This window comes from Schistocerca cancellata, chromosome 8 (assembly GCF_023864275.1).
Source record: "Schistocerca cancellata isolate TAMUIC-IGC-003103 chromosome 8, iqSchCanc2.1, whole genome shotgun sequence".
NCBI classification, from domain to species: domain Eukaryota; kingdom Metazoa; phylum Arthropoda; class Insecta; order Orthoptera; family Acrididae; genus Schistocerca; species Schistocerca cancellata.
In genome coordinates, this window is record NC_064633.1 from 68,887,302 (window position 1) to 69,159,653 (window position 272,352).

At 44.3% G+C, this 272,352-nt stretch overlaps 1 protein-coding gene across 1 annotated transcript; it reads left to right on the forward strand.

The window, feature by feature from the left end:
* The first annotated feature begins 9,837 nt into the window (after positions 1-9,837).
* On the forward strand, positions 9,838-201,452 carry LOC126095357 (uncharacterized). The gene is made up of 5 exons (XM_049910164.1): positions 9,838-9,959; positions 51,524-51,684; positions 79,547-79,718; positions 187,976-188,123; positions 201,267-201,452. The coding sequence occupies exons 1-5, from the start codon at positions 9,838-9,840 to the stop codon at positions 201,357-201,359; spliced, it is 696 nt and encodes a 231-aa protein (XP_049766121.1). The 3' UTR covers positions 201,360-201,452.
* Positions 201,453-272,352: the final 70,900 nt, after the last annotated feature.

The window sequence follows — 272,352 nt, forward strand, 5'->3', positions numbered from 1 at the left end:
GGTTTTATCATTCGATGTGTTTTAGTGCATGTTCTTTGTCCCTCTGTGTCCTCTATCCTAGAGCTTTTAGGGCGGAGGTTTAATGTGTCGCAGAGTGGCTTGCTTCTCCTTTTTATTCTCATGGTCAGCCAGCCATGGTAATCTGCTTTCTTGTTTTTAATCTCTTCTACCTGTTTCTTGCTTCTCTCTGTGGTTTTCTTGTCCTGTTTTGTCCACTGTAGTGTTTATTGTCCTTATGCCGTTCTTCTTCTTTTTCCTTTCTACTGTTATTGTGCTGTACGTCTCCTTTGTTTGCTTCTTTCCCTTGTGTAATTGTTTTACTGGGAACAAGGACCGATAACCCAACAGTTTGGTCCCTCCGCCCCTCCCCCCCTTTACACCAACCAACCAACTGCGAGCCACTGGTGAAGCTGTATTTCAACCTGCCACCAAAAAGAAGGCAGCACTGTGGTAGTGGGTTGCTGTCCTACTATTATTAGCCATCCTTATGTCCCTCCCAGCAGCAATTCATTTGCAGATAGGAGGCTCCTCCTCCGTACTTCAGTGATGGCTTACTGCCCTATTATTATCAGCCATCCTTTGTTGTGCTAATGTTACAGCCCTAATGTTAGCACACTCCTCACAGCTGTTCACATGTAGATTAACAGCAGGCTACTAAACTTCAGTGATAGTTTGCTGTCTTATTACTAGCCATCCTTCCCCTTGCCTAGACTGGCTAGAGGAACTCTAGTACAAGATTAATAGCGAAAATATTCCGTCTACACCCAGCACTTATTCACAAGAGTGGCTAGAGCTGTCGCCTGTCACGCAGTGGTAAAGGCAGGTTGACTACTAATTTCAAAGGATAGCTGATCTCCTGGTAAGGCAGCAAGTGTGAGACCAACAATAGAACAATCTCGCACACAAGATGTTACCATTCCATAGTCAGAGAATCGAGTGCGACCGATATGAACGTCATAGAACTCACTAACTGAGTGCTCTAAGCTACAGAGGGTGGATTATTTATGTCGTTGAGGATAGGCTCCGTTCTGTGACGTCATTTGTAATCATCGAATCGGCTCTACTCTTCCAGAGGTTCAGAGGTCTTCAGTGCGCTACATTTGCGTAATGAATTTTTACAGTGTGTTTACTGCTTAGTCAAACATCTGCTAGGTGATGTTGCGACCGACCTAGAGTCTCTTACATAATGTTATGAGGGTAACAAAGGTAGTTCTGTCTGTGCTGTTCCAACCATTTTCTGCTGAAATCGCTCACAGTTGATATTTTGTTCACGCTTCTCTTGATATTTCCGCACATGCTGTGACATTTGATCTACCGAAATTTGTCCTTTTTCTGCAATGACTAATTCATCCATTGCCCGCAGTAAAATGGGATCTAAGGTATTAGCCACGAAAGTTAGGTTTTGCATGGGTAACACGGTAAAAGTTTTTCTGGCCAGTACAACATTGGTCGAGATCCCGTACTTACAGTATCTGTAATCGATGCAGAAAAGTGAAACTTTGATCCGTTTACTACTAACTCGCTTTGTTTCAATACTAATTATGTCGTTCCCGTAAATGTCTTACTGTTGTGGCAATTCACTAATACTGGTTGTGGAGCAGACATTTGTTTGCACTTGTACCCATTTGGCGATAATTTTCCATCTAATTGGATACCGATGATCGTGAAACATTGGTAAAGATAATGTGCCAGCTAACTGCTGTTTTTGTGTTCCTTGCCATTTCTTGTACTACCCCTAGTGTACTATGTAAATCTGCGATGTCATCGTTAATTGCTGTCCCTAATATCATTTTTAATAAGTTTTCACCAGCATCTAACCAACCTCTTTTCTTTCATACTAGCGTTTCTGGAATTATGTCTGTCCTCTGTTGTAACTGGGCCCTAAGTTTCTCATTGGAAAACTTCAATTCCTTCTATTCGTTCTGTACAACCAGTTAGCATTCCCCTTTTCTCCGCTTCCGTAGATACATTTATGAACACATGTTTTTGTAAATGTCAGATTTCATTTTTTACCTGAGTAAGTTTTTATGACCACTCGTGGGTCAGGAGAAGTACATTTGTTTGTAGTGACAATAAGATTCTGTTTTCTAACAGCTGGATTTTAATCACTTCTGCTGAACCAGAACATCATACCAGTGGTAACAAATTGCGAAGTCATCTTCGACATCACTTTTTTTTTTGGTCATCAGTCTACTGACTGGTTTGATGCGGCCCGCCACGAATTCCTTTCCTGTGCTAACCTCTTCATCTCAGAGTAGCACTTGCAACCTAAGTCCTCAATTATTTGCTTGACGTATTCCAATCTCTGTCTTCCTCTACAGTTTTTGCCCTCTACAGCTCCCTCTAGTACCGTGGAAGTCATTCCCTCATGTCTTAGCAGATGTCCTGTCATCCTGTCCCTTCTCCTATCAGTGTTTTCCACATATTCCTTTCCTCTCCGATTCTGCGTAGAATCTCCTCTTTCCTTACCTTATCAGTCCACCTAATTTTCAACATTCGTCTGTAGCACCACAACTCAAATGCTTCGATTCTCTTCTGTTCCGGTTTTTCCACAGTCCATGTTTCACTACCATACAATGCTGTACTTCAGACGTACATCCTCAGAAATTTCTTCCTCAAATTAAGGCCGGTATTTGATATTAGTAGACTTCTCTTGGCCAGAAATGCCTTTTTTGCCATAGCGAGTCTGCTTTGGATGTCCTCCTTGCTCCGACCGTCATTGGTTATTTTACTGCCCAGGTAGCAGAATTCCTTAACTTCATTGACTTCGTGACCATCAATCCTGATGTTAAGTTTCTCGCTGTTCTCATTTCTACTACTTCTCATTACCTTCGTCTTTCTCCGATTTACTCCCAAACCATACTGTGTACTCATTAGACTGTTCATTCCGTTCAGCAGATCATTTAATTCTTCTTCACTTTCACTCAGGATAGCAATGTCATCAGCGAATCATATCATTGATATCCTTTCACCTTGTATTTTAATTCTACTCCTAAACCTATCTTTTATTTCCATCATTGCTTTCTCGATGTACAGATTGAAGAGTAGGGGCGAAAGGCTACAGCCTTGTCTTACACCCTTCTTAATACGAGCACTTCGTTCTTGATCGTCCACTCTTATTATTCCCTCTTGGTTGTTGTACATATTGTATATGACCCGTCTCTCCCTATAGTTTACCCCTACTTTTTTCAGAATCTCGAACAGCTTGCACCATTTTATATTGTCGAACGCTTTTTCCAGGTCGACAAATCCTATGAAAGTGTCTTGATTTTTCTTTAGCCTTGCTTCCATTATTAGCCGTAACGTCAGAATTGCCTCTCTCGTCCCTTTACTTTTCCTAAAGCCAAACTGATCGTCACCTAGCGCATTCTCAATTTTCTTTTCCATTCTTCTGTATATTATTCCTGTAAGCAGCTTCGATGCATGAGCTGTTAAGCTGATTGTGCGATAATTCTCGCACTTGTCGGCTCTCGCCGTCTTCGGAATTGTGTGGATGATGCTTTTCCGAAAGTCAGATGGTATATCGCCAGACTCATATATTCTACACACCAACGTGAATAGTCGTTTTGTTGCCACTTCCTCCAATGATTTTAGAAATTCTGATGGAATGTTATCTATCCCTTCTGCCTTATTTGACCGTAAGTCCTCCAAAGCTCTTTTAAATTCCGATTCTAATACTGGATCCCCTATCTCTTCTAAATCGACTCCTGTTTCTTCTTCTATCACATCAGACAAATCTTCACCCTCATAGAGGCTTTCAATGTATTCTTTCCACCTATCTGCTCTCTCCTCTGCATTTAACAGTGGAATTCCCGTTGCACTCTTAATGTTACCACCGTTGCTTTTAATGTCACCAAAGGTTGTTTTGACTTTCCTGTACGCTGAGTCTGTCCTTCCGACAATCATATCTTTTTCGATGTCTCCACATTTTTCCTGCAGCCATTTCGTCTTAGCTTCCCTGCACTTCCTATTAATTTCATTCCTCAGCGACTTGTATTTCTGTATTCCTGATTTTCCCAGAACATGTTTGTACTTCCTCCTTTCATCAATCAACTGAAGTATTTCTTCTGTTACCCATGGTTTCTTCGCAGCTACCTTCTTTGTACCTATGTTTTCCTTCCCAACTTCTGTGATGGCCCTTTTTAGAGATGTCGATTCCTCTTCAACTGTACTGCCTACTGTTTCTATAGCGTTAGAGAACTTCAAACGTATCTCGTCATTCCTTAGTACTTCCGTATCCCACTTCTTTGCGTATTGATTCTTCCTGACTAATGTCTTGTACTTCAGCCTACTCTTCATCACTACTATATTGTGATCTGAGTCTATATCTGCTCCTGGGTACGCCTTACAATCCAGTATCTGATTTCGGAACCTCTGTCTGACCATGATGTAATCTAATTGAAATCTTCCCTTATCTCCCGGCCTTTTCCAAGTACACCTCCTCCTCTTGTGATTCTTGAACAGGGTATTCGCTATTACTAGCTGAAACTTGTTACAGAGCTCAATTAGTCTTTCTCCTCTTTCATTCCTTGTCCCAAGCCCATATTCTCCTGTAACCTTTTCTTCTACTCCTTCCCCTACAACTGCATCCCAGCCGGCCGCGGTGGCCGTGCGGTTCTGGCGCTGCAGTCCGGAACCGCGGGACTGCTACGGTCGCAGGTTCGAATCCTGCCTCGCACATGGGTGTGTGTGATGTCCTTAGGTTCGTTAGGTTTAAGTAGTTCTAAGTTCTAGGGGACTTACGACCTCAGATGTTGAATCCCATAGTGCTCAGAGCCATTTGAACTGCATTCCAGTCGCCCATGACTATTAGATTTTCGTCCCCCTTTACATATTGCATTACCCTTTCAATATCCTCATACCTTTCTCTATCTGTTCATCTTCAGCTTGCGACGTCGGCATGTATACCTGAACTATCGTTGTCGGTGTTGGTCTGCTGTCGATTCTGATTAGAACAACCCGGTCACTGAACTGTTCACAGTAACACACCCTCTGCCCTACCTTCCTATTCATAAGGAATCCTACACCTGTTATACCATTTTCTGCTGCTGTTGATATTACCCGATACTCATCTGACCAGAAATCCTTGTCTTCCTTCCACTTCACTTCACTGACCCCTACTGTATCTAGATTGAGCCTTTGCATTTCCCTTTTCAGATTTTCTAGTTTCCCTACCACGTTCAGCTTCTGACATTCCACGCCCCGACTCGTAGAACGTTATCCTTTCGTAGATTATTCAATCTTTTTCTCATGGTAACCTCCCCCTTGGCAGTCTCCTCCCGGAGATCCGAATGGGGGACTATTCCGGAATCTTTTGCCAATGGAGAGATCATCATGACACTTCTTCAAATACAGGCCACATGTCCTGTGGATACACGTTACGTGTCTTTAATGCAGTGGTTTCCATTGCCTTATGCATCCTCATGTCGTTGATCATTGCTGATTGCCTTTAGGGGCAATTTCCCACCCCTAGGACAAGAGTGCCCTGAACCTCTATCCGCTCCTCCGCCCTCTTTGACAAGGCCGTTGGCAGAATGAGGCTGACTTTTTATGCCGGAAGTCCTCGGCCGCCAGTGCTGATTATTTATCAAAATTTAGGCAGTGGCGGGGATCGAACCCGGGACCGTAAACGTTTTGATTATGAATCAAAGACGCTACCCCTAGACCACTTAGGAGAAAAGAATTACCACCGATCCCCTACCTTGCAGGAAAAAATGCGTATCTCACACAAAACTACAATAGTAAACTAAAAAAACAATATTAATGTAACAATTAAACACAATACACTACTATTTTATCACCTATCGCTAGACCTAAGCACGTAAGTTCATAACTTTAGATAACAGTATTGGGAACAGCAATCAGTTAGCAAAGGAAAATTAGAAATAACAGTCTTGATAGCACTGTCGTTTATTAGAAATATTAACCGTTTCGGCCTCTAGTAGCAGGACATCGTCAGATAATGCACCATCCTGATGACCACGATGACGCTTGGAACAGCCGTGCTGACCCTCGTCGCAAAAAAGTGTTAAAATGTCTTCACTGTTTAGTCAAACCACTGCTAGATTATGTGGCGTCCTACCTAATGTCTCTTACACAACAGAGTTACAAAGTCAGTTCTATCTGTGCTGCTCTCACCATTTTCTGCTGAGTTCGCTCGAAGTCGCACACGGAAATGTCGAGGTTGCTGTCTTCTGACCGAGTAACGGTGTTGGAATATTTACGATTCCCGACAGTTGATGCTTCCGCATGAATGAGTAACGCCGACAGCACGGACTTTGAAAGTTTTATTCTCCCGTTTCCTTACCAGTTTGTTGCGTAACAGTTTGTTGTTGACTGCTCAGATAATTTGAACTTGCTAAGGAGAAAGATTATCCTCCATTTGTAACCTTCCTTCTAACATTGGAACTGACAGATCCCGTTACTGCTTTCGTCACTGAATCCCTCTTCTGCGTTAACTGAATTGAAAAGTTTGAATAAAGTTCGTCGTTCATGGGACAGGACATCCGTATCCAAGTCAAGGTTAAGGTTCTTCGTCGTTCAGGTGCGCATCGCGCCCCTTGCAGCCTCAGGCACTGGAGCTTGACGAGTACCTCGACAGAGGTCTCACACTCGCTAAACGAACCTGTGGCACAACCCACCTGCGTTCTTTGAAAATTTTCTGTCCCCCTTATTAATCCTTTCTGATAAGCAGTGTTGCCACATCCAAACAGCAGAAAATCGGGACTTAGTGGCTGGGATTTTAATAAAACGACGAGACAGAGACCTAAAAGTTGGGACTAAAAAAAGATACACTTAAATTGTCAAATGTTACGTAAGTATATCCTTAGGAACTGCTACACGTGCCTAATACTGTGTAGGGCCCCCGCGACACACACATAGTTGCCGCAGCACGACGCGGCATGGACTCGACTAATGTCTGAAGTAGTGCTGGAGGGAATTGACACAGTGATTCCTGCAGGGCTGTCCACAAATCCGTAAGAGTACGAGGGGATGGAGATCGCTTCTGGACATCACGTTATAAGGCATCCCTGATAAGCTCAATAATGATCATGTCTGGGGACTTTTGTGGCCAGCGGAAGCGTTTAAACTCAGGAAAGTGTTCCCTAAGCGACTCTGTAGCAATTCCGGACGTGTGGGGTGTAGCATTGCCCTGCTGGAATTTCCCAAGTCCGTCGGAATGCACAATGGACATAAATGGATGCAGGTGATCAGACAGGATGCTTCCGTACCGTCACCTGTCAGAGTCGTAACTAGACGTATCAGGGGTCCCATATCACTGCAAGTGCACACACCCCACCCCATTACAGAGCCTCTACCGTCTTGGACAGTCCCCTGCTGAGATGCAGGGTCCATGATGGATTAATGAGGCTGTCTCCATACCCGTACACGTCCATCAACTCGATACAATTTGAAACGAGAGTCGTCCGACCAGGCAACATGTTTCCAGACATCAACAGTCCAATGTCAGAGTTGACGGGCCAACCGAGGTGTAAAGCTTTGTGTCGTGCAGTCCTCAAGGGTACACGAGTGGGCCTTCAGTTCCGAAAGCCCATTCGATGATGTTCCGTTAAATGGTTCGCACGCTGACACTTGTTGATGGCCCAGCATTGAAATCTGCAACAATTTGCGGAAAGGTTGGACTTCTGTTACGTTGAACGATTCTCTTCCGTCGCCGTTGGTCCCGTTCGTGCTGGATCTTTTTCTGATGTTTTAGCGGATTCCTGATATTAATGGTACGCCCGTGAAATGGTCGTACGGGAAAATCCCCACTTCATCGCTACCTCGGAGATGCTGTGTCCCACGATTCGTGCACTAGCTATAGCACCACGTTCGAACTCCCTTAAATCTTGATAACTTGCCATTGTAGCAGCAGTAACGGTTCTGAAACCTGCGCCAGACACTTATGGTCTTATATAGGTGTTGCCGACAGCAGCGTCGTATTCTGCCTGTTTACATATCTCTGTATTTGAATACGCATGCCTATACCAGTTTCTTTGGCGCTTCAGTGTATATGATGTCCACTAAAGCTTAAAACTCTGTGTAGGAACTCTGCGCAGTAACTACGGTGGCAGCTTGAAGTGACAAACTATAAACAACAGACGTACATTCGCTCAGTCAGTAGTGAGCAGGCACTGAAAAGTAGTGGTCGTGATTGAAATCACGTGTTAAAGACACTCTCCACAATATTTTGAGGAATACAGAAGTCTGTGTAAGGTTGTCCCGCCCACCTTGACTCGGGAACAAAAACAAAGATACGTGGACACAAGCTGAAATGCAAGATGACACAACTCTTTTATGTAAGAAATCATCACGGCTGGAGAGACTTGGTGTTATCAATACGAAACAGCCACAAAACGACACAGTGCAGAAATTCAGATGAAAGGTCAGCGCTTTTTGAAGACATAGCTGACAGTGCGACGTGCGATTTGAGCAACATCACAAATGAGGACATCCTGACAGCATCACGTGGCTGTATGGACATTCTGTGCGCTGTACTCAAGTGGGAGGAGACTACGTTGAACACCTGAAGCAGTAAAGCCACTATCTTAACTTCTCTATCTTTTATTATCCGCTCTAGAAACTTTCTCGAATGATGGGGTATCTTAAAAAATAGTGGTGTGTGTTATTTCATTTTGAAGCGTTGTGCAGCATTCAGTAAATGTTACTTGGCCTGCCGTAATAATGTGTGCGACGGGCGTTCAAAAAGTAATTCGACTTATTTTTTCATCCTCCTATCTCGGTAGAAAAACTGCGCAATTTGTTGTGGAATATCGTGGAACATTCCCGCTTCAGCCCCTATAGTTTCATGAATTTCTGGAAGCGGGGCTATGCGTAGCCTACGAAGTGGCATCTTTAATGGTGTTGCGTTCCAAGCAGAGAGCTGTCACTGAGTTTGTTTTGGTGGAAAACCAGAGCATCGCACATATTCATAGGCCCTTGCAGAATGTCTACAGAGACGTGGCAATGAACGATAGCAGGGTGAGCCTTTCGGTGAGGCGTCTGTCATCGTCGCAACAACGTTACGCTGATCTGTCCAATCTCCAGCGTGCCCGCCGCCTGCACACAGATGTGACGCCTGCAATGTCGGAATATGCGAACACTCTCGTTCGAGTTGACCGACGGATCGCAATCAAAAACCTCGCTGCTCAATTGGACGTCTCCGTTGGTAGCACTAACACACTCGTCTACGAGCTGGTGAACTCAAAGGGGTGTTCTATCCTCATGAAGAAATACATCAGCGTGTTCGTCACCACAAAAATGCAAACTTCTCCTTCGTGACAAAACAACTCCACACAGAAGCCTTCGCATACGAGAGGAGCTCACAAAACTTCACTGCGTTGTTCTTCCTCATCCGTCCCACAGGCCAGATCTCGTAGCTTCCGGCTTGTATCTGTTTCGCCCAATGAAGGACACACTCCACTGGAAGCAGTACGTGGATGATGCAGGAAGACGTTGGCTCCGATGTCGACCGATGTCGGCATACAGACCCTCCCAGTGGGTGGTGTAAGGGCGTCGCAGTGAGTGGAGATTATGTGGAAAAACAGGGTTCTATAGCCAAATGAGCAGGGAATAATATCGTGAATAAGAATCCTGTATAAAACCAACCTGCTTTCAGAAAAAAACGTCTGGCACAGCTTATTGAACATCCCTCTTCAATTATGCCCTGAAGTGCTGTCGCACGTGGACAAGCAGACCCTGGCTGAGTGTGTCAACGAGTCGAAGGTGTGAGCGGATTAATCGCGACAGTCTGCGGCCGCAGACGCGCAGCTGCGGCGCGCCGGTGAGTAATCCCTCTGGTCTGCGGACGCTAGCGGCGTCTGGCGCGCCACTGCGATGGCGGCGGCGCGAGGACCAGCATCTCTGGTGGCGGCTGTGGCGCTGCTGCAGGCGGCGGCGGTCTGCGCGCACGGCCGGGGCCTCTGGCAGCAGGCGTTCGCACCGGTCGACGCCCTGTGGTGAGTCCCCTGCCAGGTGTCTCGGTTTTAGCGGGATGCCCCGATTTGTACCTGTGATGCGGCGCGTTCTGCGAAAGCCTTACGCGGTACCCCAGTCGCCCCTACTGTCGGGGACTCGTAACAGTTCTAAACACACTTGTGTGCAACACTTCACAACTAAACTAACTCTCGAATGATGTGTTTCTGGCCGGCCGGGGGTGGCCGAGCGGTTCAAGGCGCTTCAGTCTGGAACCGCGCGACTGCTACGGTTGCAGGTTCGAATCCTGCCGGGCATGCATTTGTGTGATGTCCTTAGGTTAGTTAGGTTTAAGTAGTTCCAAGTTCTAGGGGACTGATGACCTCAGACGTTAAGTCCCACAGTGCTCAGAGCCATTTGAATCATTTTTGATGTGTTTCCGCCAAGTAACAATGAAACTTGGACCATACATATAAAGAGCCGCTACAGTATAACTCGGAAGGCAACTGAAAGAAATACGCAATGCAACGAACAGAAATGACCCTTTTGTTCAAAGACAACAATTTCACTCAAGTCAACACATTTTACGATCGTCTGCTGAGCATTACAAAAGGTTGCACACGGTGCTTATAAGGGTTTGTGATCACCACGGACAACAATGCAAGCTCTGAACGTGCTCCCCTGCTGCTGACAAAGATTAGTAAGCTGTTGTTGTGGTAAGGCGCTCCATTCCTTCACCAGCTATTGCATGGTCGTTGGAGCACGTGGACGCGATGTACACTACTGGCCTTTAAAATTGCTACACCACGAAGACGACGTGCTAGAGACGCGAAATTCAACCGACAGGAAGAAGATGCTGTGATATGCAAATGATCAGCTTTTCAGAGCATTCACACAAGGTTGCCGTCGGTGGCGACACGTACAACGTGCTGACATGAGGAAAGTTTACAACCGATTTCTCATACACAAACAGCAGTTGACCGGCGTTGACTGGTGAATCGTTGTTGTGATGCCTCGTGTAAGGAGGAGAAATGCGTACCATCAATTTTCCGACTTTGATAAAGATCGGATTGCAGCCTATCGCGATTGTGGTTTATCGTATCGCGACATTGCTGCTCGCGTTGGTCGAGATCCAATGACTGTTAGCAGAATATGGAATCGGTGGCTTCAGGAGGGCAATACGGAACGCCGTGCTGGATCCCAACGGCCTCGTATCACTACCAGTCGAGATCACAGGCATCTTATCCGCATGGCTGTAACGGATCGTGCAACCACGTCTCGATCCGTGAGTCAGCAGATGGGGACGTTTGCAAGACAACAACCAACAGCAGGAACAGTTCGACGACGTTTGCAGCAGCACGGACAATCAGCTCGGAGACCATGGCAGCAGTTACCCTTGCTGCTGCATCACATACAGGAGCGCCTGCGATAGTGTACTCAACGACGAACCTGGGTGCACGAATGGCTAAACGTCATTTTTTCGGATGAATCGAGGTTCTGTTTACAGCATCATGATGGTCGCATCCGTGTTTGGCGACATCGCGGTGATCGCACTTTGGAAGCGTGTATTCGTCATCGCCATATTAGCGTATCACCCGGCGTCATGGTATGGGATGCCATTGGTTACATTTCAGATGTGTTACGATCCGTGGCTCTACCCTTCATTCGATCCCTGCGAAACCCTACATTTCAGCAGTATAATGCACGACCGCACATTGCAGGTCCTGTACGGGCCTTTATGGATAGAGAAAATGTTCGCTTGCTGCCCTGACCAGCACATTCCCCAGATCTCTCACCAATTAAAAACGTCTGGTCAATGGTGGCGGAGCAACTGGCTCGTCACAATGTGCCAGTCACTACTCTTGATGAACTGTGGTATCGTGTTGAAGCTGGATGGGCAGCTGTACCTGTACACGCCATCCAAGCTCTGTTTGATTTAATGCCCAGGCGTTTCAATGCCGTTATCACGGCCAGAGGTGGTTGTTGTGGGTACTCATTTCTCAGGATCTATGCACCCAAATTGCGTGAAAATGTAATCAGATGTCAGTTCTAGTATAATATATTTGTCTAATGAATACCCTTTATCATTTGCATTTCTTATTGGTGTGACAATTTTAATGCGCAGTAGTGTAGTACGTCCGCTCAACGCATTCCACACGTGTCCGATTAAGTCGGATAATTGGCAGGCCAGTCCACTCGCCGAAAATCCTCTCGGTGCAGGAACTCCTCCGCCTGCGCTCTTCGACTCGGTCGCGCATTGCAGGGTCGAATGCATCCCTGAAAACACGGTCACTTGAAGGAGTACAGCGTGACAGGGACGTTGATAGGTCAGTGTTCGTGCTCAAGAATTTGGGGGTCAGTACGCCCAGGCAACAATATGCGTCAGCACACCGTGACGTCTGGACCACCACAACAATCGTGTTCGACAATGTTCCCGGCTTCGTCACGTGTTCCCATCTCTCGCCATATGATGGTACGTCCAGCATTGTCGAACGTCGTCGTTTCGGTGGTCCAGGTGTAACGGTGTGGGTAGACATGATGTTGCACGGGTGTATTGACCTCCAAATCTTACAGTACGGTGCGCTCATCGGTCGACGTCGCCGTGACGCACTACTCTTTCTCCACGTGCGTCTTTTCGCACGTGCATTCGGCCCTGTTTTATGGGCGAAATTCCCGACCTCATCGGACAGCGCTGGTGGAGGAACTGCCGGAACGCGAGGATTTTCGGCAAGTGGACTGGCCAGCCCGTTTCCTCGAGGTAAATGCCATGGAGCAGACGTACTACATCGCATCCACATGCGTCAACGACCAGGTAATAGCTGTCTGCCGTGTTCGTGGAGGAATGTAGCGCCCTGCCGCAAGAACTCCTTACCAACTAGACTTGGTCACTGTTTCGATGTTTCGATACAGTGTATCGATACGTGGAACTGTTTCAGTGTTTCGGAACGGCTACAGTTCACTGTTTCGAAACAGTGGTGTTTCATTCCACCCCTGTCTCGGATAACTGAACCAGATTCGGTCTCGAGCCAGACACAGAAACTGTATCATTGTTTCAAAATAAGGCTGTTTCAGTCCACCTGTGCTTGGAACGGACTAATTGTATCGAAACAGTGATGTTTCATTCCTCTCTGTATCGGACGAGATTCGGGCTCGGCACAGGTACTGAAACACATTTAACATACCACTTCATGAAACACTTTCAAGAGTGTCGAAATCTTTTTGATAAGCAATAGCATGAAGCTTAAGATATCCGAAAATAAAGCTTCGTTTCTAGCTGACTGTCATATTCCGAAATGGCGTAACATCTGCTTTATAAACACTAACCAAGCAATAAAACAACACATACTATTCACATTCAAAATAATAAATATGTGAAAATCATTCAGTTAAATTACACTTTTTGATAACATACGCTTCTCTCTTCATGTACAGTAATCATATTAAGAAACGTAAGTAAGCCTACAACATTTTCAATAAAAAAAGGCGGAGAGTGACAGTTATTAGACATATACATAAATTTGATGTAGATATAATTGCAAGCAATCTGTTTGACATATCACTGATAGTGTAATGGTGAAGGGGAAGGACTAGGAAGCGTGGTGAATTTATAGTAAGGTTCGAAACACCTTGAAAGACAAAATTTTTTTCTGTTATATTTTGTTATTTATTCGAATTATTTGGCGTTATTTGTGAGTCTATAGTCACTTTGCCTATTATCCTCAATGATTCCCTTTGTGTGCATGGAAATTAGCAGGATGGGTATATTACCCATACTAACGGAATGTGGGAATCCCAGTAGCATATCCGTTGTTTCTGCAGTTTGCTCCCACCTCCAGTTCCGTCCGTGGTGGCTCTTCTGCCTTCAGCTATGGCTGTCCTCAGCCAATTGAAAAGTATGAAAGTGACACGACACCAAAGCAGCGCATTTGCTGCAGAAATACGAAACTGCCATGACGCCTAAGTGATAATTTCATACTTTCTGCGATATGATTAGCGCTCTCGCACCTCATTTGTGTTTGTCGACATACTTATACAGCAGACAGTCAAGATGATAAAATGTGTAGGTTTATTAGATAACAAAACACAAACTGTTTCACTGTTTCGAAACAGCGTATCGAAACATTACATTGTACTGTTTCATTTGTTTCGAAACAGTTACGTGGTTCAGTTTGCCCATCCGTATTACCAACGTTGTGGCCAGGGTGGGACTACACTGTAGAGCGTGGATTGTCGTCCGTGCTGATCATACACCCTATTAAGAACCACATCCCGCCTTCTGTAATGTCCAAGAGACCATTACGACTAGCAGTGAGTTGAGTGCAGTTACTGTCTTTGGATAAAAGGGCCATTCTTGTTCGTCTCTTTGCGTATTTCTTTCGATTAACTTCTGCACTACGTTGTAGCAGCTCTTTCTATGTATGGTCCAAGTTTCACCGAGCTGTTGTCACATGACAGTGATACAGCACGCAAACATACATGAAAGTCCCTAGATGACTTCTTCGAACGCGTCAATGGCGGTAACCAGTGAAGCGCGTTAATAGAAACATCGGACAGGGGTGCGAATGTAGCTTACGATTCAATTCAGTCACGTAAGTCAAAATCAATTTTATTTCACAAGCCATCAGAGACAACATATGACTCTTCTCGTATATGAAATCAGGACGAGGGATTTCCTTAATAATCTCAGTAACATTTACTTCAGTATCCGCAAAATATTGATTGGAGCTCCATCGCCCGTTTTATCAATAATTACCCCCAAAAAGTATACAGGTAAGAATATCAGGCCACACGCCACAGAATATATGGAACATATAAAGAAATTATTAACCACTACTTTCTGTCCAGTACAGCGAAATACAGGATGTCCCATTTATCTTGTCCACCCTACATAACTGTTTGTCCAGAACCAAATTACAAAATGTTTCAAGCAAATGCTCAGGGAGACATCAATCAGCATGTTTGCCTTCGTCGTAGCTTTGTTTTTTGCAAAGATATGAACAACGGTATGACTAGGTCGCCTCATTTAAATCCACTGGACGTTTTTCTTTGGGGATGCATTAAAGAAGTTGTCTATCGCGATATTCCAACTCCGGAGGACATGTAGGAACGTATTGAGCTTGCTTCTAATTCTCTTCAGCAGGCAGCACTGGAAGCAGTAAATAATTCTTTCATTCAACGAGTGCACCAGTGTATCGGTGTCCAGGGTCGTCACTTTGAGCACCTTTGAATGTTCTACTCCTGGGCAATGGTACAGGAGAGTCAAAGTCAGTTTTGTGTTATGTTTTTACTTGGGTTTCATTTGTTTTCTGACAACTCCAGCAAGTGGACGAGTTTGTGATCCCGAGCTCAAAGTCAGTGCTGTGTTATGTAAGTAATAACGTTGTGTTTCAGTGCATGGAACCCTGCGATACATTTTTGAATGGGTCTTCAGGAGAGGAAATGAAATACCGAATAAAAAATACAGGGTGCCGTTTAAAAAAGTCATCCCGCTGTTCATATCTTTGTAAAAAACTAAGCTACAACGAAGGCAATCATGCTGACTGATTGAAACATTTTGTAATTTGCATCTGGACGAACAGTTATTTAGGGTGGTCAAGATAAGTGGGACACCCTGTACAATAACAGACAAGACACGATACGCATCTGGAAGCTACAAGGGGCATATTTTGACTTTAAACTGAACCAACACAGTACGCAAGGAACAAATACCTTCCAGGCACATTAAATTAACATACTCCAAACAGTCAGGAACAGGATTCCACAGAGAAGTAACAATCCACACCTTAGTATATGTTAGTACACAAAAACAAATATGAGTAGCGGTGCCTTCCCCTTCCTTTTTGTATGTTTGGATCACTAAGGGCAGTATTAGACACCGGTGACGCACTACGCATGAACGCAGGCGTTACTATAAACAGTGACAGGGCACGAAGCTAGTTTGTGAATGCTAGTTAGTATCAACATCCATACGCGACCTGCTCATACAGTAAGGCGACAGAACTTTATTCTTGTTCGTTAATGAGCGCCCTCAAAACCATTCTGCCGTGGGATGCATAATTCAACTCCCACAAGAAATAAATCGGTCATCCGTAAGTGGCGCGTTGCAGACGTATGAACAGAATTCGGGCCGGGTGGTACCGTTGGCCAGAAGCAATCGTGAAGATTGGCTATACACGGCGTACCAGTGTGCCAGGGAGTCGCAGTCAGCAGATGAATTAAAGCGGCAGATCAACGCACGCTGCTACTGTACGTTTCGAAAACGCTCAGCTGCGTGGATTCCATTGTGATATTATTATTTTCTGAACAGTGTTTCAAATTCACTCACACCTAAGGCCTTTGACTGCGTACCACTTCTCAAGGCGTGCCGATTACTACTTCCATCAGTAACACTCCACCCCCGATGCCTTAAATAATCCGACTCCAGTGAATGAAAAGTCGCATCCTCGGAACTACGTGTCGTACTGTGATAAAATTTTGCAGGCACGTTCAGTGCAATGTGTTGATAGTATCTGCAAACTGTGTTGCGAATAGAGTCGGTAGTGAAGAAGTAATAAATTAAAATATTATGACTGATGCTGCAGATTTAAGGCATGAACAGTGGAAGTATGGTAAGCGGAAAAATTTCTTCCGTCACTTTGTGGGAGCTGTTTGCGAGGAAAAGTTTCGTGCAGGCTCGGAATAATCTGTTAGGGCGTTTGTTGCAAATCGCTAAACGATCTCATTCTTAAACACTGGTTGAATTCACTCTCAGCTATTGATGCGCCTTAAGTTACAAAACCTGACTGCATATAAACAGTTTCTCTCTGTAATAACTGTCTTATTGTGCTAAACCTTTAACGTAAAATTATACATCTTCCTGAGTATATCACGACAGCATTTTCAATTCGGTCAATAAATATATGAAATACTGAGAACAAAATTTCAGCTGTCCCTAGCCGCTGGACAGGTAACCTGTTACTGGGTGAGTAAATCATGAACCATGAACCATGAACTGGGACAGCGGTTTAGTAGTGTAGATTCCATGACCGGGTCTGTCCCTTACAACTCCCAACTTCGAGCTTTCGTTTGTGGTGACAAACGGAACGCGGGAGCAAGCCGATTTGCAGATGTCGTACGACGCAAGTCTACGTTCTCAATTCATTCAGTCACTGCAAATATGAGTGGCAAATAATTTACATAGTATAAATCTCTTTCTGAGCACAGTAAATACAAGCAATTTGAAGGACGATACATGCTAGTTATGTATATTACATAATTACGCTAAGACGACAAACCATCAATGGCTTTTAAGTTCCAAAGTTCGATTAGCGTTTTTAAGAAACACAAAGCATAGAATTCTGTATTATTAATGTGTTTTTTCGTACTTATCTCTTTAATGTGCGTCTCTTTCTGTTAAGATTCTTTTGTAGACGACGTAATGTCTGATAGATATAAGGAATACTAATACAAAATACGATTTCACTTTTTTTTTCAAATATTGTAGGCTTTGTTCATACTGCACATGTAGAAAGATGCATATAAGAATGAATACCCCGGTCTGTTAAGAATTAGAACGATGATCGGCATCAACGTTCGATGTATTGTCGTCCCGGCGATCTATTATGTTTCCACAAATTTGGAAATAAGCACGAATTCCGCTAACTACGCGCTGTGTAGCTGTGACAGTGTCTGATACGTGAACAGAATTGCAGCTAAGGACGATGACACGCGTGAATTCCGACTGCGGAATCAGTAATTAAAATACTCCTATGTAATGCGGAATTGATGATTAGATGTTATGAGAGGCGGACCGCCATCTTAAAAGGAGGCGCGCAGTATCGTGTTGTCAGTAGGGAGGCAGTGACAGCACAGTGGGTCGATCAGGAAATCTCAGTGACTCCGAACGTGAACTAGTCATTGGACGACACCTGAGCAACAAGTCCCTCAGAGACGTTACAACACGTACTCACATCGACTGTTGATTATGTGGTTCCGAAGCGAAAATGCGACAGAACAGCCACAGACAAACCAAGACCGGACAGATCTCATGCACTGACAGAAAGGGTCCGTCGAGCGACGCGAAGGGTGGTTTTAAAACATCACATACAGTCAGCGGAACGAATCATTCGTCAGTTCCAAACTGCCACCAGAATTGCAGCCAGCACAGTGGCTGTTCGTAGGGAGTCAAGAAGAACGGGCTACAGTGGTCGAGCACCTCTTCATAAGCCACACATTTCTGTAGTCGATATTAAGTGACGCTTGAGGTGGAGTAAGGAGCGACGCCTCTGGTCAGTGGGTGACTGGACGCGAGTAATATGGAGTGAGGAATTGCGCTAGACCCTGTGGTAGTCTGATGGAAGGGTTCGAGTTTGGCGAATACCAAGAGAAGTATGTGTTTTAGTCTATGGTCGCAATTTACGAGGGTTGGAACTTAAACAGTAGCAACTACTCTCCTGGAAATTGAAATAAGAACACCGTGAATTCATTGTCCCAGGAAGGGGAAACTTTATTGACACATTCCTGGGGTCAGATACATCACGTGATCACACTGACAGAACCACAGGCACATAGACACAGGCAACAGAGCATGCACAATGTCGGCACTAGTACAGTGTATATCCACCTTTCGCAGCAATGCAGGCTGCTATTCTCCCATGGAGACGATCGTAGAGATGCTGGATGTAGTCCTGTGGAACGGCTTGCCATGCCATTTCCACCTGGCGCCTCAGTTGGACCAGCGTTCGTGCTGGACGTGCAGACCGCGTGAGACGACGCTTCATCCAGTCCCAAACATGCTCAATGGGGGACAGATCCGGAGATCTTGCTGGCCAGGGTAGTTGACTTACACCTTCTAGAGCACGTTGGGTGGCACGCGATACATGCGGACGTGCATTGTCCTGTTGGAACAGCAAGTTCCCTTGCCGGTCTAGGAATGGTAGAACGATGGGTTCGATGACGGTTTGGATGTACCGTGCACCATTCAGTGTCCCCTCGACGATCACCAGAGGTGTACGGCCAGTGTAGGAGATCGCTCCCCACACCATGATGCCGGGTGTTGGCCCTGTGTGCCTCGGTCGTATGCAGTCCTGATTGTGGCGCTCACCTGCACGGCGCCAAACACGCATACGACCATCATTGGCACCAAGGCAGAAGCGACTCTCATCGCTGAAGACGACACGTCTCCATTCGTCCCTCCATTCACGCCTGTCGCGACACCACTGGAGGCGGGCTGCACGATGTTGGGGCGTGAGCGGAAGACGGCCTAACGGTGTGCGGGACCGTAGCCCAGCTTCATGGAGACGGTTGCGAATGGTCCTCGCCAATACCCCAGGAGCAACAGTGTCCCTAATTTGCTGGGAAGTGGCGGTGCGGTCCCCTACGGCACTGCGTAGGATCCTACGGTCTTGGCGTGCATCCGTGCGTCGCTGCGGTCCGGTCCCAGGTCGACGGGCACGTGCACCTTCCGCCGACCACTGGCGACAACATCGATGTACTGTGGAGACCTCACGCCCCACGTGTTGAGCAATTCGGCGGTACGTCCACCCGGCCTCCCGCATGCCCACTATACGCCCTCGCTCAAAGTCCGTCAACTGCACATACGGTTCACGTCCACGCTGTCGCGGCATGCTACCAGTGTTAAAGACTGTGATGGAGCTCCGTATGCCACGGCAAACTGGCTGACACTGACGGCGGCGGTGCACAAATGCTGCGCAGCTAGCGCCATTCGACGGCTAACACCGCGGTTCCTGGTGTGTCCGCTGTGCCGTGCGTGTGATCATTGCTTGTACAGCCCTCTCGCAGTGTCCGGAGCAAGTATGGTGGGTCTGACACACCGGTGGCAATGTGTTCTTTTTTCCATTTCCAGGAGTGTATTTATTCACAACCGATACTAAAGAGTTACATGTTTGCACCTGTTACTGTCCTTCAAAGTAGTCACCAGCGTTGTGTACAACCCGTAGCCAGCGATGTGGAAGACGTAGTATACCGTTAACAGAGCCTGTTCTGTTGATGGTGCGAATGGAGCGATCTGCTGCCTGTCGAATCTCTGTAACAGTTCTGAAGCGAATGCCACGAAGTGGTTCCTTCATCTTCCGAATCAAATCAAAGTCACAAGGACTTAAGTCCGGGGAGTATGGTGAATGGTACAGTACTTCCCAGTCCCAGCGACCGAACAGAGCAGCCACAGCTTGCGCTGTATGCGCCCGCATATTGTCGTGCAAAATGATGGGTGGGTTGCGCAGAACGTGTGGCCGCTTCTTTCGCAAAGCTGGTCGCAGGTGATGCTCCAAAACCGAACAGTAATACTGTGCACTGACGGTCTGCAGTGGAGGAACGTAACCCACCCTCCTCTTTTAGCCATTTTTTCCTAGCCTGCTCTGTTTCTCTTCGCAGTTCATTATTTAACCTTCGGTATATCTTTCTTGCACATTCAGTGTTCTTGTTTTTAAATTTTCTTCTACACTCCATCTTGGAAATCATTACTTGTTTGACCCATGGTTTTTTTTTTTTTTTGCTCTTTTCCGTTTTACATATCCTATATTTTGCTGTCCTGCTTTAATGATTCCTTATTTCAGCATATTCCAGTACTCGTTGACATTATCAGGTTGTTCTTTGTCTCGTAATGTGTTTAGAAACTCAAGTGACCGAATTTCTGTAATTTTTTCTTTGTTGGATCTTATCTTCCCTAGATCCTACTTCTTCACCATGGTCGCCTTCTTCAGTTTTTCATTCTTATTTCTATTTCTGCCATAAGTAAGTTGTGGTCGCTATTAATATCTGCACCTGGTAATGTGTGCACCTTCTTGATTCCATTCCTGTATCTTTCTTCTGCCAGTATAAAATCGATTTGGTTTCTGTATTTATCCCCTGGTGATTTCCATGTGTAGAGCCTCCTTGAACCATGTGTTTGCCGCTATCAGCTGCATTTCCCTGCAGAAGTCAGTTAGCCATCCACCTCAATCATTTCTCTTTCCAAGACTATGGCTGCCTACTATGTTTCCATCTTTCCCTTTTTCCACAATGGCGTTCCAGCCTCCCATTACTACTTTGCAACGTTTTTATTTTCGTCCTTTATTCTCTCTGTTACATTGTACGTTTCCTCTACAATTTGGTCATCATGTTCTGAAGTTGGCATATACAACTAGACAACCAGTAAATCTTTTTGTGCTCCTTTCAGCCTTACACCAATAACCCGGTCATTTGCATAGTCCACATATTCTACACATTTAGTCAATTCCTTTGTCGCATAGTCCACATATTCTACACATTTAGTCAATTCCTTTGTCATACTCATTCCTGGCCCATTCATTACTTTTAGTTCTCCTCCTAAGTAGTACAATACATATTCATCTGACTATAACTCTCACATCCATTCCATCTTACCTCAGCAAATCCTACGATGACCGTATGATCCTTTCCCATCTCTCTTTTAAAGTTTTCTAGTTTTTCTGCTTGTAGCATAATTCTAACATGCCACGTACCAATTCTCGTTTTGATTTTTTGTTTCCTTTCAAGTTGTCCCCGCCGGAGATCAGAATGGGGGCTATTTTAGCTACGGATACTGATTAAACGTGAGAGGAAGCCATTTTTGTGCATAATATGGAGACTGCATTATGCAGGGAAGATAATCTGCGGTGGTATTTCGTTGCCTGCCGCAGTTCTGGAGGCCACTCCTAACATTGGATAGAGACGCTTTTCGCAGCCGCCTGCTCCGGGTCAGACGCTGCATGAGAAGTATAAGTTGGAAAGTGAAAGAACCCTAGCCCTCGAAACCTAATAGCATCCGGACCGGAGAATAACAAGAGTTGGCGGAGTGTCGCCCGAAAGGAAAGATAAAAGTGAGGAGCCTGACATACGTAAGTGGAAGCAATGCCAGGACTCAGCTCGGGCCCCGTGGCTGCCAGCTACGTGCTCACTAGGTGTGAGTCCCTGGGGAGAAAAGAAGAAACTGGTACACCTGCCTAATTACGTGTAGGGCCCCTGTGAGAACGCAGAAGTGTCGCAACACGACGGGGCATGCACTCGGTTAATGTCGTAGTGCTGGATGGAACTGCCTGCATGGATCCTCCAGGGCTCGCCATAAATCCGTAATCCGTTGTGGACATCTCTTCTGAACAGCACGTTGCAAGTCATTCCAGATATGCTCAATGGTGTACATATCTGGGAAGTTTGGTGGCCAGCGGACGTGTTTAAACTCAGAAGAGTGTTCCTGCAGCCACTATGTAGTAATTCTGGACGTCTGGGGTGTCGCATTGTCCTGCTGGAACTGCCCAAGTCTATCGCAATGCACAACGGACATGAATGGGTGCAGGTGATGAGACAGGATGCTTATGCTTACGTACGTGTCATCTGTGTATCTAGACGTATCATGGGTCCCACATCACTCCAATTGCGCACCCCCCACACTATTTCGGAGCCTCCACCGGCTTGAACAGTCCCCTGCTGATATGCAGGGTCCATGTATTCATGAGGTTGTCTGTATACACATACATGTCCATCCGGTCGCTGCAATTTGAAATGAGACTCGTCCGACAAGGCAACATGTTTGCAGTCATCAACAGTCCAACGTCGGTGTGACGGTCCCAGACGAGGCGTAATGCTTTGTGTCGTGCAGTCATTAACGGTACACGAGTGGTCCTTGAGGTGAGATAGCCCATATCGATGATTTTTCTTTTAATGGTTTGCAACCTGACATTGTTTTATGTCCCAGCATTGAAACCTGCAGCAATTTGCGGAAGGGTTGCATTTCTGACACGTTGAACGATTCTCTTCAGTCCTCGTTCGTTTCGTTCTTGCAGGATCTTTTTCCGGTCGCAGCGATGTCGGAGATTTGATGTTTTATCCGATTCCTGATATGCTTCACTTTTGAAATGGTCGTACAGGAAAATCCCCACTTCATCGGTACCTCGGACATGCTGTGTCCGATCGCTCGTGCGCCGACTGCCCATACCAGTTTCTTTGGCGCTTCAGTGTATGTAATTGAATTTTTTGACCATAGGATGGCCTGAAGATGGTACTGTGTACCGAAACCGGTAGTCGGCAAAATAAATAAATTGCGACTATAGACTAAAACATATACTTTTGTACTTTCAACATTGCAGCACAGTCAGCACTCGTGATAATCTAATATATAAGAAACTATCAGCCTCGATTGCGGTAGTGAAACCAACCTTTTCCTAGGTTTCAGCCCAAATAATTGAGCCCTCTACAGAAGATATACCTGAATTTATAATATGTCTAAGAGAGCATGTTTTCTAGAGCATGCCCTCTTAGACAAATTGTAGATTCAGGTATATCTTCTAAAGAAGGCTCAATTATTTGGGCTGAAACCTAGGAAAAGGTTGGTTTCATTACCGCAATCAATTCTGATAGTTTCTTGTATATTAAAACATACACGTAGTTTCTTGTATATTAAAACATACACGTTTCCAGTATTGCATTGGTCGCTGTTCCACCGACAGTATGTCGGGAATAAGAGACATCTGGAGAACGTTACCAGCCATCACGTTAGTGCCAACAGTGAAGTACGAAGGAGGTGGTGTTAGCTATGGGGGGGGGGTTCCCTTTTGTTGCCCTCAACGGTAAATGCCCAATGGTATGAACATATTTTAGTGTACTGCGTACTGTAAGGGATCGATCGGTTTGAAAAGTATGACTGTATCAGCGTGACGATGCACAATGTCGTAAGTCAGTGCCTGAGAGGCAATGGTTTGTTGACAACAGCGTTCCTGAAATAGACTGGCCTGCCCAGAGTCCCGACCTGAACCCCATGAAAGGGTTGAGTTTAGAACGAACACGTAGCTTCAAACCCCAGTTTCCAATATGACTACGTTCTTTGGTTTCGGCCCTTGAGGGAGAAAATGGTTCAAATGGCTCTGAGCACTATGGGACTTAACTTCTGTGGTCATCAGTCCCCTAGAACTTAGAACTACTTAAACCTAACTAACCTAAGGACATCACACACATCCATGCCCGAGGCAGGATTCGAACCTGCGACCGTAGCAGTCGCGCGGTTCCGGAACAGCGCCTGAACCGCTAGACCACCGCGGCCGGCCTTGAGGGAGTATGGGCTGCCATTCCTCCAGAGAAACTCAGACACGTCACTGGAAGTGTTACCAGCAAAGTTCAGGCCGTCTCATGAACGCGCTATATTAATGGTCCCCTAATAAGTTCAAATGGTTCAAATGGCTCTGAGCACTATGCGACTTATCTTCTTAGGTCATCAGTCGCCTAGAACTTAGAACTAATTAAACCTAACTAACCTAAGGACATCACTCACATCCATGCCCGAGGCAGGATACGAACCTGCCACGGTAGCGGCAGCTCGGCTCCAGACTGTAGCGCCTAGAACCGCACGGCCACTCCGGCCGGCCCCTAATAAGTGTCCCGGTACTTTGGTCAGGTAGTGTAATTATACCACTGCATCAGCTTTTTTCATAACTTATTACAAGGAAATACTTACCGAATGATTTCTTAAATCTCCAGCCCCTAAGTCCCGATTTTCTAGAATTGGTGGTAAGTTCCTGTGGGACCAAACAGCTGAGGTCATCGGTCCCTAGATTTGCACACTACTTAAACTAACTTCCACTAATTTACGCCAAGGACAACACACACGCCTATGCCCGAGGGACGACCCTAATCTCCGACGGGGGCGAGCAGCGCGAACCGTGGCAACGTGCCTGAGACCGCACTGAGCGATTTTCTGTAAGTTAGATACGGAACTACTAGTCCCTTGTTGCACTTACAGCAACAAAATTCTGCCAGCTTTCATGCTGCCATAACGTTTGACACAAAGGCTACGATTTCCACCGTTAAGGCTAACTACTTTGTGCTGTGGCCTCTGTGTAGACTTCTGGCACGTTACCGCTAGGCAACGGATCCGGTAGCGAGACATTGGCCTGTCCGGTTTCATTGTTCTAAAAGCATTTTTTTGTGCCATATCTGTTACTGAAGTTAGTTGTTTAATAAATGCTTTCTTTCTCATACGAAGAAGCTCACCGTTATTCATTGCGCGCCATTTTTGACGTCGCAAAATTTTGAAAGAAATTTTCGGTGAAAATATCGGATTTTTTAAAACATGTGATAAGGTAACAGCTTCGTAGCGAACACCTTACCTTATCATATTTCGTCATGGTCATTCCGAAATTTCAAGATAAGCCTTCAGTCAGGCACACGCACTTAAATGACGAATGTGGTACTGAAAAAATGTGATTGTGTGTAACTAATCATTTGTTACGTTTTATATCGTACATTACAGCGTTGAAATTATAGCTGAAGTTTCGAAAAAGTTTTTAAACTTCGTTCATGAGTAACTGGATCTGATGCAAAAGCGCTAGTGTTGTACGGCGCGCTATCGCAGCGTCACCGGCAGAACAGCTGTTCCTCTCGGCTCTCCACGGCCATTTGGGTGTAGCGACAGCCGCAGCTCGGCACTCCACGAAGGTGGATCACAAGTCTTCACGTGACTGGAGTACTTTTTATCGACTACACCAGCGTCAGAAAATGCATTACGTCCGTACGATTAATCAAAAAGGACAAACGTTGGAAAAATGATTATACAGGGTGTCCCAGCTATCTTGTCCACCCAAAATATCTCTGGAACAATAACAGCTATTGGAAAAAGACTTTCACCGGTATCAATCTAGGGCTGGGGCCCATTAATGTACATATTTGGAAACATTCTAAAACTAAAGCATATGTGTTTTTTAGCACAAACTTATGTTTTTTTAAATGGACCTCCTATATTTTTTCTTCAGCAATCCATAGCACGACAAAGCACATACACAATGGCGTTGATTGCACCGCAATATTCCCATTACATCCCGTCATATTAAGACGCGAAGTTGACGCATGAAACACCCGACATGCGCTGCTAGCGCATCTCCTGAGGCTCAGGCGTGAACCCCATGCTGCCCGTAATGGCAATGTGATTGACATGCGTAATCACACTTCCATACTTATCAAGAGGTCCGAAACGAATAATACGGTCTGCTGCCATCCTGGATTAACGTCGTACATTCCAGCAGGTATTTATTCCATAGGCTAGGGGTGATGCGGTTCTGTAACATATCTGTGTACAGCAACGTTAGTCACAAAGTTAACTTCGCTTATCGTTAATCCGTTACTAAAAAGGTAATGCCGTTCAACGTTAAAACTTTACTTTACTGTAGATCTAGCGCAAGTGACAGTTAATCATTCACTCGTAATAGTAAAATTCATGTTGATGGTTTTAGTGAAACGAGCAAGTGGACTAAAAGTTTTACCGTTGTTTAGGTGAAAATGTTTTGATTTGGGAAGTTCAGGTAGGACATAGAACATGAATGTAAACATGTTTAACCAATTAGTTTTATTATCACATAATTATCAATGTTATGTTTATCTAATTCGTTAAATGACAAATTGTTGCAAACAAATGTTTCTTAACGCCACTGGGTAAAATGGCCCTTTGTAGAAACTTCCATTGTGATACCAGCACTACATACTAAACACAGCGTTCACATCTCATGCTCAAAGAGATGCCCATTGGCTTGCATACATAGGGTCACTCTGCGGATGAAGGATGCCCTACTTCGTGCTACTGTTTCCTCTTTGATGGCTGTACAAGCATCAATAATGCGTTGCTTCATGTCCTCTGGTGTTGTTGGTTCATGTTGGTAAACAGCATCCTTCACTGCTCCCCAAAGAAATTAATCCAGCGGTGTAAGGTCCGGAGATCGGCCAGGCCACCTAACTGGGCCACCTCGTCCAATCCACCTACCAGGGAACTTACGGTTCAGAAGTCGTCGTGCTCGTAGGGCGTTATGCGCAGCGCATCCGTCATGCTGATACCACATGACCATTCTCCGGTTCAGAGGTACGGTGTCCAAGAGAACAGGAAGATTGTGTTGTATAAATCTTGAGTATTGTCTGACATTTTGGATGCCATTTATAAAGAAAGGTCCGATAATGGTATCTCCAATAATCCCACACCAAACATTAACTTTCCACGGACGTTGATGCTCTACCTGACGGAGCCATTTTGGATTGTCTGCGGACCAATAAAGCATATTCCTCATATTGACAATTCCTTTGTTGGAGAATGATGCCTCGTCGGTAAAGAGAACATCTGCAAAAAAACTTTGATTAGTCAGAAGTTTTTGCTGAGCCCACCGACAAAATGTTACCCTATTGCGGAAGTCATTTCCATGAAGATCCTGGTGTAAATGAACATGGTAACGATGGAATTTATGACGTTTAAGAATACGCTGTGCACTTGATTTCGACTCACCAACTTCACGTTCAATTTGACGTGTGCTGATTTGAGGATTCACAGCTATGGTAGCGAGCACAGCAACTTCAGCACGTTCATCTGTCGAGGTCTTGGATTTAAGCTTCCCGTTTCACGTAGACGAGATGTGAGACGACCAAACATCCGGCGCAAAGGCGATGGTTTATCAGGGAATCGTCTTCTGTACAGTCGTTCTGCCTGAACAGCATTTCGTCCACCTACAACAGGTATGTAGGTATGTAGAGTAGGGTAGAAAACAGACATATTAACTTAATAATCATAATGTTCGCTAACAGTACTATCAACAAACAAGCAATCTCATAACGCATTTCCCGTCAACGTACATTCTCCATAGATCAGCAGCATTTCTACCATATCTTCATGTGTGTACATTATACTGTACAGTATAAGTTCCACAACACAACGTTTATTCACAATGTGTACTACCTCCGTGCCGTCACTAGATTACTCTGATGCACGACTACACTGGCAAGCGGTGTACTGCACGCCAAAGCAACAACAAATGGGATGCTCGGAGGGTGGTGGAGTACAGGAGTTTGCATGGGTCGCAAATCATGAACAAGGCGAAGTGGTAACTGTGGCAGTAGTGGGAACTACGTTGAACACTTGACTAGGTAGAGCCAGGCCCTGCGCGACAGGAACAATGGGTCATATAACGCATTAGATAAACCTTATTTTGGGTGTGCGGGATAAATAAGACAACCTGACGGGTGTACACCGATCGGTACTGGTTCATATTGTGTACGTAGATACGTAAAATGTGCAAGAGGGAAACCATTATGTGCTTATGAGAGTTGATGGCAGCAGACCGTATTATTCGTTTCGGACCTCTTGATAAGTATGGATGTGTGATTACACATGTCAATCACATCGCGATTACGGGCAGCATGGGGTTCACGCCTGGCAGCGCATGTCGGGTGTTTCATGCGTCAACTTCACGTCTCAATATCTCGGGATGTAATGGGAATATTGCGATGCAATCAACGCCATTGTGTATGTGCTTTGTCATGCTATGGATTACTGAAGAAAAAATATAGGAGGTCCATTTAAAAAAACATAAGTTTGTGCTAAAAAACACATATGCTTTCGTTTTAGAATGTTTCCAAATATGTACATTAATGGGCCCCAGCCCTACATTGATACTGATGAAAGTCTTTTTCCAATAGCTGTTATTGTTCCAGAGATATTTTGGGTGGACAAGATAGCTGGGACACCCTGTATAATCACTGGAATGTGTACAAAAACGTGTACGTTTCAAAGGACATATTGCGAGAAACAAACAGTACGATTTGTACAAAAAATACTTTTCTTTCACTGTTTTTGGAAAATCTTAATAGAGGTATCTAGATTTCATTCCTAGATGTTATTCATAACAAATTAATTTTTTTCACAGCTAAGAATTGTTGATAACCTTGCAACAACCTAGTAAAAGTGCTCAATGACGTGCTGTATGATGCATTTATTATGGAAGTGCACTGTCGTTTCAGACTTATCGCAAACTACACAGTTCTCCTTTGAACCTTGTCAGAGTCCTTAGTTGTTCTACAACAATCGCGCGTAGTTGATGAGTACCCATGGATGAGTCAACCAAGCGTATTGTACGTCAGTTCTTCCGCTAACAAGCTGCTCCTCCTAAGAATCTTTCTAGTTAATCGCAGCGTCTAACAGGGCTTGTCCACAAAGAATTTCAGAGCGCTACGAGGATAAGAGGCACCTCTGGATAGGAGCAAAGTAAGACGATAACAATAAATTTCAGGTAACTCATGTGGTAGACGTGTGTGTAAAACGAGATCGGCACCATTACGACGCCAGAGAAACCCTATTACCTCTTCCAGAAATTTCGACTGTACCTTGTGCTCGGGTAGTGCGTACTACTGCTCCAGACACTTATAGCTTAGTAGTTACCGAACGCTAATCAGAATACAAGTTATTAAGAGTCGTTTACATACTTAAACACATCCGGATTGTCGGTCCAGCCACAGCTGCGTGCCAGTTCAGAGAGATTACTGCGGAGTGAGTGCGGTGTTACGGCTAGACCACTCTCGCTGTATAGTCTGCGCACTCAGGGGAGACGTGAGTGCGCTACGTATTAGACTGGCATATAATTTCGTAGCGGTTTTGTTTTGCATGTTGCTATTCCAGTTGCTATGGGTTTATTTATAGACCGCCACTTTTTATTTGCAGTTCACTGTTGCTGTGTGACTGCACATACTGTCATTTGTCATCTGGAGATCGTGAGTGGAGCTGTGGACGTTAGAAAATGGAGTACCAAGTGGAGAAATCGGAACGTTTCCGACATACTGACAGCAGCGGAGACAGCAACAAACATTTGCGTCTTGTATGAGGATGGTGCAATTGGACAGAGCGTGGCAACACTATCGTTTTGTCATTTTAAGCAGGACCGTTTTGATATTAGTGACTCACCACATTCACAAAGACCTTCGCGGTTTGATGAAGATGATTTAAACGCATTAATCTACAACGATCCACGTGAGTGTATTCCAGGAGTGGCAAATGTGGTGAACTGTTGTAACGTTGTTGCTTTAATTTGCTATGAAAGCGCTACTGATAGACAATAAAAGCGGGTTAAAAGCTGTGAGCTGTCTGGGGAAGTTAACCTTGCATTACTGCGCAACTGTTTCACCAGGTATCCAGTCTAGCTTAACAAATTTCCAAACAAGACTAACATTAATTATAATCTTTTAATAGTCATACGACAACCGGTGATATATATAAAAGAGAATTGAAATAAAAAGAAATAAATCAGTTTATATTTGGAAATTTATTTTAACATTGATCATTGAAATTTCAGCATATTAAACTTGAGTCATAACTAAACTGGTGCCTTATTTAGGATTGTGTAAATGTGAGTTTGTAATCTTACGGAACACATCAAATAGGGAGCCAAGATTGGGAGACTACATACAACACTGCATTCATAAAATAACACACGAAGAACGTTGAAACATATGCAAGAGGAAATTAACCACAACCAACCGATTCAATTTTCACCCAAAGAAGTTACGTTCGTAGCGCGATCCTGTCCGTCATGTAATTACCACACACTGGTATACTAAATTCATACTAACTCTCTGTGAAATCTTCCCGAAAAGAATAGCTGAGGGCTACTTTGATGATTACACCACATGCTTCACGTGGTCAACTTGGTTTACACAAAGAGTGTAACTCCACAGTAATTTTGATAATTAAAATAAATTAGATCGAAAAGCAATTTACAAAAGAGAAACCTCGAACTGGTTACTAACGTCTTACTATTAACCTGATGGGTCAAACAATTGTATAAGCACGTGGTACTGGTCTCACAAAGTACACCCCACGTGGGTTGAACATAAAGAAAAGTTGCTATATTGAAAAATATTGTCAAGACGAGACGTTATAATCTCACGCACATTCGCATTTAAGATTGATGATTTTAGTTAGAGTTACTGATCAACACGTGGTTCCACTTTACTCACAAAGTAGTGACAAAGTAACTACTGGAAGATATTCTGAACTTCACACTGGAAATACACTGCGTTGCAATTTAAGATAACGTTAGATATTTTAGAGCTAAACCTGAAATAAAGATGATTAAATTTTCAGTTAGGCTGAACTTAAGAAATCCATTGTCCTACGGACTTAGCAGACACGCGCTTAGCCGGAGATCTTACCACTTCAGACGCTCGCCTGGTCCCTTCCTGAGGGTGGCTCACAAATACAAACGGAAGTGGCCAGAGGGGCAGCTTCCTATACCAACATGACAAGGGAGGGACAGGACCATACTAAGGATAGAAACCTCTTTGCTTTTAGAAAGCGTAGCTACCTGTTCCGACGTTGGTCCTACTGTTCTCTAGCAGACAGGCTTGTCTGCTACCCTCAAGCCCGCAACTAGAAATACATTTGCTCATTCATCCTCTCACACAGAAGGAAAGGGGAATGACAGTACCTTATCATATACAGTATATAAAAGAAAGCGGATGTAGGTTCCGTGTGAGACTGTGTGACATGAATTACATATAAACTGTGTTTTAAAGTGTAGTAGTGTGACAGATCGTTCTTGTTTATGTGTAAAAGTAACATGTTCCACTACTCAGTCTCCTCCCAGATAGTCAGAAACGCCACAGTAAATTTAGAAGAGGAATTTATGCCGTAAATGACAAAAGATTTAAGAAATTAACATGAAAGGAATCCAGCAGAGACCTTTCACTGTAAACATTCCACCATCATGCGACACTTGCATGCATTGGGGAGGTTTAAAAATTCGGGTGTATAGGTTACGTATGCTCTAAGCCAAACTCACAGAAATCAGCAGGTGGCCAAATGTGAAACTCTGCTTGCTTGTCATCAATTGGCTCGTCAACAGCGCCGACCCTTTCCGTTCTGTATCGTTACTGGCCCCCCCATGAACCATGGACCTTGCCGCTGGTGGGGAGGCTTGCGTGCCTCAGCGATACAGATGGCCGTAACGTAGGTGCAACCACAACGGAGGGGTATCTGTTAGGAGGCCAGACAAACATGTGGTTCCTGAAGAGGGGCAGCAGCCTTTTCAGTAGTTGCAGGGGCAACAGTCTGGATGATTGACTGATCTGGCCTTGTAACATTAACCAAAACGGCCTTGCTGTGCTGGTACTGCGAACGGCTGAAAGCAAGGGGAAACTACAGCCGTAATTTTTCCCGAGGACATGCAGCTCTACTGTATGGTTAAATGATGATGGCGTCCTCTTGGGTAAAATATTCCGGAGGTAAAATAGTCCCCCATTCGGATCTCCGGGCGGGGACTACTCAGGAGGACGTCGTTATCAGGAGAAAGAAAACGCGTTCTACGGATCGGAGCGTGGAATGTCAGATCCCTTAATCGGGCAGGTAGGTTAGAAAATTTAAAAAGGGAAATGGATAGGTTAAAGTTAGATATAGTGGGAATTAGTGAAGTTCGGTGGCAGGAGGAACAAGACTTTTGGCCAGGTGATTACAGGGTTATAAATACAAAATCAAATAGGGGTAATGCAGGAGTAGGTTTAATAATGAATAAAAAAATAGGAGTGCGGGTTAGCTACTACAAACAGCATAGTGAACGCATTATTGTGGCCAAGATAGACACAAAGCCCATGCCTACTACAGTAGTACAAGTTTATATGCCAACTACCTCTGCAGATGATGAAGAAATAGATGAAATGTATGACGAGATAAAAGAAATTATTCAGGTAGTGAAAGGAGACGAAAATTTAATAGTCATGGGTGACTGGAATTCGTCAGTAGGAAAAGGGAGAGAAGGAAACATAGTAGGTGAATATGGATTGGGGGGAAGGAATGAAAGAGGAAGCCGCCTTGTAGAATTTTGCACAGAGCATAACTTAATCATAGCCAACACTTGGTTCAAGAATCATATAAGAAGGTTGTATACCTGGAAGAATCCTGGAGATACTAGTAGGTATCAGATAGATTATATAATGGTAAGACAGAGATTTAGGAACCAGGTTTTAAATTGTAAGACATTTCCAGGGGCAGATGTGGATTCTGACCACAATCTATTGGTTATGAACTGCAGATTGAAACTGAAGAAACTGCAAAAAGGTGGCAATTTAAGGAGATGGGACCTGGATAAACTGAAAGAACCAGAGGTTGTAGAGAGTTTCAGGGAGAGCATAAGGGAACAATTGACAGGAATGGGGGAAAGAAATACAGTAGAAGAAGAATGGGTAGCTCTGGGGGATGAAGTAGTGAAGGCAGCAGAGGATCAAGTAGGTAAAAAGACGAGGGCTAGTAGAAATCCTTGGGTAACAGAAGAAATATTGAATTTAATTGATGAAAGGAGAAAATACAAAAATGCAGTAAATGAAGCAGGCAAAAAGGAATACAGACGTCTCAAAAATGATATCGACAGGAAGTGCAAACTGGCTAAGCAGGGATGGCTAGAGGACAAATGCAAGGATGTAGAGGCTTGTCTCACTAGGGGTAAGATAGATACTGCCTACAGGAAAATTAAAGAGACCTTTGGAGAGAAGAGAACCACTTGTATGAATATCAAGAGCTCAGATGCAACCCAGTTCTAAGCAAAGAAGGGAAGGCAGAAAGGTGGAAGGAGTATATAGAGGGGCTATATAAGGGCGATGTACTTGAGGACAATATTATGGAAATGGAAGAGGATGTAGATGAAGACGAAATGGGAGATACGATACTGCGTGAAGAGTTTGACAGAGCACTGAAAGACCTGAGTCGAAACAAGGCCCCGGGAGTAGACAACATTCCATTTGAACTACTGATGGCCTCGGGAGAGCCAGTCATGACAAAACTCTACCATCTGGTGAGCACGATGTATGAGACAGGCGAAATACCCTCAGACTTCAAGAAGAATATAATAATTCCAATCCCAAAGAAAGCAGGTGTTGACAGATGTGAAAATTACCGAACTATCAGTTTAATAAGTCACAGCTGCAAAATACTAACGCGAATTCTTTACAGACGAATGGAAAAACTGGTAGAAGCCGACCTCGGGGAAGATCAGTTTGGATTCCGTAGAAATGTTGGAACACGTGAGGCAATACTGACCTTACGACTTATCTTGGAAGAAAGATTAAGAAAAGGCAAACCTACGTTTCTAGCATTTGTAGACTTAGAGAAAGCTTTTGACAATGTTAACTGGAATACTCTCTTTCAAATTTTGAAGGTGGCAGGGGTAAAATACAGGGAGCGAAAGGCTATTTACAGTTTGTACAGAAACCAGATGGCAGTTATAAGAGTCGAGGGGCATGAAAGGGAAGCAGTGGTTGGGAAAGGAGTAAGACAGGGTTGTAGCCTCTCCCCGATGTTATTCAATCTGTATATTGAGCAAGCAGTAAAGGAAACAAAAGAAAAATTCGGAGTAGGTATTAAAATTCATGGAGAAGAAGTAAAAACTTTGAGGTTCGCCGATGACATTGTAATTCTGTCAGAGACAGCAAAGGACTTGGAAGAGCAGTTGAACGGAATGGACAGTGTCTTGAAAGGAGGATATAAGATGAACATCAACAAAAGCAAAACGAGGATAATGGAATGTAGTCAAATTAAGTCGGGTGATGCTGAGGAAATTAGATTAGGAAATGAGACACTTAAAGTAGTAAAGGAGTTTTGCTATTTAGGGAGTAAAATAACCGATGATGGTCGAAGTAGAGAGGATATAAAATGTAGACTGGCAATGGCAAGGAAAGCGTTTCTCAAGAAGAGGAATTTGTTAACATCGAGTATGGATTTAAGTGTCAGGAAGTCGTTTCTGAAAGTATTTGTATGGAGTGTAGCCATGTATGGAAGTGAAACATGGACGATAACTAGTTTGGACAAGAAGAGAATAGAAGCTTTCGAAATGTGGTGCTACAGAAGAATGCTGAAGATAAGGTGGGTAGATCACGTAACTAATGAGGAAGTATTGAATAGGATTGAGGAGAAGAGAAGTTTGTGGCACAACTTGACTAGAAGAAGGGATCGGTTGGTAGGACATGTTTTGAGGCATCAAGGGATCACAAATTTAGCATTGGAGGGCAGTGTGGAGGGTAAAAATCGTAGAGGGAGACCAAGAGATGAATACACTAAGCAGATTCAGAAGGATGTAGGTTGCAGTAGATACTGGGAGATGAAGAAGCTTGCACAGGATAGAGTAGCATGGAGAGCTGCATCAAACCAGTCTCAGGACTGAAGATCACAACAACAACAACATCGTTACTGGCTGCGGGAAATGGTGTCTCCGTGCTAACGTAAGGAAAAGAAAGGAATGGTTGAGCCCAAACAAAGCAGCAACTTCCAGTACAAAGACCTGAGCGTATCCACAGAAGGTAATGTTATGCATCTGGTGGAATAACGAGGGCGTGGTGCACTACGAATTACTTCCCCGAGGTGTAACCATCGCTGCTGACATTTACTGTCAACCACTGAGACATCTCGCGGACGCAGTGCAAGAGCAACGGTCAGGGAGACTGTGTGAAGTGACGCTACTGCACAATAACACCCGCCCACATTCTGCTAGACTGACAAAAAACACTATACGGGAGCTGGGTTGGGAAATAATCCGGCAGTCATCATATTCACCTGATCTTGTGCCCTCTGATTTGCACCTTTTGCGCTCGAACAGTCCTCAAGGGACTTCCTCTACTGATAAAAACTACGTGGAATCGAGTGGTTACCGGAGCTTTGACAGACTGTTGTAAATAGTGAAGGAGAATACATTATTCATGACCAAATTCTCCGATATGTGTGTCTGTGGTATTTATTATGGAAAAACACTACGAACATATGCACCAGCTCAACACGATCAGTTTTCTTGAGATTAGAGACGCAGAGCTCTTCAAAAAATGGTTGATAATGGCTCTGAGCACTATGGAACTTAACTTCAGGGGTCATCAGTCCCCTAGAACTTAGAACTACTTAAACCTAACTAAACTAAGGACATCACACACATCCATGCCAGAGGCAGCATTCGAACCTGCGACAGTAGCAGTCGCACAGTTCCAGACTGTAGCGCCTAGAACCACTCGGCCACTTCGGCCGGCTAGAGCTCTTCCCAGGTGAAAATAAATATTCAGCATGTTGGCTGCATTTCACATGCAACAATGAATGACCCGATGTGCACCAAATGGAAACTTATAGCACCCTATTTTGCACTGCAAACTATTCAAATATTGTGAGCTGTGTCATTTAATTTCGGAAAATCATAGTAACTATGACCATTAACGGAAAGACGGGTATTTCTCCATGAAGCCATAAGGGTATAAGGCGTGAAGAAGTATTTTTTTTTTCACTGAATAGTTTGTTTGACATTGTTTGGAAAGGCCTGCAGAGCAGCCGGCGCGCGCACCCTGCGACTGCCGCCGTGCAGTGGGTTGGCCCCCGGCCGTGCCGCAGCGGGCGCAGACCGCTTCGTTCATCCCAGCCAGGCGACCGCCGCCTGTGCGCAGCTTTATGCGCCGCCACTGTGTGTGGCTCTAGCCCATTACGTCGATACCAGAGTACCACAGATTCTTTAGAGAACCGAAATCCCATGCATAAAACAGAGCCAAACGTCCAATTACTTTACAAATGAGTTACTGTGTTAAATATTTGACGTTAAGCATATAAGCGAGGAAAAGCCAAAAAAGCTTTGAAATTATGCTTAATGTTTGTTGGAAGTCGCTAACTACTCTCATAATGGAATATTGGATGAATATAGTCTGGGTAATTTGCATTCCTTTATGTAAAAACCAGTTTTTCACGTATATGAACGTATACGATGTCAAATCTCCCGAATTATCTGCCATGCAATGATATAATTTTGCAAGAACATTCAGTGGTATATGTGGATATTGTTCGCAAACTGCGTTGTGACAGAGTCGGTAATAAAGAAATGACAGATAAAAACGTCAACTTTCTTTCTTTTGCTTGTGCCTTTTTCCCGCAATGGCGCAGGGTCGGCATGGTTAATCGCATGTGGCAAGGCTAATGGAAGGGGTGGCCGGATGCCCTTCCACCCCGTACCCCCCCCCCCCCCCCCCGGGACGGAATTAGTGTACCCCAGGTGCCTGTGTCTAGTGTAATCCATGGAATAGTGCGAACGTGTTCAGATGTCTGCGAGCCGTGTAACTGAGGCGGGACGTTGGGACCAGCCCGGTGTTCACCTAGTGGGATGTGGAAAACCGCCTAAAAACCACATCAGGCTGGCCGCCACACCGGCCTCCGTGGTTAAGACGCCGGGCCGATTCGAACTGCGGCCTACCCGAGTCCAGGAAGCAGCGCATGAGCGCTCTCGGCTAACCTGGCTGGTAGATAAAAACGTCAACTATGGTGCTGAAATTTCACTGCATGAACAACGCAAGTGAAATCAGTGATACAAACTATTTTTCCTTTCATTATTTTAGGGGGAGTGCCAGCGAGGAAAAGTCGGGAAAAGCTTTGAAATTGAACGTAATTTTTGTTGGAAGTTGCTAAGTGGTCTCATTCTCAAATACTGGATGAATAAACCGTGCATACTTGTGCGCCATCAATTAAACTGCATTGACACAAAAACACAGTTTCTACCGTAATATTTGCCTTATTGTGTTAAACTTTTAAGGAAAGAGTGTACCTTTCGATGAGCAAATTATGACGGCATTTTAAATTTTAGAATTTGCTGAATAGTTACTCGAAATATTGAAAATCGAATTTTTGTTGTCCCTGGAAGCCGCTAGATAGGCAACCTGTAACTGGTATGGGGTTCAGGGATAGAGATTTAGTAACATACCAGGTGGTTATGCAGCTACTCATGGCGGTCCAGTAAGTGCTATAACTATCGTATGACAGCGAAATTTGTTAATGTGGAATCAGAATCAGTTTATTCTGGAAAAAAATTAGTTGTAATTTTGGCGAGCAGATGCAAATCTGTTGCTGTAAAAGACATGTAGGACTGTTTCCATATGTAATGTATTAGGAAAAGGTCAAACATGTGAGAGAGGCATAATATTGATTCTATTATTAGCTGCCACGTACAAAATTCATTCAGTGTGAGCTCTGGGGTCGTCTATGAGATGCTGTACAGCGCCAGGTTTGCACCTGGCGGCCAAAAGTGGAACTAACTTTTTTCCAGCGGAAATCGATTCCAAATTAAGGTATTAGCATACCTACCAAGTTTCGTTGCCATACGATAATTGCAGCCCATACTGATGCTCTATGAGAGCTGCACTTTAATTACAGCCACCTGGTAGATTATACCTGTGAGGCAGAGATCTACAGTTCTTCTTGGGGAGTGGGGGATAAGGGTGGGGTTTCACATTTAGCTTTTGTCTCCCCCCCCCCCCCCAAAAAAAAAATTCTGTCATTCCCATTTTTAATAAACAGGGTCAGGCAAAGAGTCCTCCAGTTTTTCCAGTTTTTGGAGAGACTGTTGTGTGCGTTGTGGTGGGGTTACCAATGTGCAGGGGATGTCGATCGATAGCAGTATAATGAAATGAAACGATTGTATGGCATTGTTGTCCAGGAGGTCCCATTCGGGTTCGGCCGCCAAACGCAAGTCAGGTTCCAGTCGGCGCCACATTGAGCGACTTGAGGCCGATGATGAGGACAACACAACGTCCAGTCCATGAGTGCGCAAAATTTCCAACTCCACCAGGAATCGAACCCGGGCCCAGTGCATAGGAGACAAGCACGTTACCACCCACCTAAGCAGGTGGACGGTCGATAGCCGTGAATGTGCCATTTTCATAAGGCGTATTGCCTTGGTTAAGTAAGCGTCGGGTGTTTGTTTGTGTAGTATATTCATAATAATGGTTCTGTCATCACTACTCAGCGAGCATTTCGCATTTAGTTCGAACTTGGTCGGCATGGTTTGTTCCTGATAAAAAATAAATTAAAAAATAAAGAAAAACATATTCGAGTTTGAGTATACAACTTCAAAGCGTCAGGTTCTGCAGCGAAAAGAAAATCTGCTGGCCTACCTCGGATGAGAACGAGGCCAGAAACTATGGCATATGTGAGGGTGTCAGTCCAGCATTCAGCACCTAAACACGCAGCTGCGCTCGGATTGTCTGATAGGACAATTTGCGCAAGGATCCTCATATGCACCCCTACAAAATGACAGTAACCGAAGAATGAAATGTCGTGTGACGAGGGCCTCCCGTCGGGTAGACCGTTCGCCTGGTGCAAGTCTTTCGAGTTGACGCCACTTCGGCGACCTGCGTGTCGATGGGGATGAAATGATGATGATTAGGACAACACAACACCCAGTCCCTGAGCGGAGAAAATCTCCGACTCAGCAGGGAATCGAACCCGGGGCCCTAGTATTGACAGTCTGTCACGCTGACCACTGAGCTACCAGGGCCGGACAACCGAAGCATGAAGTCAGAGCATTTTGAAACTCGCTCAGCTGTGTGTGAGGAAAGTCTTCACAATACAGTCCCAAGCGCTGTTTCCATTTCTTGCGGGGAGGCCCACTCCGCCTTGTCAGATACTGTAAATAAACAAAATTTCCGCTTCTGGGCAGCGGAGAACCTTCAGGAATTCACCGCAGACTACTCCTCAACCACCGTGTGACAGTTTGGTGTGCCGTTGCTGAATTAGGTGAATAGGGTCCTAATTTTTTCGAAGAAGACGGCGTAACGGTAATAGTTAATTCAAAATGCTAGTGATAGATACGACAGTAAAACCAGTTTGTTTGGAGACCATGAAGGGGAAGAAATCTGGTGCCAACAATACGGAGCCACAGCTCAAGCCTCTCGATGTTGTCTAGAAATTTTGAGAGACTTGTTTCCTGATCGTCTTCGTTCTTCGCGAGGAGACCTCGGCTGGCCCACAAAGTGGACCGATTTATCGTCTTGTGGTTTTTTTTTATCTTTGAGGACAGTTAATGGCTCGTAAGCAGGCAGTCACCCAGGAACAGGCTGCCATTCCACTGGAAACATCACGAAGAACAGTGGACAAATTCTGGAAAATGGCTCGGTCAGTCTGGCATCTATGGAGAACGCCGTTTACTAGACATAATTTTTAAAACCAACTAATTCAAAATGGCATAGTATTCGTAGTCCACAAGTAAAAGTATTTGCTCTGTACCTTGTTCGTAATTACCCTTCGAAATAAGGGAGGCCTTTTTGCCAGACTCTGTATTATAAAACCTAATGTTTTGAAAATAATAACGACAAAATAATAAAACATTTAACATAAAAATAATTTGTTTGCATTAGAGTTTAGCATATCATTTTACCATAATTTTAAAGAAACTGCAAATCAGAATAACGGATCATTTTAGAAGAAAAATGGGGAAACTGGTGTGTACGCAATTGATTTAAGAACAGTAATAACAACAAACTTCCACAACTCTGACAGCGTTGTAATTTGTACGACATAAAACAGAAGAGTGCGATCGCCACGGTTGTGCGTACTATGGATGCGAGACCGTCTGGAATGCTGTTTTTGGTCGTTTTCGATTCCTTTCAGAAAATTCAGTCTTTCAAGTGGTTCAAATGGCTCTGAGCACTACGTGACTTAACATCTGAGGTAATCAGTCGCCTAGAACTTAGAACTACTTAAATCTAAATAACCTAAGGAAGTCACACACATTCTTGCCTGAGGCAGGATTCGAACATGCGACTGTAGCGGTCGCGCGGTTTCAGACTGAAGCGCCTAGCACCGCTCGGCCACATCTGCCGGGAAATTCAGTCTTTCTGTTAGTCTTTTTTTTTGAGTGGACGATCTTTCCATTTCTGTCTCGCTTTGTCCAAATTCCTGTGCTTTGCTGGTCGTACCTGTGGACTCACGAACTGTGTCGGATTTGTTGTTGACAGCGGATAGAATGCACTCGGCCTGTAGTATCCTGTCCAGTCGTCTAATATAGGGCGCCTCGGAAGCTGTTTTCTCGGATCCCTAGACAACAATTCAAGCACATCATATTAATGGAGTTTGTTCAGTAAGTTAAATTGATAATACTTAACTTTGCATAATTACAAAGGGGTGTTACAAGCAAATGGCGATATGCGATTAATCGATGTCCTTCGGTATATCCAATTTCAATGTAAACAAAATAATACAGTTCGTAAGTCACTGCTGCAGCGTTTGTATGACGGCTCTTCTTCCACTTCCGCGGCTAGGCGGAGCGGCGCTTATGTTCTCTTGGCCTAGATGCCGCTCTTGTCGTGGTAGCGTCGTAGTCAGCGTACTATTGGCTGACGTCGTCTCACAGCCCTCTCTGCTCTTCCGTTCTTTATCGTCGTGCCGACGACTGTCGTTCCGCCGCAACACAGCCTGTGAGAGGGGCGCCATTTGCTGCCTGGAGCGTGGTGCGCGGCTGCTCAGGCCACGAGTTCATTCATGTGGGCCGGCCCTCAGGCTGTGTGTGTGTGTGTGTGTGTGTGTGAGCGCGCTAAACACAGCTTGTGATTTCGAGAACTGCTTACCGGTTTCGAGACTGTCATCTTTTTCTGGCTACAGCGATGTTGGAGATTTCATGTTTTATCGGATTCCTGATACTGACAGTACACTCGTGAAATGGTCGTACGGGAAAATCCCACTTCATCGCTACATCGGAGATGCTGTCTCCCTTCGCTCGTGCGCCGACAGCACTACGTTCAAACTCACTTCAATCTTAATAACCTGCCATTGTAGTAGCAGTAACCGATATAAAAACTGCACCAGGCACTTGTTGCCTTATCTAGGCGTTGCCGAACGCAGCGCTGTATTCGGCATGTTTACATATCTCTGTATTAGGATATGCATGCCTAAAACAGTTTCTTTGGCGCTTCAGTGTATATACAATGGGAGTGTCAAGAAGGACTTTACTTTGATATATTCGTTTAACGTACAGACACGATTTTGGTGCAATTTTTATAGCAAAAGACACCAAGAATTTTATCTTATACCTAAAAAGGCTCACTGTGACTTCCAATAGTTATGCGGCACACACTCCATCTGAAGCCGATTTCTTGCCAAACTCGCTACGTCATGTCTGGCGTGACTTCTTCAACTGGTAGACAGATTCTGGCTTTCTACTCTGGTAAGGAAACCGGCAAGGTAGGAACAAATGCGGTATCCTTGATGAATCCCCAAAACAAAAAGGCAAGAGTTGTCAGGTCCAGTGAACATGGGGACCATGGAATTGGTTCACCTCGGGTCATCCATTTACCTGGAAAGCAGACTGGTGTGTCAGCACAGCATGGAATTCAACTTTTACACAACGACACAAGCTCAGCACTATAGGCCGCGAGTTGGCACGACTGGACCAAGTGACACATCAGACAATCGCCATCGACAGTCGCACTGAACATTTATAACAAATAAAACAATCAAAACATTTTTAAAATTACCATTTAGGTGAGAGCAAGTTACTTCAGAAATAAATTACCATATCCACATACTGTCACTTAAGGAATTCTTGTACTTTCATTAATAGATTTTTTTTTTATAGAGGTGGAGCCCCTCCACGCCCACACCGGCATGATGGCCAACACAAAATGTCTACTGCCATCTCTGCATAAGGGTTAGTATTCACTAAAGTGAGGTGTCGCAGGATGTGGGTACTGCGATGTTTGCGTACGTCTGGTTAGGATTAACCATTAATACGCGCTCATCTGGAGATAGATTGGCCGAAATCTGACGAAGGGTAGTGGTTTGAAGGGCAGAGGAAAAAAAGTGCCAAGGCAAGAGCCAAGGGAAAAAAACCTCTGCGAAAGTTAGGTCGGGCGGCAAGAGCAGTAGCGGTTGTCTTGCTGCCTGCGATAGGTTGTGCAAAGATAGGCTTTGTTAGTAGTGGGTATCATGCATGTCGATACCTTGACGTTGTGCGTTTGTGCTGCTCGGCGGCTGGCGCTGGGTGTTGGTACAGAGTCCTCGTTCAGCGTCCTGCAACCTGCAACAGTTAGGTTTGTTATCGGTCTTGTGTCCGATAGGTCATATACCGGAGGCACAGTGTGAGGGAATGTTCGGAGATTGTTCGTGCGTCTGTGGGCGAGCTCGTCGGTGTCCCTGCTGTGGCCTGTTGGTCGGCTCTAATAGCAGCTGGTAGTTGCCAGTCAGTGTTGCTGATATGCAGGGGCTTGCCGACGTTTGTCGCTGTTTGCGTATGTTAGTTTACCATAGGTGGTTATGCCCTAGCTAGCAGTGTCTTTGGTCGCTTGTGTTTCCACCTGTGGTTGTGATCGTAGTTTCCCAGAGTGAGGATGAAAGGATTGTTCGAGTGTCTCGAGTTCCTGTATAGTCGTGTGGCGTGTTTCTTGAATACTTCCTTGAGGGCATGAAGGCGGTATTCATGGTGAAGATCCACGGTGCGTGTGTAGCGTGGAGCATTGCTAATGATTCGTAGCACTTTGTTCTGTATGATCTGCAGGCGGCGCAGTCGTGTGGGAGCTGCATATCCCCAGACGGGAGCTGCGTACGTCATCAGAGGTCTAATCAGTGTCATGTATAAGGACCTCGACACCCTCCTATTCAGTGTGCTTTCCCTGTTGAGCATTGGGTAGAGCTGTTTGAGCCTCGCGTGCGCTCGGTTGGCAACGTATTCGATGTGGTCCCCCCATGTAAGTTTCCGGTCCAGCCAGACACCAAGGTATCTGACTTTCTCTCGGAAACGTATTGGGCGTGTATGTAGTGTTATCGGTTTACAGTGTTGGTGTTTGCGCAGTAGTTTCGGTCTGCGTGTGAACAGAACTGCTTCGCACTTGTCGACGTTTACTTTAATACGCCATCGCTCCAGCCAAGGCTCAGCTGTTCTGAGTACTGTCTGTATTCGTGAGTTGATGTTCGACGGTTTCCAGTCTTGCGCGAGGATGGCTGTGTCATCCGCGTAGACGGCTAACGTCGTGTTTCGTGTCGCTGGGAAGTCATTAATGTACAGGTTAAACAAGATGGGCCCTAGGATGCTTCCTTGGGGTACTCAAGCTTGGATACCGTGTTGTGTTGATTGTTTATCCTGCACGTTAGTGTTGAAACATCTGTTCGTGAGATATGAGTGTATGAGTCGTACGAGTCCGTCCGGGAAACCAGCTTCGCTTAGTTTGCGTATGAGTCCGTTGTGCCAGAGACGATCGAAAGCCTTTTAGATGTCTAGGAACACGGCCCCTGTGGCTTTGTTCATGTTGTAGCCGTGTGTTACATGTTCGACTACGCGGGGGAGTTGTTGAGTTGTCGAGTGGTGATTCCTAAAGCCGAATTGCTCCGGTCTTAGGGTGTCGTTGGCGATGCAATGCCTAGTGATACGTTTTAGTATTACCTTCTCAACAATCTTGCTGAGCGAACACAGCAGACTGATGGGTCGGTAATTTTGTGGGAGGGAGTGGTCTTTCCCTGACTTCCTGATGCATTGATAGAATCAGTTTCGAACTATTTAAACACACAATAACAACTGGCCTCTCAGTAACTTGTAAGAATTTGTGAAACTACTCATTTAGAATCAGGCACATGTCTCTTGGACACACTATCACTTTAGATAGAAACGTAACAGTAATGTTATTGCAATTTGCAGCAAAATATCCAGGGAAAATTTTATCTATGTGTATCTACAGCAATTGGCCAGCTTAACTTCGTTGTGTGATATAAATACAATAACCAGGCGGCACTTAGATAAGGACCAGCCAAACTGGTCAAAATTGAAACTGACAGTAGCAATCTACAAACAGAATGTATCAGCACTACAGCCCTAGTAAATGCTGATCATCGAGGACAGTAGGAGTAGCAATGGCCGACCAAAAATATGAAGTCAACAGCACTGAACCCAGTAGTTGATTCCAGCCACAATTTACAGCACAAGCAAGGCCCTTACCCTGTTGCTTGTTCGACGAAGCCAGCCGCCACAGATCAGGAGACATGCAGGAAGCGAAATACACCAACGGCTTCCCAGTAACGTGACTGCTTCCACGACGGCGATATTTGCTACGACGCCATCACCCGGATAAACAGCCCATTTAAGATGCGCTCCTCCTGCTGCCTCGACAACGGCGCCTGTACTGTCCGCCCGACTTCCCAAACGACGTTACTGCTAGGCGTCCCAAAGCAAAAATCCTCCCTACTTGCTGGAGGTTACCCCTCGATCCCCGATCAGCCCGCCACCGCGCCACCGCGCGGTCTGCGCACATCACTGGAAAGATGACCCATCCCAGCAGTGGGAATATCGCCGATCGAGCCTCACTGCTTACAGACATCTAGGAAACTACGGAGGGGTGGTGTGGTGATGTGCCATTTTGCATGAATTGTAGGCTCCGTTATTGGTCATCAACTACAATCTGGGGGATTAAAAAGTTTTCCAGCATATCCTGTGTACACTATTCCGGAGCGTTTACTCTTGACAAGAGAATGGTCTGTAAACTGAGTCACGTGCAGCTCGCGTTGATGCCATTCATAGCTTGGCATCTTGTAATAGCGATAGTGGCGTCTCGTTTTCTTAGTGTGTTCACAGGCGCCACTACGTTTGCTCTCCTCGTCTGTCCGTGAGTGGCAGCAGCCGCGCTTATCGATAGCGTGTAGTGTGGTACCGTCTTTGGAGCGGCCTCTAGTATTTCTGGGTCGTCGTGTGTCGAGCTAGTTGGGACGGAGCAGCAGTGAGGTAGGGACAGCCAGTATTCGCCCGACCGCTGGCGACATACAAGCACTGTCCGACAGAACGATGTGGTCGCGAGAGTGCACGACCACGTCAAGGACCGGATTCAGCGAGGTTTTGTTGAATGGACCATGATATTCGAGTAGTGCAACTTTCACTTGTGTGTGTGTGTGTGTGTGTGTGTGTGTGTTCGCATGTCGAAGTGACCTCATGGCAGTAAGTTGTCAGTCGACGATTTATACTGGGATCTTTTCCGTGCCTGACTTGAGTGGGGACGACCGTTGGTTGGTCGTTCGGTCGGTCGTCGCAGCGGACGACGTGCATTTGGTCTTCCGACCGCTTCCGGCTTCTCTGTGTTTGTGCCGACTTATAATTCGTCCGTGTTGTTTCACAGTGACTGGTTTTAGTATTGTGCGTTGTTGGTGGAATTGTTTTTCCGGATCCGTGTGTATCTTGTGGTTTTGAATGAGCAGTTATTTTAATGCTGTCTGCGTACTGGATTTGGTGGAGGGGTTGCGAACGGAGATGTGTTCGGTTGGGGCGCAGCAGCGAGCAGGCGCGTGCAGTACGACGGCGAGCTGCGGCCGCTGCGTATCGAGGAGGGGTAGCTGCGAGAGCGGCGACTTCGTTCCACACCGACCCCTGGACGTTTAAGTTGGGTGAAGAGTCAACTGCTAATGCAACCTCGACTGTTCTCAGATCTCGCTTTGGTCGGCGGTTTGTTGCTCCCAGGGCCGCTGAGCCTGGCGGCAACGAATGAAATCTTTCAGGGCGGTAAAATATTGCAGCCGTCTTTCTGTATTTATTCTTTATCATTGAATTTAGTATTATTCTTATTAGTGAAGTGTAACCAGCGGCGCGACTGCTACGGTCGTAGGTTCGAATCCTGCCTCGGGCATGGATGTGTGTGATGTCCTTAGGTTGGTTAGGTTTAAGTAGTTCTAAGTTCTAGGGGACTGATGACCATAGATGTTAAGTCCCATAGTGCTCAGAGCCATTTGAACCATTTTTGTAACCAGCGGAGCCGGCCGGTGTGGCCGTGCGGTTCTAAGCGCGTCAGTTCGAGTATAATGACTTTTCTGGAGACTAGAAATCTACTCTGTAGGAATCAGCATGGGTTTCGAAAAAGACGGTCGTGTGAAACCCAGCTCGCGCTATTCGTCCACGAGACTCAGAGGGCCATAGACACGGGTTCACAGGTAGATGCCGTGTTTCTTGACTTCCGCAAGGCGTTCGATACAGTTCCCCACAGTCGTTTAATGAACAAAGTAAGAGCATATGGACTATCAGACCAATTGTGTGATTGGATTGAGGAGTTCCTAGATAACAGGACACAGCATGTCATTCTCAATGGAGAGAAGTCCTCCGCAGTAAGAGTGATTTCAGGTGTGCCGCAGGGGAGTGTCATAGGACCGTTGCTATTCACAATATACATAAATGACCTGGTGGATGACATCGGAAGTTCACTGAGGCTTTTTGCAGATGATGCTGTGGTGTATCGAAAGATTGTAACAATGGAAAATTGTACTGAAATGCAGGATGATCTGCAGCGAATTGACGCATGGTGCAGGGAATGGCAATTGAATCTCAATGTAGACAAGTGTAATGTGCTGCGAATACACAGAAAGATAGATCCTTTATCATTTAGCTACAAAATAGCAGGTCAGCAACTGGAAGCAGTTAATACCATAAATTATCTGGGAGTACGCATTAGGAGTGATTTAAAATGGAATGATCATATAATGTTGATCGTCGGTAAAGCAGATGCCAGACTGAGATTCATTGGAAGAATCCTAAGGAAATGCAATCCGAAAACAAAGGAAGTAGGTTACAGTACGCTTGTTCGCCCACTGCTTGAATACTGCTCAGCAGTGTGGGATCCGTACCAGATAGGGTTGATAGAAGAGATAGAGAAGATCCAACGGAGAGCAGCGCGCTTCGTTACAGGATCATTTAGTAATCGCGAAAGCGTTACGGAGATGATAGATAAACTCCAGTGGAAGACTCTCCAGGAGAGACGCTCAGTAGCTCGCTACGGGCTTTTTCCAAAGTTTCGAGAACATACCTTCACCGAGGAGTCAAGCAGTATATTGCTCCCTCCTACGTATATCTCGCGAAGAGACCATGAGGATAAAATCATAGAGATTAGAGCCCACACAGAGGCATACCGACAATCCTTCTTTCCACGAAGAATACGAGACTGGAATAGAAGGGAGAACCGATAGAGGTACTCAAGGTACCCTCCGCCACACACCGTCAGGTGGCTTGCGGAGTATGGATGTAGATGTCGATGTACATGTAGAGTTTGGAACCGCGTGACCGCTACGGTCGCAGGTTCGAATCCTGCCTCGGGCATGGATGTGTGTGATGTCCTTAGGTTAGTTAGGTTTAACTAGTTCTAAGTTCTAGGGGACTGATGGACATAGATGTTAAGTCCCATAGTGCTCAGAGCCATTTGAACCATTTTTGTAACCAGCGGTATTTTCCGCCTTGTGGCCTCTAATGCCCCAGTTACCTGCCCTGGAGATTAGCTTCCTTTTCCGGCAGTGTACCTTTCCTCGTCGTGTTGATGCTGTCCCACACGGCGTGTAGTTCGACAGCCTCTTGTGTTGTACTGTGCATTTTTTTTTTTTTTTTTGGGAGGTCTGCGTTGGTTCTAGTATTTTCCTTCGGCCTTGTGTGTTTTCTGAGGACGTAGTTCTGTCTGTCTCTTCACCCTTGCCTAAAAATATTCCATCGTTGTACTGGTGATCGGACGTTAGGCGAATTGGTTAGTCGGTCGGTCGGCGCTTAAGTTGACCCTAGTTTGAGTTGCCCTCCTGTTACGTGATTACAAGTCTTGGCTGCCTGTCTCACCTTACATTATGTTTGGCCGACCCTTGGAACGCTTGCTGAGAACCGCTTGCCCTGATTCCTTAGATTATGATGTTTGTTTTAAGGATATTTGTGATTTTCTAATTACTGTTGGTGTGGCCTTCAGCCGAGTAATAATTTTTTTTATAATAAGGCCTTCAGCTGTGTTACAGTTTGTTTTAAAACAAAGTATTTATCTTAATACGTGCTATTTGGAATTGTTCTTCTGACTTCTAATTCAGGCCTTCAGCCGTTTATGATTTGAAATTGTGTGTGGCCGAGCAATAATTTCACTTCTTTGGTGACAAGGCCTTCAGCCGTATTACAGTAAGTTTTTTTTAAGCAAACTTGTTTTAAAAGCAAGGGATTTATTTTAAAGGTGCTATTGGAATTGTTTTCCTAGCTTCTAATTCAGGAGTTCAGCCGTTTGTTATTTGAAATTGTTTGTGCCCTTCAGCCGAGTAATAATTTCACTTCTTTTATGATAAGGCCTTCAGCCGTGTTACAGTTGTTTAAAACGAAGTGTTTATCTTAATATGTGCTACATGCAATTGTTCTTCTGACTTCTAATTCAGGCCTTCAGCTGTTTGTTGTTTGAGGTTATTGTTGATGGCCTTCGGCCCTAAAATTGTGGAATTTTGTGATAAGGCCTTCAGTGGACATACAGTCAATAGTGTTTATTTATGTGGTTGTTTTAAAATTATAATATCTTTAAATAAAGTTTACATATTTGTTGTGTAACCGAGAGTAACTGATTACGGCCCCATCCTGAGAAACCAGTTCTCATAAACTTTGGTCCTGCTCGACGCACAATAGATATTCAGTTTTGGATTATCACGTTCATGTTCCACATATTTTTGTGGAGCCTCACCGTCCCAAATTGTACAATTGTACTTTTTTAACTTTACCACTTAAGTGGAAAGTCAGCTCATCACAAAAGATTATCTTTCCAATGAAATCATCTTCATCCAATCGGTGTAACATTGCTTTACGAAAGTCCTTGCAAACAATCCTGTCAGTGTCTTTTTAGTTCTTGTAGCACTGTAAAGCTGTATGGTTCGAGATGCAATCGTTTTATAACAGTTACTAAACAGTCATATGTGTGACGTCCATCTCTTGAGAAGCATACCAGGTGGATTCTTTCTCACTTGATCTACGACACTGAGAGACGCATAGGGAATGACCTGAGTATTTGTTATGTCTTGCTGAACATCCGGTTTCAACAAAATACTTACGCGACTCGTTAATAGTATGCCTGCTGGAAGGATCTTCACTACGTTCTGTACGAAAATTACGTTGCACAGTTGCCACACACTCCGACTCCTCACGCGAAAACGCACAGCGAGCGCGCACCGGGCCGGTAAAGGCTTTCTTGCAATTGCCGCTAGCGCTTGCGGTGGAGCGATTCTGTACTAGCGTCACTGTGCAATATGAGCGAAAACTTGATCTATTGGCCTTCGAGACGACATCACGACTAAGACTGTATGAATACAAGTTTAAAAATTCACATAAAGTCAGTTTTGAGATATACACGAGGGGGCGTTCAATAAGTAATGCAACACATTTTTTTCCTGAAAGTACGTTCAAGTGGTTCAAATGGCTCTGAGCACTATGGGACTCAACTGCTGTGGTCATAAGTCCCCTAGAACTTAGAACTACTTAAACCTAACTAACCTAAGGACATCACACACATCCATGCCCGAGGCAGGATTCGAACCTGCAACCGTAGCGGTCGTGCGGTTCCAGACTGTAGCGCCTTTAACCGCTCGGCCACTCCGGCCGGCTCCTGAAAGTACGTATTATTCATCATGATCTCCGTTCAATGATACGGCCTTACGCCACCTCAGTGGGAGGGGCCTGTATATCCACGGGGTAACACTGTACTGGTCGATGCCGGAGCCAGCGTCTTGCTGCATCAATAACGTCTGCATCACTGAGTGCATCCTCCATGGGGCCAGACAGATGGATGCTGTTTACGGTCTTCTGTTAGATGGTGAGGAACCCAACGGGCACACACGCCTTTGAGTACCGAACTGGTGGGCGAGTGAGTCAGCACAACCAGCAGACGTCCATTTCCGCAGTGAGGTGTTTCATTGTGATCCGTCCATCACCTCGAATGAGAGTGTCCACACGTTCCAACATTGCAGGAGTCTCAGCTGTGTGCAGCCGGCCGACACGTAGGAGACAGAACAAACACCTCACTCAACCACTCAACCTGCTTTCTTTCACAGCCAAGTTTCAGTAGACATTCTGCAAGCCCCTACGAATATTTGTGATGCTCTGGTTTTCTGCCAAAACGAACTCGATGACAGCTCCCTACTTGGAACTGTCCTCCTTTACAAGCCCCATTTTGATGGCTACGTTGTACGTAGGCTGTTTATGTGTTTGTATGTTGGCAGCGCTATGTAGCGCTCTGCATTAATAACTCTGACAGCTCCGTGCGCACACTGTAAGAGACTCTGTGGCTGTTCGGATTAGCAGTTGGAAGTTAACAGTCAGCGGTGATGGCAGTTGGAAGTTAATCGCCAGCATTGATGGAACAGCCAGTACTGATGGAGGTTGGATGTGAGTAGTCAGCAGTGATGGAGGTTAGTGGTTAATAATTAGCAGTGTTGGAGGTTTGCAGTATCAGCGCGAGCGGACGATTTGGACGTGACCGACTTGGAGATTGAATATTATTCATGATTATATAAATTTTGGAACTGGATGTCACGGACGATTATATGTTTTTTTTAACTGGATATTACATTATTGAGGTAAAAATACATTGTTTGCTTGGCAACAAAGTCTTTCCTTTGCTAACCATATGCCTATCAGTAGTTAGAGCCTACAATAGTTAGAATCTTTTATTGAGCTGGCTGTGTTGGTGCTTGCTGTATCGCTGTAGTTCGTGTCATGAAGATATTTTGTGAGGTAAGTGTCTTATGAAACGTATAGGTTATTGTTGGGATTTCTTCTTATTCAGGGCCATTCTTTTGAGTTAATTTGAAAGCAGTCAGATCGCGTTACCGTTGAATATTGTGAGTATTTAATGAACAGGAAAAGTTTGAGTTCTGTTTGTCAGGGCAAATTCTGTAGGTCATATATGAAATGGCAAAGAGACAGTAAGCTAGTTTCACTCAGCAATATAAATAGAAAATTTATATAAAGACGTTTCAACGTGTAGGGCCGCCACGTACTGCAACACCATGAAACCACAGGAGCTGAAGTGCGAAAATTCAACGATGATCCATAACAAATTCCGCCTTTTTTTCAACCGAAATTGGCCTAGATAAAAGTGTTGCCTTACTTATTTGACGCCAATTTTATATATAAAAACTATAATACTGGGTTGAGGAGATAGGTTTGGATCTTTGCTGGTCACAAAGTGACTTGTGTGTTCGTAATGGCATACCACTCAAATGATGCAGAGAACTAACAGCTGGTTGCTTCCGTAGCTCTTACGCTACCACAGAGATACGGTGAAGTTGCGGCGCTGACGACTTTTTCGTTTCTCGCAGGCCGGAGTACCGCAGGGCGCCGGCGGTCCAGCGCGCGCCCTCCGAGGAGCCCTCCTCCAGGGACCTCACCGTGGGGCTGGCCGTCGGCGTCGACGACACCGACGTCGACGACGGCGCCGGCGCCGCCTCCCCGGGCCCCGCTCCAGGCTGGCCGACCGGACGTGAGTCCCCGACACACGCTCAGCTCAGACACGGAATGACCTCCTCCGTGCCCCTCCGGAAACGTCGATCACGCGAAACCCAACTTGCGCTTCTGTCTCATGACATTCTGAAAGTCATGGACCAATGTAGTAACGTAGATGCAGTATTTCCCGTTTCCGGAAAAGCACTTGACTCGCTACCACGCCAACGTTTACTGCCAAAAGTTGGATAATATGGGGTATCAAGCAAAATTTATTATTGGATTCGTGACTTTTCGGTAGGGAGGACACGTCAGACCATCTTGGATGGACAGAAGTAACTTCAGGACCATTGTTGTTCACATTGTGTATTAATCATCTGGCAGGCTCAATAATACAGAATTTGCGCAGATGACGCAGGTATTTGTAATGAAGTACTACTTGAGAAAAGCTGCACAAATATCCAGTTAGGTCTTGATAATAGTTCAATGTGTGTGCAAATATCGGCAACTTGCTCTAAATGTCGATAAATGTAAAATGATGCCACTTTTGTTTGTGTGGCCTGAAAAATATTGACATCACACTGGATAACACAGAGAAAAGGAAATTGACACAGATCAGTCCGACTGCACCGGTCCTCCGAAGCCAACCAAAAATCCACAAACCGAAACTTCCTGTAAGGCCAATACTGGATTTTAGAAAATCCCCCACTTACAAGCTGACAGGATACATGTTAAAAGTACTGTCTGAAAGTTTCAAAGTATAAGAAGACAGAACCATTAAAAACACTACACAGCTAATACGACAAATAAAGGACAGAAAAATCCCAGACACAGCAACACTCCTCTCATTTGATATAGAAAACATGTATTCCAACATACCAGTACCAGAAACAATATGTCCGCCGCTCGTGGTCTCGCGGTAGCGTTCTCGCTTCCCGAGCACGGGGTCCCGGGTTCGATTCCCGGCGGGGTCAGGGATTTTCACCTGCCTCGAGATGACTGGGTGTTTGTGTTGTCCCCATCATTTCATCATCATCCAGGAAAGTGGCGAAACTGGACTGAGCAAAGATTGGGTAATTGTACGGGCGCTGATAACCACGCAGTTGAGCACCCCACAAACCAAACATCATCACAACATCACACCAGAAACAATAGAAATTATACATAAGAACCTGAAAACCTATAGTCAACTCCCTGATGAACAAGTTAAGGAAATATGCACACTGATAAAGCTCATAACAGAACAAAATTACTTCCAGTTCAATAATGAATTTTATTTACAAGAAGATGGATTGCCAATGGGGTCCTCAGTTTCAGGAGCCTTAACAAATAGTTTTGTAAACCACATTGAACAGATCATTTTCACAAAAATAGTAGCAAAAGAATACAATATATTATATTGGTTCAGGTATCTGGATGACATCCTTTGCTTAATAGATGAACCACAAACAAACATTGAAAAACTACATACTGAAATCAACAAGATAAATAAAAATATAAAATTCACAATTGAAAGAGAACAGAACAACAAAATTAACTTTCTGGATATAATAATCAAAAAAGAAAACAAGCATATGATTGAAATTTACCGTAAACCCACAGCAACGGATATTATCATTCCCCAATCCTCGAACCACCCTCATGCACAAAAGCAAGCAGCACTTCGACACATGCTCCATGCATTCAACACAGTACCACTCACCAAAGAAAGCTACCAAAAAGAACTAGACATAATAATGCAGATAGCACAAAATAATGGTTACAATAATAACACAATCACAAAGCTAAACAACAAAATTAAAAATAAAATAAAAGCAGAAAGCTCCAAACCAGATAACAACACAACAGAACCAAACACAAACATGCAGTCCCATAACGACTACACAGGATAACCAGAAAAAAAATGAAAGAAAACACAAGATGGCACACAATGACATACAAACACAAACTCACCCGTAAAATCACCAACATTTTCAAAAGATAAGGAATAAACATAGCATACACAACAGACAATTGTATACAAAAATACACCCCAAAACTGACAAAAAAAACAGACATATACCAGAAAGCAGGTATATACCAGTTACAATGTAACACTTGTGAAGGCACGTACAAGGGGGCAAACAAGGAGAACATTTGATGTCAGATACAAGGAACACATGAGGGCATGGAAATATGGGACAAAACACTCCACATTTGCAGAACACCTGAGAGAAAATGACCACAAACCAACCACTAGAGAAGATGACATGAGAATAATTAGAATCAACAATAAAAAGCACCTTCTGACCATGCAAGAAAATTACCACATACATAAAACCAAAGCAGAAGGGAAAATCCTGTTGAATGACCAAGTACACAATTCATCATTTACACTAATAGGTAAAATAATAGAATAATGTTCGCAAAAAGGATAAATATAAAAACAGTGTTCAAATTAATAATAGAACCCAACATCTTTAGACTCACTCATCCACGACCCCTCCCCAGAATATTGAAACGGAAAGTCAAAACAGCTGTCACCAAAGTTTCAGCCACTCGCTAGCAACTAGTACAACCGCCCCCCCCCCCCTCAAAAAAGCTCTATCCCCCCCTCTCTCTCTCACTCATACGCACATAGAAGGTATAAACAGCATAAACAGAAGTTAGTAACGAACATACACTTCGTTAGGTTGGCGGCACATAGGTAAACATACCAAAGACGATGAAACACGTAATGGAGTCGCAATATTTACGCTGTGAAAAGAAGTGTACGGCGAAATAGTTGTATCGAGTGACAGAAGAACGATAGTCCACCACAAAAAAGAATGACAAACATGCTAAACAGTGTGTAAATGGCGAAAACACGAAGAGGTGAATACAGAACAGTGGCAAAAGTGGTAGTGCGACCTCCAGACCAGATGTGAGGAAACACAGATCAGCAAATCGTAAGTAATTACATTTTTTACAAAAAATCGCGAACTGTTTGATAATCTAAAACTAACAAAACTGTATCGTTATAGATCCCACTGATGATGCCTTAAAACAATAGAAGGCGAAACGCGTATGGATTAAATAAAATAAATAGGCAGTTTTATTTGCAAAACAAGTAAAATAATGCACTTCACCAAACGAAAAAAGTAGTATCCTTTGAATACAAGTTCTATGAGTTAGAACAGTTTTCAACTCATACAAATACCTGGGTGTAACAGTTTGTAGGTATGTGAAATGGGACGATCAAACAGCTCCAGTTGTTGAGGCAGGTGTAGACTTCGGTTCATTGGCAGTCTAAAAAATGGCTCTGAGCACTATGGGACTTAACATCTGAGGTCATCAGTCCCCTAGAACTTAGAACTACTTAAACCTAACTACCCTAAGGACAGCACACACATCCATGCCCGAGGCTGGATTCGAACCTGCGCCGTAGCGGTCGCGCGGTTCCAGACTGAAGCGCTTAGAACCGCTCGGCCACACCGGCCGGTGCAGTCTACATAGGTGCTTACAAATAACTTGTGCGCCCAATTACTTGAGTGTGTTGGACCTATATCAAAAATGGCTAAGAGAGTATATTGTACATATACAAAAAAAGGAGACATCAATGGTCTACTCACAGGGGAGGGCCACGAAAATGTTGAAAAATCTCAATTGGCAGGCTATTTAAAACAGAAACCAAATAAGCCGCGAAACCTTACCTACAAGTTTAAACAATTAGCATAAAGTGAACAGTCGTGAAATACAGGGTGAGACAGAAGTGCGCAACCTTAAGTAAAAAAATTAAAAAATGTGGAGAGAAACTGAGTTACACACCGGCGGGGATATTTGTGTTGCTATGTTGACATCGGATGGCATTGTGGGAGATTCAAAACGCGTGATATCAAAGCAGCTACTCGTCCGTTTGATGTCAGTGCAGAGCTGTAAGCGAACAAATATCCGTTTTTGTTGTTTTTTTCCACAGTGTGAATGTGTGTTCATACTGAAAGTTACTTCAAATCTAATTCTTTCGTATAATGTGAGGAAGACTTTAGGATGGCTTTACCTGACACTATGGTACCTAACAAATCAAGTTTCACCCGTAGTCTCTCATTTCAGAAAAGCTAGTAGTGTGAAAGAATATGAACGTTCCGGCTGTCATTTTGTGTTATGGGTGCCTCATAGCAAAATATCGGCGCATCTTTGGTACGTTCACCAAGGATACGAAAACTGTGTCAACAAAGTGGAATGTCATACGGGAATGTTCACATAAACACAAAGAAGTTGAAATTTCGTCCGTATCGCAGTCACGTTGTGCACGAGCTTTCAGAGTGTGATGGAGCAAAAACACAACACTACTGTCACTGGTTTTTGCATTTTATTCGCAAAAATATTTTGTTGTTGGATTGTTTTCCACTCTGATGAAGCATGGTTTCATCTTTGTGGCTATGTAGACAGCTGGAACGACAGATGTTGAAGCTCAGTTATGCATGAGACCCTATTACAGTCACAGAATTGTGGAGTCTGGTGTGCAGTTCCGCGCAAAAGAATTGTAGACCTAACTTTTTCTCGGAAACGATAAAAGCAAAACGTTACCAGACATGGCGCAACTCGTAGCATCGTCAGAGGCAGGCGAGCGACACTGCTGGCTGCGGCAAGATGCGCACACAGCGAACAGCAGCCTGACAGCAGCGTGTGAGTTGTCTGTGAGGCGCGTCACGTGACCTGTAGGCCGCGTTGATACCCCTTTGGGGGGGGGGGGGGGGGGCGGTGGACAGCTGAAGGATGACATCTAAAAGAAGAACCCGCGCATCAAACGCAACTGGAGCGGGAAGAAAGCCTAACACGGGATCCCTTTTTGCCAAGCCCTTCGCAGTGGTTTCTAGAATGTGTACGTAGACATCGCACACCTGCGAAATGTGTGTCAAACGCTATCATGCAAAGTCTGGAATGACGACAGAGCACTTTCAACTAAAACCCCTTTCACACGAGACTCAGTGGCAACTGGAACTACATCACAATAAATATTCCCGTAAAATGCCATATGATATATATTGTCCACACTGCTGAGAAATGAAAGGATAGGGAAGAAGTGTCGTTTAGACATTTCAAAACATTAATTTTCTCGAGAAAATATGTACTTACGGGAAAGCAAGCAAGCAAGCACTCCGTCTTCAGGCCACAAGTGGCCCGGACCATGCGATCGCCGTGTCATCCTCAGTTTAGGATGCGGATGGGAGAGACGAGTGGTCAGCACACCGCTCTCCCGGTCGTTATGATGGTTTTCTGTGACCGGAGCCGCTACTATTCGGTCGAGTAGCTTCTCAATTGGTATCACAAGACTGAGTGCACCCCGTAAAATGGCAACAGCGCATGGCGGCCTGGATGGTCACACATCCAAGTTCCGGCAACGCCAACTACGTTGACCTCACGGGAACTGGTGTATCCACTGCGGCAAGGCCGTTGCATACTTACGAGGGTCATTCGATAAATAAAGATACAAATTGGTCTGGTGAAAAAACTGTCAGTAGGGGAACATTGGAACTTTTATGGCTTTAAGTTGGCATCACTGGGATGAGCCCTGATCAGCTGATGTATCAACTTGTTTAGCTGACAACATCGAAAATACGTTTCACGATGGCGCGTCCGCTTGAAACGTCCACATTAGTTGAACAATGCTGTGTTATTCGTTTTTTACCTGCTGAAGGCGAGAAACCAGTGAATATATACTGTAGAATGTCTAAAGTTTATGGTGAAAGTTGTATGAATCGTGCAAATTTTTACAAATGAGTGGAGCAGTTCAAAAATCGTCGCGACTCAGTGACTGACGAACACCGTTCTGGCCGACCAGTTGCAGTTTCAACTTCCTCGCTAGAAAGTCGAATTGATGACATTATTCGTGCCGACCGCCGAGTGGCTGTGGAAACGATATTTGATAAGGTTCAAGTTAGTACTGGTATTGTTCATAACATTATCTGTAACAAGCTGAAGTACCGCTAAACATGTGCAAGATGAGTCCCAAAGGAGTTGACGCGCCTACACAAGGAAACCATGTGCACAGAACTAAAGGAACGTTATGAAAGAGGAGGTGAGCACTTCCTCAAAAAAGTGAAACTTGGGTTCACTATTATGAGCCAGAATCAAAATGACAAAGCATGGATTTGAAGCACACCAACTCACCTGTCAAGAAAAAATTCAAAACCCAAGCAACAGCAAGAAAAATGTTGGTGTTTTGGGATACCGGAGGTCTAGTTTTTTGAGGTTATTTCGAAGAGCAGCGTACAATGAACAGCCAATACTACTAGGATTTGCTTTTAAACGAGGTGAAGACAGCCATGAGAGAGAGAGAGAGAGAGAGAGAGAGAGAGAGAGAGAGAGAGAGAGAGACAGAGAGAGACGTCGTGGATCTCAGAGGAGAGGTCTGATTCACCAGCAAAACAACCCACGTCCTCATATTGCTCAACGAACCCGTGAAACCATCGACAAAATGGGCTGGGAAGTACTGCCTCATCCCCCTTACAGTTCTGATGTAGCAGCTAGTGATTTCCATTTGCTTGGTGCAGTAAAAGAGGCGTTACATGGGAAGAGGTACCACGATAACGACGACGTGAAAAAGTTTGTGGGAATTCAAACATCAAGACAAAGTGTTCTTTGCAGCCGGAATAAGAAAGCTTGTGGCCCGTTGGAACAAGTGCATAAATGTTCAACGGTATTATGTCGAAAACTAGAAAAAATATTGTTGTGTAAAAATAAACGCTTTTTTTCTCCAGACCAATTTGTCTCTTTAATTATTGAATGACCCTCGTAGAAACATATCAAAGAATATTTAGAATGCAGTAAACAGCGTCCGGCGATTTGCTTCGGACTAAGCGGTGTCCGCCTGTCTACAATATTGTTCCGCAAGTAACCGCAAACATTTTTCCACGAAGGCATTGACCGTCTTGTCTCACAGTGGAACAATAAACAGTTTACTTACTGTCTGCCCTGTGTCTCGTTCTCATTTGACAGCCCCTTGTACTCGATTGAAAAGTAGCGGCTGTAGGTAACGAAAGCTGACAACGGCTGGGAGAGCAATATTCTGACCCTACGCCCTTCCATATCCGCATGCGATAACGCCTTTGGAGTGAGGGCGACACAGCGGTCGGTCGGTACCGTTGGGCCTTTCGAGGCCTGTTCGGAAGTAGTTAGTTTCTATGTGCCAAATAACACAGAAAACTATTTTTCCCATTTAATGATCTGACTTTTCTTACTACTGAATTAATGTTCGTTGAAAAATGTTTTTTTGCATGGTGTAGATATTTTATCTGTCCCGGCCATAATTGTTGAACCAAAGTACCTCTTTGCTTTCAAATATTCAGGGGAGAACATTATACTAACTTCTGCGCGAGAAATGACTGAAATACAAATCTATACAGTTCTTTGATAACAAAAAGTTCGACAGGCTGTAAAAGGGTCATCAGGTGTACATTGAAGTTGTTTCTCGTTAACACCGCCTTCTATAATATAGAGGGATACTTGAAAGGAAACACTTCCCTTTCCATGAATTTTAGGTCATCTGATCCGTTATGCTCCAATCATTCTCGTTTTCCAGTACTCCATCGACTCAGTAGCTTGTAGTTGTAAATTATATTTTGGTTTGTACTACTTCCCCTTCTGTCTAAATGTGGCTTTCTTCATCTTAAACAGTAATGAATATCTTTTGATTGATCTGTTTAATACACTCCTGGAAATGGAAAAAAGAACACATTGACACCGGTGTGTCAGACCCACCATACTTGCTCCGGACACTGCGAGAGGGCTGTACAAGCAATGATCACACGCACGGCACAGCGGACACACCAGGAACCGCGGTGTTGGCCGTCGAATGGCGCTAGCTGCGCAGCATTTGTGCACCGCCGCCGTCAGTGTCAGCCAGTTTGCCGTGGCATACGGAGCTCCATCGCAGTCTGTAGCATGCCGCGACAGCGTGGACGTGAACCGTATGTGCAGTTGACGGACTTCGAGCGAGGGCGTGTAGTGGGCATGCGGGAGGCCGGGTGGACGTACCGCCGAATTGCTCAACACGTGGGCCGTGAGGTCTCCACAGTACATCGATGTTGTCGCCAGTGGTCGGCGGAAGGTGCACGTGCCCGTCGACCTGGGACCGGACCGCAGCGACGCACGGATGCACGCCAAGACCGTAGGATCCTACGCAGTGCCGTAGGGGACCGCACCGCCACTTCCCAGCAAATTAGGGACACTGTTGCTCCTGGGGTATCGGCGAGGACCATTCGCAACCGTCTCCATGAAGCTGGGCTACGGTCCCGCACACCGTTAGGCCGTCTTCCGCTCACGCCCCAACATCGTGCAGCCCGCCTCCAGTGGTGTCGCGACAGGCGTGAATGGAGGGACGAATGGAGACGTGTCGTCTTCAGCGATGAGAGTCGCTTCTGCCTTGGTGCCAATGATGGTCGTATGCGTGTTTGGCGCCGTGCAGGTGAGCGCCACAATCAGGACTGCATACGACCGAGGCACACAGGGCCAACACCCGGCATCATGGTGTGGGGAGCGATCTCCTAAACTGGCCGTACACCACTGATGATCGTCGAGGGGACACTGAATAGTGCACGGTACATCCAAACCGTCATCGAACCCATCGTTCTACCATTCCTAGACTGGCAAGGGAACTTGCTGTTCCAACAGGACAATGCACGTCCGCATGTATCCCGTGCCACCCAACGTGCTCTAGAAGGTGTAAGTCACCTACCCTGGCCAGCAAGATCTCCGGATCTGTCCCCCATTGAGCACGTTTGGGACTGGATGAAGCGTCGTCTCACGCGGTCTGCACGTCCAGCACGAACGCTGGTCCAACTGAGGCGCCAGGTGGAAATGGCATGGCAAGCCGTTCCACAGGACTACATCCAGCATCTCTACGATCGTCTCCATGGGAGAATAGCAGCCTGCATTGCTGCGAAAGGTGGATATACACTGTACTAGTGCCGACATTGTGCATGCTCTGTTGCCTGTGTCTATGTGCCTGTGGTTCTGTCAGTGTGATCATGTGATGTATCTGACCCCAGGAATGTGTCAATAAAGTTTCCCCTTCTTGGGACAATGAATTCACGGTGTTCTTATTTCAATTTCCATGAGTGTATATACAGCTTTCATCCGTTTTTGGTGATAACTTATGTTTCGCTTCCATAACGAAGTACTGGTGCAGCAATAACTTCATAAGATTTGAGCCGTGTTCCTATTTTTGTTTTTCCTTTCATATCACTCAGATAGCATCGAATCTGTTTCATTCTATCTGTCATCGTTTTTGTAGTTATAACTGACATCGCAACCTAAATAGCCAAAATGATAAACTTATTCGACACGCTTATTGTCAATGATTAATTTTTATATACATTAGAATTTTGTTATAATGTCGTATTTTAGTTTTATTTTATTCTTTTTTTTTAATCAAAAGATTATAGTCAGAGCAAATCTGATTCAGTCTATTTACAGCGACTTGTCTCCTATGTCGTCTACAACTAAGAAAATCATCACCAAAAATTAGCATTTGTTATATCCTGCTGTCGTCAGTTTTTGGCCCTCTGCGTTTGATCAATTTTTTCAACTTTTGTCAAGCATCATTTGAATTTATGTTAAAAGTGCAGTTGAAAGCCTGCAACCCTGACGAACAAGTTGATCCGTAGTTATTCGTTCACTAGTGAATTATAAATCTGTAAATGGCGAGCACATATCCAAATAAATATATTGTCTCTGAAACCTTTTGTTCAGTTGGCACGTCCCATTCGTGAATACGATCTATGGAACAGGAAAATAAGTACAGAGGCGAGCCAATTTATCATGGATCAGCTGTGTCGAGGTTAACCCGTGAATAAAAGTAAGTACCTGTACGCGGTTTCTTACGTGACTCCTGCTTCTATTTGCCGAATTGTGATCGTTATACATTCGTCTGGAGAGAAGACTGTAGCCATTATAAGGACAGGAACATCGTGGAAAGAACTAGTCGGGAGGTATTGGCATCCTAGTGTGGGCAGGCAGTTCGCACGACCAGTGTTCAGAGTTCTGCCTCTTTGCAGTTGATCAGAGGAAAGTATGAATGCCTTCAGGTACAGAGGTGGGGTTTTGCAACCTCACGTCCGATCCTCCAGACCCGCAATTTTCTATTTGTGCCGAGCTGCCGGGGGGATAATCGTACCTGCTGCACCGGAAGGTACTGTGCGTCTGTTAATCACATTTTAATTTATTTTGCAACTCTTCCGGAACTTCTTCCAGGAGAAAGACCTTAATCTGTTGGATATGTCGAGCTTTTAGACACTGGAGTATCTGAAAATAGGGTACCGACATTCTTTTCGATTTATCCTTTACAACATTCAATCCTACGAACATTGATTTTTCGACTTCCAATTCTACGACGTGTTTTTCGATCACCTACTTGTAACATGAAATACTTCTTCAGTGCTTGGTGCTCTGCAGCCGTTAGATATTTATTAAATGACATCCAGACAACATGAACTGCACTTGAAATGTTGATTAGGTAAACCGGCATTTGCGTGTACAAACCAGCGTCAGTGGTATCTGATACAGAGGAACAAACATCAGTATGTACTAGTACGCTCAAAAGTATCCGAACCACCCTAAATGCGTTTCGCCTGATTTCTATGAAACCCACATACGGTAACTGTCTTGCAGATCATATGCTTTCTTTTTGTGACAGTCGTTTGACTACACTGGCGGTAAAAAGACCTCAGTACCGAGAGGTAGTTGTGCGACATAAACGGAAGTTGGTTGGAGTGTTTCTGCATCTGACAGCTGATATCTATTCAGATTTCGCAAAAGTTACAGAAGAGTGGCTCCACTAGCGCCACTATGCGGATGCAGAGCAGGTTTGCTTTAAATACACGCTGTAGCGGTCGCAAGCTTTGATAATCTCACCCCAGTAGCATGGGCGTGTCTTAAGCTCTACCGGAAAACACATCTTGGAATGTAGAAATGGAAGAATGTAATCCATTGGCAGCACACAATAGCGGACGTGATACGAGCGTCTTTTAACAAGTAATCCTCCACATTAAAAAAAAAACCATTAATATACATAGACAAACGTCATTGTTGGTTCCTCACATCTGATGTTTGTTCTGTGCGCCGATGAAGTTTCGAACCCTTCTGGCAGATGGCAGAGCCGTAGTACAGAGTCAAAATGGCGTCTACGTACGGCCCACGCAGGCCCCCACAACTGCACGAGTGGTCGACTGTGAAGAGCGGACAAATTGAATAGCTGGACGGCGGCCATTAGAGTGGTAAACTGACGCGCGGAGTTCGAATGTTTATACATCGCTTTTGGTTATAAAATGCCTTCCCTTGAGTTAGGTCACAAACATAATGCCTCATTTAAATACGTTACTACAATATACTTTTTAATTTATGAACAAACAGCAACTAGTCACTGTTTATGAATTTATCTTACGTACTACATGGAATCTGTCGTAGCTAAAAGTTATGTACTGGACCCCTAGCATTTTTCGTAGTTCATTTACGATAAATGTACGCAAAATGCATCAAAATACTCGAAGATTTGCCCACTATATAGATATTTTCTGACTCTACGTTGCTTTAGATTTTATGACGAGAAGTGCGTTATATATGGCATAGTTATTTGGTAACTCACGACCAAATTATCAAGTTTCAACCTAACCTAAACCATGAAAACACTACCGATCAGCCAACTTTCTTCAAAATGATCAGAACATATAAAATGGTATTCTGTCGGTCGGAAATCTTGCCTCCTGACAGCGTGTAGCCATTTTTGTAACAGCTGTGGTTTTGAGAAAGGAAATCTGCAAATAGATGTACACACATTATGCTAATACCGTGTTACAAAAACATTTATTAAGCAAGTGCACTGACATACAAAACAACTTAAAATATCCACATACCTGTGAAATGTAATATTCGTTCCTTTCTCGAATTTATTTGTACAATTAATCGCTGCAGAACTCTTCACCTTTGTATTTCTTTTGATTGGAATGTACAGACAGTAGAATTACGAGTAACAAATACTGTATGTACGCCCCAATAAATATACAACGTTGAATCAGGGTCTTCGTAAACAACAATACTACACAACACATCAGACTACAACCACTATAATGGCGTCCAGCCGAAGGTTCAAATTATCCCGCGACTGCAGCGCCATCAGTGAGTCTAGTTATTTTTTGCAAGGTCTTTGGGCCCACGTTACAAGTAGCGTGCTGTTATTGAATTCTTGTGTGCAGAACAAGAAACCGTGGTGAACATCCGTAAAAGTTTGTGTGCAGTGTATGGCGATGCTGCGGTTGATAGGAGTACAGTTTGGCGATGGGTAAAGAAAGTTACAGCCTCAGGAAACGCAGAAACAGAGCTCCATAGCCACGCTCGGGACGTCCTGTCACAGCCACTGCTCCAGACAAGCTGCATCGTGCGGACGCCATTGTTCGTGCCAAACGGCGCATCACAGCTCGACAGTTGGCTCTACAGCCGTCGGTCAGCACTGGAAGCGCGTCTGCAATGCTCGAGACTCTCGGATATTCAAAGAGGCGCTCGCGACGGGTTCCACGAACGCTCACAGCGGACTACAACATTCAAAGAAAGGCCATTTCATCTGAATTGTTGGAGCGTTTTGAGACTGATGGAGAGGCCTTTCTGTCACGGATCATTACAGGGGACGAAAGCTGGGTGCACAACTTTGCGCCAGAAACGAAAAGGCAGTCAGTGGAATGACATCATCCTCATTCACCACAAAAGAAGAAATTCGAGACAAACCCTCTGCTGAAAAAGTCATGGTGACAGTCTGTCTTCTGGGATTGTGAAGGCATCATTCTCGTGGATGTGATGCTAAGAGGGTCTGAAACGCCCTGCTAAACCCGCAAGAGAGGACAGGTAGTTGGAATTGTGGGAAGGGGCCAAAATGAGCTGCTGTTAGTTACACTCGAACACATATAACTTTATTTATTTGACCAAGTATTACAGTACAAATTCTTTGACTTAGTTATCGGTTGAATGCGCCACACATTTTATGCCTTAAGGGCACAACCACTTTAATTAAAAAAGAAAGGGCTAAAAACCATTAACTCAAAATTCAGACGCCAAAAAGAATATTTAGAAGGAAGAAGGCCTCACGTTAAGTAAGGTCTATAATTTGGCTGAAGACCCAAAAATCTAACAGTTGACAAGCAACAACCTTAATTTAAAGACGGCCGAAGGCTGATGATTTAAGACTCAGGGTAAAGTTAAATGAAAAACGCAAGGCAGGAGGCCTTATCTTCAATTAGGCTGAAGGCCCCAAACAATCTAACAGTTGACAAGCAAGGAACTTTAATTTTAAAACGGCTGAAGGCCGATGACTTAAAACATAACTAAAATAATTTTAATTAGGCAGAAGGCCCAATGCTTTATCTTTAAACAATATTTTGATCAAGCTGAAGGCCAAAACAATCTAATGCTTGAAAACCAACGAAATTTAATTTTAAAGCGACTGAAGGCTCATGACTTAAAACACCACTAACAACAATTCAACTTTAATTCAAAAGCGTCGGCTATGAGCCATACATATACACAAAACAGCAAATAAGAAAAGGCAGTGCAGCTAACGGCGCTCAGAAGTTTCGGAGGTCGGCCTGCACTTGAAATACTAACGACCACTTAGGAGAGACATCCTCGAACATATCCGCATCCTCTACACCTCCCGCCGTCTTGAACCCCCTCACCCCCTGGTTGCTCCTCTCCTCTCCCACCCCTGCCCCCTGCCACGTCTTCACCGTTGTGTCCCCCCTACCCTCCATCTCTACACCCTACATCTTCTTTCCCATGGTGGCTTCCATCAACTCCCCCTCCCGGATGATGCCCTCTCTCCCTCCATTTATCCCTCCTATCAACTCTGATCCTCACTCCCCCTCCTTTCCTCTGTCCTTTCCCTGGGCTCCCTCTTCCCCCCTTCCGTCCTGTTTTCTCACCACTAAACCTCTCCCTACCTCCCTTCTCCCCCCCCCAAGTCCTTTTGTATTCCCCTCCTCTGCCTACCCCACTCCCTGTCGCATCTGCCCCCCACCCCTCTTATGGGTCCTCATCCTCCATCAGCTCCTTTCCCGGTTCGCCCCTTCGATTTTACTCTCCTTTCGCCCCCTTTTTTGTTTTCCCGTATTCTGTCCAGTTTCCCCCCACCTGCTCTCGGCTGTGGTATGTCACATTTGCCAACTTTTTAGTGTAGTGTTCCAGTGACTATTCAGTGTTGTTCGTCTTTCTCGTGTTGCGAACAGAAACCATGCTGTCGCTAGGTGTGAATTTTATGTCTTTTGCGAACAGAATCCAGACTGTCGCCATGTTTTTTAATTGTCTGTCTATTGTTTTACCTGTCTGCTTCGTACGTATTTTATTAGCATCATCATCCCTCTGTTCTTTGTTTTAAGTTCCACGATTTCTTTTCGCCATGTTACTCTTTAAGTCTCCGATTTTATCGCCTGTTTTTATTATTTATTCTCTCCATCTTTCTCACAAAGTCTGTAGGTTGAAGAGCGGCATACTAAGCTGCTGCCAGCCCGCCCCCTTCGGGGGGAATTGAAATTCAATAAAGGAAAAAAAAATTAGGAGAGACAGGCAGTCGGCCCAACCATTCTCGATCCGATGACAACCCATCCAACAGACAATCAACGAACCCACCGACAAGGTAACTTGTGCTCCACTCGACCAGCACACAACCAGACACTGCCTAAATTCACGTCAACGACCATGGCAGGTAGCCGGAACGTTAACGGCCACAAGGCAGGAAATTCCGCTGGTGCATTTCAATTGCAAATAACCAAATACAGTTAGACTCCGCCGGACGGTGGCTAAACCTTCAACTCGAACACACACTTTTTGCTCATAGGAAAGTCCCAACAGCCAACAACGAGAACCAAACGGCACAATGTGAACAGTCGTGACTTGCTGGTAAATTAAATCCAGGCTCAACTTTCGTGTCCAGGGTCGGTGAGCCACGGACCTCGTAGCAGAAGGGAACAGCCCCACACACTCCGACACTGCGTAGAGACTGCCAGCGGGCGCGGCCAAACTACGCCCTGCGGAGATTTCGTCGCTGCTCCACGCCGACCGACCGACTGCCACACATCAGCACGGAGACAGCACTAAAATAACTGAGCAGTCGACATCACAAGCTACACACAGTTTCACGAACACTTGCACGAAGGACTAGACAATACTAACGGCAGGGACTGTGCAATAACAAGGACGAATCACTAGTCGGCATAAGCTGGCAACCCATAAGCGATCGCCGGCCAACATAGTCATCCGACAAGACGACCGACCGACGACCAGCCAAGGTGGTCCGCACTCAAGTGATGTGTATCGGCAAATGTCGGGCGAGTCATGGCTATCTGGACCTCACTGCAGCCACGCCCCGATTGAACTTCTGCCGCGTCCTAAATCAAACACTGCCAGGTCCGAATTGCACTGCTAGCACCTCCCAACTCACTGGCAGATCCGAACTAACTCTGAACACACGACAACCGGGAAGTAATAGCAGTCAGCAAAGATATTACGCCAGGGCTTATATCGATAAGCGCCGCTGCTGCCGCTCACGGGCAGGCAAGGCGGCAACTCAGTGACACCAGTAATTGAAATTAACGTAACGCGGTGGTAGTACAGTGAAAAACAGGATGTCAAATGAGATATGGCACGAACACGAACCACGCACGGCTCAGGGTCAACCACCAATTCAGAGGCATACGTGAAGACTGAATAAACTAAAGAACCGTTTCCGACGTGTTCGATCGGACAAGAATCCAGCAGAAATCTGCTCCAACAATGCACACCCATACACAAGTCTGAGAACCCGGGAACAAATCGCCAAATTGCCTCATCCACCCTGCAGTCCAGACCTGCCACCATCTCTTTGGGCCACTTAAAGATTCTCTATGGGGAACACGCTTTGAAGATTACGAGAGTGTCAGCCATGCAGTGAAAACGTGGCTACGCCTACAGGACAAGAGCTTTTACGAGGAGGGAATACATGCTCTTCCAGAACGTTGGTGAGCGTCCATTTACTGAGAAAAGAAATGTGGGGCATTGGTTATTGAACGACCCTCGTACAATTGAGCTCGTTGGGAGTTATGCAGACATGGAAGATGCCTTTATTAGCTCACAGCTGTGAATCGAAGGTTGACTGAAATGAATACGAGGATTGATTTACAATAAAACAGCGTAGCTAATGTTAAAATAACTACTGCTAAAATAGAATGCCAACGAGATTTTATAAATGCATTGAAGAGAGACATACTTCTGTTACAAGAAGTGCATACAGAGTGGAACATATCGTGGGGTACGGTGCTATCGTCAACAGAGGACCTGAAAGCGGAACTGCCACATTATTCAAAGACGGAATTATACCTAGAGGTGTTAGGAAGTTAGCGTGTGTACGAGGAACTTCTGTTGAAACACAGAGCTCACCTCATTAATATCTATCCACGACCCAGTTCGCAAGCCACACTGGATAGAACTACGTTCTTTCAGGAAAGCATAGTTGAGTTAATCAATCCCACGTAAGAGAACACCATCCTTGCTGGTGATTTCAACTTTTTTTCCGCCGCCGACCAAACACCCAAACATATGCCTGGAACTGAGACACTTAGCGAAAGGGCTGCGCCTCGTGGACACCTGTCACAGCCATCCAAGAGGGAATCCTGGGTTCACTTATATCGCTAGCCATTCCATGAGTATGACAGACGGGATCTACGCCCCTAGTTGCTTGAAGAATAGTGTAGCTAGCTCCGAAACGTATCCAGTCACTTTGGCAGTTGCGGCTAGGCACACCAAGGCAAGGGGCAGAGGTGTTTGGAAATTCAGTATGTCACATGTGGTGGACGCTGAGCTTAAGCTCGAGTTTAAGCGAGGTCAGGAAATGTGCTTAAGGAGCAATCGACACTACACAACTAAGCTGGAATGGTGGGTAGCACACGCAAAACCTAAAATACGATCTTTACTGAAAAGAAACTGTGGGAAAGGCATACAGTTCCATTCTACTTACAGTTTCTAAGAGAACTATGCACAGACATCGCCAGTATGCCTAGGATGAAGGCCAAAATAATCGCTCTGAAACTCCAGCAAATAGAGGGATCGAGAAACAGCGCTTTTCCACCTTCTGGCCGAATTCTAGAAAGATCGCCGTCTCCACGTAAGTTCCCTCCGAAATGATTATGGAAGATAACTTATCTGCCAATAGGATGTCATAAAGTTTGCACATGATTATTTCAGAGGACTGACGACGACAGAAGTATGGCATTTTTAAGCCGCATTGAACCGATTGTGATGTAAGCTGAGTATGCAGAACTGGAAACTCAAATTACTGAAGAGGAACTGTTCGAAGCGTTGAAAGGAAGTCCGTGGAACAAACCCCCCTGGACACGACGGATTACCAGTACAGTCTTACTTAAAGTACTGTAATTTAATCGGCAATATGTTGCCAGCGGTGCTCGACGAAATACAGGGCTCATAGCGGTGCTTCCAAAACTGGGCTGCACGAATGATTTGCATCGCTTCTAAACGCTGACTGACTACAAGCTGATTGCTAGGGTACTCATGTCCATTATAATTATCCCGGCTGTTATGCCGTGGTCGGTTGATGAATTTTGTCTCAATTCCCAACGTTTCATCTCCGACTGCGGGAGATATCTTCAAGGGGGTCCGTAGGTCCATGGAAGGTCCAACACACCCACTGGCGGTACTGCGAGCCAGTGGGTGTGTTGGACCTTCCATCGACCTACGGACCCCCTTGAAGATATCTCCCGCAGTCGGAGATGAAACGTTGGGAATTGAGACAAAATTCATCAACCGACCACGGCATAACAGCCGGGATAATTATAATGGACATGATATTTCCGGCCGTGAAAGTCTACATGCTAGGGTACTGCTTCAACGATTGCTGGCCGCCTCATCGTGCAATATCAGACGTGTGCTGTCCCCAGGCGGACAACAAAGCGAGCTCTGGAGAAATACCGGGATGTGACGGCTGTCGTTTCGGCATTCAACTGCAGAGTGGCCATCGTGTCGTAAGCCACGGACAAAGCTTCTCACAGAGTCAGTCATAACTACCTGCTATACGTCGTGTCGAAAATGGGAATGAATTTTTTTGTAAATATTATCTGGAGGCTACACGCGTGAGTAAATTTCAAGAACTCTTGTAAATGCATAATGTACAGCGAGAATTCCAACTATAGAGTCGATACGACGAGGTTGTGCCCCCTCGATGCTGCTGTTCTCAATGTCAGTCGAGCCTCTTCTATGATCATTACTTGTCGGGCTTCAAGGAACTGAAACTGGAGGCTACAAATATTTATGTATATATGGCCTGGTCGTGTACATGACTAATTCAACCGATGTGATGAAAATACAGGACATGATTCAAACATATAATTACTGTTCTAAAGTCGGTAAATCTAGCATTTTGCTGTTAGGCAGAGGGCTAGAATTCGTTGAAACCGATCTAGTAGAACAAGCAGATAGCATCAAACGTCTGGCTATACGGTATAGCAAATGTCTTACGAAGACAGAAGCCTGGAATTTGAAATGAAGCTCAACAGCCTCCGAGCGGTACTAAGAGAGAATTCCACTCGTTCTCTAAATGTAATTTAAAAAATTACTCTGATAAATCTTGCCGTACTTTCTAAAGTATACCACGTTGGAAATATTTTCCACTTGCCTCCAACAACAAGGAAATGCACTGGATGTCCTCCTGCATGGTTCATATGGAGAAGGCGTGTCCTTAGGGCTGATTACCAAACCATGACCCTACCTGAAACAAAAGGCGGTTTAGGGCTCAGCAACGTCAGAGACAAATGCAGAGTTCTATTGACATCTGGGAGGTCAAAGGCCCTAGCAGCAGGAGACGCAAATCTCTGTGTACGTTGTGAACGCAGTGACTCCTCGGCACAACGGAGTACCAGATATGGTCGACTATGTTAATTATAAGTTTGCACGACTATGTTAATTATAAGTTTAAAATATACATTATTGAGAATAGTAAAGATCTTCACAAGGAATGAAGTCTATAAAGTGCTGACAGAAGATAAGTGCAAATTAGCGAAGAACTTCACTTCAATCACTTACAAGGGAACCTCCCCATCGCACCCCCCTCAGATTTAGTTATAAGTTGGCACAGTCGATAGGCCTTGAAAAACTGAACACAGATCAATCGAGAAAACAGGAAAAAGTTGTGTGGAACTATGAAAAAAATAAGCAAACTATACAAACTGAGTAGTCCATGTGCAAGATAGGGAACATCAAGGACAGTGTGAGCTCAGGAGCGCTGTGGTCTCGTGGTTAGCGTGAGCAGATGCGGATCGAGAGGTCCTTGGTTCAAGTCTTCCCTTGAGTGAAAAGTTGTCCGCCCCAGTAGCTGAGTGGTTCTCCCCACCAGGGATGTCTACATTTTGCCGGCACGGTAGCTCAGCGTGTTCGGTCAGAGAGTTACGTGCTCTCTGTAATAACAAAACTGAGTTAATCGATCATCAACGAACATAAATGGATGTCTTACGACGTCCGCCCCGAGCAAATGCAACGAACAATAGCGAACAAAATGGAAATAAAAAAAAAAAAAAAAAAAAAAAGTGGTCAGCGTGACGGATTGCCGTCCTCTGGGCCCGGGTTCGATTCCCGGCTGGGTCGGAGATTTTCTCCGCTCAGGGACTGGGTGTTGTGTTGTGTTCATCATCATTTCATCCCCATCCGGCGTGCAGGTCGCCCGATGTGGCGCCGAATGTAATAAGACCTGCGCCAAGGCGGCCGGACCTGCCCCGCGAGGGGCCTCCCGGCCGATGACGCCAAACGCTCATCATCATCAGTGAAAAGTTTATTTTTTTTATTTTCTGACAATTATTATCTGTCCGTCCGTCCGATGCAAGGTAACTGCGCCGTAGTATGGGGACGCTACACCTAAACAAACATCGAAACAAAACATATGTTTTGACAGAGCACAGGGAAAATTGTGCGACTGTGAAGCTGTTGCATTCATTTGTTGCAGTTTATGTGACAAACGCTTATGTTTTCGTCACTTTTTTCGGAGTGATTATCACATCCGCAAGAAAACGGAAATCGGGCTAGGTAGAAGAATCTTTTTACCCATTCGCCAAGTGTACAAGTTAGGTGGGTCGACAACATATTCCTGTCATGTGACGCACATGCTGTCACCAGTGTCGTATAGAATATATCAGACGTGTTTTCCTGTGGAGGAATCGGTTGACCTATGACCTTGCGATCAAATGTTTTCGTTTCCAATTGGAGAGGCACGTCCTTTCGTCTACTAATCGCACGGTTTTGCGGTGCGGTCGCAAAATGCAAACACTAAACTTATTACAGTGAACAGAGACGTCAATGAACGAACGGACAGATCATATCTTTGCGAAAATAAAGAAAGAAAACTTTTCACTCGAGGAAAGACTTGAACCGAGGATCTCTCATTCCGCAGCTGCTCACGCTGACCACGGCGCTCCTGAACTCATATTATCCTTGATGTTACCTATCTTGCTCATGGACTACTCAGTTTGTATATTTTGCTTATTTTTTTCATAGTTCCACACAACTTCTTCCTGTTTTCTTGACTGATCTGTGTTCAGTTTTTCAAGGCCTATCGACTGTGCCAACTTATAACTAAATCTGAGGGGGGTGCGATGGGGAGGTTCCCTTGTTAGAGTAAAGATTGGCAAAACATTCATGTGAAAACATCGTCACACATAAGAGCTAGATGGTATTCTACATTATACAACAGCATCAGCAGAAGTAGTCTACTCAGGATCAGCTTGTCAAATACTGACGAACGCTTGGACTGTCAGCAGACTGATAATATACTTCACTGCTTCACCTGTGGCGCCACTAACGAGACATGGCGTGGGACGAGACATAAACTTGGTGCTGTGTCGGCTACTGTGGGAGTCAGCACCGACACAAACAAGGGAGGAGAGAAGTTGCGATGGCCTGTGGCAGGAATCCAAAATCACCTGTACAAAACACTTTCTAATTAAAAGAAAAGTTTTTTTGTGTTACAGGAAGAAACAGTACTTAAATCCCCGTGCTCCCTGTGCCTTCTACATGAAATTGAACCTCATTATTCTTTTATGTTCAAAACAGAATTATGTTTATATTATCAGACAGTCTGTTCATTTATGTGTGCATAAGGCACTTCAAGTTTCCTTACAACATGTTTTATTTTTGGAGGAATGTATGGATGCATTTCAGCTCTCAGGTAGCAGGAATGCCTGTAACCTTCTTTTCTGCTTAACTGGTGCAGTACCATTTGAGTTTCATTCAGTATCCACGAGGACACTCGATTTTTTTTTTAAAAAAAGCAACAAAAATACCAGGAGAGTACCTTCGTCATCTACAGTAACCAGGATGGAACTGAAGTGCAGAGTTTCTGGCGAGTGGCGTGCTCCGACTTACGAGAAGCCGAACTAGTAAACAAAATGAAAAGTTGAAGCCGTCACTGAGCTACTTCTGTTTCCGAACCGCGAGGGACATCTCGTTAAAAAGATTAAAAATAACAATAAATGAAAAGTTCTTCACAAATGTAAATTGATTATACTTCGAAATAAATAGGATTGAAACTAGGCTACGAAGGCATATGTGGCGACGAGGAAGGAAACATAAAAACAACATAACGGTAATCCAGGAATTGTCAGATCGAGTCCTCAGTTTGAAACTTCTCCTTATTTTCAAATGTTGCGTTACTTACAGAAAAAAGGTGGTAAAGTATCTACTTTGTGCAGGGAACGCTGCATTAGGCCTAGGTTCTAATCACGCTAGAGTCCTAAACATTTTGTCTGCTTTTTACGTTTTCCCTTATCGAGCTACATGCTTCGACAATGAAAACCATTAAGGAAATCTTATCTTCACCATCTTAAGTCTTATCGCAATTTCGATTTAATGCACCCTAGACCTACAAGGTAAAAATTTAAGGAACTATGATCTTGCATCCATAATAAAACTTATATTTTTTGCTTGTACCGACAAACATATTAGTTTTTTTTTAATGTACAATTCAGTTGATTTTTTAAATTGGGTTTCTTTTTGGATCTACTCTTACCGTGAGTTTCATACAAGCGGGAGGGAACTTTAATAGTGGCAACTATTTATTTACAGCTCGTACAAAATAGATACGTGTTGCAAAGTTTTGACCTTCAAAGTACTCACCAGCATTGTGCATAACACGTTGCCAGCGATGTGGAAGTCGTAGGATACTCTTAACAGTACCAGTTGTGTTGACAGTTCGAGCGGCGCGGTCTATTGCCCGACGAATTTGTAGCAGTTCCGAAGCGAATGCCATGAACTGTTTCCTTCAGTTTAGAAACAGAGTTGAACTTACGAGGGCTTAAGTCAGGGGAGTGCAGTAGGTGGTATACCAAGTAGCAGCCCCATCAGTCAAGCAAATCGGTAACAGCTTGCACTGTACGTGCTTGAGCATTGTCCTGCAAAATGACGGTCAGGTCCTGCAGAAAGTGTCATCACTTCTGTCTCTATGCTGTTCATTTTTGGAACACAACCTACGACCAGCTTAGAGACAGAAGTAATAACACTTTCTGCAGGACCTGACCATCATTTTGCAGGACATTGCTCAGGCACGTACAGTGCAAGCTGTTACTGATTTGCTTGACTGATGGGGCTGCTAAGCGCTGTACCACCTACTGCACTCCCCTGACAGTTCAACTCTATTTCTAAACTGAAGGAAACAGTTCACGGCATTCGCTTCGGAACTGCTACAAATTCGTCGGGCAATAGACCGCGCCGTTCGAACTCTCAAGACAACTGGCACTGCTAAGGGTATCCTACGACTTCCACATCGCTGGAAACGTGTTATGCACAATGCTGGCGAGTACTTTGAAGGTCAGTAAAACTTTGAAACACGTATCTATTTTGTACGAGCTGTAAATAAATAGTTGCCACTATTAAAGCTCCAACCCTCGTATTTTTGTGGTAATCTTGAAACGCTTCATTGGTGGGACGCAGGACTTCACTAGACACAGACCACATCAGGTTTGAAGTGGATAATATCTTGCAAATGCGTATTGATTTGGATAAGCTCGTGTTAAAGAAGGGAATTTCTTTTTTTTTAATTACACTTTTCTCATAGGATATCATGGTAAAATTGCAATTCATTTGCATTAGAACAGAGAATATTTTTATAGTGTTTCTTATTGTATTATTGAATATAATTGAAAAACATAACCAGAGAAATTAAACATCAACAATATATCCTCCCTCCCCCGCGCCCATTGACTGAAACAGTCTGACGATAGTCAGGCAGTTTTTGAATTCCAGGCCTGTAGAAAACTACAAGCTTTGGAGATGAAGACATCCTCAGTCGAAGCTTAAAGTGGATTTTCGTTCACAAAGAGATTTTGTTGATGGGTGTTTGATGAGGAGTAAAGAAGATAAACATTTGAGGGCGTCGCATCAGAAGAAGAAATGCGATAGCGATTGCTTTGCAGCCAGGCTCATGGATAGGCTCTTCTGTGAAATCAGCAGAGTGTAGGCGGAAGTTAACGCAGAGTAGCAACAGTAGTAACACTTTACTTGTCCGCTTTACGTACGTTGCGACCACAAAGCGTCTCAGCAGTTGAAGATGCCAACTGCGATGGACACACCTCTTGGGATGCATTTCTTAACTCAAAAACATCATGTTTGTGCCAATAGATGCATAACGTTATAGTTTGAAGATTCACCTATGCATTTTTTTCTTAGAGTCAACCATTATTTTCTGTTTATGAAGTACTCGAGATAGGGTGGAGGTGTCAAGTTGAAAATTATGTCAAATACTAAGGTCTTTGTTTGGTCCCTTGTCTGTGTAAATAATTTAAGTTTGTAACTCAATGCAATCAAAAGATACGACTACATACGTCACATATTTTGATACTCGTAAACTCACTCATCAGATCCTGCATACGAACAATCTATATATAAGTGGCGTCCGCCCCGACCAACTACAATAAGAAAAAGGGGCGGCAATAAGTGTGCCTCATAAATTCCTGATCATATCATCGATTTTTCAGTCTTCGTTTCGATCTAGCCTTCACCTCAACAATGTGAGAAGTTGCTAGAAACAAGTGGTTCGGATTCTATGTTAAACTGTAGGTCCCCTTTCCCCAGTTGGGTAACCGGAATAGGGTAGGCGACACACAAGTCGGCAAAGTGGCGTCCAGTAGAAAGACTTGCAGCATGGTATCGAGCCACACGAAATTATTTTTATTATTATTGTTATTATTACCTATAAACATAATTTAGTTTGTACAGAACCCTCAGACCGGGAGTCCTACTCGTCCGATTTTTTAGGTAAATTTTGTCCAGATGAATTACATACATCAGTAGTCTTCACATAATATGTTACATGAGAAAAAAAAATCACTACGCCCTTACGTAATTACATGAGACGAAAGGAGGTTCAAAAGCGCAAAGATGAGAGTGTGCTCGATATCTGGCCTCTGCGCTTACACTGAGCCATATTCATGAGCTGATCCTAAATACATATAGTATAGTATAAATATCTCAAGTGGAAATCTATACTAACAGAAATTTCCGCATCCTACTGAGCTGCCATTCCGTTCAGCTGGCTATGAGTTTTATTTCAATAATCCAAAATAAAGTCAAAAGAACGCATTGGATAGCTAAAGCAGCTAATGAATATCTATGTGGACGAAAAAGGAAACGAATGTTTCGAGGTTGTAATCAGCCTCCAGGGAATAGGGAATCTGAATTCTCTTCATCCTTTACGACGCAACAGTGAACCAGTGCTCTGTGTAGGCTGGTGTCTGTTGGGATGATTCTAACTAAATATGCCTGTGGTCGGGGTTCGATCTAATAATCACGCAACTATTTTTAACAAGCAGAAAAAGACCCTCTTCACATCCGGTAACGCCTGTTGAATAATGTGGGCCTGCAGCGTGGTTCCATATGTACATTGAACATTATGTCCTGCTGCAAGAGGATCGGTGTGAGAAGGGCCATAACAGAGGGGGAAGTCACGCCACGTTGACACAAGCTTCCTTATGTCATGTAAGGTCACAGAGAAGTTATTTCTTATTGCGTTTGAATTTGAGATGTCGAAAAGATTGGTGCAGATTTCTCCTTTCGCCATGTTCGATCCCTCTGAGATGATACAGTTGGTGTACAAAGTCTCCATGAAGAGCACATGTCTGGGTTCGAAACCTGATCCGGCACAAAAGCTTCTACCATTTCAAGCTGTAGCACATACACATCTACCTACAGGTGACAAAATTATTTTTCGTGTCCTTCCGTGCTTTTGAATTGGTGCCGGTTTCGACTCCCAGGCAGGTACTGAACTTTTTGTAAAATTATTTCAGGTTCAAACAGGTGCGGTTCAATGAAGTTCTGAGGGTGACAGAGGTTGCCTAGAAGAGAGAGAAGACCCAGGCGTCCTCCACTCGAAAGTTAAGGGAAAAAACTTCAAAAACTACTGTTTTAAGCTGATCTGATACTGAAAAATTTAAAACAATTGTAAAAACGTGTTTTATTTTAGACAAAAAAGTTTTAAATTTTTTTAAATGCGTAGCATTCACAACGTTTTTCTAAGTAACATCTTTTATATAATTGTTAACACACATTAACAAGTTCATAAGCCTTTTGTTAACAGAGAGTTGATAAGCTAATGAAAGGCAAATAAACTGACATTACAATAAAATACTTTTAAAACTTTAGTTCTTAATTTGTTGACAGTTATATTTTTTCCTATTATATATATATATATATATATATATATATATATATATATATATATATACTCATATTTTGAAAATAATAATTGTGAATTCTTGAACAGATACTCAAATATTTTTTTCTAATTTTATTTTCAATCCAATTCACAGTGATACCGTGTATGTTTGGCATGTTTCATGCACATTAGCATCTGACTCACACTTTTATCAGTTTTTATACAAAATTGTAATCTAAGGGTATGAATGCTAATTACTCAATCTTTTTACATCACAGAACTACAGCTATCATTATATTAAACATTATCCGTACATAAGAAAACATATCTTCTCAATACACCTGCCTGTAGTTTTTTATTACTTTATAATGATGTCTCTATGGACACACAGCAAAGCAGTCCCTGTCAAGCGATATAGGCTACAACGATTTCTGAACCAATTCGTAATGAGTCTGAGTGTTGAGAAAGATTTTTCTGCTGTTGCAGTTGACACTGGAAGAGGAGAAAGGATCAACATCAAAGATCTAATTGTAGGAAAAATTTCTGGAGTGCAAAACTGCAAACACTCAGTTGTACAGTCTGGCAGAATTGTTTTGTTTGCGTCTTCTGCTCTCCATTTTGTAAGCATTCTAACAATAGTAGCAATGACAACAACGGGGGAAAAACAGGCAGTGTCCTAAGGGACACGAGGCGCGCGTGCTGCTGTGGCAGATCTGAAAGCCCTGCTGACATTTGGCGTCCACAATTGTGACAGGAGGGGGAGCACGAGTCACCGGTACACGTAGTACATACTACTGGGCGCACAAAGTAAGGAGGCTTGGGGAATACTCATTTAAATGAACAAATCCGCTGACCAAGACCCCAAAATTCGCGTGCTTAACTTTGGCGCAGATTTCTAAAATTGCTACTTGATTTTAATTTAGTTTCAGCTCTCGAGGGGGAGGCGGGGAAGCTCGCTGCCTCCGACTCCCCTTCAATTCGTCCTTGGATTCAAATACGCCATTCTTAGGTGATGGTGAAAAAGAATTAGTCAAAGCCGTTTCGTGTGTAGTCAACAACGCATGTGCAGGGCTCAACTCCCAACTAGCAGAGAAATTTTCGTCGCGTCATTTCCGGTTTAGCTACATGCACATTTCGCTGTTGGTGAAATAAAGCGATTTTTAGCGTCTGTTCGTGGCTAGAAGGCAACGACGATAGGTACCGTGTTCAAATCTCGGAAACACAAAAGTTTTCCATCTAGATATTTCAGTTTGTCATCTCGCTACTGGTGAAACTTTTTGGTAGCTAACATTTGATTGTGCTAGGTTAACTGCAGGGTTAGGTACTAGGGTCAAATACCAGTATAACACAATATTTTTTTGCTGTGTCGTTTCAAGTTTAGACCAGAGCACTTTTGTTATTTGTGATTGATACCATTTTTCAGATTTTTCGTGATTAGTTAATAGGAAGAATAGTTTCTGGACTGGTGTCGCGGGTCCCAGTCCAGTACAAAAATGTTCACAATCTAATGTCAGGTTTGAAATTTGCTTTCTGTAATGTCATTTACTGTAATTCGAGTATAGAAGCGTAATGTGTGTGTCATCTCTAGTAACATGTTTTCTGATATTTGAATTATTGTGATATTAATATGCATCTGGATTAGCGGCCATACAGAGTGGTTACCTCTTGTGGCCTATTGTACCAACCGTTTTGTACAGTCAAACGACTATACGGTAAAGAGAGCAGAGGACCTGCAAGAGTGTTACGTTACGTGGCTTGCACACAACTCTGTTGGAACGCAGTTCAGGTCGTTGGGATCCTTTTGAGTATGAAAGTATATCAATTTCTATAACACAAGAACTGTTTATGTAACAGCAGAAAAGTAAGTGTTCTTACATTATGTATCCCTGTAACAGCGACATGCATGACAGTTGTAAATTGTTTTTCTGTATGAGATTACTCCCGAATACCGATGTGGCTAATAAACATTTCAAATGCAGCTCATGGTGTCGGAAGATGTCCTTTAATAAATACTTCTATGTGTGTCATTTTAACGTTGATGCACCTACCAATTCCTTTGTAAGTGCCTCTGTTCCGATACATCTGCCTTTTGCACGTGAAATAACTTAGCTTTAAACAGAAGTAACGATGTGTTTGCCGCTTCCTTACCAATGCGCCGTTATAGAACACAGTTACTGCTTCAGAACGCTGGACTTTTTGACACGCAGCTGTTTCCTTCGTCCAGCGTACAGTGGAGTGACACCCGACGGCGCCAGATTCAGAATGCGGGTGGCGCCCAGTCCTGACGACGCCTACCAGTGGCCGGCGCTGCAGGTGCTGCCACCTGTCGGCCCCGCGTGGTACCAGCTGGCGGCGCCCGCCGCTCCAACTGGCCTCGAGCCATATCAGACGTACAGGTATTTATTTCTAGCCGCGCAGAAGGTGACTTTAGCTTTCCTGTTTGCATTGCGAAATGTTCTCAAACACAATGTTCTGTCTGTGGATTTCCTTGAAGATGGCTTGATCAAAACGAATCATTACGATTTTATTGTCATAGATTTTATGATGGGTAAAAGAGCTAAAGCAATGCATGTTTGACAGGCAATTAAAATAACTAACTGATTGCGACAACATCCGTAAATAAAGTCAGAGATTCTCTTTCTACAGAGCAGTAGACGAAACAGTGATATACTTTGGTTTTAGAAAGTGACCAACGAGACTCATTCCAGTCTTTTAAGTTCTTAATAAGTTGGAATCGGCTTCTCGCATTCTTCACGGCGTGTTTTTCTCTTTAGCGGTCATGAGCCACTGTAAATTTTAGAAAAATGACTACATTAATAAACGTCGAAATAAAGTTTGCAATGTACTCAAAAGCTTTTTTACACTAACGTAAAATAGAAGGACAGCAGGAGTAATATTTAGAGGGAAAAAAACATCGAAAAACGAAAACCTGCAGAACATTCTTTGAATTACTGTAATGAACTCCATAGGCCAACGTGAGGTGTCAACTATCCCTGTGAAAGCGACCGAGAATGCCTAATAAAAATAGGTGAAACTTATTTGGTTCAAAATGGTAAGAAATCAGTCACAAGAGACGAGTAACTGTTATTCTCACATACAAGATAAACGGCACGAATCGAAGCAGGAAGAGTAAGTCATTAGCTTGAACCCAGTTTCAGGTCAGCTCTGTAGGCGTAACGCCGGCCAATGTGGCCGAGCGGTTCTAGGCGCTTCAGTCTGAAACCGCGCGACGCTACGGCCCAGGTTCGAATCCTGCCTCGGACATGGATGTGTGTGATGTCCTTAGGTTAGTTAGGTTTAAGTAGTTCTAAGTTCTAGGGGACTGATGACCTGAGCTGTTAAGTCCCATATTGCTCAGAGCCACCTGAACCATTTTTGTAGACGTAACGGTCAGTTTAGTCAGAGTTCCACTTTACGCCACCCTAACGTATTTTGCTCTGATAGAAGAGTCCACAGGTGTAGCGCCAGTTCTGGGAGAGTAACGGACAAAGCACGGTAGCCATATGGGCACTGAAGACGCCTAATACAATATATGATTGGTTAAAAACAGTAATATAAATTCAGATGCATATGACGATTAATTATTATTCTCGTACTGGTATTAAAGATAAGTAACGCTGAAGTATGTGTTGCTTGAGGCTTTCCCGACGGACCAGTTGTAGAGATGGTTTTCTGGCGAGACGTCGTATGTCGGGAAATTCCCACAATATTTCGTAGCCGCAACATACTGCCGAGCTACATGACTGAAACCGCAAGTCTAAGCAGGAAACGCGCAGGCGCAAAGCCGCAAGACTCAGTGACCAGTAGCGAAGGTTTCTTGATCCGTAGCGAGAAGGGCAGCTACGTCACCTGTCGGACAATAAACGAAATGGTTCGGTGCAGATGCAAAGACCGTCGTTCATAGTGTTCGAAGCCGACGGAGTGGCCGTGCGTTTCTAGGCGCTACAGTCTGGAACCGCGTGACCGCTACGGTCGCAGGTTCGAATCCTGCCTCGGGCATGGATGTGTGTGATGTCCTTAGGTTAGTTAGGTTTAATTAGTTGTAAGTTCTAGGGGACTGATGACCACAGCAGTTAAGTCGCATAGTGCTCAGAGCCATTTGAACCATAGTGTTCGATGCCGTCGGCCACCCCAGCGCACTCTGCCGGGAGCCGCCTGCCATTCAGTGAATACACGTGTCTGCGCTGGCGCGTGTTCATCCTCGTCGGTGTCATCCGAATATCTACGTCGCCAACAAAGCGTCATCCCTTGTTATGATCAACAGTTCTTCTTTCTGGTCGTTGCGATTTTAAGTCGGCTCGCGCGAGATCCCATGCTGTGCAAAGTTGGGATCCGCTCTCTCTGTTCAGAAGATTTGTCGAGCTCCGAATTTCGGCGCCTTCTTTAATTATGTTGTCCCAGTACGAAGACATCGACGAGGGAATTTTGGTATTTTAGTAGATCAAATAGTGCCCCGTACTGAGACGGTACTAGGCCACTGCAGATTTCTGTGGCTGGTCCAGACATGTGTGTCGTCGATGTATGACGCATCTGTGTTACTCAGTGGGATATGTTTACCCTGTGTACGACTTCCCGGAGCTACAAGGAATCTTCTCAAACCAAGAATGCTTTTCACCGAATTTAGAAGTGCTCTGAGTTACATAGGAGGACGGAAGAAGTAATGAACTTTGCTTTCTCGAGTATTTTCGAGGAAACGCAGACGACGTATGTCAAGACGACCATTCCTCTTTCACTTGTTCGCAGTTTCTCATGTTGTATAACAGGCGCTGGATGTTAGGCACAGCGAATCTCCGGTTCGGGATATCCATTTTTCAGGATTACGGTACGGAGGTGGCGTTGCTCATGAGATAAACTGTTTGAATGTGACGCGGCTGGTGCTTTGTAGGTGAACGTCCTGAGCATTCTACTACTTTGCGACCGATGGTGACAGCTGGTGGCTTGTAAAGTATAAGTCCATGTGTATATGTTTACGGCACACAGTGTGATACTGCTACTGGCCGCCGAATTTGGAACCTTCACACCTGCGCGTTTCCCACTTACATTGTGTTGCTCGCTCCCCCTTTTTATAAAGCCAACTCTGGCGTTTTCGGGTGTCTAAATGTTAATAGGCAATTAGACTTGATGATTATGACAGCATGGTGGGCGATCTTGCAACTGAGGTACACGTGTCAGCTCGACAAAGTTCTTAACCGTGTGTTCTGACACGTGCTGTGTCTACAACTCCAGTAATTCTGATCATATTTCCCGCAAAAATACTATCATTATTACGATATGGTGGAATGAAGTTAATAATTATTTGACAACATTCGATTTATTATACTTTAAACACAAGGAACAAACTCGCTCTGCAACCGCAATCATGCAGTTAACACCGTATGAATCGAGTTTGTCATTGCTGGTTCGTTTTTCTTACGGCCAGTTTTAATTCAGGGCCGCGCGGAGTGGCCACGCGGTTTGAGGCGTCCTATCACGGACTGCGCGGCCCCTCCCGCCAGAGGTTCGAGTCCTCCCTCGGGCATTGGTGTGTGTGTTGTTCTTAGCATAAGTTAGTTTAAGCTAATTTAAGTAGTGTGTAAGTCTAGGGACCGAGGACCTTAGCACTTTGGTCCCTTAGGAATTCACACACGTTTGAACATGTTTTAAATTCAGGAGTCATTCCCTGATTCTCTTAATAACCCCAGTTCTTTAATTTAAGAACTTGTATATACGATCGCTTTCGACGCGTACACTTGCGACCGTCTCTTTGTGAAAGCTGAGGAAGGACTTTAGCCGCCTAGCAGCACCATTTTAGTGCAATGGAATTCTCCCGCCAACGACGCCAACTCCCCGGATCAAAGACGCGCAAAGGCAGATTCGATCTGTTCGGCACAGGGCCACATTTGCGTCCTTACAACTGGCATAAATTGGAGGCTTCAGCCATAGGCAGCTCAGCAGTGTGTTCGTCGCACTTGAAGAAGTCAGTCACTTGCGCCGGTGAAATATTGTGGAAAGCTCACCACATCTAGTGTCTTGCCCGAGAGCCATTTCCACGACACTCAATCAGATACTGAGGAAATACATTGTTATTGTTTTTAATATCTATTACTGTATAATTTTAATTGGCTATTACTTAAATAAAAAGTTTCCAGCTAATTCATAAACTACTACTTACTGACTAAATTTAGCAACATACCAGGTGTAGAAGTATGAAACCTAAATTTAGCTGCAATAATTACACGTCTGTTGTTTGACTGTGATAAACAATATTTTATTCAAAATAATCTCCACTGCTGTTTATACATTTCTTCCACATCTCCGGGAGGCTATGAATGCCACACCATGAAGCAGTTCTTCTTAGGAAGCGAACCAGTCGGCGATCCATTTTCGTACATTTTCATACTGACTGAAGTATTGTTCACGAGAGCGCGTCCCACTGACGCAGACAGGTGATAATCGGACGGAGCCATATCTGGAGAGTAAGCCGCGTGCCCTAGTAGTCCCCAACTGCACTCCTCGATCGTTTCTTTGACCTGTTCTGCTGTGTGTGATGGGGCGTTATAATGGAGCAGTGTAACTTTGTGTTGCCTTTTCCCTTATTCCAGTTGTTTTTCACACATTGCTCGATTTAAATCGATCAACTGCTGTTGGCAGCTATCAGTGTTAACGGTTTCACCAGCTTTTAGCAGTTCACAGTAAACGACAACCTTCTGATCCCACCAAATACAGAGCATTGTCTTCTTTCTACAGCGATTTGGCCTTGCACTGGATGTCGATGGTTTGTCTGGGTTCATCCATGATTTTTTTATTTTCAGGGTTAGGTTTCTCAAAATATATCCATTTTTCATCATCTGTCACTATTCGATGGAGAAACGACTTTCTTTTTTATCTGGCGAGCAGTATTTGACAAGTGGTCTTTCTATTTGCTTGCTGTCTTTCATTCAGTTCATGCGGAACCCATTTTCTCACTCTGCACCTTTCGCATAGCTTTTAACGGAAGAGAAGCGGCTTTTGCGTCACATTCAATTCCCGTTGAATTTGAGTATCATCTTCATCCAATAAGGCCTGCAATTCGTTGTCTTCGAACTTTTTCGGTGGTTTCCCGCGCCCGTCGTTTCTGACGTCAAAATCACCACTTCTGAATTTTTTGGACCAGTCGAAACTGTTTTCCCAACAGCATGTTCGCCGGAAGCTTCGACAACCATTCGATGCGATTCTGCAGCAGTTTCCTTCGAATGGTAACAGAAAGCCAGTTCTGTTCGCAAATCGTAGTTCGTAGGCACAAAACTCGACATGTTTATGGGTTTGAAACAGATGCCGACGTATGGGACTTGGATTACTGAGTGTTGACATTCGTCGTCAGACGTTACAGGAAGCAGATGGTAGGGCAGACGCAGACACGGTCGCACGGGCCCTACACTGACGGCTGGCACCATCTACAGGGAAATTCCGGTATCATACTTCTACACCTGGCACTAGTTAAGTTACTAATTCCTAATTAAGATCTAAGTCCCTTACTAATTGTACTTTACTTCAAAATAAATAACTCCCGGTTTGCGGCCTCTGGCACTAGCGCGGTGTTGCTGGAATCTAGGAGATCTCTATTAGCCCAAAGTGTTCAAATCTCGCATCTTCTGCAGTTCCCTCTGATCTGCGATGCCTTCTCACAGTTCTGCTTCACGCCGCGATCAGTACCAGACGTCCTCCGACTCTGAACCTGCCGTCGAGGCTCCAGTAAGGACATAAGCCGCAACAGCGGCGAGTGTCTCTGGATCACGGTACAGCAAGGTGTCGCGGGCAACCACTCTGGAGTCGACGGAAGTTGCAATCCTTGGCACCACCTTATCGCTTATTAGCCCGCCATAAGCAGCTCGATACATGTCTGTCATCGTGCTTCGAAGGGGCATTTCAAGCTCGGACCGAGCGCGCGATGCTATTTTACGACGAAAAGGATTGTCAGTACGGAAGACTGCCCGCCAATTAGTGTACACCACAGCGTCGTAATTCGAACATTCGAGCACTATCGTCTTACACGTAACACTGAACACATGCCAGTAAGGTAGCGTTTCCGTGCAAATTTATACAGGGTGTAAAAAAGAAGGTATGGCCAAACTTTCAGGAAACATTCCTCACACATCGACGAAAAACTATGCTAGTTGAAATAGGTCTGGAAACGCTTTATTTCCACGATAGATCTCAGTTTCCACAACTCTTCGGCGCATCACTCACGGGAGACACGCAGGAAAGAACGTATCAGCACAGTATGAAATAGGTGGGTGTTTGGAGCAAGGACGAGAACACCTCAACTGGGGAAAGAATGTCTTCGTGCAGTCAACAACCATAGAGTCGGCGTAAACTATTAGCTCCAACAAGTAAAGTGGACCTGTTGTATCCGCACCATGTACAGCATATGCAGACACTATCAGCACCTTATATTCCGACACGAGCACGATTCTGCTACTGCTAAACGCGTAAATCATTCAGTGACTCCCGTAGAAGAATACTGTCCAATGATCTTTCACAGAACTCAAAGACATTCTGGTCGTATGTAAAGGCTATTCGTGGCCCAAAGTTCGTGTCCAGTCACTCGAGGATGAGACAGGAACTGAAACTGAGGGTAGCAAAGCTAAAGCTGCAATGATTTACTCCGTTTTCAAATGTCCTTTACAAAAAAAAACTAGGAGAATGGCCCCAACTTAATTTTCGTACCACAGAAAAGATTAGTGAAACAGACACTAGTGTTAATGGTGTTGATAAACCGCTGAAATCGTTAAAAATGGTTCAAATATCTCTGAGCACTATGGGACTTAACGTCTGAGGTCATCAGTCCCCTAGAACTTAGAACTACAGGGCTACTACAAATGATTGAAGCGATTTCATAAATTCACTGTAGCTCCATTCATTGACTTATGGTCACGACACACTACAGATACGTAGAAAAACTCATAAAGTTTTGTTCGGCTGAAGCCGCACTTCAGGTTTCTGCCGCCAGAGCGCTCGAGAGCGCACTGAGACAAAATGGTATGTCGTGCTTGAAATGCACTCACATCAGTCAGTCATAACAGTGCAACGACACTTCAGGACGAAGTTCAACAAAGATCCACCAACTGCTAACTCCATTCGGCGATGGTATGCGCAGTTTAAAGCTTCTGGATGCCTCTGTAAGGGGAAATCAACGGGTCGGCCTGCAGTGAGCGAAGAAACGGTTGAACGCGTGCGGGCAAGTTTCACGCGTAGCCCGCGGAAGTCGACGAATAAAGCAAGCAGGGAGCTAAACGTACCACAGCCGACGGTTTGGAAAATCTTACGGAAAAGGCTAAAGCAGAAGCCTTACCGTTTACAATTGCTACAAGCCCTGACACCCGATGACAAAGTCAAACGCTTTGAATTTTCGGCGCGGTTGCAGCAGCTCATGGAAGAGGATGCGTTCAGTGCGAAACTTGTTTTCAGTGATGAAGCAACATTTTTTCTTAATGGTGAAGTGAACAGACACAATGTGCGAATCTGGGCGGTAGAGAATCCTCACGCATTCGTGCAGCAAATTCGCAATTCACCAAAAGTTAACCTGTTTTGTGCAATCTCACGGTTTAAAGTTTACGGCCCCTTTTTCTTCTGCGAAAAAAACGTTACAGGACACGTGTATCTGGACATGCTGGAAAATTGGCTCATGCCACAACTGGAGACCGACAGCGCCGACTTCATCTTTCAACAGGATGGTGCTCCACCGCACTTCCATCATGATGTTCGGCATTTCTTAAACAGGAGATTGGAAAACCGATGGATCGGTCGTGGTGGAGATCATGATCAGCAATTCATGTCATGGCCTCCACGCTCTCCCAACTTAACCCCATGCGATGTCTTTCTGTGGGGTTATGGGAAAGATTCAGTGTTTAAACCTCCTTTACCAAGAAACGTACCACAACTGCGAGCTCGCATCAACGATGCTTTCGAACTCATTGATGGGGACATGCTGCGCCGAGTGTGGGAGGAACTTGATTGTCGGCTTGATGTCTGCCGAATCACTAAAGGGGCAGATATCGAACATCTGTGAATGCCTAAAAAAACTTTTTGAGTTTTTGTATGTGTGTGCAAAGCATTGTGAAAATATCTCAAATAATAAAGTTATTGTAGAGCTGTGAAATCGCTTCAATCATTTGTAATAACCGTGTACTTAAACCTAACTAACCTAAGGAGATCACACACATCCATGCCCGAGGCAGGATTCGAACCTGCGACCGTAGCGGTCGCGCGGTTCCAGACTATAGCGCCTAGAACCACTCGGCCACTCCGGCCGGCGAACTCGTTAAAATTGAACGTAACTCCACCGGCCGATAACATCACTATAGGATTGTGTACTGAATTTCTGGCTGAGTTATCCCGTCCTGTGACTATAAACCATCCTAGATACCTCGAACAAAACACCGTGCCCAGGAGTTGGAAGAAAGCACAGGTCACACCCGTTTACAAATTGTGTAGTGGACGTCATTCACAATGCTGCCGCCCAATATCCTTGACATCGATTTGCTGTAGAATCTTAGAACGTAATCTGAGCTCAAACATAATAAGGTATCTGTAACGGAATGACCTCATCCATGCCAACCAGCGGGGATTCCGGAAAAATCCATCGTGTGAAACACAACTCCCACTTTTGTAACATGATATACTGTAAGCTTTAGACCAAGGCAGTCAGGTAGTTGCAGTATTTCTCGATTTGCGAAAAGCATTTCACTCAGCGCCATATCTACGATCATACGGTCTATCAAGTGAAATTTGTGACCGGATTGAGGATTTCTTGGTAGGGAGGATGCAGCAGGTTATCTTACGTTGAGAGGTGTCGTGAGACTTCGGGTGTGCCGCAGGGACCTGCGTTTGGACCCCTACTGTTCATGTTGTATATTAATGACATTGCGGACAATATTAATAGTAATCTCAGACTTTGTGATGCTGAAGCAGTTGTTTATAATGAAGTAGTCCGAAAGAAGCTGCATAAATCTTTAGTCAGGTCTCGATAAGATTTCAGAGTGGCTCAAAGACTGGCAACTTGCTTTAAATGTTCAGAAACGTAAAATTGTGCATTTCACAAAACTAAAAAACGGAGTATCCTATGACTGTAATATGAGTGAGTCACCGTTGGACTCAGCCGACTCTTACACATGCCTGGGTGTAATAATCTGTGAGGACGTGAAATGAAATGATTATATAGGCTCAGTAGTGGGTAAAACGGATGATCGCTTTATTGGTAGAGTACTGGGGAAGTGTAATCAGTCTGCAAAGGAGATTGCTTACAAATCACCCGTGCGATCCATTCCAGAACATTACACAAGAAGGGCAGCACGAATGGTCTCAGGTTTGTTTGACCCGTGACACGGTGTCACAGAGATGCTGAAGAGACTGAACTGGCAGACTGTTGAATATAGACCTGAACTATCTCGGGAAAACCTTCTTACAAAGTTTCAAGAACCAGCTTTAATTGATGACCCTACCTTTGGCTCACATAGGTTTCGTGAGGACAAGAACAGATCAATTACAGCACGTTCAGAGGCACTTAAACAATCATTCCTCCGGCAATCCATAAGTGAATGGAACGAGAAGAAGCCCTAATAACTAGTACAATGGAACGTACCCTCTGCCATGCACTTCAGAGTGGTTTGCAGTGTGTAGATGTAGATGTGGAAGATTTAACAATATCAACTCTCACTTTAGTGAAAATGTGCTGCTCAAGGATGAGGCTCCGTTCCAACGATGTTGTTGTTGTTGTGGTCTTCAGTCCTGAGATTGGTTTGATGCAGCTCTCCATGCTACTCTATCCTGGGCAAGCTTCTTCATCTCCCAGTACCTACTGCAACCTACATCCTTCTGAATCTGCTTAGTGTATTCATCTCTTGGTCTCCCTCTACGATTTTTACCCTCCACGCTGCCCTCAATTACTAAATTGGTGATCCCTTGATGCCTCAGAACATTTCCTACCAACCGATCCCTTCGTCTAGTCAAGCTGTGCCACAGACTCCTCTTCTTCCCAATTCTATTCAATACCTCCTCATTGACATGTGATCTACCCATCTATTCTTCAGCATTCTTTTGTAGCACCACATTTCGAAAGTTTCTATTCTCTTCTTGTCCAAACTATTTATCGTCCATGTTTCACTTCCATACATGGCTACACTTGTAACATTATGTGATTGCCTTATCATTTTAAATCATTCACTAATCGAGCAGTCGCTCGGCAACAGCTACAGTTAGCAAATAATGTTGCGAGAATGTAAAAGGTGAACGACCTGTGACGTAACTTGTTTATTGTCGAAGCGCCGTCAGAGATGCAGTGAGTTATTGACTTTGAAAACCGCGGCGCGAAAAACAGACAGAAGAAGAACACTTTTACACATTTTTTTTGGAGGTACGAGATATTCTCGATGAACAGTTACTCATTCTTCTCTTGTCTCCTGTAACTTGTGTCGGACGCGCATGTCTTGCCGCCGTATTATTATTGTTAAAATTAATATTGTTCTACATAAAGTAAATGTGTAATACTAAAAGTGCCTAGCAGTAGATTTATTGTGCGACGTGTATGTGAAAACGTCAAAGGAATTGTTTTCATTAAGAGAAGTGCCAGTCAAAACGGCATCCATGTTAAATCCTTCATTGCAGTGTAAGTTCTTCTATTAATTGCCATAAATTCAGAGTCAAATGGAACTTGTGTATGGACTATTTATTTAATATAGAATCTATGTCTCACTCCTTCATGAAGTTATTTAATTTTCTATATGTTTCTGCCAAATAGAGAGTTCACAGTCACGAATTCTTTCGTCGAGTTCGGACGGAAGTTGCATGCGGCGAAATATTTTCTCCGCGCCATATTCTACTGGTAAATGCATGATAAACTAGGTCCCTTAGGAAATTCATGTTGAGCTATCCAAAATAATTATATTTTGAATAGGCGTTTACTCTCCTCTGCACTGCAACTTCCGACTGATCAGACGATCCAACAAGAAACAGCCGCACACAGTCGGCGTTCGCAAATATGTTTCCACCGCTGATTATAGCTATATGTTACAGCACAAAAGTAACATATTGTTATAATTAGAGACTACGAACGGGGACATTTATAACTGTATGTTTACGTAAAATTTATAACTGTGTGTTTATGTATACACATTAAGTAAACATATCGTTATACACTCCATACAAATACTTTCAGAAACGACTTCCTGATACTTAAATCTATACTCGATGTTATCAAATTTCTCTTCCTCAGAAACGCTTTCCTTGCCATTGCCAGTCTACATTTTATGTCCTCTCTACTTCGACCATCATCAGTTATTTTTCTCCCCAAATAGCAAAACTCCTTCACTACTTTAAGTGTCTCCTTTCCTAGCCTAATTCCCTCAGAAACGACTTAATTCGAGTACATTCCATTATTCTCGTTTTGATTTTGTTGATGTTCATCTTATATCCTCCTTTCAAGACACTGTCCATTCCGTTCAACTGCTCTTCCAAGTCCTTTGCTGCCTCTGACAGAATTACAATGTCATCGGCGAACCTCAACGTTTTTATTTCTTCTTCATGGATTTTAATGCCTACTCCGAACTTTTCTTTGGAGTCATTTATTGCTTGCTCAATATACAGATTGAATAGCATCGGGGAGAGGCTACAACCCTGTCTCACTCCCTTCCCAACCACTACTTCCTTTTCATGCCCCTCGACTCTTATAACTGCCATCTGGTTTCTGTACAAATTGTAAATAGCTTTTCGCTCCCTGTATTTTACCCCTGCCGCCTTTAGAATTTGAGAGTATTCCAGTCAACATCGTCAAAAGCTTTCTCTAAAGCCTACAAATGCTAGAAACGTAGGTTTGTCTTTCCTTAATCTTTCTTCTAAGATAAGTCGTAGGGTCAGTATTGCTTCACGTGTTCCAATATTTCTTCGGAATGCAAACTGATCTTCTCCGAGGTCTGCTTCTACCAGTTTTTCCATTCGTCTGTAAAGAATTCGTGTTAGTATTTTGCAGCCGTGGCTTATTAAACTGATAGTTCGGTAATTTTCACATCTGTCAACACCTGCTTTCTTTGGGATTGGAATTATTATATTCTTGAAGTCTGAGGATATTTCGCCTGTCTCATACATCTTGCTCACCAGATGGTAGATTTTTGTCAGGAGTGGCTCTCCCAAGGCAGTAGTTCTAATGGAATGTTGTCTACTCCCTGGGTCTTGTTTCGACTCAGGTCTTTCAGTGCTGTGTCAAACTCTTCACGCAGTATTGTGTCTCCCATTTCGTCTTCATCTACATCCTCTTCCATTTCCATAATATTGTCCTCAAGTACATCGCCCTTGTATAGACCCTCTATATACTCCTTCCATCTTTCTGCTTTCCCCTCTTTGCTTAGAACTGGGTTTCCATCTGAGCTCTTGATATTCATACAAGTGGCTCTCTTTTCTCCAAAGGTCTCTTTAATTTTCCTGTAGGCTGTATCTATCTTACCCCTAGTGAGATAAGCCTTTACATCCTTACATTTGTCCTCTAGCCATGCCTGCTTAGCCATTTTGCACTTCCTGTCAATCTCATTTTTGAGACGTTTGTATTCCTTTTTGCCTGCTTCATTTACTGCATTTTTATATTTTCTCCTTTCATCAATTAAATTCAATATTTCTTCTGTTACCCAAGGATTTCTACTAGCCCTCGTCTTTTTACCTACTTGATCCTCCGCTGACTTCACTACTTCATCCCTCAAAGCTACCCATTCTTCTTTTACTGTATTTCTTTCCCCCATTCCTGTCAATTGTTCCCTTACTCTCTCCATGAAACTCTGTACACCCTCTGGTTCTTTCAGTTTATCCAGGTCCCATCTCCCAACTCTCACTTTAGTGAAAATTTGCTGCTCAAGGATGAGGCTCCGTTCCAACGATATCAGGTTGAAAGTTTTCCAATCAGCACATGTGGGCTGTCAGTCCTCGCGTAGTTATGCAACGACGTCAACAACACAGATTTTCTGTCAACGTTATGGCCGGTATTATTGGTGATTATTTGTTAGGACCCAATGGTCTTCCACCCACTCTCACCGGAGAGACTTAGCATGCTTTCTTAGATAATACTCTTCCTGTGCTGTTAGGACACGTGCCTTAACGAGTGCGCCACAACATGTACTTCGTGGCGGTGGATCTCCCCCTAACTTCAGTGTTAATGTTCGTAGGCTTATAAATAGCGGATTTCGTGACAGGCTGTAACGTGCGCGTGGGGCACACAATACTCATTAAAGCCTGTACTATGGTAAGTGAGCGGGGTTCATCTTACGAGACAGTATTTTCGTATAGATATTGACCGCGTGTACCTGAATGGTGGCAAATCAGACTTACACCCACTCTGTAATAACAATGATCCGTCAAGTAATTCAAAATGCAATTACACGTCAGTATGTACCAAAAGCAACACTGAAGATACTACCAATTTGATAGTAATAAGGTCGCCAGCCTAATTAGGCATTAACTGAGTTTCTTCCCTGTACAAGTTGACGTATATTCATGCAAAACAACACGTAGTAACACTGCATAATATAGTAAAATTTTAGAACCAGAAAATCTATTGAACTGATAGTTTCACGTTCTGTACTGATATGGAAAAACCATGAATACATAACACTACACTATAATGTATACTACAAAGCTTCGTACTGTCTATTGATCTGATTAAAATCGGGCATAGGTTACCCTAGAAATAGCACTTTCGAGCCACACACAAAATGTCAGTTTTGATAAAGATAAAACACTGATAAATTTTGGCTTTTATATGGACTTTAACTTTTGCTAGTCAAACCAATTTATAACAATTCAGAATTCAAATGAATAAAAAGGGGGGGGGGGTACCCTGAAACTGTTATGATCACTATATTAAAAAAATTGATTACTGAAATTATCATGCGTTCAGGATTTCCAGTATATGAGTTACTACTCTTTTTATCTTATTTACTTCTCATTCAATTGCCTTTATATCTGTCTCGAAATAATTAAACTTCATTACTACCTCAATATTAAAGTTCTCTTTCAACTTCGTTAGACCTTCGTTATTCATTTACTGGTTCATTAACAAAACAGTTCTTTAAACACCATTCTAACATAGTTAGGTCTGCAAGTAATTATTATTAACACTAAATTTAATTTTTCATTTCGGGACACTCGGATTGCACAACATTTGGAAAGGACCCTGTCTAGGTTAGTTGTGAGGATAATTAAATGAGGGGAAAGTTCTGGTAAAATTTAGGTTATTATTGAACAGTTCACTCTATGGTCCATACGAATACAGTACTAATAGTTCCAACCTGCTTGTATCGATGCGGCGGTTGGCGGGCGGCGAGATGGCGAGGCACAGAGCACACATACAACCACAGCAATGGCTCTTGACGTATCGGCATTAGCGTCGCAATACTTTTCCATTTAGTGCCTATGGAATTTTGCCATGCTGTGTGGGCGTTGGAACAGCATACCCGAGGCTCAGTGAAACTACGTCTTCCAGGAGAGCCTCCTCGCTCCAGAACGTGTTGCTCAGACCAATGCCAAACTCCAACAACTACTGCTGAGCCCGTTATGCCGTGCAGCGCCCGTGCGCATTTTCTCGCGCTCGCCTGCCATCCACCTTTTACCGCTCCCTTACAGACAGGGTATTCACCCGAGGTTTTGCATTCTACATATCCTAACACATTGCCTACGTATGGACCAGACGCACAGTTACAATTTTAAACATCTTACAACAGTCTCAACATTTGTTACATTTCAGTTCTATTACGATATTGCTTGACATTTGACATAAACATTAATATTCACATTGAAACTTGTTTAGAGTTTTTTTTAACACAATGACATGAAACAAAAAAGAAATGAAATCAGAACATCAATTACACTAATTTATCGAAAAATCAGATGGAAACAAAATTTACTTATATGTACAATAGTACAGCGTCGTTGTTGTTACAAGGCGGACTGGCAGAGGTGGACCAATTCCTTGCCCTCCACCCTCTCCGGATCTAAACCCACTAGACTTTCGTTTGTTGGGGCATTTGAAAACTCTTGTGTGTGGAACTCCGGTACGAAATGTACATTTTCTTTTAGGAAAGTGTTTCATTCTGTGATGATACCTTCTATTTCTGCGTATTTCCCAAGATTAACATGTTGCAGATTTAGATCCAACGAGGAAATAAAGCGTTTCCGGATCCATGTCCATATAACATATTTTCTTCCTCTACATGTGAGTAATGTTTCCTGAAAACGTGCTACACCTTTCTGTTACACCCTGCAGTCAGTAACGATCTTTCTTCTCATTTCGAGACATACATTTCTATATTTTTACACATCGGAGCATCTCTTACACGAAAGTGGCGCAAGAGTAATGCTCGATAACAATACTTGTAGGCAAGTTGCAACGAATCACCTTTAAGAAAAGTAAATGGTCATACCAACAACTGACGCAACATACGAACAGGAGTCAGTAAACAGGGTAGAGTGCTCCTAATTTTTGGGTGTCTATACTGGTGAAAACTTGAACTGGAGGAAGATATTCAGTGACAGTTTATAGATATACAGTGACAGGTAGCAAAGCAAGTCTTAAATCGAAACGAAAATAATTTCTTCTGTAACACTTCCTCTATTCCATAGACCAGTGGTTGGAAAATTCATTAGTCAAAAGAGCCATGCATCAATAGCACAACGATTGAAATTTCTTTTGAGTCAAAATCTTTAAACATAAACTACTACGCTGTCACTAAGTTAATTAGGGTATTCCCAATCTGGTTTTCGTAAAAGACTTCTCAATCTGATTAAAGTACATTCAATGAGGTCGACTCCTTCCAGTTTCCCCATCCACACACTCCTTGTGTACTTGTTTCGTCTACGTCCTTTCGTTCATCCTCTCTGTACGTTCAATCAGTCTCGACGTACCTTTCTCAATAGTGGACATTACATCTTTTTTCAGTCCACAATGATTCCTGAAATTAACTTTAAAGTTTTAAGTCTTAGTTAAACTTTAGGTACGTTGAATAAAGCTTGATATCATACGTAATAAAGAAATTATTTACTGAGAAAATTAAAGTGTTAAGATATCCACAAAATTAAATCGTGAAAATGACTGATAAAAACTAATGCGAACAATGACCTTCCAGCTTTTATAAAGTTTGGGTAAATCAAGTTTGAATGTTGTTTTTAATTTTAGGTAAAATTGCAGGTTCTCAGCAATAAGACGACTTCCCAGTTTACTCTTGATAAGGTTTATGCTTGAAGATGACTCTTTTTTGTAAACCCGAATAAGGCTAGAACAGCAAACGCTAGTTTTTTAGCTGATTATGAGTCAGAAATGCTATCCCATGTGTTAAAAATCAACGCATATTTACTTCAGAGCGCTCGCCTAAAGATAAAGACACAAACACCAAGGAAGTAAAAATAAAGTTAAAAAAAACTAGTCACATCTACCAGTATTTTTATTTGTCATTGCCCAAGCTTATATTTCTTTGTCCCTATCACCGCCTCTTTCATTCATTATCGACTCATTGTTAAATCGCTTTCTAAATGATCCCTTGTTATTTAATTATTTCTTCTATCGCCAGATCTTTTTTGCACACTTAACGATCAACCGTTCCACACTATCCAACGGAATGGATGCTCTCTTCCACTGCTTCATACTGCGTGATCTTCAGTTCGTTAAAAATTATCTCACACGCTCCCGACTCACAAGAATTATCCATCCCCACTGTAGAAGAAATTGACACAAGCAGAAAATGCGTTGCGGGTGGTAACGAGCGGAAGTGGTCTGAAACGTCTAAACTCCCGCGTAACGCAAAGTCTTCAAGATAGACTCACCCGGGCCGAAAATCGACTTTTGCGCCTGGGCCACGGGGTTTCACCCGCGCAGTGCGAGGTACTTTGTGGAAGGGCCAAAGAGGCGCGTATTTCTCGCGGGCCGCCTCTTGCCCGTCGCTGACGTGGGAGAACTTTTACTTAAAAACAGGAATTTGGCGAAGAGCTTGCGAATAGTTTTCGCATCGGGTCCTTTTTGGAGCGTTAAATCGTGTTTGAAAAATCCATCTTGTTGGCGTAGGACGGTCTTCGAACCTCTGGTATTCCATTACCAGAAAAACATGTTCAACGGCGAAACTGATCGCTCTGAGCTGTAGCGTACTATTTATAGACAGTACGTATTGCGATTATAGCGCCGTCTGTTAGCAACCTTTCGACCTATTTCGAAATGTTCGTATAACTTCTGTATAAAATTCTTAACGGCTTTTACTGACTTATTCCAGTTCGACAAAAATATCGTTTAAATGTTGCATGTAACTGACTGAATAACTAACTGTCTAGCTAAGTAACCGCACTTTCCGTGTTTTGCGTCAACCGATCCGATCGAAGTTTACGGCTTTATATCCAAAAGACTCTAATTGTGCTTTCATCCTCAAGCAAATGACTTTATAATCGCGAGCTGCTACATTTTTTTAGTTTGTTTTACATAGTTGGCTACTGTATCATACTACGTGAATCTTATCAACGTCAGACGAATACGTGGAGAAGATTTCTCCGACAACACTTCGTTATCTGCTCCTTCATTATCAGTCCGCCGTGACAACTGGCACACGTTACATCACAGTGAACAGCAGATTTCCCGTCATCCCTGTCTGGGTTAAACCGATACGCGCCACTATACATTCCGGAGCTCTGATGGGGAAGAAATGCGCAAACGTTGCACTACCAAGAACCACGTGACCGAAATTTTTGTAACACAGATTAGTTTCGTGATAATACATACACTTTATTACGTGATCTCCGGATTATGGTCTGCAGCTCATGGTCTCACGGTCGCGTTCTCGCTTCCCGAGCACGCGGCCACGGGTTCGATTCCTGGTGTGGTCAGGCATTTTCCCCTGCCTCGAGACGACTGGGTGTTTGTGTTGTCCTCATCATTTCATCATCTTTCACGAGAGAGGCGAGACTGGACTAGACGAATGTTGATACTTTGTACGGGCGCTTATAACCGCGCTTCACAAACCAAACATCATCATCATCATCCAGTGATGTTTAAATTTTCACATAATATGAAACGAACTCCTGATTGTGTTGACAGGAGATCGAAGGTGGTTATGTTCCAGGCGAATTTCTGCACAGGAGGTTTCCGGTTATACTGTAATAGTTCCAGCGTGCTGTTGCAGATACTATGTTAATGTATGTATTAAAGTACGCGCTGGGGACAAAAATACAGAAACGGCAAGAATCTGCAAAAAAGTCATGGAGGTTTATCGCACTGTTAAACAAAATATATATGGATTACGGCGTTATTAAAGCGCAACTCGAAACAGATGAATACGTAAGACAAACAAAAATATCGTTCAGGTTTCTCAGAAATTGTTTACTTCGCTGTCGAGGAACAGCGACTTCAGGGCAAAGTAGATTTCTTGTAATTATTGAAGTCTGTCAATGCGTTCATGGCAGAAACATATCTTCACTTCTGGCCGAAAATTTTGAATGTTTTTCTCAATCCCTACTGTCGGTAAAAAGAAGGAATATTAGGATTTAACGTCGCGTCGACGATAAAGTCATCAGAAACTAAACACAACCTCGTATTGGCGAAGGGTATCGACTATACAGGGTGAGTCACCTAACGTTACCGCTGGATATATTTCGTAAACCACATCAAATACTGACGAATCGATTCCACAGACCGAACGTGAGGAGAGGGGCTGGAGTAATTGGTTAATACAAACCATAAAAAAATACACGGAAGTATGTTTTTTAACACAAATCTACGTTTTTTTAAATGGAACCACGTTAGTTTTGTTAGCACATCTGAACATATAAACAAATACGTAACCAGTGCCGTTTGTTGCATTGTAAAATGTTAATTACATCCGGAGATATTCTAACCTAAAGCTGACGTTTGAAGCCTCCGACGTTCAGTTGCGTGTTGTAACAAACACTTCATTGCAGGGGCCCAAACAGCTGCAAAATACATCGCGTTTCTACAGAATGATCTGCCAACGTTGCTCGAAAATGTCCCACTGGAAACGAGTCGACGTATGTGGTATCAGCATGATGGTGCACCTGCACATTCCGCAATTAACACTAGGCTGACCCTCGACGGGCGTTTCATAGAACGTGGAGGACGCATAAATTGGCCAGCCCGTTCTCCTGATCTTACACCTCTGGACTTCTTTCTGTGGGGTACGTTAAAGGAGAATGTGTACCGTGATGTGCCTTCAACCCCAGAGGATATGAAACAACGTATTACTCCAGATGTACTGCGGCGTGTACGACATTCATTACGCCAGAGACTGCAATTGTGTGCGGCAAATGATGGCCACCACATTGAACATCTATTGGCCTGACATGTCGGGACACACTCTATTCCACTCCGTAATTGAAAACGGAAACCACGTGTGTACGTGTACCTCACCCCTCATGGTAATGTACATGTGCGTCAGTGAAAAAGACCAATAAAAAGGTGTTAGCATGTGGACGTAATGTGCTCTTCCAGTCTCCAGATGGCGACATTACTCCAGATGTACTGCGGCGTGTACGACATTCATTACGCCAGAGATTGCAATTGTGTACAGCAAATGATCGCCACCACATTGAACATCTATTGGCCTGACATGTCGGGACACACTATTCCACTCCGTAATTGAAAACGGAAACCACGTGTGTACGTCTACCTCACCCCTCATGGTAATGCACATGTGCGTCAGTGAAAAAGACCAATAAAAAGGTGTTAGCATGTGGACGTAATGTGCTCTTCCAGTCTCCAGATGGCGACATTACTCCAGATGTACTGCGGCGTGTACGACATTCATTACGCCAGAGATTGCAATTGTGTACAGCAAATGATCGCCACCACATTGAACATCTATTGGCCTGACATGTCGGGACACACTATTCCACTCCGTAATTGAAAACGGAAACCACGTGTGTACGTCTACCTCACCCCTCATGGTAATGCACATGTGCGTCAGTGAAAAAGACCAATAAAAAGGTGTTACCATGTGGACGTAATGTGCTGTTCCAGTCTCTTCTGTACCTAAGGCCCATCACCGTTCCCTTTGGATCCCTACGTAATTCGGTGCTCTCCGATACACACGATCGAACAGCGGAGGAGTGTTACTCAAGCGTCAACTTTAGGTTACAATATATCCAGATGTAATTAACATTTTACAATGCATCAAACGGCACTGATTACGTATTTGTTTATATGTTCAGATGCGCTAACAAAACTAACGGGGTTCCACTTAAAAAAACGTAGGTTTGTGTTAAAAAACATACTTCCGTGCATTTTTTTATGGTTTGTATTAACCAATTACACTAGCCCCTCTCCTCACGTTCGATCTGTGGAATCGATTCGTCAGTATTTGATGTGGTTTACGAAATATATCCAGCGGTAATGTTAGGTGACTCACCCTGTATACTTCCAAAGAAGCGATCTCGACATTCGGCGTAAGCGACGTGGGGAAATGACGAAAACCCTAAATCTGGACGGGGATCTGAACCAGCGTGCTTCCGTTTGCCCGTGCACTCACTGCCTTACCACTGCGTTTCCTGTTGTCGGTACGTGCGGCAGTCATTTGTGATTTTCCTCCGTCCTCCGGCTGAATAGCGTCACAGCAGGCGCGTCCATGAAGCGTACCAGGAAACTCCCGGCTGTCCGCAGACAAAGCGAAGCGCGCGGCACAAGAAACGAACACTCAGCTGCTCGAATCGTACCCTACCCGCTGCCATCTACAGAACATGGGTGTCCCAAAATTATACTGACCGCAGGCGTTCCTAAACTGAGTATTTTGAGATAAGGGAACAGTTGTCGGCAATGAATACTTCAAGAGATCTGGGGTCCTGAATAATTAGCAATGTGTGTTCGGGGCAAGTCTCTGTAAGCTACTTATATCTGACAGCAAACGATTGTCTGCTTCATTACCACTGGTGGCGCTACTTTGAAAGACAATATATCATCGTCGGCGCTGCGTCCACAATTCACCGAATCTATCTTCTCTTAAGGGACTGTTAACATTGATTGATGCAGTTTATGATCTTTTCGGTATTGACTTCTATTCTCAAGAGGTTGCTATAATGGGCTCCTGGGATTTCGGTTTGTTGTTCCTGGTAGCCAGTAGAGTGGTCTTACTGCCTTTCATTTAGAGGTTACGCCAAAACCGCCTGGGTTAAGACCCGTGCTCGGAGGAGCCCGTCTACCAAGGTTGAGTCGTACAATACTTGCCCTCAAGACCAGCTAGTTCTAGAAATGCTTTTTTCTGGTTAAATATTATATTTCCAGTGATACACGCACTATTCTAATAAAAGCAGTCTTATATCAAGTATTTCATACACTAAACGTGCTTATTTTGACACTGAATATTCAGAGCTTGTTAATGGACAGGTGGTTTAGTTACACCTATACATATGTTTCCAAATAGACACAAATTAGCATGATATTAAACGTTAATGAATCTTTTTAAGTAATAACTTTGTCAGTAATAATAGTTATGAGAAATATAGAGTACTGAACAATAAAAACATTGTTACAAATTATAAGTGCAGTATTTATTGTAATCACATTCATCACACAAATTCAGCACACTGTACACAACTTAAATTCAGTTCAGGCTTCACTTACTTTCACTAGGTATATCTTTCTTTCTACGGAAAACATCCTTCACGATGCTTTGATTTTTCTTTTTAGTGTAGTTACACTACTGGCCGTTAAATTGCTACACGAAGAAGAAATGCAGATGATAAACGGGTATTCATTGGACAAATATATTATACTAGAACTGACATGTGATTACATTTTCACGCAATTTGGGCGCATAGATCCTGAGAAAACAGTACCCAGAACAGCCACCTCTTGCCGTAATAACGGCCTTGATACGCCTGGGCATTGAGTCAGACAGAGCTTGCATGGCGTGTACAGGTACAGCTGCCCAACACCATACCACAGTTCATCACGAGTAGTGACTGGCGTATTGTGACTAGCCAGTTGCTCGGACACCATTGACCAAACGTTTTCAGTTGGTGAGAGATCTGGAGAATGTGCTGGCCAGGGCAGCAAGCGAACATTTTCTGTATCGAGAAAGGCCCGTACAGGACCTGCAACATGCGGCCGTGCATTACCCTGCTGAAATGTAGGGTTTCGCAGGGATCGAATGAAGGGTAGAGCCACGGGTCGTAACACATCTGAAATGTAACGTCCACTGTTCACAGTGCCGTCAATGAGAACAGGAGGTGACCGAGACGTGTAACCAATGGCACCCCATACCATCACGCCGGGTGGTACGCCAGTTTGGCGATGACGATTACACGCTTCCATTGTGCGTTCACTGCGATGTCGCCAAACACGGATGCGACCATCGTGATGCTGTAAACAGAACCTGGATTCATCCGAAAAAATGACGTTTTGCCATTCGTGCACCCAGGTTCGTCGTTAAGTACACCATCGCAGGCGCTCCTGTCTGTGATGCAGCGTCAAGGGTAACCATGGTCTCCGAGCTGATAGTCCATGCTGCTGCAAACGTCGTCGAACTGTTCGTGCAGATAATTGCTTTGCAAACGTCCGCACCTGTTGACTTAGGGATCGAGATGTGACTGCACGATCCGTTACAGCCATGCGGATAAGATGCTTGTCATCTCGACTGCTAGTGATACGAGGCCGTTGGGATCCAGCACGGCGTTCCGTATTACCCTGCTGAAGCCACCGATTCCATATTCTTCTAACAGTCATTGGATCTCGGCCAACGCGGGCAGCAATGTCGCAATACGATAAACCGTAATCGCGTTAGGCTACAATCCGACCTTTATCAAAGTCGGAAATTGATGGTACGCATTTGTCCTTCTTACACGAGGCATCACAACAACGTTTCACCAGGCGACGCCGGTCAACTGCTGTTTGTGTATGAGAAATCGGTTGGAAACTTTCCTCATGTCAGCACGTTGTAGGTGTCGCCACCGGCGCCAGCCTTGTGTGAATGCTCTGAAAAGCTAATCATTTGCATATCACAGTATCTTCTTCTTGTCGGTTAAATTTCGCGTCTGTAGCACAGTCATCTTCGTGGTGTAGCAGATCTTTCCCAGATCAGTTGATTCATTTGATTCATTAAAACAGATTTTCAAGCCAGGTTTGAACCCAGTTCTCTTTGATTTAGTACTATAACTTACCACACAATTCCTTAAGAGTCAGATAAGCAGTGACAACCGCACTTATAACTTGAGAGCAAGGAGTGAGTAGTTTCCCCTCCACTCACATTCTGTACTAGGGAATACATTGCTTGATCATCTAAAATTTCGTCTGGCACCATAAAATCATCACAAAACTCACACTTAATACGTTTCAAAACAGAGTATGCAACTGCTACTTATGTACGAACAGGGAATAATTCATTGAAATTTTCAATAATTTATGGTGAATTAATTTCTGTTTTATCATATTGTGAAGGACTCTCAGAGTCATTACTTTGTACATCTGAGAAAAGATACCGTGTGGATTGTGAAACGACCTCGCTGCAAACTGTTGATTTTAAGTGTGCCTAGCTAGTTACACACTGCAAGTGAAACTCCTTCTCTGCCTCATACACCTGCTTGATACTCCCATTGTGTTGACCTCCATGTAACTGGCTATACTGTACAATCTCTCTTGTAGCAGTTCAGTTCGATATTTTCCAGGTAAAAAGTGGGAAAATTGCAAAGACTAGTGTAAAGTAGTTTTTTTAAAAAAAAAGTTCGTATTTGTAAATGCTTAATATTAAATTTTATAACTTTTTCTCGTATATACTTATCAGCCAGTCATATTAGGCTATTTCTTCTTTTGTAAGCTACATTATTCAAAAAGCAGAGTCGTTGCTCTAAACTATCAAATAATAAACACCAGAATACAGCCCCGTCTGTAATCACTAGGCGACAAGACGGAAACTTGTCCTGTTTCTGTCTTCCTTTCAACTGAGATTTGAGAACCTCGCCGTTACTCTGCTGAACCAGTGATTCAGCACCTGCAGCTTGGGTGACGTAGTAACAGCCCCCGCATATACAGTGCTCTGTATCAGAATCAGTACAATCTCTTTAGACACGTTCTGTTGAGCACGCGGTCGTACGCTCTTGTCCAACGTCAGGCTTCACTTGCGCGGCGAGAAAACAACTAAACTGGGACACGAATTCAACACATTGTAAGCAAAAATCGTCAGGCAAGTGTTACATGGAAAACCCAACCACAAATTGGCATTTAACGTCATTTAAGTTCTGAAAATTCAACGACAACGTAATGAAACAATCGCGGAAAATCAAGATCCTTAAATACGAGTTTATCTAGAGCAGTGGATACATTTCACGCACGGTGTTCAGTTTTAACCTTCCATTACAAAATTTAATAATGACGATAGTGATAATAATAATAATAATAATAATACAATACTGTCAAAACAGTAACCCAATAAATGCTAATTCTCGTGTAAATAAAAGATTATGCTTCAAGCTTTTAACTTCATTCCACAGTATAAACAAAGGTAATTTGCATGATTTACCTTTCTTATTTTGCTGATGGTTAAATTTTCCCTTCGGATAGCCCATTTACATTTCTCTAACAATTCTTCTTCTTTTGGAAATGAAAAATCTTGCACTTTCGGTCATGTCGGATAATTTCCTTTACACCCATTCACACATATCTAGTACATTACGTCTGTTACTAACACAAATTTGAACTGTACAGCACTTAAATAACATTAAAAACATTCTAAAACGTTTATGTATTCCTAAGCACAACACAATGCTACGCCACATTATTTCTATGCTGTTGTTGTGACTACACTTGATATACGCTTCGTGTTATAAGCATGCACCACAAAGGATTTCTTAATCTAGGTGGTGTTGCAAAGATCGCCTATTGCGGTCTGTTTCTTCATTCCTCTGTCAGAGGCTGCGTATTACGGAATTACAGAAGACTCTAACTTTACTGTGTTCATATCCGCGGAATCGACGTATTACTAGTGCTTCCTCAGTCACCTGCAGTAGATAGAAAGCTGCAAAGTTTGTTGATAAATGGAATAATCGTCGCAGCGGCTTGATTCGAAGGTTGTGTACTTTCTTAATGTCTTTCCTGAATCATCCCAGACTGTGCAAGCATAGTCCGTCACAGGCCGTACGCCGCCCCCCCCCCCCCCCCCCCACCACAACCACCCCCGCGGCCTAGCTCAGTGGACAGTGGTGATTCTTCACCAATTAGTGTGCAAAGGGCGCCCAGATTTTTGGAGGTGTCCTGGTCTTCTTTCGTACGTCTTCTACATCCCGTCACCAAGTCCCGTGGATCAAATGTCACTCTGGCGCACTTGCTCAACATTGTCCAAATTACAAAATTGTTATGGCTTTCGTGGCCACTTGCTGACAAACTGCCTATTGGCTTCTGTCTCGGGTTCTTCGGCCGACGTTCATCTAATGATTTTTCTGACGTTTCGCCAGCACGAGTGGCTGGCATTGTCAAAGCTTCAGCCTCCATTGCCGGTGGTGAACCGGAGCCGAGGTCGCGGCCGCAGACTATATGTACCTGGCGCGCCAACGTCCGAGGGCTTCTCCGCGTTCATTTCCGGTGCGGTTCTCCTCTTGCTACCTGCGACGGTCGTTCGCTGCAGTACGGGAAGCCAGGATCCGTTTACCTTAAGGCTTTCCTCTTTCTTGTTGAAACTGTTCACATGTTTTTGTATTTCCACAGCTTCTCTGAACAAGCGCGTGTGATAGTGCTTCTCTACAGCCAGAACTTCCGTGTCGGCGAATTTTATTACGTGGTCGGTCTCATTCAGTGCGTGCTCTGCCACGGCCGATTTCTCCACCTGCCCCAACCTGCAATGTCGCTTATGCTCTTTGATCCTGGTGTTAATTGATCGTCCAGTCATTCCGACATAAACTTTTCCGCATGTGCATGGTATACGGTATATTCCCGACATTGCAAGTGGGTCTCTTTTCTCCTTCGCCGATCTAAGACACTCTTTGATCTTCCTTGTCGGTTTGAAATTCGTCTTTACGCCGTGATTGCGCAATATACGGCCGATTCTGTCCGTCACTCTGGGAATGTATGGCAGAAAGGCCGTACCCGACATTTCTTTTTCTGGTTCCTTACTTCGCCGAGTGTTTGGCTTTGTTACACTTCTAATGTAATTTGTGGAGTACCCATTGCTCCTCAGAACAGTTTCCAGGTGTTGCATTTCTCGTTTGAGGTGTTGCGGCTCACATATTCGTCCTGCTCTCGTTGCGAGCGTACTAATCATGCCTCTTTTCTGGCTCGCGTGGTGGTTTGACAGTTTGTGCAGGTATCGGTCCGTGTGTGTCGGTTTTCGATACACGCTGTGTCCCAGGTTTTCGCCTTCCCTTGTGACCAGCACATCTAGAAATGGCAGTTTCTTGTCCTTTTCTACTTCCATGGTAAATGTTATGTTGGCATGGAGGCTGTTCAAGTGTCTTAGGAAGTCACCGAGCTGTTCTTCACCATGGCTCCACACCACGAAAGTATCATCGACGTACCTGTACCACACCTTAGGTTTGCAAGTCGCCGAGTACAGTGCCTGTGCTTCGAATTGTTCCATGAAGAAGTTGGCCACCACTGGACTGAACTGGCGACGCCTTCCAGCTGTTGTCCAAATTCTCTTACATTGGCCAAATTCTCTTACATTTTCACTCTGTTCAGTTCGTTTCCTTAAGAGCACGACTGCCTGACTTTTAGCTCACGCGCCAGTCATTTACACACTTCTATTGTTGCCGCCAAGCTTCTTGTAGACGATTAATTACGGATGTTGAGTATGTTCTGCGTATTAGGCTGGTGTTATGAGGCCGGAAATGAAGGCGCTGCTCACGACAGGGCCTATCGCAGATCCCTGAGCAACTCGTCTGTCAGTCTCTGGGCAAGAAGATCACTGTCTGCAGTTTGTACTGCGAGTCTACGCCAATTGAGACACTTGCAGTTCTCGAGAAGTTTCGCTAATGAACTTGGCATTTCTTAACCAAAGAGTCTATAAAGAAGTGTGACCCTAGACGCTATAATAATATTAGACACCTTGGATGCAAACTGTTGTCAAGTACTGAACACTAGCGTGGCTTCCTCAACGGCTCACAGGCGCCGCAGCAGTGTTGGATACACATGGGACCCAAACTTATCATCCGGTAGGATGCCACCCTGTGTGGTCGAGTCAACACTTCGCCCAGAGTTGGCTGTAAGTCGACTGGTGTTGTGGCTCCTTAGACCCTTGCAGACTTTCCTACAGCATCCTACCACGCTGTCGGTTAAGTCCTCTGGAGCAGCGTTTGTTAGAACACCTGATAGTCTACACAGTAGCAGTTTCAACATCTTCTCATTAAAGTAAGCCAGAAGCCTCTTTTTTCGGTGCATTCTTGATGCATTTTTGCACTTCGTCTTCTGTGATGTTTGCTGACTCGTGGTCATCTTCAAGCTCAGTAGCGGGGCACACACAGAGTTGTTCTAAAAGTTCCACACGTGCGAAATACGATGGCTTTTATATGAGTTGAAAACAGGCCTCAAAAATTTCTGCCATTCCAATAGTTCTGTCCGCCAGCGTGTTCACAAGACCGCCGGAAGCCGTGAGTTCAAATGGTTCAAATGGCTCTGAGCACTATGGGACTTATCTGCTGTGGTCATCAGTCCCCTAGAACTTAGAACTACTTAAACATAACTAACCTAAGGACATCACACACATCCATGCCCGAGGCAGGATTCGAACCTGCGACCGTAGCGGTCGCGCGGTTCCAGGCTGTAGCGCCTAGAACCGCTCGGCCACTCCAGCCGGCAAGCCGTGAGTGGTGACAGTCTCTATTTCTGTGGAATGATGTACTACTCTCTATGCTGATGCACTTGATTGCAGTGAGGCGACGTTTTCTGACCACCATGTGTTAACAGTAAGCCACAATGGCTGCTTCTGTCTGCTGTTTTAGGTGATTCACTCCAGTACTAGTTGCTCCATGCCTAGTCGGATGCCATTCTGCTGAATCTCTCGTGAGTTCCAAGATTTCTAGGGAAGTACAGGGTGTCCCCCTCAAACTTCCCTGATTTCAAAGACTCAGGACAAAGAACCACAGTAGATCTGACAGTGAAAAATGCACCTCATTGTAGAGCATCTCAAAGAATTTATTTATTTATCATCAATACACCTCTACGTGTAAACCATTTATAGCACGAAGAATATCGAGTCTATTTTCAATTTGTTGCCATTTCCTCTGTTATTGTTGCAATCCCATCAGTGATACAATGTCGTAATTAAGGAATATCATCCACGTTGGTCGCATACACACGGTCCTTCTCGAATCCCCACATGAATAAATCAAGTGGCGTAATGTCTGGTGAACGTGTTGGCCAGGCAATGGGTCCTCCGCGCCCTTTCCAACGACTGGGAAATTTCCTATCCAGGAACTTGCGAACAGCCGTTGACCAATGAGGCGGAGCTCCATCTCGCTGAAAAATTATGTTGGCTTGCAAGTCTTGTAATTCCTCCAACATGTCCAGATACACTGACCCATTCACTGTTTGTTCCACAAAGAAGAACGGTCCAAAAATCCTGTCGCACATTAACCTGTACGAGAAGTTTAGTTTAGGGCTGTCACGAACATCTTCAGTGGCAACGTGGAATTTTGCAAAACCCCAAATTCGAACTTTGAGTATTAAACCTTCCTGATAGATGAAAGGTTCCTTCATCTGAGAATAAACATCTTTCCAGGAAGCTGGTATCCATATCCAAAGCAAATTGTTGTGGGTGTGGTTTGTCGTTTAGCGTCAGATGTTGCAGAATTTGCACTTTGTAAGGACACATACAAAGACGCTGGTGAACTACACGATGCAATGTTGATCGAGGTACATCAAGTTGCCTAGATGCTTGGCCAATTTACTTACGTGGGCTTCTGGGAAAAGTTTGTCTGATGTCCTCCACTGTCTCCTCTGAATCTTTGTAATGTGCACTGCCAGAATGTTTCAGAACACTTCCTGCTGCCAGAAACTTCCCATACCATTCCTTAATTGTTTTCACATCAGGTGGATAATATTCATAAACACGACGATAATTTCTTTGCACTTTAATCGGCGATTTTATTTCTGAAAACCACACTACTGCTTGTGTGCGCTGCTATGGAGTTGCCATTTTCACTTCATGCAACTATGCTGCACTCTGGCGACGATACTTGGTACTTGTGAAGCGGGAATACAAATTATTTGAGATACTCTACAATGTGGTGCATTTTTCATTGTTGTATCGACTGTGGTTTTTCTGTCCTGGGTCCTTGAAATCAGGGAGGTTTGAGTGGGACACCCAGTACTTCTAGACAAGTGCTGTTCTTAGGGTGTTGTCTGTGGTGTGGCACCTTTCATTGCAACTCTGAGGTGGCTGGTGGCTTCATCAGTGCTGGAGCTGTCTTCAGCTGGCAGTTGTGCTGTTTGATGAGTTGCATCCTCAATTATATTTTATGTATTTATTTATTTATTGATTTATTTAACCTGGCATGATTAGGGCTATCAGGCCCTCTCTTACATCTAACCAGGCGTTCTACTTATTTTACATTCAAATGTTTTAGTAGGCATGTTAAACAACATCTAGTACAAAAAGTGAAATAAACAATTACAAAGGCACACTTGGAGAAATACATACATATAGAGTTTATATTCGTAGATGATAAATACTATTATAATTAGACAGATTTTAGATAGGAGTGCTAGCAGCAGGGAGTATGAGGGAGACTGGTGGTGAAGGGAGGAGAAGAATAGAGACATGATGTAACATAATTAAGGAAATGTAAAGGAAAAGAATATTGCATGGTTAATAGAGATAGATGAAGAGGAAGAAGAGAAAGGAGCAAGATAGGAGACAGTAGCTTTGCTATTGACAGAGGAGACGATTGGCCTTGTACATTAATTTTGTGGAAAACGTTATGAGGATGATAGTAGGAGATGTTTCAACTTCCTCTTAAAAACAGCAGGGGATTGAATTTTGCGCAAGGTAAAGGGCAGTTTGTTCCAGAGGCGGACAGCGGCAACTGAGAAGGAGTTTGATAAAGTTTTTGTTTAGTGGGTGGGCACAGTTAGGATACCAAATAAGAGTGACTTCGTGTTTCGATTATGGTGGCATGAAAGGTGTTTAATCTCTGAAGCAAGATACTGGGGTGCTGGCGCGACGAGGAGTCGGTGAAGTAGACATAGAGTGTGGTAGTCACGTAATTTGTCCGGCCGCAGCCACTCTAGCTCGGAGTATGAAGCACTAACATGATCATATCGGCGAATGTTGCAGGTGTAAAGCACACAGGCATTCAGAGTTAGTTCTAGCCATCTTTTGTTTTCACTACTCATGCCTTGTTGAATTACATCACAATAGTGGAGGTTCGGTAGAACGAGTGCTGCACGGGCTGGCGTTTCAAGTCCTTTGGAAATACGTTCCGAAACTTTTTGAGAGCATAGAGACAAGCGGACGTCTTCCGGCACACTGACTGTATTCTCCGCCCAGTTGAGATGCTCATCCAAAGTTACACCCAAGTTCTTAACTGTTTTCTGATATGGTATTGGAATACCGTCGAGCAGAATAAGAGGCAGCCGTTCGAGGAAATCTGAACTTATTAATTTCTGATGCGCTATTAAGATTACTTGTGTCTTTCTTTGCATTTAGTTTAAGCCCCAGGTTTTTCGCCCATGTCGCTACTGAAGACAGATCATCATACATCTGAGCGATTGTAGTGTTTATATCTTCAGGTCTGATGCTTAGGTAGAGCTGGAGGTCGTCGGCATAGAAATGATATTTACAGGAGGACAGAACCTATGAAATATCGTTGACATATAAAGAAAACAAAAGTGGTCCTAACACTGATCCTTGGGGCACTCCCGAGGAGACATGTTTCCAGGAAGATTTTTCATTTATGCAGACAACACATTGCTGTCTGTCTTTTATGTAGCTTTCAAACCATCTCATTGCACTATCTGAGAAATTAAGCTGTTGTATTTTTCTGGGCAATACGTCAAAGTTAACAGTATCAAAGTCTAGTAGCGTCAATATTGTTACCTTTCGGCTGTCGATGGCATATTTCAGGTTATCAGTTACTTTAATTAGAGCATTGTTTGTGCTGTGATGTTTACAGAAACCTGATTGAAATTTGTCATAGAGACTGAATTCGTGCAGGTGTTCAGTGATTTGATCATGAACAATATATTCAAGTGCTTTGGAAACAGCAGGCAGTATACTAATTGGTCGGTAATCACAAGGCAGTTGTGGGTTTTCGGTCTTAGGGCCGTGTCGAATTATGCTTCTTTTCCATGCAGTGGGGTATATTCCGTTCACAAGGGAAAAATTAAATATGCCAGTTAAGACAGGTACTAAGATTTCGGCAACATTCCTAATCATGGTTATACTGATACTGCCATTGCCTATCGCGTCAGGAGAGATTCTCATTATTGCTTTTCTTGCCGTATTTATTGTTACGTGTTTTAGGTGGAAGGTTCAAATGGCGCTGAGCACTATGGGACTTAACATCTGAGGTCATCAGCCCCTAGAAATACTTAAACCTAACAAACCTAAGGACATCACACAGATCGATGCCCGAGGCAGGATTCGAATCTGCGACCTAGTAGTCGCACGGTTCCAGACTGTAGCGCGTAGAACCGCTCGGCTACTCCGGCCGGCTAGGTGGAAGGCATCGTTGTTAGTTATCCAGTTAGGGGATTCTTGTGGACGGTAATTATCAGCCATGTGGGTATTCAGAGGTGCAGAGGAGGAATCATTTAATTCGTTAGCTGAGACATGAAAAGCTGTTTCCGATTTCGCCCTTCCAGCCCCCAAGCTACGTAGATTCTTCCATAGAGTCGTGGGCGTCAGATCGCTGTATACAAGGGAGCGAGCGTGCCTGATTTTAGCATTGAAAATGCATTGTTTCACTCTGTTCCGTAGCTTTCTATATCCCTCGAAACGCGCGGGTTTCGGATCTGCCTTGAAATGCCTGTGGACAACATTCCTATTATTCATCATTTGACGTAATTCAGCTGTCAGCCATGGAGCAGGAGATTTTCTTACGCGGAATGTGCGTACAGGTGCAGGTTTGTCATAGAGGGCAGTGAGTTGATCACCAAGTTCATTAATTTTGCCATCCATTGTAGGTTCTCTGATTATTTGATGCCATGAGGTTTCTGAGCAATCGGCTGTTAGAGCGTCAAGGTCAATGCGTTTCATGTTCCTAAAAGTTATGTAACGCGATTTGGTCCTTGGGGGCTGCACAGAGTAGGCCAGGAATATTATCACATCATGTGCTGAGAGACCAGGGGCCGAAGTTTGACCAACGTCTGTCACTTTGTCAGTCTGTTTCGTTGCGATTACGTCTATAAGAGTATGACTGTGCGCCGTATGGTTGTAATGGAAGAATGTTCATGCTATTGCAAATGAACAGTCTTCTTAGGTTTACTGCAGAGGGAGTGTCTCTTAACAGGTCTATGTTCAAGTAACCCATTACGATGACATGTTCGTATTGACACTGAAGTGAACGAAATTCCGACTGTATGGAACTCATTGAGCTTATTTCTGGCAGCTCGAACACGACACCAGTCAAGAACTTCCGACTTTGTATATTTATTTCAGTGAACATGAATTCAGTCTCTTTTTCTGTAGCAGGGTTTGACGTACATAAGACTTTCGCTTTGATATCTGATGATGTTCAAAGTAGAGAGGATATAAAATGTAGACTGGCAATGGCAAGGAAAGCGTTTCTGAAGAAGAGGGATTTGTTAACATCGAGTATAGATTTAAGTGTCAGGAAGTCGTTTCTGAAAGTATTTGTATGGTGCGTAGCCATGTATGGAAGTGAAACATGGACGATAAATAGTTTGGACAAGAAGAGAACAGAAGCTTTCGAAATGTGGTGCTACAGAAGAATGCTGAAGATTAGATGGGTAGATCACGTAACTAATGAGGAGGTATTGAATGGAATTGGGGAGAAGAGGAGTTTGTGGCACAACTTGACAAGAAGAAGGAATCGGTTGGTAGGGCATGTTCTGAGGCATCAAGGGATCACAAATTTAGCATTGGAGGGCAGCGTGGAGGGTAAAAATCGTAGAGGGAGACCAAGAGATGAATACACTAAGCAGATTCAGAAGGATGTAGGTTGCAGTAAGTACTGGGAGATGAAGAAGCTTGCACAGGATAGAGTAGCATGGAGAGCTGCATCAAACCAGTCTCAGAACTGAAGACCACAACAACAACAACAACAATCTGTTCCTATATACGCGCCGACCCCGCCACCTCGCTTTTTTTATCTATTTGCCCTAAGAAATGTGTGCCCTGGGAGATGAATAGATGCAGAGGATATGTGTGGTTTTAACCATGTTTCGGATAAGATGATTACGCGGCAGTTTAGTTGGTTGAAGAGGAGGCTAAGTTCTTCGTAAAGTGCAGGTAAAGACTGGATGTTGCAGTGCGCTACTAAAAGCTCTGACGCGTTCCGCTGGGCAGCCTGGAGTAAGGTGGCAGACTGGTTTGTCCCTTTGTTAGGCACTACGTGCCGCGAGGGGCACTGGCCGGTGCTTCCGCCAAGTGACATAACACAGGGGTGTCCGAGATATTGCGCGCCCTGTTTGTGACTCCGCGAGTGCCGAAAGAAAGGCGGTCGCAGGAGATTTCCTGAGGTTGCAGGGGTACAGAGAATGGAGTAGTGGTATTCGGTGCAACGAGAATATGACCAAAACAGTGAAGGCTGTGTGTCACTGTGTATCCTCTGTCGTAAGAGGTGAAATGTAATTACTGTACTTGAAACAGCTTAGGGTGGGAATAAGGAAAAGGGGAGTGATTTAAAAGGCCGATGCTGCCAGCAGAGAGAAGTAAGCTCAATAACTAATAGATTATCGTAGGAAGCTAGAAATAAACTGAAATTTACTAAAGTGATACTGATAGTGATTTTTGTTATGAACAATTTAAGCCGATGAGATGGGTGATTAATGAATTAAGGGAGAAACTAATAATTGCAATGGTACTATTACAGAATGGAAGAGAATAAACTGAGCAAATAAAAATAGTATTAGCAGTAACTAAAGGTAAGTAAACGTTAGAGCTGCAGGCAGAAAAAATAATACAAAGTTAATACAAGTACAAAAACAATTAGTTAAAGGTACAAATATGGGGATAATTAAAAAGTTAATACAATTACAAGACAGTTTATCTGAGTATAGCGACGTTACAATTTGCATAAGGTGTTAAGTTTGCACTTTTGGCTCGAGTAGCTTCACTTAATACTATTCAGTTCTGTAATGTTTGTGACTGTCTTCTTTCCAGCTGCTGTCTTAATGATTACTCTGCCATCCTGAGTCCACACATTCTGAAGACCGAAATGGGATATGGCACTGTTTAAAATCTTTAGCCGTTCGTGGGTCAGACCAACCCTTATTGTAGGCCCTGTCCTTGCTAACCTCTTCTTCTGGGTAAAGATCGCTGCTCTTTTTCGGTATGAGACAAATTTAACTATTATTGGACGAGGTTTCGTAGCACCTGGTAGTTTTTGTCCCACCTGATGGCTCCTGTCAATGTCTGCCTTAGTCACTTCAGCGCCTAATGTTTTACGTGCAACCTGTATAAGTAGGTTGTCTGTGTCTTCTTCTTTATTTTCTGCTACGCCAAACAGTCGCAGACTATTTCGCCTTTGGTACTGTTCCAGCCCGTCCGTCGTGGCAGATAGTTTTACTTCTAACTCTCGTTTCTTTTTCTCATACTCGGACACAGACTTTTTTAGTGCTGTAATTTCGGCAGTATTGGCCTCAACAGTTTCACGCATTTTGGCCAGTACTGCTGCCGTTACTGTATCTGATACAGTACTTGCTGTCAGATCGAGACTGTCTTCATCGCGAAGCGCGGCGTTTACCTCAGAGCGGACCAGCTCCGCTATACCGGGAGCCGCGGCCACACCTTCCGGCAAGAGCAGACCCGCCGCACCTGCTGCTTCCCCGCTGCTGGACGCTCTACGCTCTGCTGTTTTACCATTTTCTCCAGCGTAGATATTGATGGAACACAGAAAAGGAATAGCACTACTGCACAGAACACTTGTTTACACAATTTCCACTGGTACTAGACAACACCACCTGCGAGAACACCTTCGAATTCAACTAAATTTCGGGAGCCGAACTTAACACGTGCTACACTGTAGCCAATTATACGGTTCCCGGTTAATTTTTTTTAGTATGAAACCGTTCCGGTAAGATAGTCGGTGGTCTATTGAAAGCTCAGGAGAAAGTGCGCTGATAAACTCAACGGAAGCGAAGCCTGGAATTCGTTTGATTATGCCGACGATCAGCACCAAGTGCCTGTTTACACGTTCCTTAAAGCGACCAACGAAGCGCGTCCTAAAGCGAATGGGAAAGGTCACAGGGCGTGACACAGAACAAGCTATCAAGGCTTCCAGTGCTATAAGACCAAATCAGAAATGTTTGGTTTCACTGCGGCCACTGTGATATGTACTGTCGCTGTGAATAACACGAAAGAGAAGAAAACGGTTATTATCGATGAATAAATGGACGAGGAGATTTGGTTCAAATGGCTCTGAGTACTATGGGACTTAACTTCTGATGTCATCAGTCCCCTAGAACTTAGAACTACCTAAACCTAACTAATCTAAGGACGTCACACACATCCATGACCGACGCAGGATTCGAACTATAGCAGTCGCGCGCTTCCAGACTGTAGTGCCTAGAAACGCTCGGCCACCCAGGCCGGCTGGACGAAGAGACGAGAGGAGAGTGGAAACTTGCCATTTCTTCGAGAATACTCTTCCAAAAATTAATGGAGAATGAACAAAGATAACTATCGATTTCTGCTGGACCGTGTGCAACGGAAATGACGAAGTTGGATATTGTGATTAGAAAAACATTTATCTTCTCCGAGAAGTTATCGGCTATTCTAAGATTCCTCGCCAAAGGTGAATCTAAACCGCAAAAAACACTAAACATTTGTTCCGTAAACATCCTCCTTGTTCAGGCCCCGTCTACCGTTTGACAATATTCCATATAGTTTTGATCTTATTATCTGCATTATTAATTCCTGTCAGAACATATAAGCGTCTCGACTTCTTAATGACTTTCCTTAAAATATTGCAGTATCTTTTGTAGTAAGCAAGTAACGTCGGATCCTGACTTATTCTGGCCTGTCCATATATTTCCCTCTTCCTCTTAAATGATATCTTAATTCCCTTAGTAATCCATGACTTACTTGCCTTTGTAATGGCTTTTTGCATAACGTTTCAGGAAAGCAACTCTCAAATATTGAGACAAATTTACGGTGGAATAAATAGAATTTGGCATTAGCATCATTTTTTGTGTGTACTTCATCCCATTCTACTTCTTCTAGGCTGTTCTTATAACTCTGTACCCTGTTTGCATCAATAAGCCTCCCTGGCTTGTATGAACCTGCCTGAAACCTGTGAGGTGCTATATGTGTTATTTCCATTAACTATGCATCATGCTCAGATAGCCCATTAACAACTGGGTACGCATTAATTGTTTCTGCCTGAGCACTGAGTATGCTAATGTTATCGATAAGTGACCAACTATCCTGCTGCACACGAGCTGGAAAATTTACAACAGATACTAGATTGAAACAACCAAACAAAGATTCTAGCTCATTTTTCCTATCCGTATCTTTTAAGAAATCTACATTAAAATCACCACAAACCTCTAACTGCTTCTTTTTGTCTGACAGGTAGCTCAATAATGCCTCTAGATTTTTCATGAATAGCTCAAAGTTACCTTGAGGGGATCTGTAGATTGTTGCAATTGCTATAGAAGTATATTGCAGTAGCAACTCACAAGCACATGCTTAGAGGATCTGGTCTACACAAAATAGTACTGTGAGCACATAGTTTTTTTGTTTTTTTGTTTTAATTTCCTCCACTGTTGTATGCCATCTACACGCTTTAAGCGTACAGCATATTTCGTTTAATAATGTATCACGTTCGTCCCTGTTGTGATAATCTTTATTTTCGATCTCAAAAAGACATGCCATTACTTTGCACCAAGTTCTTTCTTCTAGAAATGAATTTTTGTGAGCGCGCCGCTGAAGCTGTGAGGTGCACAGCTGCAGACGACTTTACAGCTCGAAAGCACACCAGCGCGTAAACTCTTTAGCTTTTATCGGCAGCAATGGCGTAGCATTGTGTGCTCTCTCATGCACGAATACAGACTTGCCTTCGGTTCTGTGCAACATTCGGCAGCAGAGTGGAGGTGTCTGGTTAGACAGTCTGCTCAACTCCAGGGACTCTTGTTGTGTTCTAAAAGGAACGCGTAAACGGGTGCCTGTGTGCTGGCTGGCTGTTAGGTTCTTTTGGTGTGCAGACTCGTGCCTCTACACGAGGCAGCTGGCTGCAGTGCTGGCCGAGTTCCATTGAACGTGATTTACATTCAGATCAGCAGCTGTGACGCACTTCCCGCTGTTACTGAGCAGGCTGTTTGCCACTTTCGCGGTAGCTTGTCCTGTATGTGGTCTGTACGCAGAAAGGCAAAGCAGTTCCTTGTCTCATCTTCACGGCGACGATTGTGATCTCCATATTGCTCAGTGGTCTTGTTGGCTTCTATTAATGTCGGGGCGAGTTGCTGCTCCACAGGTCGCTGTTAGTCGATCTGTTCGGTAACAGATTGTAATGGTACTTGAATTACGTAACCATTACGGCACCTCACCTGAACCTCTCGATACCAGCATTACTACTGTGTTTCTGTAAAGTAGTTAACATGTTTCTGAGACAACATTCAGATTTGATTTCATTAATGTAGAGATACTTTGATACATCGATATGTTTATATTGCAATGATATTATTCTTATGTGTATTCTTTCTTTTGTCACTATGATCTTTGACGTACTTGCAACTCTGATTTTTGGGCGCGTAAGCGGTTATTAGTTAGTTAGTAAGTTAGAGAGTGGGACCTTGAGAAAGTCAAGTCTTGGACGTCATGTTGGAAAGACGCATATTGTAGTCAGCTTATAAAATGTGAACTTTAACAGTGAGGAAGATGTTTTCAAGTATGTTTTGTATTGTGAAGTGATGTTTTGTGTGTTACGCGACATTGCAACAAACGCAATAAAAAGGAAGTGTAACTTAAATTCGGAGTGCTGATTATTTTTTACATCACCATTGTGCTAACTTTCAAAGGTTTAATGTTCAAGAATGGTTTGTCTTTGCATCCGAGCTTGGAATCATCACCACATAGATTTTCGACGATTGAGCCATGATTTTACAACGAGACCAGCGTGGGAAACACGAAAAGATGAGTGCCTAATTTATTCATTATTACATGAAATGACTTTATTAACTGTGCTCTAATGACACCTGCCACATAATGACTGTTGTTGGCCGAAAATGCAGTATTTAGCAGCGTGAGCAACACCACACTCATTATTAAATTTTGACCTTTCTTGTGGTAGGGTTGTTAGAAGATCTAGCCGCCATCATTTGCCCACAGTGTGTTTCAAGTGAGATTCAAATACATGATGGAAATCAACGTTCCTTCTTGTAGGAACTGTCGGAAATCTAAGAGAGAGCTATATATGTTGTGTGTATTCCTAGTCACTACGGTAGTACCTTCAGTGCCTCTGTTCCTGGCCACGGTGGTCTTCGCGTTTGGCATGTAGCGTGGAGCTCGTTATCCGTGCTGCCCGAATGTCGGAAGCGATTGCCTTTGCAGAGTTGTTTAGTAGTGCAGTCTGTAAGTTCACTGACCTGTCAATCGTGTTACTCGGTGGTCTCATTCTCCTTCCTCTCCTACTCCTCCTAAAAGTTAATTTTTCGGGTTACAAGGACCTTAAGTGATTTATATATTAACTTCTCATGGTTGCGATTCACAGTCATCTAAGATTTCTTAAAAGACATCACAGTCGCCGTTGACTGTATAAAATATTTATTGCAATTTCGGCCTTATGGCCATTTTCAAGTAACACTGCAAAAGTTACATTCTGTCAGAATATAAAACTATCTGGTGTCAGTATATGTCGTCGTCAAAATGCAGCCTTTTAACTGTGAGAATCCCACAAGATCCGATGAGTACGACACTTCTTACATCCTAATAATATTGTACTCACCGGATCTTGTGGGACTGTCAAAGTCAAAAGACTGCATTTTGACGAAGACATGTACTCACGTCAGATAGTTTTATATTCTGACAGAATGTAACTTATGCAGTGTTACTTGAAAATGGCCATAAGGCCGAAATTGCAATAAATATTTTATACAGTCAACGGCGACTATGATGTCTTTTAAGAAATGATGTATAAATAACTGTACACAACATCATCGGAGTAGATTTTCAAGTTAATGCATACTTATCATCACGGTCCGTTACGATGATCAGCTGTGTAGTAAACTTCACACTTTTCACGCAACACATCTGTAAACTTACAAGGAATTCAAGAAGTCTAACAACATTTAACAAGTGGTAATAATACTTCATCTACACACAATAACTGTTCCATACAACTGGCTTTGTGCACATACTTCAACCATATCTCGGCGTGGCCACCCGAAATTGAACTTCATATGACTGGGAGCTGAACACAGGTTGACTGCTTCAGGATGTCAAATTGAATTTTTACTCTGCACCAGAGAGTGCACTGATTTGAAACTGCCTGGCATATAAAAACTGTGTGCCGAGGCGGGACTCGAATGTGGGACCTTTGCTTTGACAGTTAAATCGTCAGAGCACCTTCCCGCGGAAGGCAAAGGCCACAGATTCGTGTCCCAGTCCGGAACACAGTTTTAAACTGTCAGGAAGTTTCAAATTTGCTTCAACGTTTTTCGATGTTAGTGAAATAATGCTAATTAACCCTGAACTTCACATTTTGACCGTTGGGCGCAGACTGACTGTGTAGGACAGTAATAACAAAATGTTAAATTAGTTATTACATTTGAAACAGTACCATAAAAGACAGAAAAAGTAGAGCATACATACACAAATTAGACAGGGAAGTTATATTGATTAAACACTGGCTTAAGGACCTTAAATTTATACAAGAAGCGGCAGTTTTCCATGAACCGGAAGTTTTTTAGCGCGCACAAGGATTTATAAAATGGTTCGAATGGCTCTAAGCACTATGGGACTTAACAACTGAGTTCATCAGTCCCCTAGACTTAGAACTACTTAAACCTAACTAACCTAAGAACAGCACACACATCCATGCCCAAGGCAGGATTCGAACCTGCGACCGTAGCAGCAGCGCAGTTCCGGACTAAAGCGCCTAGAACCGCTCGGCCATAACGGCTGGCTAAGGATTTACAAAAGTCCGCCAAGTTTGTCCTGGGAACTCATATTTTCTAATTTCGTAGTTTAACACTTGAAAAGTTTAAAAACTGACAATAATGAATAAACATAACTTTTAAATTATACAGTTTTGAAAAGAGAACAACATGTTCTTCAGAAATACCGGAATGAAGGCTTTAATGCAAGGAATGTCTGTCATGAAGTAATTACTAGCGGTTGCGAATTTTGAAGTGGACGTGGTCAATTGTGAATTCAGACTATATCTTTAAAAGAAGTATTTACGCTGTTGTTATAAGAAGTCTGTAAACTTGAAAAATAAAGCACAGAAAATAATTTGTAGATCTCATAATGCTTACTATACGCTTTACATTGTGAGTGTGTGGGTGCTATTCTGTCATTCTGCGCAACGGATTAATCTGAGATGTACCCTTTACCCCGTGGCTCCAGCAAGATGCAATTTCCACCCCCACACTACTACAGAAGTCAGACAGCCGCTCCTAACGTTCTAAAGAGAAATGCCTGAAAAACTTTCAGCAATAAATATCTTCTGGAGTCGTCCGCTGTAAGGAAATGACACAAAAATTCACAAAATTTCTTACGTAACTAGTGGGATACTTGGGCACTGGAGTAGTGCTAGTTAGTGTAAGAAAACCATGAAACTAACGAAAATTATTATTTATTTTGCTAAAATTCTGAGAAATCACAATGGCACCTTTAGTTATGAACTGAACAACTTATTTCCGGGTTGTTTTCGGAATGTGATGTTACCTCTCAAGGATAGGATTCGCTAATGAAATTTCTATACAAAATTTAAGATTGTTATTGACTTGGCAGGTTGGCTGAGAGCTGTGCCTACTCAACTTGAATAATTATCCTTTAGAATGTTGCTAGGTACGGTCGAGGCTGTCGCGTGTGAAATGCAGTGAAGTGTACTGTTGTGGAGGAAATATGGGGCTTGCAAGAGCTGTAGCGCACAATACCGTAAGCTGCGATGACTGCTGTCTGCGCCGCTCGCTGCTGACATATAAGATAACTCTCGTTCTACCTGGATTGACCTTCGCCAATCAAACTCTCCCTACGCCTTGATGAAATCAAGGACTCCTATTTGCCCCTAGTCTAACTATTAGCGTGGTACACCGGTCAGATAACCAGTCCACCGCAAAGCCACTCAAAAGAGAGGTCGCCAACACAGTGAACAACGCTTAATCGCAAGGACTCAATATAGAGTCGCACTCCGATTCGCTCTCGACAGAGGCGCTCTCCCAGTGAAGTACTGAGGAGAGACTCATTTCTCGCTCTTCGAGTACACGTACATGCGCACACGCTCTCGTTACGTGTTCTCGCTCCAAGAGCGACAACGGAACAGCCCCTCTCCATGTCAGACATGAAGGGGTATATCTTTCGGTCTCTTCCATTACTCCTTCAGTTCGTGGCATCAGAAATATCATCTGCCAATCAGCACTGCTCTTCTAAAACAGGAGATGACGTTTCGTTTAAGGCGACCAATCCGGAAATCTGTAGCATCGGCGTTTGGCGTTTGCTGTCTCCCTGTCAAAATGTCTGAAACTGCGTGCTACGTTGTAAAGAATGCGTAGGCTGAGCTCTCCCACACAATGTAGCGGAATTTGCTTTTAAGCCAAACACGGGGTCGTTCTTCCTTTCACTCGGGCAAACGTGTCTGCTCTACGGGCGGTCGGCCGGCCGATGTCGCCGTGCGGTTAAAGGTGCTTCAGTCTGGAACCGCGTGACCGCTACAGTCGCAGGTTCGAATCCTGCCTCGGGCATGGATGTGTGTGATGTCCTTAGGTTAGTTAGGTTTAATTAGTTCTAAGTTATAGGCGACTGATGAATTCAGAAGTTAAGTCGCATAGTGCTCAGAGCCATTTTTTACGGGCGGTCACCGGCCGACACAGATAGGCCGAGTCGTCCTCTGAAGGGACCAGCCCCCCCGGCGTGCGGTTTGCGTCTCTCGAACTAAAAGCCCCTGCGACCGTCGTGTCTCGAATGTGTGTGTGTGTACGCCAGCCTCGAGTATTTCAATCTCGGAGCGCATTTGCGATTTAGTAGTTATTTGCATATCGTTTACACATTTTCATACAACATTGACTATCTTATCGAGTTTGGGTTCGAATGAAGCATCTCGATGTGCGGAATATGGTTGTGAGGGCGAAATATGTAAGCAATGAAGGTCAGGAGACCACGACGTCATACAACATATGGAACAGAGAGAAGCAAAGAAAAAAATTGTGTTTAAGAATGGAACTATAGCAAGTGGGGATATTCCTTGTTGCTACGTTTCACGTCGCTTTCTGAAGGGAGAATGTAGCGCTTGCAGCAGAGTGGAAGGTTCGTTGCTGGTCTCGGTTCGGCAGTGCTGGAACGTCGACGGGCTGTCTCGATGGTCTTGTTGGTTGCGCCTCCGTTTTTTCTGCGGTCGACCTCGGCGCCGTTAGTGCTTCCTCGTTCCACGAGAGATGCAAGCAGTCGGGGCCGCACTCTTGCGGTGTTCTGTTGTGTTGTTCTGTTGTTAATGCCGTCTTTTGTCATCTTCAGTGGCGGGCGCGCGTAGCTGGGCGACCACGTCTCACCAGGAGGCTTCTTCCCTAGCGGGCAGCAATCCGCTTTGTCGTATTTTCGCGTTGACGAATGCCACGCATTCCTTGCAGCTAGCATGGTGTTGTTTACTATAGTTGAAACATTTGGCACAACCGACTTCAGGCAGTTGGCTCTGCCTACTATCGTGATTCCCACCGCACTAGACACACCTCAGTGGGAACTCGCAGTGTTGGGGATTATATTGTCGAACGTCTAACATCAGAAACACAGTTGGGGACTTCTGCTATTGAGTAATTTTAGCTTTTTCACGATGAGTGAAGACATCGAGTCAGCTGAAAATTCTTCACGTATCCTTGAGAGTCGTCTAGTATGACGATGAGCAGCAGGATTTATCGCTAACATGAGTACCGACCGTTCTTTTTATGCCGATATGTACTCGTACTCCGCAAGCCACCTAACAGCATGTGGCGGGGGATACTTCTGGTACCACTAATTGATCCCCCTTCCCTGTTCCTCTCGCTAATGGTGCGTGGGAAGAATGATTGTCGGTAAGCCTCAGTATTAGCTCTAACTTCTCAAATTTTCTCGTCGTGGGCCTCTCTCGAGGAGTATGTGGGAGGAAGTAAAATGTTGGCCGAATCTTAACGGAAAATCCTCTCTCTACACTTCTACAGTAAACCACTCCCCTCTTGTAACGTCTGCCACTGGACTTTGTTGAGCATCTTTGTAACTGCTTCTACAGATTCGACTGTCTGGCAACATCAGTGTTGGTGTTCCATACACAGGCTATCCATTAACACTCCATGGTTTCAAAAAACCACAACTTGGAAAGTATCAGGGATAGTGTATCGAGGTTTGCTGTAAAACTTTTCATAAAGCATCTCTCATAGTTTCTTCTTCTGTTACGTTAGAATTTCAATGTATGCTCCACTTGCCGTTCGTAGAACGTGAAGGTGAGATTCAGAGTTCTGCCCATGTATGGAGCGGCATTGCAGCATCAACAGTTATGTTTGCTTCGTTGATTGGTGCAAGAAGGCATGATGCATCATCATGGTGGAAGATGATGGACGGCTGCAGCCCTTCGATCTGTCGCTGCAGGAACTGTTCTATTGTACAGATAAACACTTTCCTTTATGGTTCTCTCTGCGGAGAAAAATGGACCAATGATCCTGCCGTGCATTAAGCTTAGGGATATCACGGATGTGTTCAAGTGTATTGTATGGGTTTTTCGGAGCTACAATTCTCCGAATCACATGACCAGAAATGTGGAATGTTCCTTAATCGTTGCTTCACCGGCGCTTTCTCAGTTGTCGCTGTCGGCATTTATGGACATCAGAATTAAACATGCGAATGCATACCAGAAGACGATCGTTTGGCTTCAGTGGTTGGACCATATGCACTGTCTACGCAAAAAGGCGAAATCGCTTATGTAACGCTTTATGGACCGTTGCTCTTACTTCCTGAAATTCGCGTGATGCAAGACAGACTTCTGGGGGATGCGTTGAAATGCAGCTTACGTTCGGTGGACACGTGCTAGAGACACAGCTGACGTGGACTTCGAGGAACGCCATCGGCACTGCCCGTCTCTTTAAGGTTTTTGAACCACCTAATTGCGCTTGTTTTTTCCGGTCGATACAAGCGTGCACAACTCCGCAGTGCTGTTGCCATAGATTTGCAGTCTGCAGCCGGATGACACAGTGCGCCTTCTCCTGCCCTGCAGCCTCTGTGATGCACTCCCAGTCAAAAGTGCAACAAAGGAAGAAAACCTTAGAGAGCGGCTAAAAGTTTCACAACAAACTACGATTCTCTACTTGTAATAGTTTACAAGTTATGATTTTTTAAAAATTATAGCACGAATTTATGGACACGCTCTACAACTTTAATGAATTTCGATTTCATATCCGTGTCCAAGCGAAGAACAACAGTTCTGATGATGTCGCGTTTCAGCCCGTCCTCTCGAACATCAGTGCGGATGAATTCTTGCGCGCATTTAATCTTCGTCGGCCGCTGTGGCCGAGCGGTTCTAGTCGCTTTAGTCCGGAACCGCGCTGCTGCTACGGTCGCAGGTTCGAATCCTGCCTCAGGCATGCATGTGTGTGATATACTTACGTTAGTTAGGTTTAAGTAGTTCTAAGTCTAGGATACTAATGACCTCAGATGTTAAGTCCCATAGTGGTTAGAGCCTTTTGAACCATTTAATCTTCACCCGGCTTTGAAGCTGGAGCTAGTCTGCTTGAACTGTAGGTACCGGGTGGCTACAATTAAGGTCCAGCTACACACCGAGGGCTTTAATTATCGTATGACAGCGAGACTCGGCATATGCGGAACATATTTACGCTGGGAAAAAATTATTTCCTATTTTGGCCACGAGGCTGTGTTAGGTCCCCTGTTGGCTCAGTATCCAGTACAGAGAAGCTGTTTTTCGTCTGCGTAGGTACTCGCTCTTATCCCAGTAGCTCGAACTTCTTCTTCCAATACACTCTCAAGAAACCATCTTCAGATAAAGTAAGTTTGTATGGCATGATTAGCTGTGAGTCCCGCAGGAAGGATGTTTAGCAGCCTGTTTTACGAGTTCTTTGAATTGCACGCCACTTTGGCGAGTTTCGCCACCTCAACCGGCCCCATTATTCCTACTGGGGAGAGGGCGCCTACAGTTTAACGTGGGATCTGACCATTTGTCATTCTTGATATGTCTTCACATCATAGAAGACTGCAAATTCCAGCAACTGACCGGGATTCGAGGCCACGACGTTGTAGTCTCCAGGCTTGCACGTTTCCGTAAGAGCACCAAGCCCGATACCTTCAGCTGAAACATTCGAAAGTTGCTGCACAGTAGCAGGATCAGAGGCAAGAGTTCGTTTCCGTGCCTCTATTGGCGTATCGTATATCTTTTTCCATTACCGTGTCGTTTCTTTTGGTGTCTTCTTCTCATATACGTTTATGAAGCGAATGTGCAAGGTAGCCGACACGTCCACATTGTCACTGGGGCAAAAATTACACGAAACTCCGCCGTTAAAGACAAAGAGAGCTGGCTAAAGTTCTTGACGAGTATTGCTCTCACAGATTCTGTTGGTCAGGATGACAGGACATACACCAATAAAAACAACTTACCAGTTGAATCTACATCGTTCACTAAAAGAGAAGCGAACCGGAGGCTGTAAGAGGAAAATCGTTGAAAAGGTCGACACGTCGCTGCCTGCGGTCACTATGGAAGGAGTTTCTTTCAATGACATGATGATTAGGGACCCTAGGCGGGTCAGCCAAATATCGTGAGGTTTTAACAAGAATGCTTTTACTTGTTCACTTTCCCTACTCGGTCAGGTCATTGGCTCTGGCTGAAGGCCTGTTATGAGACCCAACCTGTTAATTAAAACTGCCCCTTCACTAAGTTTGATTAATATTTAATACCTAAATAGTGTTCATGGAACTGATCACTGCTAAACAAACAAGGACAGCATTGAACACATTTATTGATCTTCCTAACATCAAACTGAACAATGACATACATTTATAAGTGATAAAATTAAGCCAGTAATGGCAATGGCCCTTGAATTCCAAAACTAACTCTTAAGGTCGGATAACGCATCTGTACTTGTTATTTTCTACTCTCTCCCCTTGTCAGACGGCATAAAATACATCATACAAACCTACTGCAGTTAACAAATTCACAATAAGAGCGTGGCTGGAAAACTGAGCTCTGGTAATCACAGGCGTGCGTAATATCGGATTAAACGCCGAAACTGAGCATCACGTTACCAAATGCAGCATCGTGGACAGGTCAGCAAGCTGCCGATGGCGTCTGCGTCATCGAGGAGCCTGAATTGCAACAAAAATGAATTTATTTTCGCGAACAGGCTTCCTGTTCGTAAACTCCTATTCAAAAGCTAATTCTGCTTTCTTTCCAATCGTCTCGCACTCGTTAAGACGGGACTCACCAGCCCAAAGGCGGAATCCAGTAACATCTTTAATAAATTGTGGCTCAAGGAAATTGCTTTGCTCCTGTCTGCTTCATGTGAGACAGTGTTCCCAACTGTAATTAGCGGAATCAGCCTGTCTCTAACAGTAGGACATGACAGTACCCCTAACTGAATACTAGTTTCAGTTGCAGCTGGCGGACTTATTCAAAGTTCTGCACAGCACACTGAAAAGAATTTACTCTCCTACAGCAGAGCCGAAAGCACGACGTCCGCTCGCTACAGGAGCTAAGACGCTTCTCTTCGATAACAGCTCCAGAAGCTTCCCTCTGCAAAAACCGGCACCCCTACACTATTTTTCGAGCTGGCCAATCCCGTGGCTGTAGACCAGCACAGTTCGCTCCCACTATTATTTCCTGGCTTCGTCCAGCCAATTAAAACATTCTGCGCCTTACTGCGCCTAGAATGTTCTGGAACAAACTGAAACTCTGTTCAAAATTGAACCCACCAATCGTGTCTCTCTGTTCACCCTCGCGCGGGAAAAGGTCATTGGACTAGCTTAACCGAGTTTCTTAGAAAGCCCCAGAAAACGTTAAGATTCGTGGGAAGGCTCCCTTAGGCGCCAGCTCATCTCGACATATTGGCGTCGGCGTAACGTCCAGCGCCAACGAGGCGCCGTCCCTCAAAGGCCCCGTGCAATGGGTGCCTACCTGCTCCGGTGGCGCGTCTCCCCCAGTGGGACGCTTTCGCATGCCGACTCGTAATGGTCTGTTGTAAACTTCCGCACCCCTCTGCCCTGCCTTTGAGCAGTGCCGCTCGTCCGCTCCAGCCAAACTCCGTGAAAATATCACCTGAACTCCGACTTCATGCAACATGCGAATTTCTTAAAGTTAATACGCGTCTTATGCCGTCTGATACTCCCTATATTAATTTCAATAGGCTGATTGCCTGATAAATAACATAATAACCGATATCTAACTCGTCTTTGCAACAATTATTATATTACAGTAAGGTGCAAAATACTGCTACCTTACAACTATACGTAAGAGACGTCTCAGACTAGCCTCCAGAGCGTCACGAACGCACACCAACGCGACAAAAGGGCGAGCACATGCACGGGACGACCGTCCGCTGCACTGTACTGATGAAAACAGTGGAAAAGAAGCTTCAAAAGAAGGAGCCAGGGGTGTAGTGCGTTCGTCCACTGGAGACTTTGTCACTTTGGTTTGGATTCTAAGTGTTGACACAGTCTTGTGTCCATCGACCACTGATGCAGGAACTCGTTCCATTCCTTGGCACAGCGCTGCAGTCGTTCGAGAGAGTGTCCCATTCGACATGTTTCCTGTGCTGCTCGAAGACTGTTCAAATGGTTCAGATGGCTCTAAGTACTATGGGACTGAGATCATCAGTTTCCTAGACTTAGAACTACTTAAACCTATCCTAACGACGTCACACACGTCCATGCCCGACGCCAGATTCGAACCAGCGCGGTTCCGGACTGAAGCGCCTAGAACCGCTCGGCCACAGCGGCCGGTGAAGACTGTGAGGCAGCCATTGCGCCCCACACTTCGCGAAATTTCAGTCTGTCTTCAATGAAAGCGTGAAGAAACTCTAAGCTCAATCAGACATCTGCAACAATGGCTTCGACCATAACTCGCCGGTCTTGAATAATGAGGGCATACACCTGCTGGAAAATGGCTTCGGTAATGCTGTGTGACGTACAGGCCGTGCATCATCGGCCAACGACATCTGTTCTTTCCAGAACTGCTTGTACCATGCCTCGAAACTTGCAACGGACATGCAGTGTGCTCCGTACACTTGGGTCATTCTTGGATGGATTTCTGTTCCCCACACATCTCCCGCTGTCTGGAAACGCACTACAGCCCTCTGCTCTTCTTCTGAAGCTTCTGTTTTCCACCAATACCGACAACGGGAAGCCACGACGTTTGGATCACGAATTTACTTCAAACTTTGTACACCTTTAGGAGGCCACTGAGACTACGTAATGTGAAAGTAGTAAGGTGCACTACTCTGTCGATTGCGAGAAAATTGCGAGAGAAGTTTTACGCGTCTATTATGTAAGTGATGTATTTGTGGAAAGGGTTGGGCTCTACGAAGTCGTTGTGGTCAAGTTGGTGGTGGAAGGGAAGCTTTCCCACGTCGACCGGCCCGCCGTTTGGCGCTCGGTGCGCTCTCCTTATCTTGTCACTGACGTCCAGTCTGCATACTGCCTTACTGTCAATGGGAAGCAAGTACGCCGATCATGCCTTCACAATATTTGCCTCGCAGACACCCCGTTGTGTGTCGACTGTGATGTTATGGACACAGACCAGCACTGCCTCGTGTGCAGATGGGCGAGAAGTGTCTGGTTCTTGGTGCGACAGGTGTTGTCCCCAATTACCGGTACGACTCTTCATCAGATACCTACTCAACTGCTCCTGTTTCCGGACGCGGGATGCTTCCCGTAAGCGAAGACTATCTCTGTGAGGTGGATTTGTGGTCACGCAGCGCAGCCACGCGGGATTAGCCGAGCGGTCTGAGGCGCTGCAGTCAGGGACTGTGCGGCTGGTCCCAGCGGAGGTTCGAGTCCTCCCTCGGGCATGGGTGTTGTGTTTGTCCTTGGGATAATTTAGGTTAAGTAGTGTGTAAGCTTACGGACTGGTGACCTTAGCAGTTAAGTCCCATAAGATTTCACACACATTTGAACATTTTTTTTTGAACACGCAGCACACTACTTGTTTGCTGATGGCGTGGAATGTGTCCTTGACTTTTGGCACTTCCTTAATGAACGCCACTGTGCAGTTCTCCGCAATAGAGAATACAGACAATTTTCTCCAGTTTCCTCTCCAGTGTCTTCCTTATCCCACCCCGGAGCTGGGGTGTTACTGTCACTATGAGCTGATCTCCGCCTCTTCCACACTTATAACCGATATATTCACTGGTAATCTGAATATTCTTCTTAGTCTGACGTCATGCTGCGCCCTCCTGGCCGCGTGACGCCGGTTTCTTGATGTTCTCGGTGGTATTAATGACAAAGATGAATAAAAATAAAAAAAGAACGCAAATAAAAATAAATAAACGATGTTCGTTGTACCTCCCCTCCACGTTCCCTACGCTTTCTTTGGTTCCTGGAGGGTGGGAACGGGACAGCGTTGCTAGGCCTCAGTGGTTGCGACCCCCGCCCATTTTGCCCCATTCCTCTCTTTGGGCGCCGGGAAGGTTCCTTAAAAAAAAAAAAAAAAGTGGTTAGCTTTCGTGCCCAGCAAACGGGTTAAGGACGAGGCAACGGTTCGAACCCCGCCAACATCTGCTTTGTAAATGTATTTCATCACTGGTCACATTTAATTTATATGATATGAGAGGTAATAAAAAGAACGACGAGTATTTTCATGAATTTGTAGTGAATTTCGTCTGTTATTTCACGATTTACTAATTTCAGTTAAATTTTCAAGGACGAGGGACAGGTTTGGAAAGCCCAAGTCATACCTCGATAAATAATGATGCGAATGACGTTATTCACAATCAGTAATATAGTAAGTCACAATGTGCCAAACTACAAGAGTAATGTCCAATTACATGTCGGATGTGCTCATGACATCACACGTTCCAGCATGGTATTTGTGATACAGGTGTGAAACTTAATGCAAAACCTCTCAAATGTCATATAAATTAAATAATATGGCTAGTGATGACAAAAATAGATTAATGATTAAGTTTCAGAGGGAGTTGAACCGTCGCCTCATACACGTTTGTCTTATGCATCTCGAACGCTAATCACTTGACCACAACAAACTCCAAGGTCCAGCACCTACGCACAGATACCTGTGCCCTATATTTGACGCCTAAAACTTCTCTTGCGATTTCCTCGGAACTGCCAGAGAAGTGTACCTTGTATTGTATTGCACGAGGGTGAGTCAAATGAAAACCTTAAATCTGTAATAAGAAATCGAAATTTCGCGCCGTTATTCTGTAAGTTGGTAAGCGTGCTACAAACAGCGTGCAGAATGGCCTGTAGGTGGCAGCTTAGTGCAGATGCACACATACCGTCGCAGTATCAGTATAATGATGGCCGCCCCACTTGCGACTTGCACCAGGGAGGAACAGCGTTCTGTTATTCGGTTTTTGCGTAGTGAAGGTGTGAAACATATTGAAATTCATCGACGAATGTAGGTTCAGTACGGTGATGCGTGTTTGTTACACCAGCAAGTCTACGAATGGAGTAGGAAGTTCGCAAATGGTGTGACTTGAGTGGAAGATGCTCCTCGTCCAGGTCAGGCACAACGAGTTGTGACTCCACGGAACATTGCAGCAGTTGAAGCGATAGTGAAGGAAAACCGCCGAGTGACACTGAATGACACTGCAGCATGTTTACAGATTAGTCATGGATCAGCACACGACATTGTCCATGATGTGCTCCAGTTTCACAAAATGTCTGTAAGATTGGTGCCACGGCAGCTGACTCCTGAAATGAGAGAACGACGTGTTGATGCTTGTGAAGAACTTCTTCGGCGCTTTGAACGAGAAGGTGATGGCTGCCTTGCAAGAATCGTTACTGGGGACGAAACCTGGGTTCGCTTCCACCAACCGGAAACGAAGAGAGCGAGCAAGGAATGGCGGCCTTCCTCATAACCAAAACCAAAGAAGTTCGAACAGAAACATCGGCAGGGAAGGTTATGCTGACTGCCTTTTGGGACGAAAAAGACGTCATTTTGGAGTATTACATGCCTAGAGGGACCACTGTCACCAGTGCATCATACACAGATCTCTTAGAAAAAAATCATCTGCGGCCTGCAATCAAATCAAAGCGACGTGGATTGCAGTCAGCAGGTGTCCTTTTGGAACATGACAATGCAAGTCCCCACACTGCCGTACAACAGTTGCAACAATCACAGACTTGCATTTTGAGTGTCTTCCTCATCGACCGTACTCACCAGACCTTGCACCAAGTGATTTCCATATGTTTGGACCACTCAAAGACGCAATGGGACGAAAGAAGTTCCGTTCTGATGAAGAGATACGCCATGCGGTGCATGAGTGGTTACGTGGCCTACCAAATGAATTTTTTCCTAAAGCAATTTATGCACTTTGTAAGCTCTGGAGGACTTGCATTGAGCGTGGGGGAGATTATATTGAAAATTGATACACCTTTGTACCACTCCTGCACAATAAATAATATTTAAAAAAATATTTAAGGTTTTCATTTGACTCACCCTCGTATTGTACTGAACTGGGGACCTAGAAACGACGGAGAGGATTCGTCCCCGCCGTAGCCCTCAGTGGTTCACAACAGGCTGCAGCAGTCCACTCACCCCACCGCCGCCCCACACCGAACGTAGGGCTATCGTGCCGTTCGGTCCACAGTGGACCAACCAGCCCCCGAGAACGTCTCATAACAGACTAGTGTAAACCCAAATATTTGCGTGGTAGACTCATTATGGTGTACGCGTATGTGGAGACAGTGTCTGCGCAGCAATCGCCGACACTGTGAAACTGAGGCGGAATAAGGAGGACCAGCCCGCATTCGCCGAGGCAGATGCAAAACCGCCTTAAAAACCAGCCACAAGCTGACCGGCACACCGGACCTCGACACAAATCCGCCGAGCGAATTCGTGCCGGGGACCGGCACGCCTTCCCGCTCGGGAAGCAGCGCGTCAGGCTATAGTGTACCCTACTACTTGCACATTACGTTGTTTCAATGGGCTACTAAAGGTGTACAGTCTGTAGTAAATTTGTGATACCAACGCCGTGGTCTCCCCTTGTGAGTGCAGTGGGCGGTCGACGCGTGCGCATGCCCGCTCTGTCGCCACGTGGCGCACATCACGCTAGCGGCGATTCCGGGACCTCGGCGCTCCTGTCGGGACCGAATCTTCTTCTGCAGCCAATGTTACGAGGGTTTCAGCGGCTCCACCCAGCAGGTGCTACCTCAACACAGTCGTCCGACTTTCGTCACACTGTACCTGGTCAGTGTCTCAGAAATGATCTGCAGTCCGCATAATAAGAACCAAACTGGACACTGTACAAGTGATTTTACACATTGTTCACTGGATTTAGGACTACATTGGTGGCCTGCAGGTGAACGTTTAAATACAAGGTAGTCAAAAACAGTATGAAAAGTTTGAAGTGTTTTGTAGGGTACGTTGTGCTGAGAGATAACCGTTCAGAAAAAAATACGATACTTTGTCCCGTGTCAGAGTTAACTGGCACTGAAGATAACCAGCCAGGCCGCTGGGTGCGTCTCGCCTGAGACTGTGTCGCCAAAGATGGTGCTATTCGTTTATTTCCTGCGTCCTGCTCGAGAGTGGAACGGCAGAGAAGAGTGTAAGTGTGAGAGGTGGCATGAGCCCCCTCTCATTTTCTATCTTACGATTTTCCTCTCTAATTGCATGCAGTGAAAAGTCGCTATTCCTTCACACGCGGACTTCCCACGCAGCGTCTCTCGTCACCCGGGTGGTCCGGTGACATGCGGGCTCTTCTGATCTGGAAAGGGTTAAGCTGACGGGTGTGAGGAAGTCGAGTGAATGCTTTGCAGACGCCGACATTGTCAAAAGACACGCCCGGAGGGGTCTGAAGTAGCGGCTGGGCTAGAGGTTCCGTTACTTCGCAGAAACTTAGCGAAAACACTTTCTGGCGGGCTACCAGCGAGGCGTGGGAATGACTTGTGTACCCAGACAGTTGTGGCGGGAAAATTCCCGCGCTTTCTGCAAAATAGTAACTGTGATTGGCTTTCTCAGGGCATAGCTCCGTGACGTAGCAAAATCAGCGCAGAAATTGGCGCCAAGAATCTCCATTGGTGGAATGGTAGTGCTCCGGCAATAGAGTGGAATTTTCCGCCGGTTTTCGAGTTGCTGAATGGAACGTTTAACCACGGCCACTGTCGTGGGGGCGGGAATGTTGTGTGTTCAACCTGTACGGGTGCTCGGGGTAGTCGGCTCTCGCTTTTCGGTCGAGGACGTCGAAGCAACCAGCCATCGCCTCCGGTACGCCAGATCGTGTTCTGGCAGTTAAGAAGACAGTTTGGTAATGTATGTCCGCAGCACCGGCAGATACGGATTTTCCTAGGTGATAATCAGAGCTCAGCAGAGCACGCCTGTTCGTCTTTTTCTAACTTTGTTCTGTCTTGAGTAGCAGCAATTAATGTTGGGTTAGCTGTGGGTCTCTCTTAAGATTTGAGTGGCAAGGAATTGGCTCCACATACCACTTCGTCTTAAACCTCACAATCTAGTTTAGAGACAACTTCACCTTTGTAGCGTTTGTTTGAGTATCCAATTTGAGCCAGTTTGATGTATTATAAATGTTTCATGTGTTTTTGTTTATTATTTTGTGTTTAGTCTTAATAAATCATATTGTTATTTTGGACAGAACTTTCATTCTGTTAATCGGTAGAGCAACCCATCATTTCTCACTACGTTAATGAAACCTTCCTTTATTTAACTTATTTATCAAATTAAATTATTGCAGGTGCCAAACTCTTTTCTACTCCACTTGCAGGGTTGATTACAGTCAGTTCGCGTATATTTTTTAATCCATGTGCAACAGCAAAAGTTGGAGTTAGAATAGGGGGGCTTAGAGCATCATTTACATATGGAGATTCTAGAAGAATTGAGTGTTAAATACACTGCTAGCCCCGGCACCTCGCAAGTGGTGCGATCGACCTCCTTCCAGGCTGCTAGGTGTGAATTGCAGAGTATTCATGTAGATGTTGATGAACTTTTTCTAATCTGTGTTTCTATTTTATTTTTGCCGTAACTGTTGCCCAATCCTGTTTGGCCCTGTGACTAATCTGTATATCTGCTGCGTGCAAGCGAGTAATCTTTTAAGAGCAACTATTTCGGTGGTAGGGATTTTTCCTACCACATTTATATGTCTGCCGCCAAGTACATTTGGTGAATACGATACGAAACTGCCTGAGCAACAAGGACAGAGCTGTCATAATCAACGAGAACAAAGAATGAGGCCAAAATATTTTGTCTCCAGAATCCTGTTGTTGCTGTGGACCAGAGCCGGACTCGATTCATTTGTATTGCTCACGAATTAAGCCTCTTTGATCGGACATACCTTTTTTCAGTCGCCGTAACACTGATGCATCGCGTCAGATCAGGAGCAACAATCTTTCGTCAGCTTGTTGGCTGGATTCGTGTAAGATGCACCTTTCAAACTGTGCGCGAAAGTTTGGGTTCGTTCGAGCTGTAGTGCCACGCCTGCTGCTCCTCCCGTTGTCCGCGAAATTATGCTTCAACGCGATGGTGCGATTTCGCTAAATCGATTACGACAAATGCGGGGATGGTTCCTTCGAAATGGTGATGTCGCTTACCTTCTCTATCCTTCGCTAATCAGAGCTTGTGCTCTCACTGTTGATGAGTCGTTAAACACCAATCTCGTGCTCCTCCTGCTACAGGGCAACGTGGCGTCCTGAGTTGGAGCTGGAAGAGGAACCAGTCGGAGGGCGCTTAGCTGTCTGCCTCATTGCACAACAGACACAAGGATATTAGAGAGAGAGAGAGAGCAGCAGAATTTGAAGGGCAGTTGTGATCCGTGCGGGAGTCACTGTGAAGAGTTGCCACGAGCTTCGGTTCTTACTATAAGCGGCAATGTACCAATAAAACACTACATACTTAGTTCTGTACCTCAACATCACACTTTATAATCTTCTACCAGGTTGTACAATGTTGACCCTAAAGGACTGGTAAACACTGCATCATGATCACATTTTAATATCATACATCGTCCCGACTTATTGTGTTTACTATTTTGATAACATAAAGATAGAAAGACATATCGAATAGGCGCGACGAAGGAGGGCTTCTAAAAGAGGATTACAATCGTGATCCAGTAACGTAGAGTTCGAAGTTCGCGTAACGTCCGACGCTGCATTGTCTTCCCTATCACTTGTATTTCAAATTCTTCACGGCGAAAAAGAAAATCAGAGGGTATTTCGTTCAGTAAGGTCATTTTCCTACTTTTTTATGCTGGCAGTAGATGTTTCTCCCAGCTAGATGCTCTTTAAGTAATGTAACGTGTTCCACGTGTTGAAAGCTTAGCACAAATTTATTTCGTAGTCGCCTTTTGATTACATATTGCATAGAATAAAGGCTTCCGATAGCTTCCGATACGGTGACTGATGTCTGAGGTAACTCGTTTGTCTCATCATAATTTTGTACTTACTTTCACTCCAGAACATGCACGAAATTTCGCATTTAGAGAGTCGCCTTGTAATTATTATTGAGCTTTTCGTTGTCTTTGAACTTGGTTGGAAATACAAACGTATAGAAAATGGCTGTGCTGTGCGGTAGTGTCGCACACTGGTGACGTTTGTGGGATTTCTTTGCGTGTTTTTGGTACTTGCATTGTTTAATTCATAAATTTCGGGCGTATTATAGTATTTGAGAGTTGTAGCATCACGTTTTAGTACTCGAATAGTGTTAAATCGCGTAGTCTCCTTCCGCCGCCGAGCAGTGTGTCAGCAGTGCAAAAGTGGCAGCATTACTGCATTTACTAGGCAATCTTGTATTTTAATAACCGCTTCAATTTTGTGTCGTTTTGTTTGCGCTCTCTGTAGATTAGTTCAGACGTTCTTTGCACAAGTTTTTAGCATGGATAGGGACTGCAACTGCTGTGTTCGGATGCAGGCTGAGTTGGCATCCCTTCGCTCCCAGCTTCAGGCAGTGTTGGCTTCGGTCACACAGCTTGAGGCTGTTGCCAATGGGCATCACTGTGGGGGTCCGGATGGGGGTTTGTCGGGGACGGCCAGCTCGTCCCACGCATCCCACTATCGGACTACGACTGTGGTTGCCCGGGATACTGCCCGCATTGAGGCTGATCCCTCACCTGTGGTAGAGTGGGAGGTCGTCTCAAGGTGTGGCAGGGGGCGAAAGACATTCTGGAGGGCTGAACGGAAGGCCTCTCCAGTTTGTCTGACGAACCAGTTTCAGGCTCTGTCTCAGGCTGATACTGATCTTCAGCCTGACATGGCTGCTTGTCCTGTTCCAGAGGTTGCCCCTCAGTCTGCAAGATCCGGGCAGTCGCAGAGGGTGGGCTTACTGGTAGTTGGGAGCTCCAACGTCAGGCGCGTAATGGGGCCCCTTAGGGATATGGCAGCAAGGGAGGGGAAGAAAACCAAAGTGCACTCCGTGTGCATACCGGGGGGAGTCATTCCAGATGTGGAAAGGGTCCTTCCGGATGCCATGAAGGGTACAGGGTGCACCCATCTGCAGGTGGTCGCTTATGTCGGCACCAATGATGTGTGTCGCTATGGATCGGAGGAAATCCTCTCTGGCTTCCGGCGGCTATCTGATTTGGTGAAGACTGCCAGTCTCGCTAGCGGGATGAAAGCAGAGCTCACCATCTGCAGCATCGTCGACAGGACTGACTGCGGACCTTTGGTACAGAGCCGAGTGGAGGGTCTGAATCAGAGGCTGAGACGGTTCTGCGACCATGTGGGCTGCAGATTCCTCGACTTGCGCCATAGGGTGGTGGGGTTTCGGGTTCCGCTGGATAGGTCAGGAGTCCACTACACGCAACAAGCGGCTACACGGGTAGCAGGGGTTGTGTGGCGTGGGCTGGGCGGTTTTTTAGGTTAGATGGCCTCGGGCAAGTGCAGAAAGGGCAACAGCCTCAACGGGTGCGGGGCAAAGTCAGGACATGCGGGGACCAAGCAGCAATCGGTATCGTAATTGTAAACTGTCGAAGCTGCGTTGGTAAAGTACCGGAACTTCAAGCGCTGATAGAAAGCACCGAAGCTGAAATCGTTATAGGTACAGAAAGCTGGCTGAAGCCAGAGATAAATTCTGCCGAAATTTTTACAAAGGCACAGACGGTGTTTAGAAAGGATAGATTGCATGCAACCGGTGGTGGAGTGTTCGTCGCTGTTAGTAGTAGTTTATCCTGTAGTGAAGTAGAAGTGGATAGTTCCTGTGAATTATTATGGGTGGAGGTTACACTCAACAACCGAGCTAGGTTAATAATTGGCTCCTTTTACCGACCCCCCGACTCAGCAGCATTAGTGGCAGAACAACTGAGAGAAAATTTGGAATACATTTCACATAAATTTTCTCAGCATGTTATGGTCTTAGGTGGAGATTTCAATTTACCAGATATAGACTGGGACACTCAGATGTTTAGGACGGGTGGTAGGGACAGAGCATCGAGTGACATTATACTGAGTGCACTATCCGAAAATTACCTCGAGCAATTAAACAGAGAACCGACTCGTGGAGATAACATCTTGGACCTACTGATAACAAACAGACCCGAACTTTTCGACTCTGTAAGTGCAGAACAGGGAATCAGTGATCATAAGGCCGTTGCAGCATCCCTGAATATGGAAGTTAATAGGAATATAAAAAAAAGGGAGGAAGGTTTATCTGTTTAGCAAGAGTAATAGAAGGCAGATTTCAGACTACCTAACAGATCAAAACGAAAATTTCTGTTCCGACACTGACAATGTTGAGTGTTTATGGAAAAAGTTCAAGGCAATCGTAAAATGCGTTTTAGACAGGTACGTGCCGAGCAAAACTGTGAGGGACGGGAAAAACCCACCGTGGTACAACAACAAAGTTAGGAAACTACTGCGAAAGCAAAGAGAGCTTCACTCCAAGTTTAAACGCAGCCAAAACCTCTCAGACAAACAGAAGCTAAACGATGTCAAAGTTAGCGTAAGGAGGGCTATGCGTGAAGCGTTCAGTGAATTCGAAAGTAAAATACTAGGTACCGACTTGACAGAAAATCCTAGGAAGTTCTGGTCTTACGTTAAATCAGTAAGTGGCTCGAAACATCATGTCCAGACACTCCGGAATGATGATGGCATTGAAACAGAGGATGACAAGCGTAAAGCTGAAATACTAAACACCTTTTTCCAAAGCTGTTTCACAGAGGAAGACCGCACTGTAGTTCCTTCTCTAAATCCTCGCACCAACGAAAAAATGGCTGACATTGAAATAAGTGTCCAAGGAATAGAAAAGCAACTGGAATCACTCAACAGAGGAAAGTCCACTGGACCTGACGGGATACCAATTCGATTCTACACAGAGTACGCGAAAGAACTTGCCCCCCTTCTAACAGCCGTGTACCGCAAGTCTCTAGAGGAACAGAAGGTTCCAAATGATTGGAAAAGAGCACAGGTAGTCCCAGTCTTCAAGAAGGGTCGTCGAGCAGATGCGCAAAACTATAGACCTATCTCTCTGACGTCGATCTGTTGTAGAATTTTAGAACATGTCTTTTGCTCGAGTATCATGTCGTTTTTGGAAACTCAGAATCTACTATGTAGGAATCAACATGGATTCCGGAAACAGCGATCGTGTGAAACCCAACTCGCTTTATTTGTTCATGAGACCCAGAAAATATTAGATACAGGCTCCCAGGTAGATGCCATTTTCCTTGACTTCCGGAAGGCGTTCGATACAGTTCCGCACTGTCGCCTGATAAACAAAGTAAGAGCCTACGGAATATCAGACCAGCTGTGTGGCTGGATTGAAGAGTTTTTAGCAAACAGAACACAGCATATTGTTCTCAATGGAGAGACATCTACAGACGTTAAAGTAACCTCTGGCGTGCCACAGGGGAGTGTTATGGGACCATTGCTTTTCACAATATATATAAATGACCTAGTAGATAGTGTCGGAAGTTCCATGCGGCTTTTCGCGGATGATGCTGTAGTATACAGAGAAGTTGCAGCATTAGAAAATTGTAGCGAAATGCAGGAAGATCTGCAGCGGATAGGCACTTGGTGCAGGGAGTGGCAACTGACCCTTAACATAGACAAATGTAATGTATTGCGAATACATAGAAAGAAGGATCCTTTATTGTATGATTATATGATAGCGGAACAAACACTGGTAGCAGTTACTTCTGTAAAATATCTGGGAGTATGCGTGCGGAACGATTTGAAGTGGAATGATCATATAAAATTAATTGTTGGTAAGGCGGGTACCAGGTTGAGATTCATTGGGAGAGTCCTTAGAAAATGTAGTCCATCAACAAAGGAGGTGGCTTACAAAACACTCGTTCGACCTATACTTGAGTATTGCTCATCAGTGTGGGATCCGTACCAGATCGGGTTGACGGAGGAGATAGAGAAGATCCAAAGAAGAGCGGCGCGTTTCGTCACAGGGTTATTTGGTAACCGTGATAGAGTTACGGAGATGTTTAACAAACTCAAGTGGCAGACTCTGCAAGAGAGGCGCTCTGCATCGCGGTGTAGCTTGCTCGCCAGGTTTCGAGAGGGTGCGTTTCTGGATGAGGTATCGAATATATTGCTTCCCCCTACTTATACCTCCCGAGGAGATCACGAATGTAAAATTAGAGAGATTAGAGCGCGCACAGAGGCTTTCAGACAGTCGTTCTTCCCGCGAACCATACGCGACTGGAACAGGAAAGGGAGATAATGACAGTGGCACGTAAAGTGCCCTCCGCCACACACCGTTGGGTGGCTTGCGGAGTATAAATGTAGATGTAGATGTAGATTAAATAAAGTACTGAAATCTCCTCTACGGTATACTGAGCATCGTCTATCCTCGCAGTACACGTATACTGAAATTTAACTTTATTGGTGCTCAGTCACCTACCTCACTAAGTCGACCAATTTTCTAGAACAGGCTGTACAAGAAGACACACATTTATTGCGATTTCTTAAAATACATACAACGAGGGGTTTTAAAAGATTAAAGTTACAGACGGCTATTCTCCATGGGATTAGCCGAGCGGTCTGAGGCGCTGCAGTCATGGACTGTGCGGCTGGTCCCGGCGAAGGTTCTAGTCCTCCCTCGGGCATGGGTGTGTATGTTTGTCCTTACGATAATTTAGGTTAAGTAGTGTGAAGTTTAGGGACTGATGACCTTAGAAATTAAGTCCAATAAGATTTCACACACATTTGACTTTTTTACAGACGGCTATGACTTTTATTGACTGCTGTACTATACCTAAAAGTGGTACAGATTGAGCTTATTATTTTGACAAGTTAGTCACCGAGCCTCTTTATTCGACGGTAGCAGTAGTTCAGAACCTCGACGTTAGAAATTCGCTACTTCATCATAGAGCCGTTCGACAACCGCTGTATGAACGTCCTTGGCGTTGGAAAATCTCTTTTCCCCCAAGATTTTCTTAGAGCTTGCCGAAAAGGAGAAAATGTCATAATGCAAGATCTGGACTTCACAATCAGCCGTCACCCACGTCTCTGCGACCTTGGACAAACTGCTGGAAGCATTTGACTTCGGCTGGACGCGACACTGCGTTTGGTCCTCATGCCGCCAGAATTTCACGGCCACTCTTTGCGCAGTTTAGACACTTTGCCAACAAGAATCGTCCTATCCTGCGTGCTCTACAACTTCGGAGTCCGCTTCCACGATTTCAGTCGCACACTCTGATGCCCTTTTTTTTGCTGTCCATACGGAAGGTGACCTATGTCTGCAGGAAATCCAGAACGTGAACTCTGTCCTGACAATGCGCCGGTCTTCTTGTGTAGTGGTTTTAGCGTGGGAGTACAGGTATAACTTATTTTCTGAAGCCGCTACGTATATACCCACTACAAAGAATGAAAACTTCATTTTTAAGTTAAACTGAGAAACTGGATGCGTTTAGTTTAACCTTATTTGATTAGGAAGGAAAAAATGAAGATCGTATAGAACGTGTGAGATGCCACCACTAGCGCCATTCCAGATGCAAGGGCTTCGGTAGTACACATCGAGTCGCTCACCCTTGCATATCGTACACTGGTCTCTAATGCTCGTACCGAGCTGGGTAGCGCACATTGGACTCACATTCAGGAGGACGACGGTTCAAAATCGCATCCGGCCATCCTGATTTAGGTTTCCCGTCATTTCCCCAAAATCGCTTAAGGTAAATGCCGGAATGGTTCCTTAGAAAGGTCACAACCGCTTTCCTACTTCATCCTTCCCTAATCTGAGCTTGTGCTCCGTCTCCAATGACCTCGTCGTCGACGGGACGTTAAACTCAAATCTCCTTCTCCTCCTCCTCTGATGCTAGTGTTTTACTGACTGTAGGAAAGCATGTCAGAATTATTGAATCCTAGTATGGTTACAGCGCGGGAAAGCCGCGCCGAGAATCACGGTTGGGATGGGGGGCTGTATCTTGGTGCTCGGTTCCTATTTGAGCTGGGAACATGGGATAGAACGTTTTTGGTTTAACTCGGACCAGCGGCCATTTGTATAGCCACTCGAACATCTGCCTTCCTGTAGACGTATTACAGAATATTAAGCAGGGTTTGAACGACGAACCGGAGCTGGCGCCCAGGCAAATTGTGCGAATCGATTAATTCCTTTTGCAAAAGATTTTAATTTGTCAGAAGTTAATGGTCAGCTAATACCACTATTTGCATCTGCACCATTCGGATTATAAGTGCAAAAACATTCACCCTTAAATAACTCCCGACTGGAGCGAGAATGATGGTTCAAATTTGATCCACCGGCGTATAGGACCGTCATTGCAGAAAACTTTTAATCGTTTGAAAAAATCTTGCTTGTTTGGATTTCGTGTAGGTTCTTCTGGGAGGTTTTCGAAGCGCGCCACCCGTATACTTGAAACTTTGCACGAAGGCAGATAAATGGGTATAGTCAAAACGAAATTTTTTTGTCCAATAATCGTTCTACACTGTTGGTTTAAAGTCGAGCTAAATGTGGGACATAAAATTCGTTCGTAGGTGAATTTAATGCGCGGAAATGGTTTAAGGTGAATCAATTAAATAAAAAATTCATTCTTATGATAAAATTGATAACTCGTTTTTTAAAATGTAGCCTCACTCGAATTTTACGTGCAGAAAACGTTTTTGAGAGTTTTTTACAGGCGCCACTCCTGTATTTCAAGCTAGTACGAATCAGTTGAAATTTTGTAAGAAAAAGACAAATACATTAATTAATGGTCATCCTGATTTGTGAAAGCTTTATCAGTTGCCATGGTTCGAAAGACAGTAAAAAAACCTATACCGGTTCAATCGTTGTCAGAGTCAACAATAATGTACATCGGATTGTCAAGCTATGTCGGCCTAATGTCAAGAGTAAAATTGGGACCCAGAATGAAAAACAATTCTATCGTAGCATAAAAAAGGCGAATAGACCAATATGTGCTGGAGAGAATCAGGGATGTAAAAGAGAGGAAGTAGCTTTTGAACGTATCTTGCAGCTTCAAAGGCATTTAAATCAAAACATCTTGACATATTCGCGTTTTTTTGAAGAGTTAACCCTACTCCCCAGCGCTGTGACCTGTCTTAGACCCACTTCCTTTTATATATATGTAAGAACAAATAGACAAAAATTAATGTGCTTCTTTATCCTGGAGCGGGGATGCATACATCCTAAACAGTAACGACACGTCCTATCATGTTGTACGACCAGGGGAGATGTACTAAATACTCCAGAATTCGAATCCAGAACAGCTGCCGACATGAGTAACTTAGAAGTAGATATCCTCGAAGTAGTGACACAACTTATATCACTTAATAAAAGCAAGTCTTCCGGTCCCGACAGTATACCAATTAGGTTCCTTTCAGAGTATGCTGATGCAATAGCCCCACACTTAATCATATACAACCGCTCGTTCGACGAAAGATTCGTACCCAAAGACCGGAAGTTGCACAGATCACACCAATATTCAAGAGAGGCAGTAGAAGTAATTCACTAAATTAGAAGCCCGTATGATTCACGTCGACATTCAGGAGGATTTTGGGACATATATTGTGTTCGAACATTATGAATTACCTCGAAGAGAACGTTCTACTTACTCACAGTCAACACCGATTTAGAAAACACCGTTCATGCGAAACACAACTGGCTCTTTACTCTCACGAAGTGTTGAGTGCTGTTGACAAGGGATTTCAGATGTATTCCGTATTTCTAGATTTCTAGAAGGCTTGTGATACCGTATCTTACAAGCGGCTTGTAATCAGACTGCGTGCTTATGGAACATCGTCTCAGTTACGTGACTGGCTGGTTCAAATGGCTCTGAGCACTATGGGACTCAACATCTTAGGTCATAAGTCCCCTAGAACGTAGAACTACTTAAACCTAACTAACTTAAGGACATGACACACACCCATGCCCGAGGCAGGATTCGAACCTGCGACCGTAGCAGTCCCGCGGTTCCGGACTACAGCGCCAGAACCGCTAGACCACCGCGGCCGGCAGTTACGTGACTGGATTCGTGTGAGAGAGGTCATAGTTCGTAGTAATTGACGGAAACTAATCCACTAAGAAGTGATTTCTGGGGTTTCCTGAGCAAGTGGTGTAGGCCTCTGCTGTTCCTTATCAATATAAACGATTTACGAGACAATCTGAGCAGCCGTCTTAGGTTGTTGGCAGATGATGGTGTCGTTCATCGTCTAGTAAAATCATCAGAAGGCCAAAACGAATTGAAAAAAGGTTTTGGAAAGATGTCTGTGTGGTGCGAAAATTGGCGATTGACCGTAAATAATGAAAAGTGTGAGGCCATCGAAATGAGTACTAAAAGAAATCCGTTACACGATAAAACAGTCAAACCTAAGGGCCATAAGTTCAAATAAATACCTAGGAATTAGAATTACAAACAAATTAAATTGGAAAGAACACATGGAAAATGTTCTGGGGAAGGTGAACCAAAGACTGCGTTCTTAGAAGGTGCAGCAGATCTACTGAAGAGAGTGCCTACACTACGTTTGTCCGTCCACACCTGCGTGGTGTGTGATCCTCACCAGAAAGGATTAACGGAGTGGACAGAGAAAGTTCAAAGAAGATCAGCACGTCTTGTCGAGAAACAGGGGGGAGAGTGTCTCGTAAATGATACAGGATCTGGGGTGGACATAATTAAAACAAAGACGTTTCTCGTTGGCGGCTGATTCTTGTCACGAAATTTTAATTACAAACTTCCGTCTCCGAATGTGAAAATATTTTGTTGATGCCGACCTAAATAGGGAGAAACGATCATCGTAATAAAATAAGCGAAATCAGAGCTCGCACGGAAAGTTATATAGGTGTTCGTTTCCTCCACGTGCCGTTCGAGAGCGTGTAACATCGAAAATGCAGATAAAATACCTTCTGCACCATTGAAAATGTTTCCCCTTTAATATCCGTTGATAACTTGTACTGTACTTCTAATTCTGCATCTGTAAGCTGTATTACAGAAACCATATTTAATGTGTGATGAATGTAATAGTGTATTTATTTGTGAATGTGTACAATTGATTGTAATTATACTGTAAATATTGTAAATTGCCGGGTTGTAGCCAAGGGAACTTTATTTAAATGTATCGATAGCAGCGACGAAATGTTAGTAGCTGTGCCATTGTTTATCTTTGCGTATGGAGAGTCCTTGTCGCGCTGCAAGTAGAGAGGAAGCAGAGCAGCTTGAGTGATAAAAAGAGTGCGAAAGTGTTTGTAGGGCACTCCCGCAGACGCTGCGTGTAGCTACGATCGCTCCAGTGCAGGCATACCTAATTCGTTAGCCAGCGGGTACTGAGAGCACGCAAGGAGTGAACAGGTGCCAGCTGCAGTTCCGTTGCCCGTCCCACAACTACCCGTGGCTCTGGAGGCGACTCGTGGTGTTCGACCGCCAGCTGCAGCAACAGCGGCAGCGGCAGCTCACCACTGTCGTCGGCTACATTCTTAGTCGTCCACGCAACTACAATATCGTAAGACTGTTAACTAATATTGGACAGGCATTACCCAGTGGCATTTCTTTCACAAGCTTTAATAATTTTCTTCAACAGTAACCTGCAACAGTTAAAACTAGTTGGACACGTTGTCATTGTCCTCAGACATTATTACCAAGCAGAATCCCTTTCCTTTGCATGCAGTCAGCGAGCGTCGTAATAACATGAAAATTGATTAACTTTTTACTGCCCGTTTCGTTTGTTTGCTAATGACCAGTTTCATCAAAATTTTGCTCCCTCAGTAACAGTTCATTCCTGTATTGCATAGCAGAGGCTTAACTATTTTGCAGTAAGTAAAATTTCATTGACAAAACTAATAATTAAAGATACAGCACAAATTAAAAGTATGCAATTTCGCTTGGTACGTACCTTATTGTTATGTCAAAAGTAAATCAGTTGCTCATTTGCTTAAAGTAAATTCAGTTCAGTCTTTCAATAATCAAAAGTAAATTGCTTGCCTTTTTCTAAATTTTGCATTACATTGTGCTGAGGTTACTGAATGCCAGTTTTTACGAAACAAAGTTTCAGTTTCAGTAAGTCATTTATTTAATCACTAACTTCATTTAACTTTACTTTCAAAATTTAGTGTTTCAGAATAAGTAACTGCAAACTCAGTGCTTTCTGATTCATTTATTTTCTCGGGAACTGCTGTGTTGCCACGCCAGTGATTATTTGCTTAAATTTCTTTGCCATTGTCTTCCTTAAGATTCTGGAGATTCATTGCGCTAGTGGATTGGCAACCGTTTAATTATCCTTTTTTTCTAATCAGTATTTTTTTGTGTTAAATATTACGTGGTATCACTCCCCCCCCCCCCCCCGCCCCCCTCCCTATATGGTTCGTGAGCCATTGAGCTATATTCCACCCATTTCAAAATTATTATCAGTATTTAGGCTTAGAATAGATTCTTCCTTCAAAAGGGTCTGTTGTACAATTTCCTCCTACTAATCGATATTATTTTCCTTCGGTAACGATTGGCTTACTCACTGTAAAATTTCATTGGGCATACGCGATAATGGTCAGTTATATTGCAATCCAGTAGGCCGATTAGGAAGGGGAAGGTTGCAAGCGGGATAATAGAGAATTACTGTGAAGGTGGTTCGATGAGCCCTGTGTCAGACACTTGTGTGATTTGCAGAGTAGCCATGTAGAAGTAGAAGTAGATGTAGATGACAAATACCATGTTGGATGACATGATGGCACGTCATGTTACTTTACTAGATGCAATGATCTAGCCGACACACGTTTTACATCCAGTCAGCGGTTGTCACATCTTCATTTCTTCTGTCTGCGTGAAATTAACCGTCATTCCACCAGTTACGAAAGTGATACCGTGTGTTCCACTGCATCGCTCGTTGTTTATGAAATGTCATTGTCAGAGTCCGTGTTTTCGTTCTGTACTGCGCCGATACGTTGTGAGTCCTTGCAGTAACAAAAGAAATGGATAAGTTATCGCTTCAGTACAGAGGGTTAACTAGAACGAAGGAAGCGTTATCGCGTGACCGTGACACACGCCGGCAACTCGGACGCCCTGTTCGCAACTTGCAGCGTCACAGTAAAGTGAGACGGAGACCCATTAGCGCCGGCTGGTCGCAGCCAATTGTGCCGCGCGGCGCGTCCATGCGTGACAACAGCGGAGTGTTCTTTCTTGCCTGAAGGCATTCGACGCTTCACTCATTCACTTCGCTGCTGCCGTACGCTTGTAGAAGTGACTTGCATTAAAATTATTCTGAATAGCTCGTGCCCCAGGCCATTTGTATTCCAATGTGCGTTTAAAATGTTCGGCAACGTACACAATCATCCACTACTTCCAAATCGTTTTAGCATCCTTTAAGTTGGAACCATGGACCTTGCCGTTGGTGGGGAGGCTTGCGTGCCTCAGCGATACAGATGGCCGTATCGAAGGTGCAACCACAACGGAGGGGTATCTGTTGAGAGGCCAGACAAACGTGTGGTTCGCCCGCATCTCGTGGTCGTGCGGTAGCGTTCTTGCTTCCCACGCCCGGGTTCCCGGGTTCGATTCCCGGCGGGGTCAGGGATTTTCTCTGCCTCGTGATGGCTGGGTGTTGTGTGCTGTCCTTAGGTTAGTTAGGTTTAAGTAGTTCTAAGTTCTAGGGGACTGATGACCATAGCTGTTAAGTCCCATAGTGCTCAGAGCCATTTGAACCAGCCAAACGTGTGGTTCCTGAAGAGGGGCAGCAGCCTTTTCAGTAGTTGCAGGGGCAACAGTCTGGATGATTGACTGATCTGGCCTTGTAACCCTAACCAGAACGGCCTTGCTGTGCTGGTACTGCGAACGGCTGAAAGCAAGGGGAAACTACAGCCGTAATTTTCCCGAGGGCATGCAGCTTTACTGTATGGTTAAATGATGATGGCGTCCTCTTGGGTAAAATATTCCGGAGGTAAAATAGTCCCCCATTCGGATCTCCGGGCGGGGACTACTCAAGAGCACGTCGTTATCAGGAGAAAGAAAACTGGCGTTCTGCGGATCGGAGCGTGGAATGTCAGAACCCTTAATCGGGCAGGTAGGTTAGAAAATTTAAAAAAGGGAAATGGATAGGTTAAAGTTAGATATAGTGGGAATTAGTGAAGTTCGGTGGCAGGAGGAACAAGACTTTTGGTCAGGTGAATACAAGGTTATAAATACAAAATCAAACAGGGGTAATGCAGGGGTAGGTTTAATAATGAATAAAAAAATAGGAGTGCGGATAAGCTACTACAAACAGCATAGTGAACGCATTATTGTGGCCAAGATAGACACGAAGCCCACACCTACTACAATAGTACAAGTTTATATGCCAACTAGCTCTGCAGATGAAGAAATTGATGAACTGTATGATGAGATAAAAGAAATTATTCAGGTAGTGATGGGAGACGAAAATTTAATAGTCATGGGTGATTCGAATTCGAGAGTAGGAAAAGGGAGAGAAGGAAACATAGTAGGTGAATATGGATTGGGGGAAAGAAATGAAAGAGGAAGCCGCCTGGTAGAATTTTGCACAGAGCATAACTTAATCATAGCTAACACTTGGTTCAAGAATCATAAAAGAAGGTTGCACACCTGGAAGAATCCTGGAAATACTAGAAGGTATCAGGTAGATTATATAATGGTAAGACAGGGATTTAGAATCCAGGTTTTAAATTGTAAGACATTTCCAGGGGCAGATGTGGACTCTGACCACAATCTATTGGTTATGAGCTGTAGATTAAAACTGAAGAAACTGCAAAAAGCTGGGAATTTAAGGAGATGGGGCCTGGATAAACTGAAAGAACCAGAGGTTGTACAGAGTTTCAGAGAGAGCATAAGGGAACAATTGACAGGAATGGGGAAAGAAGTACAGTAGAAGAAGAATGGTTAGCTTTGAGGTATGAAATAGTGAAGGCAGCAGAGGATCAAGTAGGTAAAAAGACGAGGGCTAGTAGAAATCCTTGGGTAGCAGAAGAGACACTGAATTTGATTGATGAAAGGAGAAAATACAAAATGCAGTAAGTGAAGCAGGCAAAAAGGTATACAAACGTCTCAAAAATGAGATCGACAGGAAGTGCAAAATGGCTAAGCAGGGATGGCTAGAGGACAAATGTAAGGATGTAGGGGCTTATCTCACGAGGCGTAAGATAGATACTGCCTACAGGAAAATTAAAGAGACCTTTGGAGAAAAGAGAACCACTTGTATGAATATCAAGAGCACAGATGGAAACCCAGTTCCAAGCAAAGAAGGGAAAGCAGAAAGGTGGAAGGAGTATATAGAGAGTCTATACAAGAGCGACGTACTTGAGGACAATATTCTGGAAATGGAAGAGAATGTAGATGAAGATGAAATGGGAGACACAATACTGCGTGAAGAGTTTGACAGAGCACTGAAAGACCTGAGTCGAAACAAGGCCCCGGGAGTAGACAACATTCCATTAGAACTACTGACGGCCTTGGGAGAGCCAGTCCTGACAAAACTCTACCATCTGGTGAGCAAGATGTATGAGACAGGCGAAATACCCTCAGACTTCAAGAAGAATATAATAATTCCAATCCCAAAGAAAGCAGGTGTTGACAGATGTGAAAATTACCGAACAATCAGTTTAATAAGCCACAGCTGCAAAATACTAACGCGAATTCTTTACAGACCAATGGAAAAACTAGTAGAAGCCAACCTTGGGGAAGATCAGTTTGGATTCCGTAGAAATATTGGAACACGTGAGGCAATACTGACCTAACGACTTATATTAGAAGAAAGATTAAGGAAAGGCAAACCTACATTTCTAGCATTTGTAGACTTAGAGAAAGCTTTTGACAATGTTGACTGGAATACTCTTTTTCAAATTCTAAAGGTGGCAGGGGTAAAATACAGGGACGAAAGGCTATTTACAATTTGTACAGAAACCAGATGGCAGTTATAAGAGTCGAGGGACATGAAAGGGAAGCAGTGGTTGGGAAGGGAGTAAGACAGGGTTGTAGCCTCTCCCCGATGTTATTCAATCTGTATATTGAGCAAGCAGTAAAGGAAACAAAAGAAAAATTCGGAGTACGTATTAAAATCCATGGAGAAGAAATAAAAAGTTTGAGGTTCGCCGATGACATTGTAATTCTGTCAGAGACGACAAAGGACTTGGAAGAGCAGTTGAATGGAATGGACAGTGTCTTGAAAGGAGGATAATGGAATGTAGTCGAATTAAGTCGGATGATGAGGGAATTAGATTAGGGAATGGGACACTTAAAGTAGTAAAGGAGTTTTGCTATTTGGGGAGCAAAATAACTGATGATGGTCGAAGTAGAGAGGATATCAAAATCTAGACTAGCAATGGCAAGGAAAGCGTTTCTGAAGAAGAGAAATTTGTTAACATCGAGTATAGATTTAAGTGTCAGCAAGTCGTTTCTGAAGGTATTTGTATGGAGTGTAGCCATGTATCTAAGTGAAACATGGACGATAAATAGTTTGGACAAGAAGAGAATAGAAGCTTTCGAAATGTGGTGCTATAGAAGAATGCTGAAGATTAGATGGGTAGATCACATGACCAATGAGGAAGTATTGAATAGAATTGGGGAGAAGAAATGTTTGTGGCACAACTTGACAAGAAGAGGGGACCGGTTGGTAGGACATGTCCTGAGGCATCAAGGGATCACAAATTTAGCATTGGAGGGAAGTGTGGAGGGTAAAAATCAGAGGGAGACCTAGAGATGAATACACTAAACAGATTCAGAAGGACGTAGGTTGCAGTAAGTACTGGGAGATGAAGAAGCTTGCACATGATAGAGTCTCAGGACTGAAGACCACAACAACAACAAGTTGGATTTGATCGAAACCTTGGTGACTAATAACAACTTAGTTCTTTTTCATGTTTATCTCTAGACCGAAACTTAAAAAACGAGGTACGTTCACAAAGTAAGTTCCGTTTGGTTATACAGGGTGTTACAAACAGGTACGGCTAAACTTTCAGGAAGCATTCCTCACACACAAAGAAAGAAAATATGTTATGTGGACATGTGTCCGGAAACGCTTACTTTCCATGTTAGAGCTCATTTTATTACTTCTCTTCAAATCACATTAATCATGGAATGGAAACACACAGCAAGAGAAGGTACCAGCGTGACTTCACTTTCTAGCAGGAAATGTTCAAAATGCCCTCCATTATCGAGGATACATCATCCACCCTCCGTCGCATGGAATCCCTGATGCGCTGATGCAGCCCTGGATAATGGTGTATTGTGTCACAGCCGTCCACAATACGAGCACGAAGAGTCTCTATATTTGGTACCGGGGTTGCGTAGACAAGAGGTTTCAAATGCCCCCATAAATGAAAGTCAAGAGGTTTGAGGTCAGGAGAGCGTGGAGGCCATGGAATTGGTCCGCCTGTACCAATCCATCGGTCACCGAATCTGTTGTTGAGAAGCGTACGAACACCTCAACTGAAATGTGCAGGAGCTCCATCGTGCATGAACCACATGTGTCGTACTTGTAAAGGCACATGTTCTAGCAGCACAGGTAGAGTATCCCGTATGAAATCATGGCGGTGAATCGAGGAAGTACAGTACATACTGACGAAACTAAAATGAGCTCTAACATGGAAATTAAGCGTTTCCGGACACATGTCCACATAACATCTTTTCTTTATTTGTGTGTGACGAATGTTTCCTGAAAGTTTGGCCGTACCTTTTTGTAACACCCTGTATAAAACAAACGTGTACAGATACAGAAAAAAATATTTATTGTACAAAAATATTCAACTGTTACACAACTTTTCTACATAGCTTCCGAAATTTTGTAGGCACTTGTCATAGCGTGGCACAAGTTTTTGTACGCCTTCTTCATAGAAGGTTGCCGCCTGTGTATTCAACGATGTGGTAACATGTTCTTTCAGCTCGTCATCACCGTTGAAGTGCTGACCGCCAAGGACAGATCTTAGGTGTAAGGAGAGATGAAAGTCGCTAGGAGCGAGGTCCGGGCTGTATGGAGGATGATCAAACGCGTCCCAGTGAAGTTCCCGTAAGAGTTGTCTGGTCACATTCGCCGTGTGAGGTCGGGCATTATCGTGAAAAAAAAAAAAAAAAATCCTCGGCGCTTGTTCTGTACTGCGCGGCGCGATTTCTTAATGGTCTCGCAGTAACCATGTGCATTGATTGTTTGGCCTCGTGGTGAGAAATCAATCAGCAGAATGCCTTTTCTGTCCGAAAAAACGGTGCACGTGACTTTTCGAGGTGTCAAGATTTGCTTAGGATTAACCTTCGTTGGGGATGAAGCGTGCCTCCATTGCTTCAGGGGTGTCGTACGATACCCAACTTTCATCCCCCGTGACTATCCGAGAAAGAAGTCCATGGTCTTCTTCACTGTAGTGTGTCAAAAACTGAAGTGCACTACCCATCCGTTGTTTTTTGTGTTGTTCAGTAAGAATTTTGGGTACCCAACGTGAGCAAAGTTTTCGAAATTTCAGTTTTTCAGTAGCAATTTCATGAATTAGTGATCGTGAGATTTGCAGAACTTCCATAGCAAGGGCACTAAGTCTAAACTTACGGTTGTGCTTAATCTTCTCTTCAGTTGTGTGGACCAGTTCATCAGTAACCACAGACGGGCGTCCACTTCGTCCTTCATCGTGCACTTGATCACGTCCTTCACTGAACAGTCTGAGCTATCTTCTAACCACTGTATTTTGTCCGTAAACCTCGCAGATTTGCCGATGAATTTCCTTTGGCTTAACTTTCTTTGCATTTAGAAAATGAATCACAGATCTGCTTTCACACGCTGCGGCATTTTCAATTACGGTCGACATTATAAAGAAGCACTACAAAGCACACGTCGGCAGCAGGGATCTGAAAAATGGCGTACATGTCTTTGAGTAACGGCCGCGCATGCTCGGAACTGCGATCGTAACGCTGCCGTGGATAGAAACAGAACTTACTTTCTGGACGACACTCGTAATAGTAAGCACTCTGAACAGCAGATCCCTAGGTTCCTTCTCGCTGAAGGTTTCTTGAAATTACTGCAATCAGGGTGGATCATCTGCAAACCGTGAATCGTTGATTTTCCTGTCGCCGGTCGCAGCTCCATTATTCTAGCAATCCAGTGCTTCCCTAATGACAATCTGCATAGATGTTATAGAGCTGACGTGCCAGTGTACGAGCTCGCCTGACTCCATCTGTCACATCGAAGAGCTCAGAATATTCGCCATTCACCTTTATCGTTGCAGTATGATTGTTATAAACACCTTTCAGTAATGAAACTAGGTCGTTTGGAACCGCAAAGTCATTGCGCAGATTCCTCAACTTCTTCCACATGACAACATCAAAGGTCTTTTTGTGATCTAGAAAACAAATTAAGGCGAGTACATAGAACTCACGACATTTCTTTAATTATATGCCTCAAATTCAAAATTTTAGTTTTATTTCAAACAATATCATGAAAAGAAAAGTTGCTACTCACCATATAGCGGAAATGCTGAATCGCAGATCCGTTGTGCCTATCTGCGACTCAGCATCTCCGCTATATGGTGAGTAGCAACTTTTCTTTTCATGATATTGTTATAGTCCATCCTGGATTTTCCATTGTTTAATTTTATTTCAAAGTAATTTAATGATTTCCTTGAGTTCTTGCACCAAAGCGTCGCAAACACCTGATCCTAAGAGGCATATCGAAGTAGACCTAAACATTAAAGAAGTAGATCACACATTAAGGAAGTAGATCAGTCTGCTGTATGAATCGCCAGTGGCCAAAACTGAAGGTGATCGCCCGTCTAGTTGTAACTGACATCCAGTCTGGTATGGGACTTACCAGTTCTCGGACGAATTGCTTTCAAATGTTACATTCAAAATTGTGCTTCAACATTGTGGGAGTGGTATGTATCCAGCATCAGTTCACGAATTAAAGTTTCCGAAACACTTCGTTGTTCTAAAAATACTATAAAGCAATTTGAATCGTATTTTGAAGTTGGCATGACAGGTGTCGCAGCCAAATCTCATCATGAAATGGCTGTCATTGCATAACGCACAAAAAATTCCTTGCCCGTTAATTTACGTACCTATATAAACGATGGAGTCATCGAACCTATGGAACGCGAGACATCAGTGATGTTATCGACGTTTCGACGCAAGAGATTGAGTTATCCAGAACAAATGTATATAATTCTGTCAAAGAACAACCGACTCTATGCGTTATAATAACACTTGTTATGCAGTGTTTATGACTGGTCTGGTTGTTGATGAAATGTTTGTTATTGATACAAGAACAATAAAAAGCTGGAAAAACACCTAACACATTTGTGGGGATGGCGTCGAGGTGTTTAGCATGTCGCCCCCAAACACAGGGGCATAACACGAATAACTACTGTGAATACTTAATACGAATTTTTAAAGACGTTGTACTGTGGCGCTGTAAAGTTTTTAATACGTACGCGTTAGCGGACTTTATCGCGGAGACGTTTGACGCATGCCACAAGAAAAGGTTTATTCTGGTTGCCAATAGAAGAGTGAGACATGTGAAAAATTTTGCTAAGCAAGTAGCATATTGAAAATATTGTAGACGTGGATGACAGTACTTCCTTCGTCGAAGAGAAGACTAATCCGTTCATTGTGAAATGGCAACGTGTGATCGTGCAAATGAAGCTGGGGCCGATTCTGCAAAAATCTCTGTGCTGTAGAAAAAAAAAAAAACTTGTGACTGTAGTTACCACAATTAATTCTGATCGTGAACAATTTGCAAAGTACGCTCTGAGTGACCAATTTTTCCCAATATTAATGTTACAGGTGAATCAAGTGCAGATAATTAAAGCAGCTAAAGTGACTGTTACATCAGGTGAAGTACGAGAAACATATAAATTTCCAACAAACGGAGAAGAAAGTGGCAAAACTATCAGTAATGGAAACTTTGACAATTCTACTAAAAAAACGAATTTTATATAAATATGAAGAGGCTGAAGAAATCAGCCAACCAATCGCTAACCAAAGGTTTATTTAGCCGTTGGCCTAGGTTTCGTTATTTCTAAAAATATCTACTTGAGAAGGACTGGGCCCTAAAAGTATAAGCCTACATGAATTCAGCGTGGAGAAGCTTGAGTTCTCTTTACAAAGGACCACTGTTGCAAATTCAGTAGAAAGAAGAGCAAATATGAGTTAAAACAACGCCACTAGAAAACAAAGGTTTCCGCTTAACACTACGGAAGTTTAAGCGAAAAGGAAAACTGGAAAGCAGAGGGTACTATATACAGTCGTCTTGCTGGTGTTAAGTAACGTAATTTTACATTAAAGGAATATGACAATCTCTTGCAGAAGGCCAATAATAAATGCAATAATTTTAGAGGTGCACATGTTACATATAGAGTTATCTGTAAAACATTTATGTAGCAGAGTGATACTGCACGAAACTTAGCGTGCAGAAGATAACGATTCTATTATAAAAAATTGTTTGTATTACAAAAAGGAGGAGGAAAGGCTAAAATGGACGAAGTTACATCACAACATAAAAAATGAGAACCTTCTGCTTAACTGTACCAATATCATTTTTTGGAATACGTGTTGCACGAACATTTGTTGAAAAGGCCACGAAAAACGAAAGCCAGTGATATTAGGTGTCAGTAGCTCAATAGTAGAGAAGAAATATTTTGAGGAAAACGGGACAGTCACCGATGTTAGCGGAAATCGGTTGACACGTATTATTTGACCGTGAGCAGCGGTTTTTCGCCCTCTTCAGATTTATACAGTTGCTGATCCGCAGCCATATTTAAGATTTTATTTATAAATACATTATTATTTTATATGCACGTACTTATGTTGATTGCCTTACATAATGTACACATCTTTGAACATAGTTTCATTTCCATCCTATATAATAAAAGTACTTAAAGGCTTTGTTTTACTGCCCATTTATCACACACAAAACATGCCCCGAAATAAACACGAGTTTGTATAACTCAGTCGGTGCGCTTGGTGATTATAAACTCTATCAGCATTGGACGACGTGCGCCATAAATTCAACACATTCTTATAAAGGGAATTAGTGTTACAAACCTGAGCGTGTTTCAGCGCGCCGCTGGCTCCTATTGTACACGGAAAGGAAATATGCTACCGGATGGCAGAGTTTGTTTCGCATGGCCTCCACTTTCACACATTCTGATGCCATGCGATTTTTACCTTTAAGGATTCACAAAGGAACGTGCGCATTTGCCTCCACCACCAGCTGATCTGGCTAAGAAACAGGAATGAAGCAGTTTCTGCAACGATTTCTCGAGACATGACTTGATGTGTGTCCTGTGACACTGAACACTTGTAAGCAAATCTGTTTGAGTTGCTCTTTCATGTAATGTATTATTTATAATTGTAAGTTGAATTTAATCAATGGTTCAGAGTCTTAAAACCACGATATTAATTCTGAAACACTCAGTATTTCATCGAAACTACTAGTGGTGGTGGTAGCAGCTGTCGTCCCTGCTGCAAGAAGATTGGTAAATGCTCCTGCCACAGCGTCAAAATTTGTGGCAGGAGCTGGAATTACGCATACGTGGAGAGGCACGCACAGTTGGATGTAAGTACCGTGCATAGCCTCCCCTGCTGGGAACCGAAGAGAGGCCTACCGAACGTGCCTAGTGGACAATGGCTGTGCTACCGGTTGCCCCTGTGCTTAGGAACAGAATTAATTCTGCAGTCCGCTGAGTCGGGTCACACAGAGGACGTTATTCTGTCTTTTATTTTAATTTAATGGCAGCCAGTGCTGGATTCCAGGCATTGCATTCAACTTACAATCATAAATAGTACATCGCATGAAAGAGCAAACAGATTTGCTTACAAGTGTGCAGTGCGAGCGCGACTTGTCACGTGACACACATCGAGCCATGTCTCGAGTAATCGTTGCAACAACTGCTTCAGTCCCGTTTCTTAAGTCAGCGAGATCAGCTGGTAGTGGAGGCACATACGGTACACATGATACTTTATGAACCCCTGAAGGTAAAAATCGCGTCCCTGTTGATAAGATTGCTTGCCTCCTTAAAGATACAATCTGAGAACGATAAAATTTCAGTCTGCTCGTAAAACCTGCTATCTCCGGTGTTCAGGCAGTACTTAGACACGGGTGATTTCTTACGTTGGCCCAGACGGGTATGTCGATGGTGTGCATCACAATGTTTTTGCGCGGTGCGAATTGTCTGCCCAATATAATAAGACTTTCCACGCTGTCATAGTGTCTTGTATGTATCGCATTTCCTGAAGTTGGCATCGTCTTTGACGTAACATTACAGGTTCTTCAATTTCGCCAGTGCACGACAAACTCAATATCATACAGAGTGTTCGGAAATTCCCGTTACATACGTGTAGGATTTGTAGAGAGAAGAGAGTACATAATATTTTGGACAGGAAATCATGTCCGCCCGAGCACGGGGTCCCGGGTTCGATTCCCGGCGGGGTCAGGGATTTTCACCTGCCTCGAGATGACTGTTTTGTCCTCGTCATTTCATCATCATTCATCAAAGTGGCGAGTTTGCACTGAGAAAAGGTTGGGAATTTGTACCATCACCACCACCACCACCACCACCCATGTCGCGAAGCGTACCGTTTCCGTTTCACGACGGTTTCAGTTCAGATGTCTTATCCACTCCTGCTTGAGGAACAGAATTAGGCACGACGCAATACATTTATTAGGCACCAATTCGAAAGGAAACATAACAAAACATCCATTCATCGCTTCAGCATATTTTTTTGTATTAACACTTAAAAATTACGTGTTTACATTATTCCAAAACAAAAAGGAAATCAGCGGTCTGTACGTACAGAACGGTACTGGTGGATTACAACAGCGGTTCGATGTGGCGACCATCAGCGTTTTTCTAGACATTTTGCTACGAAGCATGCTCCGGTACACACTCTTCATAGCGCAGCGGCCAGAGCACGTGTCAGCAGATCTTCGTCTCTACAGGAGTCCCGCAAATTAAACTATGCATACGACCCCGCTAAAAGAAGTCGATAGCAGTTAAATCCACAGTACAGGTAATCCTGTCTACCCTAATGCATATCACGACAAGCAACTATTGAGTCTTTTCTCTTTCCCTCAGCAAAAGTGGACGCGTTACATATCCAAATAGAAACCACTGTAGAACGGAAACAGTACGTTCCCGGACATGTGTTCATGCTCAAGTCATAGAAGTCATAAAAGTTTGTAACGGGAATTCCTCAACACTCTGCATTTCTTGAGAATCCTTTCTGTTCTAGAAGACATGCCGTCAAAATACGGAAAGACAGCTGTTGCAGCGGGCGCCTCCGCATGTTCGTTTACATCGCTACATTGAACTCCCTTTGATAGGAATGCAGTGCGTAACTGTTTATCAGAGTAACCGTTCTGTTGGAACAACGGCTCTGCTTAAGTGCCTGTCGATACCATACAATGGTTTGCCTATTGGCGGCGCTGCAGTCATGGACTGTGCGGCTGGTCCCGGCGGAGGTTCGAGTCCTCCCTCGGGCATGGGTGTGTGTGTTTGTCCTTAGGATAATTTAGGTTAAGTAGTGTGTAAGCTTAGGGACTGATGGCCTTAGCAGTCAAGTCCCATAGGATTTCACATACATTTGCACATTTTTTTCATTGGCGGCGCACAGTGGGCCACCATTTTGAAAACCTGGACAAAATTGGAAAAACTGCTCAAATATGGCCAGAAATAATGGGGATTCTGACCCTTCTGATAATGATTTTTATATAAGAACCGAAAAATTCAAAATAGCGGACGCAATATGACGAAAAGAAACAAAAAACGTTACCGAAGCGGAAAAAAATGTTTTCCGTGAATATCGATAATTGCCATGGTAAACTTTGTTACAAAACTGCCTCTAGCATTGTCTATTACAGAATATGTATATTAGCAATAAAAATGGAAAATTTTGTAAGTCTTGTGAATCTTATTCCTCTTGTGCTTCTTGTTCTTCATCTTCTTATCCTTCTGCTTCCTCAGCGACGTTTGTATTCTCTTAGTCATCCTCAGAATCTAATTCTTCTTAATCCTCTACAGTAGGTACCAAAGAGGGCGACAGGTGATAATCGCAAAGAAAAAATAAAATATAATTTAACAAAATTAAATTTATCACGGAAAAGCTTATGGACATGAAACAATATAATTATTTTATGAAGAGTACTTTTGTATTTTTAATATATTTCAAGTATTTTTGTATATTTTGTAATAAGTTATTAGCAATTTATGGAAGTAACAGTTGTATGATTGTGTGTGTATGTGTCTTTTTCATATTTTAGTAAAATTTTCAATTCTGTTTTCGCAGTATAAATTACGCCGTTTTCAACTGTCGCTTAAAAACTGGCTCACAGACGATGTTGGGGCTAGTACCTGGATTTTAAGGCTGATTAGCGAAGATAATAGAACGTACTTAGAGGCAGAACGAAAAAGAAAGCGGAATGTCGTGGAATCTAAAACTTAATTCTTTCTTTAGCTCGTGTTCTAAATTTTTTTGCTCGCATTCTGGTAAGAAGTTAATAAAAACCTATTTCTAGTTTACTGAATAAATAATGAAATAAGTGTTCTTAATTAAGTACACACCTTCTGGAAAAGCCTCCATTAAAAAAATTTCGGTCTGATTTCGACGAACAAAAATATTTCATCCGAACGGAATTCGACCTTCGGAAGAAACAGTTGGCAGCTTCTAAGACCCAACCATTACTCTGGCCAACCTATTAAACGAAATTGTTAACTCGGAACTTTTTGTTTTGATTTGATTCGGTGTCACTTCTTCGGGATTCTGACTCAGCGCACGACGCCATGCTTTGGAGCTGACAGACACCTGTTCAGGGGCAGCCGCAGTGACGAGTTGGGCGGCGCTTCAGCCGTGGCCAGAGGCGGACGTCCGGCGTTAGAGACACTGAAGCTGAACAGCGAATATGTAGTAAATGATAAGCTTCTTCATTTCATTGTTTGTTGTTTATATTGGATGAAAATAGTCTGGGCTGTTTGCCTGCCGTTGAGTTACTCTTCCTCGAGATACACACGGAGGTGACATAAGTCATGGGATAGCGACATCCACATTCACAGATGGCGGTGCACGAGGTATAAAAGGGCATTGCATTGTTGGAGTTGTCACTTGTACTCGGGTGATTCAAGTGGAAAGCTTTTCGACGGGAATTGACAGACTTTGGATGCGGAATGGTAGTTGGAGCTAGGCGCATGCGACATTCCATTTCGGAAATCGTTAGAATACAATGTTCAGAGTCAAGAGCGTGCCGAGAATATCACGTCAGGTATTATATCTCACCACGGACAACACGATGGCCGATGGCCTTCGTTTAACGACCGACAGCAGCGTCGTTTGTGTAGGATTCTCAGTGCTAATAGACAAACAACACTACGTGAAATAACCGCGGAAATTAATGTGGGACGTACGAGTAACGTGTCCGGTAGAACACTGCGGCGAAATTTGGCGTCAGTGGGCTATGGCAGAAGACGACCTACGCGAGTGCCTTTGTGAACAGCATGTCATCGCCTGCAGAGCCTCTCCTGGGCTCGTGACCATATGGGTTGGACCCCATACGACTGAAAAGCCGCGGCCTGGTCAGGTGAGTCCCGACTTAAGTTATCAGATGAGTCCCGACTTAAGTTATCAGATGAGTCCCGACGTAAGTTATCAGATGAGTCCCGACGTAAGTTATCAGATGAGTCCCGACGTAAGTTATCAGATGAGTCCCGACGTAAGTTATCAGATGAGTCCCGACGTAAGTTATCAGATGAGTCCCGACGTAAGTTATCAGATGAGTCCCGACTTAAGTTATCAGATGAGTCCCGACGTAAGTTATCAGATGAGTCCCGACGTAAGTTATCAGATGAGTCCCGACGTAAGTTATCAGATGAGTCCCGACGTAAGTTATCAGATGAGTCCCGACGTAAGTTATCAGATGAGTCCCGACGTAAGTTATCAGATGAGTCCCGACGTAAGTTATCAGATGAGTCCCGACGTAAGTTATCAGATGAGTCCCGACGTAAGTTATCAGATGAGTCCCGACGTAAGTTATCAGATGAGTCCCGACGTAAGTTATCAGATGAGTCCCGACGTAAGTTATCAGATGAGTCCCGACGTAAGTTATCAGATGAGTCCCGACGTAAGTTATCAGATGAGTCCCGACTTAAGTTATCAGATGAGTCCCGACTTAAGTTTTCAGATGAGTCCCGACTTAAGTTTTCAGATGAGTCCCGACTTAAGTTTTCAGATGAGTCCCGACTTAAGTTATCAGATGAGTCCCGACTTAAGTTATCAGGAGCTGATTGTAGGGTTCAAGTGTGGCGCAGACCCTACGAAACCATGGATGCAAGTTCTCAAGAAGGCACTGTGCAAGCTGATGGCAGCTCCATAACACTATGAGCTGTTTACATGGAATGGACTGGCTTCTCTGGTCCAGCTGAACCTATCATTGACTGGAAATGGTTAGTGTTTGGCTACTTGGACCCATTTGCACCCATTCATGGACTTCATGTGCCCAAATAGCGATGGAATTTTTATCGATGATAATGTGCCATGTCACTGGGTCACAGATATTCGCGACTAGTCTAAAAAATATTCTGGACAGTTCGAGCGAATAATTCGGCCACCCACGTCGCGTGACATGAATCCCATCAAACATTTGTGGGATATAGTCGAGAGGTCAGTTCGTGCATAAAATCTTGTACCGGCAACACCTTTGCAATTATAGACGGCTGCATGGCTCAGTATTTCTGCAGGGGACTCCCAACTACTTTTGAATCCGTGCCACATCGAGTTGCTGAACTGCGCCGGAGAAAAGCAGGTCCGTCACGATATTAGGAGCTATCCCATGACTTGTCACGTCGTTGGATACACAGTCTCTAACTTCAGTACTTGTCTTACTATGTTAAACGTTTAACGTAACATTATACCTCGGAAGAGGACATTCTGCAGGCATTTTTCATTTTTACATTCGGTCAGTAACAATTATATGAAGTACTGATAATGATTTTTTTATTTTATATATATATATATTTTTTTTCCTCCTGGAAGCTGTTAGACAACCTGCAGCTGGGATCGTACACCGCTTTAGCCGTTTAGTAACATATATTACAGAGTTACGAAATGAACATCATCAGAAGAATAGCAGACACAGCAAAAGCGTCTGTGGCGTTCTAAACAATGTGCGAAAGAAGTTTAAGATAAATTATCAGTCCTATATGAGTAGCGCATTATTTTCTAGTTGGTCACAAACTATGCCCAACACAAAAAAATTATCAAGAGGCATTCCAGTATGAGTTAGCTGTGATTACTCACGATCATCGGAGGATGCACTGAAGAGCCCAAGAAACTGGTACACCTGCGTAATATCATGTATGGCCTTTGGGAGCACCCAGAAGTGCCGCAACACGACGTGGCATGGACTCGACTAATGTGGTGCTGGAGGGAATTGACGCAATGTATCCTCCAGGGCTGTCCATAAATCAGCAAGTGTGCAAGAGGGTAGAGAGCTCTTCTGAAGAGCACGTTGCAGCGCATACCAGATATGCTCAATAATGTTTGTCTGGGGAGTTCGGCGGTCAGGGGAAGTGTTTAAACTCAGAAGAGTATTCCTGGAGTTACTCTGTAGTTATTCTGGACGTGTGAGGTGCCGCATTGTTCTGCTGAAATTCCCCAAAAGTCCGTCGGAATTGACAATGGATATGTCATAGTCTTATCCAGACATATAACTGCAACCACACACGTTCCACACCATTACAGAGCCTCCACCAGTTCGAACAGTCCTCTGCTGGCATGCAGGGTCCGTGGATTCATGAGGTTGTCTCCATACCCGTACGCACCCATCTGCTGGATACAATTTGAAACGAGACTTGTCCGACCAGGTAACATGTTTCCAGTCATCAACAGTCCAATGTCGGTGTGACACTCGAAGGCGAGCCGTAAAGCTTTGTGTGGCGCTGTCATCAAGGGTACACGAATGGGCTTCGGCTCCGAAATCCCATATCGATGATGTTTCGTCGAATGGTTCGCACGTTGACACTTGTTGGCCCAGCACTGAAATCTGCTGCAGTTTGCGGAAGGGTTCCACTTCTGTCACGTTGGATGATTCTCTTCAGTCGTCGTTTGTTCCGTTCTTGCAGAATGTTTTTCCGGCCGCAGCGATATCGGAAATTTTATGTTTTAGCGATTTCCTGATATTCATGGTACACTTGTGAAATGGTCGTACGGGAAAATCTCCACTTCATCGCTACCTCGGAGATACTGTGTCCCATCGTTCGTGCGTCGACCATAACACCGCGTTCAAACTCACTTAGATCTTGATAACCTGCCACTGCAGTAGCAGTAACCAATCTAACAACTGTGGCAGACACTCGTTGTCTTATATAGGCGTTGGCGAGCGCAGCGCCGTATTCTGCCTCTGAGTATCTCTTTATTCGAATAACCATGCCTATACCAGTTTCTTTGGCGCTTTAGGTGTACGATAACTAACTGACTAACTAACTAACTCCGTCCCAACAGGCCTTGGAAGGCTCAACGGTACCGACCGACTGCCGCGTCATCCTGTGCGTCACTGGATGCGGATATGGAGGGGCAATTGGTCAGCACATCGCTCTCCCGGGCGTATGTCAGTTTACGAGACCGGAACCGCTACTCCTCTGTCATGTACAGGGTGTTTCAAAAATGACCGGTATATTTGAAACGGCAATACAAACTAAACGAGCAGCGATAGAAATACACCGTTTGTTGCAATATGCTTGGGACAACAATACATTTTCAGGCAGACAAACTTTCGAAATTACAGTAGTTACAATTTTCAACAACAGATGGCGCTGCGGTCTGGGAAACTCTATAGTACGATATTTTCCACATATACACCATGCGTAGCAATAATATGGCGTAGTCTCTGAATGAAATTACCCGAAACCTTTGACAACGTGTCTGGTGGAATGGCTTCACATGCAGATGAGATGTACTGCGTCAGCTGTTCAATAGTTTCTGGATTCTGGCGATACACCTGGTTTTTCAAGTGTCCCCACAGAAAGAAGTCACAGGGGTTCATGTCTGGCGAATAGGGAGGCCAATCCACGCCGCCTCCTGTATGTTTCGGATAGCCCAAAGCAATCACACGATCATCGAAATATTCATTCAGGAAATTAAAGACGTCGGCCGTGCGATGTGGCCGGGCACCATCTTGCATAAACCACGAGGTGTTCGCAGTGTCGTCTAAGGCAGTTTGTACCGCCACAAACTCACGAAGAATGTCCAGATAGCGTGATGCAGTAATCGTTTCGGATCTGAAAAATGGGCCAATGATTCTTTTGGAAGAAATGGCGGCCCAGACCAGTACTTTTTGAGGATGCAGGGACGATGGGACTGCAATATGGGGCTTTTCGGTTCCCCATATGCGCCAGTTCTGTTTATTGACGAAGCCGTCCAGGTAAAAATAAGCTTCGTCAGTAAACCAAATGCCGCCCACATGCATATCGCCGTCATCAATCCTGTGCACTATATCGTTAGCGAATGTCCTTCGTGCAGCAATGGTAGCGGCGCTGAGGGGTTGCCGCGTTTGAATTTTGTACGGATAGAGGTGTAAACTCTGGCGCGTGAGACGATACGTGGACGTTGGCGTCATTTGGACTGCAGCTGCAACATGGCGAACGGAAACCCGAGGCCACTGTCGGATCACCTGCTGCACTAGCTGCGCGTTGCCCTCTGCGGTTGCCGTATGCGGTCGCCCTACCTTTCCAGCACGTTCATCCGTCATGTTCCCAGTCCGTTGAAATTTTTCAAACAGATCCTTTATTGTATCGCTTTTCGGTCCTTTGGTTACATTAAACCTCCGTTGAAAACTTCGTCTTGTTGCAACAACACTGTGTTCTAGGCGGTGGAATTCCAACACCAGAAAAATCCTCTGTTCTAAGGAATAAACCATGTTGTCTACAGCACACGTGCACGTTGTGAACAGCACACGCTTACAGTAGAAAGACGACGTACAGAATGGCGCACCCACAGACTGCGTTGTCTTCTATATCTTTCACATCACTTACAGCGCCATCTGTTGTTGAAAATTGTAACTACTGTAATTTCGAAAGTTTGTCCGCCTGAAAATGTACTGTTGTCCCAAGCATATTGCAACAAACGGTGTATTTCTATCGCTGCTCGTTTAGTTTTTATTGCCGTTTCAAATATACCGGTCATTTTTGAAACACCCTGTAGCTCCTCAGGTTGCCTCACAAGGGCTGAGTGCACCCCGCTTGCCAACAGCGGTCGGCACACCGGATGGTCACCCATGCAAGTGCTAGCCGAGGTGATCTGACGGGAACTGGTGTTACCACTGCGGCAAGGCCATTGGCTTTAGTGTATGATAAATTTCATAACCTACTGTGGAAGCAAACTGTAGCAGCTGGATTTGAACATAAATACTCAAATAAACAATAGTCCATTTCAAACACGAACGAGCGCCCTACATCCGCGATGACGTACGGACCCCCTTAAGATACTGCATATGACCCCAGTTATTTTTCCACTTCTGGAGCGTGTTTTAAGTTTTCTTGGAGATACACTTATGTATTTTTCAGAGCGGTACTTTCTTGTGCGGCGGCCAGAGAACTTGCGGCGACGGCGCAAAGTACGCCATCCCGTCGGGTCGACTCGCCGGCAATCAGCGACGGCAGTCTGACCCGCCTATTGAGCAGGTCGGCGGTCACACACACACACACACACATACACAGCACACAGCAGCTGCACTCTCGTACCCTGCTGGCTGCAGCTCTGCCCTGCCCCTCTCCCAGCTCTGCACAGTCTCATTCTGCCGGCGAATGCGCTTCCATCTTGCATCTCACAATATGACCGGAACAGATCAACGTAGAATTTAGTTCGTTGCGACTAACTTTTGTCGGTATAGATTAAACCCGTAGATAGCCGACTCTATAAAGAATCGAACTCCTGTATATAAAAGAGCTACAGACTCTGGACTACTTTACAAATGAGCTAAGTTGCTGAATATTTGACGTTATCGAGAAAAGGTTTAGAAAACCGTTCGTGATCAAATACATCAGCGCAACCTGTAGGCTTGGCTATCATATGCATTTATGTTCAAGCAAACTCACGCAGTTTCCATATTTTTTTCCAACGCTTGTATATCCTAAAAAATTATATAATTCTGTGGTTACAGTCACTGGTATATGTGTATATTGTCTGCAAAATACGTTGTGAGTACAGTTAGTAGTAAATAAATAATAAATTGAAGCGTCTTGGCTGATGCTATACTTCTACTCCATTAACAATGAAAATGTAGTAAGAGAGAAACTTGTATCATCATTTTGGTAGAAGGGTGCGGGGTGTGTCAGCGAGGAAAAGTTTCAGAATGGTGTGAAAGTACGCGTAAAGTACGTCACAAGTCACTATTTGCTCTCATTTTCAAATCGTGGATGAATATGGTTTGGGTATTTGCGCGTGGTGACTTAACCGCCTCAAGACACATACACAGTTTATAATTATAATATTTATTTTACTGTGTTTAACTTTTCACATAAAATTATAGTTCTTAATGAGTTGATTACGTCAGCATTCTAATGAAAAAAAATTTAATAGCCAACATCACATTCAATTCTATTAATTCCTGATTAACGGTTTCAACAGTTAAGATTGCCATCTTCTGATCTTTACAAAGTTGTTGTTCTGCGTCCTGTTCCATTACGATCGTAGCACACATGCCATGTTGACATTACTGTACATAGTACGTAGCACATTTACCACACATTAGTTGAAAATAAAATCAGGTTTGTCAGGAATAAATACAATACAGTTAAAAAGCACATTGTGTAGCTAGCGATGTCCGCACACATGCACAAATGGCTCTGAGCACTATGGGACTTAACATCTATGGTCATCAGTCCCCTAGAACTTAGAACTACTTAAACCTAAGGACAGCACACAACACCCAGTCATCACGAGGCAGAGAAAATCCCTGACCCCGCCGGGAATCGAACCCGGGAACCCGGGCGTGGGAAGCGAGAACGCTACCGCACGACCACGAGCTGCGGACTATGGGACTTAACATCTGAGGTCATCACTCCGCTAGAACTTAGAATAAACCTAACTAACTTAAGGACATCGCACACATCGATGCCCGTGGCAGGATTCGAACCTGCAACCGTAACGGTCGCGCGATTCCAGACTGAAGCGCCGAGAACCGCTCGGCCACACCGGCCGGCTCCATATCGTTCCACTGAAACTTGTTGGATGTTTAGTCGTGTAACAGTACACATACGTGTACATGTTTACATGTTCATGACTAGTTAAATATAGCATTATTTAACTCGTCGCGTAAACTTAAACGAGTGGACACGGAAATGAGCGCACGGCATTGTGGGCCGGGAGTCTCCCGTTCGGAGTTCGGCCGCTGAGGGCAAGTACAGGGCTATTACAGATGATTGAAGCGATTTCATAAATTCACTGTAGCTCCATTCATTGACATATGGTCGCGACACACTACAGATACGTAAAAAAACTCATAAAGTTTTGTTCGGCTGAAGCCGCACTTCAGGTTTCTGCCGCCAGAGCGCTCGAGAGCGCAGTGAGACAAAATGGCGACAGGAGCCGAGAAAGCGTATGTCGTGCTTGAAATGCACTCACATCAGTCAGTCATAACAGTGCAACGACACTTCAGGACGAAGTTCAACAAAGATCCACCAACTGCTAACTCCATTCGGCGACGGTATGCGCAGTTTAAAGCTTCTGGATGCCTCTGTAAGGGGAAATCAACGGGTCGGCCTGCAGTGAGCGAAGAAACGGTTGAACGCGTGCGGGCAAGTTTCACGCGTAGCCCGCGGAAGTCGACTAAAAAGCAAGCAGGGAGCTAAACGTACCACAGCCAACGGTTTGGAAAATCTTACAGAAAAGGCTAAAGCAGAAGCCTTACCGTTTACAATTGCTACAAGCCCCATCACCCGATGACAAAGTCAAACGCGTTGAATTTTCGGCGCGGTTGCAACAGCTCATGGAAGAGGATGCTTTCAGTGCGAAACTTGTTTTCAGTGATGAAGCAACATTTTTTCTTAATGGTGAAGTGTTTAAACCTCCTCTACCACGAAACGTGCCAGATCTGCGAGCTCGCATCAACGATGCCTTCGAACTCATTGATGGGGACATGCTGCGCTGAGTGTGGGAGGAACTTGATTATCGGCTTGATGTCTGCCGAATCACTAAAGGGCCACATATCGAACATTTGTGAATGCCTAAAAAAACTTTTTGAGTTTTTGTATGTGTGTGCAAAGCATTGTGAAAATATCTCAAATAATAAAGTTATTGTAGAGCTGTGAAATCGCTTCAATCATTTGTAATAACCCTGTACTTATTGCATTCGACGACACACTGGGCGACTTGCGCGTCGGAGATGGGGATGAAATGGTGATAACAAAACACCCCGAGCGGAGAAAAATCTCCTGCTCCAGCCGGGAATCGAACCGAGGCCCCTTAACGTAGCATTACGCCGCGCTGACCACTTTTTTTTATAACATCTTTTTTATAAATTTATTTGTGTTTCATTACAAAGAAAGATCCTACAACTGCCGTAGCCGTGCGTCCCAGTCGTCTTCTCGTCTGTTGGGAGGGGTTCCCCCCTATTCCGTCCGTAGAGGATCAATATGCTCCAGGATTCTTCTCCATTTTCATCGACTCATACCCGGAACGCCCCAGTGAGCAGAAGAATCCGCAAATAATGAACCTAAATAATTTGCGAAACGAGTTCTGTACTTCGGGTGGCGTCTGAAAGCTGCATGTGTCGTCATCAAAAGGGACCAAAAGTCGAGTGTGCCTTTGGGAGCATCGCAAAATATGTAGTAAACGGCCATGCCTTTTAGCCAGTTAACGGCGTTCGTTCTGGTTGATGGAAAGTATACGCTGTCGGGGCGCAATACTTCATCAGGGGAGATAGACTCCGGCAATCGCCGCAAGAGTAACGCCAGCATGCGCTGCGTCAGTAGCCAGCACTCGCTGGTCGCGGCACACGTCAGACGGTGTGCGTCCGAGTCAGCGACTGAGCATGTCGGACACAAGGGGTCGTCCGTCAGATGTATGGAATGTAGCCTCTGACGAGTAGCGAACTTCCCATTCACAACCACGTACCACAATGAACGCACCGTCGTAGGTAGAAAAGGCGTGTGTACCGCTCGCCACACCGTGTTCCAGGCAACTTCAGGATGTCTGTGGGTGACCGTATTTACAGGTTGCTGCTGTTGATAGAGGCGATAATAGTCTTTTGTGCTGGGCTTCCGTGTCGTCGGAAGTTCTGACCGTAAGTAGCTGAAGTCAATCAAGAACTCTCTGATGTGGGTGAGTGCCGGTGAAATGTGTCCTACAGAAACCGGGGGATGCAGAGAGTGTGGTGCCACTTCCGCTATCAGGGTGCCCGTCAGAGTGGCGTGGGCAGAGGTCCACTTGCGACGCATAGTGTTGAGATAAAGCGATCGCGCACGGTTATATACATGAATTAAACCGATACCGCCCGCCCGCTGCGGCAGCGTCAGGGTGGCGTATTTAGTACAAAAAGTGGCAATTTTCTAAATAAAAAGGTTACGATCATCAGATGGAATGCATTAAATTTAGTTTATACGATGAATCGCACAAATCTGAAAGCTGTCAGTTCAACTAACTACCTAGGTATAACAATTACGAACAACTTAAATTGGAACAATCACACAGAAAATGTTGTTGGTAAGGCACACCAGAGACTGCGTTTATTGGCAGAACACATAGAAGATGCAACAAATTCACTAAAGAGACTGCCTGCCATACGCTTGTCTGTTCTCTGTTAGTGCATATGTATGGTACGGGGTCCTTATCGGATAGGTTTGATGGAGGATGAGCTGGCCGGTGTGGCCGAGCGGTTCTAGGCGCTTCAGGCTGGAACCGCGCGACCGCTACGGTCGCATGTTCGAATCCTGCCTCGAGCATGGAAGTGTGTGCTGTCCTTAGGTTAGTTAGGTTTAAGTAGTTCTAAGTTCTAGGGGACTGATGACCTCAGATGTTAAGTCCCATAGTGCTCAGAGCCATTTGAACCATTTGATGGAGGATGACGAAAAAGTTCAGAGAAGGGTGGCTCGTTGTCTACAAGCGCAGAATAGGGGGGACAATATCACGGATGTTATACGCGAGTTGGGATGTCAGTTATTACAACAGAGACGTTTTTTAGTTGTGGCGAGATCTTCTCACGAAATTTCAGTCACCAAATTTCTCTTCCGAATGCGAAAGTAATCTGTTGACGTCTACCTACATTGGTAGAAATGATTGTCGCAATAAAATAAAGAGAAATTAGAGCTCGCATGCAAAGATGTGTGTTTTTCCCGCGCACGCTTTTCGAGAGTGGAACAGTCGAGAAGCAGTGTGTAAGTGGTTCGATGAACCCTCTGCTAGGCACTTTAGTGTGCATTGCAGAGTAGTCATGTGGATGTGGACGTAGATATCGCGTGATCGTCCCATCTCATATCAAATGTTTTTTATTCAAGTCTTTGATCACAATATAAAGTCCTTCGACGATGACTGTTTTCAGTCAATAATGACCATCTTCATATCTGTTCTACACCACGTCCTAATGTGTTAAGGCCGTAATGGCGTCGTCAAAACATATAAATACACTCAGCAAGGAATCTTCACGTAGAACTAAAATATGGTGTAAAATAGGCCACATCGTCCACATAGTCATTTTGCAACAAGCGTTACTGTACAAAGGATACTCATATTCATATCGTTTCTTAGTAGTACCACTAATTATTTATGTAGTGTGGCTTGCTCAAGATGTTGAGCGCAAAACTTGTAATTAGATACAGCCAGATTATTGCTCTTTATTATAGGCATTATCTTACATTTTTTTCACATTTAAACGCGGTTGTTAGTCATTATGCCAAGCAGAATTTCGTCCAATTCTTTCTGAAATTCATAAAATCGTCCAATGATCACACTTTCCTTTAGGCAACAGTGTCGTCAGCGAACAATTGGGTCATTCCACGTCAAAGGTACCAATATTAAAAAGTGTCCCTACTCGAACATCTCCAAATCTAATGAAATTTGATGTGAATGTTCTACATGGTCTTTTATCGTTATATACAAAATTTCAGACCAGTATCTTCAGTGGTTGAATTCTTAGGGAATTTTAAAGAGAGGCTACTCACCTCCGCATCATGTACGAAGGTGCAAATGTGCTAACTTTGCTAGGCTTTTTTAAAAGTTCTAGAAAACATTTGGTCATTTTCTTTAATATACATAGACAACTTTTTATGCTGAATCACACCATGGCAAAAATTAGGGATTTAGTCATACCTAAATACAGATACAAGCCTCTAAAGTAGCTAAAAAATTTGTCACGCTATTCTGAGATCCATTGTTTGACCGCCCACTGCTACTTTTCGTATGACCCAATCACGCCACAACTTCAGATGGCTATTCCTATCTATGAAGTCTATATATCAATCAAATTTAATTAGCACTGGGTGCCCAGATGAAAACATATGCATCTGCAAAGTTGGCCAAAATTTTCTAATTGCATATTTTAGGGTATTTTTGGGAGTCAATATCTCAACTGTGTTTCTTACCACAGATGGATAGAGTATCCTTTAAGATTTCAAAGCTATACTGTTTAATTTCTGGATCTTGCATATTGATGAGTAAGAATACCTATCAAAAGTAGGGATTACTGATAAATGCAAAAATTAATACAATTTGTAGTTGTAAATCAAAAAATGTGTAATTAAAGTGTCTTAAAAGTATGAAATTTCTCTGTGGTTTAGGAAAAGTAATTATGCTAATAAGTGCTTTTACATTATTTTAGAGTGTAGAATACAAGTATAATAAAACCTCAGAACGTGCCCTGAACAATATAAAATCTAAGAGATCATAATGGAATGCTGTGTTGCTTTACAAGGTTTTAACCCTAGAGTGCAATGTCACTAGGTTTCCTTTGCTATTTTAAAACAGCGATAGTTTTTTAAGGCTCTATGCTTACAGCAGTAATATGCATTGCTCAATCACCACTTTCAATTGCTGCTTTCATTATTGGCAATTTTCACAGTGTCAGTCTTCTGTGCGTTGACATTGCACAATCTTAGTGTTGCGTACTGAGTGTTTAAATAATCAGTAATCATTGTTGTAGCTGAAGGTAAGCACTAAAACAATATGTTTTGATAGCCTAATTTGTATATTTTATATAAAAACAACAGTGAATATTCTCTGAAGTCATCACCATTCTATTGTGGCAAAAGAGAAATACAATCAGTTAAGGAAATGTGATTCAGCACACCTGATGATGGCAACAAGGTCGATAGCCGAAATATTGTGTCCTTTGTACACTCACACCAGGCTGTTCACCCGAGATTTATTTCGTCAGTTAAGGAAATGTCGCCAATTGACAAGGAACTTCTTCAGTGTAGGTCTGGGCTTGGTTTTACTGAAGATGCCCTTACCTTAAAGAAACGTTCATTGCTTATTGTAAGCAATATGGAAATGAACTAAGCTTCTCAAAATTTTGTGAACTAAGGCCGAAATGGTGTAGTATAGCTGTTGCTTCTGGATCACATTCAGTATGTGTATTTGCAATTCATCTAAATGTCAAATTAATGTTGACTTCAGCAACGTCCATTCAACATGACTACAAGGATTTGATGAAAAAAAACTGTATGTAGTTTGGAATCAAATAACTGTATGCTCCAACATTGTGTGGAATGTCCAGGAAAATGGGACTAGAGGCTTTTCTTGAACTCTTTTAAAGACTGTGACCCTGAAGAAACAATGGAATACAAGCAGTGGTTCCATGCTGACAGACACACATTGGAGACTTGCCAGAAAACTGATGAAGATTTCACGGAGGCATTGATTTAGAAAATTACCGGTTTAAGAAGCCATCACTTTGTGTCAGAACACCAAAGTTTATATCTTAAGCAGCTAAAAAGAAACCTTGCAGAAAAAGAAGTAAATATATCGATAGATTTAGCTGAGAATTATTCATTTGTTGTTCAGGATGCTGTGCAAGGATTCTATTGGGAGAATCGTCAGCCACATTTCATCTATCTGATACCTATTTTGATGGCAAAGAATGCCAGAATATTAGCATTCGTATGGTCAGCGACTGTTCTGTCATAATAGCATTGCTGTCCATGCCTTTCAAATAAAGTTGATAGCATATTTAAAGACTAAGAATTAAAACATTATGAACATTCATTGCTTTAGTGGTTATTTAGCTGCTCAATCTAAGAATTTCAAAAATTTCATCAGTTTATGCCTGCAAGAAAAGGATTTTGGCATCACTGCCAAAATGGAATTTTTTGGAACAAATCATAGTAAATTACCTTGTGACGGCATTGGGGGAACAGAAAAAGGACTTGCAGCCTGTGCTAGTCTGCAGAGGGCCTTAGATAACCAAATACTGACCCCAATACGAGTCATTCAAATGCTGTGACGATAGTATTCCAGGGGTAAAGCTTTTTATGTACCAAAAGAAGAAATTGAAAAAATCCACCTAGATCAAGAAACAAGGTTTACCATGGGACATGCAGTATCTGGAACAAGAGAAAATCAGTTAATTGCAATCAGCTCAGAGCAGCAGAGTTTCCAATGATGCTACAGCACTCACAGTTAACGCCTTCGAAGCAGATGAAGAAATTCTAAGTTTACAACCAGGACAGTATGTTACTTTTATGTATGGCAATTTTTGGTGGGTTGGAAACGTGAATTTTCACATGAACAACAAGATGTCCTCATCAGCTTTATGCACCTACACGGTCATGCTCGTTCCTTCCACTGGCCGACTGCTAAAGATACCTGCTGGATTCATGAGCAACATATCTTCATGACTTTAGAAGCCTCGTCAACATATCCACCAGGAAGACAATACAGTTATCCACAATCTGTCATTCACAAAATGGTAGAAGTGTTTAACCAAAAATGCAACTGACTCTTTAGTATTTTTGTTCTGCAAATTTTCTGTGTTTTGTACTATACTTGTTTTTACGTCATTTGTTAAATTAATGTTCGAAACTGGCTTATACACTTGAATAAAAATAATTAATTCTGGGACTTAACGAGCAAAATATTTGACTTTTCAATCTTCTCGAAGTGCTAAAATAATAACTTTTTAATCGTATTCTTACTTGTCAAACTGAAAGATCCATAAAGTAAACTATTTGGAAGCTAAAAGCACGCTTTTTGCAGCTGTAGCAAGAAAAAGAGGATTGAAGAAGACAGTTGAGATATTGCCCCCAAAAATACCCTAAAATTTGCAATTATAACATTTTGACCAACTTTGCAGATGCATATCTTTCATCTGGGCATCCAATCTTAGCTGAAGTTTGTAGAGACATCATAGATACGAATAACGCTCTGAAGCTTTGGTGTGATTGGTCCATATGAAAAGTAGTAGTGGTCGGTCAAGCCATGGATCTCAGAATAGCGTGACGAATTTTTTTAGCCACTTTAGAGGCTTGTATCTATTTTTAGGTAAGGCTAAATTCCTATTTTTTGCCACGGTGCGATTCAGCATAAGAAGTTGTCTGCGTATATTAAAGCAAATGACGAAATGTTTGCCCGCCGGTATGACCGAGCGGTTCTAGGCGCTTCAGTCTGGAACTGCGCGACCGCTACGATCGCAGGTTCAAATCCTGCTTCGGGGATGGATGTGTGTGATGTCCTTAGGTTAGCTAGGTTTAAGTAGTTCTAAGTTTTGGGGGACTGATGACCTCAGATGTTAAGTCCCATAGTACTCAGAGCCATTTTTGAACCAAATGTTTGCTAGAAATTTTAAAAAAGCCTAGCAAAGTTAGCTCAGTTGCACCTTCGTACACGATGCGAAGCTGAGTAGTGTCCCTTTAAAAGCCCTAAGAATTCAACCACTAAAGATACTGAATTGAAATTTGGTATGTAGCCACCAAGGACCATATAGAACTTCCACATCAAATTTCATTAGATTTGTAGATAGTCGAGTGGTGGAATGACCCATTTTTATAGTTGTTTAATGTTCTCAGTACGTCTAAGCAATTTATTAGAGACACTACTACGTTTTACTGGCACATCCGACGATACTTACGTTTGTGTGGAACTTAAGCCGTCAAGTATAGTGTTCTGGGTTCTATCAGTCAAATACTCATTGAGCTATTCACATATCTGCGAAGACACTTCCTACAGTCGTATCTTGGTTAGTAGGCGTTGATGCGGTACAGGGTGCAACGCCGCACGGAAATCCAGGACGACTATCTTTTTGCCTGCATCTATGAATTTTTGCAAGATGTCGTGTATGAGTAAAGCTAGCTGTTTCACATGAATGGTTTTGTTTGAATCCATACTGACTGCGTAACAGTGCCCCGTACATCAGTATTGCGACTGTTCAGCATTACGTTTCTGGTGAAGCCCTCGTCGTCCGAAAGACGACCATGAGCATTAACCTGCGGATATAACGTACCACACAACAGCAACACTCAATATCTCTCTATGACGCTACGTCAGCAGGATTGAAATAGCACACTTTCTGTATTTAGATCGACATCGATTTATGGAGCAACTAAGCGAGTGTTAAACGAGAACTCCCCACACATTCGAGCGAGTTCTGCGTCACGTGTGCACTTGGCCCGATGCAACCTGGAATACAGACGTCTAAAGAGTGAGATATACAGAGCAAAGCGGCTGAGCAGGAATGACTGGAAGACAAATGTAAGACCACAGAAGCATGTACAACTAGGGGAAAGATAGGTACAATTTACACAAAAATTAAAAAGAGTTCTTTGGAAACAGAGTAGCAGCTCTATCAATATAAAGAGCGCAGATGGAAAACCAGTACTAAGCAAAGAAGTGAAAGCTAGTAAGTGGATGGAATATACAGAGAATCTATAAAAGAGAAACAAACTTCAGGACAATGTTATAGAATGAGAACAGGAAGCACGCAAGATAAGATGGGGGATACGATATTTTGAGAGGAATGCGACAGAGCACTAAACGACCTAAGTGCGAACAAGGCCTCTGAAATACACGACACTCACTCGGAATTACTGCCCTGACACAATTATTCCACCTATTGTACAAATACCTGAGACATGCGAAATACCCTTGAGAGGTGGCATGAGCCCCCTCTCATATTTCTATCTTACGATTCTCCTCTCTAATTGCATGTGGTGGAAAGTTGCTATTCCTTCACACGCGGACTTCCCACGCAGCGTCTCTCGTCACCCGGGTGGTCCGGTGACAGGCGGGCTCTGCTGACTTTGAAAGGGTAAGCCGACGGGTGTGAGAGAGTCGAGTGAATGCTTTCCAGACGCCGACATTGTCAAGAGGCACGCCTGCAGCGGCCTGAAGTAGCGGCTGGGCTAGGGGTTCCGTTTTTTCGCAGAAACTTAGCGAAAACACTTTCTGGCGGGCTACCAGCGAGGCGTGGGAATGACTTGTGTACCCAGGCAGTTGTGGTGGGCAAATTCCCGCGCTTTCTGCAAAATCGTAACTGTGATTGGCTTACTCAGGGCATAGCTCCGTGACGTAGCAAAATCGGCGCAGAAATTGGCGCCAAGAATCTCCATTGGTGGAATGGTAGTGTTCCGGCAATGGAGTGGAATTTTCCGCCGGTTTTCGAGTTGCTGATTGGAACGGTTAACCACGGCCACTGTCGTGGGGGCGGGAATGTTCTGTGTTCGGTTTTGTACGGGTCCTCTTGTGGGTAGTCGGCTCTCGCCTTTCGGTCGAGGACGTCGAAGCAACCAGACATCGCCTCCAGTACGCCAGATCGTGTTCTGGCAGTTAAGAAGACAGTTTGGTAAGGTATGTCCGCAGCACTGGCAGACAGGGATTTTCCTAGGTGATAATCAGAGCTCAGCAGAGCGCGCCTGTTCGTCTTTTTCTAACTTTGTTCTGTCTTGGGTAGCAGCAATAAATGTTGGGTTGGCTACGTGTTTTGTCTAAGATTTGAGTTGCAAGGAATTGGCTGCACATACCACTTCGTCATAATCCTCACAATCTAGTTTAGGGACAACTTCACATTCACAGCGTTTGTTTGAGTATCCAATTTGAGCCAATTTGATGTATTGTAAATTTTTCATGTATTTTTGTTTATTATTTTGTGTTTAGTCTTAATAAATCATATTGTTATTTTGGACAGAACTTTCATTCTGTTAATCGGTAGAGCAACCCTATCATTCCTCACTATGTTAATGAAACCTTCGTTTATTTAACTTATTTATCAAATTAAATTATTGCAGGTGCCAAACTCTCTTCTACTCCACTGGCAGGGTTGATTAGAGTCAGTTCGCGTATTTTTTTAAATCCTTGTGCAACAGCAAAAGTCGGAGTTAGAATAGGGGGGGGGGGCTTAGAGCATCATTTACATATGTAGATTCTAGAAGAATTTAGTGTAAAATACACTGCTTGCCCCGGCACCTCGCATAAAATGGCGACCCTTAGCCTCGGATCTTTCCTGTGAATCGCTGATAAGCTAGTATTATTAGTAGTAGGGACATTCAGAATTTTTTTTGCCAAATTTTTTTTATTGATTAATACCCAAGTTTTTTTCTGGTAGTTCCGCGTTTAGTTTTAAGTAGCGGCGCATGATTACAGTTTTTGTTTTCAGTGTATATATTCTTGTGTTCATTGTTTTTGTGTTCCTTTGATGGTGTGCTCATATCACATCACGCTTTGTTGGGTTTGTGTGCGGTTTGTGTACCACAACAAATCGTGCGTATAATTACAGTGTTGGAGAGGCGTTGTTGAAATTTTATGTCTATGAGTAAAAAATATATGGAGTAGGTTAATTTTATTGTGCATTTTAGATAAATTTGTTTTTCATGAATGATAACGAGAAGTAAGGCACGACTATTATTGAGCGAAGCTAAAACAAAAGAGGATAGCATAATGGATAAGGGGCAGTTTACTGACGGGAATAGTTTCAGAGATGAGATGGGCACATTTTAAGCAGGAGAGGACGCCAGGGTCATTGATGAGGAAGGTGATTTGGACGCGATCTCAGAGCAGCGTTGCAGCCGTGATTATGATAGTGATTTAGAGGATGAAACAGAGACAGGCACACAGGTCGAGACGGTAGAAAAAGTTTATAATCAAACGAACGAGAGCAGATAGGGGCTCGGCCACGTCAGAGCTCTAGCGCCCAGGTGTCCAGAGTTACATCTCCCACGTTTGAAGAGGATCAAAAAGATGACGTAAACCCAGTACTGAGCTTCCTACGATCAATGAAAGAAGAAGCTGACGAACAGCGTAAGAGGGAGAAGGAAGAAGAGGAGAAACAACGTAAGAAGGAGAAGGAAGAAGCTGATGAACAGCGTAAGAGGGAGAAGGAAGAAGAGGAGAAACAACGTAAAAAGGAGAAGGAAGAAGCTGACGAACAGCGTAAGAGGGAGAAGGAAGAAGAGGAGAAACAACGTAAGAAGGAGAAGGAAGAAGCTGACGAACAGCGTAAGAAGGACACTGAGGCAATAATTTCGCATATAGGGGAAATTCGTGGGGAAGTACTAACAATAAAGAAAGAATGTGGAGAAGTAAAACAAATGTCAATGGCTGCACAAAAAGTAGCAGGCCTGGCCAAAACGGCAGCAACAGGGGGAATGAAAGTCGCGGAAGCAACTTCTAAACTCGCCGGGCCACAAGCGAAAGTGAGGCTGGCCATTGACACTGACACGCAACCCACACGCGACAGCCTGCTAGCTCTCCGGACGCGGCAGCCGTTTGGAGGGATTCCCTGCGGCAGACTACGTTGTCGTGAGTACACGAAGAAGATCAGATATCGAGTCAGAACCTGCGCCTCATGTGCCTCAGGACAGAAAGGGACGCTATATACTCACCTGTTTGGGTTTTTACAACTCACTAGCATTGGCCGATCTGCATACACAATGCAGTATCGTGCCACACTAACAAATGTATGGTCTCATTTCCAACTTCTCCTCTCTATTAGAGAGCAGTTTTAGCAATCGTCGCTCCTAGTTCGATCCTGTACGGATGACCTCACACACTTGTGGAGTCACTCCACGTGCCATCATCCCTTGTCGAACTGCAATATTGGGAAACGTAAAGTACTGTCCAGCGAGAGAAGAGACCTAGACTAGTGATGTATCCCAATAAGTAGACCTCAGAGACAATTAATCGACGTGAGGAGAGCCTATCACTGTGTCTTCCTACCGTACTGCCGTGATCATATGCGTAGGTCTTGGTGCAATCTCAACAGAGTACTGCAGATGCTCCAGCACACCCTATTGCCGTTGCAACAACGTAGCAACAACACCCGACGTTGAGCCCTATGTGATGTCAGTGATGTCAGTGATGTGAAGTGCTTCGAATATTTCTAACAATGTGATTTAGTGCCTCATTCTCAGCACAGTTGTGAACTTTGTGCAATGTGCACGCACAACTTGATGCCCCATGAACCTTGCTTTTTTCTTAAATTTCTTTCTCTAGTGTTGTTTTTGTAATGTATGTGATACCTTGTATGTGTTTGTTTTACACTGTAATTCTTATTACAAATTACTGTATTGTTCTCCACACCATGTTTTTTTTGTATCTTGTATTTATTGTTGTGTGTATGCAAACAGTGTGCCTGAAGTCCCCATAAACTGAAGCAGACACCACCACTGTCATTGTGAATGGACCATCAGTTCAGGGAACATTTTGTAAAGGTTATTCTTGCTGCAGGGAGACAGAATGAATCGGAGGTTGTAATTAGATTCTGAAAGCTCACAAAGAGATTGTTAACTTAAATAGTATCATGTGTGAGTGAGTTCAGGTTAGTTTAATGATTAAAATTGTTGTAACATCTTTGGCATTTAATTGCGGAGCACTCCAACTCTGATTGTAAAGAATAAATTGCTCCATATTTGGCTCACATGCCCGGGCCATATTTAGAGAGTGAATGTCTGTGTGAATCGGTGTTTGGAAGGGGCTCCCTGGGTATGGATGTGTGATGTGAGTGTTAGTGTTCCATATTAAGAAGGTGAAGTTGGCTACATCATAAATAATCCTCCCTCTATGAGCTGCATTTTTCAGTTGCAATGATTTTCTTTGTAGAGTGCGGCTTGTGCAGCCAGTTTGCGAGATTGTTCTTGGGCGATTGACTCACTACATTGCTCCTAAGTGAGCCAACTGCTCACCAATTACAATCTAAAATGGCGTAGGGGCTATGAGAGGTGGCATGAGCCCCCTCTCATATTTCTATCTTACGATTCTCCTCTCTCATTGCATGCGGTGGAAAGTTGCTATTCCTTCACACGCGGACTTCCCACGCAGCGTCTCTCGTCACCCGGGTGGTCCGGTGACAGGCGGGCTCTGCTGACTTTGAAAGGGTAAGCCGACGGGTGTGAGAGAGTCGAGTGAATGCTTTCCAGACGCCGACATTGTCAAGAGGCACGCCCGCAGCGGCCTGAAGTAGCGGCTGGGCTAGGGGTTCCGTTTTTTCGCAGAAACTTAGCGAAAACACTTTCTGGCGGGCTACCAGCGAGGCGTGGGAATGACTTGTGTATCCAGGCAGTTGTGGCGGGCAAATTCCCGCGCTTTCTGCAAAATCGTAACTGTGATTGGCTTACTCAGGGCATAGCTCCGTGACGTAGCAAAATCGGCGCAGAAATTGGCGCCAAGAATCTCCATTGGTGGAATGGTAGTGTTCCGGCAATGGAGTGGAATTTTCCGCCGGTTTTCGAGTTGCTGATTGGAACGGTTAACCACGGCCACTGTCGTGGGGGCGGGAATGTTCTGTGTTCGGTTTTGTACGGGTCCTCTTGTGGGTAGTCGGCTCTCGCCTTTCGGTCGAGGACGTCGAAGCAACCAGACATCGCCTCCAGTACGCCAGATCGTGTTCTGGCAGTTAAGAAGACAGTTTGGTAAGGTATGTCCGCAGCACTGGCAGACAGGGATTTTCCTAGGTGATAATCAGAGCTCAGCAGAGCGCGCCTGTTCGTCTTTTTCTAACTTTGTTCTGTCTTGGGTAGCAGCAATAAATGTTGGGTTGGCTACGTGTTTTGTCTAAGATTTGAGTTGCAAGGAATTGGCTGCACATACCACTTCGTCATAATCCTCACAATCTAGTTTAGGGACAACTTCACATTCACAGCGTTTGTTTGAGTATCCAATTTGAGCCAATTTGATGTATTGTAAATTTTTCATGTATTTTTGTTTATTATTTTGTGTTTAGTCTTAATAAATCATATTGTTATTTTGGACAGAACTTTCATTCTGTTAATCGGTAGAGCAACCCTATCATTCCTCACTATGTTAATGAAACCTTCGTTTATTTAACTTATTTATCAAATTAAATTATTGCAGGTGCCAAACTCTCTTCTACTCCACTGGCAGGGTTGATTAGAGTCAGTTCGCGTATTTTTTTAAATCCTTGTGCAACAGCAAAAGTCGGAGTTAGAATAGGGGGGGGGGGGCTTAGAGCATCATTTACATATGTAGATTCTAGAAGAATTTAGTGTAAAATACACTGCTTGCCCCGGCACCTCGCTCCCTCAGACCTCAAGAAGAATGCCATAATTCCAATTCCAAAGAAGGAAGTTGCTGGTAGGTGTGAATACAACAGAACCAACTGTTTAATAAGCCATCGTTGCAAAATATTGACAAGAATCATTTACAGAAGAATGGACAATCTGGTGGAAGCGACCTCAGGGAAATTCAGTGTGGATTTTGGATCAATGTAGGAACACGCGAGGCAATACTGAATCTACTACATACCCTAGGCTGAAGAAAGGCAAACGTGTGTTTATAGCATTTGTAGATATAGTCACAAGTTTTGACAATGTTGAGAACACTCTTTGAAATTCTGAAGGTAGCAGCGATAAAATACATAGTTAAAAACGTTTCTTAAAACTTGTGCGGAAACCAGACTGCAGTGGTAAGAGGCGAAGGACATGCAAGGGGAAATGTAGATGAGAAGGGAGTGAGACGGGGCTGTAACCTACCCACATGTTATTCAAAAACTGGTTCAAATGGCTCTGAGCACTATGGGACATAACATCTGAGGTCATCAGTCCCCTAGAATTAGAACTGCTTAAACCTAACTAACCTAAGGACATCACACACAACCATACCCGAGACAGGATTCGAACCTGCGACCGTAGCAGCAGCGCGGTGCGGACTGAAGTGCCTACAACCGCTCGGTCACAGCGGCTGGCCAGATGTTGTTCGTTCTGTACAATGAGCAAGCAGTAAAGCAAGCTGAGGAGAAATTTAGAAAGAGAATTAAAGTTCAGAGAGAAGAAACAAAAGGATTGCGGTTTGCCTACAGGATCGTTATTCTGTCAAAGATGGCAAAGAATTTGGAAGAACATGCGGCGTTTATGGCACTTAGCTGCCCACTTTTATTACCTTTTTTGTTTTTTTGCTTTGTTTTGATGCACAGTGTAGGAAGACTGTTACGGGAGGCTAGACAGTAGGTAGCATCATGTGGCACACTCATCGAACGAAGCGCCAGATGGCCGCATAGCGCGAGAACAGCCGGGCGAAAGAGAGCCGCATCATTACTGGAGCTAGTGTCTGCAACGCTGGACGCCAAGAACCGAATATTCTATTTATTTTTACTGTGTAAATATTAATATACAGCTCCACCATGCTGATGACGTAACGTGCACTGATAACTTGTTAATAATAATTTCAATGTTACTCAGTTCGCCAAGTAATGTTAATTACGAATTTTAGTTCCTGTCGGTCCTTATTGATGGACCAGTAATAAGTGCGCCACGGCAGGGCAGGTGCCAATAGTCTGCGATTGGTTTCCGAGGGGGTATGAGGAGTCCGTGTATAAATTCTGATCTCATGTAAAGACGGAAGAGTTTGTTAAAAAAAGCTGCCTCGGATGACGTACTTGTGCAATGCTGTGTTAATCCAAGGCAGTCTACCATCGGTTTTCGAGGTGGCAACAAGTGAATTAGTGTGTGAAGTGTAACTCCGCGTAAAGACGGAATTAACTATTAAAGCTGCCTCGGAAACATATTCGTGCGATCTCATGTGTATTCTAAGATCGTGTGGAGCATTTTTGTGACTTTTGCGGTGCTCGATAACTAATGATTGATGACCGGGAATCTTGTTACGACTATTAACTAGGGATTGGCTCTAGAAATCGCTTTATTAATTTTGCGATTGGACTAATAAAACAAAATTAGTTGGAATCTTAATATTTTACGAGTCTCGTTAAGCTTAGCATTTAAACCTACCCTCTAGCCACATTATTTTGCACTGTTTACAGAGCACGCGAAAGACGGAGAAGAAACCAATTGGGAGTACGTCTACGAGACTGAAGATAAACAATTTGGCTACAATTCAGCTACGAAAAGTGGGGGCGGACGCACTGGACTTCCATCCATGAATCACACGTAGCGTCATTGAGCATCCCCGTGTACATATTGTGCAGACGATATTTCGCACATTCATTCCCCTGTCTGCTTTGATGCTGTTACACTTGGCATCCCATGTGTGGGGAAAAGTGCGTTTAAAAAGCGGTTAACTGCAATAGGAAGCGTTAATCCCTCATAGTATCATAAACGTTTGAATGGAATTTATGGTCTCTTGAAAAAGAGTGTTAAACAATAACAAAACTAAAACAAGGGTAATGGAGGGTTATCTACTTAAATCATGCGATGCTGATTGGGAAATGAGACGATCAGCAGATGAGCTTTACTATTTGGGCAGTGAAATAGCTGATGGCCAAAGAGGATATGAAATGCTGACTAGCATCAAGGAATTGTCAGACCGGTAATGGAAGAGTGAGTGCGTGTGTTGGAGTGGATTTTAGAGGAAGACCTACTTAGCTGTAGACTGTGGTTATGCAGAGAAGAGAGTTGCACAAGCTACATTTCGTGGACACCTGTTTCAACAGTTTTCGGAATGAAGATAACAACAGCAAAAACAACAATAATTCCCATTTTACTAGAGCTGTTAGACCGTCCACTTTAGTTTGTAAATATAGACTGTTAGAAGCGATGTAATTAGAATGAATTCATCACGCCGTTTGCAGTACGTTTTCTTGATGCTTGCTGTTAAACCCCTTGATGTGTGCCTGTATGCTGGTAGAGTTGTCTACGATACAATGTTAGCAATCATAAATAAATAGCTTGATTACCTCGAAAAGAACGATTCTCATGCTGCGCACTCGTCTGGCAGAGCTATCCCACAACGACGGACTTCTGTTACTTTCGAATCCGTCGTTTCCTGACCGATATTCCCTGTCGCAGAAAGCTAGGGCTTCTCTCCATCCTTGCACGTCTTTATGGTCAACATACAAAAAAATCCAACTTGTGCATTGTTTATAAATACTTGAAATACATACAACCAGTCGGGAGGCAAAATTGTAGAAAGATATTGTTCACGGTACACGTATACTATGTGTTGTATTGGCAGAAGAGCCAACACCGTGTTACTAGGGGGGGCCGAAATGCACGCGTTTTAGCTCACGCCAGCTGGCGTGAGGAGGGAAGGACTCTGCTGACGTGGTGGTCTGGAACATGACAAGGAATTAGAATTCAGAAAGCGGACGTAATTAGTTTGACACTTAACTTTAATCCATTAATGAAGAACGTCGCTCTTGACGGTACATGATTCACAATATTATCTGTTCAGAATAGTAACTGAATATGGCGCCTTGCTAGGGCGTAGCAAATGATGTAGCTGAAGGCTGTGCTAAACTGTCGTCTCTGCAAATGAGAGCGTATGTAGTCAGTGAACCATAGCTAGCAAAGTCGGCTGTCCAACTGGGGCGAGTGCTAGGGAGTCTCTCTAGACTAGACCTGCCGTGTGGCGGCGCTCGGTCTGCAATCACTGATAGTGGCGACACGCGGGTCCGACGTATACTAACGGACCGCGGACGATTTAAAGGCTACCACCTAGTAAGTGTGGTGTCTGGCGGTGACACCACACTATGTAGCAACTACAGAATGCAAATTGTTTTGAGAAACGTTTGCTGGTGACAATGGCTCTAACATTAGACTCGTTATTGTCTGTATACTTGCAGTAAATCAGCATGTCCCTATATGTCGACGGAATATAGTCTGCGATAAACAAAGGGTTCTTCTTGGCTGGAAAGTAACTGTCAGGTTCGCACTTCCTTCGTATGTCTGAACAGACGTTCCGTGCTTTTCCTAACTAATTACAGACAATTACCAGCGCAGCTGCCCAAAAAAGGCATCTGAGATACTGAATACAACATTATACGACACATGGTTCAGAAGATTGGCGTCATAAACAATAGATGCGCGAAGAACTAGCTTCTGCTTAAAATGGAATTCAAATTATCCTGACTATAGTCATATAGAATTTGATGATGACAGCACTTACCTGTTTAACAAACGTTATAAATAGTTTCAAATCCTTACGAAACTTTTTCTCACTGACACTCAGCGCAAAATAATAAAAGGAACAAAGTTTACTGCTCATCACATTTTCGTTGTTCATTGAGTAAAAATTCAACATCAGGCACAACGTTATAATTTATTACTTCTTTATTAATAATTCTATTCGTTACATATTTTCCAGACAGTATGCACGTGTACCATAGAATGTACCTACAAAATTATGTCACTGTACGACACATATTTAAGGGGATATGACGTCATAAACATTGAGACGAGTGAAAAACTAGCTTTTGCTTGCAAAGTAGGGCAAAGCACACTCGTCCAGTATTTCAGAGTGACAACACTTAGCGACTTCCAACAAACTTTGAACATAATTTGAAACATTTTCTGAACTTTTTCCCCATTATATGACTGACGTCAAATACTTATCACATTAACTAATTTATAAGGTAATCAGATGTTTGAAGTTGTTTCATACATGGGAGATGGATTCTTTCGGCAATCGCAGGTTAACTGGTTACGCCTGTAACAGCACCCAGTACCCAGGCTCCACGGACCAACAGCGTAGGTGGCAAGCTGTAGCAGCGTTCCTGGAAGCTCGAGTCTCACAAGCTCACACATGAAGTTAGAAATTATGGAGAAACTTCAGTATTTAATGTGTAAAAATTTGGACATCAGTTTTTGTGTGGTGCGAGGGTGGCCGAGAGATATTAAATAGACGATAACACATAGGCACAGGGGTATTTTTCCCTCATTTTTGTGAGGCGATATCTGGTTGCATTAAAAAGTTACTAATATCGGCAAGACGGCGACATCCTTTAAAAGCAAATACTTATCTGAAGCTGTTGCCAATAAAAAGGTGCCACTTTGCTTGGTTGTTTTTTATGTACGCAGAGTTTTCAAATAACATCTAAGGCGAACTGTGGTTCTCATTTTATGGACCTCCATGAGGAAACGAACAGCGATAGCTACAGTGCGCCCCCAGGCCAGATAGACCAACAGCTTAGGCGGCATTCTGTTCCTGGATGCTGAAGACTCAGAAATTTGAGGAAGAATGCCGGCTTCCTACGAACAAACTTCTTGAGCATCTGGTTGCTGGCTGTTCGCGACAACTTGATTAATAAATGTTATTACTATAACTTTTGGCCACCGGCTAACGACAAAGCCACATATGCTGTCGCTCAGGTAACACTAAATGTTATGTTTCTATTGGATGATTATTTGGTAGAATCTCTCTCTCGCAGGCCTTCGTCGTCTTGTGTATTTAAACACTGATAGTCTGTGATTTTCTACTGTTTACCGAGCAGGAACCGTTAGTCCAGTAATTTCCAAAGTCGAGCAGTTTAAGCACGCTTTGCTACTCATTTCACTGCTGAAATAGTAGTGGCTTATTGTGTCTGTAATTGAGGACTTTATTAAATATATACTACCGTATCTGGTCAAACGTGTCCGGACGCTTATTGGTGGACATTAGTATGGGGAGTGTCAACCCTTTGCTTTTGTGACGGCCTTAAGTCTGCTGCAGACACTTTCAGTGACCTGCCTGAAGGCCTATGGAGAAATCGCAGCCCATTCTTTCACGAGAGCCGAATCCGAGGAGGGCAGTCACGTAGGACCAAGGACACCGACGTCTAACTCATCCCAAAGGTGTTCCACACCGTTCAGGATGGAACTCTAGACAATCCAGTCTATTTCAGGAAAGCTGTTGTCCATAAACGATTGCCTCACAGACGCTGCTTTCCAACAGGCTGCGCTGTCACGCTGACACAGTCGACCACCGTCTCTTGACTGTTCCCCTACTCTACGCAGGACAGAGTGACGTAAGAAGTGTTCATTTTCTCCCTCATTTAGCATTTTGTCAAGCACATGTGGTGTCACAAGGCTTAGGCCTGTCCCACCCCTCATTAAAGCGACCAAGACTTATACGAATAATTGTAAGAACAGTTATTATTATTATGTTCTTTAAGTTTGTTTTTGGGTTTTCAGAAACACTGTTGGAAGAAAGTTTATTTATGTTGCAGATAACGTGGAAGACGTTGTCCAATGATGACCACGAAAGTTCGACGTAGCGGCAAGTGGGCAAGGAATAAAACGAATGCTGCAAGCTACCGTGAGCCGTGGAAGAGCCTCGGCCGCGAGGGCTTCGAGCTTCCTAGGTCGTTGTTGGACAACGTCAAAGGAAGAGATATTCTGCTTTCTCTTGGTAAACAGATCGATCGAGTCTTGCAAGGTTCATGTAAAACCTATAGGCGGATGACACATTAGGTGTGACCCGATGCCTGTAATACTCCCACAGTTATTAAAAAGTTTGTTAAACGGCGAAACCAACAGTTCATCGTTTATACAGATAAAAAGTAGTAAAGATATAGGAAAGGAAGAGTTGCGGCGTCAGAACGAAACGTGATACATCGCTCAGCAACGAAGAAGGACGTAAACCGCGGGCGTTACGTGGTGAAAACAAATTAACTAACAAAATAGTAAGTCTATAATTAAGCATAAAGCCACGTAACACTGCACACAGTAAGAGGCCTATACCCTAACCACGAGAACCACCCCTATATTGCAACAGCACCTCAACTGCCCTTCATTGCTGGCACTACACGTGATGGCAGATAGCTTTGTCCAGCCATCCACGAAACCCAAACCGTTCTATAGGACTGCCACAGGGTAAAGTACGATCCATCACTGTCGCTCTCTATACCAGTTCAAGCATCGTATTAGCACAGAAATGTGTGGCTCATGAGGACCTGCCCGACCATTGTACCCCATTCTGTGTAACTTCTTACGCACAGTAATTGTACAATCTGGAGCGCTGGCAGCACTTTGCAACTCACGAGTGATTCATTCGGCTCAATTCATTCGATTTTTTACAGCCCTCCCCCTCCCCCCCCCCCCCCAGCAATGATCGGCTCTCCTTGACCGCTATTGCTTGAGGTCTGTGTGGCTTAGCTTTGACCGTGATTGTTCCTTCACATTTTCCCTTCACAATCACATAACGAGTAATCAACTTGTGCAGCTTTAGAAGGGTTGCAGTACCATTGACGGATTTGTTACTCGGGTGTCTTCTAGTGTCTAGTCCATGCTCGAAAGGCAAACCTATTGTGTTGTTACTGCTTATCCAGTGGCTGTCTCCTTTCATACTGACACGCCCCTCTCGTGACATCTGGTGGTCAAATCCCCATTATCTACAGGCACCCAGATACTCTTGATCACATAGCACATCTGTAGAGCTCTATGCAGACGCGTCCTTAATTTTCACTAGTAGTTTAATCTCAATCACAGTGATTAAGCGAACTACTAGTGTTAATTAGTACTGCTGCAAGTACGTAGGAAGCTGATACCTGTGTCACAGTCCTGACAGGAAGTTGTAAGCTGGGTGGTCATTTAACGAGATCAGACAGCAAGTATAAACTTTCCCAGCGCCCTATAAGAAAGTTCATGATGCCACTGTGACTCTCGTCTCAATCTCCCCATGTCCTCTGAGTTTTCCAGCAATGGAACAGTCGACCCGAAATGTAAGAGTGCCTCCAGATAAAAAAGTCGATAGACGCTGCTGAAAGTTAACTCGTTGCTGGTGACAGTGGAACAGGTCGTTTGCCATACTGAGGGCAGCTCCCCCGCCGGCGTGTTGCAGGTGGTACAGGCCGCCCCCGCCGCCGCCAGAGGAGGCAGTGGAGGCGTCGCAGGTGGTGGGCGGGCGCCCCCTCAGCCTGGCGGGGCCCTACGGCGACCGCCGCGTCGGGGCCTTCCGCCTGCGGGCCGACCGCGGCTACCAGCTCACGGTGAGACACACAAACCCCGCCACAGCCGCACCCAGCTACTGCACAGCTGGCCAGCAAAACTGCGACACGGTGAAGGCACCTTGCAACAAACGCCAAATTTGCATCTGGGAACTATACTTTATTATTCATTCACTACTAAGACTAATCATAGTCTTATTACTCAAGCAAATAAATCTATTATTTATAAATCAGATCTATTCAGCTAGAAACAAAATCTGAAATTAAATTCATAATATTGACATAATATGTGACAATGTTTACAATTTCACTGCAATCGCACAAACCAGGTGGGAGTAATGCCAATTACATTCTATATGTAAGGAAAGTTAACGCAGCAGGTTCCTCGTCCAGAAGCTGCATTTCAGTGTTTCTGAGGAGACTGTCTTACACCTCGTGTAAGAATACACATATGCGCTGATGTGCTGGTGAGTTAGTGCAATTCATCTCCCCGGTGCAGCTCGCTTTGGTTGGGATCTCTGACTGACTGTCCTGCTGATATGGAATCGAGCGGTAATGGAAGACTGTACTCAATGTCATTCAGGACGTCAGTCCCCCCCGCGACAAGCAACTGAGAGGACGGACACAAGGGGACTGTACGAACTTTCCTTCACCGATTTGACGCATATCGACAGGTTGTCTAGGGCACGTCTACAATTTCAAGAAACACTCTAAGACAAAAACAAAAAGACACAGCATGAAGGAAATATCCGAATGAGATGAAAATCGGTAGATCTGACGTTGATTTGCAGACCAACATGTGATTACGATTTCAGAAACACTGGATAATTTATTCAAGAGAAAGAGCCTGACAAATTGAGCGAGTCAGTAACATGTTCGACCACCTCTGGCCCTTATGAAAGCACTTGTTCGCCCTGGAACTCATTGGCACAGTTGTTGCATGACGTCTTGAGGGATATCGCGTCAGAATTCTGTCCAATTGGTGCCGTCAAATTCCCGAGCTGGATGGAGGGCCACCTCAACTGGGGAGAGATCCGACGACCTAACTGACAAAAGATGGGTTTGGCAAGCACGAAGACAAGCAGTCGGGTTGGTATCCCACTATCGCCTGTGGCGTCTCCAGACACGATTTCGTTGCTCATTGGTGCTCAAACCGGAGCGGCGCTCTTGACTGAAGACAAATCGACTGCAGTCCATGACATTCTAGGTTGAAGAGGTGTCTGGAGTCTTCCCGGACAGAAGCGGAATACCAACACCGCTGTCGTCCGCCATGCGGCCTGACAACCAGAAGTTATGGTCTGTGGTGTCATTTCATTTCATAGAAAGATAACCCGTGGTCCAGGGATATCACTGATGTTCTTTGTACCACCGCTTCCGGTTCCTTACACTTTTGTGTCCTGGGCAGAGGGAACGGGACATGGTGGCCAGGCTTCAGGTTGCGACCCCTGCTCACTTTGCCCCTATCCCTCACTTTCGGCGCCAGGAAGGGAACATTCCTTAAAAAAATAAATAAAAAATAAATGAAGTAAGGCAACCGCTCCCTTTAAGTGTGAAATTAGGGTTCAAGTAAAACAAAAAAGGCCGTAGCGTTTTCATTAGTAATCAAAACGTCCTCGGTCCCGGTTGCGAAACACACTACTGCCTCAATTTTGGATAAAAATCAACAATGGCGGCGAAGACTTCCTGCATATTAAGTCACCCTCATTCATCCAATTACCTCGTTAAAGAGGGCGCAGGAGCGGATAGAGTTTCAGGGCACTCTCTTGCCTTTGGGGTGGGAGACTACCCCCAAAAGCGGAAGAATCAACAATTATCAACACCATGAGGATGCAAAAGGCAATTGAAACCACTGCATTAAAGATACAATGTGTATTCACAGGATTTGTCGCCTGTAATTGAAAAAGTGTCATGATGATCTCTCCATTGGCAAAAAATTCTGGAATGCTTCCTCGTTCGGACCTCTGGTAGGGGACTCCGGGAGGGGGAGGTGACCATGAGAAAAAGATCGAATAACCAACGAAAGGATAACGCCCTACGAGTCGGGGCATGGAATGTCAGAAGCTTGAACATGGTAGGGAAGCTAGAAAATCTGGAAAGAGAAATGCTAAGGCTCAATCTAAATATAGTGAGGGTCAGTGAAGTGAAATGAAAAGAAGACAAAGATTTCCGGGCAGATAAATATAGGGTAATATCAACAGCAGCAGAAATTAGTATAACGGGAGAAGGATTCGTTATGAACTGGAAGGCAGAGCAGGGACTGTGTTAGCGTGAACAGTTCAGTGATAGGGTTGTTTTTGTCAGAATCGACAGCAAACCAACATCGCCAACGATAGTTCAGGTATACCTGCCGACGTCGCAAGCTGAAGTTGAAGAGGTAGAGAAGGTATATGAGCATACTGAAAGGATAATACAGTACGTAAAGGGAGACGAAAATCTAATAGTCAAGGATGACTGGATTGCAGTTGTAGGGGAAGGAGCAGAAGGAAAGGTTACGAGAGAATATGGGCTTGGGACAAGGAATGAGAGAGGAGAGAGACTAATTGAGTTCTGTAATAAATTTCAGCTAGTAATAGTGAATACTCTGCTCAAGAATCACGAGAGGAGGAGGTACACCTGGAAAAGGCCAGGAGATAAGGGAAGATTTCAGTTAGATTACATCATGGTCAGACAGAGATTCCGAAATCAGATACTGGACTCTAAGGCGTACCCAGGACCAGATGTACTACGATCACAATTTAGTAATGATGAAACATAGGCTGAAGTTTAAGAGACTAGTCAGGAAGAATCAGAACGTTCAGAAGTGGGACAGGGAAGTACTAAGAAATGAAGAGATACGTTAGAATTCTCTGTGGCTATAGACACTGTGATAATGAGTATCTCTGTTTCTTTTTTTTTCAGTTGATCTCATTCTGTTCTATATTATTCGCTGAATTTGTTCGGGGTGGACGTCCGATGACACCCGTTCAGGTTCTTCGTTGATCCGTTCACTCAGTTTTTTTTTTTTTTTTAATACACAGGGTAGCTAACCCTCTGGCCGTACACGGTGAGCTACCGTGCCGGCTCAGTAGGCAGTACAGTTGAAGAAAATGTGTGTGTGTGAATTCCTAAGGGACCAAACTGCTGAGGTCATCGGTCCCTAGACTTACACACTTCTTAATCTAACTTACCTTAAGAACAACACACACATCCACGCCCGAGGGAGGACTCGAACCTCCGGAGGGAGGGGCCGCGCAGTCCGTAACATGGCGCCTAAGACCGCGCGGCCACTCCGCGCGGTACAGTTGAAGGGGAAAGGACATCTCTAAAGGCGGCAGTCACAAAAGTTAGAAAGAAAACCGTAGGTACAAGGAAAACAACTGCGAAGAAACCATGGACAATATATGAAATGCTTCAGCTGATCGACGAAAGAAGGAAGTACAAAAATGTTCAGGGAAATTCAGGAGTACAGAAATAAAAGTTACTTAGGAACCAAATAAATAGGAAGTGCAGGGAAGCCAAGACAAAATGTGCGCATGAAAATGCGAAGAAATCGAAAAAGAAATGATTTTCGGAGGGACGGATTCAGCATACAGGAAAGTCAAAACAGCCTTCGATGAAATTAAAACTAAGGGCAATGACATTAAGAGTTCAATGGAAACTCCAGTGTTAAATGCGAGAGACAGAGAGCGGAGAGGTGGAAAGGGTGAATTTCCTTGAGACAGAGAAGTTGCTGTCCATGCGTCGGCACGGCTTTAGAAAGCATCGCTCCTGCGAAACGCAACTCGCCCTTTTTTCACATGATATCTTGCGAACCAGGGATGAAGGGTATCAGACGGATGCCATATTCCTTGACTTCCGGAAAGCGTTTGACTCGGTGCCCCATTGCAGACTCCTAACTAAGGTACGAGCACATGGGATTGGTTCCCAAGTATGTGAGTGGCTCGAAGACTTCTTAATTAATAGAACCCAGTACGTTGTCCTCGGTGGTGAGTGTTCATCGGAGGTGAGGGTATCATCTGAAGTGAAGTGCCCCAGGGAAGTGTGGTAGGTCCGCTGTTGTGTTCTATCTACATAAATGAGCTTTTGGATAGGGTGGATAGCAATGTGCGGCTGTTTGCTGATGATGCTGTGGTGTACGGGAAGGTGTCGTCGTTGAGTGACTGTAGGAGCATACAAGATGACTTAGACAGGATTTGTGATTGGTGTAAAGAATGGCAGCTAACTCTAAATATAGATAAATGTAAATTAATGCGGATGAATAGGAAAACGAATCCTGCAATGTTTGAATAATCCATTAGTAGTGTAGCGCTTGACACAGTCACGTCGATTAAATATTTGGGCGTAATATTGCAGAGCGATATGAAGTGGGACAAGCATGTAATGGCAGTTGTGGGTTAGGCGGATAGTCGTCTTCGATTCATTGGTAGAATTTTGGGAAGATGTGGTTCATCTGTAAAGGAGACCGCTTATAAAACACTAATACGACCTATTCTTCAGTACTGCTCGAGCGTTTGGGATCCCTATCAGGTCGGATTGAGGAAGAACATAGGAGTAATTCAGAGGCGGGCTGCTAGATTTGTTACTGGTAGGTTTGATCATCACGCGAGCGTTACGTAAATGCTTCAGGAACTCGGGTGGGAGTCTCTAGAGGAAAGGCGGCGTTCTTTTCGTGAATCGCTGCCGAGGAAATTTAGAGAACCTGCATTTACATTTCCGAAGACTGCAAGAGCCGACAAGAGCAAAAACTATCACAAAATCAGCATAACAGCTCTTGCTGACAAGAAATATACGGAAGAATGGAAAAGAAAATTGAGGATCTGTTAGCTGATGATCAGTTTGGCTTTAGGAAAGTGCAGTGTCTAGGAATCCTGCGTATTCGGGTCGCTAGACAAACAATCAAACAACTCGTATTAATGAGTTTTATTACAAAAAGACAATTACAGATACTTGACTTCGGCAATTACACAGATGTGTCTGAAGCAAAAGCGACATACGAAATAATCAGTCTTTGCAGTGACTGCTGATCTCTAACTGATATAAGCCTGTCCTGAGCTGCAGACGAAGCGCCTAACGTTGACGCTGCTATCCAAGTCGCTCAACATTGAAGCTGCCATCCAAGTGGGCCGTCACCATACGGGCACGGCGCTTACGTCCTCTTCTCGTAGGGGCTGATGCTGTCGCTCTGTCGTCCTGGAGGAAGGTCCAGTGAGCGTGCGACTGGCTGCCTTCTCCTCACAGCCTTCTCTTCCCTGTCGTTCCCCACTGGCGTGCCGGCGCTTGACTTTAATCCCTAACAGAAAGGCAAAGGCGTCAGAGAGACACTTCTTGAAAAAGTTCTGTAAAAAGCGTTAGTCAAATGGTTCAAATGGCTCTGAGCACTATGGGACTTAACATCTATGGTCATCAGTCCCCAGTCATCACGAGGCAGAGAAAATCCCTGAACCCGCTGGGAATCGAACCCGGGAACCCGGGCGTGGGAAGCGAGAACGCTACCGCACGACCATGAGCTGCGGACAACCGTTAGTCAATGAAGGTTACAAGGTGTTCGAAATTCTGACAAAAATAGCGGTAGTCTATAGGAAAAGGGGGTAACATACAATCTCTACAAGAACCAAGAGGAAATAATAAGAGTGGAAGACCTCAAGAGTGGAATTAAAATTCAAAATGAAAGGACACCAATGATACGAATCGCTGTTGACATTGCTGTCCTGAGTGAAAGTGAAGAGCCACAGGATGTGCTGAATGGAATGAACAGTTTAACGAGTACAGAGAATGGTTTGAGAGTAAATCGAAGAAAGACAAAAGTAATGGGAAGTAGCAGAAATCAGAACAGCGAGGAACTTAACATCAGGATTGATGATCACGAAGTTAAGGAATTGTGCTTCCTAGGCAGTAGAATAATCCATGACGGATGCAGCAAGGAGGACATATAAAACAAACTGACAGTGGCTTAAAGAGCATTCCTGGCCATGGGAAGCCTACTAGTATCACAGATACGTCTTAATTTGAGGAAGAAATTTCTGAGACTCTACGTTCTGAGCACAGCACTGTATGCCAGTGAAACACGGGCTGTGGGAAAACCGTAACAGAAGAGAACAGAAGAATTTGAGACGTGGCGCTGCAGAAGAATGCTGAAAATTAGGCGGACTGATAAGGTCAGGAGGTTCTCCAGAGAGTCGGCGAGGAAAGGAATGTGTGGAAAACACCGACAAGAAGAGGGGACGGGATGGCAGGGCGTCTGTTAAGGCATCACGGAGTAAGTTCTATGATACTAGAAGGAGCTGCAGAGGGTCTAAACTGTAGAGGTAGATAGAGTTTAGAATACATCCAGCAAATAACTGAGGATGTAGTGCATGAGCTGCTGTGAAATGGAGAGGTTGGCACAGGAGAGGGCTTCGTGGCGGCCCCCAGGTGAGAAAACTGGGGACAGAGAAATAGCAGCTCCCCTCTGGTTGTCATCCGCTGCACGCTTTACAGCACAGCGTGGGCGATATTATACACCACGTTTTGTTGCCATTCATCGCAAGCCATCCTGGGCTGACATTTCAGCAAGATAATGCCCGCCCGGACACGGCACGTGTTTCTACTGCTTGTCTTCGTGCTTCCCAAACTCTTCCTTGGCCAGCAGAGACGCCGAATCTCTCCCGCCGAATCTCTCCCGTCAGTAGCATTATGGCCAGGGCCCTCGAACCAGCTCGGAATTTTGACGCCAGTTGGACAGAATTTGACACGATATCACCCAGGAGTATATCAAACAACTCTATCAACCAATGCCAAACTAAACAAGTGCTTTCATAAGGGGCCTGAGGTGAACCAACGCGTTTACAGACTTGTTCAGTTTGCGAAGCTCTGTCTCTTGAATAAATTATGCTATTTTTTAAAAATTGTAATCATTTGTTTGTCTGTACGTGTACGTCGTATCTGCTGATTTCCGTCCAATTGGGATAATTCCTTCGTTGCATGTCGGCTTTTTTATTTTTTTAAGATTGTGTATAAACAGGGAGACGTAACTGTCAACACGTTTACAGAAGATCGAGTTTGAAGATATTAGGCCTGCTTATAATACTTTATGTTGTGACTTGGCAAGACAGCCAGGCCACTATGATTGGTAGCCGAAAGGCACGCGTCTAAGCTCACGCAGGCTGGCGTGAGGTCTGGAACAGTTATAGGAGTTTATAGTAGGAAGAAAAGTACGTAATTAACTACTGGAATACTTAACTTTAATTCATAATTGGTGAACATCGGTCTGACGGTACATGTATCACAAGATAAATAGCAAATGATAATGGCGCGTTGCTAGGTCGTAGCAAATGACGTAGCTGAAGGCTATGCTAACTATCGTCTCGGCAAATGAGAGCGTAATTTGTCAGTGAACCATCGCTAGCAAAGTCGGCTGTACAACTGGGGCGAGTGCTAGGACGTCTCTCTAGACCTGCCGTGTGGCGGCGCTCGGTCTGCAATCACTGATAGTGGCGACACGCGGGTCCGACGTATACCAACGGACCGCTGCCGGTTTAAAGGCTACCACCTAGCAAGTGTGGTGTCTGGCGGTGACACCACACTTTACACGGTCGGTAGCAGTCATGACGTCCGCAATTGAGCGCCTAAGCAGTTAGTTTCATACGGCCGATGACCCTGGATCGCATCTGGGTAGCGGTATTCCCACGTTACCCTACCAGCGTGCAGTATTAAAATAATCCGTCATAACTTATTCCTCTGAACCTTATAAATAACTATACAAAATTGAGTGTGCATCATAGAAAAATAGCTTTTAGAGAAGACTGCATAAAAATTCAATCAATCGTGCAGCATCAGTCATCTGTACCAATATTCGATGATATGATTGGATATGCGTGCTACGCCCCTAAACTGTGTCATGACCGAAAACCGTTTATGAATGTAAACCATGTTTGTTTTGCAATAGACACATTGAAAAAACGATACAGATGCAAAAACTCGGCCTTCGTCACGCATGCTGTAAGTCGCAACAGTTATTGTGTTTCTACGATCAGTATAATCTTGATTCGTGCAGTGTTTTATAGGGTACATATTATACTCGTCACTAATGTACATACAATTATACGAATGAAATGATTTGTTTGAAAGTTCTGGTGTGCCTCTTTTTGTTTCGAACGTCCTTACAAGAAAGATTTTCCCCTTTTTTCAGGATAAATACCGCGCCATTAAATATTGATAATTTACACGGTCATATTGAATCTGTTGTAGTGGGAATGAAAAAAAAAACCTGTCGCGAAATTCGATACAGAGACCTCCCGCGTAAGCGACCTCGGACTGCTTGAATATTTGCAACTATATAAGGCATATAAGCACGCCTAAAATTTTCACACTCGATCTCGAAAACGGCGGAGAGTTGTGTGTACCAGTTTACCTATGCTGAAGTCGTAGTCGCAGTCTACGCACCCCGTCAGCAGGAATGACGTCGGTGAGGGGAGGTTCGCGCGGTCCCCTGTCAGAAGCGCATGTTTTTACAGCCTCGTAGCGCACGTCTGGTCAGGAAACGGCTTGTCTGCGCCCGCGACGCCTGAAACACAGCTAAGCTGTCTGTTTGCACGGCGACCGCAGCCGCGGCTTTCGCGGACACGGCAGCGAAGGGGGCGGCACGCCGGCAGAGCTAAGCTACGGCCAGCGACAACACTGGACAGACGCCATTCAAAAATCATCGTCAGAGGGGACGAGCACCTGGCGTGATGTTGCGAGCTGCACTCAGTACACAACACGGGCACATCTGACTCGCGCTGTCGGTTATTTGGGCAGCAGCCGTTACATTTCTGACCGCTTAAGGGGGAACGACAGGGTGACGGATGAAAATATTGCTCAAATTCAGGATTTTTTTCTCTGTACTAGGAATGTAGTAGACGAATGGGGTTTGCTGCAACGAATAAAGCATGCATTGAAAATGTTATTGGTATTTTTTATTGAAAAATATTAACATCTTCAGTGTGTAACCGGGATTTTTCCCGAGGCATCTCTGAAAGGAGGTAGATCGACGGTTGTCGCTGTAACTCCGGTTGTGGTTGTCTGAAACACGAAATTAACGTATGAGCCTGATCCTTAAAGATGTAATTTCACTTCATGGTAGGGATTTAAAACAAATTGGTGTAATCATAGATACCTGAAAAAACAGCCATTTTTGGACCCCTCTTTTGGCCGCAAAAAATACTAACATCAACAGAAAAAAATCGGCTACGAGAACTGAAGAGGATTCAGTGTGCTTCAAGGGAGACCAAAAGTCGTTAAAATCGGATGAAAATTGTAGCGTGGGTGACGACAACCATGCCGAAAAACATGATTTTGAGAAAAACGAGTTTAATGGTTGACAAGTATTCATTACATACAAAAAGGGGCAAAGTTTGAAACTTACGGGATATCGACGGTTGTCGCTGTAACGCCGGTTGTGGTCGTCTGAAACATGAAATTCACGTATCAGCCTGATCCTTTCGCATGTAACTATCGGCCCGGCTAGTGGATGGCCGCGTTCTGCTACTCTCACCTGACACGCCTTTTCGTTCTGAAAGGGCTTTTCGTGGCTGAGCGCATCGCCGCTGGCGTCTCTGTCTTCGCAGGATCGACGCATTTCACCGCCGATTTTGATTCGAGGGCCATTTGCCACTTTTATTAATGCAGTATGACCTAAACTGAATAGACATACAGTTAAATTTCAAACAATGTTGACAGTTTCGCTTCAGCTGGATGTTATTTTTCGAGCGTATCTCCAAATGAGACTATTGAAACTTTCGTTCAGATTTTGAGTAAAACCTTTCAAACAACGCTCCAGCACATGAGGTTTACTCAAATCGGTATAAAGAGGGGTGATGGCGTAAGCGCGGAACCGGTTCTGTAACGCCGAAACGTGCCGTGCATGTTTGGCTTCAAACGCTCATAGAATCCTTACTTTTTGAAGTTCCTGCATAGTTTTTTGGAAAGTAGTTCTTCAATGTATATACATTCGAATTCCCTAAAAAAATTCAAGTTTTCTCGACCGTCAGCCTTTCGTTTGCCCTTAACGCTGGTGGCTATCTTCAACGTCTATATGACGTCGTCTTTTAACTAGATAACGTAAGACAAAATGTTGCCCAGCTGTATTAGAGCAAGTATTGCTGCGAGAAGAGGCAGCTCCGTGTGCTAAATTTCGCACTCTGAACGTCCTAAAATCAGCTACAATATTGTCATCTAATCTTTCTAATGCAGTATATACAGTCTTTCTTTCGCTTACGCCATAGTCCCGCAGCGATCGCAGGGTCGGCGTGGTTACAACGGATTTGGCAGGGTTAGTGTTAGGGGTGGCCGGGTGCCCTTCCTGCCGCCACCCCGTACCCCCCAACTGTCTGCGTCCAGAGTAAATCGTGAAATACTGCGGACGTGTTTCAAATGTCTGCGACGCGTGTAACTGAGGCGGAACGTGGGGATCAGCTCGGTATTCACCTAGCGGGATGTGGAAAACCGCCTGAAAACCACATCCACGCTGGCCGGCACACCGGCCCTCGTCGTTAATCAGCCAGGCGGATTCGATCCGGGGCCGGCGCGCCTACCCGAGTCCAGGAAGCAGCGCATTAGCGCGCTCGGCTACCCTGGCGGGCTAATGTAGTATATACGGTGCCAGATCAAAAAAGTGAATCACCCAGGATGAATGCTCAAAGAAGTGAATCACCCAGAAGAAACGGTGAGACGTCAATGTAACTACGCACTCGTTGGTTTAGGCGCTGCAACTCCCTGTGAGCGGTAGAACGGCCACCAGAGAATAGTTGCTTGTGTTTATTGCTACCAGGCTTGGTAGGATACATAAAGGGCACTAACAGCGTCAGATGCAGAGTAATCGCTGTGAACTACACGTAGATGCCGCATAGTCGCGTAAGCCAGCGTTACCAGTACCTACAGGGTTTTGGAAGGGCCTCGTTGTAGGTCTCCAGTAGACCGTCTGACCGAACTGTGCAATACCCCGACTGGTGGACCATTCAGACGTGGCGGTCGCCCGACGTTTGACTTTGGTCTGCGTGGGAGCTCGAGTGCAGGAATCGACGTTCCGCTCGACCGACACTGACCAAGACAAGGCAGGATCGCAGCACTATGCAGCGAGGCCGTCATAAACCTTTCACATCTGCCCCTGCCATCCGACAAGTAACTAACTTTCTGCAGCATTCTGTGTCAGGCCGTACTATTGGTCGGAGACTAGCAGCAACTGGGCCTTGGGTGGGCTGCCGTTAACGCAGCAACGCAAACAACTGCTGGAGCGTCACGGTTCTGCACTGCCGCAGCTGGCGGTCGTCCTGGAGTACTGTGGTGACCTGCACTAGAGATGGGTCGAACTCGTTCATTCCCGTGAACTACTTCATTCATTTCACTCTTTGCCGTGAAGCGTTCAAATGAAGTAGTTCATTCATGAAGTACGGAAGCCTGGCGAAGTTGCCCAGTTCGACGCTCAGCCGCGGCTACGCTCGCTTCGCTTCGCTCCGCTCGTACAATAAAGCTTCGTAATACTTCATAATTTTACCAACAGATGGCCGAACTATGCAGTAACGTGCACGCAACGTTTTACGCTCTTACAGCGTCTGAGTTAACGTAGATAGAGCATGGTCGAAGGGGACAAGGGAAATATAAACAGAGAAGCCTGTCACACATAAAGAAGGTATTACATTTAATCTTGCTCGACATTTTCTCATGAAGCGCCCAAAAAAGTCTTTATCTGCCAAATGAAACATTATTTGTTGTATTCATGGACTGAAAACTAGGGCTACCAACGAAATGCAGTCCAATTTTATGTTCTTTTTAAAATTTAATCCAAAATAGAATGAGTATGTTTACCACTGTCACAAAGTCTATATACCTACGTTAAGTAATTATTCAGAAGTAGATTTTATTTTTGTTGGGAATAATAATCCTCCAGATTCAAAACGTAAACTGTCACCTTTAGTCATTGGTACGATTTCAGGTAAAATCCCTCTTTCAGTGTTATTAACAAACCTTTTATTTTCATGTTGGCTGTGCGTGCTCACACAGCCAGCCTCTTCGTTTGTCTGCAAGCGCTGCCAACGGTAGGCTACCCGTAGACGCGAAGTTTAACTGCACAAATAGTCGCGGGTAATGATGTCAGCACTGTAGGAAGCAGCTGACGTTGCCTTCCCCTCGCCCCTCACCTCCCCAACCCCTCGTAAACCTATCGTTCCCCATTCGTCGACAGGCAGTAGAGGGAGGACTGAAGGTTGACTGAAATGAAGGGAGGATGAGTAACGTAGCGCCGATGTAATGGGAGAGGGAGAGGGGAAGAGAGTGAGTGAACTAGAAAAAAGTGTGGAGTGTGGAGTGTGCCATCTGTGGAGAGTTTGAAGTACCAGTTCATTGCAATTGAGTGGTTAGTTCACACTTCACTGGACGGAAGCGTTCATTTGAACGACTCATTCATGAGCTCCCCATCACTAACCTGCACAGCAGTTCCATTCTTCCAACGTTTTGGAGAGGCGCACCAGTGTTACACCTGGTGTCACGGTGTGAGAAGCCATCACGGCTGGTAGTTATTGATGGGGTTCTGATGGCACAACGAAATGTCACAGACATTGTGTGTCCTCTTGAGTTCTTCCACACAAAGCACATATATCTGAATTGTCCCTGTGATGCTAATGTACTACTGCGGCTAGCAAGATTCCCAGATCTGTCCCGAACAGCACGCGTCGAACCAACACGGCCGCGAGCTCCGTCCGAGCGCCACTATCCTGGGCACCGAGGACCAGCCGAAACAGGTGTGGACCAGTTTGCTTCAGGAGAGGATACAACGGCTTAACGGCACTCTTCCCAACCGGGTCTGAGCATGTATCCTAGCCACATGGGGTCCAACGTCATACTGGTAAGTGGCCTCATTCTGTAGAGTAAAAATCTGACTCGATTTTGTAATGATCGAAGTAACATCACTTACTCTGTCATACGCTGAGGTTTCATTTCGTTTCCCTCTGCCCTTCCGGGGGCTTCAGTTCTTTTCTCACGCAATGTATATGCAACAAGTAAAATTCTGTTATCTGCTGTTTCTTTTTGTTTTGCCGTTACAGTGGCCAGCAGTGTAGATAGTCTGGTTCTAGCACCATTGCGGCAGCTAGCGCCTGCGCCGGCAGCTGGGACCTCGGCGTGTCTTTGCCTCGCGCTGCACGGCTGGGCCATTACTGCGCCGACCTTGAACCGCCGTCCCGTCTTTGTTCGCAGATGGACATTCCTCCGGCAGCGCCTCCGGGCTCGCGTGCAGACGGCGTCCTCGTCATGGAGATGAAGGCCAATCTGTACAGGCCGGTCGTCTGAACGGGCCGCTGCTTCTCTCAGCACCCCATCGCCGTAACAGAATGGCGTATTTCTGTACTATGGATAAATATATTAAAATCGTAGGATTACGTATTTATTCGTTTCATTTTTCCCCGTAGCTACACCCATGAACAAGAAATATGTGTACATAAGTGGTATGATAATGGTTTCTATCTCTGCCACCGAGGTCACTAAAGTGCGATAGTGCTAAACTTGCTGGTTCAGATCCTGGTGACGAGACAGATTCTTGCCGCACTATACGCGGCACCTGCATCTCAGTTTGCCACAGTAATGTCTGTGTGACCTTCAATGCAGACATTGTGCCGTGTGCGGCTTCTACCGCGGTTTCGAAAGCGTGGCCCCATCTTACACTGCCACGCCGGAGCAGGCTGGTATGCTTAAGGACCACTACACAGTTTAAATATTTCATGACGGATGGATTATGTATCCAGTTACCTTGTTTATTTTGCATTATATGTGGTTTTATGACTGGTGGGTCACGTATCGAGCTACTTTTACACAATCTGATGATATCCTATAAGGGTGAAACGCACCATTGACATTAAATAATTTCGCCACGATGTAATGGGAAAATTTTTACTTCTTTCACCTTTTTTTCTTCTGTCTCATGAACAGCAGCATCAAGAGCACAAGAATACGCTCCAAACACACACGTGACAATCATCTACCGTAAACAGTTACCTTTCTAGATGTGTTTAAATACTCCACAAACCACTGCAGAGCGTCTCGTTACTTGGTACCAATATTAGCGATTTCACCTCCTCTTCCATTAGCCTATTGAGCCTCTGTAAACGTTGTAATCTTTCTTACTTTATCCTCATGATCCCAAGGCGTGATGTACACAGAGATTTGAAAGAGCAAGGTCCGCATATCGTCCAACACGAAGGCGATTGCACAACGACAGTGGCGCATTCTGAGAAGAGTGTGTGCTCCCACCTTGCTGCGCAGTTCTGCTAAGGTACCGATAACGGGTGCATCGGGCAGCGTACGACTGGAGCGGCGCGGAATCTGGGAACGTACTCCAGAGTACGATTCTTGTGGGCAAAACGTCTAAATTTCTGAATATGTGAAGCAACTGCAATGTCACGGCTAGCTGTAGTGAAATGATGCCAACGATTTGACCAAAGCCGCACAGACATCTGTAGGTGACGCTGATCGGGAAGTCCACATCTTGAGTCGTACGATTTCCATGTTTTGAGCAAGCTGAAAGAGGGGGAGGGGGCACGAAAAGAATAGATTTTCCAGCAGTGATTCAGAAGCCGTTTTTGAATGGCTTCGTGACCAAGCAGCGGATTTTTGTCGTCGACGAATCGGATGATTGGCAGAACGGTTGTTTACAGAGACTCGGTGACGATGTTGAAAAGTAGTGTCATGTGTCTGTGTCACTTTGAAGTGCAGTGCAGCAAATCAGTAAAAGTTACTAGCAGTGTGATAATAATTTGGAACTTATTTTATGAAAACCTCTCGTGTATGACAGTGTACGCGCACTAATCTCTTTTCCCCTCTTCTCGTCGTCTCAATGCGAGGCAACACTGTGGTGGCAGTAAAAATGTCGCGTAGTTCTTCAAATTTAATGGTATCGCGACGACAACGCCACCTCCTTCCAAAGATAGTTTTGCCGGTATATTTGTCTTAACCTGATTAAAGTGGATGTACTTTGGGAAACAGAAAACCGGACACCTCTCTTAAACTCAAAAAAAGTGAAAGATACAAGCAAGTTGCCCTTAAGTGGGGAGTTAGCGAACCACTGCTGCCAGCTGCCCACTATAGGAGAGAAGTGACTCACACAAGCAGGCCCTCTGCCTAGGAGCCTCAAATAACAGCTGCCCTTCAACCAGTGAGTCAAGCTGTGTTCGAGAGGGAAAATGTGGCCGCTGTTTCCGTATTAGGGCAACAACACACCAAAAATACTTCGCCACAGTGGAATAACAAAAATCGAAAACGGGCGATAATGTAAAGTGTGTCTTGAAAACCATGTGAACAGCCGTCTGATGATGAACTTGCCAGTTCGAAACCGGTAACGACGCTATTTACCTAAATAAATAGCAGTATTAATAGTGGCTGGTTGCTGTTTTCTCCTTTGTAAGAATTAACCTACATTAAAGAAAGGGTAGGAGAAGAGTTGCGGAGTCTCTACGTTACTGTTTTAAGAGAGTAGATGGTTCAAATGGCTCTGAGCACTATGGGACTTAACATCTATGGTCATCAGTCGCCTAGAACTTAGAACTACTTAAACCTAACTAACCTAAGGACATCACACAACACCCAGTCATCACGAGGCAGAGAAAATCCCTCACCCCGCCGGGAATCGAACCCGGGCGCGGGAAGCGAGAACGATAGCGCACGACCACGAGCTGCGGACAAAGAGAGTAGAGGATGTAGCTGAATACAAGATGTAATGCAAAGGTGCATTTGCACAGTTGTTGTTTCGCCGCTCAACTGCACTCGGAAGTACTTAAATTCACAGTGCGCAAATTATAAATTTTCTGGGTAACTTGTAGACCTCAGTGCATTTTTCCAATTCTTTTCAAAACTAAAACAGCGGACAGACAAAACAGCAGACAGACAGAACTTTACAGTTTACAGTGTGGTTGTCTAGAAGCAGTGCAGACTGTTACCTCTTACCCCAACAGTACGCAATTTAGAACTGGCACTATTCCTTTATTGTTAGTATTATCGCACTCACATTAGTGGACTCGCTCACACGGTAGATACTCAACATTGCAAACTTTTGAGCACTCCACTCGAAGTTCGTTCGTGGTGCGTAATGTGAGTAGCAGGCGACTCGCTTTACAAAGTTGACCAGTCAGCTGCTGAGCCGAGGCGCTGCCTGACGCACGCTCTCATTTGACTGACGGATCGCTTTAGCTAGCTGCAGCTGACCCGCATTCTCCTGCGTGAAACACCAAAAGCTACATTCAACTGATTTAGTAAAGTAAATAAATCACAGCCAGTGTTACACACAATCAACTTAATAAAACCAAAGAAAGAACATTATAATAACAATAATCATGACAACATAATAAATCATCCAGCTACATTTTTGCAATAAGAAACAGAAAATTTAAATGTTTAAATTTGTTGAAATTCAGAGTTTTAGGAAACTCTGAACTGGCCGAGAAAGCAAAATTGATCAAACAAAGCACTATCGCCTAATGATAATCCTTTACCTTGCAGAAATATTACTACCCTTGTCACTCCATTCCGAACAGGCTCTCAGTCAAGCAACGTCCATTTGAAAATGAAGAGACAAGTTCGTTTACCATTTTTTAAAATAATCCGCGCATGTTTCGTAAAGCTGTTCAATATCACAATGAAATTTCTGACTATCTCTAGCTGATGCAAACTTCATTTTCTGCATTATAGACGGTACTTTGAATGGTACAAGGTTTTCTTCTTTACGCCGTCCTGTCACTTCGACAGCATCTTCCAAAATCGCAGCTACTTCTACAATACTACTATCTGCTTTCTCGTGTTTAAGTATTTGTCTATGAAATACAGTCATCTGACTGCAAAAATGTCAGTCAGCGGATGTGGAAGAGTTGTCAGAAATGTGGGTGCTTTTTCTTTTCACAAGAAGAATGACTTTAGAGCATCACATTCTCTTTACTGCAACAAACAAAGATAATCGCCGTGTCTGTCACAACTATGCATGACAATCTGTGTCAAAAAAACTCACAAAATTATTTTAGCCGCACCGCTCGTACGGTGTATAAGGAGAAATAACTGAAAAGTTTATTTACAAATCTTTCCACATCAACACTCTTCACGTCAGCCTTCGCAGCACGTAATATGTGAGCGGAGCGTAGCAATAATCCTGACAACGTAATAAATCATCGATTTGTTGTAGAATTATGGACCATATTTTGCGTTCAGACATAATGACCTTTCTAGACTCTGAGAAGCTCATCTGCAGAAACCAGCACGGTTTTAGGAAACAGCGTTCATACGAGACACTGCTGGCCCTCTTTGTGCATGATATACAACAGGCTCTAGATACCGGCTCCCAGGTTGATGCCGTGTTTCTCGACTTTCGAAGGGCGTTCGACTCAGTTCCGCACTGTCGCTTGCTCCAAAAAGTGCGCGCTTACGGTCTATCCGATGAGATATGCGGTTGGATAGAAAGTTTTCTAGCAGACAGAGAGCAGTACGTCGTCCTGAATGGGGTGACTTCAAACAGAAACAAGCGTAACTTCAGGTGTGCCCCAGGGCAGCGTAACAGGTCCGCTGTTTTTTACAATTTACATAAACGATCTGGTTGATGGCATTGACAGCGGCATTAGACTGTTTGCCGATGTTGCTGTAGTCTACAGGAAAGCAGTATCACACGAAAGTTGTGAACAGATCAATGAGTATTTGCAGAAAATAAATGTGTGGTGTAATGACTGGCAGCTATCTCTCAATATTAGTAAGTGTAGCCTATTGCGTATAACAAGGCGAAAATCCCCATTAATGTAAGAGTACAAAATAAATGCCCAGTCTTTGGAAGTGGTAACATCCGTCAAGTACCTGAGTGTGACTATTCGAAATGATTTCAAATGGAATGATCAGATTATACAAGTAACGGGGAAGGCGAACTCTAGATTGCGGTTTATTGGTAGAATCCTGAAGCGATGCAGTACTTCAACAAAGGAAATTGCTAACAATACGTTAGTTCGTCCAGTTGTTCGTCTGTATGGATCCCTTACCAGTTGGGTCTCATTCAAGAGGTTGAGAAGGTCCAAAGAAGAGCAGCAAGATTCGTGACTGGTACATTTAGCCACCGCGAGAGCGTTACAAATCTCATGGAAAGTTTGAAGTGGGACACACTTTCAGGTAGACGACGAGCTAAACGGAAGGGGCTGCTCCCTAAATTCCAAAATCCGATCTTCGCCGAGGATGAAGAGCATATATTATTACCACCAACTTCCAAATCGCGCAATGATCACCACCCGAAGATAAAGGAAATTAGATCTCGTACTGAGGCGTTCAGGCAGTCGTTTTTCCCTCGCGCGACCCGCGAGTGGAACAGAGGGGGGAAATATGACTTTGGGGCGAATTGTGCCCTCCGCCACACACCGCTTGATGGCTAGCGGAGTACATATGTAATGTAGATTTTCTTCACTTCACTTTTCCATTTCGCGATCTCATTAGTTTGTAACGGCTCGTTGTACTCCTCCAAAAATAGTACTGGCAGTCACAGCAGAACAATATGCACTTACTTTTTATCAATTTTGTTTTCCTCTAAGGCAGTGGCGTAAAATGTACCTACTACCAAGGCAGTTTCATGTGGGAAAGAAGTTAATTTAAGTACTTTCATTCGAACGCCATTTTTCTGTGTAAAATACTGAACAATTAACGGAAATATTTTCTCGCCTGTGTGGTTACTAGCGTCTGTAGCTATAACAAAATAACGAACCTTTGAAAGATCAGTCCTTGCATATTTGATTGATAGTATCGGGCGCTAATTCTGATTTCACAATTGCTGTTACCTTTTTCACCCAACTCACCATTTTTGTTGTTTCGGAATCATTAAAAGGTTTAGAGCTTAACTCAGAAGTATAGTCCACTGATTTCAAAGACATATTATGTTTAACGGTAATTCCGCTGCTGTCACTAATTTGCCCGGTTTAAATGAATTTAAAAAAATTAGTTGTCTAGCTGTCCTTGCACCATGTGTGATTTATTTATGTTTTACGCTAGCTAAATGATTCGTAATATCTGGTCTTCGCCCGTGTGCAATGAAAACTTAACACTTACAAATTACACATTCTACTTCATAGTGATTTCTCCATCGTTTTATGGACAAGCATTCTTCTGGATATTTTTCTTGGAATGAACATTTCTTCTTTGCTACTCTGAGTTCACTTGAATCAATCTAACACTTTGGTAACAAATTAATTGTGATACGACTCAGACCGAGAAACAGAGAACCATGATGATGCAGAGCTTAAACTGAACCAGGGTAAGGGACAAAACTGGGAAGTCAGCAGCGTTGCAGCGCAAAAATACTTCCTGACGGAGTCACTCAGCTGCAATAGTAAAAACTTTCGTTATTTAGCTCAACAGATGGAGTTGAAAATTTTGGAGCAAAAAAGAGATCGTAATGGAATATTTCTCTGAATTCCGAAATCCGGGGCGAACTTCCGACCCGAACATATCTTCTGGGACACCGATTTTTTTAAATCTGAAACCGGAATCGTCCTGGAAAACTGGGACACGTGGCAACTATATCCAGAGAGTCCCATTATAGTTACCCGAGCATTTCTGTTACACTTTCGTATGGCCTATACCGACCAGCTACAATCACTGCACTGCGTCTCTGAATTATTGTGATGTCACCTGTCATGGAATTCCATCGACTGTTTGTATTTCGTTTTTTATTTCCGATACATATTACAAAGTGAAAGCTCAATTATCATGGCTTCGAATGGACTTGTATACTTTCTCATCATGTGGTGAAGCAGTCGTACCTAATGGAGGTTATGTTGTGGTATAAACATAAAAAAGAACATAAGACAGCTAGTAAAAAAAGCTAACTGCAGCGCTGTAAAACACCCACATGCTGCGAGAATCTGCTTCACTGGTCATCCAAAGTGAAATTCATTTAAGTTGTTTGGTTTTCACTGCACACATTTAATAGAGAATAGAAATACCAAGAGACTGAAACTAAAACATGTCATGTGATAAAAGAAGTTAGTTTAAAGTAATTGTACTCTATACATAAGATTCATTGGAGAAACAAGAATACTGTCAAAGACTATAATTTTCTTGCTACTTCCAGCATCCTAATCAGAACAGGTACAGGATGTTTTTCAATTTCTTACACAGTTCATTATAACGTGTTTGTTATGAAAAAAGAGAAAAAGATAAGACCAAATAAGAACGTACGATAGATTGGATACTTTAAACCAAAATTTCTTGAAAGTATTCAGAACTACAGAGTATTCGTTCTCTGTATCACGTACCATTTCTGGTGCGATTGCGCGATTTTGTGCCTCAAAATTTCTAAAAATTGTAGTACAACTTTTAATGTACCTGTGATTGCTGTTTCTGAACATTTGACAGTGAAACGTCCCCTTAGAAAAATTATATACGTGACTGTGCTTAAACTGAAAGTGACACACAATATTTTTAGCGCAACGCAATCTGACTTTCAAAAATCCCTACAAAAGAATGGCCCTGACTAACATTAACCTATACGTTTCACAAATCACTTACCTCACCAAAAATCTTCGTTACTCGAACTACTGCAATACAGCGAGCGCCACTACTGCCAGCTAAATAAAAGATTCAAACTACTGAAGGGACTAACTACTGATAGGCATAGTTAGCAAATGAAAGACTTTAATAGAGAACAAACAATGTATTTACCTCAATAGTGTTCAAAAGTCATAATGTATATAGCAGTTCATGATATCCAGTATTGCAAATTTCAAAACTCCGCCATCTCTCTCCTCACATCCACCACTGCTGGCGGCTCACCTCCAACTGCGCAACGCTACGCGCTGTTCACATCCAGCTGCCGCTGCCCAACACTACAATGGAAGACAACAATGCAAACTAGGCACAGACTGCACACAGCACAGCCAGTGATTTACATACAGAGCGCTACGTGGCGTTACCTATATAAAAACCTAAACAGCCTACTTACAACAGGTAACGGTTTTTTTTTTTCATCCATATGAGATCGCAGTCGTAATCATTTCTGACCTCGTAGGTTTGCTTTTGTTGTAAACACTCACTTGCTGGAGTGTATAATCATCTTTCTGGTATCGTTCGACTTGTTTCAGAAAATTTGCCAACTCTCTGATTCGGGTTCAATTTGTTTTCAGTCCCAGGGATCACGTAGGAGCGACTGTTTCTACGAGATTTGAGTTTTGTGAAGTAGCTAACAGCTACTATTTTCAGAGTCTGCCTCTAAGCATTGGTTGTCAGACGTGATGAAGTAATTTGATTATACAATGTTGGTTTTTCTATAGTAGATCTCGGAGTTTCGCTTAAGTTAAACATCCTTATGTGATGCTTCATGTACTCTAATCACTGTAGTGGCCCTTTCCGGTGCACAATGCACTCCTGAGCTATCTACGACGACTTTACAAGTCTCCGCCCGTAGAACAAGTCGAGGCTGTTCACAGAATTTAATTTAGACCTTCGACTCGGCTCCCAACCAGAGGTCCCAGACCTGTTATCGGAATAGTGTTGAAAATCGAAGGCTGTGCAGAGACCCAGTTAATGAGTCTCGACTGATTCCTGCAGTCTCCGGTGGAAACAGTCGTCTTTGGTGACGATATGAGAGCCGATCTGCAGTTGACGGCTGCCCGTGCTCTGGGTACACTCCTGTGATGGCATCTCGCACGTGGCAGACAATTCCTCAAGGGATACACACTTGACGCACATTTGATTTGTTCCTCTCCCATGACGATACTTCCCTAAAATAAGCCAATAACTGCCTGTAGCAGAATCAGCGAAAGATGATCCACGACACCTAACAGCACTGTTGCCGGTTTTAAGTGCGAAGCACGAACGGCTGCAGTCGAAAACAGTGCTCGTCGACAGAGCTGTGCCAACATTGAGGTGTTGCCGTAGAAAAAGAAGGAAGGTTTAACACCCCGTCGACATTGAGATCATCAGAGACGGAGCACAAACTCGGATTGTTTCAACGTCGGGGAAGGAGTTTGGCCGTGCTCTTTCAAAGGAACCAAACTACCATCTGCCTGGAGCGATTCAGGGAAATCACGAGAAACCTAATCTGGATGGCTGGGTGCAGACTGGAACCATCGTCCTCCCGACACCGAGTCCAGTGTGCTGACCAGAGCCGTGGTCACCTCGCTCGGTGTGTTGCCATAGAGGCACTGGTCAGCCAGAATACAGGGTGATTCAAAAAGAATACCACAACTTTAAAAATGTGTATTTAATGAAAGAAACATAATATAACCTTCTGTTATACATCATTACAAAGAGTATTTAAAAAGGTTTTTTTTCACTCAAAAGCAAGTTCAGAGATGTTCAATATGGCCCCCTGCAGACACTCGAGCAATATCAACCCGTTACTCCAACTCGTTCCACACTCTCTGTAGCATATCAGGCGTAACAGTTTGGATAGCTGCTGTTATTTCTCGTTTCAAATCATCAATGGTGGCTGGGAGAGGTGGCCGAAACACCATATCCTTAACATACCCCCATAAGAAAAAATCGCAGGGGGTAAGATCAGGGCTTCTTGGAGGCCAGTGATGAAGTGCTCTGTCACGGGCTGCCTGGCGGCCGATCCATCGCCTCGGGTAGTTGACGTTCAGGTAGTTACGGACAGATAAGTGAAAATGTGGTGGCGCTCCATCCTGCTGAAATATGAATTGTTGTGCTTCTTGTTCGAGCTGAGGGAACAGCCAATTCTCTAACATCTCCAGATACTGTAGTCCAGTTACAGTAGCACCTTCGAAGAAAAAGGGACCAAAAACTTTATTGGCTGAAATGGCACAGAAAACGTTCACCTTAGGCGAGTCACGTTCATACTGAGTTGTTCCCCGCGGATTCTCAGTGCCCCATATGGGATGCACGCTGAACACCTGTCGTCGATTCACTTCTGCCGTACTCAATAACACAAAAAGCTTTCTGTTGAGCGGTCGCCATCTTAGCATCAACTGACGCTGACGCCTAGTCAACAGCGCCTCAAGCGAACTGTACAACTAAATGAAACTTTATAGCTCCCTTAATTCGCCGACAGATAGTGCTTAGCTCTGCCTTTTGTAGTTGCAGAGCTTTAAATTGCTAAAGTTGTGGTATTCTTTTTGAATCACCCTGTATTATAACCTCCGACCTACTATCGATACAGACCCGCCCAGGCGCCAGCTGCCTCACCTGGCGAGGAATGACAGCCAGTCAGACACACGCACGGTGCACGTAGTAGCAGTGGGCGAGCTGTCCGTGTGTAGAATGCGGAAGGCGCGTTATCTGAGTGAGTTTGACCGGGGCCAGATCGTGATGGCCCGAAGGCTCGGCACGAGTATTTCGGAAACTGCACGACTTTTCGGGTGTTCGAGGAGGGCTGTGGTGAGTGTCTTCAACATGTGGCGAAAATAAGGTGGAACAACGTGTAGACATGGTGGGGTAGGACGGCCACGCCTCATTACAGATGCCAGACGTCTTAGGCTGGGCAGACTGGTAAAACAGGACAGGCAGCGAACTGTGGTGGAAGTAACATCGTACTGGGCAGGGTACAAGTGTGTCTGAACACAAAGTGTACCAAACACTCCTAACGGTGAGCCTCCGCAGCCGACGATCCATGCATGTTCCAGTGTCAACACCGCGACATCGGCAAATACTACTGAAATGAGCACGTGACCATCGGCACTGGACCTTGACGCAGTGGCAGAGCATTGGATGGTCTGATGAATCCCGATACCTTCTTCATCATGCCGATGGGAGGGCGCGAATCCTTCATCTTCCACAGGAACAGCCAGCTCCTTGACACCTGTACTGCAGGGCGAAGACAAGCTGGTGACGGCTCCGTCATGCTACGGCCAACTTCCACGTGGGCATCCACGGGTCCAGTGTAGCTAGCGCAAGGCACCGTGACGGCCAAGAAATGTCGTACACCGGTTGCATGCCACGTACACCCCTCGTGACTATCATGTTTCTCGACGTCAGTGGCATTCTTCACAAGGCCTGGGGTGTGACGGAGTGGTTCGAGAACACAGTAGCGAATTCCAGTTGACGTGCTGCCCCTCCAACTCGCCAGATCTGAAGCCGATCGAATACATCTGGTATGTGGTTGAACCTGGCGTCAGAGCTCATCGCCCTCCTCCCCGCGATTTACCGGAATAAGGTGCCGACTCCCTCCACCGGCCTACCGAGGCCTCATTGCTTCCACGCCAAGACGCGACGCCGCTGTGCTCCGTGCCAAAGGTGGACAAACAGGCTGTGAGGTGTGTGGTCGCAGTGTTCTGGCTGACCAGTGTACAAAACCGCGTCACGTGACTGGTCGAGACAGACGACGCGATGCAACCACGCCGAGCCCGCTGCAACTGTCGGGGACCTTCTTTCGCCGACTCTACTGAAACAGAGAATTGCCTGCAACTGACAGGTCCTAGATGCATCACTAGTAGTTCAGAAAGGAACGATGTCAGCGCGAAGAAACGATTATGTGGACGAACGTAAACCTCAGATTCTCTTTGTACAGTAACGATACAATATTTGAGGTCATCAGATCTCGTTGTCTGTATACTTCGTTAGGTCACAGCTTAAACACTGATGCATTTTCGTGTTTAGCATTCGGTTTGCTGCAATGTGCTGTAGTCACCAGTCCAAAGACGAGTTTTGTGCTGTCTACGTTGTGCAAATCTTTCCGTATCTGCATAAATACTGTAAAATGTTGTGCTTGCCTACTGTATGCAAGCCTTCGTCTTCTTAGAATTTTGGCTCTCCACAATTCTCTCCATTGCTAAATGAAGTATACCTTGATATCCCTAGTTGTCTTCTATCAAGCTAGCTCTTCTTTTAATTGTATCACAGTGCGCTTTACTCCTCAGTTCAATTCAGCACCTATCCGTTAGTTTCTTCGATCTACCCACATAATGTTCAATGTTCTTCTGCAGCACCACATTTCGAACATTTGTGAACACTGTCCATCACTCCAAACAAATTACTTCCATAAAAGTATTACCAAACCTTAAATGTATAATCGAAATTGTCAAATTTTTCGTTTTCAGGCATGATTTTCTGTGCATTGCATTTTATATCCTCTTTACTTTTGCCGTCGTCAATTATTTTAATGCGCAAGTAGTAAAATTTTTCTACTACTTTTTTAATTTCATCCAATAGTTAGCCTAATATTCTTATCATGTATTTTAATTGCTTTATTAATTTGCTCCTAATTTCTATGCACGCTTTTCAAATTTTCTTTCATGGACTTTGTTGTTGTTCATCGTTACTGTTGCTTTGACTACGATGGCGATGGCGGCATTATTGTCATCAATTGCACTTCCTGGTATTAGTATTATTGTGCAGCACGTGTTTTTGATACAAACATCTGCTCATCTGTTCCTGAGTTAGTATTCGCGTCAATACGTGCCACTCACCTGCCGGGCGGCTGCTGCGAATTGCTATCGCTTCTTTGTCATACCTCGATATGCACTGGAATTTAAAAACTTGATCACGAACAGTTGATACACAGACAGTAATTCAACCATCTCCAGCTTTGAAGTAATAAAACAGAGATATTAAAAGGCTGCAACAAATAATGAAATTATCGTATGTAACAGTTATCGCAAGCAATGGTTCTATCAGCTCAGCGTTATCTTCAAGCAACGACTGGTTGCAGGAACAGTCCCTTGCTACAGTGACTGAAGAGTTATTAATTGCCGCAACTAAATAACTAATTATTCAAACTGACGGAGGCGGCGAAGTGGTTATGACACAGCGCATTCGCGAGGGCGGCAGCTACGATGTTGTAAGTCGAGTTCCAGCGAGTAACTTTATCTGACACTGTTGTTATACACTTTAAACTTCACAGACCTTAAGATGTTCATTTCTGATGAGCACGACTAGTTAAAAAAAAAACTGCATACGCGACTGTGGTTTATCTGCACGACACTTACAGAAAATTGTAATACTAATAACTAAAATTGCAGATTTTTTCAATAAACCGTAATCATCCCACGATTTGTCTGAATTTCCTGAAGACTATGTCAGTTTCATCTTTCATTTCTCTGTAAACAACATGCAGAAAGCCCTTGTTGTTACCGTGACGCGGTGCTCCTATGGATTTTTCATTTTAATGAGCATATACTAAAACGTGACTACAGCTTACATTTTATGTTTGCACGCCATAATTTTCGTTCTATTACGCTTTTGACAGATGGTAAGTGCAACGTTTATTGTAATGGCAAAAAGATTTGTTTCATGTGATATAATTACGTTTTAACTAATTTTAGATTTTTTTTTTCTTTACTTGTACTGTGAAACGTTGCTTCTTGCCAAATTTTGTGATTCCATTTCAATGGAAAGTACCCCGTAGATTTCGATGACTGAGTTTTCGGGTATCAAAATATATGACATAAATGGCCGTATCTTTTGACTGAAGTGACTTCATAGCTTACATCTACATCTACATGACTACTCTGCAATTCACATATAAGTGCTTGGCAGAGGGTTCATCGAACCACAATCATACTATCTCTCTACCATTCCACTCCCGAACAGCACGCGGGAAAAACGGAACACCTAAACCTTTCTGTTCGAGCTCTGATTTCTCTTATTTTATTTTGATGATCTTTCCTACCTATGTAGGTTGGGCTCAACAAAATATTTTCGCATTCGGAAGAGAAAGTTGGTGACTGAAATTTCGTATATAGATCTCGCCGCGACGAAAAACATCTTTGCTTTAATGACTTCCATCCCAACTCGCGTATCATATCTGCCACACTCTCTCCCCTATTACATGAGAATACAAAACGAGCTACCCTTTTTCGCACCCTTTCGATGTCCTCCGTCAGTCCCACCTGCTAAGGATCCCACACAAAGCAGCAATATTCTAACAGAGGACGAACGAGTGTAGTGTAAGCTGTTTCTTTAGTGGACTTGTTGCATCTTCTAAGTGGCCTGCCAATGAAGCGCAACTTTTGGCTCGCCTTCCCCACAATATTATCTGCACTCCTGGAAATGGAAAAAAGAACACATTGACACCGGTGTGTCAGACCCACCATACTTGCTCCGGACACTGCGAGAGGGCTGTACAAGCAATGATCACACGCACGGCACAGCGGACACACCAGGAACCGCGGTGTTGGCCGTCGAATGGCGCTAGCTGCGCAGCATTTGTGCACCGCCGCCGTCAGTGTCAGCCAGTTTGCCGTGGCATACGGAGCTCCATCGCAGTCTTTAACAATGGTAGCATGCCGCGACAGCGTGGACGTGAACCGTATGTGCAGTTGACGGACTTTGAGCGAGGACGTATAGTGGGCATGCGGGAGGCCGGGTGGACGTACCGCCGAATTGCTCAACACGTGGGGCGTGAGGTCTCCACAGGACATCAATGTTGTCGCCAGTGGTCGGCGGAAGGTGCACGTGCCCGTCGACCTGGGACCGGACCGCAGCGACGCACGCATGCACGCCAAGACCGTAGGATCCTACGCAGTGCCGTAGGGGACCGCACCGCCACTTCCCAGCAAATTAGGGACACTGTTGCTCCTGGGGTATCGGCGAGGACCATTCGCAACCGTCTCCATGAAGCTGGGCTACGGTTCCGCACACCGTTACGCCGTCTTCCGCTCACGCCCCAACATCGTGCAGCCCGCCTCCAGTGGTGTCGCGACAGGCGTGAATGGAGGGACGAATGGAGACGTGTCGTCTTCAGCGATGAGAGTCGCTTCTGCCTTGGTGCCAATGATGGTCGTATGCGTGTTTGGCGCCGTGCAGGTGAGCGCCACAATCAGGACTGCATACGACCGAGGCACACAGGGCCAACACCCGGCATCATGGTGTGGGGAGCGATCTCCTACACTGGCCGTACACCACTGGTGATCGTCGAGGGGACACTGAATAGTGCACGGTACATCCAAACCGTCATCGAACCCATCGTTCTACCATTCCTAGACCGGCAATGGAACTTGCTGTTCCAACAGGACAATGCACGTCCGCATGTATCCCGTGCCACCCAACGTGCTCTAGAAGGTGTAAGTCAACTACCCTGGCCAGCAAGATCTCCGGATCTGTCCCCCATTGAGCATGTTTGGGACTGGATGAAGCGTCGTCTCACGCGGTCTGCACGTCCAGCACGAACGCTGGTCCAACTGAGGCGCCACGTGGAAATGGCATGGCAAGCCGTTCAACAGGACTACATCCAGCATCTCTACGATCGTCTCCATGGGAGAATAGCAGCCTGCATTGCTGCGAAAGGTGGATATACACTGTACTAGTGCCGACATTGTGCATGCTCTGTTGGCTGTGTCTATGTACCTGTGGTTCTGTCAGTGTGATCATGTCATGTATCTGACCCCAGGAATGTGTCAATAAAGTTTCCCCTTCCTGGGACAATGAATTCACGGTGTTCTTATTTCAATTTCCAGGAGTGTATTTGGTCTTTCTAACTGAAGTTGTTCGTAATTTTAACACCCAGGTACTTAGTTGAATTGACAGCCTTGAGAATTGCACTATTTATCTAGTAATCGAATTCCAACGGATTTCTTTTGGAACTCATGTGGATCACCTCACACTTTTCGTTATTTAGCGTCAATTGCCACCTGCCACACCATACAGCAATCTTTTCTAAATCGCTTTGCAACTGATACTGGTCTTCGGATGACCTTACTAGACGGTAAATTACAGCATCATCTGCGAACAACCTAAGAGAACTGCTCAGATTGTCACTAAGGTCATTTAGATAGATCAGGAACAGCAGAGGTCCCAGGACGCTTCCCTGGGGAACATCTGATATCACTTCAGTTTTACTCGATGATTTGCCGTCTATTACTAAGAACTGCGACCTTCCTGACAGGAAATCACGAATCCAGTGCACAACTGAGACGATACCCCATAGGCCCGCAGCTTGATTAGAAGTCGCTTGTGAGGAACGGTGTCAAAAGCTTTCCGAAAATCTAGAAATACGGAATCAACTTGAGATCCCCTGCCGATAGCGGCCATTACTTCGTGCGAATAAAGAGCTAGCTGCGTTGCACAAGAACGATGTTTTCTGAAACCATGCTGATTACGTATCAATAGATCGTTCCCTTCGAGGTGATTCATAATGTTTGAATACAGTATATGCTCCAAAACCCTACTGCAAACCGACGTCAATGATATAGGTCTGTAGTTCGATGGATTACTCCTACTACCCTTGTTAAACACTGGTGCGATCTGCGCAATTTTCCAATCTGTCGGTACAGATCTATCGGTGAGCGAGCGGTTATATATGATTGCTAAGTAGGGAGCTATTGTATCAGTGTAATCTGAAAGGAACCTAATCGGTATACAATCTGGACTGAAGACTTGCCCGTATCAAGCGATTTGAGTTGCTTATCAACCCCTAAGGTATCTACTTCTAAGAAACTCATGCTAGCAGCTGTTCGTGTTTCAAATTCTGGAATACTCCATTCGTCTTCCCTGCTTCTGAACTTCGCATGTTTTTTTTCGTTGCCTCTGCAACAGCGTTCGGACCTGTTTTGTGTACCATGGGGGATCAGTTCCATCTCTTACCAATTTATGAGGTATGAATATCTCAATTGCTGTTGCTACTATATCTTTGAATTTGAGCCACATCTGGTCTACATTTGCATAGTCAGTTCGGAAGGAATGGAGATTGTCTCTTAGGAAGGCTTCTAGTGATACTTTATCCGCTTTTTTAAATAAAATTATTTTGCGTTTGTTTCTGGTGGATTTGGAAGAAACGGTATTGAGCCTACCTACAACGACCTTGTGATCACTAATCCCTGTATCAGTCATGATGCTCTCTATCAGCTCTGGATTGTTTGTGGCTAAGAGGTCAAGTGTGTTTTCGCAACCATTTACAATTCGCGATTCGCGTGAGTTCGTGGACTAACTGATCGAAATAACTTTCGGAGAAAGCATTTAGGACAATCTCGGAAGATGTTTTCTGCCTACCACCGGTTTTGAACAAGTATTTTTGCCAACATATTGAGGGAAGGTTGAAGTGCCCACCAACTATAACCGTATGAGTGGGGTATTTATTTGTTACGAGACTCAAATTTTCTCTGAACTGAAACTTCCTGGCAGATTAAAACTGTGTGCCCGACCGAGACTCGAACTCGGGACCTTTGCCTTACGCGGGCAAGTGCTCTACCATCTGAGCTACCGAAGCACGACTCACGCCCGGTACTCACAGCATTATTTCTGCCAGTATCTCGTCTCCTACCTTCCAAACATTACAGAAGCTCTCTGAACTGATCAGCAACTATATCATCGGGTCGGTAGAAGGAGCCAATTATTAACTTAGTTCGGCTGTTAAGTATTACCTCCACCCATACCAATTCGCACGGAGTATCTACTTCGACTTCAAGATAAACCACTACTGACAGACACAAACACTCCACCACCAATTCTGCCTAATCTATCTTTCCTGAACACCGTCTGAGACTTCGTAAAAATTTCTGAAGAACTTATATCAGGCTTTAGCCAGCTTTCTGTACCTATAACGATTTCAGCTTCTGTGCTTTCTATTAGCTCTTGAAGCTCAGGGACTTTCTCAGCACAACTACAACAATTTACAACCACAATTCCGACTGTTCCTTGATCCAAGCACGTCCTGTATTTGCCATGCACCCTTTGAGATTGCAGCCCACCCCGTACGTTCCCGAGTCCTTCTAACCTAAAAAAACGCCCAGTCCACGCCACACAGCCTCCGCTACCCGTGTAGCCGCCAGCCAGCTGAGTGTAGTGAACCCTATGGCGCAAGTCAAGGAATCTGCAGCCAACACGGTCGCAAAACCGTCTGAGCCTCTCATTCAGACCCTCCACCCGGCTCTGCACCAAAGGTCCGCAGTCGGTTCTATCAATGATGCTGCGATGGTGAGCTCTGCCTTCATCTCGTAAGCAAGACCGGCAGCCTTCACCAAATCAGATAGTCGCTGGAATCCAGAGAGAATTTCCTGAGATCCAAAGCGACACACGTCATTAGTGCCGACATGTGCCACCACCTGCAGCTGGCTGCACCCTGTGCTCTTGATGGCATCCGGAAGGACCCTTTCCACATCAGGAATGACTCCACCCAGAATGCACACGGAGTGCACTCTGGATTTCTTCCCCTCCTTAGCCGCCATATCCCTAAGGGGCTCCATTACGCGCCTAACATTGAGCTCCCAACTACCAATAAGCCCACCCTCTGTGATTGCCCGGACCTTGAAGGCTGAGAATCATCCTCTGAAACAGGGCAGGCAGCTGCATCTGGCTCAACCAGAGACAGTGCCTGAAACTTGTTTGTCAGACGCACCGGGGAGGCTTTCTGATCAGCCTCCGGGGACGTCTTTCGCTGTCTGCCACGCCTTGGAACGACCTCCCAATCAACCACAGGCGAGGGCTCAGCCCCACTGCGGGCAGCAACTGGGGCGACCACAGCGGCAGACCGATCTGGGGACAGACGGGACGAGGTTGACATCCCCGTGATACCCAAGTCCGGCTCCCCACAGTGGTGCCCATTGGCAACAGCCTCAAGCTGCAGCTGTGAGCGAAGGGATGCCAACTCAGCCCTCATCCGAACACAGCAATCACAGTCCCTGTCCATTCTAATCGATGTTGAACAACAGTTACTGAAACACGAGTCCGTGCCTAGATAACGCAAGGGAAACACGCATAGAATGTATTAACTAACCGGTACAAACGCCTGCGCTACAATCTTCCTGAATTTACGATTACAGTGACTAAAACTCGAAATTACACCTCCTATACGAAACTCACACGCAATTTAAGTAAGGACCAACGAAGTAAACACTAAAGCGCGATGCTACAACTCTCAAATACTATAATACGCCCGAAATTTATGAATTAAACAATGCAAGTACCCAAAAACACGCAAAGAAATTAATAATTAAACTATGTAACAAATAAGTAAGCTAGGAGTATACGACTTGCTGCTGCAGCTGCTTATCCAACGGCGGCAGGGAGCACACTGGCTGTGACCAACCGACACTGGCCGTTCAAAACAAAAACAGAATTTTTACTCTGCCAAGAGACCATAGATCTTACATTGCGACAAAAATCTGAACATGGTACGTCTACCATTTCCTTAAAAAAAAGGTTTCATAACAGTCGGACAAAGAGAATATGGGCAACAAAGCTATTCTATAAGGGTCATCTATACATACTGAGGCGTGGAAGCCTGAACCTTCATTACATGCTTCTTATTCCTTAAAAGGATCTTTTTACTTTTTGTGATCGATGTCATCTGCCTGACGGTAAAAGCTTTAAATCACGTTTTGAGATCAAGAGAGGAAGATATTATTTTTCGAAATATAGGGGAAAGTGAAATCTGTCTTATTCTAGGTTGGTATCATCGCGCCTAAATTCTTAAGAGACATTGAGTTTCGAGCGTTTGTGATTGATCGCGGCCCTAAAACGAGCCACACCCAGCGACCAGCATAACGCAGCCAGCTGTGTCATCTATCTTAGCTCTGCACGGAGGTACTGCTTCTACAGTCGGAAACACCTGGGCGACATTTAAAAAAAAAACAATGACAGAACATCAACAGTGTCACGATAGGCACACGTTTGTTACTGTGCTCCATAAGTTCTGATTTCTAACAGTTTCCTTTTCACCTTTAGTTTCGAAACAAGCAAGAGTATTTAAAACCGGGGGTAGATTTTTTAGATTTGCAACTTTTTGTCCTCCATCGTATATTTACGTATGTGTTTAAGCACCTATATTTTGTTCAGCGCGCCTGCTCCAAGCCTCGACAACACTTTTTTTTCCTTTTTAAGACTTCCAGTTTAAAAAGTAACATGATTCTGCATGGGCTTTCACATGATGCAAATTGTTTTTATACCAACTTCACTCGTAACGCTAACTCAGGATGCGCCGCCCCTGTTGCGCTTCTTTGAATATATTCTTTGAATGTCCCTGTTATCTTTCTTACACTGAAGTGAATTACTGAATGTGAAGTTTTAGCAGCCATTGTGAACAGCACTGTCGGTCTTACCGAGATAGCTGACTGCTGAGGAATATACAAGCCATGCGGTAAGCAAACATTTTCTATTACATTGTCTGTGCTCGTGGCCTGTTAAATGGCAATTCAGGATGAATATTGCGGCCACAAATGGCCATATCTGTTTGATCCCTAAAGATACATCGATGATAATAATTAATATTATAAATACAGAGCATGGGAGGGTGGGAAGAGAGTTGGGGAGAGGAAAAGGAAGACAGAGAGATCAAGAGGTGCACTGAGGGTTGGGAGGGCGGAGGAGAAGGTGGGCAGGCAGTTGGGCGGAGGAAGAAGTGGACAGACATTTGGGTAGAAGAGGAGAAGGAGAACAGAGGGTTGGGGGGGGGGGAGGAGGGGAACAGAAGTGTGTGAATGGAGGAGATGGTGTAATAGATCACTGCTGTGTACTCAGCTAGTACTTATTCTTATTAAAGATATTATTTGATGACGTAATTGAATTAAACGGTATCCATAAAATTAAATATGACAATAAATGACGAACACTGCGAACAATAGCCTCACATCCTCTTGGAAAGTTTGAATAAGTCTAGTCAGTACGTGGTTTGTAATTTAGGCACGAATCCACATTCTCTTCAATAGCATAACCTTTCAATTTTCTGTTGATAAGGTTGATGCTGTTTTACTCGATGACTTTCCGTCTATTACTACGCACTTTTGATCTTTCTGACAGTAAATCATGAATACAGTCGCACAACTGAGGCGATATTCCATAAGCACGCAGTTGGTTAGAAGACGCTTGTGAGGAACGGTGTCGAAAGCCTTCTGGAAACCTAAAAATATGGGATCAATTTGACATCCCCTGTCGATGGCACTCATTACTTCATGAGTACAAAGAGCTAGTTGTGTTTCACAAGAACGATATTTTCTGAATCCGTGCTATGTGTCAATAAATCGTTTTCTTCCAGGTTCAAAAATGGTTCAAATGGCTCTGAGTACTACGCGACTTAACCTCTGAGGTCATCAGTCGCCTAGAACCTAGAACTAATTAAACCTAACTAACCTAAGGACATCACACACATCCATGCTCGAGGCAGGATTCGAACCTGCGACCGGAGCGGTCACGCGGTTCCAAACTGTAGCGCCTAGAACCGCACAGCTTTCTTCCAGGTAAGTCATAATGTCCGAAGACGGTGTATGTTCCAAAACCCTACTGCAAATCGACGTTAGTGATATGGGCCTTTAATTAAACGGATTACTCCTATTTCTCTTTTTGGGTATTGGTGTGACTTGAACAATTTTCCAGTCGTTAGGTACGGAACTTTCTGTGAGCGAGCGGTTGTATATAATTGTTAAATATGGAGCTATTGTATCAGCATGCTCTGAAAGGAACTTGACTGGTATACTGTCTGGACCGAAGGCCTTGCCTTTATTAAGTGATTTAAGGTGCTTCGCTACAACGAGGATATCTACTTCTATGTTCCTCATCTTGGCAGTTGGTCTTGATTGGAATTCAGGAATATTTATTTCGTCTTCTTTGGTGGAGGAGTTTCAGAAAACCGTGTTTAAGAACTCTGCTACTGTCATCAGTAACTTCACCGTTGTTATCACGCAGTGAAGGTATTGAGTGCGTCTTGCGACTGGTGTGCTTTATGTATGACCAGAATCTCTTTGGGTTTTCTGCCAGATTCCGAGACAGAGTTTCGTTGTGCAAATTATTAAAACCATCTCGCATTGAAGTACGCGCTATATTTCGAGCTGCTGCAAAACTTTGCCAATCTTGGGGATTTTGCGTTCTTTTAAATTTGGCATGCTTTTTTCGTTGCTTCTGCAACAGCGATCTGACCCGTTTTGTGTACCATGGGGGATCAGTACCACCACTTATTAATTTATGTGGTATATATTTCTCAATTTCCGTCGATACTATCTCTTTAAACTCATTCTACATCTTTTCTACCCTTACGTGATCAGATCGGAAGGAGTGGAGACCGCCGCGCGTAGTGGCCGCGTGTTTAGAAGACTCATGTCACGGACTGCGCGGCCCCTCCCGCCGGAGGTCCGAGTCCTCCCTCGGGCATGGGTGTGTGTGTGTGTTGTTCTTACCGTAAGTTAGTTTAAGTAGTGCGTAAGTCTAGGGACCGATGACCTAAGCAGTTTGGGCCTTTATGAATTCAGGCACATTTGAACATTTGGAGTGGAGACTCTCTCTTAAAAAGGCGTTAAGAGCATTTGTATCAGCTTTTTTAAATAGATGTAATTTGCGTTTCTTTTTTATGGTTGTAGGTGTTACGGTATTCAGCCCAGCAGCAACTGCCTTGTGATCGCTAATCCCTGTATTCGTCATGATACACCCTATTTGTCCAGGATTATGTGTTACTAAGAGGTCAAGTATACTTTTCCAACCATTTACGCTTTGGGTGGGCTCATGAACTATTTGTTCAAAATAATTTCATTCAGTACAATTACGGATGAAACCTCCGGCTTTAAACGTATAATTTTTCCAGCATATCGATGTGGTGTGACCGCCAGACACAAGGTGGTAGCTTTTAAATCGGCCGCGGTCCGCTAGTATACGACGGACCCGCGTGTCGCCACTGTCAGTAATTGCAGACCGAGCGCCACCACACGGCAGGTCTAGAGAGACGTACTAGCACTCGCCCCAGTTGTACAGCCGACGTTGCTAGCCATGGTTCACTGAGAATTACGCTCTCATTTGCCGAGACGATAGTTAGCATAGCCTTCAGCTACTTTTGCTACGACCTAGCAAGGCGCCCTTACCAATTGATATTGTGATTATAAAGCCTGTACAGTAACGAGAGATGTTCTACAAATGTAGATTAAAGTTAAGTATTCCAGAAGCTACGTACCTTTCTTTATAGCATTCATTACGTATCCTGTTTCAGACCTCACGCCAGCCTGCGTGAGCTTAGCGTGCATTTCAGTCTCCTCAAACAAAACAGTGTTGGCACTTCTGCCGACACTTCAATCGAGAGTAGATAGAAGTCACCACCGACTATGTGTGAGTGGGGTACCTATTTGAAATGAGACTCAAATTTTCTTTGAACTGTTCAGCAACTAAATCTTCTGAGTCGGGGGGTCGGTAAAACGATCCCATTAATAGTTTAGTCCGAGGGCCAAGTATAACCTCTACCCATACTATTTCACAGGAACTATCTACTTCAATTTGACTACAAGGTAAACTACTTCTGACAGCAATAAATACTCCACCACCAACTGTATTTAATCTATCCTTTCTGAACACTGTTAGGTGGTTTGAAAAAATTTCAACTGAACTTATTTCCGGCTTTAGCCAGCTTTCTGTACCTATAACTACATTATTATAATCATACATTGATATCATTCTGCAGATACTTTAAATGGTAAGTGGGGATGCTACTAGTGGGGCTAGGGGTTTCTGTTGCCGCTTCCATTGCTGCCAAATGGATTCATATTGGTGGGTCCAAGATGGCGGCCCTAGATGTGGCAACATTGTACTGACATCATGGCGGGAAATTCAAATTTTGGCGGCAAACAGGTTAATTGGGCCACTGCCGCTAACCTAACTCCCCACTCCTATGATGTCAGCCTCCCCTCCCTCCCCCAACATATACCCCACCCCTGGAAACGGCAGGGAATGGTAAGTCTCTATCTAGCTGCCAGAGAGAGAAGTTAGGTTGGTGTACTTTATTTATATTTTGTGTGAAACGGTAATTCTGTGTTGGAGAGGAAGGCAGGATATTTAATTTACTGATTCATGTTTTTTTTATTTGTGCTTCTATTGGGCCACCTCCATTAACCTAACTCGGGGATTTGTGAGTGTTCGCTGTGACGTGCAGGGTCTGACTGAGCTAGTTCACACTACATCCACCAGGAGGCACTTCTTGCCTCCCCCAACCCTCTGCCACACCTCCTCCACTTCCCCCTCCACATCGCCCCCTTTCCTGCTCCACTAGTGAGAAGCTTGAGTCTGTGCTGAGTTACCAGATAGGATGGACATAAGTCTTTACTTTGTGCACTGTTTTGAGTGGAAAAGATGTTGGTGTCAGACAAGGAAGAGTTTCTTCTCTGATGCCTACATCTCTTCCACTACATTAGTTTCAATCATGAGGCTGAGGATTGCATCCATGGCTCACTGCATGATGTTTGGAGACTGCAGATAATGGATAAGCATAGGATACCCTTCATGGAATAATGAAGATGGAGTGAGATGGATTGAAGCTACGTTTTGCAACTCATACCAATAAATGCTTGTTCTGGAACTGTAGACCCTTTGTGAAAATTCCATTGTCTTCCAAAGTGAAAGACACTGGACAGTCATCTGCTCCAGTTTAGTCATCTTGTTCAGGATGTGTACAGTTGAGGGGATGCTGGTGACAAACAGAGAGGGTTTTAATAGGCCTACTACATGCAAGCATGGAGCTGAGGACTGCACCCTAGCTCCCTACATGAGGACTGGAAAGGAAAGATAATGGGTGAATGTAAGAAGGATAATTTTTGCAAATGATGATGATGTGTCATGATGGGTTGAAGGTGCATTTTGCAACCCATGAAAATGGCTGTGCTCGAACGGTCTGCCTCTTTTGTCTAAGAGATGAATGTGTGTTCTTCACCAACTATCCCCTACTGACTGAGCTAGTTCACAAAACTGGTGCAGGGGGTGATTGAAGTGGACTTACTCCTTCCCAGGGCGTCAATAGGAACCCAACTTTCCCTTCACTTTACCTGAAAATTGGAGTGGGTCAATATGAATGCAGGAATATTACACCAGGTGACGTGATCTTGACACCAGGGGTGATATAAGGTGAACAGAGCATTCACTAGTCCCAGTCAGCGGAGAAATACTAGCCATGAAGCAGCAACTGCAGTCAAGATCCTCACCTGACTCTGTCTCACAGAAGAAGCGGAAAAGTAGGTAATCATTACACGTCTTTGCTACTATTACTGTACATAGCGGTTCTCTGTTCAACTCCATGTCTTTGTCTGTGGATGCTTATTGTTTCTTCTACTTCTTTGTTCAGGTGGTTACTGCAAGTCTGGACCAGCAATGACCTACAGGTTGTTGGGACCTGCAGCACCCACCATCTTATCAGAACCTACAGTGACTTCCAGATTGTCCAGACCAGCAGCAGCAATAGCCACCAGCTTTCCAGCATCTGCGCCAGTGTGGGATCCTGTGGTGCACCTGGCCAGCGTGTTGGCAATGAGTTTCTGTTATCCATCGGCTTGTCGTTTTCTGTAATGAAGACACCCAGCCAGCCCCTGAGTCTCTGAAGAAGTGTGCTGGTGGTCAGTGCAGCTCAGTACTGGAATCCGGCATACGTGCCATCCCAGAACATTCCAGTGTTACTGCAAGGACGTGTGTAGACTTGGTAGATGAGAAACTATCAGTTCCTCCCAGTGCTCTGATGCTATTCAGTTCAAGTTATAATTAACAGACAGCGCCTAAATGCGCTCAAGTATCAATATAGAAGCATCAGTGGATGGTGACTAGCGTGTTGTTCCAGAGATTGAAAATACATCGAGAGATGTTAAAGTGAGGTCTATGGAGTTGGAATTGGATGAACTGTGTAATGTAGAGACCTACATTATTTGGCAGATGACTGCAGAGTATGATCCGCCCCACCCTTCCTGTTGATTTTCTGTGGTGGCCTGATGCTATCAATAACATTGTTGTACGACGGCGTGGCTCTCATGCTGAGATTGAATGGTTGTTTGATCTACAAATGGTGATACCCGTTGTGATGGCAAGACTCAATGGATGGTTGCCTTATGTTCAAAGCAAATATAAAGACATTGTAGCCTATGTCCAAGTGAACAGTGTGCATGCTGACGATTTACAACAGTTTATCAATACAGTGCCCAAATAATCTAAAGGACAACCAATAAGTTTGAAAGAAATTCAAACTAAATTCCGGGCGTACAAGGAAACTTTATTTGGTAAATTACGCACAGGAGTGAAGGTGAAGAAAGAGCCTGTTGATTTTTTTTTTCAGATGTATTGCATCCAATTTATGGTTATTAAATAATAAAAACAATATGTATATATGACAAACTTTGTTTTATTTTTCTCTGTGCCTATCATAATAATTATGATAATGTCACTGTTCTCTGTAATTTCGATATAACTGCACCAGCAGCAACCTGTGTGAATCATGAATCACACCAGCGTCTTCGCCCATTGTTGAACTGTATGACAGACAACACTTTCAGGTGTATATATGTCCTGTAGCTTAGTTGATGATATCATTTTTTTCTGTAAAAGTCCATTGCACACCAATACCTGATGTATTCGGTATCATGGCAGAGTGAGTGAAGCAAAGCATCAGAACTTTGATGTAAGTGTCTGGTTCTCTGTGAAAGAAGAACACTGAAAGAAGAAGAAGAATAAGAAGAGAAATGAGGTACAACTCCCTGATAATATGTGAGCAATAATTGTAGGTCCATCCAGTTGCGGCAAGACAAATGTGCTATGTCCACATCCTGATGGAGTCCGATTTGAGCAGGTATGCATGTTCTCAAAAACTCTGTTTCAGCCCAAATACCAGCTGCTGCAAGAGATACTACATACACGACATTCAGTCAACGCAGTGAAATCCCTCCACCAGAAAAAGTAAAGCCTAAACAGTGTTCATATTTGATGATTTTGTTGTGGAAAACCAAGACCAAATCTACGATATTTCTGTTCTGGTCGTCATATGGGTGTTGATGTATTTTATTTGGGTCAGACATATTCGAAAATCACAAAACAGTTGATGAGGGATAATGCAAAACCTCGTAATAGCCTTCAAACAAGACAGTTTGAATTTAAAACACATTTACCAAGCGCATGTAGGGAGCAATACGTCGTTCAATGATTTTATAAAAGTAGGCAGAGATTGTTGGAATCGCACATAGTGCTGATTTCTTGTTATTGATAAAGCAAGAAAACTGAATGATCATAGGTACAGATGCAACTTCCAGGAGTTTCTGTATATATATATAACTATGAAAGGAGTAGGTACATAGTATATATCACACCATGGACAAGTTCACACACGTGTCAGGCCCTCCAACCAAGAGGATAGATGTACATAGACAGAGAAATTGTCTATACAGTGATGGAAAATTTCAACCTGTCGAACGTAAAGTGAAGGACCTAGAGACGATTCCCTACAACTTCTGAGACTTATCAGCCAAATAGGTGTTTCCACTTGTGTAGAATGTAAAATAATCACATTTAAAGGCTGAGAGAATTTGGCAGGATGTGTATAAGGCACATATTGCAAAGGAGGTTGCTTAGTATACAACAAGATGTCGACTATGCATAAGGTCATTGTGGTATGGAAAGCTGTTCGAGAAAAGTTATGACTGTTAAAGTTGGGACATTTGGATCAAGATAAAGCACTGAGAGAAACCTTTAAACCAGTTACTGAATATTTCTATCAACTCCCAATGACATTACACAATGACGCTTAGCTTGCTGATTTCGTTAACCATCACAGCCACGATAAGATAGACAAAGTATTCGGTGTCAGTGGTGAAAAACCATACATACTGGGCAAGCAGCCTATAAGTTTAAAAGAAAAGAAATATGTATAGGTGATAGGGAATTTAAGAACACCTGGTCTAATAAATCTCATTTTCCTAAATCCAGCAAAATTTGTAAATTATTCACCCAAAGATCTGGAGAAGTACGGTGAAATACTGCAAATGACCAATGCACATAGCAAAGTGGGAAACCGCGCAACAGTGAAAACTACAGAACTATTATTAAAATTATATTAGATGCTCGCTATAGCATCATTGATGGTATTGGCATCCAGCATAAAAGTATCAGCAATTGACCCCCGCAATATATATGGTATGATGATCCCAATGAGCTAACAGATCGACTGCGACTGCTCATGTCATCAGCTGCTGCTGATTTTACTGCTCATTCGAAAGAGGTTTTTTCAATAATTTCAGAGCTTAGAGAGAGAGAGGTGTTACTGAATAAGAAAGGAGACAGTAGTTCGAGAACTGCACAAAACGGCACACAAAACATACCTTCGTTGGCATGTTATGGTTAAAGATCTGGATGACTTATGGCAGGCTGATCTTGTAGATATGAGTGAGTATTCACATGTGAATAATGGATTCAAATATATTTTAAACGGTCATTGATACATACTCTAAATTCGCCTGAACATTATCTCTTAAAACAAAAACAGGGGTAGATGTTGCACAGGTGTCTGAGCATTTGTTGCAGACAGGGACTAATCAACGTCCTGACAACCATCAAATCGATCACAGTGGAGAGCTTTGCAATAAGTATTTCAAGACAGTGATGCAGAGGTATGGACTACATCACTACTCAACATTCAGCCACCTGAAGGCGAGCATTTAGAACGTTTGAACAGAACAATAAAAGGTCAAATGTAGATACTTTTTAATCTCCATGATTCACACAAATGGACAGACATTCTCCCAGAATAATTGCACAGTATAATGGAACCAAACATATTACAATAAAAATGAGCCGAATCAATTTTCATAACAATGGACTCGTGGATAAGGTATACTATCATACTGAAACGTTGGATGCACGTAAGCAGAAATTTAATGTAGGTGATTTGGTACGTATCTCAAAACACAAGACAGCATTTGAGAAGTCATACCCGTTCACTGGTCGAGTGAGCTATTCACAGTTTCCAATGGGCAGAGAATAAATCCCAGAACTTACATGTTAAAGGATAGCAGTGGGACTGAAATTTCAGGCTGCTTTTACACAGAGGAATTGCAGGAGGACAGTTCAGAACCACAGGTGTTTCTCATCATAAGATGTTGAGGGAATAGAGCTCTAGTTAAATGACCTGGTCTTCCTGAAAGACAAAGCAGCTGGGTTGACACTGACAGTCTGCTATAGGATGTGGTGCATAGAACACAACCGCCACAGTAGCATTACATACATGATAGGAGACGTATTATAGGAAGTGCTGGTATTCTCGACAAACTTCCCGTGGAATTCCAGGGTATAACTAATGTGGAAATGATATAAAGCTTCAAAAACGATTGGCTCATGATGATAAGGGAAATAACCTGCTTCATGAGGCATGTTTGGAACATGACACTGCATATGCAAAACATGAAGATTTCCCAGACGCCACACTGCAGATCGAATTTTGGCTGATAAAGCCAAGGCAATACATGTGAGGAAAGATATCGGTATAGGACAGCGCACTGCAGCATTTGTACTTGGTAAAACCGTGTGTGATAAAATTAAGTTGAGTCTGGGTGTGAATTTCAAGCAAGATATGAACGCCACACGCCCTGCACTGAAGAAGAAAGGGGACAACGACGAAGAAGAAGAAACCAGGGCAATGGCGTTTAAAAAAATGTGTCCTGACAGTGATTCATGCAGCTAAAAGCTCTCTGAACCATAAATGACCAGTTATGCACCCTGGGTTCTATCGATACTCAAGCTGTCAGGAGGAATGATCTCCTTGCTCATTCCTGCCCTCGCAGATCTCTCGCCGATGGGTTCTCACTGGCTCGTGGTGCTGCAAGAGCAGTCAAGGGGGCCCAGAGCTCTCAGGAGCAGCTAGAGGACGCAAGTAGACAACCACATGATGGAAGCAGCAACCATCAGAAAAAGACTATTCGTGAAACCATACGAGAAATAGTTAGGTCTCCTCATGAATAAAAAAACGCCTGTTGACCGTCCTACTGGACAGACCTCTTACAAATATAGACCTGCTGAATATTGTTAGGAGAAAATTCAGCATTTCAAAATTCTGAAGTATGTGCATCTGGGATACATCATTGAAGACGTTGTGGAAATTCAGGGCATGTGGAATTGTGAATTTAGAAGTTGGTGGGGGACGTGGAAACTACTGCGTTGGGTATGTTAAGAAAAAACAAATAATACCTACTATTTCGATTCATTCAGATATCTGCAACCACCAGAAGAATTACAGCAATACTTCACTGGCAGAACACAAGTCTTCTACAATTTTCCTCACTACCAAGACTTTAATGCTTAGCTGTATGGGCACCTGTGCACCATGTTCCTCTTAACTTTTATGAAGAAACATGTATGTAAGGAGCTGCATTAAGCATCCACTCGCCCGTTGAGGTTAAGATGCAACGTTATTACTTTGACTTTAAGGGATTTTTGTATTGTATTGTACTGTATCTAAACCAGGGGCCTAGAAACGAAGGAAAGGCTCCGTCACCGCCGCAGCCACTGTGGTCCACAGCCCCACGAAGACTACCGCAGTCCACTTCACCCCTCTGCTGCCCCATATCGAACCACTTTTTCAGGGTTATTGTGTGGTCCGGCCCTCAGTGGACCCCCCTCCCCCAGGGAACGTACCACAATCCACTTCACCCCTCCGCTGCCCCATACCGAAGCACTCTTTCAGGAGCCAGCCCTCGGTGGATCCCCCCCCCTCCACCCCGGGAACGTCTCACACCAGACGAGTGCAACCCCTATGTTTGCATGGTAGAGTAATGGTGGTGTACGCGTACGTGGAGAACTTGTTTGCGCAGTAATCGCCAACATATTGTAGCTGAGGCGAAATAAGGGGAACCATCCTGCATTCGCCGAGGCAGATGGAAAACCGCCTAAAAACCACCCACAGACTGGCCGTCTCACTGGACCTCGACACAAGTCCGCCGGGTGGATTCGTGCCGGGAACCGGGCGCTCCTTCCCAGTCCGGAAAGCTGTGCGATAGACCGCACGGCTGACCGGGCGGGCATCATCGTTCTTACGTGGCAATTGCTTGCCTCCGATTGACTTAAGCAACAGAGAGTGGAGTATTGAGTTGATTGTACTGGAGACATACAACAGCATTCCAAACATCACAGAGGCTAACAATAAACTTCATCTGGGAAATAATGGTAGAAAAGAAATTGCGGCATTAATGATTCAAATGATGTTTTAAAAGAGTCTGGGAAAGGGGTTGTGCTATGTGCAAGCAGCAGTACTCACAAGTCTGAAATATACACAGTGACTGTAACGACTGACTTTAACCAGAAAGGTTTCACAAAGGGACACATTTTGAAGAAGGATACCAATAAATTTTACAGATCAGATCAGGCAGTGGACATAATTCCTGTCAGCACAATGCATGTCAAATGAGATATTGCAACAAACTCCTATCTGGACAACAGATTGCTCCATGCAATTTGCGGATTCTTCCCATCAGTTGGAACTGGATGTAAGATCGTTGAAACCCATACCAACGCTATACATCCCCGAGTAACAGTTCAGACACTGGACTATTTGGAACTGTGTATTGTGGATGAGGATAATCCACTGGTCGACTTTCGTGGTGAGGAAATCGTTGTGCAGCCGCATCTAAAGCGGGGTGAGCAGTGACCTCGAAGAGGGCAGAGACCTGTCGATGACAACAACCTTCAAATTGTTGGAACCTATCGGAGATCGGAAGCGGCGGTCGCCTTCAACCATCTGGCACTCGCAGCAGCCAGCAGATTTCCTGCATCCACTTATTGGGTGTTTTGTATAAAACCACCAGACTCAAATTACAGCGTGGCACTTCACAACAGAACTCCGAGGTGATAACAAATACAGTTTCTTAAAGCAGCAGGTTTGAAATCTCACAATGACTTCGTTCGATGTAACCAAGTTGGTGGAATATGATGAGCATATTACTCTCCAGGAATTCTTTTCGCATAAATCTTATGCTTCAACCACATTTAACAAGATGAAATTAGGATAGTCAACCAGCACCAGGACACGTTAACTCTCCCATGCCAGCGTTTCATATCTGGAGGGGGAATTTAAGAAAAAGGATGGTACTGCTGCAATGGGATCGAAGCTTTCATATAATGCTTTAGTGTTCCTTTTTTATGAGATACAGTATGAACTTAATAGAGTCGAAATTGACCATACAAGTAATGTGGGTATAACATCAACTCTTAAAACGTGTATCTCTGCTTCTCCCTCGGATTTGAAGAATTTAGAAAATGCAGGTACCAGGAGGTGGAACTGCTGAAGAGTATAGGCGGGCCGCATCAAACCACTGAGAAAACTGACGACTCAAAAACGAAATACATCTAAAACTGTTTACAGATTACTTTTAGGATATGCAGCAAAGTATTATGAACACTAAATAGTAACTTATCCTGGTACAGAGTGAAACGGATAACATCTTATACATTCAAGGAGCTACTTGAGAACAAGGTCACCAACAATAAAATAATATGGAAAATGCCCCACATCACTGTATCTGATGAGCAGCGTTTGAAGGTTTTAAAAGTTTTGAATGCAGGTGTATTTCTATCATTAACTTTAAGTTCTTGTGAGCTTTTCAAGTACCCAGTGCTATCCACAGCAAGTAGATAAACGTAGGATATTAATACTCCTGTTCAGTTGGAGACGCCCAGATTCTTCATATTTGCGTTTCAGACCAATAGAAGACGGAATACAGCAAATGACTCCACCGAATTTGACAGCTGCAGGTTAACTAATGTCAGAGTCTGCCTGAACTCAGGATTTTACCCGTTTGATAATTTACACCTAAAGTGAGATGAAAATGTGTACAGTCCAGTATTTGAGATATGTGCAATGTTTCTTGCTTCTTACTGTGAAGAGGAGGGATGTTTACTCTGTCCATGGGAATTCGAGCAGCTGAAAACGTATCGAGTTAATTAAGTCTGGACCTATAGATGTGTGAACTGAATTCTAATCTCCTCCATATTTCCTCAAACACACAGCAACATATGCTCTAGTTCTTCATGATTGTGTGATTATCTTTTGGCAAACTCACTGGTGTCGTCCAGCGAGATGTATAAATGAACAAGTGTGGTGCCATTCCGGAAGCATGTGTGAACATCATTGCAGACTTTCAGGGTTTCCATGACAGGAACAGACTGGAGAATTCGCCATTGCCCAGCCTCCCCCCACCCCCTCCCCCATCTGTCCTCTAATTCCAAAACATATTCATGAAGTTGTGCTGTAACAAGAGAAATGAAACGGAATTACTGGCGAGAATTTTTTTCCGATTTCTATACCATCAGCACAAATCTACGTAAATATTATCTGCTCACGCTGGTAGTTCATCTTCCACAAATCTACAGCACTTGCTGCTAATGTCGAGTTGCTGCTGCAACGCTTGATTTTAAAATACAGACACATGTACAGAACTATGAGCACCACAGCGAACAGGAGCAGAGTGAGGATGAGGGAGGCTTAATAGACTCATCAAACAGGCAACCAATAGCAGGGATTCATTTGAATGGATGCCCCTAGGGAGGGGCAGATGATGGAAAGTTTAGAAGGACTAATTCCAGGAGTCAAAGAGATTTAGGCTTTGACTGAAACTTCGAGAATTCCCTTGTGCGACACTAAGGTACTATGACGTCACACTTGTTTATCAGAGGACGGAGCAGTGCTAGAGCGAGATACGACTATCTTTCTCTCACCTTCCAGCACGTCTTTGTACTGGACTGTGGGATGGCCAGATGCGTGACGTCAGGGGGTGGACAGTGCTGCGGTGAGATGGGATTCTCTCTCTCTCTCTCTCTCTCTCTCCAGCAGATCTCTGTAGTGGACTTCGGTTGGCACAACCTCACTCGATGGCTGACAGCAATGACGACTGGTTGCACTGTGTACGGCAGAGCTCTCTTCCATTTTAGCATGGCAGTGGGTCGTGGTATTCGAATCTTCTTCTGCATAGTGAGGTTTAATTTCTTTATTGTCATTTTGATACCTTATACAGGTAGGCCGGCAGCGGCAAAACTACGCCGCTCTTCAGCTACAGATATTACAGGTAGTACATATGAAGACATAGAAAAACAAAACAAAACGATGGATAAAAAACAGTAGACACACAAAGTAAAAAACATGGAGCCATTCACAGGCGTAGTAAAATAAAAATAAAAGTTCAGCACTGGTACATGAACATAGACGATAGAAATGACACACATGAACGATGGAGCATGGACGGTGAAACACTAAGGCACTAACATGGTGGCACAAAAAAAACCGATGGCGATGATCTCCGGCACGCGAATGTTCACTGTTCGTGTACGAGTCGGTGGACCTGCCAGAGGGGAAAAGGTGGGGGAGGAGTGAGAGGGAAGGGTATAGATGCCAGTGGCAGAGGAGATGGAGGAGGAGGAAAGAAGGTAGGGGGGTAGGGGAAACCTGGGGGGAGGAGGGAGGGAGGAGGGAGAGAAGGGAGAGAGGGTGCCCTTGGGAAAAACACAGGGGGTGGAAGGGGAGGATCAAAGTTGGTAGGAGAGGTAGATGGAGGGGAAGAGGGCATCGTCAGAGAGGGGTAGTTGGTGGAAGCCACCTTGGGCAAGGGAATGGAGAGTGGAGAGATGGAGAGCTGGTGGGATTTTGGAATACAGAATACAGGCATGGCAGTGGATGGGGGTGGGAAAGGATGGGAGAGACAGGTGGGTGAGGGGAGGATCAAGTTTGTGGGACGTGTAGAGGATCCATACCTGTTCGAGGAAATGGAGGGGGTGTGGTAACGGAATGAGGTCATACAGGATCCATGTGGGGGAGGGGAGGCAGAGGCAATAGGTGTGGCGGAGCGCATGGTGTTCCAGGATTTGAAGGGATTTGTAAAAGGTAGGAGGGGCGGAGGTCCAGGTGGGATGGGCGTAGCAGAGGATAGGGCAGATGAGGGATTTATAGGTGTGGAGGAAGGGACCCCATGTGCAGCCAGAAAGGAGGTTGAGGAGATGGAGTTGAGAGCATGCCTTGGCTTGGATAGTCCTGAGATCGGGGGTCCAGGAGAGGCGACAGTCAAGGGTGACGCCAAGATACTTTAGGGTGGGGGTGAGGGTGATGGGACGACCATAAATGGTGATATAGAAGTCGAGGAGACGAAAGGAAGGGATGGTTTTACCTACAATGATTGCCTGGGTCTTGGAAGGATTGACCTTGAGCAACCACTGGTTACACAAAGTGGTGAACTGGTCAAGATAGGATTGGAGAAGCTGTTGGGAACGTTGCAGGGTGGGGGCGAGGGCAAGGAACGTGGCGTCATCGGCGTACTGCAGAAAGGGGATGGGGGGTGAACACGGCGGCATGTCTGCCATATATACAAGGTAGAGAAGAGGGGAGAGGACGGAACCTTGGGACACACTGGTGGAGGGGCGGGAGGTGTAGGAATCCGTGTTATGGATGGTGACATAGGAAGGACTTTGGGAATAAAAGGACCTGATCAGGTGGACGTAGTTGATAGGAAGGGTGAAGGTTTGGAGCTTGAAGAGGAGACCGGAATGCCATACCCGGTCGTAAGCACATTCAAGGTCGAGGGAGAGGAAGATGGTGGATCGACAGGAGCTGTTCGGAGAGGAGATGTGAAGGAGAAGGTCTGTGGCAGAGAAGGATAGTCGAAAGCCACACTGGGTAGTGGGAAGGAGGCGGTGCTGCCAGAGATGCTGATGTATGCATCAGGTAAGGATAGATTCCAGGACCTTGCTGAAGACCGAGGTAAGGCTGATGGGACAGTAGGGGGAGACAGCGGATGACGGTTTATCGGGTTTGAGTGACATCAGGATCTGGGTGGTTTTCCACAGGTTGGGGTAGAAGCCGGTGGACAAGACCACATTATATAGCCTGGCCAGGGTGGAGAGGAAGGAGGCGGGAGCTTCACGGAGGTGGCGATAGGTAACACGATCGTGACCAAGAGCAGTGTTGCATTTCATGCGGAGTGTAATGATGATATCCTGAGTAGTAATGGGGGTATTGAGTTCGTTGTGTGTAATGTCATCCAAATACTGGAAGCCAGGAGCGAGTGGAGGGACAGAGATGTTAGTTCAATTGTGGACATCAGGAAAGAGGGAGCAATCGAACTGGGGATCGTCAGCGAGGGTAAAGATATTGGAGAGGTAGGAGGCAAAATGATTGGCCTTACTAAGGTTGTCAGGGAAGTGGTGGTCATCATGAAGCAGAGGGTAGTTGGGGGGGGGGGGTTAGATCCGGTAAGGTGTGCGGAAGGCTGACCAGTATTTGGATGAGTTGATAGGTAGGGTAGCATTAAGACTGGTGCATGTCTGTCGCCAGTCCCAGTGTTTCTTAGCCTTGAGCAAGTTTCTGACATGTCATTGTAGTTGCTGGTGGCATCATAGTGTGTCCTAGTCATGTGTGTGAAGGAAGACACGGTAGAGCTGGCGGGATTCATTGAGGAGGAGGACGACCTGTGGGGGTAAAGTGGGATGGTGCGGGTGGATGGCGACGGTAGTGACGTGGGGCTCCATGACCTCAGAGAAGGTCTGCTGGAGAAAGGTGGCGGCTTGGGTAACATCATCAGGGTGGTGGTAGGTGAGGGGATGACTAATGACCTGGGTAGAGAGGGTATCCCAGTAGGCATTCCAGTCGACAAGGGAATGAATAATCATGGACATACACTCCTGGAAATTGAAATAAGAACACCGTGAATTCATTGTCCCAGGAAGGGGAAACTTTATTGACACATTCCTGGGGTCAGATACATCACATGATCACACTGACAGAACCACAGGCACATAGACACAGGCAACAGAGCATGCACAATGTCGGCACTAGTACAGTGTATATCCACCTTTCGCAGCAATGCAGGCTGCTATTCTCCCATGGAGACGATCGTAGAGATGCTCGATGTAGTCCTGTGGAACGGCTTGCCATGCCATTTCCACCTGGCACCTCAGTTGGACCAGCGTTCGTGCTGGACATGCAGACCGCGTGAGACGACGCATCATCCAGTCCCAAACATGCTCAATGGGGGACAGATCCGGAGATCTTGCTGGCCAGGGTAGTTGACTTACACCTTCTAGAGCACGTTGGGTGGCGCGGGATACATGCGAACGTGCATTGTCCTGTTGGAACAGCAAGTTCCCTTGCCGGTCTAGGAATGGTAGAACAATGGGTTCGATGACGGTTTGGATGTACCGTGCACTATTCAGTGTCCCCTCGACGATCACCAGTGGTGTACGGCCAGTGTAGGAGATCGCTCCCCACACCATGATGCCGGGTGTTGGCCCTGTGTGCCTCGGTCGTATGCAGTCCTGATTGTGGCGCTCACCTGCACGGCGCCAAACACGCATACGACCATCATTGGCACCAACGCAGAAGCGACTCTCATCGCTGAAGACGGCACGTCTCCATTCGTCCCTCCATTCACGCCTGTCGCGACACCACTGGAGGCGGGCTGCACGATGTTGGGGCGTGAGCGGGAGACGGCCTAACGGTGTGCGGGACCGTAGCCCAGTTTCATGGAGACGGTTGCGAATGGTCCTCGCCGATACCCCAGGAGCAACAATGTCCCTAATTTGCTGGGAAGTGGCGGTGCGGTCCCCTACGGCGCTGCGTAGGATCCTACGGTCTTGGCGTGCATCCGTGCGTCGCTGCGGTCCGGTCCCAGGTCGACGGGCACGTGCACCTACCGCGCACCACTGGCGACAACATCGATGTACTGTGGAGACCTCACGCCCCACGTGTTGAGCAATTCGGCGGTACGTCCACCCGGCCTCCCGCATGCCCACTATACGCCCTCGCTCAAAGTCCGTCAACTGCACATACGGTTCACGTCCACGCTGTCGCGGCATGCTACCAGTGTTAAAGACTGCGATGGAGCTCCGTATGCCACGGCAAACTGGCTGACACTGACGGCGGCGGTGCACAAATGCTGCGCAGCTAGCGCCATTCGACGGCCAACACCGCGGTTCCTGGTGTGTCCGCTGTGCCGTGCGTGTGATCATTGCTTGTACAGCCCTCTCGCAGTGTCCGGAGCAAGTATGGTGGGTCTGACACACCGGTGTCAATGTGTTCTTTTTTCCATTTCCAGGAGTATATTATCGAGAGGTCAGTGAGGTTAAGTTTGTAAAACGTTTGAAATTACTTTTAAGTTCATTGGTAATTGGTAAGTGCTCTCATTCTCAAATGCTGGATAAATATATTCTGGTTAAGCTGCGAACCACGAGTTCTGTTACCGCAAGACATTTATGCAGTTTCTGACTTCAGTGTGTAGCTGACTGTGTAAAAAGCCAACGGCCTTCCCATAGAGGTAACACTGGTTCCCATTAGATCATTCCGAGGCTGTTTCCAAGCGGGTTGCACTTAGCCCTCCTGAGGCCAATTGAGGAGCTATTTGACTGAGAAGTAGCGGCTCTGGCCACGAAAACTGACAACGGCTGGGAGGGTGGTGTGCTGACCAGATGCCCATCCACATGCGCACGCAGTGACGCCTATCGGCAGAGGATGACACGGTGGTCGGTCTGTGCCTTGAGCCTTACGAGGCCTGTTCGGATGGAGTTACTATGTTAAACCTGTAACGGAAAACTATATCTGTTAATGATTATCACAAATTTTAAATTTTTAAATTTGGTTGAGGATTATGTGAAAAACTAAAACAAATTTTTGTTACCCTTATAAGCATTTATATAACCTGAAATGTGGTGCTACAGAAGAATGCTGAAGATTAGATGGGTAGATCACATAACTAATGAGGAAGTATTGAATAGGATTGGGGAGAAGAGAAGTTTGTGGCACAACTTGACCAGAAGAAGGGATCGGTTGGTAGGACATCTTCTGAGGCATCAAGGCATCAAGGCATCAAGGCATCAAGGTATTGGAGGGCAGCGTGGAGGGTAAAAATCATAGGGGGAGACCAAGAGATGAATACACTAAGCAGATTCAGAAGGATGTAGGTTGCAGTAGGTACTGGGAGATGAAGAAGCTTGCACAGGATAGAGTAGCATGGAGAGCTGCATCAAATCAGTCTCAGGACTGAAGACCACAACAACAACAACATAACCTGCAACTAGGACCTGGTGACTTGATGACCGTTCTAACTGCTTACTAGCACAAATACTCTGCGTGTTGCAGTGACGCAGAGATGGTTCGATTTTCAAAGAGAAAGAATAGGTAGAAGATATCACCAAACCAGCCAAAAGACTCTGCAATTTGAATTTGTTCTCATTGTGAAATATGCCGGTAAGTTCTTCAACTAAGTACACAGATATGTTCAATAACGTTGATGTCTGGGTAGTTTGGTGGCCAGCGTAAGTGTTTAAATTCAACAGAGCGTTCCTGGAGCCACTCCATAGCAATTGTGGATGTGTGGGGTGTCGCATTGTCCCGCTGCAATTGCCCAAGTCCGTCGAAATTCACAATGGAGATGAATGAATGCAGGTGATCCGACAGGATGCTTTCGCATGTGTCACCTGTCAGAGTAGCATATATAAGTATCAAGGGTCCCATATCACTCCAACTACACGCGCCCCACACCATTACACAGCCTCTACCAGCTTGAACAGTCCCCTGCTGACACGCAGGGTTCATGGAAACTGAAAATTTGTGGTAAGGTACTACGGGACCAAACTGCTGAGCTCATCGGTCTGTAGACTTACACACCACTGAATCTAACTTAAAGTATCTTACACTAAGGACAACACACATAACCATACGCCAAGGAAGGACTCGAACCCCCGACGGGAGGAGCCATTCGAACTGTGAGAAGGTGCCCCTGACCCCGTGGCTACTCTACGCAGCCGGGGCCTATGGATTCATGAGGTTGTCTCCATACCCGTACACATCCACCTGCTCAATACAATTTGAAACGAGACTCGTCCGACCAGGCAACATGTTTCCTGACATCAGCAGTCCAATGTTGGTGTTGACGAGCCTGGGCGAGCCGTAAAGCTTGGTGTCGTGCAGTCATCAATGGTACACGAGTGGGCCTTCGGCTCCAAAAACCCATATCAATGATGTTTCGTTGAATGGTTCACACGCTGACACTTGTTGGTGGCCCAGCGCTGAAATCTGCTGACCAATGATCCCTTCAATGATTATGGACACCACGATCGAACTCTTACGGGAATCGGCTAAATGCCGCGAGTAATGAGGGTAATGGGCAGGGGAATTGTGTCAGTAGTGTGTGGATAAGCTCAGAAGTTTAGTCTGGCTGGAGGCGTGCTAGGATAGTTCGCGCAGTTGCGATGGATAATGTGTTCAGAAGGCTCAGTGGTCAGAGCATCTACTAGTGAGAAGATGAACCGGGTTGGAATCCCAGTCTGGCACAACTTTTCAACTTTTCCCCATTGACGCAAATCAGTGCACACTAGCAGTTAAATGTCTTTAATTCCTTTGCGTCTTAAAATTAAGTCACTACATACTCCTTAGTTCCTGTGGATTCAGTTTGTTATTTTCCACCTTGGGGCATCGAAGTCCCTTCGTGTCAGTTTGTATTCCTGGTGGCGCCTATTATATCCAGCTGTCCATAAATGCGAAACTGGCCTGTCGATTATGTGCGATAAATGTTCGACAGGGTTCAAGTCGGGCGATCTGGGTTGCCAGATCATTTCCTCGAATTGTACAGGATGCTCTTCAAACCAGTCGATAACAATTTTGGTCAGGTGACGTGGTGCATTGCCATCCACAAAAATTTCAGCATTGTTTGGGAACATGAACTCCATAAATGGCTGCCGATGGTCTCGAGCTAGCCGAACATAATCATTTCCAGTCAATGACCGGTTCAGCTGGTCCAGAGTACCCAATCCATTCCACGTAAACGAATTCCACACCATTGTGGAGCTAACCCAATACCTTGGGTCCACGGTTTCGTGTGGTCTGCATCACACGCGAACCCTATTATGTGCTCTTTGTGCTCTTACCAACTGAAATTGGGACTCATCTGACCAGGCCACGGGTTTCCAGTTGCCAAGTGGCCGACCAGTACGGTCTCGAGCCCAGCAGAGGCGCTGCAGGCGATGTCGTGCTGTCAGCAAAGGCTCTCGCGTCGGTCGTCTGCTGCCGTAGCCTATTACCGACAAATTTCGCCGTACCGTCTGTGACGTCTCTTCGAAAGCCCTATAAAACTTAAACTTAACCTATACCAGACCTGTAAAGAAAGTACCAAACGAGCGTATTTTTGTCGACAAAAACTGCAGCTAATAGGACAGATAATTGTAAAACCTACAACTCGTTAATATGATATATTTTGTGTTAAAAATGTTAATTAATTATGCATTTTAGTATCAAAGAATAACTATAAAATGTAAAGACATTCTTTGTAACCAGGGAAATCCTATCTCATTAATGTCAAAAAGATTTGTTTCAAAGATCTACTACCACTTTTGTCTCTGCTCTTGAAGAACTAAGTCGTTTAGCTGTTCTAACGCACTAAGAATTTGACGAACGTATTTTCTGTTACAATATATAGAAAAAATTTAATTTCTCCTGTTCTTATTCAAAAATATTGTTTAATTAATTATTTAAGTGAAAATAATTATTTAAAGTGAGATTCGTCGAAGATTGCCCATTTGGCTTTCTTTTGTCGTAATGGCTCACAGGCGGCCATTAAGTGGAATTTAATTAAAATGTTAAATATTGGGCTTCCGTGTCAAGTTAACACAATAAATACTTTGAAAATTGATAGTAATTTTCAATCATTAATATTTACAAAGTTCTTTTTATCTGAAATTTTACGGAGTAGCATAGATAAATTTAACTGCAGTGGGCGACAAGGCTTAGGTTTGTTTCACGATATCTTTGAGTTCGCAATTAAATGTATACTACTGGCCATTAAAATTGCTACACCACGAAGATGACGTGCTACAGACGCGAAATTTAAACGACAGGAAGAAGATGCTGTGATATGCAAAAGGTTAGCTTTTCAGAGCACTCACACAAGATTGGCGCCGGTGGCGACACCTAAAACGTGCTGACATGAGGAAAGTTTCCAAGCGATTTCTCATACACAAACAGCAGTTGACCGGCGCTGCCTGGTGAAACGTTGTGATGCCTCGTGTAAGGAGGAGAAATGCGTACCATCACTTTTCCGACTTTCATAAAGGTCGTATTGTAGCCTATAGCGATTGCGGTTTATCGTATCACGACATTGCTGCTCGCGTTGGTCAAGATCCTATGACTGTTAGCAGAATACGGAATCGGTGGGTTCGGGAGGGTAATACGGAACGCCGTGCTGGATCCCAACGGCCTCGTATCACTAGCAGTCGAGATGACAGGCATCTTATCCGCATGGCTGTAACGGATCGTGCAGCCAGTTCTCGATCCCTGAGTCAACAGATGGAGACGTTTGCAAGTCAACAACCATCTGCACGAACAGTTCGATGACGTTTGCAGCAGCATGGTTCAAAATGGTTCAAATGGCTCTGAGCACTATGCGACTTAACTTCTGAGGTTATCAGTCGCCTAGAACTTAGAACTAATTAAACCTAACTAACCTAAGAACATCACACACATCCATGCCGGAGGCAAGATTCAAACCTGCTACCGCAGCAGTCGCTCGGCTCCAGACTGTAGCGCCTAGAACCGCACGGCCACTCCGGCCATGCAGCAGCATGGACTTTCAGCTCGGAGACCATGGCTGCGGTTACCCTTGACGCTGCATCACAGACAGGAGCGCCTGCGATGGTGTACTCAACGACGAAGCTGGGTGCACGAATGGCAAAACGTCATTTTTTCAGATGAATCCAGGTTCTGTTTACAGCATCATGAAGGTCGCATCCGTGTTTGGCGTCATCGCGGTGAACGCACATTGGGAGCGTATATTCGTCATCGCCATACTGGCGTATCACCTGGTGTGATGATATGGGGTGCCATTGGTTACACGTCTCGGTCGCCTCTTGTTCACATTGACGGCACTTTGAACAGTGGACGTTACATTTCAGATGTATTACGACCTGTCGCTCTACCCTCCATTCGATCCCTGCGAAACCCTACATTTCAGGAGGATAATGCACGACCGCATGTTGCAGGTCCTGTACGGGCCTTTCTGGGTAAAGAAAATGTTCGACTGCTGCCGTGGCCAGCACATTCTCCAGATCTCTCACCAACTGAAAACGTCTGGTCAATGGTGGCCGAGCAACTGGATCGTTACTACTCTTGATGAGCTGTGGTATCGTGTTGAAGCTGCATGGGCAGCTGTATCTGTACACGTCATCCAAGCTCTGTTTGACTCAATGACCAGGCGTATCAAGGTCGTTATTACGGCCAGAGGTGGTTGTTCTGAATACTGATTTCTCAAGATCTATGCACCGAAATTGAGTGAAAATGTAATCACATGTCAGTTCTAGTATAATACTCGTATATTTATCCAATGAACACCCGCTTATCATCTGCATTTCTTCTTGGTGTAGCAATTTTAATGGTCAGTAGTGTATTACTGTCATGAAGCCAGTGCGATATAAATGAAGATATTTATCGTGGATACAAATCCTCTCACAACAATTAATTTATCGGGCAATAACAATAATAGTTTCGTGTTACTCCTTGCTTATTTTTGAGCTAGCTGCGAGTCTGGATAACGTAACTAAACCACTGCAAGCAAAACTGTATCCATATTTTTTTCCTGTGTAGCAACTTTATCGTCGGCGTATATGAAAGTCGCATTTAACAGCGTGGAGAATATACGCGGCGCGAACAGTGTATTAAATATCCTTTACCTTTTCCCAAACAATCCCGACCTTCTCTTGCATTAAAATCAAAACACTTCAGTACCAAAGAAGAGAGATAGACGATACATGTCCTACCGGTTGCATTCCTCTGCGTCCCACATTGATACCTGCGGATATTTGACATAGTGTTGCTTGTCTATTAGCACTGACAGCTCTAGTCCATCGCCGCTGCTCTCCGTCGGCAAGGGAATGCCGCCGCCCACTGCGTTGTCCGTGACACCGTGGATCTCGGAATATTGAATTACCTGACGATTTCCGAAATGGAATGTCCTTTGCGTCCAGCTCCAACTACCATTCCGCATTCAAAGTCTGTTAGTCGCTGTCGTGCGGCCGTAATCACGTGGCCGTCTATTAACATCTGTCGCCTGAGTACAAAGGACAGCTCTGTCAATGCACTGTCCCTTTACACGTGTACGCAGTATTACCGCCATCTGTGTATGTGCATACCCCTAACCCACGACTTTTATCATCTCAGTGTATTCTGTATTAGTAATCTTTCTCCTAGAATTTGACAGGGTATAATTTACAATTCATTTGTCTAAATAAAGTGCAACCTAGGGGCAGTATTCTCGCTGTACAAATACACTAAGATCGCCGACCTCCTTCAAGACTTTATTGTGTTATAGAGTAGTAGTTGATGCAATATAGAGTAATTGGTTTTATCCTTCGGGACACCAAGTTCTAAACACAATATTTTAAAATAATCGTAGTGAAATGTTCAGTATGTTCGAAGTTTTTAACTGGCTTTGCGTTACTGGTCCAGTCTTTAGAAATGCATACAGCTCCAATAGTAGCAGCGGCAGTAGCGGCAATCTAGGACTTCCCACTCAGATATTGCGGCGATGTTCAAGGGCGACGCTATGCGATGTCTTAAATGAGCGAACCTATGGTCTTCTGTATGCTGGCGCGCCCATCTTCGGCAGACGAGTAAACGAAGGTGCAGGTCTCCTCGAAGCTTCTTTATGCCAGTGGCGTACAGCATGGCGGGTGTATAGCATGCACAGCGTGTACAAGCACGCCGTTTTAACCAAGTTCAGACTAGTTGCACAAGCAAACGACTGTAGTCACAAGATCGAAAAAGATATCGATGTTATGGGACGGTTTCAGCTGACGGCTTTCATTGCCACGTACGGCGCCTGACAGATTGCAGAGCACGACCTGCTTTATCTCAAGCCACACAACTTTATTTCACAAAGGCCTTAAGACCTGACTGATAATATTCCAGTCTTCGTTAACAAACCTGCTGCCAGTAAGAAAGCCGTTATTGCAAGAGGATCTGTTATTCGGTTCAATCACTGAGAAACAGTGATAGAGCTCACAGAGAGCGGCGCATTTGGTAGTTCGGTGCCATAAGGGCAGCAGTAAATTATACCACCACCCTTCCTCACCCCTCACCAAACAAATAAAAGTAAATATAAAATGTGTCGACAGTGTAACATGGAGGAAGATGTTCGAAATTCTCAGAAAAATACTTCTACGTTATAGAGAAAGAGGGGTAATATACAGTATAATGTGTACAAGAAGCAAGAGAGGGCAATAGGAATGAAAGACCAGGAGCGAAGTACTCGGACAGGGATGCAGTTTTTCGCCCCTGCAGTCAGTCTGTACATCAAAGAAGTAATATCGGAGCTAAAAGAAAGTTTCAGGAGTGGGATTAAAATTCAGGTTGAAAGGATATCAGTGATAATTGCTATCCTCTGTGATACTGGAGAACAGCAGGACCTGTAGAATGGACTGGACAGCCTACAGAATATAGAATATGGGTTGAGAGCCAACTGAAGAGAGACGAATATAACGAGTAGTGCTAGAAATAGGGTTAGTGGTAAACTTAACATCAAAATTGGGGAACACGAAGTAAATGAGGCGAAGGAATTCTGGTACTGTAGAAGCAAAATAACGCATGACGAACAGAGCAAGGAGGATATAGAAAGCAGACAACCACAGGTAAAGAGAGCAATGATGATCAAAAGAAGTCTACTGTCATCAAACATCGGCGTTAATTTGAGGAAGAAATTTCTGAGAATGTACGTTTGGAGCACAGCGTTGTATGCAAGTGAATCATGAACTGCTGGGAAAAGGGAAAAGAACTGAAGTGTTTGAATGTAGTGTTGTAGAAGGATTTTAAAAGTTATGATGCAAAATGAGGATGTTCTTCATATAATCAGTAAGGAAAGGAATGTATGGAAAACAGCCACAAGATGAATGGACACTGTGCTGGCGTAAGCTGTCGCCAGCACACTGGTCGGAAAGGACGTTTGGAGAAGATCGATAGTAACCGCTAGAGCAAGCGAGCCTATCAGGAGAAAGGCCAAAGACAGACTCGCACGCACTGCGCCACCAACGCCCTCTCGTCCGCCAGTATTGAGATCGCCACCGCGGACTGGAGGGCCCAGTAAGTTCCAGCCAGTCGCAGACAGAGTCAGCTCAGTTACTAGCTCACACACTATTCTAGTTGGCATCTGTCAGTTCATGTCACCGGCTACGAGAGTGTAGTGTTTTTGGTGGGGCTTGTACTTCACCAGCACTGAGGTCAACGTGGACTTTCTTAAGATAGGTAGCTTCTTTTCCTTGTGAACGAACAACAACATCTTCTCCCTTGCTTCCCCTGGTACAAGACTCTACAGTGTTGATGAGGACATAAAAGATAGAATGGCAGGACATTTATTGAGTCATTAGCGAATAACCTCTACAAGAGGGACTTGAAAAGCATAAAAACCTTTGGAGACGACTGATATTGTAATGTACCCAACAAATAACAGAGAACGTTGGTTGCCACAGGAGAAGACGTCGTGGTGGTCGCATCAAACATGTCAGATGCTCGATGGTTAAAAAAATCCAAACGTAGTGACAATAGCAGAGACAGTGCTGAAGCCATTGCTTACTTTTTTCCACTTTAAAATGAAATCACCACAACTCCATAGTTCTTGTGGATTCTATTTGCTATTTTCCACGTTCGGTGGGGCAAATCCCAGTATGTTCGTTTACTGTATCAATCTGTATTTCTAATGGTGTCTACCGTATCCACCAAGGATACGGCTTCAGTTTTGTTCTTCCTTGTAAATCCTATCGTCAGTTGTCACATGTTTATATTCTGACGTATTTATGCCTATATGACTCTTCTGGTAACGCACCGATGACGACTACGTTACAGTCGAGACCTAGATCTTGAATAAATTACGGATTCTACAAGTGACTGCTGTCTTCCTTTACATCTGAATATCCAACGGTCGCTGTCCACCACAGGTATCCAGTGGATTCCAATAAAGTTGATTAAAATATTTTATCTGAAACCAAATTTTAATTTTGTATGTGTATAATTTATTTATCGGCCCCGCTTCAGAACAAGGTGAGATTTTTTCTGGTTGGCTTTCATATTCCACAGTTTTTTACATCTTGAGCCAGCACGTCCACACAAGTATATCATTCAGTGCTGTGACATGTCAGCGCTTCCTTAATTGAAACAATTAATAAAGACAATAATAATTACAAACCTATGAAGTAATAACTGAACATAAATGCACAGGGTTCCAAAATCCGTCAGATCCACTTTTTACGAAACAGAAGCTCTTAATTTATAGTAGGTTGGTGCATAAGTTCCGAGAATTTTGCGATAAATTTATTAAACGCAACAGATACACATAACAGAGGCTTTAATAATCAATAATATATTCTCCTTCGCTATTTACAACTGTCTGCCAACGCTGGGTTAACTTTTAGATTCCATGACTGTAGAAATCACGCTGTTTCGAGGCGAAGAACCTGTCGATCCATGTTCAGAGCGCATTTTCGTCCGGAAAGGTTCAAAATGTTTCAAATGGCTCTGAGCACTATGGGACTTAACATCGATGGTCATCAGTCCCCTAGAACTTAGAACTACTCAAACATAGCTAACCTAAAGACATCACACAACACCCAGTCATCACGAGGCAGAGAAAATCCCTGACCCCGCCGGGAATCGAACCCGGGCGTAGGAAGCGAGAACGCTACCGCACGACCACGAGCTGCGGACCGGAAAGGAAGTTCCTTAAATGTTGTGCCATAGAGAATGGAAAAGGTGAAAGTGTGAGGTCGCAATATCAGGTGAATAAGATGGGTGCGGTATTACTTTGCAACCCAGCTCCTGTATAGAGTTTTTTGTTAGTCTAGTAGAACGCGGGCGGGCGGTATCCTGGAATAGCATCACTTCACGCAGTGTTCCTGGAAGTTGTTCCTAGATTGTGTCTGCAAGACGTCTCACTTTTTGAAAGTTAATGTCGTTAGTGATGGTCGTCTTGGAAGCAGTTCGTAGTACACCACATCGGCGCTGTTTCAGCAGATGCACAACATTATCTTTGTAAAGGGAGTTGCCGCTTCGTTTGTGTTCAACCATTCCTTTTTTCCCTTGTGCTAGCATAAAGGTACCATACCAGTAACGATACAGAACGGGAATGGTTGGCGTTGTTCACTAGCCAATTGATGACGAGCAAGCAGAGATGCAATATTGTCACCCGCAGATTTTTGTGATTTTGGCTTAGGGCATCCGATACACATATACTCGATTTCTGAACATTCCCCCCTACATGCAAATGTTGCACGATGGTTCATCACATTTGCCATTTCTCGAGTACAATGACACGGATCGTTGTGGATTAATGCGTTTAAGCGATCTCCATCAAACCCCAAAAGTCTTCCTGAACGTGGAGAATCAATAATGTCTAAACGATCCTCCTTAAAACGAGAAACCATTTTCTTGCCGTCCTCTGTCCAATGGCATTATCCTCACACACGGCGCAAATGATTCTGGCTGCCTGAAAGAGAAGAAGATGTCGGAAACGTTCCGATTTCTCCACTTGCCACTCCAAGTTCTAGCGTCCACAGCGCCACTCACTATCTCCAATTGGCAAAATTACAAACTTGCTTCTTGTCAAATTCATCCTTCTAGGTCAAAGTGACGTACCTTACAGATTTTGATGAGTGAGTTCGCGAGTATCATAAAATGGCCGTTTCGTTTTATTGCGCTGAATTAGAAGCTTTGTTTTTTTTTTCCTCAACTGAGTGACCATAGACATCAGCATGTGACATAAATTTCAATTTTACACTTATATCCCCCCCCCCCCATGAACCACGGACCTTGCCGTTGGTGGGGGGAGGCTTGCGTGCCTTAGCGATACAGATAGCCGTACCGTAGGTACAACCACAACGGAGGGGTATCTGTTGAGAGGCCAGACAAACGTGTGGTTCCTGGAGAGGGGCAGCAGCCGTTCCAGTAGTTGTAGGGGCAACAGTCTGGATGACTGACTGACCTGGCCTTGTAACACTAACCAAAACGGCCTTGATGTGCTGGTACTGCGAACGGCTGAAAGCAAGGAGAAACTGCAGCCGTAATTTTTCCCGAGGGCTTGCAGCTTTACTGTATGGTTAAATGATGATGGCGTCCTCTTGGGTAAAATATTCCGGAGGTAAAATAGTCCCCCATTCGGATTTTCGGCCGCGGACTACTCAGGAGGACGTCGTTATCAGGAGAAAGAAAACTGGTGTTCTACGGATCGGAGCGTGGAATGTTAGATTCCTTAATCGAGCAGGTAGGTTAGAAAATTTAAAGAGGGAAATGGATAGGTTAAAGTTAGATATAGTGGGAATTAGTGAAGTTCGGTGGCAGGAGGAACAAGACTTCTGACCAGGTGAATACAGGGTAATAAATAAAAAATCAAATAGGGGTAACGCAGGAGTAAGTTTAATAATGAATAAAAGAATAGGAGATCGGGTAAGCTACCACAAACAGCATAGTGAATGCATTATTGTGGCCGAGATAGACACGAAGCCCACGCCTACCACAGTAGTACAAGTGTATATGCCAACTAGCTCCATAGATGACGATGAGATAAAAGAAATTATTCAGATAGTGACGGGAGACGAAAATTTAATAGTCATAGCTGACTGGAATTCGATAGTAGGAAAAGGAACAGAAGGTAACGTAGAAGGTGAATATGGAATTGGGGTGAGGAATGAAAGAGGAAGCCGCCTGGTAGAATTTTGCGCAGAGCATAACTTAATCATAGCTAACACTTCGTTCAAGAATCGTGAAAGACGGCTGTATTCGTGGAAGAGGCCTGGAGATACTGGAAGGTTTCAGATAGATTTTATAATGGTAAGACAGAGATTTAGGAACCAGGTTTTAAATTTTAAGCCATTTCCAGGGGCAAATCTGGACTCTGATCACAATCTATTGGTCATGAATTGTAGAGTAAAACTGAAGAAACTGCAAAAAAGTGGGAATTTAAGGAGATGGGGCCTGGATAAACTGACAGCATCAGAGGTTGTAAAGAGTTTCAGGGAGAGCGTTAGGGAACGATTTACAAGAATGGGGAAAAGAGATACAGTAGAAGAAGAATGGATAGCTTTGAGAGATGAAATAGTGAAGGCAGCAGAGGATCAAGTAAGTAAAAAGACGAAGCTAGTAGAAATCCTTGGGTAACAGAAGAAATATTGAATGTAATTGATGAAAGGAGAAAATATAAAAATGCAGTAAATGAAGCAGGCAAAAAGGAATACAAACGTCTCAAAAACGAGATCGACAGGAAGTGCAAAATGGCTAAGGAGGGATGGCTAGAGGACAAATGTAAGGATGTAGAGGCTTATCTCACTAGGTATAAGATAGATACTGCCTACAGGAAAATTAAAGAGATCTTTGGAGAAAAGAGAGCTGCCTACAGGAAAATTAAACAGATCTTTGGAGAAAAGAGAGCCACTTGTATGAATATCAAGAGCTCAGATGGAAACCCAGTTCTAAGCAAAAAAGGGAAAGCAGGAAGTTGGAAGGAGTATATAGAGGGTATATACAAGGGCGATGTACTTGAGGACAATATTATGGAAATGAAAGAGGATGTAGATGAAGATGAAATGGGAGATATGATACTGCGTGAAGACATTGACAGAGCACTGAAATACCTAAGTCGAAACAAGGCCCCGGGAGTAGACAACATTCCATTAGAAATATTGACAGCCTTGGGAGAGGCATTCCTGACAAAACTCTACCATCTGGAGAGCAAGATGTAACAGACAGGTGAAGTACCCTCAGACTTCAAGAAGAATGTAATAATTCCAATCCCAAAGAAAGCATGTGTTGACAGATGTGAAAATTACCTAACTATCAGTTTAATAAGTCACCGCTGCAAAATACGAATTCTTTACAGACGAATGGAAAAACTGGTAGAAGCCGACCTCGTGGAAGATCAGATTGGATTCTGTAGAATTTCTGGAACAAGTGAGGCAATACTGACCCTACGACTTACCTTAGAAGATAGATTAAGGAAAGGCAAACCTACGTTTATCTACCATTTGTAGACTTAGAGAAAGCTTTTCACAATGTTGACTGGAATATTCCCTTTTAAATACTGAAGGTGGTAGGGGTGAAATACAGGGAGCGAAAGGCTGTTTACAATTTGTACAGAAACCAGATGGCAGTTATAAGAGTCGAGGGGCAGGAAAGGGAAGCAGTGGTTGGGAAGGGAATGAGACATGGCTGTAGCCTATCCCCGATGTTATTCAATCTGTATATTGAGCAAGCAGTAAAGGAAACAAAAGAAAAATTTGGAGTAGGAATTAAATTCCATGGAGAAGAAATAAAAACTTTGAGGTTCGTCGATGACATTGTAGTTGTGTCAGAGACAGCAAAGGACCTGGAAGAGCAGCTGACCGGAATGGACAGTGTCTTGAAAGGAGGCTGTAAGATGAACAGCCACAAAAGCAAAACGAGGGTAATGGAATGTAATCGAATTAAGTCGGGTGATGCTGAGGGAATTAGAATAGGAAATGAGACACTTAAAGTAGTAGATGAGTTTTGCTATTTGGAGAGCAAAATAACCGATGATGGTCGAAATAGAGAAGATGTAAAATGTTGACTGGCAATGGCAAGGAAAGCATTTCTGAAAAAGAGAAATTTGTTAACATCGAGTTTAGATTTAAGTGTCAGGCAGTCGTTTCTGAAAGTATTAGTATGGAGTGTAGCCATGTATGGAAGTGAAACATGGACAATAAATACTCTGGACAAGAAGAAAATAAAGGTTTCGAAATGTGGTGCTACAGAAGAATGCCAAAGATTAGATAGGTAGATCACATAACTAATGAGGAGGTATTGAATAGAATTGGGGAGAAGACGAGTTTGTGGCACAACTTGACTAGAAGAAGGGATCGGTTGGTAGGACATGTTCTGAGGCATCAAGGGATCACCAGTTTAGTATTGGAGGGCAGCGTGGAGGGTAAAAATGGCAGAGGGAGACCAAGATATCAATACACTAAGCAGATTCAGAAGGATGTAGGTTGCAGTAGGTACTGAGAGGTGAAGAAGCTTGAACAGGATAGAGTAGCATGGAGAGCTGCATCAAACCAGACTCTGGACTGAAGACCACAACAACAACAACATCCTTTCCTGAGGAAGGGGGTCTTATCAGTCGAACAGATAGACAGACAGACATAGAGAAGGACGGACAACGATGTGATCTTACAAGGATTCCGTTTTTTCCAAATGAGGTACAAAATGCTAATAACGATAAAATTTTATAGAAGTGACGAATGTGAGTATATTTACACAAATTTCTTTCTTGCTTTTTATTTTCAGACATTAATCACGTCATCAAAGCTAGTGAATAGAGTAAATCACTCCCTGTATATAAAATGGGCCTGTCATTTTGTCTTTCTTCTGTCAATGAATTACTGTATAAACACTTGAAAAGGGCACGATGAAAAACATTTTCAAAACAATTTACACATTAGGAAAAACTGATTTTCCGTTTGATGTTTTCTGCTTGACTTGTAACTTGACTGCTTCGCATTTGCATCTAAAAATCTGTTATAGGGATGAGGTAATCTTCGGATCTGGCCAACAAAAGAGCGAGATTCGCTGTAGCCTGAACTGGGCAAGGCGCTGTACGTATCGTACATAAGATGCCCAGTCGCTCCTTCCACCACATCTCACTCACGTCTACCAAACTAGATGGTTGCCACCTACAACGTCTGGTGCACTTGTAACGAGATAGCGGAATGTGGTGGGGGAATACGCAGCCAGCTGTTCCACCCGTCTGGAGGGAACAGTTTCCCGCCGACCCCAGGTCGGCGCCTTCCATTGGCGTTTGTACCGAAAAAGACAATGCTGGACAGGCAAGAAACCTATACCACTCACTGTTTCTCGAGAGGAGGGAGATTTTGAGACGGAAAGCCTAACCGCAAGAACCCAACCATGGCGCGAAATCACGAGTCCTAAAACTAAGTAATCTGCTCAGTGACTGATCCTGTTTAATAAGTAAAAATAAAAAAGGAAATACGGAAACACATGTGGCGAATTAAAAATAATAGTCCCGGCTTATGGTGGGGGATCTGGCGGTCTCCTGTTGGCTCAATTCGAAATCAAGCAGTTCAGAACAGTACGGACGACAGCCTGCTATAAACCGTGGTACAGCACTTTGCTCTTGGCTGCACCTTGATAGACAACGGACGTGCCCCAGGTGCTACACAATACTGACTGAGTAATACAGGGGCTGCACAAACATATCGAAACATCAAAACACAACACATCGCCATGCCTTATAAAGTGCAGGAAAACCGTTGGCATTGAAAACGGCTTCTAGTCGTCTCGGAATGGACAAACACAGGTCCTGTACGGTTCTCAGCGGGATCGTACATCATTCTTCCTGCAGAACAGTGGCAGCTTCGGGCAATGACAATGGAAGACGACAGCGATCACGCACCCTTCTCACCAAAGTGGACAGCAAAGTGTCAATAATAGTGAGATCTGGTGACTTTGTGACCAGGGGAGACGTGATAATCCATCCTTGTGCGCTGAAGATCTGTCCTAGACGACGCGAGCTGTGGTACACAGAGGTCCTGCCGTTCGGGTGCACGGCATCTTCATTGGGGAACAAATGTTGTGCCAAGGGATGTATGTGATCAGCCAAAACGGTCTCATAATCCCTGGCAAAAATGTAACCTTGCACAGTAGTCATACAGCTCATGGAACACCACGATATGCCTGCCTAAATTATCACCGAACCCCTGCCATATTTCAATCTTGGGACGTAAATAATATAGCAAAGCCGATTCTACGCAACCTTTGACATCAAACTGGTGTCAGATTAATTAATTAAACTCATCAATTAGTTACCCTCTTCTACCTCTGGGGGATGCCCAGCCCAGCAGCGGATGCCGACCTCTCCCCGTCTGGAAAGTCCCCAGCCCTCCCCCGTGCGAGGTCAGACCTGTGAGGCAGCCAACGATTCGAACCTGGGAACTTTGGCAGATAGAAGTAGAGGTTCTGGCACAATTTTGATACCGAATTAACTGACTAATTACTTAAATTGACCATTTAATAACCCTTTCTCCCCACCTGGAAAACGACAGGAAATACAAAGTCAGTGGAAATTCAAAAGTTCGTGGTACATTCGAATTTTCGTGGTAAATTCTAATGCAAAAGTACATTGCATTTCAGATATGATAAAAATAATGATAATAATAACATATTCATTATTTACAAAAATTCTATTGTCATATCGCTGGTGTGGAACGATGTAGGGTACTCTCTTTATTTCATTATCTTTGGAATACTGGCCCAATCTAATTCCCATCCTCCTATTGGCGGGAAATTCACAAATCGCTGGGAAAATTGAATATTTTTCCTTTGGATATGAATCGTGGGAGTTGGGGACAGGTAGCTGCCACTGATCGAGCGCTGGAGAGGTGCTCCAGCCATTCTAGCCAATAGGTCTAGTGGGAAGAATGGGCAATAATAATACAGCCATCACATTACCTTGATTATAGCCACATGGATTCATCAGCAGTAGGAAAGAGTGTGGTGGTACCTGTTAGTTTATACATACTATAACAATGGATGTACAATTGGATGAAAGTTCGTTCCACATCTCCCCCTAAAGCACTGGACCGATTTCAACCAGACTTGGTACACATAACTAGTGGGACAAAGCCGCTATGGCCCCACTCTGCATTGTTGCCAAATTTATTGGAGATGGCGGATCTAAGATGGCGGCCATAGATGTGGCATGTTGCACTGACGCCATGGCGGGAAGTTCAAATTTTGGCGGGAAAACAGGTCAATTGGGCCACCTCCACTAACGTAATTCTAGCCCCCTCCCTCCCTCTCATCCACTCCCCCATCTGGATTCCTCACATAACACACCATCTACTCTATGTGACCACTTTCAATAAACCATCACCCTCCCTTGCCTATAACCCACTGGATATATTGCAGAACCTCTGACATGGCACTGGGATAGAATGCGTTACAAATACTGTTAGAGTGAGAAATATCTAGCGGCGACGTGAGGGTGTTACAAATACCAGTTTCATACCACGTTCCTTAGCCGAATCACTTTCCAAAGTTGGAGATTTTATTACGAGCTTACACCGCCAGCGATGTGTTCCCGCGCTTTCGGTCTATTAATACACACCCTGGCGATCACTGTTTATATTCAATGTCGCGGTATTTGTGTGGAAAACCAGTTCATTCGGAGGCAATACCGTATCTCCATTTATAAAGCCTGTATAGTTTTTAAGATGGGTATCGTTAGCGACACTTGGTGCGCCGGTATAACCAAGACCGCTACTTACGCAGGGCGACAGTGTGTTTTTTTTATTTATTTATTTAAATACATGGTCGCTTATAAGACTCTATGTGACGACTTTTAATAAACCATCACCCTCCCTTGCCTATAACCCACTGGATATATTGCAGAACCTCTGACATGGCACTGGGATAGAATGCGTTACAAATACTGTTAGAGTGAGAAATATCTAGCGGCGACTTGAGTCATGTCCATCGCGGATTTTTGCTCAGTATTGTTTGGTATCACGAGCATTCAGTTATTGCTGAAGTATTATAGTTAGTAGTAGGGGACATATGATAGATTCGCTGTGATCAGCAGGTTTAAAAAATATGTGTACTATGGTCAATGTTCCAATGTGATCAGCAGGATTATAAAATGTGTGTACTATGGTCAGTGTTCCGACAAGTGCATAGACGAAGACTATGCTCTGCCATAAGGAGAGCTATGGCTCTGATGTGGAAAATTGTGATAACCGTAAAGGGGGGGGTGAAAGATTTTTGTATGTGGAAGATTATGTCGAGTCATAAGAATGCTACAATCATAAGAATGCTACAGTAGTCAGTAGGGGATATTTATGATACTTTGCTCATTGTCGAATGTCATCGGATTGAGGCTGCAATAGTAATATTTAATTGTAACTACAATGATAAAATATATATGGCTGGTTTCCTATGACGATTCTGTCTGGAGTGGAGGGCACGTGGCGGCAGTAGCCTGTGGCCAGAACGATTGACATTTCCGGTTTACGGTGGGAGCTGTCCGAATTGGACAGGGTGGAGTACAAGAATGCAGCGGACCCAACTGTGTCGCCCTCTAGACGGCTGAATAGCGAACTAATACTCAGTATGCATTGGGCGGCCATCGTGATCATGTGTGTTCTCTGTGGAAATTTGAGAAGATTCAATATTGCCGTGTATGTGTGTTGGACAATTACTCCCTCCCATGTAAATTGTCTGGTTGACTGCTTCTACACATATCCCATCTTCATTTGGTTGAGAGAACATCGATTGTGGTGTGTTTTGTGTGCATCTAGATGGTGAAAAACAGGTGAAAGAGATGGTTGCTGGTTCTATAGACATGAGATACACCTTAGTTGACTTTATAAAGTACAAGCATGATTTGGAATCTGTTATATCATTGACATCAGTAGTGGAACTATCAGTTTCCTCTATTTTTTTCGAGTTTTCAAGTAAAGATCTCTGCAGACGAGATAAGTTTCTAGTTACTCAGTGGTTTGCAGGATGTCCCACCTCGCAAAAGTTTCGGGTTTCTAGAGATATAATTTCCACACTTTATCTCTGGAACTATACTGTCCAAGTGATCAGTATCAGACAGCTACAGCATGTAGCTGATATCGAGAACTATCGTGTAAATGGACGATATTCTGGCAAACCACGTGAAAGTACTTAATTTTCTTGTAAACCCAGAGTCTTGAGATGGCTGTAGAAAGCATGGCAGAAAGCAACCAGGTCGGTGCCAGAAACAATAACGCCTTTGTGCAGGGAAAAACAGCCCAGTCTTTGCACACCAGTTCAGAGAGTGACTGCTGTGGAGGGCGCTCTGATCACGCGTCAGGCCACTGTGTACGGTGGGCGGTTGACTCATTACGGTTGGCCATGGTGGCTGATGGACTAACCTCGTGGGAAGTATCTAGTGCTGCGACCATATATATGATGCATGTGATTATGTTTTTTGGTATCTGTCTGTCGTTGCGGTATATCTACGAGTGTCTGGAGGTCGATAGCTACACGCAGGATGCACAAGTGGTGATTTTGTGTGGCGGAGGATATGAAATGTGTTTTCTACATCGATATGGTGTAACCGTTTGTGGTGATATAGACCGGTTGGAGATCGGTTTCAAGCCAAAAAATTCAAGCTTTCCTCGACAGGAGCAGAGCAGTGTAATTGATGAAATGCCTTTAGCTGTTATTTCAGTATCTCATGATCTGTAGACCACTTTTGTAGGGTTTAAGTGTCAGTGTAATACTACTGCTGCATGTCCTTTGGATCTGTACAAAATATTTTTGCCACTGTATGTCTCATAATTTGTCTGCCTGCAGAAAATGGCGGACAGTGCTCGAACACCAGTATCAGCAGCAGTTTGGCAGGTAAATTCAGTAAGAACCAATCAGAATGCTCCATTCACAGAAAGTTCCACTACATCAGAGTCAAAAGACATCCTTTCTACGGGGCATAGGAACCTCTACACACTAGTTCAAACAAGGTGGGGACAAGGTATCTACAGAAATTTCTGTGACATCTGACTGTCATGTGATGTCTTCTTTGTTCGAGAGTTCAGAGCCAAATGCGAGCAGACCATCCTTCTCTGTCGCCTGCCCGCCATTGTTGGACATCGAAAGTTCACCGAAAATTCCAGCCATTTTTCTCGTCTGTAGGACAGTGCTTCGAATTCTGCTTGTGTTTTTTTCACGGTTTGTTGTGGGATTAGAAATATGTCATGAACTTGTAATTGTGCTTCGAGAAGTGAGGAAAACAACGTCCCTCACTCCAGCAACAAATATAAACTAAGCCCAGTCAGCGTTTCAGAAAAGTAATGGAGACCGTAGCAGCTATAGGACTCACAAATTTTACTCTCGCTGGCAGTTCCTTCAAACAAGCAGCTAAAACTCGAAAAGTGGTTAGAGTCATGTTTAGAGTTACCGAGATATTCATTTCGACTACCAGACATCGCTGTTTTGGCGTGTAAAATCGTATATTGCAGCCGATATCAGTTTCGGGAACTATTTCATAGAAACGTGTGTGAAGTGTCTCAGGGAGTTTTCACAAGTGTGCCGCAATCCTTTTAGAGTCCGTGTTCAAGTGCTGCGGTATACACCGCAAAATTGAAGCAAACTACTGTGCAGCGATCTTTTTGAAAGTGTATTTGGAGACATATTCAATTGAATTTAGTAACTCCTGACTCAGCTCATGCTCAAAGACAAGGAAAGGATATGGTATTTCCCACAAAAACGCACGGAGTGTCTCAGGGATGGTTTCACAAGTGTGCAGCAATCTTTTTTTAGAATCCATGTTCAAGTGTGATGGTGGTATTCCTCAGAATAAAACGTGTAATTACATAGCAAATCGTTTAAATATTCTTGCATCATTTGGAAAGCTCTCTCTTTCTTTGTGCAGGGGTACATTTAGATCCTGTGACATCTTAACATTATGTATGTGGCAATATTCCGCACAATGCTTATACACCAGATTTAATAACTCCTGAAGCACTGCATGCTCATCAACACAGGGTATCTGTGGGCCAGAAGTGAGGTGGAATCATGCAGGTATTTCCAAGGCAACAGGGAGTACTTAGTGCACAGCTGCCCTGCAGCGACCACTTGCCGGTGCTATGAGACCAGCGCACTCCCTCCCCCCAGAGTCTTCGCATCCCCTGGAAGAGGCCACGCACTGAAGTGGGTGAACGTCTTACCTCTTGCACTTCAGAAGACTGACTGGACTTTTACTGAATGATCTACAATTACTGCACACACATTGATTAGCGTGAGTTGTGAAGAGCCGCTTAGCCCAATCCTTCTGCATCTTTATTATTTGATGAATCATATTTGCCTTCTTCATACATTTACCAAATATCATTTCTTTCTAAATATTGTGTAGGTGGCTATGGACACAGTCCTCAGCTGCATGATTACAGCTAACATACCTGTTAAAGTCCTCCTTCTCCAGAACAGACATCTCATCCATTTAACACATGGTACACAGTAAACAATTACATCCTTCTTCTTGGGAAGCTCAGCAGATACTGTGCGAATGTCCATTTGGATTACGTCACAGGAGAGGTATGAGGAGAGGAAAGGGGAGGGCCAACAGCGCGCTCTGGTGGTGGTGTTGTGAACTAGCTGTTGGACTACGAACCTCAAGATGAACATACTGGATGGACCTACAGTCTATGACAAATCAAATTGCTGAAATAAACAATACACTGCAATGCACACAAAATAAAGACTTACGTCCATCCCATCTGGCAGCCCAGCTCGGACTGAATCCTGTTCCCACTAATTTCCAGATGGGGGAGGGAGGAGGATGGGGAGGGGGAGGGAATTAGGTCATTGGAGGTAGTGCAATTGACCTATTTTCCACCAAAACTTGAACTTCTCGCCTTGATGTCAGTGCGAGATTGCCGCATCTATGGTCGCCATCTTGAATCCGCCTTCTTGTATAAATCTGGCAACAATGCAGAGTGGGGCCCTAGCGGCTTTGTTGCACTATTCACATATCACTTGCCATCTGGAAAGAATTGCCATGAGGGTAATAACCTCATACCTATCAAAGGGGTGGTGGTAGGGGGGAAAATAGAGTGTAGCCTACGACGGGCAAATTCTCAGATTTTATTTGTCCAATATTGGACAATGAGAACACTTAGTGACTTGCAACAAACTCCACACACAATCTGAAACTTTTATGAAACAATGAAAGGAAAAGAGTTTACCACTTTCTACATTTTCGCTGTTCATGCAGTAAAACTGCCGCAACAGCGCGACGTTTTAATTGATTATTTCTTTACTATTGAACTCATCCGAGATGCACTTTGCAGACAGTATTCATATACACCGCTGAATGTACCTACAAAATTATATCGTTGTACAACACATACTTCAGTGGATATGGCGTCATAAACAATGAGCTGTGTCAAAACGGAACAGCAAGGTGAAATTCGCTAGAGATACATGTTAATATGTGTACAGACATCTGCGAAAGATGTTATATAAATATGAAATGTATTTGACATGTGCATATGTGGCAAAGCCACTGATAAAAAACTCCTGCTAAACCCCTGGATCGATTTCAACCAAGCTTGGTACACATACACTATGTGATCAAAAGTATCCGGACAGCCACAAAAACATACATTTTTCATATTAGGTGCATTGTGCTGCTACCTACTGCCAGGTACTCCATATCAGCGACCTCAGTTGTCATTAGACATAGTGAGAGAGTAGAATAGGGTGCTCGGCGGAACTCACGGACTTCAAACGTGGTCAGGTGAGTGGGTGTCACTTGTGTCATACATATGTATGCGAGATTTCCACACTCCTAAACATCCCTAGGTCCACTGTTTCCAATATGATAGTAAAATGGGAACGTGAAGAGACACGTACAGCACAAAAGCGTACAGGCCGACCTCATCTGTTGACTGACGGAGACTGCCGACAGTTGAAGAGGGTCGTAATGTGTAACAGGCAGACATCTATCCAGACCATCACACAGGAATTCCAAACAGCATGACAGTTAGGTGGGAGGTGAGAAAACTTGGATTTCATAATCGAGCAGCTGCTCATAAGCCACACACCACGCAGGTAAATACCAAACGATCCATCGCTTGGTGTAAGGAGCGTAAGCATTGGACGATTGAACAGTGGAAAAACGTTGTGTGGAGTGACGAATCACGATACACAATGTGGCGATCCGATGGCAGGATGTGGGAATGGTGGCGAATGCCCAGTGAACGTCATCTACCAGCTTGTGCAGTGCCAACAGTAAAATTCGGAGGCGGTGGTGTTAGGGTGTGGTCGTGTTTTTCATGAAGTGGGCTTGCACCCCTTGTTGTTTTGCGTGGAATTATCACAGCACAGGCCTACACTGATGTTTTAAGCACATTCTTGCTCCCACTGTTGAAGAGCAATTCGGGGATGGCGATTACATCTTTCAACACGATCGAGCACCTGTTCATAATGCACAGGCTGTGGCGGAGTCGTTTCACGACAACAACATCCCTGTAATGGACTGGTCTGCACAGAGTCCTGGCCTGAATCCTACAAAACACCTTTGGGATGTTTTCGAACACCGACTTCGTGCCAGGCCTCACCGACCGACATCGATACCTATCCTCAGTGCAGCACTCCGTGAAGAATGGGCTGCCATTCCCCAAGAAACCTGCCAGCACCTGACTGAACGTATGCCTGCGAGAGTGGAAGCTGTCATCAAGGCTAAGGATCGGCCATGATGGAGGGCGCTACGGACTTGTAAGTCATTTTCAGCTAGGTGTCCAGATTTTTTTGAGCACAAAGTGTATTACTTACTATCTGGAAAGAAATACTGTGGGGGTAAGAGACAGCTACCCTCCTACTGATGTGGGGGTGATAACGTGGAAAGAGAATGGGGGGAGGAAGAGATGGGTAGACAGAGGAGGGGTCAGGAAATGGACACAGATGTAGTGGAGGAGGAAAAAATGCGCAGAGAAAGGACAGAGGAAAAGATAGACAGAGAGAGGGGGAGAAGGAGATGGACAGAGGGAGGAAAGAGGAGGAGATGGAGAGAGGGGAGGGGGGAGTAGAGGAGGAGGAGGAGGGGGGATAGAGGGGTGAGGAGGAAATAGGGGGACATGATGAGATGGACTTAGAGTGAAGAAGAGAAGATGTACAGAAGGAAAGGAGCAGATGGACAAGTGGGGAGTAGCAGATAGAGAGAGGGGAAGGAGAAGATGGACAGAGAGTGAGGAATGAAGGAGATGGACAGAGAGTGGGGAATGAAGGAGATGGACAGGGAGTGGGGGATGAAGGAGATGGACAGAGAGTGGGGAATGAAGGAGATGGACAGAGAGTGGGGAATGAAGGAGATGGATGGAGAGTGGGGGATGAAGGAGATGGATGGAGAGTGGGGGATGAAGGAGATGGACAGAGAGTGGGGGATGAAGGAGATGGAAAGAGAGTGGGGAATGAAGGAGATGGACAGAGAGTGGGGAATGAAGGAGATGGACAGAGAGTGGGGAATGAAGGAGATGGACAGAGAGTGGGGAATGAAGGAGATGGACAGAGAGTGGGGAATGAAGGAGATGGACAGAGAGTGGGGGATGAAGGAGATGGACAGAGAGTGGGGAATGAAGGAGATGGACAGAGAGTGGGGAATGAAGGAGATGGACAGAGAGTGGGGAATGAAGGAGATGGACAGAGAGTGGGGAATGGAGGAGATGGACGGAGAGTGGGGAATGAAGGAGATGGACAGAGAGTGGGGAATGAAGGAGATGGACAGAGAGTGGGGAATGAAGGAGATGGACAGAGAGTGGGGAATGAAGGAGATGGACAGAGAGTGGGGAATGAAGGAGATGGACAGAGAGTGGGGAATGAAGGAGATGGACAGAGAGTGGGGAATGAAGGAGATGGACAGAGAGTGGGGAATGAAGGAGATGGACGGAGAGGGGGCGGAGGAGATAGACGGGGAAGGGGGAGATGACTAATAGAGTTGTAATAAATGCATATCCAGGCAACGCCGGGTATTCAACTAGTGTTAATGCATTTTCAGGGGAATAAAACATACACGTGTAACAGACAGGAAGAACAAACACATTGGCTGCAAGACAGCAATCACTGCGTATACCATACGACTGGAAACAAAGTGGTATGTGAAAGCAAGTTGTCAGCAGGTGAACAACTGTTCATTTACATACCCTTTTTCTCATACCGAATTTGTATTTGGACTATCTGAGTGCTATATACCTTAATGTACACTGCTGTGTAACTAAATGCCGTAGAGGAAAATCGGGTACATATCAGGGAAGAATGGCAATTGCCAAGTACTGAGATATCCAACAGTAGCATACGCAGGTTCAGAATTGACGTAGTAAGTCTAGAAAAACCAAAACTTTGACATTCTACTTTATTACAGCCTTGATCGTCAATTTCATCATTCTGCATTGCTTCTTTCGGTATTCTCTATTTTTTACTTTTTTTGTGTCTTCTGACTGATTTTGTGCGGTCGGTCCTGTGCCAAATTCTAGCACCAGTTTACACTGTCGAACGCTTCTCCTAGGTCAACAAATAGCATGAACGGATCTTGATTTTTCTTAAGTCTTGCTTCCATTATTAGCACAACGTCAGAATTGCCTCTCTGGTGCCGTCACATTTCCTAAAGCCAAATTGATCGTCAACTAAAAGATCCTCAACTGTCTTCACTATTTTTCCTTAAGTTATTCTTGCCAGCATGATATGTTAAGCTGATTGTGCGATAGTTCTCGCATTTATATAACATTGCTATTTTCTGGTATTGTTTGAATGATATTTTTCTAAAGCCTGATGGTATCACTCCAGACTAATACACTCTACAAACCTACTTGAATTGTCTTTTGGCAGCTACTTTCTGCATTTATTTTAGAAATTGTGGAGTAATTTTATGTGTGCTGGCTTATTTCATCGCATCTTCCAAAGCTCTATTAAACTACACCTCTAATACTGAATCCCCTATATTTCCGATATCGCCGCCCATTTGTTCTGCTATCTCGTCATGAGACAGTTCCCATCCCTCGTAGAGGCATTCAGTGTACTCTTCCCACCTATCTGCACTCTCCTATGCCTTTAACAGCGGAATTCTTCTTGCGTGCTTAATGTTAAAGCCTTTTCTTTTAATTATATCGAAGGTTGTTTTGACTGTCTATATGCTGATCAGTCCTTCCAATAACCATTTCTTTTTCGATTTCCTAGCATTTTTCCTGCAGCCATTTCGTCTCGGCTTGCCTGCATTTCTTGTTTATTTCATTGCTAAGTGACGCTTCATTCCCGTCTTTCCGTGAACATTTTTGTACCTCCTCCATTCTCCAATGAAATCAAATATTTCTTCTGTTTCCCAGTATTTCTCTGCAGTTAGCTTTCTTGTATCTATATTTACCTACCCAAATTACGTGACTGCACTTTTTAGATGTATCCAGTCCTATTCGATTGAACTCGCTAATGCGGTATTCATTATTGTAGTATCTCACTTCAAATTACATTGGTTTTTCGTGATGATGCTCTTAAACTCCAGTCTAGTCTTCATAATTACTAAATTTTGATCTGAGTCTATATCTGCTCCTGTATACGCCGTACAATCCCACATCTGATTTCGGAATCTGTCTCTGACCCTAGTGTAATCCAGCTTTAATCTCCCCGGATCTCCAAGCCCTCTCCAAGTACACTTCCTTTTCTTGCGATTTGCGAACTGTGTATTGGCTGTTACTAGCTGAAAATTATTGCAGAACTCAAACAGTCTTTCCGCTCTTTCATTCCTACTGCAAGTTCATATTCTCCCATAACTCTTTCTTCTATACCTTACCCAACAACCACGTTCCAATCTCCCATGATTATAAGGTTCAAATGGCTCTGAGCACTATGGGACTCAACATCTTAGGTCATAAGTCCCCTAGAACTTAGAACTACTTAAACCTAACTAACCTAAGGACATCACACACACCCATGCCCGAGGCAAGATTCGAACCTGCGACCGTAGCAGTCCCGCGGTTCCGGACTGCAGCGCCAGAACCGCACGGTCACCGCGGCCGGCTTATTATATGGTTTTTACCTCCCTTTACATACTGAATTACACTTTCAATTTCCTCATATACACTCTAAGACAATACAAACGAAAAAAAAACACGCACCACAAAGGATGAAATCTGCTAGTCAAGGAAGATAGGATTCGGTTACGATTGTGGACGGGGTCGTAATCGGTTACTATCGGATCCCTTTTGCAATTATACACATTTGTTTTAAAACAGTAATTCAGGACTCAACAATAAATAAAGATATCACACGTTATTACTGAAAGAATAAACAACTGTGTACTTAATAGTGCTTTCAGTGTGTTACAATTTACCAAAGGAGCATAAAATACAGACACAGCAAACAATGTTTTAAAAACAAGTCAATGTGATCCCAGTTAGAATTTTAAGGTTAAGTAACCACAGTCACGGCTGAAGGTCTTTAACGCCAAGAACGGCAATTATAAAAAAAATTTAACAAACACACTGTAAGACAGCAATGCAATAGCAAAGGTTAATTTAAAAAGACAGGCAACTGATGACCAAACGGGTGAGACAAAATGATTGGATACTTGGTAGCACAAACATTTAAACCTGCTGTAACGCCAAGAATGGCAATTATACAAAACTTTTAGAAACATACAGTAAAACAGCAAATACAATAATAAAACAAAAGGGCCAGTCACAGACGGTGCACCAGGAATCGACCTCTGAGTAGGTCCGTCAAAAACACTTTCGCGAGCGATGAGATAGGCAGCCAAGAGTTGCATTCGCTTCACAAGATGGTAACTCAGGCTAGTGGCAGTGTAACGAATGATAATGATAATCTTGCTGAAGCTACCTGACGTCCAATAAACCAAATGCAAAGATGTAAAAATACGCCAAAGACGGAACTGGCGGTCTGGACTCCGCCTGCAGAATGCTGTGGCTAGAGCGCCCGGAACGAGAATGGAATCACTACCACCAGAGTAGAAGAATCACCAACCAACCTACAATTAAGAAAGCTGCCAAAACCACACGTCTCACCGGATAGCAGCGGCAACGCGAGGAAACGTACACTTCCGTTACATACACTGGCCCCCAGGGCAGGTAACTGGGGCGTTAGCGGCCACGAGGCGGGAAACATTCTGCTGGTTGAACTTAACAAATAGTAACAAACTGAACGCAATAAATAGTAATTAGAAGTCCAGGAAAGCTAATCAGATCTACCTTCCCCAAGCACTCCACTCGCTGTTCTTCACCTGAGCAACACTACGAGCAGCAACACGAATCCAAGTCACTGGAGAATCGCAAGTTCTCACCATGGTGGAGGTTTCTCTACTTGAACCCAAATGAACTCACCTTAAAGCTTGCAGGATCCAGTTTACGACGAGGTCGTGCACCCTCGTGACCACAGGCCTTCAATCCGGCAGCCCATGCGCGCTGCCAGCGGTCCCGACATGTTCTCGCATTGCATGGACCTGGCTCCTCGTGAGTCCCCAAGCGAAGAGCACATTGACACGACCCAGAAGAAGCACGACGTCTCCCCAAAGATAGGGCCACAGTTACTACATATCGATAATCGCTGCTGCAGCCACTAGTGGACAGGCAACACTTGCGAAACCAAGTGGCGTCAGTCAACACGAGAAGAAGACAAACAACTGCAACCATGTCAACTAAATGATATGGTCTAGCCTCCAACAGAGGACGGAAACCTACAAACAGCACCAATGCGAGCCACAGCATGGCTGAAAGGAATTACCCGAATGGGACGGAAATCGCTAGATTGGACGAACGTGTGCAGACCAACAAATAATTACAGTTTCAGAAAAACTGGATGATTTATTCAAAGGAAAGAGCTTCACAAAGTGAGCAAGTCAATAATGTGTTGCTCCTCCTCTGGCCCTTACGCAGTCAATTGATATCGATTGACAGAGTTGTAAGCTGTTCTCCGGAGCGATATTCATGCCAAACTCTGTGCAACTGGAGCGTTAGATAGTCAAAATCTCGAGCTGGTTGGAGGGCTCCGGAGCGATATTCATGCCAAACTCTGTGCAACTGGAGCGTTAGATAGTCAAAATCTCGAGCTGGTTGGAGGGCGCTGCCCATAAAACTCCAAACGTTCTCAGTAGGGGAGAGATCTGACGATCTTGCTGGCCAAGGTAGGGTTTGACAAGCACGAACACAACCAGTGGAAACTGTCGCCGTATGCGGGCAGTCATTATCTTGCTGAAATATAAACCCAGGATACCTTTCCTTAAAGGGCAACAAAAAGGGGCGTAGCATATCGTCGATGTACTGCTGTGCTGTAAGGGTGCTGAGGATGACAACCAAAGGTGTCCTGGGACCCCAGACCATCACTCCTAGTTCTCAGGTCATTGGCGGGCGACAGTTATGGTGGTACTCCATCACTGTCCGGGAGTCTCCAGACACGTCTTCACCGGAGCCTGGAGTCTCAATGACTGCAGTAGCATTGTCTTCAGATGTGAGTCTCTCTACGAACTGTGCGAAGATGAGCAGCGAAGATGTGTCTGGAGATATCCCAGGCAGCAGCAGGATATCGATGTGACTGTCGTTCGACATACGGCCCAACAACCAGGAGTGTTGGTCTGGGGTGCAATTTATGTTCATAGCAGGACCGCTTTGGTTGCGTCATGCAAAGTGCCCTTACAGCACAGCAGTACATCGACGATATTCCACCCCCTGTTTCGTTACCCTCCACGGCAAGCCATCCTGTGCTTACGTTTCAGCAAGATAACGCCCACTCGCACACTTCGGGAGTTTCTACTGCTTGTCTTCGTGCATGCCAAACCCTTCCTTGCCCAGCAAGGTCGCCAGGCCCCTCTCCTATTGAGAACGTCTGGAGTATTATGGGAAGGACCCAACTACCGTCTCGGGATTTGACGATCTAACGCGCCAATTGGACACAATTTGGCACGCTATCCCTCAGGGGGATATCGAACAACTCGATCAATCAACGCCAAGCCAAATAACTGCACCTAGTGAGGTGCCGCAGTTGTTAGTACACTGGACTCGCATTCGGGAGAACGACAGTTCAAACCCACATCCCCCCGTTCTGTTTTAGGTTTTATGTAGTTTCCCTAAATCACTACAGGCAAATCCTTCCCCAATCCGATGGGACCGATTACCTTGCTATTCGGTCCCCTCCCTCAAACCAACCAACCAATCTAACAATACATACATAAGAGACAGAGGTGGACCAACGCATTATTGATCTGTTCAGTTCGTGAAGCTCTTTCTCTTGGATAAAACATGAACTTTTTCTGAAGTTTTAATCATTTGTTTATCTATACGAGAACGTCATGTCTAGCGATTTCCGTCCCACTTGGGTAATTCCTTCGTGGTGCGTCTTTTTTTTTTCCTTATGACTGTACTTTCCCCCTCTCTTCGACTTCTGATTGACTGTTGCTGGCACTGGTTTACCGTCGGTTCCGATGAGAATACTCGTATCACTGAACCGTTCACAGTAACTTATTCTCTGATCTACTTTACTGTTCTTGACGACTTCTACTCCCGTTGCACTGTTTTCTGCTACTGTTGATATTACGCTATATTCGTCTGACCAAAGATCTCTATCTTCTCTCCATTGTACTTCAATGACCCCCATTATACCTAGACTGAGCATTTGCATTTTCATTTTCAGATTGTGTGCCCTTCCTACTACATCTATATTTCTGACATTCCACGATCTGATCCGTATAATGTTACCCTTTCGTTGGCTATTCAGTACTTCTCCTATGGTCACCGCCCTGCCAACAGTCCCCAACCGGAAATCCGAAGGAGGGACACATCCGGAATCTTTTTGCCAGTGAAAAGATCAGTTACAATTTTTCGATGACGAGTTATGTAATGTATCCCTTCTTTGTAACACAGTTCGTTCCTTACCACGGACCCAATACCACAGTTTCGCATTTTCAACCATCCTTAAAGTCGCTGACAGTCTAATAATGTATCTTAAATGTCCCATTCACAAACTCAGACTTGAGTCTGAACTGTCAAATACAGGTCTCAGAAGCTGAATTTCGATTCTGTATTTATCCACGTAAAGGGCTGGATAGTAATTTTGAAACAATTAGATCCCTCTACGCTAGTTTGAACGCTTAGATTGTAGTTACTCACAAAAGATTATGATTGCATTTGTTATGTTCCCACTCACTTTTGCAACAAGCACAATATATGTAAAATTAATGACCTTAAATATTGTCTCGCGAGAGAAACTGCTACTAAAATATCTATCAATGTATGGCACCAATTCTGCTAAGTGCCATAAAACGGACAAGGAATCTCTGAGAGGAAAGTTTTCTCTGAGCATCGTTCCACATCATAATGTTAAAGACCATACCGGAGAGAGCAACGTTTCGGCCACAGTTGTAGTGGTCGTCTTCTGGGTCTATTGATCAGTAGACCCAGTGGAAGGCCACTATAACTGTGGCCCAAACGTTGCTCTCTCCGGTATGGTTTTTTACATTGTGACGCGGGACGATACTCAGGAAACCTATCTCTGAACTGATGCTGGCAGCAGATGGCTACGCAATTATAAATGTCAGGACTGTTTCCAAATTATTATTCTTTGTGCAGTATGCAACAAATGTTTAGCCAATCTCAAAAATTTGACATTAAAATTATCGTATCTACCATAAATTCTGAACGTATGCTACAAAACCCATTGGGCTGGTAGGTAGTAACATTGAAATATAGATATGTCCACAGACTACTTAGTAAGATAAGCACAATTCTCGTTTTTCTATTCGTGTTTGCTTCAAATATTATGATTACTTATCAATGTCGTTCGTTATTGGTAAAAATAAATGTAACAAAGTTTTCGCTGATGTGCAAAACTAACAATTATATCTGAAAAATATCTGCGCGTGAGTTTATTTCAGTTGAATTCCCAGAAAACGGCTGTTCAACGTTCAGCCTTTCTGGAAAACGCTATTGCTCAAAGAAAGCCTTTTATGTCAGCAACACTCCTTCCTCTTAGCTGTGGTCCCTTTTCCACTAATTTCCTTTTTTGTACGCCACAGGAATCCCTCTGGCATTTAGGCTACCCCAGACACACTTTTATTTGTATGCTGACAACGCTTGTAACTTCTCCCAAAGCCAAGTGTTCTGGGGAAGCCATCGTTTGCTAATGGCTGACGGACAAACATCATTTCTGTGGTTCATGCAGATGGAAACCCATAAAAACCCATCACTGTCGCCGTGGTTTTGTACATCCTGTGACAGTCTCACACGCCACAAGCTCTGTACGTGAAATTAGTTTTGTAAAAATAGCCCGTAATGAGTAAACAATTAGCAATTAGTATCTCTTCAGTTCTAATAGGGCGCTGGTAATATGTGTAGTGTATCAGACCTTTAAATTAAAAGATAATGGACAAGCTTATTTTAACGTTATTTATTTACTGTTCTGTAAAATACTGCGCCAAGCACATTGCAGCCCGCTGGGTATGCTGAGGTCTCATGCACCGGACGAGTTATTTGCTCTTTGAAAGCAGGACGAGTTATTTGCTCTTTGAAAGCAGCTGCAAATCGTCCTGACTACTGCCAAGCGATCTGAAGCTGCTGCGAACTGGTGTGTTGGGAGGACAACCGAGAGCCATGTATCAAGGATAGCAAGGAAATCGCAAGTACTATTCTTTCCTGTGAATAGTGTCTCTTCTGCAGGAAGTAAAGAGACTTATCAGTCTTCATCCGCTTACCTGCGAGCGTTATGTCAGTGGTAGGCCTAGGCGTCCTATACAAAGAAGAAAGGGAGCAGGAAGAACTTACTATGTTACACCCATCCCCCCAACCAACGAGTTCGAGGTGGTGTGTTCCACTGAAACCCAAACCGAGCATGTGAGAGTCACTTCGCCTATTGGAAAATACAGCTGTAGATTGGGGTGTCGACAATGAAAATTTGAGCCCGACCGGGACTCGAACCTGGATTTACGCTTCTAGCGAGCGGTATCCTTATCATTTGGCTAGTCGTGAACGATCCACGGCCAGATCCAAACTTCCATTCCAGTAAAGGTGAGACATTTTACGAGTACTTGAAAGTAGTTTGCTCGGTGGCGCCGGATAAATACGATATTGCAGTACCTGTGTTATTCCGAATTGCGATGTTAAGTTCCTTTGGACAGGCATACATATTAGACTGTGGTGATACGACAGAACTGCGATTTGTAGATATTTACGTGTCAGCGATAATAATACTGAAAAAAGTGAAGTCTGCATCGCGTTACTTGTCCCCTTTAATGCTTAATGGCGTTCAGTACTTGCAAATCGGATACATGGTAAAAAATAGTCAAGATTCGCAATTTATTACAGGGGAATTAAACTCAGAGATTGGCAAGATGATGTAGAGGTAGAGTATGTTGTATTATTTTATTGATCCCCTTCATCATTTGTGACTGTTTGGGAATTTAGTGTCAAGTGCTTTCACGCGCCGAAGAAAGGAGTTCATGATTGTTACTTGGATGTAATTGTTACGTGATGTGATTGTAAGTTGGTTCGTTCGGTTTGTCGCATAACTGCTGTTATTTTTATAATCTGTGTGTCTAAGCTTGGTTCAAATGGCTCTGAGCACTTGCGACTTAACTTCTCAGGTCATTAGTCGCCTAGAACTTAGAACTAATTAAACCTAACTAACCTAAGGACATCACACACATCCATGCCCGAGGCAGGATTCGAACCTGCGACCGTAGCGGTCACTCGGTTCCAGACTGTAGCGCCTAGAACCCCACGGCAACTCCGGCCGGCATCTGTGTGTCTATCTGGTTTGCAAGTTCCACTCATCTTTACTAATGAGCCACGAGACAAGGTTCCTGTCGGCTGCTATTGTAGTGTATTGAGCATCTCTTTAAAGTCAATTTCCGTATTATATAATAAGCGAACAAGGTATCAATCGTGTAGACGGAAGTACTATTACTGATATATACATTGACCAATATGCATATAGGCGCGCTTCAAGTCTGTGTGTGCCCATTAATTGGTTTAAATGCAGCATATAAAGTACCAGGCTTGGTTTATCTTATCGTTCCGACTAATTTGACTTTGGTTTCCGTAATGTACGGAAATCAGTTAAGGTGAATGAAGGGATCATGCCATTGATAAGGCCAAATACATTTGTTTTCCGTCGTTAGCCAACTAAACTAGCTTTTGTAGAAGG

Coding starts and splice junctions, on each gene's coding strand:
- LOC126095357 (XM_049910164.1), top strand. CDS start 9,838: ATGGCGGCGGCGCGAGGACCAGCATCTCTGGTGGCGGCTGTGGCGCTG. Junction 79,719..187,975: donor GAGCCATATCAGACGTACAG/GTATTTATTTCT, acceptor GGCGTGTTGCAG/GTGGTACAGGCCGCCCCCGC. Junction 188,124..201,266: donor ACCGCGGCTACCAGCTCACG/GTGAGACACACA, acceptor CTTTGTTCGCAG/ATGGACATTCCTCCGGCAGC.